This window comes from Xyrauchen texanus, chromosome 12 (assembly GCF_025860055.1).
Source record: "Xyrauchen texanus isolate HMW12.3.18 chromosome 12, RBS_HiC_50CHRs, whole genome shotgun sequence".
Classification (NCBI taxonomy): domain Eukaryota; kingdom Metazoa; phylum Chordata; class Actinopteri; order Cypriniformes; family Catostomidae; genus Xyrauchen; species Xyrauchen texanus.
This window is the reverse complement of record NC_068287.1, coordinates 14,355,049-14,643,406: the sequence shown is the minus strand read 5'-3', so window position 1 is coordinate 14,643,406 and position 288,358 is coordinate 14,355,049. Positions and strand designations below refer to the sequence as shown.

Here is a 288,358-nt window from a genome sequence, read left to right as displayed (position 1 = left end):
CTTTCAAAGCCTTCTGCTACGCCATCCGGCACGCATCACCTTATATCCTTTACTAAGCAATAACTTTTCAAGTGTTCGCCTCTGCGACGCGTTTTTGTCCTTAGTAAAGAGCAAATTCGAGGCGTTGTTTAAAATGCCTTCGACCTGCACCTCGTGCAGAGGCCCTCTTCCTGACGGGGACCGTCACATTATCTGCGCTCGCTGCCTGGGACCTGACCACGCAGAAGCTGCTCTCACTCGAGGCGGATGCCCCGAATGTGACTCCCTGGGCCTCACCGAAGCTGCGCCGCTTTGCCGCCTTCGCCGCGAACGAGCCTGCTACCACCGTGCTGCCATCCCCTCTGTTCGAGCCGCGCAAGAAAAAGCGCCGCTCACGGAGGCCGCCAGAGCACGCGGACTTCAGTGACGTCACACCGGGCCAGTCTCCGCGTGCTTCTCCACCACCCGAGGACTCCCTGCCGCCAGTTCTATTCACGCAGGCAGACCAGCACCCCTCCTGAACCTGAAGCTTTCAAGGACCTGTGCAGCACCACTGATGTAGCCCTGCGAGCCACAAAGGCCACCGCCCAATCCATCGGCCGGGCCATGGTTAACCTGACTGTCCTTGAGCGCCATCTGTGGCTGACGCTAACAGAAATGAAGGACGCGGATAAGGCGCCATTCCTCGACGCGCCTATCACCCCAAGCGGCCTGTTCGGACCGGCGGTAAAAGAGTTCGCTGAACGCTTCACTGAAACCCAGAAGAATTCGCAGGCTATGCGTCACTTCCTGCCTAAGCGCTCCAGCTCGTCACAGAGCCGCCAGAGACCGCCTCAGCTGCAGCAGCGAGCCAGGGCGGCGCCCCGCCTCCCAGCCCAGACCTGAAACGGATGCTCGACGCCGCCACGCTCCGCTAACCGAAAGCAGCCGCCTGAGCGACGGGACCTCGCCCAAGAGCATGCTGAACCCGAGCCTCGTAAGCCTTCCTAGCCATAGGAAGAAAGAGAGAGAGTGCGTGTCTCGCAAAAGCCGGACCACTCTCTCCAAAACGTGTAAAACATTACCCAGTCCCCTTACAAGCGGCTGGAAATGTCTGTACAGCAGTCAATGGGCCAGTCACAGAACTCGCCACCTGCAATCAAACGCCGCTTTAACGGCAACACGCAGAAATCACAAAAGAGTCATTTTCTGCCTGTGTCACTAAGGGGTCACGTGTCCACACTAAAGTGCGATTCCCACATATCAATACTGTCCAAACAGTGCAGAATACTTCCCCAGCTCAAGCTGGACGCCCCATAAATGTAGATCGTGTGCCTATTGTCATGTATGCACCACTACACACAAGCACTGTTCCCACAGTTATAAACACTTCCCCAGTAAAAGCGGAAATACTATAAAGGTAACGCGTGCCTGCTGTCATGCATGCACCCCTACACACAAACACTGTATGCATGCCCAAAACCCCCGCCATGAGCGGAGGATTTATGAAAATGGCGTGCGTGCCTACTACGGTATATGCACCCCACCCATAAGCTGCCCATACAGTTTCAAACAGTTCTCTGGCCCATGCCGCGAAGCATCACAGATGCGGCGCTGCGAGCCAAGAAACTCCCCGCTAAGAACGGGAAGCTTTATGAAAGTGGCGCGCGTCTATCACAATGTATGCACCCCCACCCGTAAACACTGTCTATACAGTTTCAAACATTTCTCCAGCTCATGCTGCGAAGCATTACAGAGATAGCGTGCGTGCCTGTAATCTCACACGCACCCCTGCACTCAGCACTCAACAAAGCTGCTCAGCGCCTCACGCCTCTGAGAGCTGTAAGCTCAGTGTTAGCACAAGGCAATTAGCCGGCAGGGTCCATACGCCACTGCGACACGCCTCCAGCCAGCATTCAGCCCATATCTGTGCGAGCAAAAGCCGGGAAAAAATCCCAGACATGCCGAAATGGGTTTTGAACATAATAAGACACGGTTACTCGCTTCAATTCGCCAGAGACCACCCCGCTTTTCAGCGGTGGTCGAGACTAAAGTGAGGAAAGATGTTTCACATGTTCTATGCACCGAGGTGCTCAAACTGATAGAGAAGAGCTTATAGAAACTGTTCCTCCCTCTATGAGCTAGGCAGGTTTTTACAGCCGCTACTTTCTCGTCCCGAAAGGACGGTGGCCTCCGCCCCATCCTAGATCTCAGACATCTGAACAAAGCTTTAATGATTCGCTCGTTCAGAATGTTAACGATCAAACATATCCTCGCGCAAGTTCGCCTCGGGATTGGTTTCTATCAGTGGATTTGAAAGACGCTTACTTTCACATTCGATAGCGCTCATCACAGGCCATTTCTGAGATTCGCTGAGGGACAGTCATACCAGTACACAGTACTACCATTCGCCTATCATTGGCCCCCGCACATTCACGTAAATGTATGGACGCAGCACTTTCCCCTGAGACAGCGGGAGTGCGAATACTGAATTACCTCGACGATTGGCTAATCCTAGCACAATCAGAGAGTCAGTTAACGACGCACAGATCTTGGATTATCAGTCATCTAGAATGTCTGGGTCTGAGAATCAATTTTGCAAAGAGCGTGCTATCCCCAGCCAGAATATCTCTTTTCTGGGAATAGTGCTAGTCTCAGTGCAGATGACGGCGCCTCTCATCAGAGCGCACGCTCGCTATTCGGCGCTTTGCAACATCATTCAGAGCGGCGCGACGCCCGTCAAACGATTTCAAAGGATGCTCGGTCTCATGGCCTCGGCATCAGCTGTACTCCAGCTAGGATTGTTGCACATGCGTCCTCTCCAACGCTGGCTCAAGAGCCGTGTCCCCACTCACGCGTGGTGCTCGGGCCACTTTTTAATCAGAGCGAATCACGGCTGTATAAAAGCCCTGGAAGGCCGTCAACTGGTATCAAACCGGCGTGAGTCTGGGCGTGAACGCGGAGAAAAATGATCACGACCGATGCCTCCAAAATAAGATGGGGGCCCTTTACGAGGGCAGGCCTGTCTCCGGTTTTTGGTCAAACCTGGAAAAGCGCCTACATATAAACTGTCTGGAATTGAAAGCGGTCGCCTTGGCTCTCAGAGCCCTGCTTCCGTACCTGAAAAACGAACATGTCCTGGTCCGAACGGACAACATGACGGTAGTGTCGTATATAAATCGCCAGGGTGGACTCAGGTCGAGCTCCCTGCACTCTATGGCCAGGGAGCTCATCTTATGGTCACAGCACAACCTGCGCTCGCTGAGAGCAGCGCATGTGCCAGGCATCCTGAACCAGGGAGCGGACATGCTGTCCAGAGACAAGGTTCTCCCAGGAGAATGGTCTCTCCACCCCTGACGGTCCAGTGGTTATGGCAAACCTTGGGCTAAGCAGAGGTCGACCTCTTCGCCTCCAGGGAAAATGCGCACTGCCCTCTTTTCTTCTCAAAGAGCACGGACGCTCGCCCAAGTCTGGCCGAGCCGCCCTTGTATGCTTTTCCCCCGATCACGATGCTACCTCAGGTCATCAGTCGGATCAGGGAGGTGAAATGTGCAGTGCTCCTGGTAGCCCCACTCTGGAAGAACCAGACGTGTTTTCCAGAACTGATGCAGATGATGCAATCTGCCCCATGGCCGATTCCGTTGAGGCTGGACCTCCTCAGGCAGGCCAACGGGATGATTCTTCATCCCCGCCCCGATCTGTGGGCCCTTCATGCATGGCCCCTCAACGGGTTCCAGAGAACCTCCCCAGCGGAGTGTTGAGAACCATCACTGAGGCCCGAGCGCCCTCTACGAGGCACTTATATGCCCAAAAGTGGAAAGTGTTCAGTGACTGGTGTGATACCAAGAGCTTGAACCCCAAATCTTACGAGATACCAAGTGTACTCGCCTTTGTGCAGGAGCTGCTGGAGGCGGGCCGCACACCCTCCACGCTCAAAGTCTATGTGGCTGCCATAGCGGCGTCACACAATCCTGATAAAGGACGCTCATTAGGGAAAAACGACCTAATCATTCGTTTCCTAAGAGGCGCTAGGAGGATGACCCCTCCTCGCCCCCCCACGGTACCGATCTGGGACCTGGCCACGGTCCTGGACGCACTCAAGAGTGCCCCGTTCGAACCTCTCCGAACCGTGCACCTTAAACAGCTCTCGCTCAAAACTGCGCTCTTGCTGGCACTCGCCTCAGTCAAGAGAGTGGGCGTACCTGCACGCGCTGTCATCAAGCGCTGCTTGCCTGGAATTTGGACCTAACGACTGCAGAGTTGTCCTTAGGCCAAAGCACGGGTATATTCCTAAAGTGCTCTCCACACCCTTCAGAGTACAGGTGATATCTCCGGCAGCGCTATCGTCTTCAGCAGACGAAAGCGACGCTAATTTACTCTGCCCGGTCAGGGCGCTCAAGAGTATACTTGGAACGTTCTGCCCCGTTCAGACAGACGGAACAGGTCTTGCAGTTTCAAAGCAAAGAATATCGCGCTGGATAGTAGATGCTATAGCGCTGGCTTATGAAGCCAAGGGCCTTCAATGCCCCTTAGGCGTCAGAGCTCACTCTACGAGGAGCATGGCCTCCTCGTGGGCGTGGTCGAGTGGGATACCCATTGAGGATATTTGTGTGGCGGCAGGCTGGGCCTCGCCTTCGACATTTATCAGGTTTTATAACCTACAGGTCCTCTCATTGCATTCCAACATTCTATCAGCCTGACTGTAGTATGGACTGGAGTACATATATGCTGAGCATTATCTCCTCCCTTATAAGGTCCATCTCTGACTGACTTAGGGAGTTTTTTATGCATATCAGTAAAAAGAAAAATCAGTACATAAGATATGTGCGTGTGTTTTTACAATGAGCTCCCACCATGGGCCACCTTGGGGCAAAGGCTCTGTATTATCCCATTATATAGCTCGCCGTTGGCCGCTCGTTGAATAATCACTTTGCTTTAAGGCTCAGGCATCTGCCTCTGGCTTTATAGAGCTAAGTCAGCACGCACGGCGCTTTTGCATGGTGTTCCCATAGCGTAAGCTACTTACGCAATAGGAGAGACCTCTCGAGAGGGAACGACTCAGTTACTAACGTAACCTCGGTTCCCTGATAGGAGGGAACGAGTATTGCGTAAGCTGCCGTGCTTGTGCTTGGTCAGTCGCTTCAGTCGATTGAACCTAAAGAACTCTCATGACGGGGCACCTAATATATAGCCTTAGCCACGCTAATCTTGGCGGGCTCTGAGCGCTGGCGTGAAGCGGCTCATTGGTCGCAGCATTCAGAGTCACCCGTCATTGGTTCGAGCAAGTTGTCGCAGCACAGCCAATGACCGAAGCTGCCTCGCCATTGCTGTCTGCCGTGCAGCTGCAATGCGTTTTACATAAAGACTTCAATATTTCTCGAGAAACGGAGTTTTCCCATAGCGTAAGCTACTTACGCAATACTCGTTCCCTCCTCTCAGGGAACCGAGGTTACGTTAGTAACCGAGTCGTTCTGCAGTCATGAGTTTGGTGATATGTGCAGTTATACATTCGTTTGTAACTGTTTGCAAACAAATGCTGAGAGAAGGGGACATAACTACTCAACTTTGGGCTTGTATATTCAGACATGCGCATGCAGTCTATAATAAGTGTGAAACATTGAGCCTATACTTCTATCCTTACCTGATATCCTATCAAAAGTGTATTTTCAATGAATGGAGGGAAGAGTTGGCATGACTTTAAAGGAACAGTATGACACACAGTAGCTTAAATGGGGCTTACAGATTCAGGCATTAACTGAGCTACCCTCCTCAGTGCATCTGTCATCGGTTACAGCAGACTGACTTCTAAACACCTGGCTGCATGCATGTGGCTGCTCCCAGAGGACACGACCACCAGCTGTGAAGTTCAGTGAGACTGAAGAACAGAGGACAGCATGGACAAAAGCCTGTCCCAGGCTTCCCATTTGACTGTTTTGAAGCCTCTCCGAAGTCTTTGAAGCGCTTGCAATATGTTAATGTGCTTGGGTGAGGTAAAGGAGAGTGCAGAGAGACTGTAGTATGACATTATTTTATATTGTTATACGAGTCTCTGAATTATTTGATTTTGAGTGGTCAATATCTGCATTATTCTGTCAAATATATAGTCATAACAAGCACTAAACCTGTTGTCCCAGGCAGGGGTGTAGATTCCAGTGGTATGGGGGAAGGTTTTTGCCTAGTACCCTGACTCTGTGTTGCATGTCAAAACCTTTATGGGTATTTTTACTAGCTTTTCCAATGTGTGCAAGTGTTGCATGACAGTTTATGTTTTCACATCAAAAGCAGAAAATATCTCACTGTCTTATTGTGTTTACACTGCTCTTAAGGCTAATGTATGTGTTTGTGTGCATTAGGGTTGTCTGATTGTATGGTGAGGTTACTCTCACTCTCATGACCGCACTGAACGGCATCACTCCCTTTCTCTTTTGCTGATCGATGTGACTCGTCACTTCCTGTTTCTGTTGGTGCCTAGCTTGAGCCTGTGTTTGTAGCCAGCTAGCATTTTTAGCGTTGCTATTCTTTCTGATTTCAGCATTTCATCTATAATCTCTGGCATTTTTCAGCACACATAATTGTTTTTGCATTATTCTTTTATCGCAATGCTTTTTTCCGCGTGCATCCGCTTTCTATTTTTACCGTGATTAAGCTGTGTGGATTTTACCGTGTGCACCAATTTTCTCGTCTGTATAACATGAATTATTGCATAGATCTCAAAGCACTAATTATTAAGAGCCACCATAACAATGCATTTCGGGTGCCAGAGCATCTGACATCAAATAAAATTTCAAGTGCTGGCTAATGCTAAACGTAGATTTTCTAAGATTGTTATTCATGTCGGCACTATCGATGTCTGGCTTCGCCAGTCGGAGATCACTAAAAATAATGTTAAAGAACTTTTTAAACTTGCAAAAACGATGTCAGACAATGTAATATACTCTGGTCCCCTCCCTGCTCATCGTGGTGATGAGGTTTATAGTAGATTAGAGTTGCTGAATGACTGGATGTCTGAGTGGTGTCAGCAGAATAGAACAGGATTTATAGACAATTGGAAGAGTTTTTGGGGTAGACCTGACCTGCTAAAGAGAGACAGAATCCATCCCTCTAGGGAAGGTGCCGCTCTCCTCTAGTAATTTTTCTCATAGTCTTAATAGTGATCGTATTTGACTAACTGCAGCCCAGGTCAGGAATCAGACAAACTGGCTAATCCAAACATTTGCTAGCTGCCTTGAGACATCACACAGCTCACATAAACTGAAACACATATAAACTGTATCAACTATATATATTTATATAGAGACTGTGTCTGTTCCCCAACCAGTAAACACAAAATTCTCACTTAGTCATTTAGAAAATTTTTGATTGATATCAAACTTAAAAATAACAAAAATTTGTATTAGATCTCTTTCATCTAAAGCACTAATTGTAAATTAAATGATTACAGATCATATTTTAGATTTTCACTGTTTGACTGAAACCTGGCATAAACCAGATAAATCTATTAGTTTAAATGAATCTACACCTCAAGGTTATTGTTATAAACATGAGCCTCGCCTGAAAATTTGAGGTGGTTGTGTTGCTACAATTTACAGTGATGTGTTTGGTGTTATTCAGAGGTCAGTATATAAGTTCAGTTCTTTTGTACTGATAATGCTTAATATGACATTGTCATATAGAAATAAAAAGTCTCTGTCATCTTTTGTTCTTGCTACAGTATATAGACCACCAGGGCCATATTCTGATTTCCTGAATTTGCTGATGTCAGATCTAGTAGTTACTGTGGATAGAGCGTTAATTTAAAGCATAATTTTCTGTAAGGCTGCTGTGTAATTATGTGTGTTGTGAAAAGCAACACTTGACTGCAGATCACAGGTCTAGAAGCCACTGAGAGATTCATGCTCACACATTGCTGCTCTAAAGTATAATAGCAGCATAAATAGTAAGGCGGGCACACTGTTGGCTGGCATTGTGTAGATTAATATGTGAAGTAACTCCATAAACAAAGGTGAAATATACTTGTGGGGGGGCGAATGCATGGCCGAGCGTTCATCTGAGGAGAGAGGAAGCGGTAAAGGTTTTCACCTGAGATTAATTGCTGCTAATTGTGATTTCTATGTTCACAGTGAGCGGTGGGTAGATAAAAGGCTGCCCAAAACCCTAGAGAGGTAGAGAAAGAACCCAGCTGACAAGCTGTGTGTTGTGTTGGCCGCTGCCGGCTGTTATGAAGCTTTACTGTCACGCCTGAGGCGGACAAGTTTGATTTATAAATAAAAGTGGTGTACCTGAATTTGAATTACTGCTTCCTCATTTCATTTAACCTATACACTGGTGCTGGAACATGGGAGAAAAGAGGAAGAAGGATATGCTGCCATGGTGTCATCGCTGGATAGTGTCTTCAGGTCCGTTGCCAGCCTCCACCAGGCCCAACACCAGACCATCATGGACATGCGCGTGGAGTAGCAACAGCATTTTGAGGCACTCCTTCAGGCCCAGAAAGAGGAAAGGCGGGTGCTCCAGAGACCCCTCCACACCCTTCTTCCTGCCTTGGCCGGTCTGCTGGGGTTGCGGGGAGCCGGGTCATATCCGAGAGCAGTGCCCTGTATTAGAGGTGGGGGCCTTGATTCAGATCCTCGACACGCCACGGACAGCCCCAGGTCCAAGTACCAAGTACCCATGAGTATTAAGGGGGGTACATACCATGGGTTGGTGAATTCAGGTTGCAATCAAACCTCCATTCAGCAATGCTTGGTTCAAAATAGGACATTGGAAACAAATAATCGGGTGATGGTGAGCTGTGGATATTCTGTGCATGAGGATATTCATGATTATCTTGATCTTATCTATGATAATTTTCCAGGGACAAAAGCATAATGTTGAGGCAGTGGTTACTCCGCACCTCACCCATCCACTAATTTTGGAACTAATTGGCCAGCTTTTCATTTAATGAAAAGGGGATGTGTGTGGATTGGGTCCTGTGAGGACATGAATCGATATGTGATCTGGCTTTGGCTGGGGAGGCGTGGCCTGGGCTGTCTACATCTGCTCCACATCGGGCTGACGCTGGGGAAGGGGAGGTGTCATCTTCCCCCGCCCTTAGGGAATTCCCGTTAGAGGATTTCCCTCTAGAGCAGTCGCGAGACGAAACCCTGAAACACGGATTTGACCAAGTGATAGTGATTGATGGTCAATGTCTTTAGCCAGACATCACACTCGCATATCTATATTTTTCATTTATAAAAGACTGGTTGTATAGAGTGACACAGGACACTCGCACAGATGAAAACCCAGTTGTTAGTACCAAAGAGCCGTCGGGAAATGTTATTCCAGGCAGCTTATAATATTGGCAGGTCTCTTGGGACAGGGGAAAACATTAAGCCATTATTCACGGGGATGTTCGCAGGTGGTGTGTGGCATGCCATGAATGTCAGCTGATATATCCGCAGGCTGCTCCAAAACCTCTGAACCTCTTCCATTGATTGAGGTTCCTTTTGGGCAAATTGGCATGGACCTCATTGGGCTAGTAGAACAGACAACATGCGGGCATCACTTTGTGTTCGTCCTGGTGGATTATGCAGCGCAATATCACGAAGCAGTGCCTCTGCACAACTCAGCACATAGTGTTGCGGAGGCACTCTTCAGAATAATCTCCCATGTGGGGATTCTGAAAGAAACGCTCACTGAACAAGGCACTACTTTCATATCACCTACACCATGCAAGCTGAATGAATTATTGGGTATTAAATCAATTCGGACAAGCGTATACCATCTACAAACAGACGGCTTGGTCAAACGATTTAAAAAGACCGTAAAAATCTTTTGTAAGTTTGTGCACGAAGATGTTCAGAACTGGGATAAGTGGCTTAAACCCCTGTTCTTTGCAGTACGAGAGATCCCGCAAGCCTCCACAGGGTTTTCCCCATTTTAATTGTTATATGGACGTAAGCCCCGTGGCGTGTTAGACGTCATGAAGGGAAATACATAGATTAAAAATGAAATGCAATACATTCTTGACCTGAGTGCAAACTTCCACACACTTGGGAGACTATCACAGGAGAATTTTCTACAGGCTCAAGAACGTCAATCCCTGCTGTATAACAGGGGAGCACGGCTATGAGAATTTGCACAGGGAGATAAAGTACTTGTATTACTGACCACATCAAGCTCAAAATTACTTGTGAAGTGGCAAGGACCCTTTGAGGTCACACGAAGTGTTGGGAAAGTCGATTATGAGGTAGTGCATACGGAAAGGGGCAACCTACTAAAACCATGGAGAGAGGTGCTCCCCGTATCCTTGGTGATTGTAGTTCGGAGATAGAGGAGCTTGGTCCGGATGTGAGTCTAAAAGCCAATCAGTTCACCCCGATCCCTTGTGGGAGTATACTAGAAGAATCTTACAGCGATTGGGCCACCTCGGTAGTTCTAGTACCTAAGAGTGATGGCTTGGTCGGTTCTGTGTGGATTATAGGAAGGTCAATTTGATGTGTATCCAATGCCTCATATTGACGAACTGCTCAATCGGTTGGGCGCGGCTCACTTTTATTCGACACTGGATTTAACAAAGGGATATTGGCAGATCCTCTTAACGCCGATGTCCTGTGAGAAAACGGCCTTCTCCACATCATTTGTGTTGTACCAATTTGTGACCCTTTCATTCTGCTTGATTGGGGCCCTGGCTACGTTTCAGCATTTCATGGACAGTTCTCAGACTGCATGCTCCTTATGCAGCTGCTTATTTGGATGTTATCGTTATATGCATCTTAGGGCCGTTCTGAGGTCTCTGCTAGGAGCGGGGTCATAGCAAACCCAAATAAGTGCACAATTGGGCGGGTGGTGGTACGGTATCTGGTCTCCCACTTGGGTCATGGGCAGTTGTGGCCCCAAATTGATAAAACCACTGCAATTTTGACATGCCCAAGACCGTAGACCAATAAGAAGATGAGACAGTTTCTGGGGCTGGCTGGCTATTATTGAAGGTTTGTGCCTAATTATTCGGATGTCACCAGCCCACAGACTGATCTCACAAAAAAGGGAGCTCCAGACCCGGTCCAGTGGATGGAGCTGTGCCAAGCTTTCATGCAAGTAAAAGCTGCAATTTGTGGTGGGCCACTTCTGCACTCCCCTAACTTCTGCCTCCCTTTTGTTTTGCAGATGGACGCATTGGACAGGAGGCTGGGTGCTGTACTGTCCCAGGTGGTGGAGGGGGAGGAGGGCCCGGTGCTGTACATTAGACGGATGCTCTCTATGAGAGAGACTAAGTGTAGCACCATAGAGAAGGAGTGCTTGGCCATCAAGTGGGCGGTCCTCACTCTCCACTACTATTTGCTGGGATGAACATTCACCCTCAGTTCGGACCATGCCCCGCTCCAGTGGCTCCACCATAACAGCGAATGATCCGGTATGTCAACGCCTGTATCACTCATTTGTACCTGGCACTCCAGCCGTTTAAGTTTGAGGTGGTCCACAGTCTGGGGGCCCAGATGGTTGTCGCGGACTTCCTCTCTAGAAAAAAAAGGGGAATGGTTAGACTGGGCTGTTTCCCTGAACTGAGGTGGTGGGGGTATGTAGGGGTGAGGGCATGGCTGTGCATTCGTCTGGGGAGAGGGGAAGCGGTAAAGGTTTTCACCTGAGTAGAATTGCTGCTAATTACGATTTATATGTTCACCATCAGAGGTGGGGAGATAAAAGGCTACTCAAAGCCCCAGAGAGGGAGAGAACCCAGCTGACAAGCTGTGTGTATGTGTTGGCCGCTGTCGGATGTTATAATCACGCTTTGATTTATAATTAAGTGACTTACCTGAGTTGGAATCGCTGTTCCTCACTTCCTCATTTCATTGAACATTTACAATGCTCATTCTTTTTAAGTTTTTAGCTTAGCCAATCAAAAACTATATACATTGTTGGCTAATTATCCTGCACTTTTACCTTAAGGCACCAAAACCTAAATGTTGCTGCAGGTTGTCCTTGAAATGGAATCACTATATTCATTTTAAAGGATTTCTGTGTTTAATTATTTTATTGCAGCTATATAGTTTTCCCCATCATTTTTGTTTTCATATAACTTGTGATATATATTTTTGATTTGATTATGCATGCATAGCGATTACAAATTTAATCAAATTAATACAATGATATGCTAAAATTAATTAATTAAAAGACATTATTTATAGATTCAAATACATAATTGAGGCAGACAGATACATTGGAAGACATGATTGTGGCAGATGAGTAAGCACTGAATAGACAGAATATTCGGCAGATAAAAAGTGGCTTCACTCTGTGTGAGGTGATTTCTTATTAAACCTGAAAAAAAATGCCCTTTGTACTCCAAAATCAAGAGACAAAGTAGAAATTATATTTTTCACATAGCAAATTAAGCTGCTTCTTCTTTTTTTGTAGGCCATTAAGGTATTTAACATTATGGCATTATTTCAAGACTGTAACACATTTTGGTACCCAATTCTCATAACTGCAATACAAAAAAAGGATGCTCATTGTGATATTCTCATTATCCCAACATTAAAAAATATATATATTATTTGAATTGTTATATATCATAGTAGCTGTCCCTTGGTACTGGCTTTAAGTTTTGCAGATTTTTATTTTAAAAATCATTGTACAACAGCACCTTTTTTATTTGTAATATAGTAAAAACATGACTTTGTTACGGTAATGAGAATTCCCATTGAAAAAAATGGGAATAATAAAAGTAAAACATCCAAACGTGTTACAGTAATGAGAATTGTGGGTGTATATAAAAAGTGAAAAAAGTTAATTTTAATGGTATACCATTAAGTAAAATCTACTTCATGACATAATATTGTTTAGAGAACATTTAACTTTTCAGTTAATACTGTAACTTGTATGTACAAATCAAATGTAAATGGTATTTAAATGAATGTAGTCAAATTTAAAGGAACATTTTATATAAATATCACATTTTAAACATTCCCAAAGGGAAGCTTAATGCATGTAGTCTTTCATACAACATCACACTGCATTACTGGCAATAGAAAAAAAATTACTTGGTGTACAAAACACGATGATGGTAGCAATCAACTGATAATATTTTTGATCATAAACGGTTAATTTTGAGTAGAAAATGAACTTCAGATTTCACAAAACAAACATAACATCAAAATCAACAATAAAAATTGTGTAAAAAATTGTGAAACCATTCAAGCTCATTAATTATTCAAGCCTGTTGCATGCTGGGAACACCAGCTTTGAAAAGTTACGTAAAATGTACTTAAATTTACCAGCGAATAAATATGACAATGGTCTGCACTTATATGTATTATATACTGTACATGTTGATGCATTGTAAAGATAAACAATCATAAAAAGCTAAAGCATTAATTTGTACATGCTTGAATTGAGTACAAATGTAGAATTAATATTTTCAAGTCCACGCTTTGACTAATTCAATGTAGAAAGTACTTAACATTTTCTGCTATAATTACTTTACCACAAAATTTATTTTTTTATGCATTGATTTGATATATAAGCACAGTGATCAGGTAATCCTTGAAAACAGCCTGATAATATCAAAACTTAAATAGATACAACATTAAAGCATAGCATCTGCACAGACAGATGGATGAAGCTTGTTCTATTCCATTTATTGTCACCCATAATCTGTGAACATAAAACATATGTTTATTTAGCTGATTTAACCTATGGAAAAGAGGCTGATGAATGTGTTATTATATGAAATAACTCATTCGTATTGCAAAAATTAGCATGAATAAATTAATCAGCACTTTCTCTTCTGGATGGGTATCTTCCATGCCAAAGTTTGTTATGTACTACATTGCACATCTATTTAGAGAACAGTAAGGTTATGTGTTACACAGTATCTCAGAATGTGCTGAAGTGTGCTGTGCATGCTGTCTATGGTGGATCATAGAGTATGCACACCGATGGCCAGTTGGCATCAGGATCATGTCTACCTGATGAGCCAAAGCAGAGCCTGACATGACTGGTAGTAAAGGCCAGAGATGTTTTGACAGCTGGGTCATATATCTGGTGGTTTGGCTGCCGCTGAACCCATTGTTGGTATGCTTTGGCTTGGTCATGTGCATGTCAGCAGATTGGAGGACATCTGGCTAAGACTTCCATCATAACCAAGTGATGAGATGATTGGCACAGACAGCAAAGCCCAAGCTCTTCAGCATTCTGTGACGCACAGATGGATCTCCTAACGCTTCAATGAAAGTGACTGTTCATGTGTCTATAACTGCAGTATTAGTCATCAGCCCCTGCCACACTGAATTGTCACTTTGAGAGGCAGGCAGAAAGGCTTCTTCTCTCCTCTTTAAATGCCTTTCAGACTGCCCTAAATAAAAAAGATTGGTATGTTTGACGTTCCCTCTGTGAACATTTGATGATGTTTCAGCGCAAACAGATACAAATATGCATTGATGGCAGACTCAAAAATGCTACCGCTGTCTGAATTATAGATAAGTGAATGAACAGCATTTCAAATTTGTCCATCCACATTTTTTCAGTAGTTATAGAACTGAAGCTGTTAGAAAATTAGTGTGCAGAATTGCCGCACTGATTCATTCGCAAGATAAGTATTGTATTTTAGAGCAGGACAAAGATTTCAAGTTTAAAAGCAGCACCACATGGGGAAAATAATGAGTGTTTCTAAATGTACAGAAGCCCTCTGATGAAATGCATTAATGTTTTTTCTGTTTGCTTTTCTTAAGATCATGACTTATTTTTTCATAATCTCATAAAATCAAGTAATCTTGAATCTTTCTTGAGTTATCATGAGAATTGAAGTAATGCAAAAGAGAATTAATACAAGCAACACAAATCCATGACTAATCCCATACAGAACTCTCATAAAAGGCCATACAGGTGAAACTTGAAAAATTAGAATATCGTGCAAAAGTTCATTAATTTCAGTAATTCAACTTAAAAGGTGAAACTAATATATTATATAGACTCATTACAAGCAAAGTAAGATATTTCAAGCCTTTATTTGATATAATTTTGATGATTATGGCTTACAGCTTATGAAAACCCCAAATTCAGAATCTCAGAAAATTAGAATATTACATGAAATCAATAAAAAAAAGGATTTTAAATACAGAAATGTCGGCCCTCTGAAAAGTATAATCATGCATATGTACTCAGTACTTGGTTTGGGCCCCTTTTGCATTAATTACTGCCTCAATGCGGCATGGCATGGATGCTATCAGCCTGTGGCACTGCTGAGGTGTTATGGAAGACCAAGATGCTTCAATAGCGGCCTTCAGCTCTTCTGCATTGTTTGGTCTCATGTCTCTCATCTTTCTCTTGGTAATGCCCCATAGATTCTCTATTGGGTTCAGGTCAGGCGAGTTTGCTGGCCAATCAAGCACAGTAATACCATGGTCATTGAACCAGGTTTTGGTACTTTTGGCAGTGTGGGCAGGTGCCAAGTCCTGCTGGAAAATGAAGTCAGCATCTCCATAAAGCTTGTCTGCTGAAGGAAGCATGAAGTGCTCTAAAATGTCCCGGTAGACGGCTGCGTTGACTCTGGACTTAATAAAGCACAGTGGACCAACACCAGCCGATGACATGGCTCCCCAAACCAACACAGACTGTGGAAACTTCACACTGGACTTCAAGCATCTTGGATTGTGTGCCTCTCCATTCTTCCTTCAGACTCTGGGACCTTGGTTTCCAAATGAGATGCAAAATTTGCTCTCATAAGAAAAGAGGACTTTGGACCACTGAGCAACAGACCAGTTCTTTTTTTCTTTAGCCCAGGTAAGATGCTTCTGACGTTGTTTGTTGTTCAGGAGCAGCTTGACAAGAGGAATACGACATTTGAAGCCTCAGTCCACTCCTTGTGAAGCTCCCCCACACATTTGAATGGCCTTCTCCTGACAATCCTCTCCAGGCTACGGTCATCCTTGCTGCTTGTGCACCTTTTTCTTCCACACTTTTCCCTTCCACTTAACTTTCTATTAATGTGCTTTGATACAGCACTTTGAGAACATCCAACTTCTTTTGCAATTACCTTTTGAGGCTTTCCCTCCTTGTGGAGGGTGTCAATGATGGTTTTCTGCACAACTGTCAGGTCAGCAGTCTTCCCCATGATTGTGAATTCAACTGAACCAGACTGAGAGACCATTTAAAGGCTCAGGAACCCTTTGCAGGTGTTTAGCTGATTAGAGTGTGACACTTTGAGCCTACAATACTGAACCTTTTCACAATATTCTAATTTTCTGAGATTCTGAATTTGGGGTTTTCATAAGCTGTAAGCCATAATCATCAAAATTATATCAAATAAAGGCTTGAAATATCTTACTTTGCTTGTAATGAGTCTATATAATATATTAGTTTCACCTTTTAAGTTGAATTACTGAAATTAATGAACTTCTGCACGATATTCTAATTTTTCGAGTTTCACCTGTATATGAATAGCGGTGGGTACTTAAGTAGCTTACATTTTTCAGGTATCTGTACTTTATCAGAGTATTTTTATTTTAGGAAAGTTTTACATTTACTTCACTACATTCAAAAGCAGAAAATTTTACTTTTTACTCCACTACAAAAATTTTTTTATAAACCTGCCAATCCTCGCTTCTTTGAAATTAATAAATAGCTTTAAATTAAAATAAATGAGTGGGTCTTGTTCTCATGAGACTGTAACCATAACCCAGCAACACATGCGGTCTCGTGAGAGTTTTCACAGAATAGGGGTTAATGTTCAGATGTAGCGTTAGTCAATGCATTTGAGTGCCAAGAGTCATTTTTAAATGTCTTCTGTGCCTGCCTAGTAAAATACACGATGATGGTATCAGCTTTCAAGAACTCGCCATCAAACTTGAAAAACACATGAAGGGAAGACATTTTTAATATTATATTTATTAATCTGCCATGAATGTACTTGCTTGCTAGCAGTAATCTTATTAATGCTCTCTGGCCAAGGCAAATTAGTTTGCAGGGTAATATAGGATATATAGAGAGAGCTAAAAAATTAGAACAGTTTATTTGGCCTATTTCTCTTTATATGTCAAAGAAAATATATGAAAATCTGAATAAATGATCTACAATCTCATCTGTTTAGCATCTTCGGTAATTACAACGATTCAGATGATTAAACACACGTTGACCTAGCGGGGTATGTTGTCCTACAATAATTTAAACAGTATGTTTAAATTATGAAGCACAAAATTGGCAATTTACAAAGATACATAGCATTGCTTGGCCAACAGATATCGTAATAAATAAATCAAAAACAATTTAAAACACAATCTGCACTGACCTGACATTTATGAAGAATACTTGTCCTGAGAACACAGATCAACATTTTGGTTAATTTCTTCATTATTGGTGACCCTTGCTTGCTTGTATGGCAGTACGGTTTTTTAATATGAATAATTATATAACTCAAATAACCATACTGTACCACTGTGCTGTCATTTAAAAAATGTAAATGTGGAAAATGCATTATATGTTTGCAAAAAATTTTGTAGCAATTAAAGATCATTCAATCTCAGGTCAGGACTACTTCAGAGACGATCTGCGAGAAGAGATCACGTCCCAGTCACCAGATGATACCTCCAACACTTATATACAACATTATAAATTCTCCTCCCTGCCCAGAAGGTGGCGATATACACAAAGAATGTCAAAAAACAAAGGAAAAATTGGTGCAAGTGGAGATTTATAGTAAAAATGGTCATAAATATTGATCTGTTTCTCACACACACCTATCATATCTTCTTCTGAAGAAATGGATTTAACCATTGGAGTCGTATGGATTACTTTTATGCTGCCTTAATGTACTCTTGGAGCCTTATAGTTCTGGTCACCATTCACTTGCATTGTATGGACCAACAGAGCTGAAATATTCTTCTAAAAATCTTAATTTGTGTTCAGAAGAAGAAAGAAAATCATACACATCTGGGATGGTATGAGGGTGAGTAAATTATGAGGTCATTTTTATTTTGGGGGTAACTATCCCTTTAAAGGACCAGTACGTTTTACTTTTGATACTTCCAGTAAGTATATTTGAAAGCAAATACTTTTGTACTTTTACTCGTGGAAATTTAAAAGGAGTAATTTCACTTTTACTGGAGTAATGTTTCATCAGAGCATCTGTACTTTTACTCAACATCAGGATTGGTGTACTTTGTCCACCATTGTATATGAACGTATGTACACTGATGAGCCCAAACATTATGACCACTCACAGGCAATGTGAATGTTGATCATCTCTTAAAAAGGCCACATGTCAAGATCTGGGTAGATTAGATGGTCAGTGAACAATCAGTTCTCGTAGTCAATGTGTTGAATGCAGGAGAAATGGGCAGGAGGAAAGACCTGAGCGACTTTGACAAGGGCCAAATTGTCATGGACAGATGACTGGGTCAGAAATCTCTGAAATGGCAAGGCATGTGGGGTTCTCCCTGTCAGTAGTGGTGAATACCTACCCACAGTGGTCCAAGGAGGAACAAACCACAATCTGGTAACAGGGTGTTGGGTGCCCAAGGCTCATTGATGCATGAAGGCAACAAAGGTTAATCCATCTGGTCCGAACCAACAGATGTCTACTGTGGCACAAGTCACAGTAAATTGTAATGATGGTTACGGGAGTAATGTGTCCCAACAAACCATGCATTGCACCCTGCTGCAAATGGAGCTGAGTAGCCGCAGACTAGTTAGAGTGCACATGACCCCTGTCCACCGCCGAAAGCATCTAAAATGGTCACGGAACTGGACCTTGGAGCAATGGAAGATGGTTGCCTGGTCCAATGAGTCTTGTTTTCTTTTATATCACGTGGATGGCCGTGTACGTGTGCACCGGATCTTGTGAAGTCCATGCCTTGTCAGGTCGCCGCTGTTTTGCTGGCACACGATAGACAAACAGCATATTAGGCAGGTGGCCATAATATTTTGGCTCATCAGTGTGTGTGTGTGTGTGTGTGTGTGTGTGTGTGTGTGTATACAGTATATATATATATATACAGTGAGGAAAATAAGTATTTGAACACCCTGCTATTTTGCAAGTTCTCCCACTTGGAAATCATGGAGGGTCTGAAATTGTCATCGTAGGTGCATGTCCACTGTGAGAGACATAATCTAAAAAAAAAATCCAGAAATCACAATATAGGATTTTTTAACTATTTATTTGTATGATACAGCTGCAAATAAGTATTTGAACACCTGTCTATCAGCTAGAATTCTGACCCTCAAAGACCTGTTAGTCTGCCTTTAAAATGTCCACCTCCACTCCATTTATTATCCTAAATTAGATGCACCTGTTTGAGGTCATTAGCTGCATAAAGACACCTGTCCACCCCATACAATCAGTAAGAATCCAACTACTAACATGGCCAAGACCAAAGAGCTGTCCAAAGACACTAGAGACAAAATTGTACACCTCCACAAGGCTGGAAAGGGCTACGGGGAAATTGCCAAGCAGCTTGGTGAAAAAAGGTCCACTGTTGGAGCAATCATTAGAAAATGGAAGAAGCTAAACATGACTGTCAATCTCCCTCGGACTGGGGCTCCATGCAAGATCTTACCTCGTGGGGTCTCAATGATCCTAAGAAAGGTGAGAAATCAGCCCAGAACTACACGGGAGGTGCTGGTCAATGACCTGAAAAGAGCTGGGACCACCGTTTCCAAGGTTACTGTTGGTAATACACTAAGACGTCATGGTTTGAAATCATGCATGGCACGGAAGGTTCCCCTGCTTAAACCAGCACATGTCAAGGCCCGTCTTAAGTTTGCCAATGACCATTTGGATGATCCAGAGGAGTCATGGGAGAAAGTCATGTGGTCAGATGAGACCAAAATATAACTTTTTGGTCATAATTCCACTAACCGTGTTTGGAGGAAGAAGAATGATGAGTACCATCCCAAGAACACCATCCCTGCTGTGAAGCATGGGGGTGGTAGCATCATGCTTTGGGGGTGTTTTTCTGCACATGGGATTTTGGGAACAACCTCCTTCCCTCAGTTAGAGCATTGAAGATGGGTCGAGGCTGGGTCTTCCAACATGACAATGACCCGAAGCACACAGCCAGGATAACCAAGGAGTGGCTCTGTAAGAAGCATATCAAGGATCTGGCGTGGCCTAGCCAGTCTCCAGACCTAAACCCAATAGAGAATCTTTGGAGGGAGCTCAAACTCCATGTTTCTCAGCGACAGCCCAGAAACCTGACTGATCTAGAGAAGATCTGTGTGGAGGAGTGGGCCAAAATCCCTCCTGCAGTGTGTGCAAACCTGGTGAAAAACTACAGGAAACGTTTGACCTCTGTAATTGCAAACAAAGGCTACTGTACCAAATATTTTTACATTGATTTTCTCAGGTGTTCAAATACTTATTTGCAGCTGTATCATACAAATAAATAGTTAAAAAATCATACATTGTGATTTCTGGACTATTTTTTTTAGATTATGTCTCTCACAGTGGACATGCACCTACGACGACAATTTCAGACCCCTCCATGATTTCTAAGTGGGAGAACTTGCAAAATAGCAGGGTGTTCAAATACTTATTTTCCTCACTGTATATACACACAAGATTATCAGTAGTCATAGTGCATATATTTTGCATATTTGTTCATATTCAATTTCGATTTATGATGGCAATTATTTTAATATTTAAAAACAAAAAAGTTGCATATACAGTAGGTACAAGTATGTGACTTTTTATATCAATGAAATCCATAAATTTACATATTTTATACGTGTGATTTTGCATATATTGTCATATAACAGATTTCTGTAAAGGCTACATAAATTGTGAATATTAAGTACTACTTAGTAGTATTTAACTTCAAATTAACTTAAATATTTGTACTATTTAAGTCTTCAAGTTTCATATCTAAAATGAAACACCCTTAAAGAAAGTCTACCAAAGTAAGATAAACACATAATATAAAAACGTTACTGTTCTGCATTATACATTTTCTTTGTAAAGAATGGCACAGTGAACACGGGTCTGGTACATGGGGTGTTTCTGCTCAGGTGTAGTAACAGGTTTGGCTCAGCAAGCACAATAATGAGGGGGAGCAATACTGAGATTAATGTTCAACAGGATCTGCTCTCACACTTAAAGATGTGAAGGTTGTCTGATCCTTTTATGACACATTTTAGGGAAGGAAAACTTGAACTTGTTGGTGCAGGTATCTGTTAATGTGACATTCATTTAATAATTAGTTATTAAATATTCAAACAGGCAGATCGTTCCTCTATCCAGTTTCAGAACAGCACCTGCTTAGAACAGTGGTTCACAGGGGGACAGCAGGTTAATATGTTCAGTGTTGGTCTTAAATCATGCATAGCTTGCATACTGCTATTCCACATGTCTGCCTCTTTGTTTTGTTCACCATCTTGCAGTTGGCCAAAAGGAGTGAAGAGTATAATTTCTGCAGCACTAGCCACACCAAATGGAATTGCAAAAACAAACATTGTTTTCAAATATGTTTACCGAACCTAACCCTAACCCAAACCAGCTCCAATCTGGCAGCAATGCTATAGGGAGCCCCTAACCTAACCCTTTCCCTAATCCTAGCTGTATGTGGAAGTGATGCCCCCTTTTGGTGTAAGTGCAAACACATTTTGGAGTAACCCCGCCCTCTTTTGGAAATTGCTTATTATGGAATGATTCATTGGGATAATTTTATATATTTTTAATAAATTAATTAACTTAATTGCACTAAATTAACTTGTTAAATCGACAGCCCAAGTTTGTGCATGACATGTGTAATTTTTCCAACAATTGTTTACAGACAGATTGTTTCACTTTTAATTGACAATCACAAGATCACAATTTCAGTGGGTCAGAAGTTTGCATACACTAAGTTAACTGCCTTTAAGCTGCTTGGAAAATTCCAGAAAATGATGTCAAGCCTTTAGACATTAAGGCCAATTAGCTTCTGATAGGAGGTGTACTGAATTGGAGGTGTACCTATGGATGTATTTTAAGGCCTAACTTCAAACTCAGTGTCTCTTTGCTTGGCATCATGGGAAAATCAACAGAACTCAGACAAGACCTCATTAAAACATTGTGGACCTCCTCAAGTCTGGTTCATCCTTGGGAGCAATTTACAAATGCCTGAAGGTACCACATTCATCTGTACAAACAATAGTACGCAAGTATAAACCCCATGGGACAATGCAGCCATCATACTGCTCAGGAAAGAGACGCAGTCTGTCTCCTAGAGATGAACATAGATTGTTAAAGAAAGAGCTAATCAATCACAACAGCAAAGGACCTTGTGTAGATGCAGGAATAAACCGGTAGACAAGTATCTATATCCACAGTAAAATGAGTCCTATATCGACATAACCTTAAAATCTGCTCAGCAAGTAAGAAGCCAATGCTCCAAAACCACCATAAAAAGCCATACTACAGTTTGCAAGTGCACATGGGTACATTCATTATGTTTGGAGGAAAAAGGGTGAGGCTTGCAAGCTGAAGAACACCATCCCAACATGAAGCATGGGGGTGGCAGCATTGTCTTATTGGGGTGCTTTGCTGCAGGAGGGACTGGTGCACTTCACAAATTCAATGGCATCATGAGAAAGGACAATTATGTGGATATATCGAAACAACATCTCAAGACATCAGCCAGGAAGTTAAAGTTCTGTCGCAAATGGGTCTTCCAAATGGACAATGACCCCCAGCATACCTCCAAAGCTGTGGCAAAATGGCTTAAGGACAAGGCATCAGAATGGCCATCAAAAAGCCCTGACCTCAATCTCAATCAAATTTGTGGGCAGAACTGAAAAAGCATGTGCGAGCAAGCAGGCTTACAAACCTGACTCCGTTAACACCAGTTCTGTCTGGAGGAATGGGCCAAAATTCCATCAACTTCTTGTGAGAAGCTTGTACAAACAATTTAAAGGCAATCCTACCAAATACTAACAAAGTGTATGTAAACCTCTGACCCACTGGAAATGTGATGAAAAAAATAAAAGCTTAAATAAATAATTCTCTCTACTTTTATTTTGACATTTCACTTTCTTAAAATAAAGTAGTGATCCTAACTGACCTAAGACAGGAAAAGTTTTCTATGATTAAATTAACTTTGGGGCCAGTTGCTATGTTAAATCCCGGGCTGATTTCACTTCCCAGTCCAGCACTGATTGGCAGCAAGATGCACCCCATTACCTCCCACAGTGTCCGCATGGTAAAGCATCATGTATTTAAGATATTGTGTCTATCATTTGAAGATGGGAAAACATTTCCAACCCTAGTTGTGTTAGTACCACAGTATTTAAATTGTGCTTGTCGCGAGTAGGCATAATTTGGTCTATACTAGGGTAGCAAAACTCTAGGAAGCAACATGCTGACTTCCTGTGTGATCATGCAACACAAAACACTTCATGTCCTGCCTCTAAAGTAACATAGGTGCATCCACCAGATGCTAGTTCTCTTAGGCAATCCCCTTTCTTTCATGTCAAATGTAAATGATCATCAATGTTAAGCAGTGTGAGAAAGCTTTTCTAGCCTCTAGCTAATAAGTTGAAATAAATTGTGTGCAATATATGAGTTCAGATAATAGAGATGGTGTGAGTGTTGTTTTCTCTGGCATACACTACTCTGTTTGCCTTACTGAACCTCTGCTAAATTTAACCTGATATCTTTGTCAGCTGACATGTGGATCCAGGCGTTACTAATCAGAGCCTCCATAGTTTATTTGGCTCTGTTTCTTCATACTTTTTCTCTCCCTGCTTTGTCTTACTCATCCTCCTCTCTCTCTCTCTCTCTCTCTCTCTCTGTCACACTGACAGTTATTTCTGACAGCTCATATTTATGGAAGCAATGGAGTGCTGATTAAAAACAGAATGAAGAAATAAATTATCAATCTATTAATTTGAAAATAAAAACTTAGATAAATAAGCCAATTTATAAATGGACAAATACATACACATTTATTTAAATAATGTTTAAAATGGTAATTATATTTAACAAAACAATAGCACATTAATAGGTTTATAACTTTTTAGATGCACCTTTTATATTGCATTTTAAAAAGGCATTTGGAAATTGTTTTTCTTCATTCATTTGCCAGTTGCTTCTATTTATTTTGTTTTACTTTTTCTTTTCTTTTCCATTTGACAATCAAGTTTAAATATGAAATTGAACGAGGGAGTAATGTGACGCCATGCGAGGTTTGGACGCATGAACGTCGAGCTCTGCGCATTTTGCTTGTTTTAAAACTATTAATGACATAAACCATTGAGATTCAATACACTCTGTTCCATAACTGTTCTAGAAGGACTATAAGTCAAAGAATTTAATATCCTCATGTTCTGGAGACATTAAAAGACACTTACGTGCTCAAGCTGACACCCCCGATAAGGCCCAGAGCCAGGGAGTCAATTTGGTTGTAGAAATTAGGGAAATTCGGCAAGAGTAGTTGAACATGTCGGCAGTGTTGACAAAGGTTGTTGCTGATTTGGAGGATCTTGCTGTAATACATCGATCAATCGCTGCCATGGAGACTAAATTGTCTGAGGTTGTTTAAAAGAGTGGATGTCGAGAGACGGATCGATTATCTGGAGTCATCAGAGGGGGAACTATCTGATAATCCGCTAGCGTCCAAGGTGGATTTGGAGCTTGTCTGGGAGAAGTTGGAGGACATGGAGAACTGTAGGCGGCAGAATAACGTCCAAATTGTCAGAATTCCTGAGGCCGAAGAGGGTAACACAGGGTTCTGGCTCGGTGATCCGCTGAGGGACCTGATCAATTCTTTCCAAAATTCTGAGATCATCTAATAAGTGAGGCAAGGAGTAACGGAAGACTTTTTTGGAAGAACCAAAGCATTTTCTTGTTCCCAGACTTTGAGAAGTCGACATGCAAGAAACTCTTACATCAACGGAAGGCTGCTTTTGCGCTGATATTCCCAGCCAAATTGAGAATAGATGCTAAGGCTGGCTGTAAAACATTCATATGCCCACAGCAAGTGAAGTCCTTCATAAAGTCAATGGAATGAGTGTGTTATTTTTTGGTTTTGACATCGCAGCCAAGTGGATCGTCTCACTGTACATTCACTTGACTATTCAAGAAACGGAGCGCCTTTTGTTTCTTTTTGTTTTGGTTCAACCTAGTGGCTGGATTTAGTTTTATAGAGTAACAATCCTTTGTTTTGTGTATGAATCTACATGCTCTTTGTGTTTATTCCACCAATAGGCTGGAGTTTGTTTTATAGATTACCTTTTGTGTAATTCTGTCTCACAGAATTTGTATAGAAACACTGGACTTGAGCAATCCGACAGCAAAGATGTTGCAGGGGCTCTCGTAGGGGTACATAGACTGTTTGAGTTCAGAGGGATGGATGCCAGTTGGGTCTGTCGTGTGTGGGGTTAATGCACACGTTTTTCTATTTTCTGTTTGTTTGGTTAGGGGGAAGTTCGGGGTTTTATTGTTGCACTAATGTTGGAAATGTTGTCTTTATAATTTTGTTTTGTTACACAATGTCCAATGTTAATATGAGTGCATTGTCTCTCTCTACATGGAATGTGAATGGGTGGGGCACCCCATAAAAAGAAGGAAGGTTATTTCTCTTCTAAAGCATAAGAAATATGATATAGTGTATCTTCAAGAAATGCATCTTTCCCCACAGGAAGCTGAAAAATTTGGGAAGATATGAGGTGGACATGTTTTCTTTAGTTCTAGCTCAAGTAAGAGCAGTGGAGTCATTACATTGATGTGTAAACATCTACAATTCAAATGTCTCAAACAGATTAAAGTCATTATTGTTTTAGCAAAAATTCAAGGGCAAAGTCTTATTTTGGCTAAAGTTTATGCACCTAATATTGATGATCAGGGCTTTTTTATAGATCTTGAAAGGATGTTGCAAGCTGCTGGCACCCCTCATGATATAATATTGGAAGGACTTTACTCTTTTGATGGACTCAGTCCTTGATCATAGTGAAGCAAAAGTGTGTAAGCCCCCTAGAGCAACATTGACACTTCACATGATGTGTAAAAATCTTGGTCTTACAGATATTTGGAGACTTTTGAACCCATCTGGTAGGGACTATACATTTTTTTCATCAGTCCATAAATTTACTCTAGAATAGATTTTTTTTTTATATATCTAAGTCCCATTTAATCTGTTGTTGATTGCTCCATTGGAAACATTTTAGTCTCAGAACACGCTCTGTGAGTTTGGATGTTTTGCCACTTATGGAGAAAAGGAAATCATATAGTTGGCTCTTTAATGTATCCCTTTTGCAAAATCCTGAATTCCCAAAAATGTTAAAGCCTGAAATCAATGTTTATATGGAGAACAAGTGGTCCACAATATCCTCTGTGATCCTCCCAGCTTTGAAGCTGAGTTTTTTTTTTTTTAGATCTTATGCTTCAGAATTGGCTCCACTTTTTGCTAGAAGTTTATACAGATTCTTAAAAATGGGCAAAGATCCAAGCGAGTTTAAGAGTTACCATCCAATTTCCCTGATCCAGCTAGACATTAAAATATTGTAAAAAAATTTGGCTAACCGATTAAGTAAAGTTATGACATCTCTTATACTTATAAATCAGGTGGTGGTTATTCGGGACTGTAGCTCTTCTGATAACATTAGGCGTTTCATAAATATCATGTGGTCACTGTCGAATAATCAGACTCCGGTCGCTGCCATCTCACTTGATGCCGGAAAGGCGTTTGATATGGTAGAATGGGATTATTTTTTTAAGATTTTAGAAATGTATGAGTTCGGAAATAATATTATTGTTTGGATTACTTTAATAAAAAGGTTTATGAGCGATGTGGACAGGTGGGCTTCATTACATTTATCTGATTGGGAAGGTTAATGTTATCAAAATGAATTATATTCCAAAATTGAACTACCTGAGGGGGAGTGGAGAGAAGTATAGTTTTGATGTGTGTGATGTTATATATATATATATATATATATATATATATATATATATATATATATATATATAGGGGGGGAGGGGGAATAGTGGGGGTTAAATTTGATTCTGTGAATATATGTTTTCCTATTCTATGTTATTTGTATGAATCAATACAAATGTTAAACAGAAAAAAATGCCATTGGACAGTTGACACATAGGAGCAACCAAAGAAATTTTGACTAAGTTTAAGAAATACTGTACCCCCTCTCCCATGTTCCACTCAAAGCAGATGTAAGACGGCCTGTCACTGGACGGCTATTGATAGAGGTATGAGCAGTTTAAGTGCTCTATGAAGACTGCACAAAAGAAACGAAAAGTGTATCAAATGTTAATGGTTACTTTATCACATGTAAACTCTAAATGCTGCTTCCGAATGTGTATGTACCCTGAAATAAACCCATTCTGATGAATTGCTGACAAGGGTCATCCCCCATCAGACATTTTTGCATCAATTTGGATGTTTTTGACCTTTCCCTGTGGCGCTACTAATTGTCTTGCATTGTGCGAGCAACCTCTGTAACGTGTTCAGGTCCGATGGAAAATGAAATGTTTCAGAGGTTACATGTTTGCTCTAAAACTTATTTAACCTAAATTTAAACTACAACTCCCTTTTGGTGCCACCCTTTGGACATTTCACATCAACAACACTTCCAGCTTCAGCCACTGGTGTCAGTGGTTCAATTTTTGGGAAGCACAGAGCGACTTTTCGACACTGCACCTTCCTGGTGTGGTTTGTAACTACTTTTCTTTTAATACTAACTGATCCTCTGTGCCGTTAAATGATCTGCACTCCACATTGATGGGTTGTGTGTGAAATTTCTGTGGCTTTTGAGATTAGAACACAAGGAATTTAGCCATTGTGAAAACTTCAGCTTCAATGTTACTTCAGTGAGCATTAGATTAAATTCTCTTTTGCTCACAACAGCTTGATTTAGAATATCTGTTAATAGTTGCACAACCCTTGACCATTCACTCCCATAATATTCCTGCTTTGTTGCAGGTCATCATGTGTTTATTCTTTCTCACACTCACCACCTGGCATTGTGGGATAACTGTACTTGGCAAACACTCTCAATTGAAAGCCAGTTAAGAAAGCAGGATAATTGATGTCCCCCTCAAGGGATATATCTCTCCCTGGTCAACTCAATTTATTTAATTAAAGCCATCCTAATTTAATGTTCATTAATGTTTAAAGGGACTCTTGCGTGTTGAGTGGGAAGCTGTCAGGTTTTGGGTGGATAGACGGGCAGCTTTACAGTAAGGAGAGGCGGGATTACACAGGGTGGGATCCGCAGCTCATGTGGTTCAACTCTGAAACCAAAACACACTTATGCTTATACATTTATCGCCTGTAGGTGTAGGGGGGTGGCTTTCATAAAAATAAAAATAAAAGAATAAAAAGAATAAAATAAAAAAGAATATAACATCACAAGAATATGTGTCATGTATTATATGCAGGAATGCGATATATACCCAGAAATCAACCATATTACTGTTAGCATGTTGCGTGAGCAATATCTGAGACAAGGGGTTCTTGTCCCATGGAAACCTGGAAATGATCAGGTTCACATAAACAATAGTAAATCAGAATTGTGCTCCCATTTAGATTAAAAAATGACACATTAGCATGGTTCTTGTGTGTATCGCAACTAAACACACCATGCATGCACATTCGAATATGTGGGATGGAGAATTTTATAGCTGCAGTAGGGGGGAATTTTTAAGTGAATAACGTCCGACTGCGGTTCCTCACACAAAGCTATCGTCTGGCTTCAAATGTTTTGAAATACAGTGCATGGGTGGTAGTGGACATCTTTAATGATGTTGTTTGGTGCTTGACAGCCATTACAACTGAACTTTTGTATGGAAAAGAGCCGCTATTGAGTGAAATATTCCTGTAGTTCTCCTGCAAGTTTCCTGAACTGCTGCTGGAGAAGATTATTTATAGACTGTATTGATTGAATTAGACAAGAGTATGCATATTGACACAAGGCCTTTCTATCTGACCATGCTGTGTTATGTTTTTGATAACAGCCTTCTTGACCACATTCTGAAGCTTTACCATTAGACAGCGGCAATTAAGCCGGAAGGCAGAGCAGTCTGGAGTTTACTGATCCTACTCTTATCTCAGTGAGGAACTAGAGTTTTGTTTGACTGACACATCAGTCACACCTTAATCTTTAACATGAGGTGGTTAAACACTCACTTATTTGTATCAAGACACATTAGTATCTGTTTTACAGTATATTAAGAATTCACTGAGATCTGACTTATGTCAAGTCAATTTTATTTGTATAGCGCCTTTCACAACACACGTCATTTCAAAGCAGCTTTACAGAAGATCAGGCATTAACAGAAAATAAAACTGTAATGTCTATTATGTCGATGAATCCTCATTGTGTAATTAGATAAAATACGATTGTTAATCGTTTTTAAAAATAAGTAATTAAATAATAATTGTATTAATAACCCCAGTGAGCAAGCTGAAGGCGACTGTGGCAAGGAACACAAAACTCTATAAGATGTTGATTAATGGAGAAAAATAACCTTGGGAGAAACCAGACTCACTGTGGGGGCCAGTTCCCCTCTGGATAACATCATGAATATAATGTAAAAGTTATTTATGTATAGTTAAAGTCATGGTTTAAAATTATTAAACTAAGTAAGTGTTAAGGGTCAGTGTTTAAACATCGATTTTGTTTTGAACTGTAAAATTAATGATAATGGCATATGAAGTATCCCATGTCTTATGGTTGGAGTTGGCATCAGTTCATCCTCTGAAGTCCATCATAATAGACTAAAGTGATGTTTGGCTAAATATGAAAAGGATCTACCACCTTTTGAGGATTTTGATATTCTAGGAAATATTAACAGGCCAGAATTTTGCAATCGTAATGAAACGTGATGGAATATAGCGTGGTAGAAGGTCACTTAAGTACTGTGGAGCTAGACCATTCAAAGCTTTGTACGTAGTTAACAGAATTTTAAAATTAATACGGAATTTAAGAGGTAGCCAAAGTAACGATGATAAAATGGGGCTAATATGATCATATTTCTTGGTTCTCGTTAGCACTCTGGGTGCTGTATTTTGAACCAATTGAAGTTTATTTATTGATCTTGCTGGACATCCTCCCAGTAATGCATTACAATAATCTAGTCTTTACGTCATGAACACATTAATTTGTTTTTCGGCATCAGGAACAGAGAGCATGTGCCTTAATTTAGCAATATTTCTTAGGTGGAATAATGCTGCTCTACAAACATTTGTAATTTGATTTTCAAAGGACAGATTGGTATCAAATATAACACCTAAGTTCTTAGCTGTTGAAGATGATGTAATAGTACATCCATCGGGAGTCAAATTATATTGTAGTGGCTTATTTTTAGAGTTTTTTGGTCCAATAATGAGTGCCTCTGTTTTGTCAGAATTGAGTAGAAGGACATTTCTGGCCATCCAATCTTTTATTTCATTGATACACTCAATTTCGAGAATTGTGAAATCTCATCAGGTTTTGAAGAAATATAAAGTTGTGTATCATCGGCATAGCAGTGGAAACAGAGGCCCTAAAACTGATCCCTGTGGCACTCCCTATTTTACTTTTGTTTGGTTTGACAATTCCTCATTGTAAAGGGATCAATGGAAAGGAGGAGGCGAGAACCGGCTTTTCAATATAAATAATAGGTTTAATGATAAACTTAAAAGACAACACAAGCACACACATGACGGACATGTCCGCTAACGATCTCTCTCTCCCGCACGGCCCTCTGCAGTCAGCCTTTAAACCTCACGGAGGCATAATTAGCCTAATACGGGACCGGGTGTGTAGTATCACGACCTGGGGAGCCCCCGGCCTGACGTACACCCCCCCCCTTTCCCTGGGGGAGGGCGTGCCTTCCGCGCTGTCTGCCGGCAGGTCATCCCCATCTACCTGGACGAGGGAGGGGACAAGGGGAGGGAAACAGAAATAATTAAAATGGGGGGTACTTCCTGTAACAGTGTAGTACCCCCCAAAAAACTGTAAAATTTAAAAGAGGATAAAGGCCAACGCAGAGCGACAGTGAGAGAGAGAGAGGAGAGAGAGATGAAAAAAAAAACTCTTACTCGCCAGTTCTCTGATACGCCTCAGCTTGTTCCTCGGCCACTCCTCCACCCTTTATCGGACGACAGCCGCGCATCTCCGGGCGGATCCGAGGCAGTCCTCCAGCCCCTGGCGGACGGAACACCCCGCCGCGTTCTCGGGGAACAGAAGGGGTCTCCCGCCCCTGGCAGTGGACCTCTCGCTCCAGGCGGTCGCCAGTGAGCCCCTCCCCGCTCGCGGTCGGTGGTCTTAAACCCCGCCGCGTTTCAGCGGCCGGTAGGCGACTCCTGCGCTCCCTGGCAGTGGCCCTGACCACTCCAGGCGGTCGGCTTGGAGCCCCTTCTCCCCTCGCAGTCGGCGGCCATCGTCCTCGTTCAGGCGGCTGGGCTCCTCGTCCCCAGGCAGATGGCCGCGGCTGCTCCACTGGGGTGGACGGTAGTGGCGAGAACTCTACTACGGCGTATCCCTCCTCTTTCCCGGGTTTCGGCACCAGTGTGGAACGCTCTCGCTCTGAGAGAGGGAAAACGTCTAGGTTACGTATGTAACCTCCGTTCCCTGATGGAGGGAACGAGACGTTGTGTCAGAGAAGCAACACTAGGGGTCTCTCTTGAGTGCCGATATTCACCTCTGGACTATGAAAAAAGGCCAATGAGAGTCGGCAACCAGTATTTGCATCTCCCGCCCCCGGACATACGGGTATTTAAGCAGCGCAAATACGGGAGTTCATTCAGGATTTTTTCTGAGGAGCCGGAAATGGTCCGGCCACAACAGTGGCTTGGCTCAGCGACGTGGCAGGGGAGACACAACGTCTCATTCCCTCCATCAGGGAATGGAGGTTACATACGTAACCTAGACGTTCCCCTTCTGTCGCTCTCTCCATGTTGTGTCAGAGAAGCGACACTAGGGGTCCACTTATAAAAGTGCCATGCGCTGAGCCGTGTACGTGAACTGCTGATACAGGAGTGAGCAGGTATTCTTACGTGCAGGACGACCAACTGTATCAGGCTGCACGTACCCTTCCCCAATGCCCCATTTAAGCCATCAGGATTCCTTATCGTTACCCTGGAGGGGAACAAGGTGCTGGCCGCCAACCTGGGAACGGGCCAAGCCTGGCCGGGCCTCTTTTCTTTCTCTATGTTTCTCGCATAGAGCAACTAAGGCCGGGGCTCTTACACGCATTGAGGGAAGGGGATCTTAGCCCTTATTCAGGGTGGAGAAGACCCTGCGGAGGCCATGCCTACCCGAGAGGGGAGGCAAGTTTAAGTGGCAAATCCATCAGAGGCCTGCTTAGGGCCTATGTGGAAAAGTCGGTGCGGTGGTGGATCCAGCCTCATAGAGGGGGGAACATACAGCACGGCAGCCGAGGCAGCCATGACTGCCTAAGGGAAACACGGGGAGTCAGCTCGCCAGAGGGGACAGAACCGTGGTGTTACACACAGGGGGAGTCCGAAGGAGGCCTTACCTGTGGAGCACCTATACCAGTACAGGGTAGCTTTCGGTACCCGCAGTGGCTTGGGTCAGCGAGTTCCTCCGCTGAACTGCGACCCACGAGGGCTAGGGAGGAATCGACCAGTGTCCCAAACCTGAGATCTCCTGGGAATGAAGGTGCACTGTTTCCCCTGGTTAGGGGGAAGGGCGCTAGGTGCAAGCGATTCACCCGGTCAGATCGTGGGCGTGCCACCGAGTTCTACGGGCTCGGTACCTGAGAAAACACGGGACGATACTGACTCAACTCGGAGATTGTAGAATCTCGCAAAAGTGTTAGGTGTTGCCCAGTCCGCTGCTCTTCAAATGTCTGCTAGGGCAGTGCCCCTAGCCAGTGCCCATGAGGACGCAACACTCCTGGTGGAGTGAGCTCGGACCCGCAAGGGGGGGGGGCATGGCCTGGGTGTGATAAGCCAGGGAAATGGCGTCGACAACCCAGTGGGCGAGTCTCTGCTTGGAGACAGCGTTCCCTTTCTGCTGTTCCCCAAAGCAGACGAAGAGCTGCTCAGAGCGTCTGGTGCTCTGTGTGCGGTCCAGATAAATATGTAAAGCACGTACTGGACACAGCAGTGAAAGGGCTGGGTCTGCCTCCTCCCGGGGCAGCGCTTGCAGGTTCACCACCTGATCCCTGAAGGGCGTGGTAGGAACCTTGGGCACATAGCCCGGTCGCGGTCTTAGGATCACGAAAGTATCTGCCGAACCGAACTCCAGGCAAGCGTCGCTAACAGAGAACGCATGCAGGTCCCCGACCCTCTTGATGGAAGCGAGCGCGATCAGCAGGGCAGTCTTGAGAGAGAGGGCCCTGAGTCCAGCTGAGTCAAGCGGCTCGAAGGGGGGTCTCTGGAGTCCCGTAAGGATGACCGAGAGATCCCAGGAGGGGAACAGGTTAGGCCGGGAGGGAGTTATCCTCCGGGCACCTTTTAGGAACCTGACGATTAAGTCGTGCTTACCAAGAGACTTGCCGTCTACCATGTCGTGGTGGGCCACGATAGCGGCAACATACATCTTGAGGGTGGAGGGGGACAGCCTCCTCTCCAGCCTCTCCTGAAGAAACGCGAGCACTGACCTAACTGCGCACTTCTGCGGGTCTTCGGCTCGGGAAGAACACCAGTCCACGAACAGACGCCACTTTAGAGCGTAGAGATGCCTGGTAGAGGGGGCTCTGGCTTGATTGATTGTATCTATGACGGTCGGTGGTAGGCCGGCTAGATCTTCCACATCCCGTCCAGGGGCCAGAAGTGGGGGTTCCAGAGGTCTGGGTGCGGGTGCCAGAGCGTGCCCCGTCCCTGAGAAAGAAGGTCCTTCCTCAGGGGAATTCACCAGGGAGGGGCTGTCGTGAGGAGCGTGAGGTCCGAAAACCAAGTCCAGGTGGGCCAGTAAGGGGCTACCAGAATGGCTTGCTCCTCGTTCTCCCTGACCTTGCATAGCACCTGTGCAAGAGGGCTCACTGGGGGAAATGCGTACTTGCGCAGCCCCACCGGCCAGCTGTGTGCCAACGCATCGGCCCCGAGGGGAGCCTCTGTCCGGGCATACCAGAGCGGGCAGTGGGAGGTTTCTTGGGAGGCAAACAGGTCTACTTGAGCCTTGCCGAACCGGTCCCAAATCAGCTGGACTGACTGGGGGTGGAGCCTCCACTCTCCGCCAGGCAAGCTTTGTCTTGACAGCACGTCCGCTATCACATTGAGGTTGCCGGGGATGAGAGTGGCGCTGTGACATGTGGAGGGAGCGTACTCCGCCTTGGCGGTTTATGTAGGCTACGACCATGGTGCTGTCTGTCCTGACTAGGACGTGCTTTTTCCGAATTAACGGGAGGAACTTCTGCAGGGCCAGAAAAACTGTCAGCAGCTCTAGGCAGTTGATGTGCCAGCGCAGCGGGCCTCGGTTCCACCGGCCTGCGGCTGCGCGCCCGTTGCATACGGTGCCCCAACCCAATTTGGAGGCGTCGGTTGTGACCAGAACGCGTCGGGACACCTGCTGCAAGGGTACTCCTGCCCTTAGGAAGCAGAGGTCTGTCCAGGGTTTGAAGGTTTGGCGGCAGGCAGAGGTAACTTTTATGTTGTGCGTGCCGCGGCGCCATGCTCGTCTCGGGACTCGAGTCCGGAGCCAGTGCTGAAGTGGTCTCATATGTATCAACCCCAGTGGCGCGGCCGCCGTGGAGGATGCCATATGCCCCAGGAGCTGTTGGAAACGTTTTAGCGGGACCATGGCGCCTGGCTTGAAGGAAGCGAGGCATTTCAGCACTGACTGAGCACGCTCGTTGGAGAGACGTGCTGTCATTGGGACTGAGTCTAACTCCAGACCGAGAAAAGAGATGCTCTGGACCGGGGAGAGCTTGCTCTTTTCCCAGTTGACCTGAAACCCCAAACGGCTGAGGTGGCTGAGCACCTGGTCACTGTGTGCGCATAGTAACTCTCGGGAGTGGGCCAGTATGAGCCAGTCGTCGAGGTAATTGAGTATGCGTATGCTGGCTTCTCAGAGCGGGGCAAGAGCTGCCTCTGCGACTTTGTACTGATATGCCTGGCCGTCGAACGCGAACCTTAGGAAGGGGCGATGTCGAGGTTGAATTGAGACGTGGAAGTACACGTCCTTCAGGTCTACCGCTGTGAACCAATCTGGATGCCGGACGCTAGATAGAATTTGTTTCTGGGTGAGCATTTTGAACGAGAGTTTGGACAAGGTCCGATTGAAAACTCGCAGGTCCAAGATCGGTCGTAAGCCGCCGCCTTTCTTGGGTACAACGAAGTAAGGGCTGTAGAAACCCTTCTTCGTTTCGGTTGGAGGGACAGGCTCTATCGCGTCCTTTAATAGAAGGGAGGCGATTTCTTCACGCAGGGAGTGGGCATGTTGGCCGTGTACTGCGGAAAAATGTACGCCCACAAAGGGGGCGGAGACCTGGCAAACTGAATTGCGTAACCGAAGTCGAATGGTCCGGTGCAGCCAGCGTGACGGGTTGGGCAGTGAAAGCCACGCCTCTAAACTCCGTGCTAGGGGCACCAAGGGGACGGGTTTTTTGGACGTACCCGGCGGGGCTTTGCAGCGGTGCGGAACAGGTAACACGGCGTCGGGAGGCAACGTGGCATCCCGAGGCTCTGGTGCTGAGAATAAACTCAAAGCACTTACCTTGCTCCGTGCACCCGGCGGGGGGCGGGTTCGTGACTGAGGACGAGGTCTGATGTTGGCGTCCTCTGGACTCGTCTGGACTGGCCGGCCGGGGAACAGTCGTGGGGCTGGAGGCGGGGACACCGCGTCCATGGAGCCGGGACTGTTGAGGCCTGAAAGCAGAGTGCCGTGAGAACGGCATTTGCGGGCCAGGTGACCCCAGAGACAACAAGGAAATAGCTCTATAGAGTGTAAAGAATTTAACAAAAAATTCTCCTTCCGGCCCTCCACCGGGGAACGGAGTGGTCTTACCAGCTCCGGGAGCTAACGTCTCGGTCTCTGGGTCTGTCATCTCAGGAGCGCCTGGGAGCCTTCTGGGTCCTCAAGGGGGTCCGTGAGACGATGGGCGTCCAACTTCTGCGGGGAGCTCAATGGTGGGGCTGAGAGCTGGGCCCACTCACTTGTTAGTTGAGGCGGAGCACCACTTTCTTTCTTTCTTGAAAGCCACAGGAGGACGCCCTCGGCGAGCAGACAGGGCATGGCCCCTGGCGGCAGGTTTGCGGCAGGGCAGGATGCTTTTTTGCTTGAAAATAGCCTTGGTCTGTTTCTTCACCACTGAGGACTGCTGGGTGAAGTCGTCAAGTGGTGTTGCCGAATGGACGGAACTGGGAGACGGGGGCATTTGAGAAAGCGTGCTTTGTCTGCCTCCCGTACTGCCTGTCCATCGTTGCGTTTCTGGACCATGGAGTGGCCATCGCCTGTTTGAGTGCAGTTCCTGTAGCACGTCAAGAACAGGACTACCCAAGTGCAGATTTGAAGTGCCCTGGCTCGGTAGACTTGCAGGAGGGGGCCATGGCGTGCAGGGGGGAGTGGTCTGGGACCGTTCTACCACCGAGGGTAGCGAGAGCGGAGGAGCGAGGAAGCTGGGCTTGCTCAGCTCGTCATGCACATCCGGGAAGGAATCCGGGGGGGGGGCGCGGCTGTGAGCGGCGCACATGCCCACGGAACCAATTAAGCCCGGGGAAGCATAGCGGACCTTCTTGCGTCAGGCTCAGACTGGGCGGAGACCTGAAGGTGGCGGCCCAGGCGAGTTATCCGCATTCGGCGCCGCTGTTACGCTCTCCGATGCAGCGGTGATGTCATCATCCAATACCGGGGAGCTCGAGGGACCGGACGGTAGGCTGTTAAGCGGACTGCACTAATCCCGAGCTCGGGGAAGCAGGCAAGCGTGCCGGGAGGCAGGAGGTTTTCGAGGGGATTTACCCGGTGAAAACGTCCCGTTATTCACCCCAGATCGTTCTCCATCGCCCGCGGCGCCTGCCTCAATCCCGTAGGAAGGAGGCGAGGTGCGGGGGGCGGCTGAAATGGCTCTCTCTCACTACAAGAGAAAGCAGAGATCGCAACGATGCCGTGGTTATGTTCTCACTCTGAAAACATAACCCATTGGAGAGAATGCCCATCCCGAGCTCGGACGGAAACAAGCAAGCGTGCCGGGCTGGCGGGGGGTTTCGAGGGGGTTTACCCGGCGAAACGGAGCCCGTCACTGTCCCCAGATCGTTTTCATCGCCCGCGGCGCCTGCCTCAATCCGTAGGAAGGAGGCGAGGCGCGGGGGCCGGCTGAAGCGGCTTTTTCTCACTACAAGAAAAAAGCCTACGACTGCAATGCTGTCATGGCTATGTTCTCATACTGAAAACATAGACCATTCATAAAAACGCTGCCTGCGTGTGATCGCAACCCAGGAATGCAAGGCAGTTTTTATGGCCGTAAGAGGTGGGGAGAATCAACGCATCCAGAAACTACACAGAGGCGGAAAATCGTCTTTAAAAAGACGCGTCCTGAGAAGGACATTCAACGCCGCTGTGTTTTGCTCTTTTAGAATAACTCTTTAGAGTTGTCTGCGCTGTCGAAGCGCCCAGGGGCAAGAATGCACAGCCGTGCACGAATGAGAAAGCCGCTGTTGTGCGCCATCAGATCCAACAGTATGCAGAGCGTCAGAGGATTAAACAGGAACTTGGTGTGTAACTGCATGCACGACCATCGGCTCCGAATAAATTTTCTGAATGAACTCCCGTATTTGCGCCGCTTAAATACCCGTATGTCCGGGGGCGGAACATGCAAATACTGGTTGCCAACTCTCATTGGCCTTTTTTCATAGTCCAGAGGTTAATATCGGCACTCAAGAGAGACCCCTAGTGTCGCTTCTCTGACACAACGTGGAGAGAGCGACAGAAGGGGAACACAGGAAACTTCCTCAGGTAACAGGTTTTTTAATATTCTTTTCACACACACTATACATTAACGTCTTTCTTGGGAACACTGGGTTCCCTTGTCACTCTCTCCCGCACGGCCCTCTGCAGTCAGCCTTTAAACCTCACAGAGGCATAATTAGCCTAATACGGGACCGGGTGTGTAGTATCACGACCCGGCCCCGCCCTCCGCCCTGCTACACTCATTTACATAGAAAAAGTGGTAGCGGTCTGCTAAATATGACCTAAACCATGCTAATGCAACCCCACAAATGCCAACATAATGTCGTGATCCATCGTGTTGAATGCAGCACTAAGATCTAAAAGCACTAGAAGACAAATGCAGCTGCGATCAGATGATAAGAGCAAGTCATTTGTAACTCTGATAAATGCAGTGTCTGTACTGTGATGAGGCCTAAATCCTGACTGAAATTTTTTGTATATAATATTTCTCTGTAGAAATGAACATATTTGGGAGGATACTACCTTTTGTAGTATTTTTGACATAAACAGGAGATTTGAAAATGGTCTATAATTAACCAGTTCTCCAGGATCAAGTTGTGGCTTCTTAATAAGTGGTTTGATAACTGCCATTTTAAAGTTTCTTGGGACATGTCCTAAGCATAGCGAGGAGTTAATAATATTAAGAAGAGGTTCTGAAATTACAGGAGATACCTCTTTTAAGAGCTTAGTTGGTATAGGATCTAACAAACATGTTGTGGCTTTTGATGTTTCGAAAGGTTTTGTTAGCTCTTCATGACCTATGACAGAGAAGGATTGAAGTTGCACGTGAGGAAAATTATTAGACACTGTTTTCTGAGGTGCTATGACAGATGATTGCATAATTCCAATTTTATTTCTGATTATTTCAATTTTATCTTTAAAGAAATTCATGAAGTCATTACTCTTGTGCTGTGACTTAATATCTGGTTCTGTTGAGACTTTATTTCTAACCAATTTAGCCACAGTTCTGAATAAACATCAGAGAGCATGAGTGTGAACATTGTACCATGGTGCAGGGCTTATTTCTTTAATTTTCTTTAATCGAAGTGAGGCGACAATATCAAGGGTGCTAGAGAAGACTGCATTTATATTTTGTGTTATTTCATCAAGTTCTTCTGGGCTTTGGGGTTTATTGAGTGTATGAGATTGATCTGGAAAATTATTAGTGAAGCTATCTTTAGTGGTCGAAAGAATAGTTCTACCTGAACGATAGTGTGGTGTAGATTGAGTAACATTAGTTGATTGCAGCATACAAGAGATGAGGTAATGAACCGAGATGTCATCGCTCTGCTGCAGAATTTCTATATTATCAACATCAACTCCATATTACAGAATTAAATGTAGCATATGATTATGGCGATGAGTTGGTCCTGTTACATTTTGTCTGACTCCAAGAGAGTTGAGAATATCGATAAATGCTAATCCCAATGTTTCATTTTCATTATCTATGTGAATGTTGAAGTCACCAACAATTAAAGCTCTATCTACAGTAACTACAAGATCTGGTAAAAAATGTGCAAATTCACCAAGGAAATCAGAATAAGGCCCGGGTGATCTGTACATTGTAGCAAGGACAAAAGACGACAGAGTTTTTAATTTATATATATATATATATATATATATATATATATATATATATATATATATATACAGTGAGGAAAATAAGTATTTGAACACCCTGCTATTTTGCAAGTTCTCCCACTTAGAAATCATGGAGGGGTCTGAAATTGTCATCGTAGGTGCATGTCCACTGTGAGAGACATAATCTAAAAAAAAATCCAGAAATCACAATGTATGATTTTTTATCTATTTATTTGTATGATACAGCTGCAAATAAGTATTTGAACACCTGTCTATCAGCTAGAATTCTGACCCTCAAAGACCTGTTAGTCTGCCTTTAAAATGTCCACCTCCACTCCATTTATTATCCTAAATTAGATGCACCTGTTTGAGGTCGTTAGCTGCATAAAGACACCTGTCCACCCCATACAATCAGTAAGAATCCAACTACTAACATGGCCAAGACCAAAGAGCTGTCCAAAGACACTAGAGACAAAATTGTACACCTCCACAAGGCTGGAAAGGGCTACGGGAAATTGCCAAGCAGCTTGGTGAAAAAAGGTCCACTGTTGGAGCAATCATTAGAAAATGGAAGAAGCTAAACATGACTGTCAATCTCCCTCGGACTGGGGCTCCATGCAAGATCTTACCTCGTGGGGTCTCAATGATCCTAAGAAAGGTGAGAAATCAGCCCAGAACTACATGGGAGGAGCTGGTCAATGACCTGAAAAGAGCTGGGACCACCGTTTCCAAGGTTACTGTTGGTAATACACTAAGACGTCATGGTTTGAAATCATGCATGGCACGGAAGGTTCCCCTGCTTAAACCAGCACATGTCAAGGCCCGTCTTAAGTTTGCCAATGACCATTTGGATGATCCAGAGGAGTCATGGGAGAAAATCATGTGGTCAGATGAGACCAAAATATAACTTTTTGGTCATAATTCCACTAACCGTGTTTGGAGGAAGAAGAATGATGAGTACCATCCCAAGAACACCATCCCTACTGTGAAGCATGGGGGTGGTAGCATCATGCTTTGGGGGTGTTTTTCTGCACATGGGACAGGGCTGACTGCACTGTATTAAGGAGAGGATGACCGGGGCCATGTATTGCGAGATTTTGGGGAACAACCTCCTTCCCTCAGTTAGAGCATTGAAGATGGGTCGAGGCTGGGTCTTCCAACATGACAATGACCCGAAGCACACAGCTAGGATAACCAAGGAGTGGCTCTGTAAGAAGCATATCAAGGTTCTGGCGTGGCCTAGCCAGTCTCCAGACCTAAACCCAATAGAGAATCTTTGGAGGGAGCTCAAACTCCGTGTTTCTCAGCTGACAGCCCAGAAACCTGACTGATCTAGAGAAGATCTGTGTGGAGGAGTGGGCCAAAATCCCTCCTGCAGTGTGTGCAAACCTGGTGAAAAACTACAGGAAACGTTTGACCTCTGTAATTGCAAACAAAGGCTACTGTATCAAATATTAACATTGATTTTCTCAGGTGTTCAAATACTTATTTGCAGCTGTATCATACAAATAAATAGTAAAAAAATCATACATTGTGATTTCTGGATTTTGTTTTTTAGATTATGTCTCTCACAGTGGACATGCACCTACGATGACAATTTCAGACCCCTCCATGATTTCTAAGTGGGAGAACTTGCAAAATAGCAGGGTGTTCAAATACTTATTTTCCTCACTGTATATCTGACGGTGTCATGCTAAGCATTATTAGTTCAAAAGACTTACATTTATATCCTGTCCTCTGAGTAACACCAAAAACTTCACTGTAAATTATAGCAACACAAGATGAGGCTCGTTTTATAACAATAACATGGGGGAGTAGATTCATTTAAACTAATATATTCATCCGGTTTAAGCCAGGTTTCAGTCAAACAGAGCGCATCCAATCTATGATGCTGCAATCCAGAGGTTCCTGAGGTTTCACTCACCTCCTTACATTGGTTGACAGAGTTACACATTGGCCAGAGGCCATCCCTCTGTCATCCACTACTACAGCTGACATGGCTTGTGCATTCATTAGCACTTGGATTGCCTGTTTTAGTGTTTCTTCTGACCTATCTTCTGACCGGGGCCCCAATTTACTTCGGAGCTGGGGACTTACATCTTCCAGAATTTGGGGGTCTCACATCATCAAACTGCGGCTCATCTCCCGCATGCTAATGGACTGTGCAAGCGTTTTCATCACTCCATGAAAGCTGCCCTCAGGGCCAGTCTCCAGGGTGGCTCTTGGGTGGACAAACTTCCTTGGGTGATGCTTGGACTTCGAACTTCGCCTAAAGAAGACCATGGTTCTTCCTCTGCTGAACTAGTTTTGTCCCAGGTGATTTCATCTCCACCTCTATAGTTCCTTGGTCTGCCTCTGAACAGTGCCGCTTCTTTCTTGGATAAGGCCAAGGATTTCCGACCGATTCCGACCCCACAGTATAGGCTGCCTCTGACTAATTTCCCACCTGATCTGCTGACAGCTTAGTGACATGCTCACCAAGGCCCCCTTAAGCCACCCTACAATGGGCCTTACATGTCTTGGAGGCTGGAACACAAACGTTTGTAGTTGATGTTGGAGGTAAGCTGGACAGGATCTCAGTTGACTGCTTCAAGCCAGCTCATCAGGATTTGGACCACTCTATTGAGGTGGATCAACCGCCATGGCGGGGTCGGCTACCTAGCAAGACACCTTTTGGTGCGCCACCCCTGGAGCTTGTGCAGCCACCGGTCTACACACCTCTGCCCAACCAGCAACAGCCCTCTGTGCCTCCTGTATACCCCCTACCTCATTTTGCCTTCCCTTGTCCCATACTTCAGAATCTATCTGGACATATCATCCAGGCCCCTAGACCAGGGGTGTTAAACTTGGTTCCTGGGGGGCCACAGTCCAGCAGAGCTTAGCTCCAACCCAAATTAAACACACATGAAGCAGTTAATCAAAGTTTTCAGGAGTCCTTGAAGATTACAAGGAGGCATTTTGGAGCAGGGCTGTAACTAAACTCTGCAGGGCTGTGGCCCTCCAGGAACTGAGTTTGACACCCCTGCCCTAGACGGTTACTTTGGCCAGTCCTAGTGAATTCTGGGGGGACGTGAGAGATGGTTAAACACTCACTTGTTGTAGTCAGACACATTGGTATCTCTTTTATATTAAGAATTCACAGAGATTTGACTTATGTTTGTGTGTTCATATGCTTGTTGATGACACAGTTTTGGCTGCTGCAAGCTCTTTGTTGTTGTTTTTTGTGAGCTGTGAATCATGCGATTCTTCAGAATAACCAGATATCTCTCTGCCTCTCAATCGCCACAAACCTGTTTGCCCAGTTTAGAATCCTATGCTCATTGTGCAACTTTTTAACTGCTATTGTTCAAACTTTGGTCTAGAGATCTTTTCTAAAAGTATTAAACTTCGGCACAACAAAAAAATGTTGCTCGTTGTGGAGAGATTCTATTACTTTTCTTAGCGATCAGACTTAAGATTTTATACTGACGGACTATAAAATGGGTGAACAAATCCCATAGACATACATTAAAGGAGGGACCTGAGCCAAAATATCATACAATCTTGAGTGTAAGCTCTTTTGACTTGGGGCAGTAACCAACTACATGGCAACACACTAGTAACCACCTAAAACACACAAACTTAGCATGATGCTATAAACAACTTAGGAGACCGTAGTAACCGCATAGCAAAAAAAAACAACCAACAAAGCACTATCATCGTGGTGGTGGTTTTTATTTAAAAAAAAAATTCCTCCCAATTTGGAATGCCCAATTCCCACTACTTAATGGGTCACCTCAATCCAGGTTGCGGAGGACAAGTCTCAGTTGCCCCCGCTTCTGAGACAGTCAATCCGCACATCTTATCACGTGGCTCACTGTACGCGATTGGAGGCTCATGCTATTCTCCACGATCCACGCAATTTACCACGCACCCCATTGAGAGCGAGAACCCCTAATCACCCCATGTGACTCTACCCTCCTTGGCAACCGGGCCAATTCTGTTGCTTAGCAGACATTTTACATTGTATTTACATATATGCATTTGGCTTTTATCCAAAGCGACTTACAGTGCACTTATTACAGGGACAATTCCCCCAGAGCAACCTGGATTTTTGTGCCTTGCTCAAGGACACAATGGTGGTGGCAGTGGGGATCAAACCATCAACCTTCTGATTAACAGTTATGTGCTTTAGCTCACAATGCCACCATCACTCCAGAGGTCTGGCTGGAGTCACTCAGCACACCCTGGATTCAAACTCATGACTCCAGGGGTGGTCGTTAGCATCAATAATCACTGAGCTACCCAGGCCCCATGGTGGTGTGTTTTGAAGCATTACTCTCATTTTCTTCAGAAAAAGTACAAATGTAGTTTATTCTATGTGTCTGGGTTGTCTCATGTCTACAAGCTGAAATAAATTCCCTTGTTCAACAGATACAAATGTACAGGACATATGATTTATAATTCAGTCTTTTATGGGGTTTGGGTAGACAAAATAGTGAGTGTGAAATGTATGTAAACGGCTGCTCTTTCCTTTGAATGCAGCAAGTGAGCAATTCCATAAAAAATATTGCCTTTACTCTTGATCTTAAGGCGGTTGCACACTGTATGATTTTGGCCACAATTCTGCCATCTGAGACCAATTTCGGGAAACCTAAATGATTTCTCTCTTCTCAGGGTAAAATTGGCAATTACAACGTTCAGTGTGACATGTTCACAGATGGCCGAATTATAGCCTTTGCGATGATCTTCAGCTTCCGACAAAATTTGGGCAGTGTTTGAAATTTAGCATCATAGCCGTATAGTGTGACTGCTATTATGACGGCCAGATGAGATATTCCGTTTATCTCTCACACCCTAATTTACTTGTAAAGAAACCATAGGGAATTTGCAAGCGTGATATATTTTCAGCCTTTACGAATTTTCTAACCTATGGCCTATAGGTTACTAATCTAAAAGAGGAGAAAGACGTACTATAACCCACCTTTTTTGTTTCTCCAATGTAAACGGAGAAGTTTGTAATTTTTGGAGCCACAAGTCTTTTTATTTCCTCAATGAATATTTGCATGTGGTAGCTCATTATTACTGTTGGCTACCTCCCGCACTCATGTTCATTCTCAACATCTGTACTTTTCTGTATTTGTGATCAAGGCTATTATAGGCCTATTTGACAAAATCCATCTTTCTTGTAAATGTTAACCTATGCTCGTGATGGAGTGGTATTGAAGCAATGTAAATGCTGATGTCCTGACTTTAAGAGAGAGAAAAAAAATGCTCCTTCGTGGTGGGCAAATTTCACAGTTTCGCTTTCTATTCCGCAACACTCCCGTAATGTGAGTCACGTTCACTAATCGGGACAATTGGGACCAGAGTCGGCTACGATGTGTATTGTGCAGTCTGACATAACGTTGCACAGCGTGTCATGGTGATATGAATGTGTTCATATCATACAGTCTGACAAGCAACAATCGTAAATAACTATTATAAATCGTACAGTGTGCACCCGCCTTTAGTTTTGCTGTCCGTTTCCCAAAGCCATCGTACCATAAGTAGTACTTCAAAATGGTCGTAGATTAACGAGTGCTCCGGAGTAGTCATTGATTGCTAAGTGCATCTTAAGCAAAGAGATGCCAAGCAAAGTGGAGACACCAGCAGGCCAACCCTAACAACTACATGGATGCATAAAGATAGGTATATATATATATATATATGTATATATATATATATATATATATATATATATATATAAAGGGTTACTTTTGAATTACAGAATACATGATGTAAAATGTAATTTGTAACATATTCCGTTAGATTACTCAAGGTAATGTATTCTAAATACTTTGGATTACTTCTTCAGCACTGGTAGATTTTTTCACTTGTTTTGACTATTAAAACAGTAAGACAAAATACACATGTTAAAAATACATTCTCTGAAAAACCTAAATATATTATGCAGTGTTGTTTCTAAAACAAGATCTTGTTTTATGGATTTTTAGATATTTTTACAGGAAAACAACACAAACATTATTATCAAGAATATGATTTTTTCCATAATATAAAAGATCTTACTACAAAAAATAAATTATGATCTAACATGATTTGTCTTGATGAAAAAATTTGATTGTGCCTGGTAACGTTCATGTAAAATGGCAAGAAATTGCATTTTAGCTTGGCGTAAAGCTGACAATTTACACAAGGTATATCTCTATTTCTTCTGCTCTAAACTCACGTCAAACGTACTTCTCTGCTCGTATGAATATAACGCATCATAAGAAAGTGTTTCACCGCTGTTCAAATGCACTTTGGATTGCATCATTTATATGGATAAATGTTTTCCATCTGAAAGGACTAAATATTAAATGAAACAAATGACAATTAAATGCAAATAATGTCTTCAGTTATCAAAATACTTTTTGAATGTAACTTTATTCTAAATACCAATGATTTGGTCTTTAATGGAATACAGTTACTTATATTTTGTATTTTAAATACGTATTCCCATTACTTTTATTCCGGTACTCCCCAACCCTGTATGTATAAATATAAATATATATACACACACATTATATTATATATTTTTTTTTACTGCAGTTAAGCTGATGATTAGTTTTAAATGAACTACACAAGTTTGGTGCAGACAAGATTTTATTAATTCATTTATTTAGTTGGTTTGTAAAAAATGTATTAAGTTCACATGGAGTGAAAACATATTACAAAAAAACACAAGTCATTTAAGACTAGACAGATATATAATTTCTTTTAATCTATGACATGTTGGCATGCTTCAAAACTAGCAAAATCTTGGAGTTGTCTCCTTTGCCCATCTTCAAATTCCTCCTCAGTTTCTTCCTCCAACTGCTCTTCATGAACACTCAAGGGAGCTCTAGCTCTCACTTCAATATTATGCAGCATTGGAATTACTACAATAAATGCACAACACTTTGGAGGGGCAAACAGCAGACCACCACCTGACTTGTGGATGCACCTGCAGTGTAATTTCCATCGGCCAATCGTTAGTACTCCTAGCCGTACGGTGAGCTTCAGTGTACCTTTCCTCCCTCTCGTTTTGGGGGTAGGCCACAGGAGTAAAAAGACAAGGACTCAAGGGAGTCTCCAAGGAGCCGCTATTCATCCCTGGAAACATGTGCCTCCTGCCCAAAAGAAGAGTTGGAGAAAACTAATGAGTCATGGCTGCTGCCAGGCCAACTTGCCACAAGATCGGTTATGAGCCCCTGATGATCACACACAACTTGACAGTTAATTGCATCATACCCTTTTCTACATATGTATGCATGGCCCTCATTGGAAGGGGTGTAAATAGGAATTAGTCTTCCATCAATGACCTCAATGACTTGGGGGATATAGTGTTTTGTAAGGCGGGTGCCAGTGAGTCTGGGCTACTCCTCGAGAAAACAAAAGGCTCTCATGAGAATTAACATCTGAACTCTCTCTCGCAGATGTAACAGCAACATCCGAGATGCAACATACTGTGCAGCTAACACCTCCCTTCTAAAGTATCTTCATCTTACTCCTCCTCCTCACTTAAAGCTCACTAAAAACCTATGCAATGTGAAGTGTGTACAAAAAGTAACTATAACATGTTTGGTATCATTTAAAGTCTCTCAGTGCTCTGGTAAACTGGTCTCATCCTCCCAGCCATAATGAAAAGCTAAAAGATAAAATATGTGAAATGTGGTGTGCCCCTTAAAGGTGTGCCCTCCCCAGATCCTCCATACCTCCTGTATGTTAATCTACAGGAACCCCCTCAACAGGGGACCAAAATCTAATTATAATGACAGACACCACCATTTGGTAAGCATGTTGAATTATCTGGGTATTTAAGGAGAGGCTGACACATTGCTCAGGGCTCTCTGTAATCAGACGATCCCAAACAGTTTACTGTTTGTAGTTTATTTCAGGTGATTGCAATTCGTATTTCTTATGTTTTGATAAAATGTCTAACTTTGACTTATCAATGTCTAATTGGAATTGATGAATTGATTATGTTACCTGGTCAATAAATTGTCAACATTTGATTTTATTCTGACTGACTCTGACATTGTGTTTCCCAAACAGATTGAATGATTCAGTATGTTACCGCAAGTCTGCGCCAGATTAGTGACTGACTAATATTTGGCATCGATTCAAGTGTACTTGGTTTGCAAAGACAAAAGGGAATTTCCGTTTAGAACAGCAAACGCTGCTTGACCAATCTAAATCTGGGTGTCTTACCTCTGTTTTAATTTGATGTTTCTCCAGATAAGTGTACGTGGGAAACCACGCATGGCCAATCCAAAGCTATTATAAGAGAAGTTATGTTGGTCAACTTACATCTGTAATAGTGGCCGTGACCTCTACTGAAGAAAACGTTAAGTTACATTCAAGTGTATGCAATTCCATGGGGCTATACTGAAGTATCTTTGATTGTGTGAACTTGAACGTAACCGATCTCAGGTATATGGCAATTACCTCTGTTTGATGATCCAATACTGGCCGCTTGTGATCGTGGAGACCACGGTGTAGAGAAAACACGCGAGGACCTCAAAGCGACATAGTTTCTTAATCTAAACGGGTAAAATATAATTAAAGAGTTAAAGGAATAATCAAACATTCGCTCACTTTTAATGATACTCAGATATCATTAAAAACCTTTTTCATTTATGGAGTCAGATGAAATAACGAGATAATACATAAGAGAAAATGTATTTCATTTAATATTGTTGTGTTGCGTACAAGAAAGACAGTAACGCGCAGAGACCTTCACCCGTATTATTGGAGACCGTCATTGGACCGATAAACGGGCTTACAGTTTAAAAAAAAATCCTGCACTGCAGCTTTGTCTTCTCTGGAGGTGGGAAATTGTATGTGATCTGGGATGTGCCGAAGCAATGCAGTGGCGACAGCCAGCACAGACCTTGACTCCATCTCCAAGAACCTCTAGGAAGCTTCCTGTTGCGTAAAATCATAGCACTGACAAGAGCTGGGTTGCAGGGGTCAGTGCAAAATTCCTCTTGGTTGCTCTCATCAAGTCTGCTTCAATCAAATTGAGAAGAATCAAAATCTCTGTCCTTCACAGTCTATATTTCTCAAGGACCACTGAGTCATTGAGGATCTACAGTGGATTGATGGAATACCTCAAGAAGGCATTGACTTGCACAAACCTACTCCTGGGACGCTGCCATCGTTGTAGCTCTCACTCCCTTTCCCTCAAACAAATTACATGGTGTATTGCAGCCATGTCTAGTTTAAAGAAGCAGTTAATGCCTCTGCTTTGCATACTGTAAGAATGTAATGGATGGGCCTGTATGTGATTCAAACTGATTAAGTCGGGGGTCACGTGACGCCATGCGAGGAGCAGATGTGTGAGCGACAGCTCTGCGCACTTTGCTAATTTGTTTATTATTTTCGGGTTCTGGAGACATTATTTGTTTGTGATGCTGATGAAGGTTGTTGCTGACTTAGAGGATCTTGCTGTAATACGTCGATCGATTACGGTGATGGAAACAAGAGTGGCAGATGTTGAGAAGCAGATTGATTATCTGGACTCATTGGAGAGGAAATTATCTGACAATCCACTGGCTACCAAAGTTGATTTGGAACATTGTGGCAGCGGGGGCATGGTCAAGCGCCCGTCCGGGAGAGGAAAGCGGTAAGGGCGCTTACACCTGAGCTAAATTATGCCTAACACTTGTCTCTAATTCCAGTGAGCACGAGGAGAGCGGCATAAAAGCAGACTGAGAGCCTCAGTAAGAGAGAGAACCCAACACGCAACCCAATGTGCTGTAAATTGTGGTGATTAATATTGTAAACAAAAGCGAAAACGGCAATAAAAGCCTACCTTTAGTTCACAACCCTGTCCCTGTGTCCTCCTTCACATAACTGTGTTACACTGGTGCCGAAACCCGGGAATTCTTTTCCAACTGCATCCAAGCATGGAGCAAGGTCGCCCCATAGAGTCCTCCCAGCTGGCAGAGGTCCTCCAGTCCCTCGCAACGTTACATCAAAGCCACCAGCAATCCCTGCTTGAGCTCAGGCAGGACCAAGATCGCCGGTTTTTCGAGATCATGAGGGCTCAGGCAGAGGACCGGCACGCCATCCGGAGCCTCCTCAGCCAGGAGACCGCGTCGGCCACAACCGCGACCCCGGACACCCACGCTACGCTACCCCCGCCCATGTTACAGAAGATGGGGGCAACAGATGATCCTGAGGCCTTCCTCGATTTATTCGAGCATACAGCAGAAATCTGGGGCTGGCCGCCCGAACAGTGGGCAGCCCGCCTAATTCCTCTTCTGTCCGGGGAAGCTCAACTTGCGGCACAACAACTGCCGGCGACGAACCTCCTGGCTTACTCTGACCTGAAGAGGGCCATTCTGCAACGGGTCGGTCGGAGCCCGGAAGAGAATCGCCAGCTCTTCCGGGGCATGAAGTTGGAGAAGTCCGATCGGCCGTTCGCGTTTGCTCAACGGCTCCGGGACGCCTGTCGGCGGTGGCTGCTCGCGGGGGACCGCAACGTCGAGGGAGTGACCGATCAGGTGGTGCTGGAGGAAGCTGTTCGGAAGCTGTACCCTTCCCCTGTTTCTGCACCCCCACCCTCCCCCTCCCCTGTGTTCTCTCATTCTGTTTTCTCCCCAGGGCCCGTTCCTGCCCCGCGCAGGCGTGGAGGGTATGTGCGACCTGCTTCCCGGCCTTGGGAGAATGCTCCTTCTGCTTTGGCAGGGGAGGCGGAGCAGGGGCCGTCCTCGGCTGCTCTGAATGACGAGGGAAGGGGCGAGGTGGCCGCCCCTCCTCTCAGGGAATTCCCTGAGGGGGACTTTCCTCTAGAGCAGTCGCGGGACGAAACCCTTAAACATGCTCTTGACCAAGTGAGAGTAATTGATGGTCAACAGCTCCGGCCGGGCATCGCCATTTCATACCCATATTTTGCCTTGATTAAAGATCGGCTATATAGAGTGACGCAGGACGCTCAAACAAAAGAGGACGTGACACAATTATTGATTCCACGGAGCCGCCGGGAAATGATTTTCCAGGCGGCTCACTATAATCCTATGGCCGGTCACCTAGGGGAAAGGAAGACACTTCTCCGCCTAATAGCCCGTTTCTATTGGCCGGGCATTGGTGGTGACGTTCGCAGATGGTGTGCGCCGTGCCGCGAAAGTCAGCTTGTAAACCCACCGGCCACCCCAAAAGCCATTAGAACGGACAGCACGCGGACATCGCTTTGTGTTAGTCCTTGTGGATTATGCAACGCGATATCCGGAAGCAGTGCCTCTGAGCAACATCTCAGCACGTAGTGTTGCAGGGGTACTCTTCAAGATAATCTCCTGGGTGGGGATTCCGAAAGAAATCCTCACCGATCAAGGCACAACTTTTATGTCACTTACACTTCGCGAACTTTACGAACTGTTGGGCATTAAGTCGATTCGCACTAGCGTTTACCATCCACAGACTGATGGCCTAGTGGAACGATTTAATAAAACGCTCAAAAATATGATTCGTAAATTTGTGCACGAACACGCTAGAAATTGGGATAAGTGGTTGGACCCCCTGTTGTTTGCAGTACGAGAGGTTCCGCAAGCCTCCACGGGGTTCTCCCCATTTGAGCTGCTGTATGGGCGACGCCCACGCGGGGTCCTTGACGTCATCCGTGAAACTTGGGAGGAGGAATCTTCTAATAGCAAAAACGAAATTCAGTACGTTCTTGATCTTAGAGCAAAACTCCACACACTGGGGCAATTAACACAGGAGAATTTGCTCCAGGCTCAAGAACGCCAACGCCGGCTGTATGACAGGGGTGCTCAGCTACGGGAATTTGCACCGGGAGATAAGGTACTTGTATTACTCCCGACATCGAGCTCTAAATTGCTCGCCAAGTGGCAAGGACCCTTTGAGGTCACACGACGAGTAGGGGATCTCGATTATGAGCTTAAACGTACCGATAGAGGGGGCGCACGCCAAATTTATCACCTTAACCTCCTCAAATTGTGGAGAGAAGAGGCGGCCTCTGTGACGTTGGCAACAGTAGTTCCAGAAAGGACGGAGCTCGGACCGGAGGTAAACAAAGCCTGCAATCTCAACACCCCGGTTACTTGTGGAGACCACCTCTCACCGCGCCAACTCACAGAGGTTTCCGAGTTACAAAAGGAATTTGCAGATGTGTTTTCTCCGCTACCGGGCCGTATGAACATCATACAACACCACATCAAGACCGAGCCAGGAGTGGTGGTACGTAGCCGCCCCTATCGCCTGCCCGAACACAAAAAGAAAATAGTTCGGGAAGAATTGGATGCGATGCTTGAGATGGGAGTAATAGAGGAATCCCACAGTGATTGGTCCAGCCCGGTTGTTCTTGTTCCTAAGAGCGATGGGGCTGTACGATTCTGTGTGGATTATAGAAAAGTCAACGCGGTGTCTAAATTTGACGTGTACCCAATGCCCTGTGTTGATGAACTGCTCGATCGATTAGGTACTGCTCGATTTTATTCGACCTTGGATTTAACAAAGGGCTATTGGCAGATCCCCTTGACACCAATGTCCCGTGAGAAAACAGCCTTCACTACGCCCTTTGGATTACACCAATTCGTGACGCTTCCTTTAGGTTTGTTTGGGGCTCCGGCCACGTTTCAGCGGCTCATGGATAGGATCCTCAGACCTCACACCGCTTACGCCGCTGCCTATTTAGATGATATTATAATTTATAGCAATGATTGGCAGCGGCACATGCAACATCTGAGGGCCGTCCTGAGATCGCTGCGGCGGGCGGGGCTCACGGCAAACCCTAAGAAGTGCGCGATTGGGCATGTGGAGGTATGGTATCTGGGGTTCCACTTGGGTCATGGCCAGGTGCGTCCCCAAATTGATAAGACCACTGGCGACATGCGACTTGCCCTAGACCTAAGACCAAAAAGGGGGTGAGGCAGTTCCTGGGGCTGGCTGGCTATTATAGAAGGTTTGTGCCTAATTATTCGGACGTCACCAGCCCGCTGACTGACCTCACTAAAAAGGGGGCTCCAGATCCGGTTCAATGGTTGGAGCAGTGTCAACAGGCGTTTATGCAGATTAAAGCCGCACTTTGTGGGGGGCCGCTTCTTCATGCACCTGACTTCTCTCTCCCTTTTATTTTGCAGACGGACGCTTCAGACATAGGGCTGGGGGCCGTGCTCTCGCAGGTGGTGGAGGGGGAGGAGCGCCCAGTGCTGTACATTAGCCGGAAGCTCTCTTTGAGGGAGACTAAGTACAGCACTGTAGAGAAGGAGTGTTTGGCCATCAAGTGGGCGGTCCTCACCCTCCGGTATTACCTGCTGGGGCGGGCCTTCACCCTCTGCTCAGATCACGCCCCACTCCAGTGGCTTCACCGCATGAAGGATACTAACGCCCGGATCACCCGTTGGTATCTGGCTCTCCAGCCCTTTAAATTCAAGGTGGTCCACAGACCGGGGGTGCAGATGGCTGTCGCCGACTTTCTCTCCAGAAATGGGGGGGAGTGGTAGACAGGCCGGATGGCGCCCCGGCCTGAGTCGGGCGGTAGGGGTATGTGGCAGCGGGGGCGTGGTCAAGCGCCCGTCCAGGAGAGGAAAGCGGTAAGGGCGCTTACACCTGAGCTAAATTATGCCTAACACCTGTCTCTAATTCCAGTGAGCACGAGGAGAGCGGCATAAAAGCAGACTGAGAGCCCCAGTAAGAGAGAGAACCCAACACGCAACCCAGTGTGCTGTAAATTGTGGTGATTAATATTGTAAACAAAAGAGAAAAGGCAATAAAAGCCTACCTTTAGTTCACAACCCTGTTCCCTGTGTCCTCCTTCACGTAACTGTGTTACAAACATGTTCTTGAAAAACTTGAAGATCCTGAGAATAGGAGCCGCAGGAATAACATTAAAATTGTTGGAATTCCTGAGCATGAGCAGGGCAGAGATATGGTGAAATTCTTAGACGAGCTCTTCCCAAGTCTGCTCAACATAACAGGCCATAAGCTGGCAATCGAGCGAGCTCACAGAGCTCCGCCTCGCAGATCGGCTGAGGGAAACAGGCCCTGATCAATTCTGAAAATTTTAGATCATCCAATAAAGATCTTGTGTTGCATAAGGCGAGGAACAAATGAAAGCTTTCTTGGAAGAATCAAAATATTTTCTTGTTCCCAGATTTGTGAATTCGACAAGAGAGAAATGCGATCGATTCAAGGAGTGTAAGAAACACTTACATCAACGGAAGATCATTTTGCACGGATGTTTCCTGCCAAACTGAGAATAAATGCGAATGGTGGCCACATTATTTACATGTCCCAAACAAGCACTGTCCTTCATAAATACATTGGAGTGAGTAAGCCATTTGGTGTTTCTTCTGTGAGTGGATTGATTCGCTGAACATACACTCGATTGTATGAGGAAACTAGGCACCATTTTTGTTTTGGTTTGTGTTGGTTCCACCTAGTGGCTGGAGTTTGTTTTGTGGAATAACACTCCTTTGGGACAGTTGTGGATGAATCTGTTCGTTCCTTGTTCTTATGCCTCCTGTTGGCTGGAGATTGTTTTGTGGAGTACTGAACGGCTCACTGAACACTTGTTTTTCTGTCCGAGGAAACTGAAAGGCTATATAACAGTTGGACTTTGTTTTGTCTAGGATCACACCTTCAAGACAGTTCTGTGAATGAATCTACACGTTCTATGTGTTTATTCTGCCTATTGACTGGGGTTTGTTTTTACAAAGTATTTTCTGTTATGTAATTTTGCCTTACAAAATTTGTGCAGAAGCAACCGGACTTGAGCATTCCAATGGCAAAGTTGTCGTGGGGGCTCTCGTCTGTGGTCTGTATAATCGTATTTTTGACACAATTTATTTTGTCTATTATATCAAAATGTCAAATGTTAATATGAGTGGGTTATCTTTCTCCACATGGAATGTGAATGGGTTGGGGCAGCCCATAAAAAGAAGGTAGGTTATTTCTTTTCTTAAGAGTAAGAAATGCGATATAGCGTTTCCTCAAGAAACGCATCTTTCCCCACAGGAAGCTGAAAAAATTGGGAAGATATGGGGTGGGCATTTTTTCTTTAGTGCTGGCTCAGATTAGGGGGGTCATTACAATGATAAGTAAGCATCTACAATTCAAATATCTCAAACAGATTAAAGCTAAATTAAGGGGAATCATTATTGTTTTATCAGTAATTCAGGGGCAAAGGTTGGTTTTGGCTAATACATACACACCTAACTGTGATGATCAGGGCTTTTTCATTGATCTTGAAGGGATGTTGCAAGCTGCTGGCACCCCTCATGATATAATATTGGGGGAAGACGTTAATCTTTTGATGGACATAGTCCTTGATTATAGTGAAGCAAAAGTGTATAAGCCCCCTAGAGCAACACTGGCTCTTCACTGGATGTGTAAAAATCTTGGTCTTGCAGATATTTGGCGACTTTTGAACCCAGCTGGTAGGGACTATACATTTTTTTCATCAGTCCATAAGATTTATTCTAGAATAGTTTTTTATATATATATATATATATTCAAGTCCCTCATTTCATCTGTTGTTGATTGCTCAATTGGAAACATCTTAGACTCAGATCACGCCCTGGTGAATTTAGAGATGTTGCCACATATACAGAAAAATAAATCATATAGTTGGCACTTTAATTCAAATTTTTACCTCGCCATTGATATTAATAATACCTTTAAAGAGTTCTATATTGATCTGTCTAGTTCCACGTCTTCATCTACTGATGAAGATATTCGAAAATTTGTGGAACCATTAGAACTCCCTCAGCTGATGATGGAGCAAATAATTCTCTTGATTCTGAGAAACCTTGGAGGAGCTTTATAAGGTAATTAAGGCCTTACCTACAGACAAGGTTCTGGGGCCAGATGGTTTTGCAGCTGAATTTTTTAGATCTTATGCTACAGAATCGGCTCCAGTTTTGTTAGAAGATTATACGGATATCATTAAAGAATTGAAAGCTTAGGTCAACCATGACACAAGCCCAGATCAGTCTGATTTTTTAAAAGGACAAAGATCCAAGCGAGTGTAAAAGTTATCGCCCAATTTCCCTGATCCAGCTAGATGTAAAAATATTGGCAAACATTTTGGCTAACCGGTTAAATAAAGTTATGACAACTCTTATACATATAGATCAGGTGGGGTTTATTGGGGGCTGTAGCTCTTCTGATAACATTTGGTGTTTCGTAAATATCATGTGGTCAGTAGAGAATGATCAGTCTCCGGTCGCTGCCATCTCGCTTGATGCCGAAAAGGCAATTGATATGGTAGAATGGGATTATCTTTTTAAGATTTTGGAAATGTATGGGTTCGGGAGTACATTTATTGGTTGGATTAATTTACTTTATAGACACCCTGTTGCAGCAATACAAACAAATGGATTAATTTCAGATTACTTTACTCTTAATAGGAGCACTCGGCAGGGTCTTGGAACCATTAGAAGCCGCAATAAGAAAGGAGGATGTTTTTCCAGAGAAGATGGCGCGAGGTATGGCGCATAAGCTTTTTCTTTATGCCGATTATATTTTATTATTTGTCTCCGACCCTACTAGAACTATGCCTTGCCTCCACAAAATTATTAATTCCTTAACTGGTCTAAATCCGAAGCTTTGGCTCTGACAGCGTACTGTCAAGTAAGGGCCTTCCAGCCGGGCACCTTCCAGTGGCCCAAACAGGGCATTAAGTATTTGGATATTTTATTCCATCAAATTTGCCAGATTTTTAAGAGTTAATATTGATCCTATAATAAAAAGGTTTTCAAGCAATGTGGACAGGTGGGCTTCATTACATTTATTGATGATTGGGAAGGTTAATGTTATTAAAATGAACTATATTCCAAAATTCAACTACCTGCTACAGTCACTCCCTATAGATGTCCCCCTCTCTTATTTCAAGCAATTTGACAGCATAGTGAAGTCCTTCATTTGGAATGGTAAACATCCCAGACTATATTTCAACTACATACATATTATGCATTCGGTCTCAAGCATTTGGCTCATTGGACACTTCCACCTGAAAGAGCCCCTCCCTGGTTTTCTATTCAACAGGTATTCCTTGCCCCTATTTCGCATTGCAAAGCCTTCAAAGTCACACCCCATTATTTCACATTTGCATGTGATTTGGACAAGAGTGGCCAGAGTATTTAATTCTGAAATATTTTTAAATGTTGCCTCGAGCATATGGCTGAACCCCAAATTAAGTATCAACAAGTCCCATTTTTGCTGGTCACAGTGGATCTACACTTGGTGTTGGAGGAGGGAGAGTGGGCTAGGAGTTTGCATCTAGAGATGCAAGGGTTCACCTCATGCAATTTAAGATATTACATAGTCTACTAGGCTTGATCTTAAAGACACACCCACCTGTCTCACACCATTCAACCCCATGGCGATGTCAATCAGAAGATGGAGACACAACCCATGTCTTTTAGATTCAGAGTTTTATGTGCAAGGTTTTGGCATCTAAAATGTTATTTTGCCCAAGACTCTATATTTTAGGTGATGGGGCAGTCATTAATTTGGAGAACAAGCATGTGAAAACTGGGTCCTGACTAGTATTATGATTGCCAGACAGATTATTTTAAGGAGTTGGAAGTTGGCTGGAGCGCCCCATTTCAGGAGTGGTGTTCTGAGATGGCCAGCTTTGGAGGAGGAGGTATCCAGAAGACTGGGGAGTCTAGACATGTTTGTGGACAAATGAGGCAAATATCTTTCTTTTTTGGAGGGCTCTCAGGGAGGGACAGTGGAGAGAGGTGTAGTGGATGTCTGTGATTAGTATATATATACACTAATCACATACATTATTAGTAATGGGGAGGGGGTGTGGGTTCAATATTGATTCTGTATGCATATGTTTTGCTGTTCTTTTATTTAATAGATTAATCAATAAAATGTTAATCGCAAAAAAATTATAATAATAAAAACTGTTTAAGTTATCTGACACATATGCTACACATAATGAGTTTAATTGATAAACCATTAATAGGGGAAGAGTTGATGAACCATTCGAAAATAAATGATCCATGTCGAAGACATGTTGTGTTCATTACTTATGATGTGTTGTAAATATCATGTAATTTGTGGCCAATTTGTGAGAATCGGGATGTTGTAAACATGCTCTTGGCTGAAAGCTGTTGGCCTGTTATTGCAACATTTAAGGGAAGAGTACAGTCAACAACACCAGAAAATAAGACAGTAAAGGTGTTTAAATTGAGATGCTTGTATTTGTACATTGAATTATCTAGAATGCTAGCTGGGACATGGCATTTTTGTGATAACATTTATATGCATGACTTGTAACCTAGTTGTAGTTCAATCAAGTTCTAAATATAGGACTCAAATGTGAAAGTGAAGTACCAAGAATAGTTATAGAAACACCAAGGCACAAGAAATTTTAGGAAATCTTTCTTTTATTTGTTTGTCCTCCCTGCTCCTCACATGGATCTATAAGACAGATAAAACATGTAAGGTTTGGACAGGCAACTTCATATGAAAAATTATTATAGTGAACACGCTGGATATATGAAATAATTCACCTTTACGTAACCAATTAAAAAAAAAACATTGTATGCTTAAGCTACAAGGTAACCTTGATATTACAGTACCTTATTGGTCAGGCAGAAGAATAGGCACAGAAATGGAGAGCCTAGCAAACAATAATTCCTCCAAAGCTAGTTTATTATCCTTGATCTAAAGGCGAGCCGTCTTGATTCTGAGCACCTCCTCCTGGAATATTGCCTCTCTCTCAGATGCCTCTTCATTGGCTTCTGGATATCTTTTAGAATGTCCACTTTCTCCCTCTCCAGCCCCACCAGATCCTGGCTGGGGAAGTATGCAGTACAGGTGGGGTACCTGGGGGACAGGAAACTCAGGCTGGGTGAGATATGAGGAACCTGATCTTCACTCCTAAGAAGTTATTGCCACTGTGGGCAAAAGACCCCATTGGACATCCACACCCCCAGTAATTCCATCTGTGGATGTGGCACCCATTATACTCAGTGCCCTCTCCTCCTCTGGGGTAATAGAACTGGCAGAGCCCTTTTGTCAAGACTTGAAACATCTTGATATGTACACCTTGTGTCTTGACCGCTTCTTTTCACACCTTTGGCTGCTGTAATTTATTAAGCAATTACTTCCCAAAACTGGCATACTCTTTGTTGGTGTGGGTATCTTTAAATCTAATGAACAAAACCATCTTGTGGTTCTCAATATCTTCCAGCATAATCTGAACTTCCTCAGATCTAAAAGCAACCTTCCTCTTTTTCTCACTCGCCATCAGTCTTTCATCAAACGGTGTGCATAATACTTAAGCATTTTATAGACACATCATGCTGATTGTAAAGTCATGACACCTGCTATATGCATACATCATATGTGAACTATTTTTAACCACATACATTTTAGTATACCGTGATTAATCAATTATTTTGGTTAAAGTTGATAAAAAAAAAAGTCTTGAAGTTGCGACAGAACAATCACATTTCAGCTCCCATGAAAACGGATAGCGTCTTGTTAAGTAGTACTTAAGCGACATTTACGAGCGTTCTTGTTACGAGCATGTTTGGGAAACGCATGTAAATAATAATGAACGTTCATTAAATCGCTCAGAGAAAATGCTCTTTACAACTAAAATCAACCATTATTGGGAAACGAGGCCCAGGACATGTTTTTGTGAGATTTACCCTCATGTTTTGTAACTGAATGCTTTTATTTTGTGTTAAGGCAATAAAGCAGTTAAAACACATTATTTGTATCTGTGTGCATGACTCAAACCCTTCTGAGGTTACCTCTTGCACAGCCCGTTTCATCAGTCTCTGGTGATATATAAGTGCCACATGGATGTCTGATCAATATTGAGATGCCACTTCATGCCTCCTTAATTTGTAAACCAGAACGAACAAAGTAACCACAATTGGACAACATCCTCTTTGAATACTTCAGAACTGAGATTTGCTCCAGCAGATTTCTGGACGGTTAACACCAGAGGAAATCCTTTATGGCTGTACTTACTCTGTTCCTTGTGTTCAAGCCTTTTATCTGAGACTGATTGATGGGGTTTCAGCAGAGTTTGAGTGCTCTCCCAGCTTTGCTACTGCAGTCTAATCAGATCCTGTGCCCTGGCCTTAGCCCTCCCTCTGCATCTTGTGCAACCCACAGGAGTATTTCAGGATCTATTCATGACTGCTGGCCATGGTAGAGCAATCGGACGTTCCCTGTGAGCCTCCCACATCGCAATGCATGTTTTTAAGGAGCACCTGTATTTGGGTTAATTACCTGTGTATTAAAGTTCTAGGGTCACTTTATAATAATTGTTTAAAAGTTACATCTGTGAGGTATCGTTAATATAAAGTGAATTTTTAAATAGGCCTACTGAAATTAAAATTAAAATGCTGCACTAACTCTCAAAGATCAGATGTTTTGCTTTTAACACTATATACTTTAAAACGTGATTTACAACAAACAAAACACTTTTTGTTCCTTTCTACTCTCAGTAGTTTATACAATGCACAATTGACAATTTGATATTGATACACTGGGTGTTTTTACGTTATTTTAAAAGTTAGCAGGCTTATGAGAAAAAATTGCTGCTGAAAAGCAATGTATATTTTAGCCTTGATTTGAAATATTTGTACTTTTGGCATTTTTACAAGATGATAAAATGTTCTGGGCTTTGCTGAAAACATTTGGGGCTTAAGCCCCATTAGCCCACCCCTAGCACTGCCCATGGAACAGGAGACGTTTAACAGAATGCCTAAGCTGCTCTTTTCCCAAATGGAAAAAAAAGCACCATAAAAGTAGTCCATACAACTTCTGTGCTACATTCCAAGTATTCTGAAGCCAAATGATAGCTTTGTGTTAATAACAGACTAAAATGTAATTCTTTATTAGACAAAAATCTCCCCTTCCACCGTGGCTCTTAAATTTAATTTGCACTTGCATTCAATTCAAAACATACAAGTGCATCACACTGCAATTGATCACAATATGCATGGTAACCTATGATGTTTGCAGTCTGCTCTCATTAAAATTGTGACTCTGGTGACATTTTTGCAAATTTACATTGTAGTTGCTTTTCATTTATATGCTGATGACACTCAGATCTGTCTTCCACTATAACATAATGATAAATCTATCTTCCACTATAACACAATGATTAATTACAACCATTGTTGGCTTGTCTACAAGAGTTTAAGTGATGGCTTGCAAATAACTTCTTGAACCAAAATGAAGATACATTTACATTTACATTTATGCATTTGGCAGACGCTTTTATCCAAAGCGACTTACAGTGCAATTATTACAGGGACAATCCCCCCGGAACAACCTGGATTTAAGTGCCTTGCTCAAGGGCACAATGGTGGTGGCCATGGGGATCGAACCAGCGACCTTCTGATTAACAGAAATTATTTTATTTAGGCCTAAGTAAAATTGTGCTGCTGACCCCGACCTAGGTTCTCTTGCCCCATATAAAACACAATGTGCCAGAAACCTGAGTGTTCAATTTGATAATTTATAATTTGATAATCCAATTAGTGTGGTTGTAAAGTCATGCTTTTTTTCATCTTCACCATCTCACCAAAGTAAAACCTTTTTTATCCATGCGCAACTTTCAAACTGTGATTCATGCTTTGATAACATCTCGTTTAGATTATTGTAATTGTCTTTACTACGGGGGAACGAGGACTCGTAAGTACGAGTCAGTTACACCTAGTCTAATTGCTTTGCACTGTCTTCCTGTCAAGTACAGAATTTACTTAAAAATTGTACTGTTTGTTTACAAAGCATTACATAATATGGCCCCTAAATATCTGTCAAACTTGCTTCAGCCATATGCTCCTTCTAGAACTCTGAGATCTTCAGATTTTGGTTTACTCTCTTTGCCTAGATCTAGATAAAAAAAAAGTGCTGATCGAGCACTTGTAGTCGCTGGACCGAAACTATGGAATAGCCTACCTCTACATATTAGAGTAGCTCCCTCAAATTCAACCTTCAAGTCTACTCTAAAGACATATTTTTTCTCTTTGGCTTTCAATACACTTTAATTATTGTGACCTGTTATATCTTTATTTTTATCTACTTTGTTTTCTTTTCTTTTAATAACCATTTTACCTTGTACAGCACTTTGGTCAACCATGCTTGTTTTTAAATGTGCTTTATAAATAAATATTGATCGATCGATTGATTGATTGATTGTGCATTACACGTATTGTGGCAGTTTTGAGGTGAAATGTCCACTGTGTGGCACCAAAGCGAGTTAAGTGTTCTCCCGAATCTAAAACCTGACACCTAACCTTAACCAATAGTGTTATAAAAAGGAAATGTGAGGTGAAAAAGACAATTGCTGAAGCAACCACATAACTTTGTGGTGCTTCAATAAAAACTTTTGGCTCACATGTCAACTTGCGAGCTCTTCTGAACTTCTACCCCCTCAAAAATCATTTGAACTACTGTGCAACTTGATCATGCTCGAATACGCTTGTGTGTACAGTTTGTTATGTAATGCAAATGTTAAAATATGTTGCCTTACAAGTCGTGCGCTATAGTAAAAGTGTTTAGATGTCATAATATAGCATTGTGTGAGGAACAGTGTGCAAAGTGATTATTTATCTGCTATTTTACTTGGATTTGTGTAAAGGTGAATATAAGTCATTGTGTTTAACGTGCCTCTAGTCAACGAGCCATACTAAACTCATTTTGCAAATATTTTGATATTGTAATGTGATTCTATGAGACTAGGTTAGATGTTTGACTATCATTGACATCAAACCTGACAGAACGCGTTTGTTAATCAGCCAATTGGCACAGTCATCGGCCAATGCATATTATCTCAAAATGGCCAATTAATCAGCCTGGTCTATATATTGGCCTATCAATAGAAGTCACCCTATTTTATTTTAAGTTTTAAAGCTGTACTCCTGTCACTGCTCTCACATCGAGTGGAGGGAGGCAGCATGTGCTTTTCCTGAGGCTTTGAGTAATGGCCAACATGCTGTTCAGCTCATAATCTCAGGACATACACTGCCAGCAGGGTACAGTGAAGTCCCTGACATGACTTGCCTCTCACTATGTAACTGCATTCTGTAATGTAGCAGTGTAGTAGTGCATGGCCTGTCACGCACTGGCACCACAACAAAAGTTAGACGTGGGATAGTTGCCCTTGTGGTACCAAAGCCACACTGCATTAACCTGCTTGTCACATTGAATGGCTGGCCCAAAGCCACCTCTTGACATTCAGTGCCACATGGAAAACTCCTGCTGTGTGTGTCCCTCTGAGATTTAGTGTTTGTTGATGGACTTGCTGATCCCTGGCAGAGTCCCTGTAGTCTCTGTTAGAGAGGGTATTCTTCAGCCAGGAGTGGAATAGAAACTCGAGCCAAATTGCAATATCCTGAGAAAACCTTCCTAGATCCTGCACTTGCCACCCCTTGAATCCAAAGCATTATAACAATTACTATAAACCTTTCAACCTCAAAGTTCCCTGTGTGGATATGAACTTGCACAGAAACTACTCTATATCCTAAAGAAGCTTCTTGTGTTGGAAAATATAAAATTTAGAGCTTTGCATAATGTGTAACTAATCTAAAATTACATTCATTAGTGTTTTTTTAGTTATGTTGATTGTAGAGGTGGAAATCAGCAGAAACATGGTCAGTGTTCTATCTATCGGTTGTGATAAGTATTGGGTGTATCCGATTTCAGAGTAAGTAGTTGCTGTAATCTAATTACTTTTTAGTAAAGTAGTGTAATACATTATATTTTATATTCTTGTAATCAGATTACAGTTACTGACTTTCAGTTAAAGTAATTAATTTTAAGTACATTACTTGCACTGAAGTAATATGTATAATACTTGTACAATATTAATTCATATGTACGTATTATATGTACATATGTAAGCGTTTCTGAAGCGTGAATGAGGAGGAAAGAGATATTTTGAATTTGAGCAGAAAACCAAAAACTTTAATAGGAAAAGTGAATTAGAAAGTAACATAAAAGGAATAGTTCACCCAAAAATGAAAATTCTCTCATTATTCCCTTACCGTGACGCCATCCCAGATGTGTATGACTGTCTTATTCAGCAGAACACAAATTAAGATTTTTAGAAGAAGATAGAGCTCTGTCAGGTCCTTATAATGTAATGGTTCCAGCACTTTGATGATCCAAAAGTCATATTTAGTCAGCATGACTCCAGACGATCAATGAATGTCTTTTAAGGCAAATCGATAGGTTTTTGTTAGAAACAAGTCAATAATTAAAACACTTTCCGTCCAGGGCTCTGATGCAGTTTCAAATGGCCGAACTCTCGCATGACGTTCATTCTTATGTTATAAATAAGTGGCACTTCCAAAGTTTCACTTGAATTCACCTGAATTCACCAATGCTTACATTAGGCGACAGCTACGTGATGCATCAGCTGCTGGTAGGAATTGCTTTTTAAAAGTTAATAAAATTTTAATTATCAATTTATTTTAACACAAAAGTATTGATTTGCTTCAGAAGACATTCACTGATTGACTGGAGTCGCATGGTTACTTCATTGCTGCCTAAATATGAATTTGGACCGTCAAAGTGCTGGCACTCATTTACTCCTGCTGGAGCTGGAGACATGACAGAGCTCCATTTTCTTCTAAAAATCTTAATTTGTGTTCTGCTGAAGAAAGACAGTCATACACATCTGGGATGACATCAGGATAAGTGAATACTGAGAGAATTTTTATTTTTGGGTGAACTATTCCTTAAAAAGTTAAATAGGTTTCAGCATGTTTATAATTATACGAAAACCCTTAAAATCTAGATTTATATGGCATCTTTATGCACATCCTTATGAAAACAAGTTGCAAACATACTTTTAGCTCATTCCAAGTTGCATTTTGGTCAAATATAAATTAGTTTGTTGACCTAGTAGACCTGAGTTTGTTGCAGCAGTACACAAAAACAAATAAGCTCTCTGGCTGAACTTGATTCAATCGTGGACAGTGGTTCCACCTTTGAAATGTATTTCCTTAATTTAAAATACTATTGTGGAGGCAGGGGTGTGATTGAGCGGCAATCTGTGGAGAGTGAGGTCTGGCAAAGCTGAGTGGTTAAGGATTTAGGAGGAGTCAGCGGCAGATGAGGAAGCCAAACTTCAAACTGTGTGTGTGAGAGTATGATTTTGGAGAGTTCTGCTGAAATGCGAGGATTTTGTATGAAAAAAAACGGTCTGATTTTAAAAGGAGTACGCTGTCTCCCACCTCCTCATTCCCTGGAACAAAAATTTGCTACTGTGGTGTCGAAACCCAGGAATTGAGGGAGATTAGCGTTATGGAGTCCTCATTGCTGGGCAAAATCTTAAAGACACTTGTCGGCATCAACCATATTCACCATCAGGCCCTCCTGGAGCTACGATCAGAATACGAGCAACGGTTCCAGGCCCTGATGCAAGCCCAGGCAGAGGACCGACAGTCGATCCGGACCTTGCTGCCACAGGGGGGTACTCCAGTAGTGACCCCGACATTCCCCAGATCACGCTGGGAGAAATGGGGCACCAGGACAACCTGAAGCTTTCATAGAACTCTTTGAGCATGCCGCAGAGGGGTGTTGTCCGTCTATTGCCGCTGTTGTCGGGAGAGGCTCAGCTTGCAGCCAAACCACTATCTGTCGCAAGTCTGCTGGAGCACTCAGACCTAAATCCACACCAGTGTTTACCATCCTCAGACGGATGGCCTGGTTGAGCGATTTAATCGGAACCTTAAAAATATGGTTTGGAAGTTCATACACGAAGACGTGCAAAATTGGGATAAGTGGCTAGAACCCCTGTTATTTGCAATACGAGATGGCTCACAAGCTTTTTCCTTTTTGAATTACTTTACATCCTAGATAGTCTTAGGGAAAATTGAGAGGAGGGACCTTTAGAGATTAAGAATGAAATTCAATACATTCTGGACCTGAGAGCAAAACTCCACATATTGGGGCAACTAACACAGGAGAATTTGCTCCAGGCTCAGGAACAGCAGTCCCGGATGTATAGCAGGGGCACTCAGCTATGGGAATTCTCACAGGGAGATAAGGTCCTCATGTTATTACCCACATCGAGCTCTAAATTGTTAGCCAAGTGGCAAGGGCCTTTTGAGGTCACACGGCGAGTTGGGGAAGTCAACAAGAAGGTAAATCGAATGGATAGAGGCGGAGCATGGCAAAAAACCATGGAGAGAGGTGTTACCTGTGCCGACAGTCGTCCCAGAGAGGGTGGAGTTAGGTTCGGAAGTGGAATCAAAAACCATCCATCAATCCCTTGTGGATACCACCTCTCACCATCCCAAGTCAATGAGGTTGCAAAAGGAGTTTTCTGATGTTTTTCATCTCTACCTGATCGTACACACCTCATAGAATACCACATTAAGATGACTCCAGGAGAGGTGGTAGGTTCCCACCCCTATTTGTTACCAGAACACAAAAAAGTGTTTACAGCCATGCTCAGTAGGAGTGTGATCAAGGAGTGCCACAGTGACTGGTCCAGCCCAGTGTTTTTTGTACCGATGTCCAACGGGATGGTCTGGTTTTGTGTGGACTACAGAAAAGTTAACATGGTGTCTAAATTCAACACGTACCCAATGTCTCGCATTGATGAACTTCTCAATTGGTTAGGTGTGGCTCATTTCTATTCTACACTAGATTTACCATAGGGATGTTGACAGATCCCCTTGACTCCCATGTCCTGAGAAACACTGCCTTTCCCACTGTTTGGATTACATAAATTCGCTACCCTTCCATTAATTTTGTTTGGGGCCCTGGCTACATTTCCAAATTCTCCACCCGCACGCTGCATAGCCGCTGCCTACCTGGATGATATTATTATTTATAGTAATGATTGGTAGTAGCATATCTAGCATCTGATGGCCATCCTGAGATTGCTTCGACAGGTGGGACTCACTGCAAATCCGAGGAAGTGTGCAATTGGATGGGTGGAATTATTTTGTCTGGGTTTCTATTTGGTTAATGGACAAGTGCGTCCCCAAATTGATAAAACAGAAGCTATTGCAGCTTGTCCAAGACCCAAGACTAAAAAGGAGGCAAGACAGTTCTTGGGGCTGGCTGGCTATTATTGTGGTTTGTACCTAAATATACAGATGTCACCAGCTGCTGACTGATCTTACTGGACTGAGCCGTGCCAAAAGGTGTTTACACAAGTGAAAGCTGCAATCTGTGCCAGACCACTCTTTCATTCCCCTGATTACTCTCTCCCTTTTTTGTTACAGATGGATGCGTCGGATGGGGTTGGGGACTGTATTATCCCAGGTAGTGGAGGGGGAGGAGCGCACCATGCTGTACATTAGTCAGAAGCTCTCGGTGCGAGAGACGAAGTACAGCACGATAAAGAAAGAGTGCCCGACCATCAAATGGGTAATCCTCACCTTCCGGTATTACCTGCTTGGGAGGGCCTTCACCCTCTGTTCGGATCACGCCCGCTCCAATGGCTCCATCGCATGAAAGATAACAATGCGTGGATCACTGATTAGTATCTGGCACTTCAGCCCTTTAAATTGAAGGTGGTTCACAAGTCGGGGGGGGCAGATGGATGTGGCTGTTTTTCTCTCTCTGAATGGGGGGGGGTCGTAGTAGTCCGGAAGTTTCCCTGGCCTGAGTCGGGCAGTGTGTGTATGTGGAGGCGGGGGTGTGATCGAGCACCGACCTATGAGAGTGAGGTCTGGGAAAGCTGAGTGGTTAAGGATTTACACCTGTGCTAACACCTGTTTGTATTCCCAGTGAGCTGTGACACGGAGATAAAAGGGGTGGAGACGAAGGAAGACAGGAGAGAGAGCAGAGCTTCAAACTGTGTGTCTCTGATTTGGAGTGTTATGCTGAAAAGCAAGGATTTTGTTGTCTTATTTTGAACGGAGTATGCCGTCTCCCACTTCCTCTTTCTTTGGAATAAAGGGATTTGCTACAACTATGTAATCTCAATACAAACACTTGTGTAGAAAGAACCTAGTTTAATTGGTTAAATCCAAATAAATTAGACATGTCAATGTAACTCAAATATATTTATTTAATATTTGTATCTACTAATTGCAACATCTACCTGTCCTTATCATTAGCTCAAGCTCCACTCTTCACATAACAGTAACCCCCAAAACTCTAACATAACAGAAACTCTTCTAAATCACATACATACAAAAACATTAAACACTAACAAGTATCCCCCTTTATGTTCATCTTGAACATAAACACATAAAATAACACTTAATTTTAACATTTACTCTCCCTATCGAGTCCAATGCAAAGCATGCTGGGAAATGGAAATCCACTGCCCAGTTTCATCAATGTTACATTAACACCACAATAAGTATTCATGTAGTCCCAACTCTTATTTAGTAAACTTTGATTTTACAAATTTAAATGGATAGAACGCAATGGAATCAAGTTGTGACAAAATGTTCTAGAATTGTGCAAATTGTAGAAAGCACCCAGTGAATTGCACCATAAGCTGTATAAGCAATACATGTTTGCTTGTCCTCAATTTTCAAGCAGGCACTGATCATGATAAGATATACATTTAAAATGTCATTTAAAATCAGATTCTTCTCTATTTATACTAGAAGAGGATGGACAATCAGGTCACAAGGTCATGTGGATAAATGAACACGTAAGTCTTACAACCATTCTGGAAAGTCCCCAGAAGCAAATTTGGGAAGAATGTCAACAATGTTCAATGAGAAAATGGAAAGCTATTTATGTTAATGCATTATCTTTGTCTTGAGTTTGAACTCTGCATTTAAAGAGGAACCTGCTGTCCAGAGGAAGTAATATCAGAGTAATATCAGAATGGATCTTTCCCAAGATGAAAATAAATGTTAACAACCACAAATGCTTATTTACTTTGGTTGTTTTGCACTCTCTTGTTTTTGTTGTTTAATCTGTACTCATAGCAGTCATGAGCAATTTAAGGTAACATGGGCAAATTTGCAGATTACATTAATGCTGCCCTTATTAATCATTCACTAAAACATTTTCCAACAGCAGTAAAAGCTTTGTGAAGATTAGTTAAATTTCAATGTATCCCTTTAAATACAAACCATACTTTTTAAATCAAGAAATCTCTCTGGTGACTTTGATCATTTAATGTCATATTTTAATTACAGTATGATTTTGACAAAACTGCAGTAATAATGGCTGCCAGCTAGTGCTTGTTATATTGTATTTTCATAATGCTGTAAGTACTTTGTGAAACAATCTTCAGTGAAATGAGGTTTGTAACAATGTAACATGCCATTACACTGCAGAAACAATGCATCAGACTTGTAAATGAGCCTGGATGGGTATTTGAAATAAAACTAATGCAGAAAATGACTGCACTGCCTAGCTATACCAGATCGTTTTATACTTAAGTTTAAATGTAGGTTTATTGGTGTAATCTAATGTATTCAGATTGATTCAGTGAAGTGAAATAATATTTGTGATGTAAATAAAATCAGTTTATTTAGATAAATTTTCACCAAAAAAAAAAAAATAATCATTTTGAAAGATTATATGTGGAATAACATATTGCATATATTGTTGTATACTGGCTACTGTTTAAAAATAGTATGTGAAGCAATATGCAACATTTAATGTTTTTAAACAGTAGTATGCTCCATTTTTGCCATATGACCTAATTTTGTTGCAGTGAGTATCATCCATTTGTCATCTCAGTAATTAACAACAAAAAAAAAACATAGATATCAACAAGAAGAACGGTATTTTGACAGACAAAAATTCTGATTACAATGTGTACAATTTCTTTTCTGTGTTTTCTGCCACTCACTGATTGACACAGCTGCCTCTGCCATTATTTGAATTAGCATTTTCCACCTGTTTCAGATGAACCCCATCTCTGAATGTCATGTAAAAAAAAACTGGTTGGTTTCTTTAGGCCATGAAGATACTTTAAGCAAGGCCGCAAGTACACGTATGCAAATGCAAGCGCTTGGCCAATGCATTTCCAATGCTCGGTCAGGTTAAACATGCTTAAAGGAATAGTTCACCCAACAATTTAAATACTCTTATCATTTACTCACCCTCATGCCCTCCCAGATGTGTATGACTCTTTCTTCTGCTGAACATAAACAAAGATTTGTATTTATTTATGTCATTTATCTTTCATTATAACACTGTATGCTTAAATATCTACAACAACATGGCACGACTGTATCATTTCTACAGCAATGTTGTTGATTAATACCAGCTGTGTTTTAATGCACAAGCTCATAATCATGTCACAGGTGATTGAGTCATAAGTTTCCCAATGCTCAGTGGATGAACACCCTTGCCAGTGCCCGAATTCAGATTCACAATATACTGATTAACAACAGAGAGCTAGGGAGCTGATTGAGACACACTCCTAGTCATTTCAGTCATGACAACTCTTTTAGATTTTAGAAAAGATTTAGCATTTTAATGTGGGTATGACATACAAATAGGATATTGGTTTTGGCAGACTAATTATTCTATGAACATGCGCTACACTGTCAAGTGCGCATGTCTCCGTTTTTATATCAGCGTCTCCCACTGAGTGGGTTTAAATGCCCTCTTCCAGCAAACATCGTCAGCGGAGAATATTGTGGTGGAGCAACGAATGGGGGTAAGCCCATGCATTAATGCGCCCCTGGATGTGATAACAACAGCCATGAAATTAATCTGCTCTGGTTTTGTTAAACAAGCACCATTTCAGAATCAGAATGAGCATTACACGTACAAGGAATGACAGAAGCTTCCAGTGTACAAACAATACGACAACAAGAAAGAGATAATTAAAAATACAAAGCGTATAGAAAATATAAGTATATATAGAAATACACAAAAATATATATATCTATATATCTATATCTATATATCTATATATATATATATATATATATATATATATATATATATATATATACATATGTAGAAATTCAAATCTGTTATATACAGATATTGCAAGGGAATGTAATGGTAGGACATGTTAGATAAATATAAATAGACTAAGCTGTGTATTGCACACAATTATTTCTCACTGGGGCAGTTTTAAATGGTAAATAGTCTGCATTTATATAGCACCTTTTTAACCTTAGCGGTATTCAAAGCACTTTACACTGTGTCTCATTCACTCATACATTCACACACCAATGACAGCAGAGCTGCCATACAAGGCAGCTAGCCTTAATTGGGATCAACTTGGGGTTCAGTGTCTTGCCCAAGGACACTTCGGCATGTGGATTCGTGTGGGCCGGGAATCGAACCACCAAACCTGCAATTATTGGCCAACCCGCTCTACCACTGAGGGGAAAAACTGTTCTTGTGCCTGACAGTTCTGGTGTTCAGTACTCTGTAGCACCAGCCAGAAGGCAACTGATCAAAAAGGTAGTGGGCTGAGTGAGTGGGGTCCAGAGTGATTTTTTTCAGCCCTTTCCCTCGATCTGGATGTGTACAGTTCTTGAAGAGAGGGAAGGGGCAACCAATAATCCGCTCAGCAGTCCGAACTATCCTTTGTTGTCTTCTGATTTCTGATTTTGTAGCTGAACCAAACCAGACAGTTATTGAAATGCAAAAGGACAGACTCAATGACTGCTGAGCAGACCTGTATCAGCATCGCCTGTGGCAGGTTGAACCCTCCCTCAACCGTGAAGGAAGTACAACCTTTGCTGGGCCTTTTTCACAATGGAGTCTATGTGGGTCTCCCACTTCAGATCCTGTGAGATGGTAGAGCCCAGGAACCTGAATGACTCCACTGCTGCCACAGTTCTGTTCAGAACGGTGAACGTGTTCCACCTGAAGTCCACAATCATCTCCACTGTTTTGAGCATGTTCAGCTCCAGGTTGTTTTGACAGCTCCAGACAGCCAGCTGTTCAACCTCTCTTCTGTATGCAGATTCATCGTCATCTTGGATGAGGTTGAAACTTCAGGAGCTTGACAGAGGGGTCCTTGATGATGCAGTCATTGGTGTAGTGGGAGAAGAGTAGTGGGGAGAGCACACATCCATGGGGGGCACCAGTGTTGATTGTACAGGTGCTGGAAGTGAATTTCCCCAGTCTCACAAGCTGCTGCCTGTCCGTCTGAAAGCTGGTGATCCACTGACAGATAGAGGCAGGAACAGAGAGCTGGGTTAATTTAGTTTGGAGAATAGCAGGGATGATGGTGTTGAAGTCCGAAGTCCACAAAAAGGATCCTTGCATATGGCCCTGGCCTGTCCAGATGTTGCAGGATATGACACAATCCCATGTTGACAGCATCATCCAGCGACTTGTTTGCTCGATAAGCAAATTGAAGGGGATCCAGAAAAGGTTCAGTTATGTACTTCAGGTGGGCCAACACCAGTCTCTCAAATGACTTCATTACAACAGACGTCAGAGTGATGGTCTTTAAGCATAAGAAACATCTTTCTTGGTATATATATAATTTACAGTTTAGAAGAGCCGTCCGACTCGTGGTGCACCACGGTTATTTTACATCCAGCGATTTGAACATGACGTCCTTCAACTCCAGAGGGATTATGGGATTGTAAAGTGTCCAGTCGATCCGCACTTCAGATTCTCACCGGGTATTGTATGTCACACAGGTATTTCTCGCTTATTGTTTTACTGAGGATTCATACAATTCAAGTCAAGTGGTTTTTATTGTCGTTTCAACCATATACAGTTAGTACAGTACACAGCGAAACGAGACAACGTTCCTCCAGGACCATGGTGCTACATAAAAACAACATAGGACAAACACAGGACCAGATGAGACTACACAACTAAATAAAATACCTATATATACCTATATAAAGTGCACGTGCAAACATGAGCAAAAAGTACGGGACAGTACAAGAAATTTCTAACAATGAACAGGACAATAGGGACAGTGAGAGACAGTGCAGCGCCGACCAGTATACAGTAGTGCAAAAAGTTTCTAAAAACGTAAACATAACATACTATGAGATAGTGTTCTATGAACAGCAGTTATTGAGGTAGCAGACAGTTATAAAGTGACAGTAATTAAAGTGCAACTCAGGACTGGTGTGTGTGTGTGTGTGTGTGTGTGTGAGCATGTATTTATCACTTTGTAGGGACCAAATGTCCCCATAAGGATAGTAAAACCCGAAATTTTTGACCTTGTGGGGACATTTTGTCAGTCCCCATGAGGAAAACAGCTTATAAATCATACTAAATTATGTTTTTTGAAAATCTAAAAATGCAGAAAGTTTTCTGTGAGGGTTAGGTTTAGGGGTTGGGTTAGGGTCATGGGATAGAATATATAGTTTGTACAGTATAAAAACCATTATGTCTATGGAAAGTCCCCATAAAACATGGAAACACAACGTGTGTGTGTGTGTGTGTGTGTGTGTGTGTGTGTGTGTGTGTGTGTGTGTGTGTGTGTGTGTGTGTCAAACCAGTCTCTGAGTTTTGAGGAGTCTGATGGCTTGGGGGAAGAATCGGTTACACAGTCTGGCTGTGAGGGCCCGAATGCTTCGGTACCTCTTGCCAGACGGCAGGAGGGTAAAGAGTTTGTGTGAGGGGTGTGTGGGGTTGTCCACAATGCTGGTTGCTTTGCGGATACAGTGTTTTTTGTAAATGTCTTTGATGGAGGGAAGAGAGACCCCGATGATATTCTCAGCTGTTCTCACTATCCTCTGCAGGGCTTTGCGGTCCGAAACAGTGCAAGTCCCAAACCAGGCAGTGATGCAGCTGCTCAGGATGCTCTTAATAGTCCCTCTATAGAATGTAGTGAGGATGTGGGGAAGGAGATGTGCTTTCCTCAGCCTTCGAAGAAAGTAGAGACGCTGCTGGGCTTTCTTGGTGATAGAGCTGGTGTTGAGGGACCAGGTGAGGTTCTCCGCCAAGTACATACTTGTCCATTGACATATTTAATAGTAGGACAGAGGCTATTTGCCCCAAGTGCATCTAGCAATAGATGCCATTTACTCTAAGTGTAAATAGTGCAAAGAAGATGCTTTTTGTTGCTATGTTAGATAACAATTTCACCCCTAATGAAATAGTAACATACAGCATAAGGGCATCACTGCGGCGTGTTTATTGTGTTTAGTTAGAGCCCAGAGCTGGACTGGTAATCTGGCATCCCGGGCATTTTCCCATTAATGTTCTGTACACTCTGGTATATTCCCGTACATTTCTGTATACTGTTGTAGCCTATATTATGTTCTGTTAATAATACTAATAAAAATTAAAAAAGAGGACGCAGTCTTCCAAACGAGACACAGCCGTGACGCTAGGAGCGCATCCTGCCTTCAATTTCAGTGTTTTCCCACCAGACATAGGCCAATCATTTGGCAACATTGCCGTTTACGTCACACACGGAAGTGGTGGCAAAACCAGTGACCAAACAGTAAACTTTTACCGGATATTATTTGTTGAAAAATAATTTTGAGGGTTCTTGTAGACGGCTGTGGCTTCAAGCCAAAAACAGAGCTGACTGAACTGAGGAGATAATTTCAAACATTTATAGCGAACATTATTAGGCTACATGTATGTTATTAGCTCATATCATTAAAGTAATTGTATAGCTAAGAATAGTAAAGAAAGAAAGAAAGAAAAAGAGTATGCCGCATTATTTCACAAGTGAATCATCTCTGATCATGAGATCATAAACATCCCCTCAACGGCTAACAACACTACACGCCTTATCTAAATGAGTTTCTTTGTCCCACTGTTTATTAGCAACACATTAAATATTAAACTCGTACCAACTAAAACTTGTCCGTATCAATATATCACGGCTTTAATGATACTCCGTAATGTGTCTTTAACAGACCATAGTCGAGACTTCTCTGCTGCCTAGTCACGCCTGTGCGTACACACACACACACACGCGCTTTGCCCCTCCCAGTAAGTGTGAGCGCACACCAATCGGCCACGCACTTGACGGACTGTCTGTCGACACGGGCGGGGCTCCCGGTATATGAAACAGAATTACCGGCAGACCAAAACTAAACTTACCCGAGCTGATCTCTCTCTGGGTGTCGTGCGTGCGTGGGAAATTCACATCGAGCAATTATACGAACTGCTCGAGAATGTCTTAACATTGGATGTTTATCACTGAAAGACTGAGACACTTTGACATCTGCTGCTGTATATTCTTTTGCGTACGTTGGCTGGCCAAAATGAAATTAATGTAAACATCTATTATTAACGGACATCTGGAGATTTCAGCTTTTCGCTTCAATCGAAGTGCTTGTGAATCGAATAAGGGTATGTAATCTTTTTCATATAGTTTACAGTTTTCGCACTATAGGTTATTAATTTATGCCAATGCAATGAACCTACCGGCGTAATTTACCGTAGAGCGTCGTGATAGCAACACATCTAGAGTATCAATATAATACATGGTTTTTATAGAAAATATACGGGTTTACTATTGAACACACGTGCTATGACGCGTTTATCCGTCCGTCCCAACTCCAAGTGATTTTACGACTGATTACTGCATACATACCTGAACTTGATGGTAGGGGTGTTGTTTCTTGATCACGAGACGTTGGCATCTCGTGGAGTCGCGCGCTGTTCCGTGTTTACATCTTCAGCCTACATATGCACACATACAGTTAACGTGAAAAAAAGCCTCTCCGCCGTAGGGTGTTTAATATCACATAATTTTGCAGATCTCTTGGTGTTTTTGCAGCTTTGATATGCGCTTCAAAAGGCTGCGGAGCCAATATTTCTAAAAGCATACATACCAAATGTGTTTGCCTATTTTCCACACATATTCTCGAGTTGCTTTGAGTAATGGAATACTCGAGTAATAGCAATGCTTATTTCACCAAAACAGCACTTATTTCCTGCACTGTCCACTGTGACATTATGACGTCATTCGACGTTTATCAATAGTATTTCTTTAATCAGCAGATTGGTAATTACCTATATTCCAGCGGCATTCAATCTATTAGCCTTTTAGGCGATCTCTGTGGCTTCGGGCCATGCCTATGTTTTTGAAGAGACATTTACTGGCCTGCATCTAAATCAGTACTACTGTGAAACATAATCTGTGATGTTTATGCATGCATATTTACACTTGTTTTATTTGGAGAGTGGGAGCTTCTATTCTGACTTGTCCTGAATGCAGTTGTGCGAGGTGCCCCTGGGTTATTTCCATGTCCCACTCCAGCTTGTGTCCGCAATGCTTTCAAATCATCTCATTCTGGGGATCATCATTCATGGTGATGTAACAAGCCTGATTAAGTAGGCCTCCATTGAAAGTCATCGTATGACTTGTGGTGTGTTCATCACGCTGGTGTGTTCCAACTGGCCTCTAGGTCAGCCCTGTAGAGCAGAAGGACAGGGGAGGTTGGTGCTGGAGCAGGTACTGCAGGTGCCTGGAAGAAATGGAGAAGAGTAATCATGTGTGGTTGAGTCAAAGGGTCGTGTGTGCCTGTCTAGCTAAGAGTGGACCACTTTCATTACATTTCTATCAAGCTTACCCTATTAAAAGGCATCTCTGGCAGAGAAAGAGTTTAAAGACCCTATGAAATCAAGATAGGAGTTTTGTGTGTTTTAGTTAGGGGTGGTAACTGAGAACTAGATCTTATTCAGAACTGGACCCATTTTTAAATAAAATACTGGAACTGATTGATGCTCATGACTTTGACTGCTAATAGTTTTCGATCATGAATTGTTCTGTCAATGTGGACACAACAACATGCTAACATACTCTGTAACAGTGTTTCCTTCACTATCTTTCAACAGCACTGCATCACCGCTACTAAATCAGCAGTGCGAAACATACTGTACAATGTACAGACTAATTACGTACAATGAGCTGTGTAGTCTGATTCCCGAAGACATGACTCTTACAATGAGTTGGTATTTCTGAATCTACAGTGAGACTAGTGTAGCATAGTTCCTGAACTAATGACTCTTGCCAGCAGACATATCTCCCTGCAGCTCTCTCCTGGTTACCCACAGAAGCTAAGCAGGGTTGAGCCTTGCCAGTACCTGGATGGGAGACCTCCTGGGTAAATCCAAGGTTGATGCTGGAAGAGATGTTTGTGGGGCCAGCAGGGGGTGCTCACACTGCGGTCTGTGTGGGTACTATTGCCCCAGTTTAATGATGGGAATACTATACTTTAAAAAAACACTGTCCATCAGATGAGATGTTAAATGAAGGTAGTGACTCTGGTTGTTAAAAAATCCCAGAGTCAGTACTATTGAGTCTACAGCGTGAAATATACAGCAAGACCAATATAGCCTGATTTCTGAATGAATGACTCTTATAATTAGGTTCTTTTACATAAATAGTCTGAAACATAGAGCGAAATCAGGGTAGCCTGATTCCCGTACGATTGACTTTTAAGTCTTCAGTGTAATTACTGGGTGATTGTTGATATGACAGTGTGTTGTGAAACATTGTAAACGTAGCGGAAATTTGTTTCTATGACCATGTGCTACACGGATGTTTTTTCTGTATCCATGTTTATATTTCGGTGGGAGTTGGGGGTCCCTCTGCAGCCCCGGTGCTAAAAGCCCAGGTAAGCCCGTGCATTAATGCAGTCCTGGGTGTGACTCTCTATTTCTCTTTGTGAGGTAATAATACATTCATTTGAGCTCTATAAGGAAAACTGCATTGTGAAGATCTTCTCTAGTCATACTGTATAGTTTCTTACATGGTAAGATTTTTTTAATCACCTTGTGGATTTGAAAGACCTTGAGATATGAATAGCTCCCGGTATATTCAACATGAATCATGAAATGACATCAGGGTCATGCTTTGTACACCAGAAACATTGCAGATCATGCAATTTGCAAAACAACAATTAGAAAGGTTTGAAAGGAGTATAATGTACTTCTATTCAAATATAGCTGCTCTGTGAAAAAACTACTCAATTCTTCCTTGTTATATGTAAAATGGACACCTTCAATGCAACAGTAACGTTTACAGTAAGACATGTAAACTAACTTGTTTGGCAGCTTTTCAAACTAAAGAATCTCTTCTCACTGAAAGTTGCTAAAAATGGCTCCATATTTTTCCCCTCAGTTCAAGTTTGCTTTCAAAGAATTGTACAAAAATATCTCTCAGCAGCATCCTTTTCCTCCTTTTATCTGAACGTGCTGTTTTAAAGAAACCGTGTATCAGACAGCACTCCATTTTTGTTTATCCTAAGCTGTGTTTTGCCTGGAATGTGTCATTTATAGACCATTAAGACACAAAGACATGCTTTGGTATGAGAGGACGTGCTATATTGTGAATATAGTACTTTCTTCCATGCATAGTTACTTTATAGTAAAACAAAAAATAGAACATTAATAATATGGAAAGTCATAGCTGTTACTGTACTGTGAATTTTAGCATCTTTTTATAATGTACTTTTCAAAGAAAGCTTGAAGCCGTAGTCCAGTGCTTATTCTTGGGTGTGAATATGTTGTTGTTTTTTCACATATCCATTGCTTGTATTTGTGCGTGGATCATAGTTTTCTAAAAAAGTAACTTTTGCATGTCTTGTCAGATTCAAAGATCCAACAGATTGTGGGTCACCGCACCCATTGCATTTTTTGACAAGGCATGTTGTTAAAGGCATGCTCTGTTAGTGCAAATATGATTTAATCCTGCGGGGCTATTTTAGCTTAACCACTAGCTTCTACAGAAGTCTCTGGAGACACCTTTACATCTGCCGACAGTCTTATCCTACACAAATCTACAACCATAATTAATTGACTATAGGTTCTCCAACATATCAACTGGACTTAAAGTGAGCTGAAGGGGTTTTAGAGTTTCACATCTGGAGCGCTGTTCTCTAAATGTGTTTTTCCACTGTGCCTTTGGGAGAGTGCTGCAAAAACAAACTGCAATCTTTGGTGTAAAGTTTTATTAAGTCCAGAAGCAATGTTGGTGGTGTGAAATTATGACTAAGTGTGTGTAATTTGGAGGGCTATGGGAATGTTGTGGGTGTTTCCACAGGAAGGGCTTTGATCACTACTGTCTTGCATTGGGTTTGGTTTGTTCTCTAATGAGAGTGCAAATCGCTCTATTAAAAGCTGCTATTGTTGGGGAGAGCAGTAAAAACTTTTTTACGTTTACACACCCGTTTCAGCATGCCTTTTAGAAATTTGGCTTTTCCATCTATCATACATTTTTGCCTTGATGGTAACTGTCTGAGATGTTTCTGGTTGGATTAGATTAGGCTTTTCACACAAACCACATTTCTTTCTCATCTTATTTGTCTTTAAAGTATCTCCCCATTGAAGCAACACAACATAGGTATAATTTTAAATCTCAGAAGCTTTACTGTACAATACATGTAGCCATTATGACCAAAACTGAACAAGTGCTTTGAAACTTGCAGACAAATCAGAAGGGTTGTGTTTTGATAATTTATAAAAAAAATAAAATAAATTGCACTGCACATATTAATGTAATCCTTAAAAACATAAATCTGATCAAATAACCGTGTGTTATGTCATTTGGAAAGCTGTTAAAGACAAGAATATAACCAGCCTATTTGTTTTACGCACCGACAACAATATAGCGAATAATAGCCAAGTACATATCTTGACATGTAAACAGGTGGTGCTTTTTCTGCACACAGCACATAATGTGCTATATGAATAAAAACATGTTAGCTTTCCTGGATCAGATGACTTTTTTTGTAAATGAGGTAGTACATTGTCCAGCGTCATGGAATGCTAAGCCAACTATACTAGGATTCAGATCGCTGCAACCAGAGGTGGAAGTCATCCAGATATGGGCAGAGATCGTTCACTCTAATTCCATATGGCCACCAGTAGATGGCGCCAAATACATGATAAAGACTCGATGGCTCAAATGACACAGAATTGTCTCTATGTATGGTCATTTCCACTTTTTGCTTCAGGGGGCACACTTCCGGCACATCGTGGGGAAACTATTTCTTCTTTACTCATTTGTAATCTCATGTTTTGACTAGGGGAACATATAATAATTTACCAAAAAATCAGTACTGTGTGTAGTGTTCTCAGTGATGTATTTTTCGTTGCCCTGCAGATGGCACTAAAACCTCAGCTGAGTAACGGAACAACTGTCCCACATCATCTTTAGGTGATTGTTTGTGCTAGTGGTGCACTGATCAGGAAATTTGAGGCAGATACCGATTTTTATTTTATATATATATATATATATATATATTTTATTTTATTTTTTTTTAAAGTGCCCTCTGCCACACTTTTGCTAGTTTATATGCTGTAGTTATTTTTTTATACCCCACATAGTAAAATTACAGTAACATTTTACAAAAAGATTCCACTACAACATTATTTAACATTACTGTAGTTAACATGAAATAACTTTGTTAGTTACAACATACACTAACACATTATTAAAATCATAAGTTGTATTAGTTTACATTTAAGCACTATGAACTAACAATTGTATTTTATTTAACTAACATTATGATTAATAAATGCTGTAAAAATATATTGTTCATTATTTGTTCATGATACCTTATGCATTAATGTTAAAGAAATTAAACCTTTTTATTAAGTGCTAACGTTTATTTGTATTGAAAACAGTGAATAGTTCTGTTGTCAATATTAAAACGTCATTGTGACATACTGGCAACCAAAAACCATGAGAGCATCACACACAGCAGAGATACTTTCAAAAATCAGAAAAATAGACCCTTTACAAGCTCTATAACTGCTTCAGTGAGAAATCATTAATATCTATTATTCGTTTACTGTCTTTGGTGTCTTGTTGTAACACAAATCACTAATTATTAAGCAAATCATGAAGACGTGTGCCTGTGCCATTATTGAAGAGTTACATCTGTGATTAGTGGTATTGTGACCAACATTAATCTGATTTAAATTGGGATCCTCATGCAATAGCACTGGGATGAGTGACTGATGAGAAGTGAAGCAAAAAGCGCTCATGATCGTTCAACCGTCTCTATCGCTTCACACAACGTCTGCTTGCCACAACTCACTTTACAGCACGTGTACTCAGGTTTGTATTTACATGTTTATTTGTTGTTAAATTAGCCAACAAGTCATGTTTCAAGTGCTCATTTATTAGAGTAGCAGTGTGTATGTGTGATTCCCTGTGGGCTGCAAAAAAGATCAGCCCTAAATCTAGGCACGATCACCGATCGTGGATTTAATACTAATATCGGCCAATTCCGATCGGTGGTCAATCGATCGGTGCACGCCTAGTTTGTGCTCTCGAATCGCTTGTTGCTGTATTTCTCAGTTGTAAATCACTTTACAATTGCTGGATATATATACTCTGCACACAGAGGAAGCCATACACAACGGTAAAGTAGTGCTCGGCCATTCTGCATACTTCAAAACTTGTGTATGTACACTTTAGGAGCTCATTATGGAGCAAAACATTTGTTATTTGTTGTGATAAATTGCTTTATTTTAGACAGAATTGTAGTTTGCTATAACTCTCGACACTTTCGCGTTAGCTGGATATGATACCGAATGATTGGTTGCTCCGTGAGATTTCACCGGAAATATGTATGCTACAATAGGCTTTGCAGAGAGAACATACCTTTTATTAGTTGTTGTTTTTGCTTGTGTAATCACTGCTTATGTATCAGTTCAGCTGTTGGCCGCAGAGCTGAGACACTGCTACAACTGGACCTACCAACAGTGTAGGGAAAAGTTAGAAAAATGAAAATTAAGTGACTACAGAACCATCAAGGAAAAGCGGAAGTGGTTTGACCAAATGGATGATATCTAGACCAGCAAGCAATGGGAGGGAGAGTGCCTTGGACTCGGCCACGGCTGGAGTCCACGATGGAGGATGGTACATTTAGTTACATTAACTCTCTATACTCTGCGTGAAAGCTTCACTTTATTTAGTTGACCAGCTACTGGAAAGCTTGCTTCTAACACGAAACAGCAATGGAAAAGGAATCTCAGAAAAATAAAGCGAGTAGAGTCGAACGTAACGTGCTGTGGAAAAGTGCCGTAAGTTAGGACGTAAAGTTCACACTAAGGGCTTAGTAACTACTAGTTAGTTTGTAACTTAAGGCAAGACTTCACTATTAGGCCGTAAGCTCTCCGTAAAATGATGCGTAGTCGCATAATATGATGTTTACCTGTATTGATCCAATAAGCAGCCTTCAAATTTGTACACAGAAGTATTGAAAAGCCACGAAAGTATTGAAAAGTATTGTTACAGTTGATGTTTAAACCTTGTTTGCTCCTAACTGTCAGCTGTAATAAATGATATCCCTAATAAAATATGATGCGTAATAAAAGTAGCTACCTTTGATAAATATATATATTTGCCCTGTGTTATCCTATTTAAATAACAATAAATAGGAACTGTATCTAAAATAAATAAGGGGTGATAAATACTAATACAACAGGCTGGAAAAATAGACATTTATTCATTTTAATATCTTCTATATTTTCTATATGTTGAAACTTGACACGGGGCGATGCATCCTGAAAACGGAACTGTTAGATCGGTTTCATGCCGAAGAGCTGCTTAAAAGTAAGGTTTTTTTCCTCTCTTGTAATTGTAAACGAGTGTAAATGCCAACATCATATATGTCAAAAGGTTTTAAGCCTATCATGCAAAACATGAACTCATTGATGTCATTAAGTGTGTCTTTTTTTTTTATTCCAACCGTTACTCATGGTCGGAGGCTTCCGTAAATATTTAGTTTATACGTAGGGTTGCATCCTATCAAAATTCAAAGGTGCAATGGTCAAATATTTAATCGTGTGTAAATTGTGACTTGGTGCCCCTTTACACCACAACTAGGCTGAGTTGTAACGTACGTATAGCTGGTGCAACCGGCTCCTGGACACTATAGGAGACCTTTTGTACAGTAGGATAAATTATTTTTGTAATGCTATAACTTTTGATTGCCTTATCGTATCAACAAAATTTTATTATTTGATGATTGCGAAAAAACCCAAAACAAAACTAAAACAGTTTTCTGAGCTACCTTATTTACACACTGAGATATATAATGTAAAATTAGACTAATAAGAAAAAAATGTATTCAGAATTTTTTGCAGTTTCTTAGGCTAAGACTTGTGTAATGTATCAATCTATATCATTAAAAAATGTAATTGAAAGAACCCTCCTTGTTTTCTTGTGTTCAGTTATAAGCATTTAAATGTGGGTATGCCACTGAAACAGAATCTTTAAAAACACCTTCAGAGCTTAAAGGGTTAATTAAAGAATTAATGTTAGTATTGTTAAAATGTTATATGCTTCACATTTCTGCCTGTAAACCCTCCAAAAATTGGCAAGTTAAAAGGATTTTTGTGGTAATCAGCATTATGACACAAAAGCTTTCGATTGTGCTTAACCAATATTGAACCCGACTTATTGCTTTAAAGGGAAACAATTTTCATACATTGTCAGGTCAACCTATTTATAGCACAAGTGTATAATTTCTGTGACACTGGCCTCACCATACAGAAATGTAAATATACTCACTGTTATCATTGGTTATACAGAATACTCAATCTCCATTGGTTGTACAGATAGCCATGCCCCAAACACGCCCTAGAATCAACATAATGCTATATGCTGTCGATTTAGTGTAGCTTTTATTGCACCTGAACATTCCTTAAACATTTATAAAGATTTATTGTTTATTGCAGTTTAATTTATTTCCTCTGCAATGTAAAAACTTATATTTCAGATATGAGCATACAGTTAAAACCTGTATATATGAACTAGTAGAGCAGGCCATGGCAGTAGGTTCCAGGTTGTTTTTAGTCCCAGTCAGATCCTCGTTAGACTAATATTATTACAGATCAGTTTTAAATAGGCCAACTAGCTTCTCCATCACTATCTTTAATAGCCTATACAAGGTGGCATCAGTCTAAGGAGGCTGCCAACCCTGTTTGTCTACCCTTCGACAGATACTTGATGTCATGTGCATCCTTGGGTTGAATCAAATTAGTCTAGACTTTTAACCAAAACAATTCCCAAAAACTGAGGGTGCGTTTTATGCCGCTGTGTGTGACTTGCCTTTCAGTGGCCTTTTGATAGTAGGTGGCTGCATGATGACTAATAAAACTGTCAATTATATTCTTGCAAGTTTACTGTGAATGCATTGCACAACCTATACAAAATTAAAATCAATGTTTTGTTTTTGGAAAATCTAATTTCCAGAGAAATTTCCTTCAGATGTGTATGGAACGTTCAGCATGCGCTCTAAAATGGGTTTGTGCTGCTTGTTTCCAGAACAAAATGGGCATAATTCTAGAACATTTTGTCACAACTTGATTTCATTGCATTCTATCATTGTAAATGTGTAAAATGGAAGTTTACTTAATTCATTTGAGTTGGGAAATAGTTTTTGTGGTGTTAATGTAGCATTGATGAAACTGGGTAGGGGATTTCCATTTCCCATCATGCTTTGCATGGGACTCGATAGGGAGAGAACATTTTTAAATTAAGGGTTAATTGATGTGTTTTTGTGCAAGAGGAATATTAATATAAAGCAGGATATTCTTTATGGTGTTTAATGATATGTTTTGTTGAGATTTAGAAGAGTTTCTGGTATGTTGGAGTTTTGGGGGTTACTATTATGTGAAGGGGAGTTTTAGCTAATGACGAGAACAGGTAGATGTCGCACATGATATTGATTATTCACTTCATTGATTAAATGCTGTGCTAACATAGCATAGTTACTAAACTACACTCTGTAGCATTTCCAACCAGCATATATTATAATGCTAACATTCACTTTCACTAGTTAGTATATACAAAAACAATTTATTTGAGTGACATTGAAATATCTATTTTGTTTGGTTTAACCAATTCAACTAGGTACTTTATACACGTGTATAAACTCATTTCAAGCATGTAGAACCGCTGTCCATGACTGAATCAAGTTCAGCCAAAGAGCTTTTCTTTTTGTTTTTTTTAGTGTGCCACAGCGCAGCAAGCAGCAACTCTCCCTTCCATTAGTCACAACTTGGCATTGTCTGCTCGCCAACTGATGCAGACTCTTTCAAATATGCAGGAGGCGTATCAAGTGATTAAGAAGCATGCACAGCAGTGTGTAAGTGAGGCCTCTCCTTTTGGGAGATAAACACCGGAAACATGGAACAATAGAACACTTGCCATGTTGATGGTGAGCTTCATGATGCACAATAAAAACAAATCAATAATAGAGGCTGTTAGATCGCTGCTCTGGGATGCTGCCATATTCGCACATGCTCTTGCACAAACGTGGCACTCACAACCGCAGACTCATCACAGCGCGTTCCTTTATCACTTCCATGTGGAGAGCTGACGAGTGCACTTTCATTCTGCATTTCTGTCCAAGACGTTGGTGTGTGCAGCATCCCACTTGTCAACTCGAAACATCTTGATTCTGGTTGGGGGATGTCACATCTACCTACTTTTTTCTGTCGGAGGTCTGTCACACTTATTTAGATTGGAAGAGGTGTGACAGACTAAGCGATTGCCTCCAACATTTCTCCGATAACATGTAACAGATTGCTGAAATTTGAACAGGTGAGTATTTATGTGTTTGGAAGTTGCTTTTATTCAAAGTGACTTGCATTCATGGTATCCATTTTATCAGAATGTGTGTTCTCAGGAAAATCAAATCTCGACGTTGCTAGTGCTATGCTCTACTAGTTGAGCTACAGGAACTCTGTGAGTTCCATGCAAACAGTTGCAATAGACTGAATTAGGATATAATTAACAGTGTAACCTTACTCTGCAACTTTATATGATTTTGTCTTTGGGGGTTTGCCATAGAAAGTGAGTGAAAGTGCAGCTTTAGTGAGATAAACATTTGTGCCATTGAAAATAAAGTTTCGATTACTTGTATCAAGTTTAATATTTTTTTCCATGTTGGTTACATACATTTTGAAAAACATTTATTTAATGATTTATAAAAACATACGGAAAACTTAATACACAACTTAATCATTAATTTAAAAGAAAGTTAATTTCAAACATATTTTTCTATTTTATATATATATATATATATATATATATATATATATCTATATCTATCTATCGGTGTTGTCAGTCGATTAATTGTAGAATTTGAAAGTGCTGAAATTTGACACTATATATGTTTATTTTCTTCTCAAAATTTATTTATTTCTATCTTAGAAAAGAAAACAAAATAATATTTAGCAATATGCTTTATTAACATTTTCCAAATGAAGCCTTCCACAATATAAACATAGAAAATAGCAAATAGCATTGAATCACATATTTTTATATATTGTTTTTTTTTAAAACACACTGCGGTTTCTAAATTCAAGTTTGAGGTATGAAAAGGTGTAATTTAGGTTGTAGAACAAAACCTCCATGTGTCTTAAAGTCATGTGTACCACCGACCTTCTTTAACTCATAAGTTCAAAAACCCCATAATAAAAACACATAGGAAAATCCAGAGGGAAACCATAGCAACTTCTGGGTTCGCCTACAAATTGATGTCACTGCTGAACCGCTCTTGTAGCACAGCATTAGAGCTTCTATCTCCATTTAATCACTAACAGGGAAGCGCTGTCAGTGATAAAAGAGATTCTTTACTTTACTAAGATAACAACCCCCATGGCATGGTCATAGCAGAGAGTGTAACTATCAACTGTAGTGTTACGACCAAGAAATTAAAAAATTCTGGTTACGACATTATATGTCGCCACGTTATGGTAAATGTTCTGCACTTTTATAGCACCTTTTTTAACCTTTGCGGTATTCAAAACGTTTTACACTGCATCTCATTCACCCATTTACACGCACACTCACACACCAATTAGAGCAAAGCTGCCATGCAAGGCACTAGCCTGCCATTGGGAGCAACTTGGGGTTCAGTGTCCTTTGGGGGCCAAGGACACTTGGGCATGTGGGCCAGGAATCGAACCACCAACCCTGCAATTAGGGGACAACTCGCTCTACCACCTGAGCCACAGCCACCCGTTATGCTATTTAATGCTAAGCTTGTAGGCTCATCTTGGTAGAAGGGCTCATCTTGGTAGAAGGGCTCTGGTGTACGCGTGTTTTGAAGTGTGCGTCAGAGCAATGACTCCGGGCGAACACATTACAAAGAACTGCCCTTCAAACCAGTGATAATACTATATTAACGGTAAACGTTTTAATCGCGATTAAGAAAAATGTTTACGTTAAACTTTTTAATTAATCACATGCGTTAATTATGACACCCATAAGATCTATGTTTTTTGTGTATGTATATACATTTTTAGGTCAAAAATATTAGGAGGGTTTTTTAGACTTACTCCATTTGACATAAACAAAATGTGCCTTGTCATAAAAAGATCAAAATATTAGTGCTTTCAATGGATTAAAATGTTGTTATTGCGATTTAATCACACAATTGTTTGTTGTTAATTGCGATTAATCACAGTTTGAAAGTGCTGACATTTTTATATTCATTTTCCTGTCAAATGCATTTATTGCCATCTTGAGAAAGAAAACAAATCAATATGTAACAATACAATGATTATTTAAAATTTTTCAAACAAAGCCTTCCACAGTACAAAGATTCAAGTAGCATTAAATGTTTCCCAAGTCTAAGTGGGAGATAGACTGAAAGAACTAGTCCCCACATAGGTTGCATATACATTGCAGTGGGCATTAAATCTGTTAAACTGTCATCCTCCACAATATTTGCAGACTGTGGCTATCTGCTTTATTACAGCAATTATGAAGCTGCGTTCATGATTCACGTCAGGGCAGCAACGCCAGCGGCGCTTTGAGCTCGGCGGGAAAGCACTTGGAAAGCACTTGCAAACAAAAATGTCTCATTGTGCATTTTAGTGATTGTAAAGATTTGATGTGCTACTGTGGTAATTAAAATGCGCCTTGCACAGGTGGAAAAATACTTTATTTCTATAACAAGTCCCATCTGGGATGGTTTTGTACATCAAATAGCGTTAGTTGAAGTCAGAAGTTTGTTTACACTTAGGTTGAAGTAATATAAACGAATTGTTTAACCACTCCACTGATTTAATATTAGCAAACTATAGTTTTGGCAAGGCGTTTAGGACATCTACTTTGTCATTTTTCCCAAAAAAAATTACAGACAGATTGTATCGCTTTTAATTGACTATATCACAATTCCAGTGGGTCAGAAGTTAACTGTGCCTTTAAGCAGCTTGGAAAATTCCAGAAAATGATGTCAATCAGTTCACCTACACCTTAGCCAAATACATTTAAACAGATTTTCACAATTCCTGACATTTAATCATAGAAAACATTCCTTGTCTTAGGTCAGTTAGGATCACTATTTTAAGAATGTGAAATACCAGAATAATAGTAGAGGATTATTTATTTCAGCTTTTATTTCTTTCATCACATTCCCAGTGGGTCAGAAGTTTACATACAGTTTGTTAGTATTTGGTAGCATTGCCTTTAAATTGGTCAAAAGTTTTGGGTAGCTTTCCACAAGCTTCTCACAATAAATTGCTGGAATTTTGGCCCATTCCTCCAGACAGAGTCAGGTTTGTAGGCGTCTGCAGACAAATTTTCTATCAGATTGAGGTCAGAGATTTGTGATGGCCTCTCCAATACCTTGACTTTGTTGTCCATAAGCCATTTTGCCTCAACTTTGTCTATTTGGAAGACCCATTTGTGACTGAACTTTAACTTCTTGGCTGATGTCTTTTAGATGTTGCTTCACAATATCCACATCATTTTCCTTCATTATGCCATTTATTTTGTGAAGTGCACCAGTCCCTCCTGCAGCAAAGCACCCCCACAGCATGATGCTCCCATCCCCATGTTTCACGGTTGGGATGGTGATCTTCGACTTGCAAGCCTCACCCTTTTTCCTCCAAAAATAATGATGTCATTATGGCCAAACAGTTCAATTTTTGTTTCATCAGACCAGAGGACATTTCTCCAAAAAGTAAGTTCTTTGTCCCCATGTGCACTTGCAAACTGTAGTCTGGCTTTTTATGGTGGTTTTGGAGCAGTGTAGGGCTGGGACAACGCGTCGACGTCATCGATGACGTAGACGCAAAAAATACGTCGACGCAAAATATGCGCGTCGATTCGTCGGACCCAAAACAAAGATGGCGGCGCCGAAGAGTAGTAGAAACACGACTGGCTCCTCAGACTATCAGAAGTGCAAGGCGGCATGCACTCGTTCCTCTAAAGTATGGGAATTCTTTAATTTAAAAGGAAACAATTCCGTGATATGTCGTCTGTGCAAAATGGAGATGGCCTTCCATTCTAGCACCACGGCAATGCACCAGCATCTGAAGAGGCGCCACCCGGTTGCAGCTGCAGATGACAGAGCACCGTAAGTTTTTTTTTTTCAACTCCCCACTTTGCACTCGATGTTGGAGTAGGCTATAATACGTTGTCGACACTTAAAGTTTTCGCTTATAGCTGTTAATAATGCGCTTATAGCTATGAATGTCGTGAAAAATACATAGAGGACACTGACAACGCGCTGACAGACAGGACCAAGCAGGTAACATTTAATAAAGTCTCAACTTTCAAATTTGGTCATTCAAAGAAAATCAAACCATAAATAGGCCTACTATTTTGTGGCTCTTTAATGTGTCGTGACAGATTGCCTCAGTTAAAGCTGCTCGTGAACCGATCATCTTTTCCTTGGTTAATTTATAGCATCAAATAGGCTATACATGAATGTAGCCTACATCAGAAGGACTGTTGTTTTAACCGCTGAAAGATGTCAGTACGGTAGCCTACAATCCATTATTCAAATTCAAATCCACCGACGTTAATCTTCTCTCTCCTAACTACTTTGTCGGACAAAAATGGCGTATTATGATTGATTGATCAGATCGCCAGTCAATCAAACTCCCGGCAAATGTTTTTTTTTTTTTTACATTTTATACACCCCCACCCCCGATGAAACCGGTATTACCGGTGTTGTCACAAGTCGATTAATCGAATCAAAATCGAATCGGACTAAAAAAAAAAAAAAAAGAATCGTTAGATTAATCGATGCATCGAAAAAATAAATCGCTAGATTAATAGTTTAAAAAATAATCGTTTATCCCAGCTCTGAGCAGCCTTTTAGGTTATTTAGATATAGGACTCGTTTTACTGTGGATATAGATACTAGTCTACTGGTTTCCTCCAGGATTTTCACAAGGTCCTTTTCAGTTGCTCTGGGAATGATTTGCACATTTGCATCAAACTACGTTCATCTCTATGAGCAGCGTGATTGCTGCATGGACCCATGGTGTTTATACTTGCATACTATTGTTTGTACAGATGATCGTGGTATCTTCAGGCATTTTGAAATTGCTCCCAAGAATGAATCAGATTTGTGGTCCACACTGTTTTTTTTCTGAGGTCTTGGCTGATTTCTTTTGATTTTCCCATGATGTCAAGCAAAGAGGCACTGAGTTTGAAGGTAGGCCGTAATGATGGCTTTTTCTTTACTGTCTTCAAACATTTTGACATTTTGTCTTAAAGCCCCAGAAAAAAAAATCTAAATGACCATGAACTTAATTCAAAGCCTGTTCATTATAGTAGAGGTGTATTCAATAAAAGCTTATTGGTCAAGAAACACAAGAGTCTGACCCACAGACTGCTAGCAATCATTTTAAATGTGTCAGAACTAGGAATTTGTATTTGAGGTGACAGGGCCATTAACCATGCAAGGAGTTGAGTCGTGTTGTTAACGTTCCCATTTTAAGAGAGTTTGTTGTATACCAGAGCTCCATGGAGAAACTTGTGCACAGGGGCCCACTGATCTCCTCTTGCTGTTTTCTTGAACGTTTTCTCCCTCCTAACCCAACCAGTGCCCCCCCACACCATAATTGTATGTTTTCATCACTGTTGAATCTCACTTTAAGCTCTTCACTGTGAGCACTCCCAAAAGCTGTAGAAATAGTTCTGATATTTAAGTGACTGTGTGACTGCTGTCAGACCACACTAATGTGAGTTGGTGACTGAACAACCTTGCCAAGCGACCATCTGAAACTGAATGACTGTAACAGAGATGACAAACTTAATGGGACCTGTGTGGCTCATGTAATATTCTGCAGGCAATTGTAATGAACTAATGTGACAGATAATGCTTACAGAAGGTAGAGATTAAAATTGTGTCATTTCCCACTACTGCTTGGCAACAAAAATACAAAATAGATCTGAAAATGTAGATCTGAGTTGAAATACTCAAAGGCCTTCTGTCACCCACTGATTGTCATTAAATTGCAGATGTGTTTGCTATTTCAAAGATCTCATTTGCAGAAAGTTTCAGAGGTGAACACCATTCTCTTCTTTTCATGTTAAAGGCTTTTAATAAAGGCCCTGTGGTTATATACCATGATGGTTAGAAACTTCTACAGATGGTATCAGTGGCTGGCAGTTTAGCCTTGCACGAAGCAATTATTTTCACCTCCATAAACCGGTTTGTGGTAGAATTTAAACAGTAAAATCATGTCATCGACCCACATGCTAATGGCTCAGGTTAGACCACCTGTCTTAACCAAATGAACCAGATCTGCTCCGTCAAGCCCTGCTGCCCTAGTTTCATTTGCATGATATCGAGCTTCACCTGTGCAAGCGTCATGTATTATCACTATGTGCATTTGCAAAGTGCACATGAAAAGGATGGGCCATGACTCTGAAGATAATTTCCATTCCCATGATCTCCGCCAACATCTGACAGCTGTCAGAAATTATGATAGAACAAAAAGAGAAGCTTCAGTAGCTCTGTGTCTCCAGCAGTATTGGGGAAGTTACAAACGGTTCAAATCTGATTTTTTGAGTTACTCTTCAAACTGCAAGTTATACAGTCGTTTTTGCTATAATGTCCACATTAGTTGTCACAGAAAATGTTAATGAAGAAAACTTGCGGATATTCACCATGCATGAGATTTTAGCCATGGATATTTTAACATTGATTATGCTTTTCATGAGGGCAGGATCCAAATACAAACATTCATCACAGTCAAGGACTTAAAAATGGGAAAGGTGGCATGTGCAATGTTTGTTGCTGCTACTTTATCCTGCTGTGGTTTTTCACAACTGAAAATTCAGAAATTTATTGAAAATTCAGTTTTTAACGATCCTACTGCATGGCCATCTTTATTGAGTCACAAAACCCGTTGTATAACAACTGTCTCGCACCGCAAATGACGAAAAAAACACATGAAATCCGATCTGACCATTCAGACTAAGACATATTAATAAAAATCCGATTTTAATTGTGTTTCCGATTGTTTCACTTTTAATTGACTATATCACAATTCCAGTGGGTCAGAAGTTTACGTACACTAAGTTAACTGTGCCTTTTAAGATGCTTGGAAAATTTCATAACATTATGTCATGTCTTTAAGCAATTAGACATTTAACTTCTGATAGGGAGCCATTTCCAAATGTCTGAAGGTACCACGTTCAAACCATAGTACACAAGTATAAAAACCATGGAACCACCCAGCCATCATATCGCTCAGGAAGTAGACGCATTCTGGTGTGAAAAGTGCAAATCAATCCCAGAGCAACAACAAAGGACCTTGTGTAGATGCTGGAAGAAACAGGTAGACAAGAATCTATCCACAGTAAAACAAGTCTTATGTCGAGATAACCTGAAAATCTGCTCAGCAAGGAAGAAGCCACTGCTCCAAAACCTCCATTAAAAAGCCAAACTACAGTTGTGCACATCGGACAATGATCTTACTTTTTGGAGAAATGTCCTCCGGTCTGATGAAACAAAAATTGAACTGTTTGGCCATAATGACCATCGTTATGTTTGTGGAAAAAGGATGAGGCTTGCAAGCCAAAGAACACCATCCCAACCGTGAAGCATTGGGGTGGTGGCATCATGTTGTGGGGGTGCTTTGCTGCAGGAGGGAGTGGTGCATTTCACAAAATATATGGCATCATGAGGAAGGAACATCTCAAGCCATCAGCCAGGAAGTTAAAGCTTGGTTGCAAATGGGTCTTCCAAATGGACAATGACTCCAAGCATACAAGCAAAGTTGTGGGAAAATGGCTTAAAGACAGCAAAGTCAAGGTATTGGAGTGGCCATCACAAAGCCACTGACCTCAATCCGATAGGAAATCTGTTGGCTGAACTGAGGCCTACTAACCTGACTCGGTTACACCAGTTCTGTCTGGAGGAATGGGCCAAAAGTTGTGAGAAACATGTGGAAAGCTACCCAAAACATTTGACCCAAGTTAAACCATTTAAAGGCAATGCTACCAAATACTAACAAACTGTATGTAAACTTCTGACCCACTGGAAATGTGAAATGTATACTACTACCTAATTTGATATATAATTACCATATACATATACTATTGTATTTACATGGTGCTTCAAATTAATACAAAAATACCATGGTACTTCACTTTATTACCACATACCTTGTGTTAACATGGTGCTCCTAGATAATGGTACATGTCCAAAAAACAGGATAATACCATAGTACATTTTATTTTTTTTAGGGATGCACCGATGCATCGGCTGAACATCGGTAACGGGCGATATTTGCCTCGTTAACTGCCATCGGCCATCGGGAAATAAAAATGACATTCGCCGATGATTATATGTGTCATGAACGCTGTGCTCAGGAGAAACTTTTTTTCCCTCTTTTTATTTGGGCAGGGGAGATATCGAGACGGGCCCTCTCCTCAGTAACTTAGATTAAACAAAGAAGATGGCGGTCGTGTGGCAATATTTTAGTTTCAGAGAAAGATCAGCGTTTTGCAGTTTGCAATACGTGTTCCATTGAAATTTCAAGAGGGGGGGCTGTTAGAAAGTCATTTAACACAACAAATCTCATTGGACATTTGAGAAGCAGGCACGAGGCGGTGTACGGCGATTACCTGCAAGCTGACCAAAAACGGAAAAATGAAGCGCCAAGAAAGCGCAAACCCCCGGTAAGACTCAGACTTAAATTGACACGGCGTTTGAGAAAGCCAAATAGCTGCCTCCAGACAGCGCCAAAGCAAAACAAATAACAAACAACGTGATGGAGTTCATCGCTTTAGATGACCAGCCTTTCTCTGTAGTGGAGGAGGACGTGGGTTTTCGGAGTCTGATGAAGTTTATGGAGCCACGCTACACGCTGCCGAGCAGGTGTATGGGACGCGCGATGGAGAGCGTGCACATCACACAGAGCGCAATAATCCAATGACCCTCCCTGCATGATGTGTTTGAGGAGATTCTGGAAGAAAATGGACCAGAGAGGACAAGTACCTCTGTATCCCAACAACTGGGTATTTTCCTGGCAGAGACCACTATTCCCAGAGGTGAGAGCGCACTCTGCTATTGGAGAAATAACCACCTGCGTTTTCCAGAACTCGCACAAATGGCACGCAAATACCTTAGTGCGCCATGCACCAGCACCGAGAGTGAGCGGTTATTCAGCTCTGTGTCTCATGTTTTGGATGAAAAGCGAAATAGGCTTTGCTGTGACAAGGCAGAGGTGCTTATCTTTGTAAAGAAACACATGCATCTTATTAAGAAGTAGGCCAGAGATACAGCAGATGACTTATGTCATTAATGATCAAGTGGAGGTACTGTTTTTGTTTTATAAGATGCCCCATGTTCCAGCCTGTGAGTTCTGAAACACTGTAATGTTTTATTCTGTATGAGAAATACACAAGGTGAAAGATAGCCCTATTTATGTTTGTATTTATGTTAATAACATTATTTATTTCACTTGTTTTTGCATTTACACTTTATGTATTTTTTTTTATTTATCAGAAAAATATTTGAGTAAGTTTTTGTTTATCAGGCTAAAACCACTCAAATAATTTTGTTGGGCAATGTATTGAAACAATCTTTTCATTGATTAGTTAGCAGTCAAAGGTTTTTGAATGTTATTTTTCAGAAAATCACTTGTTATAACTAATGTCAACCAGAAAGTGACATTAAAGGTTGTTTTTGTTTCATAAATTGGTCTGATTGAATTTGTGCTCATTCTAGGATAGTGTGATCAAGAGCCGAAAGACTTGTATGTTTCCGTGGCACAAAAGAAGGAATAAATAACAAAAAGAAAAACATCGGCATCGGCCAAGTTGTTATGTTAAACATCGGTATCGGTATCGGCCCAGAATTTCCCAATCGGTGCATCCCTAATTTTTTTGTGTAGGCTGCTACATGTTTTGATACTGTTTTGATTGGAAAATTTCTTAACCTGCAGAAGTCATTCACAAGCTGCATGTGTATTGAACTTAATAAAGACTTTCTTCTGTGAGCCTGTGTAGCTCAGCTGTAGACGCTGACTACCACCCCTGGAGTCGCAAGTTCGAATCCAGGGCATGCTGAGTGACTCCAGCCAGGTTTCCTAGGCAACCAAATTGGCCCTGTTGCTAGGGAGGGGTGAGTGGTTAGTTGTGTGTGGATGCTGAGGAGAATAGTGTGGGCCTCCACATGCTATGTCTTCGTGGTAACTTGCTCAACAAGCCACATGATAAGATGTAGATTGACGGTCTCAGACGTGGAGGCAACTGAGATTTATCCTCCACCACCTGGCCTGAGGCGAGTCACTACACCACCTTGAGGACTTTGAGTGCATTGGGAACTGGGCATTTCAAATTGGGAGAAAAAAATAAGGAGCTTCTTCATCACTGGCAAATGATAGGACAGATTTGCAGATTTCGTTTCCACTGATTGATTGTAGATCCACTGCAACCAGCGTTATGTTTATTTGCGATTGTTATAAAATATTCCATGAGCTTGTTGACAAGTGAGAGAATATGCCAAATGATTCAGCAGCGTGAGCGCAAGCTTTCTGAATCATTCAGATTGATTCACGAATCGATTCAGACTGCTTTCCTATCACATGTGACCAATTCATTGTAAAGAGCCGACTCAAATGACCGATTAATTTGTGACCGGACATCTTTAGTTCTGATTCAAAACTTGCATTAGTAAACACAGGGTACAACGTATGCTGTAGCGGTGTAGCTTTTGTCAACGCTACACAACTAACTTGTTAAAAATATAGCTTAGCTTCTGAAAAGCTACTTGATTTAAAAACTAGCGAAGCTACCGTCTGGCTACTCAGAAATGTAGTTAAGCTAATAGCTTCGCTAATTGTAGCAGAGCTACTGCCCATCACTGGCAAACAACATTAGAGCTCAAATAATAGACAAGTTTTAAGAATTAATGTGTGCTTTTATAAAAATTTTAAACTTCCCCAATCTGTCTTGAAACCCTCCAAATATTGTGTCCATTCACATCTATTGTAAGTGCTATTACATCCATTTTTGCTTTTTTTTTAAAGAAAGGATGGACAAGTTGAAAAATATTTTTTGTTGTAATCGACATTATGCCACAAATGCTGTCGATTGAGTTTAATGTTTATTAAATCTGGAATATTCCTTTAAAAATAGCCAGCTCACATGGTGACCGACACCTTAATTGAGGCACTCCTGGAGAGACAATTTCATGTAAAATTATAGTACAAATTAGTAATTTAGTTGTTTTTGACCCACATATGCATTTTAATGTTAATTTCTTGTAAAATAGATATCTATCAGATTATTTAATGTATAATGTAATCAGAGCTGAATTGCTCTTTTTAAAAAATAATTAGGTTCTGAATGAATAAATCTTAATTTGGGTGCCAGCATTTAACTTGAAGAGATAATCATAATAAATCGTAATAAACACTAAATATAGCTAAAACACTAGATTAGTCGAAAACATAGTGATGAACAGCAGCATTTGACTGCAAATTATGCTATAAAAATACATAAAATTCAATGCAGGTGCTTCCACGAAGATAATTGTTTCTGAACTGGTTCATGTACATGAACCATCCAAATGAACTGATTCACTAAAGCGAATCAGATTTTCAAACGGAATGAGAGGAAATTGTTGGAGAGTGTTTTAAGTAAAGCCTCTCCATGCACAATACAATGTGACCGACAGCGATGTAGCATTTTGTTCTCATTGGAAAACATAATTAAAAAGATTTGAAAATCGACACTTGAAAACAGGTGAGCTACTGTCATGATACTGAAACATGTGCCTAATTCTTATGTACTAGTTACTACCCAACACTGGTCTCCAGAAACAAGGGATTTCCTCTTCTAGTTTATATGCAGTAGAGACTTGCAAAAACTAAATTATTTGCTGTGTGAAGTAGTAAGCAGATGTGGTATTTGCTGCTACTCGGTGCATTGAGCTACACTAGAGTCATGTGAGGGCGTGAGGCCAAAGCCATACCCAGCCCTGACACTTCCTTTTCATGGCTTTTTCAAAAACTCTTTTTTTCGAAATGGCACTCTGCTAACACCCACTTTTAAAGATCACTCAAAACACAGTACTGTATGTGCAGGTTAAGCATGCATTATCGTTATGCAAATGCAATAGCAGAAACTGGCTGCATCCTGTTAAACCAGATATTGGGACACCACTTTTAAGATGAAGGCTTTCAGAACCTTAGTAATAACAACTGGGACTTTTTTTTTTTTTAGTGATGAACTAAAAACATTGTGGAGGGCAGGAAATGCTGTAATGATGGCAGGAAGTGATGTAAAGAAGTGGGATTTTACTTAAGTAAATAATGCTGACCAATTTATACAGTGTTTGTAATAAGGTTGGTAGGGTTACTGACCCCATGAAATAGTTTGACAAGGGCAGTTTTCTTTTCATTGTTGACATATTTCCTGTAATCAGAAAGTTGGAGCTGGACATATCTAAGGACTAGGCCTTTTTCTTTTAAATAGACAATAGCTTTTAGTTTATATAACAGCCATTGCCATGGTTTTCTACTTGCTGTTGCTAATCATGAGGGACATTCATTCTAGAAAGCGTTTTTTTTTTTGGAAAAACTATTGAGTGCAGGATGAGTCATCAATGTGTTTGGCCCTTTTTCCCCGAAGAAATAAAGTTTTATGTTTTAAAAGTGTATATCTGCTAAAAGTTAATTTTGTTAACCGTTTTGAGTACACTAGTATGTATAGGTGGCCTTGAAGCCAATAGATATGGACTTAAAGCCACAGTACTCCAATTTTGATGGTGCCATAAAACAAGACACAGTGCTTTGATTACAGATAAAAAAAAATAAAAAATGTGTTCTGTGTATAGACTGATGACGTTCTGCCAGGTTTATCATGGACAGCCGTGTCACAAACTTATCTGTGGCAAATTATAAATGGCTCATGTTGTTTCCGTGGATATGGCTGATGGCAGCAGAGAAGAGATCCAGACATGAGTGCATTTCCTTCTTCCATTTGGAAATCATCAGCACCTCTGCTCTGCACTTCCTCTCCTCACTCCTCAAATAAGCAGAACTCTGACCTCTGGCCTTTAGCTCACTTGAGGCGGATGTGATGTGACGGAGTCTTTGCTGTCCTTTGTGGACTATTGTTGCGTTTGTTGCTTTTCTGGATACAGATAAGATAAACTGAAGTTCAGAGGCTAGTCCAAAATCTTCTGTTTATTTTTAGCACCACAGCTCACAAAATTTGAATATGTTTGTATGTATTGTAGTTTAATATAATTAAATTAGGGATGCACCGATGTATCAGTTGCCAATATTTATTGGCCAGTTATTGACCAAATAAAATCCATCTGCAAATCTGTTTTTAGCTTGAAAACGTCAATATGAAGAATATTAGAATTAATTATCAACACACTTTGTAAAAATTCTTTGAAATCAAATGTCCAGTACAGAAATAACAAATAATGATAGCAACAGAAAGTAAAAGCGTTGGCACTCCTAAGAATATTTCATTTATAAGTATTATCGTTGTCACGTTGAGGAAGTAACGTCGTTAAAGACATGACTTTGTCTTCTGAGACATTGGAATGGAATCCATATGGTATCCAAGGTGCTATTTGAAAATATTTTTACTGTACTAAATCATAACATAAAATGTCATTAGAGAATTGGGAAACATGCTAAGTTGAAATACTGGCTTCTCCGATAACAATGATAGAGCCAGAATATTCTACTTGAGCCAGTATATTCTACTTTGAAGTTTAAATTCCGGGCTGGAATTTCTGTTTATGTTTTGGCCTGTGTGATCCCGCCACTGCCCACTCACCAATAGTATTTCGACACCCACGGGTTGCCAGATTTGAACAAGTTTGCAGGCAAACAACACTGCTTGCTGCCATGGAAGCCAGCAAACAAACTGGATCAGAGATAACAGATTCCACCTGACCTAAAAAGCCTCGCCTTCCATCTAAAAACCACCATGACCAGATGCGTAGTAAAACAAGGATAAATATTGGAGATGCCTTTGGAAGATGGAGACAGCTGAAAGTCCAGAAATCCTTTCAAACGGATCCTGTTGCATATCCTCATTCTGGCAACCCCATGAGCTTAGAGTCTGGGGCGGAGCAGACAACTCTCCAATATTTTGAATTTGGACTGCAGTACCCATTTCAAACGCTTGTTGTCAGTCTTACATATAGCAACTTTAATTAATAGGCTGCATGATTATGACGGAAATCGCAATATGGTCTTGCATAAATACAAAAGCTTGAAAGGCTGCATTTAAAAATGGACTACAATCAGCGTTTCATTCAGCATTGTGTAAGCAACGGCGCCGTCTAGTGGTCTGGATGGCATTTTCCATTAGCCATTACACCACAATAAACCTTAAAATTGTGTTTTAGTTCCTTTTTGGTAACTATTTTTCCATGATGTAGTTGACATTTCTTTGGAATTGCACAACATATGCATGATATGAATTTGTGATTGTCTGTAAGTTTTATTGTTTTGAAATGAAAAAACCTTCGTTGTGGCTCCATTTAAAATTTTGACCTGTTATTTGTTAAACAGATCCAGTCTATGTTCAATGGAAATTATTTATTGTTATTGATTTTGTAACACTTTATACATTTTAAAAACACAAGTCCTGGGCAAAACAGTGATCTAATTAAGGTAAGTGGCCAATTGTATTTTGTCAAAATCTGTAGCGGCTAAAAAGATTTAATATAGGAATATCCCTAAATAAAGCAGCCTGAACATTCTGCAAAATAACGCATTTTGTGTTCCACAGAAGTACAAAAATCATACAGGTTTTGTGCAACCTTGGGTTGAATAGATATGGCGAACTATCCCTTTAATTCACTGAACTTTCTTTTTTTTTCTCCTTGCAATGATGGACCCATCTGCTGACCTTCTGTTCTTCTTGATGCTCATCAGGTTCGTACAGAGCACAATAAGAGCTTGTGTGGCCTGATTCAGGCTGATATCATGCTGGAAACTATTTATATGGGTATCACATGTTTTTGAGCACACTGTGAGTGAGAGTCTCCTCTTTGCTCAATTAACAGTAAATTGTCTGACCTACAACCAACACATGATCAGGCACTTGTGTAGATGGTTGGATATGCAATTTGGAACCTGACTTTCAGGGATCTGGTTGAAATATGCCTTGCTTGCCTGTTTGTGAAGTTGCTCTCCTAAGAGGAATCAGCACAGCGGATGAGTCAGATGAAATGGGAAGAGGTCAAACCTCCTGTCAAATCCTGACACAAACTGAATGTTAGTGCTATTGAATTGATCCTTTTGACATCCATAGTTGGAGCTCTGGCTTTAAGATGTAAGATGTATTTGGAACTAACAAAAAATAACCATGGATCGGACTTGTTGGTCCAGCACATCCCATAGATGCTCAATCGGATTGAGAGCTGGGGTATTTGGAGGCCAAGTCAACACCTTGAACTCTTTGTCATGTTCCTCAAACCATTCCTAAACAATGTTTCCAGTGTGACAGGGTGCATTATTCTGCTGAAAGAGGCCACTGTCATAAGGGAATACCGTTGCCATGAAGGGGTGTACGTGGTCTGCAACGATCTTTAAGTAGGTGTTACGTGTCGAAGTAACATCCAAATGAATGCCAGGACCCAAGGTTTCCCAGTAGAACATTGCCCAGAGAATCACACTGCCTCTGCCGTCCTGCCTTCTTCCCATGGTGCATCCTGCTGCCATCACTTCCCCAGGTGAACAACGCGCATGCACCTCGCATATGGTCTAAAAGAAAACGTGATTCGTCAGACCAGGCCTCCTCCTTCCATTGCTCCATGGTCCAGTTCTGACATTCATGTGCCCATTCTAGGCACTTTCGATGGTGGACAGGGGTCAGCATGGGCACTCTGACTGGTCTGCGGTTATGCATCTTCATTTACTTCACCACTCTTTAAGAAGGCAGTTGTAAAGTGTGTCTAAATGATATTAACAAAAGACGACTCGAATGGCTTTATCTGCCATGCATGATTAGAATAAAATGTTTTGTTGTTTTTCACGGTAAAGAACAGAAAGGGTATTATAAGAGACATTTATTCGATGACAAATTGGTTGCGTGGATCTCGTCTTTGCACATTACACAACAACTTTTAAGGATGAAACATACTCTATGCAAGTACGTGACCGCAGATGCATCTTGCAATGCAAGCTCAATTTGCATTCTCTACATTGCCGCAAGGGGTGCTAGAGCAAGATTAGTGTGTGAACTGTCCGCTTGTATTGTTTACTCTACAACTCTACTGTCATGGCGGAGCAACCGTTTGAAGAGAATATTGTTGAGCAAGTAAGTTCAATTCAGTATATTTATAGCCACTACTTAAATAATATCATATACAGTTTAATGGAATAGACATTTGAAGGTAACTCTATTGCCCCCTTGAGTACAGAGGTTTGTTCCCGCCACGATAACACAAGAGTGCGCGTTAAGCATCTTCAACCGGACTGTGCATTGGCTATGCTGTGGTCAAGCGCTTGCATGTGCGTTCACGTACTTGCGCAGAGTATGTTTCTGCCTTGAAGGAAACATGCAGTGAAGGATCTTGCTGCTGAATACTTGTAGCACCACTATACTACACACTTACTGATGAGTGAAATGTCAACATTTACCAGCCAGTTGTCAAATATTTACATTTTTAGTTGCATAGCGTGAAATTTGTTTGCAAATGCGTGTGATTTCCTCTCGTAGTAGAGGGTTGCACAAAGGCTAAAAGATCCATCTTGGAATTTAAGTATCAATATTGAGAATGTTCAAATGAAGATCACGATGCATCAAAAACAATATTTTTACCCACCCCTACATGCTGGATATCATGTATCAGTGATCACTTAAAAATATGCTGTTAGAAAAATATATTTGATTGTTTTATTTGGGTAAAGCTTAAATTCCCAGATGACTTTTTTTTTCAGCCATGAAACTCAAAAGAAGACTTTTAGCAGAATGTCCTGGCTGCTTTTTTCCATACAGTGAAAGTATTTTGTTCTCACTAGAATGGAGGTCGTCTGCCTTGTTTTATTCAGTTATATACACCCACTGTCTATAAGAAAGGAAGACAGTCTAGACACAGAAATAGAAGCTAAGGCTTTCAAAATGTCAATCTTGAATTCCCTGATAACATTCGGAGTAGGTTATACAAAATAATGCTCTTATTTTTGCTACTGGATTTCGTAGCAAAAAAAAATAAATCTGTATTTAAGTCCTTTTTTACTATAAATTATCCTTCCTGCCTAGTAGGTGGAAATATGCAAATGAAATGCAAAAATGCAAACGACTAAAAACAAAAGTACCATGTGGAAGTGGAGATTTGTGGGTAAAAAAGACTTAAATATTGATCTGTTTCTCACCCATACCCATCATATCTCTTCTGAAGACATGTATTAAAACACTGGAGTCTTATGGATTACTTTTATGCTGCTTTTATGTGCTTTTTGGAAATTAAAAGTTCTGGCCACCATTCACTTACATTGTATGGACCTACAGAGCTGACATATTCTTCTAAAAATCTTGATTTGTGTTCTTCAGAAGAAAGAAAGTCATACACATCTGGGAGTAAATGATGAGAGAATTTTAATTTTGGGGTGAACTATCCCTTTAAGATCATGAAGCATAAATTCAGTCAAGTGTGTCCAAACTGTGACCGGTTGCTTGTCTATCAGCTGCCCTTGAATTTCCTTTTGTTAGTTCTGCGAATATTGGGAGTGATCCAGACAAGATTTGTTTTCCCATCAGAGTAAACCGTTGTCCATGTCTCTGCTGTATGTTTCTAGAGGACTGGCCTGATTGCTCTCTGCTTTGGTGACTAAGCTACAGCTCTTACAACATGAGTGAGAGACTTGTGTACAGACGCTCCAAAAGGGGGGGAAAGGGTGGTGAATTATTCAAGGATGTTAAGTCCCTAAATAATTAATCAATTTGAATATTTGCCCTGCAGTAGTTTAAAAGTAGAACTGAATTCCAAAACTCTCCATCTTGTATAACTATGATTAAACTTTTACACCTGCCATCCTTAAAGGGCTAGAAGAAAGAAACCCAAATGTGTTTGGAACAATATAAATGATAGGTAAATGCTGAGACTGTTTTCGTTTTGGGTGAGCTATCCTTTTTAATTAGGAAGTACTTTGTAAATGTGTAAGTTCAAATTGATCTCTGAAGCCTTTTACATGCATTACAGTAGTGCTGTGACATTTATGTGTGGTTTTGAGGTGAAGCCGAACCGTATGAAATGTTGAGTGGCCTGGAGTCATGCCTGTTACTGCAGTTAAAGGCCCCCCTGAGTGATTGTTAAATATATATGAGGCTATTTCTGGAAAGGAGTGTTGAGAACTGTTAGTCTGCACAATACTGCGAGCAGTGAAAGGTCACTGAACAATATGACACTGGAGGCCTTTAAAGCCAGAGGAGGTTGTTTCAGTCACTGGTATAGAATGTATCAGTACTGTTGCATATGAAAATTTGCAAATAATTGTAGAACAGTTTAACTGATTTTATTTCTCAGACGGTAACCTAACCTTCAAAAAGCATCCCTACATTGAATGTACTTTATCTGTGCATTACTTTGAACTGTTATTATGCATTGTCTAATGTGTTGTAAATTAATGAAATGAAATCTTCTTGAGTTGTTACATTTATATACAGTTTAAAATGTAAACTAATAGTGAAATTACTGTCTAGGGGTTGTTTGAGCAAACTTGCATTCACGTCAGGCTTCAATCTGATTTGGAACTCCACAACCTAGTCTCATAGAATCACGCTGCAATGCCTACATGTTAGCTAAATTGTTTTTAAATGGCTCGTTGTACGTATCACGGCAGTTTCTTGGTGAAATGAACCGTAGAGGTACTACAACAACAATTCATTTGATAAGTTTTCAAACAAATCAGGAGTAAAACTGCAAATTATCAGTTCGTAACACATACTTTTTGCTGTGCTGCTCATCTAAACAGGTGCTGACTTCGAAACACTGTTTGGATTATATATCTACATTTACAATCTTGTTTGGTTGTAATTAAACTGCGCGGTAGCTCGTAGAACTTTTAGCAGGGCTAAGAAACTAAATAGAAATTTTTCATTGAAATATTATCAAAATTGTAATTATATTCACATTTTAATTACATTATTTCAGATAGGGGGGAAAATCTACAAGACATCTGATTTTTAAATCAACGTTGTCTCCTATGTCTATAAGAGGCTGCGAAAAATATTAACCAATCTGTAATGTGTTATAGGATTTTTTTAATGCAAAGAACATATCTGACTGTAAATATTGAACCAGTTCATATTCTCGTATATTAAGTAAAAAACTAAAATGAGAGAAGATGGTTTTCTGTTTGTTAACTTGTGTTGCACAGTAGCTTATACGCTGCCATAGTCTGCTTTATGCGTTGCACTATGCCTGTTTTAGCCCAAGAATATAAGTCACCAGTGCTTGGCACTCATCCAAAACATGTTCTACTTAATTGAACTTGCAATGTAAAGGACCAGGCTATGAGTCTCGAAGAGTACGCAAGTTGACACGTGAGCCTAAAGTGTTTTTAGAAGTACTACAATGGCACCACAGCATGATGGCAATTTAGGATGCATTTAGCACCACAAGTGAACATTTCACCTTGAACTGCCGCATATGTGTAATGTACCACGTGATATCATTCATTTCACGTCATTTTCATTAGATCAGGCTGAAAATACGTTACATTACAGAAGTAAAATGGCTTGCTAGTGGGGTTTCACGTTGACTTTAAATGCAGATGAAAATACAGTTAATTGACCATTTTGTATTCATAAATGTTGTATTAAATTGAATTATTTGAAGTTGTGTCATGCTTTTTTTTTGCGTGGTTTAATTCCTAGTGTGCTGTCTTTTGCTGAGACCAAGAATGCCTTGCATATTGAACATTTACATGCATTTACTCTGATAGATCACAGTCGGTCAATTTGAAGTGTTTACTTTCCCCCATAAAGACCCTGGTGTGCTGGTGAGGCACTCTAAGCAAACTTGGTCAATGGTGAAAGCTCCTCCCACTCTAGAGACACAGACAGTCCTGCCCACCCCTGCCCTGTTACATGATCAGAGGGTCAGCTGCAAAGGGTATTCCGGTGTATGTTTGTTTTTTAATATCAGATGACATGTTTCAGGCTCACAGACTGTCACGTGTCATCTGCTGTGGTTGCACACAGAATCATAATGGGCTAGAGCAGCTTGGAAGTGTGCAGTGTGAAGGGTGACTATGCAGAGTATTTCTGTCTGTTGAGAAGGAGTGCTGTATGCTGAAGGCCTGCTGTGCAGAACATGGAGGGTTGAGAGATCAGCCTTCCCCCTTTCCTTTAAAGATAACATGAAACGAAATTTGCAATGGGAAGGAAAAGGTGGAAATAATGTGACATTTGATTGCTATTAAATTATTACTGTTGCTCATACTTTGGGTTAAGGATTAAACAAACCCTTTATGTGCTATTACTTTTCAAAGCAGTGGTGGAAGATTTAAAAAAGGGTGAAAGAATCTCTTAAAAAGGATAAAGACCAATATTGAAGGAGGGACCTCAGCCATAGGGACCAGAAGAGATGTTCTTGAGGGTGGGCTTTTGTGACTTAGGACTGTAAATAATAATAATAATAATAAATAGCATTTACTTAGAACCCTAGCAAGTTCCTAGCAACCAACAAATCTGCCCTTTCTGACTTGGGACAGTTTATAATCACCTAGCTACAATTGGAACTATAGCAACACCTCGTAACACCCTAGCAACCACCAAAAACACTTTTTTTGTAATATACTTGTGACAGTAAATAATCATCTAGCAACTTGTTAGAACACCCCAGCAATCACTTTGCAGAACCTTAGCAACCACCAAAAATACTCCTTTTGACATGGGACAGTAAATAATCGATTAGTGGGGTCGAATACTAACATTAATATATTTAGTGGTTTTAACAAGAGACGTAATTCTCAAATTAATTGAGAGGCACAAATTCTTGGAGAGCATTTTTGCGTGATGATAGCTTGCTGTGCTTAAAAGTGGATATACGTATCCCTATATAAAAGTGGATATATTCCTTTTTTAATGCATTTCATCAGGGTCAGGTGAACACAACAGAGCCAATATTCTACATTATTGTACTTGACGCCAAATCGCTATCTATTCTAAATAGGTAGTTTTGCACATCCCTAATCACAACCACTTAGCAACGCCCTACCAACCACCAAAAAACACAGTATGCACAGTATTTGCTAACAAACGCTCGGAACACTTTAGCTAGCAACCTTATAGCAATGCCCTGGAAACCATTCTCAATAACCTAGTCCTATCTTTTGCACATGCAAGCCCCAGTCAGGTATTCTCCAGAAAATAGAAATATCTTGCTGGTTAATTTTCATAACGAGGCCTTGGTTACATCTGTGGAAAAGACAAGTTGCCTCAGTTAGAACATTTTGATGAAAGTTTATGATTTTCTTTATCATGCACAATAAGACCAGGACCAAGACACACTTATGCTGTGTGTCTTGGTAGAATTTGAAATGAGTCTCACTGGTTCGTCCTTCATTAGAAGAGACAGCATGAGCAGAAGCTTGATTGAGCTCTGCATGGCACTGTACCCTTTATTACGTAATTCTGGCAGCAGCGTGCAGTAGAGGCACAGTCACCTGGCTCTGCTCCGCTTTCTCTCCTTGTCGAAGATGGTCTTTATTTTTAGACTCTGTTTCAAAAGTTGTCCAGAATCCTCCAGCAAGCTCTCCTGCTGTTATCAGCCTCGTAATTGGTGAGCTATAAAAAGATGAAAAAGCCTGAATCTGCACTTTATGCACAGAAATACTGCCTCCAAGATGGGCTGCAGTTACACAACAGGACAAATGTTTATTGCTCCGAGGTTGCACTTTCATAGCGCAGGAGACTTGGTAGAATATTCTCGGTTTAATACTAAGAGTTAAGCTCTATCAGAATTTGTGGCATAATGTTGATTTACCAAAAAATTATTTTGACTCCCTCTTTTCTTAAAAATAAAAAGGGCAAACATTGTGGTACATTGTATAGCACTTACAATGGGGGTGAATATAGAATCTAGGGATGTCCCAATATTGTGCTCATGTACTTGTACTCATGCTCATAAAAATGCTTCGATACCAAAAAAAATAATACTATCTGACAAGCAAATGTCATTACGTAAACATTCAGCACACTAATTAAAATCACTATGTCCTACTGAGATTATTTAACAGCAGAAGCTGCGATTTTATGGGATAAATATATCGTTTGCATGTGCTGGGTGCTTCAAACATCAAGGCTTGTAAAAGTGAATGACTGTACAACACCGGCTCCACACAAAGACACAAAGTGCTCGTACCTTTTAGAGATTTTTGACTCATACACGGAAAACACCATCATGAGCATTGCACACTCTCTTTATAGTAGATGACAGCAGGCAGAGAGCTAATTCACTTTGTAACGTGAGGCACATACAGACTACATATTTAATTAAATATCAGCCTTTAGTGGTTTAATAATGACTTTGAGTCACGTAGGAACTGACTTTTCTGAATTGAGCAGCTACCATCATAACTCAAGAGCTCCTTGGTCATAACAACACCGAAACATTTCAAAATAAAAGCTCCATCAAAATAAAAGCTCCATTTAATTAAGGGGAAAAAGAAATCGATGACAACAATAGATTGTTATAGTTATGAAATATTCAATGTAATTGTGAACCGGTTCGTTGAGCAATGGAGGAGTCAGGAGACAGCGAAGCAGGTTTGAAATCAGCGGTTTAATTTTTGGCATGAACGTACGACGGTCACCGCCTTAGAAATGTAAATATTATAGATAAATATATAGTTATAAACAATAACACAATCCGTCTGTGGAGCTCTCTGGATCCACTCTCTCTCCCCTCTCGACACTTGGCGTCCCTTTTAAATGTCTCTCTCCGTATCACTACAACAAGACACAGGTGTTAGAGATAATTACAAACCAGGTGACAAGCCTTACCGCTCTCTCTCCCGCAGAACGACACACGACCACGCCCCCTATGCCACATGCCCCCACCGCTGACTCAGGCCGGGGCAACATTAAAGTAATACAATACTATATTGAAAATTAATTGTTATACTTTCATTTGATTTAAAGTTTCAATGAATTCATTTATTTAAACACCATTTTGATGATACAATTGAAATAAACTGTTGATATGGAGATCAGAAAAAATAAACCTACCAGTATCGGTATCCGCGAGTACCATAAAGGAAGTATCGATACCCGTTCTCAAGAAATTGTTATTGGGACAGCCCTAATAGGACCTGTTTGAAGGTCTCACTCCAAAAATGTGCTTCTTTTATAGTTTAGCCTGTCAAAACTGTCTGTGTCTCATAGGACTCGTGATTACTTTAAATTGTACATGCAGAGATATTTGAACATTAGATTAAGAACAATGTCAAATTTACACAGAATTACGATCAATATTTTTAATCTTATTCAGATTTCTTGAAACCGGAATATTGCCTTAATCCAGTTAGGGCAATAATATACTTTTACAACTAAAAGTTGACAAATATACAGTGAAAAAAAATATATAGAGGTCGACCGATAGTGGATTTTGCCGATACAATAACTAAGGTTGTGGGAAATGCTAATAACCGATAAATTGGCCAATAGTTTTTAAAATGATTGTTCAACCAAAATCAATAATAACCAGAACCACTGTTATGTTCAACACTGTTATTGTTCAAACTGTAGATGAGATTCCTACTGTAAAATCTGAAATTCCTAAGAAGGAGAAAACGCTGAGCAACAAACTTGAACAAAATCTCCTTTTGTTCTCCATTTAATCTCATTGCTGTCTAGTAGAAACATTTGGCACATCAAAGAGATCTCATTTGTCACTGTATGTTCTTTCATTCATATGAACCGTGCTTTTCATGAATTATGATCTCTCTGGTTGTGCACATTTCCACATGCTCTTTCCTTCAGGACACTTTTTAAGGTGTCTGTGTAGAATATTTACAAAGCACTAAAGTTTAAATCCAAATATCAGTCTTGTTTGGGTGTAAAGGGTGAATTCCTTGATTTGTTGTTGGGCTGATTTGTTGAGACTAGGCAGATCCTCTTGACACACTGCTGGTACTGTGTGAGAGGAAAGGAGGAGTCAGACTGGCATGGGCAGAAATAACAGTGCTGGTTGCTCTGTGGTATGAGTGCAACTGTGGGAGTTTTAATTCTCTGTGACAGGAGGAAAAAAGAGGTTACATTATAAATGCTGCATACAGAACGGCCACATTTGTGTGTGGAGGCACTGTGGGTCTGAGAAATTCAGCCGGAATGGGGCGAGAGAGGAGCCTTGGGCCAGGATGTGCTGCCTTTAGGAAGGAAGTGTCCAGTGTTTCAAACACACAAATAAATGAGATCATCCATCACTGTGTTCTCTTGCCCTCGCTCATTAAACCTCTTCCTTCTGCCTCCCGGGGCTCTCACTCTGTTACCCCACGTAAACAAACACACTTGCAAGATGTGAGTATCTGCATATAGACCTGTGTCCATATTGCTTTAAATCATTGCTCACTTTTTCACAGGAGTCCCTGCTTAGAAAAAAAAAAGGCTAGACCACCATTCATTTACATGCTGGCTTATGCAGGATAGTGCTGGTCTCGCTGAATATAATATAGACTTTCTGGTGAAGCTGGCTGACCTAGAAAGTCTTGTTTGTTAAGGTAGTTGAAAATCCTGTTGGGGGACACCAGCACACCCGCATCAAAACATACAGTAACATATGCTGGTCTTTTCAGCAGCGGTGTCAGTTTGCTTTCTAGAGATGTTTTGAAATGTTCTACTGGGTCACATGACAGTTGCCATTATAAATTTAGATCAGGCTCCACAAGGAGTAATAAGGAATAGGAAAGGGTTAACTTATTATCATCTAGATAGGTAAAGTTGGTAAAAACAAACTTTTGATGTTGGCTTGACAAAGCCTTGTTTAAACTTGAGTTTTGACAGTTGGAGTTTGAAATCATGAACACGTGTCGTGTCTTGAGTCTTGGCCCATTTGAACATTCCGTCAATGTCCGTCATTCCGTATATTTAATTGTCTGCTATGGGAAAACTGTCATTCTGATTAGTTACAAAAGATATATATATATATATATATATATATATATATATATATATTATTAGCACAAGTCAACAGACAGTCAAAACAGTCTAAAGGTCTGTGCCAAGTTAGGCAGATGCAGCTTGAAAACTCTAGGAGGAGTTTTAATTGGAGGTCGAACGATAGTGGATTTTGCCAATACCGACAACTAAGGTGGTTGAATAGGCCGATAACGATTAATCGGCCGATAGTTTTTAAAAATGATTTATAGAATGTTACAAATAAATTCTTCATCTTTTCATACTCTTCAATTAAAAGTCCAAGTATCTTGCCAAAAACATACTGTTAGAATGAAAGTAAAAAGTATTCTCATTAAATTGTACTGTAGTAATAAAAAAGTAAAAACACACACTTTGTCCTAGCTAGAATGAAATCAAGACAGAAGATTTTGTGAGAGAGGAGGTCGCCTTTTTACTGTCTCTGATGACTGTGATATTTATCCCCCAGTGGAATTTGCAACTTGGTCAAAGAATCCTGTTACAATAACTACAAAATTATTTTTATGTGGCCTGTTGTACATAACACCACTGTTTCCTGGTGGAATGAACACTAGAGGTGCTAAAACAACAATTACTTTTAACACCTTTCACTCAAATCACGAGTAAAACAGCAGATTATCAGTTCATAAACACTTTTCACTCTGTTCCTCACACAATGCGATCTTATAACATTTTAAACCATTTTACTATAGTGCATGACTCATTTTAACGTGTGCATTATATAACCAACTACATTTACAAGCTTGTATAAGTGTGATCAAATTGTCATCTCAGATTTGCTTTTCATGACACATTAACCTTAACCTCATCCATTCAGGAGAACATTTCACTTGCTTTTAGCGCCACACAGTGTACATTTCACTTCGGAACTGCACTGAAAGAAACCACAATCTTATTTTCTATCTTTATTTAAATCTTGCAACAGTTATGCAATGTCCATGCATGTGAGAAGGCACTAACAAATTGTGATGTCAGATCACATGCTCCTTGAGACTTTGAGAAAGATACAAAAAATAAAGCTTTAAAGAAAGTTAGTAATGAATTCAGTCTTAATTAATATTTACTCAGATTCAATTATTTTTATTATCATTATTATTATCTTCAGCATTGCTGGTTTTATAATTGTTATTTTTATAATTAATAGTTGCCTTACAACAACAATAGTAATTCAGCAAATAGGGAGTAGAAATTCCTAAATAATATTTACATATGAAGGCAAGTGTAGAAATAAATGACATGTACACATTTAATTATGTGTACATGTCAAAACAAAAATCCTTTATATATTATACACTGTATTTGCAACGTGAATGATAATTTATTTACTTTATAACTGTCCAATCTGTAGAAGTAACAGGCTTTTAGAATAGGGCAAAAACCATCAGTGTTTAGCACTTCAGGCTCATAGTGTTGAATGAATACATCACATTTAGATGTAGAGGTCACAATCACAAATATTTCAACATATCCAAAGCTCAAATCAGATTTTAAATTTTCGCAGATAACCAATAGAACTATCGGCGGCGATTAATTGGTCAAACCGATATATCGGTCTACCTCTAGTTTTAATTAAAAATGTTGGTCTCTTTAGGGATTTGGGAAAAAAACTAAAAGTTTGTAGCAGTGAATAAAATGTCAAGCCAACATAATGAGCAAACTATGTGGTCAAGCTTTTTGAAACCTAAAACAATTCATGTTAAAGGGTTAGTTTACCCAAAAATGAAAATTCTGTAATCATTTACACTCATTTAGTAGAATCCTTGTGTTTTTCCAAGTTATTCTTTTCATAAATAGAAAATAAATGCAGACAGGGAGTGTCAAGTTCCAAAAAATTTCAAAAAATCCACCATATTCCGCTCTCACTTTTAAACCTCATATAGACAACCTTGTGAAGAAACTCAAACTTAAACTGTCTTTTTTCTTTCGAAATAAATTTTGTTTTTCTTTTAAAGCAAAAAAGCAGCTAGTCACTGCAACATTTTTATCTGTCTTAGATTATGGTATCCTGGTGTATAGGACCGCTTCAGCACAATGTCTGCATAAGATTGACACTGTTTATCATGCGTCTCTGAGATTTATTACGAATTGTAAAAATTTGACCCATCATTGTGAACTATATTCCAGAGTGGGATGGCCATCGTTGTCCAACAGGAGATCAGGTCATTGGCATATTTTTATCTATAAGGCCATGCTTGGTCTGTTGCCATCCTACATCAGTAGTTTAATCACATGGAGAAGTTTTGGTTCTTATTCATTGCGATCAAATGATCACTTGCTGCTCTTTGTGCCCAAACAGAACTGGGGAAAAGGGCTTTTGTCTACTCCGCTCCTTCTGCATGGACATTTTTGCAAAAAGACTTTAAATTATCTGAACTCATTTCCTTAAATGCTTTTAAGTCCAGATTGAGAGAACCTGAAATGACCTGTTTAAATTGTAAATGTTTTTAATTATTTGTGTTGTATAACCTTTATAAATGTAATTGATTGTGTTTTTGCTGCCTCTTGGCCAGGACTCCTTGAAAAAGAGGTTTTTAACCTCAATGGGACTTTCCTGGTTAAATAAAGGTTAAATAAAAATAAAAATAAAAGTACCATTGATGTTAGTCTATATGACGATATATTTGTTTGAAAAGCAGACTTAAATTTAAAGGGAAAGTTCACCCAAAAATGAAAATTCTCTAATAATTTACCCTTATGCCATCTCAAATATATCTGACTACTTTGCTGAACACAAATGTAGATTTTTAGCAGAATTTCTCAGCTTTTTTGGTCCTTACAATTAAAGTGAATGGTGACCAGACTTTTGAAGCTCCAAAAATCGCATTAAGGCAGCATACAATAATCCATACGACTCCAGTGGTTAAATCCATGTCTTCTGAAGCGATATTATAAGTGTGTGAGAAAAAGATTTTTTTTTATTTTTTATTTTTTACCATAAATCTCTACTTTCACTTCGTTTGTTTTTGGCTATTCACATTCTTTGTGCATATTGCCACCTACTGGGCGGAGAGGAGAATTTATGGTCAAAAATAACTTTTGATCCGTTTCTTACTCAAACTTATCACATTGCTTCTGGTGACATAGATTTAACCACTGGATTTGTATGGACTGTAGCTTCCAAGTTCTGGTCAGCATTCACTTGAATGCACCTACAGAGCTGAGATATTCTTCTAAAAACCTTTGAATGTTTTACGCAGAAGAAAGTCATACACATGTAAGATGGCATGAGGGTGAGTAAATGATGATGATAGAATTTTCATTTTAGGGTGAAGAGAGCTATGCCTTTAATAACTCTCTGCATAGCTCTCAAACCTCATTTACATATACATTCAAACCTGGTGCATCAAGACACCAAGTTGGACGTCAGCTATTCTTGGGTAAACTAACTTTTCGATTTTCTGTATATTTTTCCAAGAACAATTGTATCTGGTTTGCCAGGTTGTTCTATATTAGGCCCAAATGGTGGAAAATCTCCTAGAGGAAGTTTCCATTAGGGCTGCTGGTGTTGAGGCTCTGTCCTGATAAGTAAAAGCAGAAGGTCTGCTGAAATGTGCACAATGTGCAGTTATCCACCTTCCCTCCTCAAGGAACACACCACACAGTTTAAGCACTACTCTGCATGCTACTGTTACCAGCTTGAACCATGGCCCTATTTATTACTACACAACCTGTCACGCATGACAGCCACTCATTCATGAATTTATTGTATTCTATTACGGCATGGAAAGATCATAGACATCACAAAAGAGCACAATGCCAGGTATACAAAAGGCAGCTGTGTCGTAGTGACAGAAAACTCAATGGCTAGACAGTCTTTGCATGTTAAGCTATATCTTGAAATCCGTTTTTAATAAGGCACACAAGGAACCTGCAAAGGCGTTAGTCTGGCAGGGTTCGTATAGAGTTTTTAAAGTTGTGAAAATGCTTGATTTTCAAAGGTTTTCAAGGTTTGAAATATGCTTGAATTTTGGATATATTCCTTTTGAAAATGCTTTATTTTTCCGTAGGTTGTTGAAAGTTACAAAAGATCGGAAATTATTTCGAATTTGAAATAGATGTACAGTTTTTATGTTTGACAAACATAAAGACCATGTATTATCTATTTCAAACATTGTGGTGTCTCGTAAGCACAAGTACTGCACAAATATTTGTTTGACTGCTTATCCAAAATATTTGTTTGACTGCTTATCCAAGAAGCACAAGGATAAAGCAACATTGTAATTTTGTAATTGTTTATTTAAAAAGAAATTATGAGGCTGTGAAGTCAATATTAGCAGCCTACTAAAGTGTAAACCGTATGAATGAAAATGCACACGTTGTGATTTCAGATCAGATGGCCACCAAGTCGACTCAGTTTGCAGTCACCTTTAATTGTGCGCGTATGGAGCTTGTCTAGTGTAACATTAACTAAGACACTACATCATAAAGGCTATATTTTCCACTCCTTAAAATGTCTATATTAATGTATCACAATTCACATGTAATGATTTGCATGTATTCATTGATAAACCAACCTGAGCGCAATGATAAATTCCTGACCTGAAGTGATGATTTACATCTATTCACCTATAAAAGTTGAACACATTTAGTTTCACATCACCGATTAATGTAAGTATCTGGTTAAGACTTTAATTCACTAAAGTTTAAATGCTCCATAAAGGTTTAGATGCTCCATAAGTGTACATCTATTCAGAATATAACTGCTCATGTGATACAAAGAAACTGAAACATGCCCAATCGTTTTTCCCTCCCTTTAAACTACAAAATATAAAATTGTTAACTTATAATAATAATAATAATAATAATAATAATTAGACTATTATTATTATTTTCCTACTTCACTAATTCTTTACATGTAATTTAACTAAATAATGATGTCCTCCACATTGTTAAAATATGTGTGCACAAATCAGCCTTGAATGTAGAATTCCTGATATATTTATGAGACTTTCACCTATTTGTAGGCTATATTGATTTATTTTTATGTTTGTATTTAATGTTTGCTGCAAAATGCATACTTGGTATTTCACAATTGCTTGACACCTCCCACCATTCTACAGTTCTTAAACCTACATATGGTAAGAAAAAATATATAAAATAATAATATAAGGAAATGGCACAATAATAATAATACTCATAGTAATAATACTTAGTAATAGTTTATTAGGCTATGATTATGAATAGGTATATACAAGGCATATTTTATTTATAGAAACCATTTATTTGTGTTGTTGGCAGTAGTAGCCACTGCATGCAGCGCAAAATGGAATTGAACATCAGTTTACTGTTGGCGTGATGCGCCGCAATGGAGGCTTGGTAACAATGGGTACTATTGCTTTTCACGTAACTCTCGTATCTGGTGTAGACAGGGTGTGCGTGTTAACAGTTGTGCTTGAGATGAATAGTTTAATGTATTCAGATGCAATGTGTTGGATGTGCATTATGTGTAAACACTGCAATTTATTTGTATAATGTTTTAGTGCTTATTAATTTTCTTCCGATTTGTTTTTCGGGGCTGCATGATGTTGGCCAATGAGAACAGTGGACATTTACATTGAAGTATTAAGGAGACACTTAGGCCAAAACCAAGCATTTCAGACAGAGGACCAGGGACAGGGTGAAAAATTATCATTTATTACTAAATATTAAACGGTTTTAATCTAAAAGAAAAAATTTACCAACTTTATCAGTGGACATCAGGGAAAATAATACAACTATAAAAAAAAGAGCATTTCATGACCCCTTTCATGCAAGAATTTGGTTGTAATCATATTAATGATTCCATTGTGTGGGTTAAAAGGAATTCTTAAAACTTTCTTTTTTTTATGGATTGGGCAATGTTTGATTTCACAGTGGATGCTTTTTTATCACTGCATTTTTGTCAAGTAACATTTAGAATTTGATAATATTTAAAGCTTCAAGGTGCTTGAAAAAGTTGATTACGGTACCTTGAAAATGCTTAAAAAGCTGTATGAACCCTGCTCTGGCCAAGTGTTGTATAAAGGAATTTGGTCTTCTGTAAACATCAGTCAAAAAGGAATATACTTTTGTTTTTCAATGGATCATGTCTCACGACAGGAAGTTTTAGCTTGTGGCAGGATTTTGCCTGGGGTAAAGGGCAGGAAGTTAGTCTCAAACAATGTAATGCTCATAGTTGAAAGCTGATATTTTCTTTTGCTTGATCTGATCGGACAGTCAAAACAAATCACTCCATGGATATACATAAAAAGCTTGGGTTTTAAAGAAAAACTGGTTTGTGAAGCCACATGTGGTGATTCCAAAAGGAGACAATTGGAAAACTCTGATGATCCCTGCTTTGAAAAAAACAACTTGAACTAGACTAAGCTGGTTTGCTGACCTTATTAGGTTTAAGCTGCTCTCCCAGTCTGGCCTTGCTGGTCTTCAGTTGGGCTAAAAAGTGCCCAAAAAACCCTCAAAGACCTGACCATCCAGACCAGCAAAAACCAGCAAACCATCCTTGCTGGTTTAAATTTTGTTGGCAGGGATGTTATCACAAGCTTTCTCACCAGCGTAAGTGAAATCAGAGTTTTCTCCAGACGAGTGTTTCCTTCACCTTTGTTAAAGTATGTTTGGAATCTTAACAATGTAACATTCTCCACTTTCTTCGTAACTTTGATGCAAGTGACCTTTTTGAAGGTTTTGAGTTGGTCGTTTTCCTTTTCTTTCTTTTTTTGGCACAAAAAAGCACAAAAATCTGAATCTTCAAAGAAGTCTGATATCCTTTGGATGGCAGCCATGTGTAGTTCAATCCGCAGAATTCCTCCACCTTGATATCCGTCTGATTCAAGGAAATCCTTAATCATTATTGATTAAGAGTCATATATTTCAGATTTAAATTTTACTTAAGACATTTAAATGTGGAAGGGACAATTAAACTATCCCTTTAACTCTAGGTTGCTTTGCAGACACTGTCCCTGTTATAAGTATACTGTAAGTTGCTGTGGGTAAAAGCATCAGTTAAATTCATAAAGTAAACATGTCGTCACATTTGGCTGATGTTTACATTTGCCCAGCTGTTTACACAGCTAAAAAGTGTGTGACTGTAATTATGGGAGAGGAGGCGAACACTGGGGAGTGTTCCATATCCCACAGGTGGCCTTGCTGATTGTTCACACTGTTTTCCTTGGGATATCAGACATGTGCAGCCTTGTGACTGATGCTACAGTGTTAGTGAACACACTATAGAGAAACTGACATTAAGTCTTACCTAAAAGCATGCTTCTATGATATTGTTTAAGGTGTGACAGAGTAACCAAGGGAATTAATTGCTGGCAATGTAACATCAGCTCTCTTTCACACTTACCTAAGGCATCTGTGACATAAATACAGCCAGTGGAAGAGGCTCATGCTACATATTAGCTTCTAGCCTCAAGAAGCACTACTGCAAGGGCTTGAGACAACTGACAGGGGTATAGAAGATAATTATCACAATTCTACAATGTAATGTGCAGACCTGGGGCTGCTGGGCTTCATTCAGCCTGCAGGATCCCTGTCGTTTGATTTAGTGGGTATATTAATGAGGTGAAGGTGGATATTGATACAGACATTAAACGGTCATGGTGGCCTGTTTCAAGGACTGACGGGAATCTTTCGTGTTACATCCCCAAGGTCTTTCCTGTGGTCTCTCATAGCACATCTGCGTATTCTCATAAATGACTTCTGCGTCAAACATCATTATTACCTTTCAGAATTAAGTCCACACTTTACACTCAAGGAATAACCCAAGTTCACTCTGAAGAATTAACAGAATTCCACAAATTTCTATTTTTATTCTAATAAACTATTTTGCCAAGCCAGGACACACTGCAGGCACTCCAACTGGGGCTGTCAACAGGGCTAAGGACCTAAATGCACATTTATTTCAATATTAGCAAAATTCAGATTGTTTACATTTTAAAGACATTATTTCAGTTAGGGGGAAAAGTGATCACAAGATTATTAAATCAATGTTGTCTCTTAAGCCTACAAAAGAGCACAACAAATATACAGTTGAAGTCAGAGGTTTACATACACTTGGGTTGAAGTCATTAAAACTCAATATTTAACCACTCCACAGATTTCATATTCGCAAACTATCCTTTTGGCATGTATTTTAGGACATCTACTTTGTGCATGACATGAGTAATTTTTCCAAAAATTGTTTACGGACCGATTGCTTCACTTCTAATTGACTATCACAATTCCAGTGGGTCAGAAGTTTACATATGCTAAGTTAACTGTGCCTTTAAGCAGCTTGGAAAATTCCAGACAATGATGTCAAGCCCAATTTAGCTTATTGGAGTCATTTGGAAGTGTACCTGTGGATGTATTTTATGGTATACCTTCAAACTCAGTGCCCCTTTGCTTGACATAATGTGAAAATCAAACTAAATCAGCCAAGTCCACAAGTCTGGTTCATCTTTGGGAGTAATTTCCATATGTCTGAAGGTACCATGCTCATCTGTACAAACAATAGTACGCAAGTATAAACTAGTGTTGTCAAAAATACCGGTACTCCTGTACCAAGTCCTCAAACCAAAAAAAATGTATGATACCAGAATTTCAGAAGGTACCGGAGTACCGGGTCTACCTGGTTCCCAATCAGAGTCGGGAACTTTCGAACACTCACAGCAAGCAAAAGATGACGTCAAGCAAAGCTGCTGCAGAGTCTCAACTTAATCTTGTCGAAAAAAAAAAGTGGAAAAAGCCAGGTTTGGAAATTCTTTGGATTTGAGGCTGATGAAAAGGGAAACATCATAGATAAGAAAAAACCTATTTGTAAACACTGCTTTCGCAATTTTCGGATGAAAGGCGGAAACACATAAAACTTAATAAAGCACCTGAAAGACAGACACCCGGATTTATTCAAGCAAATAAAGCAGGTGAGTTTAAAAGCATATTATCATTTGCATTAGGGCTGAAACGTGTAGTCGACATTATCGACATCGTCGGAAATTAAAATATTTAAAAAAATATTTAGTTGTCTAATAGTCGTTTCATCTCATTTAACGTAACATGAGATCACATTAAAATGTAATGATGAAGTGTGAGAGCAGCACTGCAGTTCACGCCTGACGGAGGCGAAGAATTACAAAGATCCGATGCACTCTAAACTTTCACAGCTTCATCTTATGAAGTATTATGGAATTATAAATATATATATATATATATATAAATTCAGAAGCAGTCTCATTGTGGAATAAGCGGAGCTGGAGCTCTTTAAAGGAAACATGCGTTACATCTTAAATGTAGTTATTTTAATGTGTTATAGCTTTATTAAAGTTCAAATAATACAGAAGCAGGTCAGGTTAATAACTATAAACTCAGAAACTGGCATTTCTCTGTGTGGTCGGTGCCTCTTCTATGAGTTGCGTGAATGTCCCGATCTAAGGGGAGAGATTGAAACTGCACCGGCTGAGAGAGACTCTGCCTCGGGGACATCATCCCTCGAGCGCGGACGCTAAATGCAGCTAGATTAGAACACGATTGCTCGCAATTTATTTAATCGTAATATGTCACTGCATTTCTTATCGTGAAGAAAAATGGCAGTTTGCAGCTTTATTAATAAGAGAGCACTTTGCACATTAGTTTGGAAATTGTTTTTTATTCATTCTATTGTATGCTTGTTTATTTATTTTTTTTAGTACTTGGTAAAAACTTAAAGTAAAAGTTGAAGCAAATCTTATATAAGTGTTCAAAAATACTTTAAGCATACATTGTACAGTTTTGTTATAATTAAAAAATTATATATTTAAATTAAGTGTTGCTCAATGGCATATTTCTGTTCTTAGTTCTGCTGCTAATGTTTTGTAGACTTCGTTATTAAAAGAGTGTTGTTTAGTAACCTGTTTTTGTGTTTTGCTTTGGTACCGAAAATGGTATCGATTACTGTGAAATTTCACTGGTATTGGTACCGACTAATGAAATTTTGGTACCTTGACAACACTAGTATAAACACTATAGGACCACGCAGCCATCATACCACTCGGGAAGGAGACGCATTCGGTCTCCTAGAGATGAACGTAGTTTGGTGCGAAAAGTGAAAATCAATCCCAGAACAACAGCAAAGGACCTTGTGATGATGCTGGAGGGAACAAGTAGACACGTATCTATATCCACAGTAAAATTATTATTATATCAACATAACCTGAAAGGCTGCTCAGCAAGGAAGAAGCCACTGCTCCAAAACCACCATAAAAAAGCCAGACAACAGTTTGCAAGTGCACATGAGGACAAAGATCTTACTTTTTGGAGGAAAAAGGGTGAGGCTTGCAAGTCGAGGAACACCATCCCAACCATGAAGCATGGTGGTGGTAGCATCATGCTGTGGGGGTGCTTTGCTGCAGGAGGGACTGGTGCACTTCACAAAATAGATGGCATCATGAGGAAGGAAATTTATGTGGATATATTGAAGCAACATCTCAAGACATCAGCCAGGAAGTAAAAGCTCAGTCGCAATGACCCCAAGCATTCCTCCAAGGTTGTGGCAAAATGGCTTAAGGACAACAAAGTCAAGCTATTGGAGTGGCCATAACAAAGCCCTGACCTCAATCCGATAGAAAATGTGTGGTCAGAACTGAAAAAGCATGTGCGAGCAAGGAGGCCTACAAACCTGACTCAGTTACACCAGTTCTGTCTGGAGGAATGGGCCAAAATTCCAGCAACTTATTGTGAGACGCTTGTACAAACAATTTAAAGGCAATCCTACCAAATACTAACAAAGTGTATGTAAACCTCTGACCCACTGGAAATGTGATGAAAGAAATAGAAGCTGAAAAAAATTATTTTCTCTGCTAATATTCTGACATTTCACTTTCTTAAAATAAAGTAGTGATCCTAACTGACCTAAGGCAGGGAATGCTTTCTACGATTAAATGTCAGGAATTGTGAAAAACTGAGTTTAAATGTTTTAGGCTAAGGTGTATGGAAACTTCTGACTTCAACTGTACATAAACCAAACAGCTTTGTGCTGCATTGTTTATTACAAAGAACATGACTGGGTAGTGCATACAATTGTAAAATCAATATATTTAGCCAGTTCATATTCTCAAATCTTAAAGCTGAAATATGTAACTTTTTTTTTTGTGTTAATATAATTGATTCGATCCCAGCTTAATATGCAAATACATCTATAAGTAAGCCATTCATATGTTAAATTTTGCAAAACTGTAAACACTATGTCTCTGTGATGTTATAAAAGTTCCTGTTTTGTTTTTTGTTTTGTTTGTTTTTTAGCTTTAATGTGTATAAATGAGGATGTCAGAGCAAGACATGATTAATCAAAGACCGTTGATGTGGTGCAGTAGCTCTTTGGCTGAACTTGATTAAGTCGTGGACAGTGGTTCCACCTTTTTTAAATTAGTTTTCTTAACTTAAAATTACTTTTTAATCTCAATACAAACACTATGTGTAGAAAGTGTAATTGAATTCAACCTAATTGAATTGGGTAAATCCATCTAAATTACATTTATGTATTTGGCAGACGCTTTTATCCAAAGCGACTTACAGTGCACCCCACCGGAGAAACCTGGAGTTAAGTGCCTTGCTCAAGGACACAATGGTGGTGGCTTTGGGATCAAACCGGGAACTTTCTGCCCACTATTCCACCACCACGCCATGCAATTAGATGTTGTAGGGGGTTTACCCCACAACCCCCCCTGGAATCTACGCCCCTGCACTAACACTGCAAAAAGTATTAATGTAGTCGCAAATAAAAATGATTAAGTAAACTTCTATTTACAAATTGAAATGGATAGAAGGGAATGGAATCAAGTTGTGACAAAATGTTGTAGAATTGTGTTGCTTTAGTTCATTTTAATTAAGAAAATTGACCAAGCTGCAAAAATTATTATTTTTTTTTTTTTGTGTATCATACAACCTGACAAGCAACTATAATAAAAGACCGCTTTCAACAATCGTACACACAGCTTTAAGCAACTTGGGTTCTGACATACTTAAATGTCAGGATTATATCTCTTTATTGGTTCTGATGGGATATTCAACCTGGCTTGTGGTTCCTTTAAGTTCTCCTCACTGGTCTTTGGTGGAAAACCATCGGCATGGGGTTTCCTCAAAGCTTGGGCTTTGTTCCTGTCTGCTCTGTAATCCCACAGTCATCACAGTGCATGCAGAATAAAAGGCCAGTGATGATATCAGACCACATTCCTCTTCAGTTGGTAGGAACTTTCTCATGGACAAGGAGAGCGTTTCATGCCTGATGAAGATCATTCTGATCAAAGTGTTGCTGTGATTTTTAATTAATAAAAGGGAATAAATAAACAGTCTGCAGATCCACTTCAGTTTTATTTCAAGGAGAGCATTTAACCATGAGCTGCAGACTGTTATGGAACAGATGCAGGGGTTATTTCTTGCCTGGGGGCCCGTTGATGAGCAACTAATAAATTATACAGTAAATTAAGAGTTTCAACTTTCACACTGGTCCTTACTGATTTAGGATTTATGAACGTCTGTGTAACTGTCAGTTTCTGTGAATTATCATGAGGGCTAAAAAGAGTTGTTGTGTAAAATCTGTGTTTTGTGAAGTGTAACCAAGAACAGGTGTAGAGGGTGAATATATATACTGGTGATCAGAATGACTGCCTTTGCTTCCAGATGACGCCCTTGACAGAGCAAATAGATTTTTTTTAAATACAATGTGTTACAGAAGACTAAGTTGTGTTGTACTGTTAATTATACTGGTTATAATAGCAATCAATCAATCTCTTCATTTTTCTTTTTAATAATGGCAAATTGTATTTTGCAATCCAAAGTCATGCTGCACTGCAAATGATTCCCTCTAGAGAAAATGAGTTCTGAAAAATAATTGCTGTGTGTTCCAGATGATTACAAGTGGAGCCCAAAATTAACAGACCTCTCTATACCTTTACATATGGCCTAGCTGCCTATTTAGGTCAATGCTATAATTGATGTCTCAATGCAATTGCTATTTCAAATTGTGAGTAGCATAGTTATATGTATAAAAAAGAAATGTATATGTTTCAATAGCTTAGTAACATTCCAAATCAGCCATTTTTTAGATTGTATTTCATTTGCGATGCAGCCTTGTCCACACTTGTCCGTTTTCTTTTGAAAGCTCTGTTTTCAGTTTACCAAGTCATTGTGTGCAGGTATGCAGTTATGGAGAGTATTTTCAAAGTCTCCATTTTCGGTGGAGGAAAATGATTTTCCTGTGTGTATGAAGAGCGTAAACATAGCAAACTTATTGCGTTTTAAATTAAAACATATTATTTTTAAATGGCCTTAGAAGGCAGCTGCTGATGTAGGCCATAAATAGCAAGGCAGCTCACTAGCCATACAACTGCATTGAACTGAGCTCTTGACATGTAGTAATCAGTGAATGGAGAACAGCCGAAACAGTAGCTGTTTTCACAAGCTTTTTTTGACCGTGTCTCTTCTGATTGCACACTGCAGTGTTCTTGAACAGTCTGCACAACCTGTGTAGAGCTTGGGAATATGCAGTTGAAACACTAATGGTGGGTTCTCACAAAATTCCTGCTCGGCCTCAAAGCATTGCTTTTAATTAAAGTGTTGTAGCGTTTAAGCGTAATCTACTGACAATAAACTGTTCAACCCCCAAAGAAGAAATATTTACTAGTCAGTTAAATGGATCTGAGTTCATTGAGTTTTGGAGGCGTGTGTGTGTGTGTGTGTGTGTGTGTGTGTGTGTGTGTGTGTGTGTGTGTGTGTGTGTGTGTTTTGTCTCTCAAACTGTTGCCTTGTGGTGATTTCAGACTGCCATCTTGTGGCATAGCAAGTGCCTTTTGCTGTAATTACACATTAGACTATAGGATTAGATATACAAGGTTTGTTCAGGAATGGCATACTCCTATTTTACTTGTGCAGTGTGTGTATTTTGCATAGTATGCTAATTTTCTGAATGCATTCATGCTCTGGTTGTACTGTTGCACACTTTCTACATTGGCCAAGTGTACAACCAGGGCATGCATGCATTAAGACAATTTGCATACTATGTACTGTATCCCAATGCAATGTGCTCTACTTGACCTTCCATGTTCAGTGTGATGAATGAACTGGAGCTAATTAAAGTTAGAATATTCAAAGTGCTGGCTAACATCATCCAGTCATTGCCAACCAGAATTTATGTATTGATTACTATTGTGCCGTGTCTGCTAAACATTTTGAGTGGTCCCATCATCATCAGCTGCCTGAAATTGGACTTTTGGTCAGATTTTAGGTGTGAATGCACTCGTTGGATGCTCCCTTGCTCTCTATTAGTGAATGGCTTAACATCCAGTGTGCTGTCTGTCTGCACCTTATTTCCATCATAACTCCATGTAAAGCCTCTGAAAGCAACATGTTTCAGCTTTTGGATGAACCCATTGGTTCTCAATGTGATAATGCACAATGAATTACTAATGTTAATGAATGGAACCGCATTGTACCGTGATAACAAAATAAATTATTACAAAATGTATATTTAAAATGAAGGGATTTGTTAATGTGGAAAGTTATTCAAAATAACTAACAGGGTTTTTTTTTTAAACTTTTTTGGGAGTAATGTCCCACAGTCCATGTATGTGTAGTTCATGTTTATTATCACTCTGATGCTCAAAACATTTATGAATTTTTTAAAGTGTCAAATCAAACAAAACTGCAGACGCAACTCTTTACACCCATACAGGTTTCTATGAAAACTTGGAGGTTTTTTTACCACAGGCATGTTTGTTGGCTCTTCACCTGTAGAAGCAATTCAGGGAAACTGTTGGCATGCTGTTATGTCACGTGACTCAGTGCACCTGAAGTTTAACCCTTAAATGACAGTCTAGATTGTTGTGAACAGTATTCAGTTGGTTTAAATTCATTTAAATTATGCATTAAGTATAGCGGAGTCAAAATACATGCATGTGTATGCGGGGTTACACAAGGTTAAGTAAGTTCAGAATGGCCTACTACTATAGTACTTAATTTCTCTTACTCATACTATAGTAATCCTATGCATGGAATACCCAGATGGGCTAATACATTTGCCAAAATGTGTAGCACACAACTAGAGCACACTGTGTGGAAGACTTTATGTTGACTTGACATTCCGTTTCAAGAGCGACCAATGATCCAGAAGTGTTATCAACAATCTTTATTGATTTTGACATTTCTGTTCTAAATCTGATCAAAATATCCTGTTTTTTTTTTTTTTTTTTTTTTTTACACTAAATTGGATTAAAATAGCAAAATTACCTTTTAACTGGACACCACTCATTGTATTAAACATCCACAGTAATGAGATCATATGGCAAAAATGTACATTAGATTAAATGTTTATCATACATATCATAGTGCTGTATACATACTGCATACTGTCTGTTTTGCAGCACTTAAACTATCCACACTAATTGCACTTACTACTTATAATAATTAAATAATTTAAGTCTGTCTTTTTCTTCTGTGCTAGCTTCTTCACTTGTCCTACTACTCTGAAAACTTGAGATATTATATGACAAATTGCTTTCTAATTTGTAAATCTCTTTGGGTAAAAGCATCTGCTAAATTACTAAAGTTAAATGTAAATACTGTGTAACATACTATTTATTAAGTAGTAGGCAGTATAAAGCATGTACTATGCAGTATGCAGTATGTTCATCTTCCATTGTGTACATATGTAATCATCGTCTTGAAAGTCTTTGACAGATTAACTGCTTGAATTTTTGAGAATTCACGTCTCTTTATTTATCTCTTTCTCTGTGTCTGTCATGTAGCTGGCAGGTGTAGGAAGAGGCAGGAAGCATGGCTGAACCCAGGCGAGACAGCACTAGCAGCCTGCAACGCAAGAAGCCACCATGGCTTAAACTTGACATTCCCGCTGCTCAGGTGTCCCTGGATGAACCACCCACTTTTGTCCAGGTATTAGAGGTGTTGTCTCCTTTTCTTTTTAACTGTGACTGCATACTGTCCTTTTCCAGCCTGGTTTGCTGGTCTCCTAGTCTGGTCAGACTTCTGGTTTGCCGTTTTTGAATGGGTTTTGGACATTTGTGAGCTGGTCAGGCTTGGAGACCAGCTTAAAGACTGACAAACCACAGTTTTTTTATACTGAGTGTAGCTGTGGTTTCCAATCCTGTCCATGTCCCTCTGTTGCAGCCAGTGAAGAGGCATGGATTCCATCGCAGTGTTAGTATGCCTGTGGAGACGTCCCATCTCCCCTCACCTCCCCGTGACCTCTTTGACCCTCGGCGAGCTGCTTTCCAGCGGCAGTCTTCAATCACTCAAACCATCAAGAGGTAAGGGGGGCATTACATCTGGTTGTTAGTGACCTATATATACTCTTCCAAAAGTTTTAAAGGTCACATTTTTATGTCTGAGGTCAAATTCTGGCTCTGTTCGAAAATCTATAGAACTGCCTTCTGCTGGGGGCCTGGGTAGCTCAGTGAGGAAAGACGCTGACTACCACCCCTGTAGTCACAACTTAGAATCCAGGGCGAGCTGAGTGACTCCAGCCAGGTCTCCTAAGCAACCAAATTGGCCCGGTTGCTAGGCAGGGTAGAGTCACATTGGGTAACCTCCTCGTAGTCACTATAATGTGGCTCTCTCTTGGTGGGGCGCGTGGTGAGTTGTGCGTGGATGCCGCAGAGAATAGCGTGAAGCCTCCACAAGCGCTATTTCTCCGGGGTAATGCACTCAACAAGCCACGTGATAAGATGCGTGGATTGATGGTCTCCGACGCGGAAGCATCTGAGATTCATCCTCCACCACCCGGATTGAGGCGAGTCACTACGCCGCCACGAGGACTTAGAGCGCATTGGGAATTCGGCATTCCATATTGGGGAGAAAAAGGGGAGAAAATCATAAAAAAGAAAAAAGTACTGCCTACTGACCGGCAGTTTAAGGCATCATAGTGAATGCTGTTCCAAATGTGAATGCTTTTCCAAAAGCTGCATTGTAAGATACCTGTTTTTAGCCAAATTTAAATTGTGTTTGTGGAGGAGTGTTGTTTGTATGATGCACAGAATTGCAGCCTATGTAGAGCATTTCAATTCTATATTTTACAAGGTTCTATTTAGATAAGGCAACTGTATATGTAGGTAGGAATCAGAAAGGCAGCTTGCAAGGTTTTAACTCAGAGCCATATGTCTACAACAAGAGTTTATACTTTGGTGAAATACCTTACAAGAGTTTTACTTGGAGAAATGTGCATAAATTTAGCCAACGATCTTACATGCTTTGCTTCTATCAGTGATTTGTGTGATATACTTCTATTCTGTAGTATTAGAGAACACTGTTGCACTTTTTTGCTGCAAGCTGATATTGCTACCAGTCTCTTATGATTTGTTTGTTGAGATTGTTTTGGCCTGAGATGTAATAGGAATGTGTATGTGATTCCCTGTGCTAGAGGGTTTTAAACTCGTATTTTTTTATTTGCCTTACCTTATAACAAACATTATTGCAAAATACAATATAATATAATGCTTAAAAGATGCTTAAAAGAAACTGGAGCGGCGCGCAGCTCCCACCATTGAAATCTGCTACTCAGAAGAACCACACGGTTGCTTGCTTTTGTGACGTCATGGTAATTTAATATTTTAATCGACATTAATAATCGCGATTACAATATCAAGGGCAATAATCAACAATTATGATTTTTGCTATAATCGTGCAGCCCTACAGGTGAGTTTAGAGGTGTTGCCACATATGGAGAAAAAGAAATCATATAGTTGACACTTTAATGTATCCCATTTGCAAAATCCTGAATTCCAACAAATGTTAAAGGCTGAAATCAATGTTTATATGGAGACCAACTGGTCCACGGTATCTTCTGTGAGTGTAGCTTGGGAGGCACTTAAAATGTTCTTGGGTCCCGGATCATACAGTATGCCTCATTCATCAAAATATCCAAAGCACAAGAACTCGTGGAATTGGAAGGGAATATTAAAAGTGCTGAGGCAGAGCTTAAATGCTGAATGTCATCTGATGGCCCCGGAGAATTGACCCGATTGAAATACAGATTTAATACTATTTTGTTGCGGAAGGTGGACTTTTGGCTAGAGTCAGGGACAAGGTAGGAAAACTTCTGGCTAGATATATAAAACAGAAAGAGTCTTTTTCTACCATTCCCTCTGTGAAATCTGCTGGTGGTGAAATATTTACCTCGGCCATTGATATTAATAATGCTTTTAAAGAATTCTATCTCAAGTTCCACGTCTTCGTCTACTAATGAAGATATTAGAAACTTTGTGGAACCAAGTTTCCGGGGCCAGATGGCTTTGTCTTTTGGAGTTTTTTGATCTTATGCTACAGAATTGGCCCAACTTTTGCTAGAAGTTTATATAGAATCATTCAAGAATGGAAAACATCCATCAACCATGACACAAGCCCGGATCAGTCTGATTCTTAAAAAGGACAAAGATCCAAGTGTGTGTAAGAGTTACCGTCCAATTTCCCTGATCCAGCTAGATGTTAAAATATTGTCAAAATTCTGGCTAACGTTTAATGTTATTAAAATTAATTGTATTCCAAAATTCAACTACCTGCTACAGTCCCCCCTCTCTTATTTCAAGCAATTTGATAGGAAAAGACCTTCATTTGGAATGGTAAAGGTCCCAGATTTCCTTTCAGTAAAATGCATAGGCCGATTGACAAAGGTGGACCAGGCCTACCCAAGATTTTGTTTTATTATTATGCATTCCTCTCAGGCATTTGGCTCATTGGTCACTTCCACCTGAAAGAGCCCCTCCCTGGTTTTGTATTGAACAGAATGTTCTTGCCCTGTTCTAGCCAAACTAACCAGAGAAATTAAGTTACACATCGTTATCTCGCATTTGCACTTATTTCAATAATTGAAATAAAATTCAATTATTTGAATAAATATTTAACTTATTCAGAAAGAATAAGTCCTCTTTCTGCTGGTCAGAGTGGATTTTGAGGGAGATTAATACGCTCTGTGACATATATGAGAGTTGAGTGTTGAGATTTTTGGAAAATATGGTTCAACATTTTGGGATTCCCAGATCTCAGTTCCTTAGGTATTTACAACAGCGCCACCTGCTCTGTACTATTTTTGGGAGTAGCATACACCCCCCCTAAAGTGGCAGATAATCTGAAAGTGGTGATTACTGCTTTTTGAAAAGGTCATGAGGTGTCAGTGTAAGATTTAAACTTGGTTTTGGAGGAGGAAGTGTGGGCTAGGATTCTAAAAAATGTCAAGTCTACATCTACAGAAGCAAGGGTGTGCCTTATGCAATTCAAGATTGTACATCATTTCAATTGGACCCCCTCTAGATTGTATAGGCTTGGTCTTAAGACACACCCACCTGCTGGCGATGCCAGTCAGAAGATGGAAACACAACCCATGTTTTTTGGTGGTGTGTTAAGATCCAAGAATTTTGGTTGAAGGTTCAGAGTTTATGTGGGATGTATTGGGCACTCAAATTTAATGTAATTAATAGTGGTGGTCAAATGTTGATTCTGTGTATATATGTTTTTCTTTTCTTTGTTGTCTGTATGAATCAATAAAATGTTAATCAGAAAAAATTATTCCTCACAGAAACAATATATTTTGTTTATTGTGAAATAATTGGATATATAAAAAATAGACAAGTCGTTTAAGGGTGAAGGGAGACCAACTTGAGGACGTTATTCTCTGTGCATCATGGGAGAGGGACGGTTGCTCCTGGGGTCCTTTTGTGGGCTTTGTTGACCACAGTTCTCTGATTGATCAATCTTTTTCTGTTGTACCATCGTTAATATAGTTGCTCACTAGAATTTCTGCTATCAAACACGATTTTTAATCTCTGAAGTTGAAATAACATTGATGGCTTCAACGGAAGCATATACCGCCAATAAACTACCTCTGAGCTCATGGTAGTTCTGTCTTTAATTTAAGTTATTGTTGAAAATCAATTTGTCTATGAAATAAATGTATGGCATTTAAACTGTTGCACTCTTAAAGGTTCACCCAAAAATGAACCTTCTGTCATCATTTACTCACCCTCATGCCATTCTAAAACTGTATGCAGTGGCATAGATTCTGGAGGAGGATGAGGGAGGTAACTCCTCAATAATCAAGACTAGCAAGTACTTTCATGATGCTTGTTTTGTCATTTTGAACAGAAAAACAGCTTTACAGCTTTGTCCCCTTTAAGTTTCATTATATGGAAAAGAGTGGCCAGTATTTTTTTTAAATTTATACAGGTTTGGATTAACATGAAGGTGAGTAAATTATTTATTTAATTTTTTTTTATGGACAAACTATCACTTTCTGCCCTTAATTAATATGCCCCATTGTGGACTGATAACCCTCTGGCTGGAATACTCTGCTTGTTCTAATCTTGTTTTCTGGCTCTGTTGATCTGACTTTCAACTGTTCTCACCCTCCTTTAATGTTTTCCTTTTCTCTTTTTCTTTACTTTCTTCATCTTGTTCTTCCTCTTCTCCCACCCTCTGTCCTCTTGCCTGTCCACAGCAGCAGGAGGGTGCACTTTGAGAGGATTAACACTGTACCCATTAAGGGTCACCGCGCAGGGCGCTACGGGTTCAGAAGGCATCAGTCCCTGTCCAGAACCCTGCTCAGGTACAGACTACAGGAGGCCTGGCGAGGGAGCTCGTACACACAGGACACATAAGGCGAGGGAATATAATTCACACGTCATAGATTGATAGTCAGGTTAGCTGTTAAGAGTTGTAGTAGAAGTAATTGTCATTTAGGACCCAAAGGGGGCCTCAGCACACTTCAAAGAGGCCTTGAAATAATTTAAAATGAACCTTGGGTTTAAAAAGTTTGAGAACAACTTCACATCCAAACAAGCATTAAATATGGGACAATAGGCATTCTGTATCTTTATTTCGGCAAAAATATGGAGAAGGCTATAGCTGCAGGCAGAGCACCAAAAAGGGGCGGGAGCTCCAAATCGCCAGCTAAGACATAGGGAGCTGTGAGAGGAAGTGACGTCACAAGCTCCCCCCACCCCCCGTTTTGAGTTCTCCAGCCTGCAGCTATACCTAATTGAATATAGGGGATGTCTTGACAAATATGGGACAGTTGGCAACCCTAATTTCACCATTCCACAGTTAAAGACCTGTCTTTTGTAACATTCTACCTCAATGCATGATTGATAAGGACAAGGATATATAACCAAATATTCAAGATTGGGGTTACCAAAGTAAATGTTTAAGAACTGGCCATTGCAAAACTCATGTTGAACGACCGCTTATACTGAATATTAAAGGCAATGTGTAATGTCTATATGGTGATTACAGCCCTGGGATGGGATGGGATGATTTTGCAGCATTGTCAAAAACCATTGAATATTTTTCAAATGTTTACTTTCCAAGGGTTTGAATTCAGTTGTCATGCTTTACATAACTCCTATCTTCAGTCTTTTGAAAGAGACAATAAGGATTCTTATCAATACTGTTGCAAACTGACAGACTTTCACTGTCTCTAAAAATATTCAGCTCAGCTCATTGTAGCCATTCTTCTCAACTGAATTGAGCTTATTATCACAGAAACATTCCAAGCCTGTCAATAAAACCTTCATACATAAAATTGCTTTATGACCCCACGGCACATTCATATATATTTTTTTTTACAGAGTTTGACACTGTGCCCAGTATGGAAGGTTTTATTTGTTTCCCTTCAGTTGAAATAGATTAAGCCGCAATTTGAGTTGTGTTTGTTGACAGGACGTCACAGCCACAGTTAGCCAGAAAGTGAAAAGAGATTAGATTAGATTCCAGGTGTTCAAGGAGTTCTATTTATGGCCAACCATGTGTATCGTTAAAGCACACTGATGATGTGTCAGGATGATAGTAAGCATTAGGAATCTTATGGATTATGGCCACAATCAATACAATGGGAAATGCATACATTATTGCCTGTATAATTTGCATCGGACATCCTACCTACTCAACCCCACAGGAGCTTGTTGTGACTTTCAATTCACTTGTGGATCTAAAATATGATTTTTATTTATGCACTGTTACTGTCACTACCATTGTTTCGACGAAAATTCCATAGTTGCTTTGTTCTAAACCTCTAACTGTAAATATGTCGGTGCACAACTTGGCCTGCACCATTTGCAAGTAGGTATAGCTGCAGGCCGGAGACCTCCAAATGGGTGCGGAATCTCCTAAAGTGGGCATGGTTACTCCAAAAGGGGGTTGTGCCAACTCCAAAAGGGGGTGTCACTTCCACTCATTGTTAAGGGTAGTGTAAGGTTTGGGGCTCTCTATAACTTCAATGGCAAGTTGGAGCTCATGGCCCTTTTTGGAGCAATGCCTGCAGCTATACCCTTCTCACCATTTGTGCTACATGAATGATGCCTCAAATTATGATTGGACTTGGATCATGATCATGGTAACATTTTGACAGCCATTCAGTACTTATTGATTTGCTCTGGTATCACACTATTTTGTAATATGTCGTAATATATGTGATAATAACAAGTGGTTTTCTGTAGTTTACTGAACATCTAGCTGAATTTTCAGTGTATTTACATTATGATTGTATCAAATTAGCTTTTTGACTGGAACATGAATCATATTTCAACTTGCAAAATGTGTCTGCCGTCATATCGTGAGGCTACAAATCATATTTGATCCTAGTGTATTTAATGGCACAGCCAAATAGCTGTGCAGAAAGGTTGGAAATTAGGCTAATAATTTTTCTGTGTGTGTATGTATGACCTGCTTTTAGCCAATGCCAGTACATTTACTCTGAAGCATGTCTGGGCATGTCCCTACCCTGTTTCCTTAGAAATTTGTCACAATTACCTCACCGAGCTTTCCTAAATGTCATTTATACACAGTTGGGAGTTGGGAATGTTTTTCATGCACATCTCTGGAAACTACCATTGCAGTGCGTTCAGTTATTGTGCAAGGACATGTTAAATTGTCTTTCAGATGAAGCAAGCAGTAAGGATGAAAATGAGTCAGGAATCACATGTGCATGTGGTCTCTGGCTCCAAATCAGTGTACTGAAGCTAAACAGACTTTGTTAACCATTCTCAGGGGCACGGCGGACTGGTTCGGGGTCAGTAAGGACGGAGACGCCACACAGAAATGGCAGAGGAAGAGCCTGCGGCACTGCAGCCTGCGATACGGCAAGCTGAAACCTCAGGTGATCCGTGAGATGGAGCTGCCCAGCCAGGACAACATCTCTCTGACCAGCACAGAAACACCTCCACCTCTATACGTACACTCATCACAGCATGGCATGCAGAAGGTACAGATTACTACACACATCATCAGTGTGATTTGTGTGCAGTGCCAGTCAAAAATTTGGACACACCTATTCATTCTTATGTGGTTATACTGTTATTGCACATGTTTTAGAAGTCATTGATACTATGAAATAACACAAATGGAAGTATGGGATATTGTGTTATGATCACTTTCCTGATGTCCTGACAATGCCGACTATCCTGAGCTGTGATGTGAAAGGCAGCAGAAATTGGAACATGTGGGTACTGTATGTGGGGGGGGGGGTCAATTTCATGCTTTTAAGAGCTTTCCAAAAAGACAAGACATCTGCAATATATGGAAGACACATACAAAAATAGAGATACTGCATCATGCATCATTTTATGTTAAAAATCATAATTATGGGTCTAAAATGTCATAATTATGAGATACTAAATCAACATTTTTAGACAAAAAGTTGTGTTTATGATACTAAGTCAAAACTATGAAATATAAAGTCATAATTATGTTACTAATTCATAGTTTTGAGATAAAAAGGGAAAATTATGAGATAAAAAGTTAAAATAATGAGATGCTAAGCCATAATTTTGATATGAAAAAGTCAACATTGTAGATAAAATTCAAAATTATGAGATAAAATTCATAATTATGAGAAAATAATCTCATATTTATGATTTAGTATCTCAAAATCTTGACTTGAAATTTCATTATTATGATTTAGTATCTTATAATTAATAGTATCTCGTAAATATTAGGTTTTTAATCTCATAATTATGACTTTATCATAAAATTATAATTTTGATTTACCAAAGCACTTTTTTTTATTTTTTTTATATGTGGCAGAAATGGGCTTCCATATTAATCATATAATGAAATACTTACAATTTGTATATTGCATGCAAAAAAAACAATATTTTATCAGAATACACTTTTGAATGGCCGTCAATGAAGAAATATACTTTTTCCAGACAGATGTTGTAGTTGTAAGTTCCATTAAAAAATATTTTTTATTAGAAATTCATTTTTAGGCACAATTGATTTTTTGCTTATTTCATACATTTAAGCATGAGCCTTTAGATCAAACTGGAGTGTGTGTCCACACTCGACTGGTAGTGCGTTTGCGATTTGTGTTTGTGTGCACTTGTTTTCTTAATGCTTGCGTCTGATTGTGATAAATCACCATCAATTGATTATTTCAATCAAAATTCCTCTTTCTACAGTAACAATGCGTTAATATGGTTTTGTTCAGATTGTGGACCCGCTGGCACGAGGGCGTGCATTTCGCATGGTTGAAGAAGTGGATGGCTACAGTGTTCCTCAAACTCCCATCACGCCTGGCGCTGCGTCCCTCTGCTCCTTCACCAGCTCACGCTCAGGCCTGAACCGCATCCCTCGCAGACGCAAACGTGAGTCTGTGGCCAAGATGAGCTTCAGAGCAGCTGCAGCACTGGTTAAGGTGAGCACAGCCCTGGGTATGTAATGTACTTACCGAAGTTATATATTATAATAGTTATATGTTATATTGTGATCCACAGCAAGCACTTTACAAGATTTACTGTAAGATTTGAAGAGACATGCGCTACGTATTATCCAATTTTCATCAGAGCAGTAATTCTAAATGCAGTTTTGGTGCCAGCGCAAAGGGCAAGTGGGTGTGGGTGGGAGCGTTTGCACTATCTGTGGGTGGATGCGCACAACTGGGGGTGTTTTGTATGTTAATGAAGTGGTGCATAGCACAATTTGCTCCTTTCTTGAGAAATAGGTAATTGAGCTAAGACCGCACAAATCTAAACTGAATTCCTGCATTTGCAATTTGGAGATTCCACCAGCAGGTGGTAATAAAGTTCATGTCCAAACTCTAAGAATACAGTGGAATATCAAATGATGTCCCTGATGATCACTGTTGTAGCAAAACGAAAAAACTAATATTTATGAGATTTGTAATGAACCTCAGAATTAAATTAGGCTTGACCCAGCCCTCTTAAAATAGGGCCCAGGGTGTCCATAGACTTACTTTAGAAAAGAGCTAAGCTTGATCAGTTACGTTTTAATGCAGGGCTTAGCGAAGGGTCAACTGAAGCCATTTAAGTTCAAGAGAAACTAATAGAGGTCGGAGACAGAACTGGTATTCAGGTTAGCACAAAACAAAGTTCACACAACACTTTCTTTGCATTTATTATAATTTTAGGTATTTATACCAAGTATATAGTCATATTTTGTGTGTTGTTGTCAGTTTCATGCAGTGTTACTCAGGAGTCTGTGCTGATTGATAACGTGGTTGTTCATGTGTATTCTCTAGGGTCGCTCACAGCGAGACGGTACATTAAGACGAGCTCACAGACGTAGCTTCACACCTGCTAGCTTCATTGAGGAGGATGTTGTAGACTTCCCAGATGAACTGGATACATCTTTCTTTGCTAGGGTAAGCAAAACCTACTAAACTCATCAACAGTTCATTTCTTAACCATTGGCATCAATAGGATTGATGGTCCACTAAAAACAGCTTTCACTCTTCAGGGAAGGCTTTCCACTAGAAGGGGGTGTTCAAATATTTGGCCATGTAGCGCATGTTTATTTTTTGTAATTACTAATGTGTCTAAATTGTGTTTATTCTTTTGGGGCATCAGGATGTTCTGATGCAGGATGAGATGTCCACATTTCATGATGAGGTTTTTGAGTCTCCATCAGACTCAACCATGAGGGACATAGACAGCAAACAGCTGGATGAGTCTGAGCTCACAGGCAGCGCACTGGACAAAAGTGAATTAGAGAGGAGTCACTTAATGCTGTGAGTTTCAATCCACAAGGATATTTTTGGCATTGGATGACCAGTAGAGATTGTGCTTTATTGTTTATACCACAATATATCCATGGTGGGATTTAAAAAATCCAACATTGAGCAGAAAATTGTGGCCTGCTCTACAAATGATGTTGCTTATGGATGCTTTTGGTATAGACATCTTTCTTGATTGTAGATGTTGTATGTTGGTAGATTTTAGAGCTGACACAAAGGGAAGTGAACAGTTCTGTTAATCGGACTGGTGGTGTGGCAAATCTCAAATGGCAAATTGTAAAATGCCAAAAATATCAGCCAGATAATTGGCCAGTCCAAGATATTAGTCTAGGGTTATATATGATATATATACAGTATATGCTATACATATAGTTCTGTCCATATTTTTCAAACAGTCCTCTAGAGCGTGGCTGGCGAAAGGTTAAAGAGGGAACACAGGTGCCCCCTAAAGTCAGACTGAAGCAGGAGGTGGTGAGTGTGAATGGCCAGAAAAGAGGCAAACGCATTGGCGTTCCAGTCAAGAAGCTCTTTGCAAGAGAAAAAAGGCCATATGGATTGGGCATGGTGGGAAAGCTGACAAATCGTACATATCGCAAGCGTATCGACAGCTATGTAAAACAACAGATAGAGGACATGGATGACCACAGGTATGAAAATCACCTATACTGATTCCTTTAAAACCTTGCAAATATTTGCAGAGACACTGATAATGGTGATATGTTGTTTTCTGTGTTGTTTTTCAGGCCTTTCTTTACATATTGGATAACATTCGTTCACATACTTATCACTATTTTGGCGGTGTGTATTTATGGCATTGCACCAGTGGGCTTCTCTCAGCATGAAACGGTTGATTCTGTGAGTGCATTCTTAAGATTCTTCATGTTCCATGTTCTATACCTGTTTATAACCATCTGGTGTTTGACTAAATGTATTTATTTATTTTCCTTTAAGGTTTTAAGAAATAAAGGTGTTTATGAAAATGTCAAGTTTGTGCAACAAGAGAACTTTTGGATTGGACCAAGTTCGGTGAGTTGTTTCTTGCTAAAATCTGTGGGCATAGGTGGAGTTTGAGCGTGACACCAAAAACTTTGCTACAAAAAGTAATTTGGAAAGTAATGTAAAAGTAAAATAATTAGTAATGTGATTACTTTTTTAGATGAAGTAATCAGTAAAGTAATCTGGGCACATTTTTAGAGAAGTAACTTGTAATTTGTTGTGGATTCATTATTTTAAGTAACTTACCCAACACTGGATATGATTTAAGTATTATCTGATTACCATTTAAAAACGCTCTTGTTTGCTTTATATTTTTGTCTTTGTGCTGTGACTTTAGTCTTGAGCCACCATGATCTGCCCTTCTCGCTACATTTTTACATTCTGTATCAGAACCACTTTGTGGTTGTCATGACAGTGTGCATCTTGTTTTCTTGTGTAAGCACATTTTTGCCATTTCTGTACATAAAAAACATCTATTTAAATGCATTTTTTTAATATATATTAAAAATATAGATATTAAAAATTGCATTAATTGTGTAACACCAACCCCCAAGCACAAAAGTGAAACTCTGCCTATGCCGATTTTAATTTCAACAGCACAAATTTCCTGTTTTGATTAGTAAAGGAACAAGTGCATAATATGGCATCATCATTGTCCTCTTCTTATCAGGAGGCTCTGATTCACCTGGGAGCCAAATTCTCACCTTGTATGCGAAGGGACCATCAGGTACATGAACTTATAAAACAAAAACGGGATCTGGAGCGAAATTCAGCTTGCTGTGTGCGCAACGACCGCTCTGGCTGTCTGCAGACCTCAGAGGAAGAGTGCTCTGTACGTACAAATATCCATAAACTATCAAGGTTTTACATTTTTTCACCCAACCATGAAGATGTCAGGCCACTAACCATTCTATATCTTTCTCTCTTTTTTCAGAGCACTTTGGCTGTGTGGATAAAATGGCCTCAGCATCCCAGCGTCCTCCAGCTGGAGGGGAAGCCCCGGCAATATGGCTCTGTGTGTCATCAGGACCCCAGGTGAGGAAATACTACAAAATCACTCGATACTCACCTTCATCTTTTTATACAGCAATCGTGTCTAACAAAAGTGCTTTTTGGCAGGACATGTATAGAGCCAGCCTCGGTTTCACCTCATGAGTGGCCTGATGACATCACCAAATGGCCAGTAAGTAATATATTGCATCAAAGTCATTGATTTGCAAGTTATAGCTTCTCCAATACCAAAGGAGTACCATTTTATTACTATATTTTCTGAAAATGAACTGGGATAGCTTCATAGTATCTTCGAGTTACTTTGTACCCCTTCTCCACTGTCGTGGTGCAATGCAACATGCATTCAATTGACAGACAACCATTTACTTCAGACAATGAATTAATATGATTTAACTTACTAATATCATATGTGTGAATTACTGGTATTTATTTAAATGACTTATTGTTACTTCGAAGGTCATGATGGCATAAAGATGCTGAATTAGATGTTAAAATATGTTCTTAAGGCACGTAGACAAAGACCATGATGCAGCTATTTGTTTGTGGGCACTTTATTCAGTGACATGCAGTTTATATATCAGAGAACCATGGTATTACCATCGCTGTACCATGGTACTGTCCCAGTACATTTTTGGGTAGCACTTTATATTACAGTACTGTTCTACATTTATGTACTATATAATTACAACAACTATAGTAAATATTACAAGGTACTAACCCTAACCTTAACCCATATGAATACACGTAGTTACTTAATATTACTCAGGACTTTCTTAGATAAATACAGCTGTGGCCAAAAGTATTGGCAGTGACATCAATTTTGTGTTTTGCAAAGTTTGCTGCTTCAGTATTTGTAGATTATTTTTTCACATGTCTCTATGGTATACTGGAAAACAATGATAAGCATTTCATGAGTTTTAAAGTCTTTTATTGGCAAAAACATTCAATATATGCAAAGAGTCAATATTTACAGTCTTGACCCTTGTTCTTCATAACCTCTGCAATTCGCTCTGGCATGCTGGATATCAGCTTCTGGGCCAAATCCTGACTGATGGTGATCCAATTCTTGCCTTATTAGTTCTCAGAGTTGATCACAATTTGTGGCCTTCTGCTTGTCAACTCACCTTTTGAGGATTGACCACAGGTTCTCTATGGGATTAAGATCAGGAGAGTTGCCTGGCCACGGATCCAGAATTTCAATGTAATGATCTCCGAGCCACTTCATTATCACTCTTGCCTTGTGACATGGTGCTCCATCATGCTGGAAAATGCACGGATTATAACCAAATTGCTCCTGGATCGTTGGGAGAAGTTGCTCTTGCAGGATGTTTTGATACCATTCTTTATTCATGGCTGCGTCTCTGGATGCTTCACTGTTGGCACGATACAGGACTCATGGTAGCGTTCACCTTTTCTTCTCCGGACTATCAATTTTCCAGATGTCCCAAACAGTCAGAAGGGGGCTTCATCAGATAAAATAACTTTGCACCAGTCTTCTGCTGTCCTTGTACTTCCTGCAGAATTTCAGTCTGTCCTTGATGTTTTTCTTGGAGAGAAGTGGCTTCTTTGCTGCCCTTCTTGACACCAGGCCATTGCCCAAAAGACTTCGCCTCACTGTGCGTGCAGATGCACTCACACCAACCTGCTGCTAATATTGAGCAAGCTCTGCATTGGTGGTGACACGATTCCGTAGCTGACTCCTCAGGAGGAGACGGTCCTGGCACTTGCTGGACAATCTTGGACGTCCTGATGCCTTCTTCACTGCAGTTGAACCTCTCTCCTTGAAGTTCTTGATGATCCGGTAAATGGTTCTTTCAGGTGCAATATTCTTTGCAGCAATTTCCTTATATGTGAGACCATTTTAATGCAAAGCGATGATGGCTGCACGTCTTCCTTTAGAGGTAACTATTGCGAACAAGAACACAATGATTGGAAGCACTTCTTCCCTCCTTTTATAGCAAACAGTCTGCTCTTATAATCCAATCAGAATGATAGATTGATTTCACCTCATTTTTCCCAGGTGCTGCTGATATGATAAGTGTAATGATGTTAGCTGGTCATTTTGTGCCAGTGAAATTTGGGTTTTTGTGATAAAGTTATTTCTTTTGGCCAATGAAGCTTTTTGCAATTATTTAAAATTCATCTGATCACTCTGCACAATAATCTAGAAACAATGTGAATCAACACCACAACAATTGAAGCAGAACATTTTGCGAAACACTAAGTTTATGTCACTGCCAATACTTCTGGCCACGGCTGTACACGAAGTAGACTGAAATTACATGTACTGTAAAATAAAGTGAAACCCTTTTTTGTAAGAGTCTGTTTGCTATACGTTGCCATAACTTTGAACAAATATTACAGATCTGCACCAAATATAATTCGGGGAACCACACAAATCTGCCTCATATTGACTGTACTATCACCGGCCGGCCTTGTTGCATCAGCACTAAGGGGAGGTGAGGACCAACTGTCTTACTCCATCAAACAGCCAATTTACCTGCACTTGTTTAGTGGACATGAATACACAGTTGTGCATATTTTCAGAGGGTATGTGGGTTTTTTGGTTATCTTTGCAGGTGTGAAATCACCTCCAGAGAGTACTGTGACTTCATGAAAGGATACTTCCATGAAGAGGCAACACTTTGTTCCCAAGTAAGCAGTAGTTACCAGAGAAGTCTAGTAATTTATAGAAGAGATATTATTATGAGTTGGTCTGCATGGAATCTGTGCCTGCAGAATTCCTCAAAGTTTAATACGTACCCCCACCCCTTGTGTGGTCATTTATTTAAATTGTATTTATTTTATACAATTTGATTACAAAAAATTTATTATCCATTGACAAAGTTGTTTTTAGATTTTGAAACCGACACAAGGACAACTACCACATTTATACTAATTGGCCAAATAATCGACTTGATCATATCGAGTGGTGGTTGCGTAGTGGCTAAAGCACATAACTGTTAATCAGAAGGTCGCTGGTTCGATCCCCAAATCCACCACCATTGTGTCCTTGAGCAAGGCACTTAACTCCAGGTTGCTCTGGGGGGATTGTCCCTGTAATAACTGCACTTTAATCACTTTGGATAAAAGCATCTGCCAAAGGCATAAATGTAAATATCGGTCTCTAATCATTAAATAAATTGTTCAGCTTAATAAACTGATAAACATACAGACAGATAAATGTTTCTATCAAAATAAACAGTTAATTGTAATTTTTGACAGTTCTTTTATAGAGGTAACCTTCCAAGATCAGTTCAGGTCACAACCGAGTGTAAAGCTCTCTGGCCTGAACGTTTCACCTATTTTTATGACTCACTCCCCACTAGGCTAATGAAGCTGCATGAATAGAAGAAAGATAATTCTACCTTCCACTAAGTGCTCCATAATCACCATGAAGGTTGCCATGCTAATCTCTTCGGCACTGGCCAAATCCGTTTTCATCTGAGAGGGCACACTTTGATTGCCTGGCAGCGTCTGGGATTTTACCTTAAAACTTAGTGCTAAAGTGTGTTAAATACCAAAGTCTGAAGGTTGAAAACACAATTAATTATTTCAAGATGTATACTTAAGATGTTTGTTTTTTTGAGATTTTTGGAGGTTCTCTAATCTTAAGAAATGTCTGCCAGGTGCACTGTATGGATGATGTGTGTGGCCTCCTTCCATTCCTGAACCCAGAGGTCCCAGATCAGTTCTACCGCCTCTGGCTCTCTCTCTTCCTACATGCTGGGTGAGTGACTGAAGTGGATGGAGATCTTATGGCTCGTTCACACCAAGATCGAAACAAAACATAGTCAAAAGGTCTATTCACACCAAGAGCTAAATAAAAAAAAAAAGTACACTGATCATTCGCATGCTTTAAGTAAGGGAAAATGCACAGTCAAACAGTTATTGCAAAATAAACACTAACAGGGTAATCAGGATATTTTTCAATAACCAACTGACTATACATTATCCAGCTTATTACACGGCTACTAATCAAATAAAGAAATCAACATGAAATATTGATATGCGTTGAAATTTTGTTATTATGTGATAAGAAATCGCTGAACAGCTTAAATTCCACCTCTGGTTTGAAAATCTGTTGGTGTTTATTTTATAAATAATGACTGCCTGACTGCTCATTATCCAGGTTATTACAAGACTACTTGCCAAATAAATAAGTAAATGGATATGAAATATTGAAATTATTTTATTATCTTACTTGAGTTCAAAGGGCAATCCGAGAAGTTGGAAAGATGAATCGCAACGCCAAGATAACCGGGTCTGATGTGACTTAATCCACATAGGTGCGGTTGTTACTCAGATGGCTAGATTGTGCCATTGACCAATCAGAATCGAGTATTCCAGAGAGCCGTGTAAACAAAGTAATATGACACTCGCAACTGTGCTGTTATGGCCGTATATCAGCGCGGCTGGACAGACCAATCGCCAAAGGTAAACACAGCTGATATATGCTGATATACGGACAAAACAGCATGACTGCAAGTGTCATATTGCTTTTTAACAACAGTTCAACAGACAAGTAAATAAATAATTGGGGGAAAACCAAGAAGCATTCCATTCCATTTACACTATGGATCAGGATCTGCCATAGTTCGAAAAAATGCATCCAAGCCTTCGTTACTAATTAGAAAGTGTCACTTTAGAAATAGTAAAGACAGCTTGGCTGTTTCTAACAAGTTATTGTAGAAATAAAGATGTGTGTCAGAGAGAGAGAGAGAGAGAGAGAGCGATTGAGCATGTGCGATTACCTGCAAGCAGTGGTGAACAGTAATGCTGACTCTGTGAATTTAACTCTATTCCTCAGCTGTGATGTAGTAATCAATCAATCGATCGTGAAGTGATGCTGCCATTGGAATGATCCTAATTCCTGCTTTGAATTTGCAATAAGGAATATGTTCAAGTGTTTTGTTGTGGGGAGAAAAACGTAGGACACCAGTTTCTTTCTTGTATATTTCTTGGGGAACTCTTATTTAGACATCGACACGGAAAACGTAAACTCCTCTGCCATGTTGAATGTTTGTCTCTTCTCAACGTACAAATTGAGGTTTCAAAATTATCTCTGCATTTCTGACACAACTAACTGTTGTATAATTTAATATCTCATGAGCCGGGGGTCTGGGTAGCTCAGCGAGTATAGACGCTGTCTACCACCCCTGGAGTCGCGAGTTCGAATCCAGGGTGTGCTGAGTGACTCCAGCCAGATCTCCTAAGCAACCAAATTGGCCCGGTTGCTAGGGAGGGTAGAGTCACATGGGGTAACCTACTTGTGGTCGAGATTAGTGGTTGGTAAATGGTCTGCACTTATATCGCGCCTTTTTAACCTTATCGGTATTCAAAGCGCTTTACACTGTTGACTCATTCACCCATTCACACAAACATTCACACACCAGTGACGGCAGTTCTCGATCTCAATGTGGCGTGTGGTAATGTCAAGAAAATGTCTTGTTTATATTGAACCCCAAATTAATAATAGACAAATAAGACAAATGTCAAATTGATTTCCAATGAAAAAATTAAAGGCAGTTGCCAGGGAGTTCTACTATGATATATAAATACTTATTTAAATGATATATAATTGTTTTAAAATTGTAGTTATGAGAATATCCATGTCTTAATTGCCCTAAAAATAGGCTTCATTTTCTATATGCAAAATAGAATAGTTATTCAGCATGTCATGCAATTAATTACATCATAATTGTAACCAATCAAATTAATAACAATTAATCGCATATGTAATTGTTTGCTGAGAAAGGCCCCCAAATAAACATATTGAATTATTATATATTTTTATGAATTACAATAGATTCAGTATGTCAATATAATAATTCAAAGTAAAATAATATGTAGGTCCAATAGTAAATATACTTATTTAGATATTCAGATATTAAATATAATGCAGTATTGTGGAAGATGAGTAAAGCAATCATTGGACAATACAAAAAGGAGCTTTAGAAGACAATATACTGTTAGTTTTATTCCCATATCATTGAACAAGCCTACAGTCGCCAGCAATCCATTGTGCAATTTGTCATGTTGTCATGTTCTCACAGGATGCATTCTTGCGTTCCAGCAGAATTTTTGTTTAATTATAGTTCTATGTACATGTGCGTCAGACAGATGTATCTCATTGGTTTTTAGCATCTTAAACACTGCATGTTTAAGACACTTAGGACAGGTTTGTTGAGGCGTGCTGACTGCCCCCTGCTTACGTGGCTTGGAAAAATACATGTATGTATATCAAGCTGGAGTTGCTTATCTAGTAATAAAATATGTACTTTTATTACGAAATGTACCAATGGGTCAGGGGACATTATTAATTGCGTTAATCATTTAACTCATAATTGTGTATATTATTTATTGCACACATGTTAATTTGCTTATCGACATTTTCTTGTCTGTGATCAATACAATTTACTATTACGTACTATTTACTATTCCGTGCTGCACTTCAGTATGTTTCAGGTGCTGTAAAATCTGACACATATTATCAGATAATCTGGTTTAAGAAAAAGCTGACTATTTTGCCCAGTGTGATCTGTAGTATCAATTAAAGAGAGTGCTGCTCCCCTGAGCTGCTCAGAGAGAGATGCACTTTCTTAAGAAGGCTCAGTAGACTGTCACACACTTTGACAAGCTATTGAACATTCTGAGATTGGTTTGTACATGGTGCCTGCTGACGCAAGCATCATTATTACTATAGCTCATACCATTTGAAACATCATTGCATAACCCATCCTTTTGTGCTACAGACATGAATGATACCTCAAAATGGTAAATGAACTGCACTTATATAGCGCCTTTTTAAGCCTTTTTAAATTGTATGGCTTTTTGAGGAGAGGTGTGCTAAGACTTTATGATGGAATCAGATTTGTGATTTTCACCTGGTGAAAGATATTATATTAAAGAAGTGACAAAGGGCATATCTAGGTTACTAGAATATCGTATCATAGGGATATGTTGGTGAGCTCTTTTGACCTGGGACAGCAAGCAACCATCCAGAACACCCAAGAATCCACCCAGAGTTTCCTTGAAACTCGCTGGCAACCACCCACAACACCCTAGCATAGTGGATCCAGCACCACTCACGTTTTCTTAAGAAAATGTACAAATGTTACATTGTTTAGTGCTGCTGATACAGTTCTACTCAGCAGTCATTGAGTCTGTCCTCTGCACTTCAATAACTGTCTGGTTTGGTGCAGCTACGAAATCAGACATCAGAAGACTACAAAGGACAGTTCGGTCTGCTGAGAGGATTATTGGTTGCCCCCTTCAAGAACTATACACTTCCAGAGTGAGGAAAAAGGCTGGTAAAATCACTCTGGACCCCACTCACCCTGCCCACTACCTTTTTGAACTGTTGCCTTCTGGCCGGCGCTTCAGAGCTCTGAACACCAGAACCGTCAGACACAGGAACAGTTTTTCCCCCAGGCCATCCATCTAATGAACAATTAAAACTGCCCCATTGAGCAATAATTATGTGCAATACACAGTTTAATTTTAATTTTAATTTATATTATCCAACATATCCACTTCTGCCATTACTTACATTGCTCTGTACATAATATACAGGTTTTTGTTCTTTATATAACAGATTGTATTAGATTTACACTACCTGTGTGTATGTGGGTATGTATGAAGGTGAGTGTATGTACGTATATGTATAATTATTTATTTTTTGTTCTTTTTGGTTTTTAATTACCTATGTCTTGCTGCTGTTTTTGGTATTGTTTGTATTGTTGTTGACTGGAAGCTTCTGTCACCAAGACAAATTACTTGTATGTGTAAGCATACTTGTCCATAAAGCTGATTCTGATTCTGATTTATTCAGGTTTGGTGGCCATTAAACTGAAATATATTTCATTATAACAATATTTGTTGAGACTCTAACCACATTTTATGAAGCAACTGACAGTATTGTAAATATGTCATAGACTGTGGAAATGTAACATTGTATCTTCTGTAAGGGGGATGTTTATGGCATCTGTGACAATGTCAGAAAGTGTGTTTGGAATTAAAAAATATGCATTCAAATCTATAAATGTTTCAGCGCAGTTTAGAAGCATGCTTGAAATGTTCTTTCTGTCCCCATCTCTGTTCAAAACAGGATTCTGCATTGCCTGGTGTCGGTATGTTTTCAGATGACCATTCTTCGAGACCTGGAGAAGTTGGCTGGGTGGCTACGGATATCAATCATCTATATCCTGAGTGGTATCACAGGAAATCTGGCTAGTGCCATCTTCCTCCCCTACAGAGCTGAGGTGCTCACTGCTTCCACACTTTTAGATACTGTATTCAGGGTTGTACACCATTCAGAATTACATTGAGCATGTATTTAAAATTCCAGTTGAATTTGAAATCAATCTGAGAAAGAAAATATGCAGAATTTGCCATTTTAAGAAAATATCCTGTAACTTTAAATTTTAGTTTTAATGCATTTCATTCTTTAGTAGCCTATCTACTTATATATGGTTCTTCAACTTTGGACACTTTTAGCAATGTGGGTTTCTAGAAAGTAAAATCATGTTCAAATATTTTCACAGTTCACTCTCTCCAACAGTATACAGTCCTGTTACTTGCATCACAGGAGATTTGTTGTTTTATTTTTTATTTTTTTATAAAAGTTATGAAAATAACCACCACAGTGTAGTTTCAAGCACATCTTAAAAAAAAATTTGTTTTTAATGGAATCGCACAGAGGATATGACAGAGATTGAAAGGACATTTTGGTAACACTTTACAATAAGGTTATATTTGTTAACATGAACTGACAACTAACATTGCTTTTACAGCATTTATTAATCTTGGTTAATGTTCATTTCAACATAGTTATACATTTTTTTTAAAAATTGTACGTGCTAACATTAGTAAATGCATTATGAACTAACAATAAACAATTGTATTTTTATTAACTAACATGAACTAAGATTAATCAATGCTGTAAATAAAATAGATTGTGCATTGTTACTTCATGAGACCTACTTTGTCGCTACATGTCGCCAGTGGCTGGCGGTTAGGTCGATAGTGGTATGTATGGAGAGTCTAAACAGCACTGTTTCTTTAAAATTAATATTATTATTAAAATATTAGGATCACGTGAGCTCTACCATCTTCTCTCATATTGGCTGTCGCTCGCGAAAGTCGCTCTTTATTTGCATCAAATTAAACATTATTCAAATTTGTTGCATCGCTGGACACGCCCACATCCGGTCGCCAACGGTCGTCGCCGCTCATGTTGCCAGAAGTCGCCAGCTCTCATTGAAAATGAATGAGATGCGGTCGTTTTGTCACTGCTTGTCGCTGGCAGTGTGAACGCTGCTAAATACATGAACTAATACACGTAACCTTATTTTAAAGTGTTACAGACATTTTTAATGTATTTGAAATAAAAGGCCACATCATTTGTCTTCCTAATGCTAATACACAGCTAACATTTTATGTATACTAAATGCACACTATTAAATAATATTTTAACAGTTTTTTTCATAATTTGGTAAAATAAATACAAATATTCCAACATTATATAATACAAATTCCAATAATATAAAATTAATAAAAGATTCCTTAAAAAAAATCTTAATTTGTGCTCAGCAGAAGAAAAAAAGTCATACACATCTGGGAGAGAATTTTCATTTTTGGTTGAACTATCTCATTAATTTCCCAGAATTCTGTCATTTACTCATATATATATATATAATCAATAGATTTAAATTTCAATGTCAACCTTTATTTAATGCATCTTTATGTATTTTAATGAATTTTCATTCTATCTAAAAACAGGTGGTGGGCATTTTGTGTTGGAATGAAAATTATTATTTTTATAGTATTGAATTTAGTTTAGAAAAATATATCTAATCAGTTAAAAAAAAAATTCTATATACATTATAAGGAATAAATATGTATAATTAGTCCAAATTTAAACTTGTGTTGGACCATTGAAATTCCTCTGTTGTGTGACTGTGTTGAACTGCAATTTGTAGCCAATTCAAATTCCAACTCATGAATTGAAAGCACAGCAATTCTTAAATTCAGAATTTTGCTCAACCTTGTTGCATACATTACTGTAACTACCTACTGTATGGCACTGATGTGATATACATTCCATGTTCGCTCTAACTTTGCTTTATACCCCCTTTTACTGTCTCTCTAGGTGGGTCCAGCTGGCTCTCAGTTTGGCATCCTGGCCTGTCTGTTTGTAGAGCTAATTCAGAGTTGGCAAATTCTGGCTCAGCCTTGGCGGGCCTTCACTAAGCTACTGTGTGTGGTGCTCTTTCTGTTTGCCTTCGGCTTGTTGCCCTGGATCGATAATTTTGCCCACATCAGCGGCTTCATCTCGGGCTTCTTCCTCTCCTTCACCTTCCTACCCTACATCAGTTTCGGCCGCATGGACATGTACCGCAAACGCTGCCAGATCATTATCTTCATAGTTGTGTTCGTGGGTCTGTTCGCCGGACTCGTGGTGCTCTTCTACGTGTATCCAATCAAGTGTGAGTGGTGCGAGCTGCTCACCTGCATTCCTTTCACCGACAAGTTCTGTGAGAAGTACGACCTTAATGCGCACCTCCATTGAAAGGGGAGGCGGGGCTTCAGGAATAGAGTGATTTGATTGGTTGTTGATCTGCAACTACCAATGCCCTGTGTATCCAGTTGCACTTTGTCTCCCAAATGAAGCCCTTTCTGTGAACTTGGACAGTATGCTTGTGCTATTTTTTACTCAAGTTGGAACAATGATTTTTAATGCGCAGAAAAAGTTTAATGTAGTCTGTTGATAGGGTGTCTGATAATCATGCAAAAACAGGGTCACCCTCGCACCAAAAATTTATTTACACTACAGTCTCAGAAGACAGTGTCATAATGAAAGCACTTGTACAGCAAATGGAAAACACGTGTTCTCCAGTTTGATTGTTGTACTTTTTATGTTTTAGCATGTCAGGGGTAGGTTTGACTTTTTTTTTGTCAAACTCAGAATCCAGGGACAAACAAAAATCTGTACCTTTGGTGCCTTGATAAATGTTCCTACTACTGCCATATTTCCATTACACATTGAGCATTCAAATGATATTCTTTCATTGTGTTACTTCAAATGAAGTAATGGTTGATTATGAAAGGGTAGTGTTTTAGCTACCCAAAATATTCACTTGTTACAAAATACAACTAAAAACAACTTGCACCTCTGACTTTTGTCTTATTTTTTTTTTTTTGTCATGTCTACCATGTCCTTTCCACTCTAATGTTTTGTGAGGTAACCTATAAATTGCTTCATGTGGTAACGTTTTATTCGATTTAAAAATGTTTTACCTGTCTAAATGGGTTACACCAACGAAAGTAATGTTTATGGTTTAACTGAAGTAGAAATTGATCCTTGAAGTAACAATCACAGGTTACCAGTTTTTATAGTGCAGTTTGGGAAACGTACAGGGCTCCCACAGTCATGGAAAACCTGGAATATAAAAAATTATAATATTTTATAAAATTTTAAACCCGTGTTACCCTGCGTAAACGTGTGGATGTTGTATTTTGGCTTCACTATACACAACGCATAATTTTAATTCTCAGTAGAGAAGACTCTGTGCTGTCAATAAAGGGTTAAACATTCAACGGATGGAGTCATGTGACAAAACAACATGGCGCTGACCACAGCAGAGTTTGTTTTTGGGATAAACAACAACAAAACTTAATCTGGTAAAAAATCGAAATATTTTTTTACACTGAAACCTGTTTGAGTTGAAAGATTGGAGTGTCTAGTTTCATCCAATATGGTTTTAATTTTTTAAATGAAAGCAATTTATTGTGAAATGCAATGCTGCTAAACACAATGTCCACTAATGTGTACTTTAGCATTTTTCCTTAGAAATCCATTATTCGCTTTTCACATTGATAATCAATGAGTTTGCTTTCAAATGTTTGCTTTCAAGGGCTTCATGTGTAATTTATGTGGAGTTGGGATGAAAATAAAGTACATTTAGAACTGTTCTGAGACCAGTGCAGACATCAGCATACTGGAGGTTAAGTCATTCACTAAAAAGGGAGCAATGGAGCATTCTACAGCTCTCTATGCAGCTAAGTGCATTTACTCCTAAAATCTGGTCAAAAGTTCAGTTTCAGGCTGCAGATTTACTTTACATCAGGAATTAGCATAATTAATTCTGATTCAATGTCTGTAATGTCTCAAAAACACGAATAACCAACACTCCTGGAAACATAATAACAAATTTAATTTAAAAATCTGACTTTCTATAGCTTGGTATTATTTAAAATTTCTCTACTTACTCCTTCTGTCCACATATGTTGCCATACATTTTTAGGAAAATAATTTGCTCTAGAAGATTGTTGTTGTTGTTGTTGTTTTTAGGTGCTACTAGATACAAATAAAAAATGTAAATGGTGTGGGAGCCCTGAATGTAACAGAATTATTAGGATAGTACCTAATGGAGAAAATATGCTTAAAAAGCTGTGCTTATATCCAAAAACTCATAGAAATGAAGCCTTCTCACTGCTGTGCATATAAAATTCACATTGAAAGAATAAAGCTTTGCCATTAAATTGGCTTTTATTGATTAGATATATATGATATGATTAATGCCATATAGAAACTTAATGGATATTCTAATTTATGTTTACATATAGTTTGCATTTCAAAACACATTGTCACATGATTTTATTCTAACATTATTCAACATTTCACTACTATCCAGGGGTATCAAAGGGTTAAAGTAATACAAAATCAAATAATTTGACAATATCTCAACTTTTATAGGAATTATATAAGATCCTGATCACATTTTCAATGGTTGAATATTTGCATGGATAACTTTTGCCAGAAGAATTCATTTTTTGATGTTTCACTTTTTGGTATGGTTACATCCACAAGTAAAAAGGAAATAATACATTTCTTCCTATTATAAACAACTACTGTTTTTCAACCAGTAAAGCATGAAATACATCTTGGGCAGTACACAAGTCATTATGCAGTTCTAAATTCTGTAAATAACCAACACTGGTATATTTCCAGCCTTTGTATAGCCAGAGTGTTAGTGCTTCGATCTTTTAAAATGAGTGCATAGGTAAGTCTCTGGTTCCTTGCTTAGATGGTGGTAGGGCTTTGAGTCCTTGACTGTGAGTCCAGAATCTAAGCATGACATCCTTTATCAGGATCTGATGTGCCTTAACCTAAAGCATCTAACATTCGCTGTTCCGTCGTGCATAGGCTTGACCTCCCAGTTGATGCTCCATCTCTGTGAAGGTTAACGCCCCCACAGTGATGGCGGAGGAACCTTTTTCTTGAAGCCAGCTTTCTGGTAGAAGGACACCAGGAACTCCTCACAGACCAGCAGGGCCCTGCGCAGGCCCGGCACACAGCGCAGGTACTGCAGATAGCGCCAAAGCAGGATGGAGCCCTTGCCCTGCTGCCGACAGTGGCGATGTACAGACAACACATGGATGTGTACTGCTGGAGAGTCAGGGATGTGTGTAGTCAAGGCCTCCTGGATGAGATGGTCAAAAGAAGGTTAGAATATTAGTACAACTTTAAAAAAAAAAAACTAATAAACTCCCAAGACATTTGTCTGTGATCTGCTTTGGATGGAGGGTTTAATGCATGCCCCTGTACCTCATCCATTTTTTGAAGTTATGCCCACACCTCTTTGTATTCCTCAAACAATCTCTTCTGAATAGTGTAACAAAACAAAAAATTAAATAACTGCTTGATTACTAAAAGTGAAACGGGTCATTAAAGACACTAGGTATGTAAAAGTGTCTTTTTTTTCATATTTCATATCGATTTAAGTTTACTATCACAAGATATACATTTCTTTGTTTATTACAAGACAAATTTGTACTATATTCATACAAATAGCTACTATATCACATTGATTTTCTGTGAGAAATTTTGAATTATAAATATTTCATATGTGTGTTCACATTCATAAAGTATGATGACTTGATTTACATTTGACATTGTAATTTGACAAAGAAGCAACATGGAATTAAACTATAGCAAGTGTAACACATGAAACGTATGATACAACTCTTGTCATTTGAGTGTACTACTGAAATTATATACGTTGCACATCTCATGTTGCACATGAGACTCAAAATGTGCCTGAGAAAATACTTATGAGTAGATTATGTGTTATGTGTAGCTCAATATGTTCTTGACTGCTAGTTGCATCTTAAGAAATGTCAGTCTGGAACTAATGAATCCTGTTGTATATTTGTTGCATCATCTCTTTCATATATGAAAAATACATATATCAGAATATATTCTATTCTATTATTTTCTAACTGTTTTGAAAAAGTGACAATATCTGGGCACTTTGTACATCCATTTGTGATAAACGTGCAGGTATGAGTATGAAATAATGTTTGGCAAAACACCCATGCAATTAAGGGTTAATAATATATACAAGACATATATAAAGATTTAAAATAATATAATCAACATTAAAACTATGCAATAACACAAATGGAAATATTGGCATTATATTGTGAATAAAAATGTTTAAAAATACAACGTAATCTTTTATTTTAGCTTCTTCAAATGATTGCCCTGTACATACTCTCAACCAACTATATGAGTTGGTTGAGACTCAAATATCTTGGCTATCTATTGTGTGCATTTACCACAACTTAGTGGGTAGCAAATTTAAATAAGGTGTATGTTAACATGCTGTATTTTAAATGTTGCAATATCATTTTTCACCTTTTCAAGTTTCTCTTTGTCCCAGCCAGATCCAATAATAAAGGCCACCAGCTGACCCTCTTCAAACCAACCCAGAGAGAGTTCAGGACACTGGCCCAGGAAAATGAGGACCTCATCAAGGGTGAGTGGACATACTCCTGAAACCGAGACAAAAGCTGCAGAGAGAGAGATGGGAGAAATACAGGGGTGAGTCAACCCTCCTTTAAACAACATAAACAAAGGATTATCTTGTTTATCAGCGAGATCAGCGAGGGTTTATCTGTTTCACCACAATCAAATGAGCACTTTGACTTAACTCTATTAGTGTTCGATATGAAGAATTTAGGAAGTGATTAGAAAGCTTAAAGAGTGTTTTTTAAACTGGTTTCAATTACTTCCAGTAATCAAAATTATTTGAATATGATAAACGTAATCAAAAACTGTTGCTTGATATTGATACTATTATTATAGTATCATACTAATACAGATTTAATTCCGAGTCAATCAATAATGTGAAACGTGGTTGCAAATGACTTAAATACGTTTAATTTAAAATAAAACAAAATGTAACCCACTTCCATTTATCCACAAAAAAGGGATTATAAGCAGAGATATCCAAAATGTTCTTAGGTAACACTTTAAAACAAGGTTGTCATTGTTATTGTTAGTTCAAACTGTATTAACAAATTATAACAACTTTAAATGTAAAAAATCTATTGGTATATGTTGAAATTAACATTAAACAAGATTCAAAAGTGCTGTAATATTATTGTTCATTGTGCTAATATTAATGAATACAACCTTATTGGTGTTACCTGTTCTTCTTTATTGGTTCATAAGTGCAAATGTGCAAAATCAAAGTGATCCGTGCAAAATATACAAAAAAGACACAAACGTTTAACTTTCTTTATACACTCATTAAATGTCAATCTACATTTGAAATAAAAATTTTTAAAAAATTAAGAATTTGAAATCTAGGTAATAACAGCTAAATTAAAAATTATGAAAACATGTGACACATCTGGACAGCATCGATATGTTGCGCAAAGTTAAACCAATGAGCTTAATACATTTTTAAACCCTCCGTGTCCATGAAATCACTTACCTTCTCTTTCTATCTCAAATACACTGATGGCGTCCTCCGGCGTGAGATTACGGAACTCGCTGGCAGGTAACGTGTGTCGTCGCTGGCGTCGAATGCTGGCAACGCTTAGTGGTGTCTTCAGAAAGAAAGGCTTTAGGAAGGGTGAGCTGATGTCTTGCGGAGCCATCACACTTTACAACTGGCTCTGGATGACAATACTTCTCACAATACTTTTTGCATCTAACACAGCCTCTTTACTGCTGTTTGCAAAATCGTATCCTTCTACCTTGACACAGTCACCTCTCCTCTTCTTTAACCCTCCCCTCTCTTCCCCTCTCTTTGCCAGACCCTCCCCCTGATCTCCTAAAGTGTCCTGTCTTTAGGGAGGGTGGACGAACATGCTGGATGAAGCTGTTACAATTCCCTTAAACTCTGTGTGCTAATAGCCTACTCAGACCGCAGCTGAACAGCCCACTCAAAATGCTTACCTAGAAACTCTTTGTACAGCCAAAGCAAGCTTTGTGATGTTGACGCCAGCCCCAGTAGCTCTATTACATATTTGGTGTTTTCAAATTCAGCCAGCCAGAGCATAACAAGAGAATAAGGATTTGAGAACTAGTGATAGACTGATATATCAGGCAGGCATGATAACTATACCTGATAACTATACCTACAACATAAGCAATATTTATCTCACGTAGCAGTTTAAAAATCATTTGGCCATTTAATTTATTAATTTACAATCCACATTTTATGTTATATTGTGTGTATATATATACACACACACACACACACACACACACACACACACACAACAGTTAGTTCTGGTCCTCGAATCTGATTGGACAAGAGGTGTTCTAAGAGTGCTGATAGCTCGGACCATCAGCACTGGGATGCTTCACTGATTGTATCACTCCGCTTGTGTTAGTTGCGTTCCAAACGTGTAAGAGAAGTGCAGATGTGTAAGAGACGCTAAAATACTGAATTTTCATTCATCCCCATGACATTAAAGATTTGAGCCAGCAGTTGGTGAGAAAAGACAGTCTTGTGTGTACTATGAGCAAGTACTGCTGACGTTGGCAAACTGTGAAGTCATCAGGAAATGTTTCTCACTCCATGATTGTTCGGATTACTACTACACTATAGCTGAGAAATAGCAGCTCCAGGATTACTGCCGATCACAGCTGAGAGTCACAAAAGATGGAGTAATCAAACACAATCAGGGTGCCTACTTTATACCTGACAAGTTAGGAGAAGACGTAAACTTTAAACATGTTGAAAGAATGAATGCTTTCTGTGTCGGTGTCACAATAAAAGTTCCCCAGTAAACATAAATAATAAAATTGGTGTCAATAATAAAATATTGAACTTTAGTGAAACTTAAACTCTGATTGCATGTATGGCAGCATCACTCAACAATCAGAGTGAATTACCATCACACTACTGCTGAGGAATAGAGTTAAACTAAATGACACAGGTTATCACATGCTCACTCACTCTCTCTCTCTCTCTCTCTCTCTCTCTCTCATACACTAACAAATCCTCGTTTCTCCAGTAACTTGTCAGAAACTGTTGTTACCACTAAAGTTTGGTTTTCTAATCAGTAACGGAGGCTTAGGCACATCTTAAAAAACCAAAGTTGGTTGAGAAAATATCAAGAGTTCATGTCTGCAAATTCTAGGCAAAGGGTGACTACTTTGAAGATGCTAAAATATAACAGAGTTTTTGTTTATTTTGGATTTTGTTTAGTCACAACATAATTCCCATAGTTCCATTTATGTTATTCCATAGTTTTGATGACTTTACTATTATTCTAAAACATAAGAGATTTATAATAAAGAATGGATGTGTTTCAAAACTTTTTAGTGTGTATATTTATATATATATATATATATTTATACTACAGGGTTGTTGAATGCTTGATTCTGATTGGTTGAGAACGTTCTAAGGTGTGCAATTATTTTCAGGGAAACGCACGGCTAAAGTAGTTCCAGGCAGGTCTTGACCGCATTACAGTTCCATATCACTTGGCGTAGTCAACTGTAATAACGGAAAATAGGATACAATTCATAACAAGAAGTGACAGCGACAAATCCACTTCAACTTCAAGAGGAAAAAAATGACAGACTATTTTGATTTTCCGAAGTACATTTTAATATTTATGGTGAACATAAACATTTTAACAACTGGGCGACCGCAGTATTGGATAGCAGATGAAAAAACAAATAAACGGAAGAGGACATCAAAAGCAGCCGGCAACAACAAAAGACACAAAACAATCAGCTGAAGAACAGCTAGACCGACTCGAGGGCTGAAAAACATGAAGAAAACACCAAAAAAACCAACAGCTTGGGCTGTCAATGTGTTTAACGTGCAGTTTAATTTTAATAAATAAATTCGTTCGAATTAACGAATGAATTATAACGTATGAATTAATAAATAAATTAAATAATATGACGCACATGATTTTCTGTCTCATTATTGCAACCTCTGTCTCTCTAATAACTACACTAATAACTGCATTAGTCTGCTGTCAGTGGCTCAAACCTCCGTTACTAACTCCAAAATGACGTTTTGGAATTAGCAACGGAGGCATGGGATTAGATGCGTAAGAAATTAGTCCTACATACAAGAGCGTTTTAATGACAAAAACTTGACAAACGTCTAGAATCACATCATCTGAACAATGTTTCGAGGTGTGGTAACTGTAGTATAAGCGGAATAATTGACTCCGGGCCGTTGAATTATTAGAAAAATAATGCACACCCGGGGTGGTAATGCAGTCACGACGCGAAGCGGAGTCAATTATTCCTTACATATAGACTGGCATGTCAAATTGGTAAAAAATGGCAACAACAAAAAAGAAACAGCTTTCTCTAAAAACATGTCAGTCAAACATTGATTTGAGGAACGAAGGCTATACAATGCTTGAAATTGGCAAAAAACTGAAGATTCATACAATAAACAAGAGGATAAGTACATCAGTCTCTAGTTTGAGAAATAGATGCATCACATGTCCTCAGCTGACAGCTTCATTGAATTCTACCTGCTCAACACCAGTTTCATGTACAACAGTGAAGAGAAGACTCAGGTGTGCAGGACTTATGGGAAGAATTGCAAAGAAAAAGACACTTTTGAAACAGAAAAACAAATAGAAAAGATTAGAGTGGGCAAAGAAACACAGACATTGGACAACAGATAATTGGAAAAGAGTGTTATGGATCTTAACCCCATTGACATTTTGTGGGACAGCTAGACTGTAATGTGCGTGAGAAGTGCCCAACAAGACAGACAGTCACATCTATGGCAAGTTCTACAAGAAGTGTGGGGTGAAATGTCACCTGAGTATCTGACAGCTAGAATGTCAAGGATCTGTAAAGCTGTCATTGCTGCACGTGGAGGATTTTTTTGAGAACTCTTGAAGTCCTGAAAAAAAAAATGTTTTCATTGAAATAATAATTTTTCATGTTATTAATGTCCCGACTATACATTGTGAACAGTTGAATGCCACTTTGGTGAACCAATTTCTTTCCATATGAGCAAAATCTGTTCCAAACTTTTAAAAATAGTTTTAAATTATTTGAAAAAAAAAACAATTATACACATCTCATATATATATATATATATATATATATATATATATATATATATATATATATATATATATATATATATATATATAGTGATATATTCTTAGTTGACTTTTGTTTGTGTACTTTTATTTTGAAATTTCTTGTTAAAGTTCTTGTTCCCCAGTTGTGTTCATATGTCCTGTTTTCCCTCCATGTTTATGTTTCTGGTTTTCATTGGTTCATTGTTTGATTACTTTGATTCAGTTCTAGTTTGTCATTGGTTTTAGTTAATTGTCTTGTTATCTTGTTTTAGAGTTCTGCTTGTTCATTGGCCTTTGTTACCCATGTCTTGTGTATTTAAACCCTCATGTTTGCCTTTGTTGTTTGTCAGGTATTGTACATCTTCCATCATTGTCTGAACCCTAATGAGTCCAGCACTTCAATCCTTGATGTGTCAGTCAGGCTCTACGAGAGAAAGCCCTGTCGTAATGTTGGGTCTCAGCTGACAACATAGGAGGAGTTTATTTCATTTAAGATGTCTTAATCTTCAACAGTCCCTCCAAGTAGTTTGAATAATCTCCTCAGCTACTGTGTGACAGTTAGTTACCTCAGGTGCACTGAGTCAAGTTACATCTGAACTATTTTAAGGGGAGATCAGGGCTTGTTGTCACATGGGGAAGTTGTCTCAAGGGCTATATCTCAATAGATTTTAGTCAAAAGTACAACTACACAAGTGTTCATTTCTCTAGCAGTAGTTGTGTATGATGGTTTCAAATACCCTCTTAAATTAGAATACTTTTGTGGATTTTATATTCCAAAATAATATTCCAATATCATCATATCTGTGTAAGTGCTGTGGATAAACAATGGAACACAATAAAACCATGCTGGGTCAACTATATAATAAAGGAAGATTTTCACTCAAAGGTAGAACTGTCTTATTGGGATACTGGTATTTTTTCATAAATTTCACAAATTCATCAAGTTGTCACATGTTTTAAATGTTATATATTTACACAATTTATCAATTACAATATTTGTTGGCCAAAACAGTGGTTTGGCATCATTTTCGCTGCTTTTTGAATTGTTTTGTTTCATAACCTTTTACTTTTGGCCAAAAAGCCTATAGGCTAAATGGCAGGTTCCACTGTTACAACCTACCCCATATAGTGTGACAATATGCCCGCTATTAAATCAGCATGTGTTGATACAGAAATTGAGTTTCAAAATGAACCTACCCTGAGAAACCTTAATTGAAGTAAAATGTGACAACTAGCCCTTAAAGTAAATAGTCAAATCTATTTATAATGTAGATTATTATTACTATTATTACAACTACTATTACTAACACTGCTCAGGCAATGACCATAAGGCTGTGTGCTCAGAAGATGACTTACCTGTTTCCAGATAGAAATGGGACCCTACTCACTAAAATCAGTTGGGTTAAAAATGACCCAACACATAGCCCAATGGTGGGTTGATATAGCACCGACCCATTGTTGGGTTATTTTAAAAATAGTTTAAAATAGGCTAGCTTTACAGCAAGTGTTATGTCGGTAGCCAAGTGAGCAGCAACCCTGCTGAAAAATCCAGCTAAAACCAGCCTAAGCTGGTTGGCTGGTCTTAGCTGGTTTAAGCTGGAAGTAGCTGGTTTTAGTTGGTTTCCCAGCCTGGCTTAGCTGGTTTTAGCTGGTCTCCAGCCTGGCTTAGCTGGTCAAGCTGGTCTCCCAGCCTGGACAAGTTGTTGGTCAGCTGGTCTCCCAGCCAGGTTTAGCTGGTTTTAGCTGGTCTCCCAGCCTGGCTTAGCTGGTCAAGCTGGTCTCCCAACCTGGCTTAGCTGGTTTTAGCTGGTCTCCCAGCCTGGCTTAGCTGGTTTTAGCTGGTCTCCCAGCTAACTAAGACCAGCTAAAACCAACACTGACCAGCTAAGACCAGCCTGACCAGCTAAAACCAGCCTGACCAACTAAGACCAGCCTGACCAGCTAAGACCAGCCTGACCAACTAAGACCAGCTAAAGCCAACACTGACCAGCTAAAACCAGCCTGACCAGCTAAGACCAGCCTGACCAACTAAGACCAGCTTAAACCAACACTGACCAGCTAAGACCAGCCTGACCAACTAAGACCAGCTAAAACCAACACTGACCAGCTAAAACCAGCCTGACCAGCTAAGACCAGCCTGACCAACTAAGACCAGCTAAAACCAACACTGACCAGCTAAGACCAGCCTGACCAGCTAAGACCAGCCTGACAAACTAAGACCAGCTAAAACACACACTGACCAGCTAAGACCAGCCTGACCAGCTAAAAAAAAGTGTTCAAAACCCCTCTAAAACCAGCCTGATAAACCAGCTATGACCAGGCTGGGAGACCAGCCAAAACCATCTTGCTGGTTTAAGCAGGATTTTTCAGCAGGGAATACAGCAGACCCAAAATTAAGGGGAAATTATTTAATTAATCAGCTACTAATCAGTGTGTTGATAAAGAAAACGAAAAGCGTTCATATAACGTGATATTATTAACTCACCTCTGTATCTTCTGTTGGTCGACCGTTGAAATTTAATATGTCCTCGCGAGACCAGTTTTAACCCAAATATAGAAACAATCCAATAAACTTTAGGAATAACCCAACAGCACGACCCAATATGTTTAACCCAGCTATTGGGTAAAATAAATAACCCAACGTTTTTTGGAGGTTACCAATCAGCAGGTGTTTGTTGTTAGATGTCATGTTTTAACCATCCTGCTGCACATATAGTCAGAGAATAGACATGAAGAACAATGACGAATTTTGAAAATAGTTGGAAATAAGTGTGATATTTGTTCATCTTTTTCGCTCTGTTCATAGTCTAACTCTAGTTAGTAAGTATAATACAAAGCTCGTTTCTCATATCCAGACTGGGTCAAATATTATGATATGAGTAGTCTGTGGTTTCTGTATTTAGCTTTTGAGTGTTGCTAATTTAATTCAACGCTCGCCATATTGGGAAAGTAATTCTCTAGTTTCACCACTAGAGTGCACACCACTTTCACAATTGTATTCGTTGTTTTATTAGAAAACAACTTCATACACTAGGCCTACATACTTAATAAAACCTAAAACTACTGAGATTTTTTTTAATGAATCTGAATTTTTGTGCTTTTGTATAAACTGTCTATTGTGCTTAGGACCCTGTGTATAACAACATATATGGGCAGAAAACCGTTTAAAAACGTATCTCAATTTACCTTAAAATCTCCTGATTTTACATCCTGTAATAGTGAAACCAGTGGTGCTGTTTCATTATTAGCCTACATTATGTAAAACTCAGGAGACACGCAACCCAGTTTTGAAATGAACAAAAAGAAACCATTTGACTTACCACACACTGTTTGAATAAAAAGAGAAGAAAATTTAAATGTGTATAAATAATTTTATTTTAGATTTAGTGCCGTCTATTATAAACCTCCCTTTACACATAGAGAACCAACTAAATATATAACTGAAAAAAAATAAAGAAAGCAACATATTTGGAGGAACAATGAAAAAAAAAAAAAATTAAAATGGAGAAGTTTGAAACACGTGAATGCTGTGGGAGAAAACAAATGACCAAAGTAATGTGCCTTTTCATTTGTATGGGGTAAAATGAGGAGAAATGTCCAATGGATATGGCTATAAACATCCCAAGTGCAAAACATAATGATAATTATAATGAAACACAACAGATTCAGTGTTTTCTTTCAGAAAATAGATGAATCTGTTGGATATTTCACTAAATTTTTGCCATACAAATGAATAGATGAATTAATGGTAAGCACAATTTGTTTTCCCTCACAGAGGGTGTTTTGATTTTAAATCGTTTTGACATTAATTGAATGAATATCTCCAAAAGAACTTTGTTTGCAGGCAGACTCTTTTTTTTTTTTAGGATTCCAAACACTGCTTTCAATTGTTAATCTTTACACAGAAATGTTGAACAAGCACAGAGCGGGATTAAAGGGATAGTTCACCCAAAAATGAAAATTCTCTCATCATTTACTCTCTCTCTCATGCTGCTCCAGACGTGTAGGACTTTCTTTCTTCTGCTGAACACAAACAAAGATTTGCATGTTGAATGGTGACCAAAATTTTGAAGCTCCAAAAAGGACATAAAGGCAGCATAACAGTAATCCATACAACTCCAGTGTTTAAATACTATCAAATAAACTATCAATCTCCACTTTCACTTTCACATTCCTTCTTTTGTTTTTTGATTCGCATTCTTTGTGCATATCGTCATCTACTGGGCAGGGAGGATTCACTTGCATTGTATTGACCAACAGAGCTGAAATATTCTTCCAAAAATCTTTGTTTGTGTTCAGCAGAAGAAAGTAAGTCATGCACATCTGGGATAGCATTTGCAATACAAATTCATGGTTCAAAGTTTAACAAGCTTGAAAGGTAGGCAGCGTAGTACGAAACTTAATGCTGCTACTGTTCAATGCCTATGTATTCTGTAACATGAACTACTAATTATTATCTTGTAACAGTTTATCTATGGAATACACACATAAAGTAGACTGCAAGTGAATTAAGCTATTGTTAGTGTCATGAAACCCCCCCTAATTCAAACCTCAGATTAAAAAAAAAGGGTCAAGAAATGGGCGTGTCAATATGTACGTAAAAAGGTGGGAGGGCAGTGGGTTGGCAGGAACGGGTATGTTTTGCCAACAAGGCACAACCCTTGTTATTGTGGATTCCAGGGAATAACTGATTCCTCCAGCTGGCAGATTTATTTTATTTGTTCATTCAGTTGAGGCCACACATTTCTGTAATTGGTATACATGCAGCTTTTATGACCTCATATTTATTATTTCAGAATTACATACTTAGTTGCACTGAAGTGCATTTTAGTGACAGTAAAAATTATTTAAAGTTGCACCAAAGTATATGTACCCATCTATGGAAGCCTGTTTTGACCCTGGATTATCAATTTTTATTTGTGTTGTTTTCTCATGATTATGACTAATTTTCTTGCAATCTATACATAACAATCTATATATACATAACAATCTATACATAACAAAGGTTGTTTTCTCATGATCACAGCTGCTGCATCACCCAACTTCTACTGAGCTACAGCTGCACACAGCCACCCTGACATTATCCTGTAGGATATCTTAATACATTTGGAAATACATTTTTCCCTCGACGATGGCAAGCAGTCTCCACCGTACTTACATTTAGTCATTTAGCAAATGGTTTTATCCAAGGCAACTTACAAATGAGGATCAACTGTCAATTTGTCATGCAAAAGTCAACAATATCTTCAGTATTAATATCTCCCTCCACTGTTGGGATGATGTTTTCATGTTGGCATGCAATGACCTTTTATGCCTTAAGTAATGTTGTGCGTTCTTTCAAAACAATTCAACCTTAGTTTCATCAGTCCAGAAAACATTTTCCAAGCAGCATTGTGGAGCTTCATAGTGGTCTTTGGCAACCTTCAGGCTTGCAGCAATGTTTTTATTGTTAAGCAGTGGCTTCATGCCTGTTTAATGTTTTTCATATACTGCAGGGTTTCTGCAGGTACGAAGGAATGAAATTTAAGACTTTTTAAGGCCTAATGAAAGAAAAATTTAAGACCACTTTCGCAATAATAATAATAAATACATTAAATAATTCATTAGCTGGTAAATACAAAACCACTGAGACTACTTGGATGTCTCTGGACATGGTTTCTATAGCTTATTGTGCATTTATGTGTTATCTTTTTTAAGTAAGTTAATACAAAATTAAAACTCTAGATGAAGTCATTATGAATGCATGTAGCCTAAAGTATGTAGCCTATATAATGACCCTTCTCTTTAGTCACTTGCTTCCCAGCAAGATGTGACGCATTAGACCAGTGCTTTGACAACGTCACCGCTTATGTCAAACACGGAAGTGGTGGCAAAAACCATGTGTAAACAGTCCATTTTTATCAGATTACGTGGTTGAAACATAATTCCGAGAGCTCTAGTTGACTGCTGTGGCTTCCAGATCATCAACAGAGCTGACTGGACTGAGGAGATCATTTTGACTCACAACTTTGCAGCAACAATTTATAGCGAACATGTTTACATGTTTGATATTAACTCATTTCATTATAGTAATTGTATCGCTAAGAACATGTATATGTTTATGATAGTTTTCTGTCATACTTTCGTTGAATCATCTAATCTGTAAAATCTAACAACTACCAGCGGGGCTTTCTGGCACCACTTACTGCGCATGCGCTGACCTTTATTTTATTTATTTATTTATTTATTTTGTAAGTAAGAGGATTGGTCTATAGACCTTATTCACAGCAGTGCCATGTTTGATTATTAATGTGAATGTAAACAAGACTGTGAGGGATAGACATACCATTTCTTCAATGGCATGCACGGTATAAATCTGTAAAAAGCTCCAATATCCCATCTGATTTTGTACAACTCTTGTTGCCTGGAGTTTTTTTGTCTACTGAGTGTCCTTGAAAATATCGTTTTCCAATGTTTTGTACACAGAATGATCCAAAAACATTTTAAACTGCAGTACATCTCATTGAACAGACTGTATGTCTATCCCGCGCAGCCTTGTTTTCATTCTCGTCAAAAATGTAATATGTTGCTGTGGTCTAGCATGTGCTGAATAACATTTATATATTTTTCTTGGCAGATACCTTTAACAAATACTTCAACAGTTAAAGGGCAGTTCATTTAAAAAGGAAAGTTCTGTCATCACTGCTCACCCTTAAGTCTGAATGATTTTTTCAAAGAAATGTAAAGCAAAACGTTTAGTCTCAGTCACCATTCACTGTCACTGCATCTTGTTTTTTCATTCAATGTAAGTGAATGGTGACTGAAACTCCCTAATATCTCCTTTTGATATCCACTGAAATAACAAAGTCATATAGGTTTGCAACACAACAAATAAAATGACAATTTAACATTTTAAGTGAAATATCTCAAACAAAAAGTCAGCAGTTTGCCTTAAAAATGGCCATTTAAAGTTGACAAGATGTATTGAAAATGTTAACAGATTAAATTATGAAAGAGAACTGTGCTGCGTAATTAGTTATGATGTATAATGAAAACAGATTATATACTAAATATTAAATATAGATTATATATTTTCATATTATGTATATTATTAATATTATAATTTTATATAATTATATTATTATTGTTTTGTATATTATTTAAAAAAAACAATTGACTGATTCAGATGGCAGAGAAAATACCTGTATCAGATGGAGCTCAAGAGAGGTGGAGATGACAGATATAACAGGTGTAACTCTGCAGCTGAGTAGTTCTGTTGGCTTTACAATTACTGTCAAATAAGGAAGCACCAAGATTTGAAAGGCGTCAAAAGACGCTCCAACCTCGTGCGCTTACAAATTGTAATGTTAACAGCTTTGTCGATTATAAGCAGGGGCGAAATTGTTAGTACATCGCTCGCTTACAGAGACGCAGAATAACGCCATTTGCGTGTCTGATTAACGGGTTTATAAATGTGTAACAGGGGAATATGCGCGACCCGGCCCACAGATTATCCAAACGGCCGTGAGACATACGTGGACGGAGCGGGAGGGCGCCGTTACAGATGGTCACAAATAAAATAAAAAATGACAATATATTTTGTTTGTTTCTTCTTAAATTAACGTAGAATGGAAAAAAAGCCTCCTGGGAATGGGGAATGCGCTTATCCAATGAACCGATTGCAGGTCAAGTCTATTTACAGAAATATAGGGAGATAAATGAGCGCCCCCTTGTCTAATGGCAATATGGCATGACCCAAAGATAATGGAACGCGCCAATCAGAGAGAAAGCGAGCAAGTTAGAGGTGAAGTAAATTTTTTGACAGTCAGGATTAGCGTGGTTGATTGCTGTTTTAAAGTTACCCATGGAAGGCAAGAAGACAAAGGAGAAAGGAGGGGCCGAAAAGGCCAGAAAGAAGAAGAAGCGGATGCTGGAGGAGGATGCATCAAAGTGCTCAAAAATTACGGATTTATTCCGCCGAAATCAGGCGTCAACAAGTGCTGCAGGTGAATTTACAGAAAAACAGTTAGCGGGCCTCTAAATCATTGACGTTAGTGTTAGGCAAATGCCAATTGTTATAAAGGCTCCTTTGATATGGACTTTTATTCTGAAACCGTAGCCATGGTAACAGTCCCGCAGTGAGCATTATAGTTAGTTGAGCTGCTGCTATCGGCTGTGTTTGTGTGATCTGTTATCAGAAAATATGTTTATTCCTGTTTGTTCGTGATGACTGATGCAGATGTAACATCCAGATGTTAGTAATTGACCTCAAAGTAAGTCTTTATAACATATTTGTGGTAACAGTAATCTGAACAGTGTTATATGATTCCGTGTCATATGTACATGCCCTGAAGCGATCGTTCTGTGTTCAATAGATAGCTAATAATGTTTAAAGTGTGATGATTCATTCTTTATTAATATGCAAATCATTGTTACTGGTTATTCATGATGTCTTGATGATACAATGTTAATTTGTTAAACTGTTATCACCCCGAACAAGTGACTAGAGTCATGTTTGTTGGAATGCTTTTCATGTTAGTTATGATGTTATTCATACATGGCAATTGTATGTTATTAACACCCACTAATCGCTTATGTTATCCAGTAAAATCCCTTGTTTCTGTTTATTAGACTGTATATTTGGTACAGAAATGTCACTCAAGTGAATTAAGAATATTTTGGTTTCCTTATGTAATGATGAATTCCTGTTATTGTGTATATATTCAGTTTATTCATTGCCTTTATTGTATTTCTTGTTTTCAGACTACAAAACCATATCCTTATGTACATCACTGAATTTACATCTGTGGTCCATTCATCTACCATCAATACACAGTGATTAAGTTGAACATCTGTCTCCTCATCATTTGTGCTCAGACAGGCACCCAGGGGGGTTTACTCATCCATTAGTCAATCAGAACCTAACAGTACAAAATCCTCTACAACACCAATGCACTATAGAATGAGGTCAACATCGAATTTACAATCTAATGAGTTGTATTTTATTCTAGCTTGACTCGATTTTGGCAATGCATGTTTAATCACATCTAAAGGACATGCGAGTGGGTTTAGTGGAAATTTTGGCAATTTCAATTTAAGGGAAAGCTAATTACACATAGGTGGTGTAATTAGCTTTCCCTTAAATTGAAATTGCCAAAATTGTTCACCAGATTTGCCTTTGTAAAATAGAGGACTCTATTGTGCATGATGTGGGGGAAGATAAATAGGTCTTGATCATTTTTATATCACATCTAGATGTGTCAACATCAATTGACATGCATGTATCCCTGGACATGTCCTATCTGATCTTTCTCTGTCCTGGATGGAAAATATTATAATGCATTAACAGTGTATTGGAAGATTGAAACACATTCATTTTCTTCACACAGATAGTGCATTCAAAAATGTTCAATGTTAACATTGAAATTCATGTGCAGTGAGTGCAGCATAGCCAGACCTTTAAAACAGAAAGTTGGTTTGGTTGGGAGGTGGGGGTGCATTGTATACCCCCTAACACGAAGCCTATATACTATCAGGGGAAAATGCAATTATCGTTATGCTGTAAAAAGTTTAATTTGTATGTGTGCCTGTTCTGTTTTTTCCACACAGTCTCAGAATTCAGTCAGACTCAGCCCAGCAATGATGCTGATGATCAGACAATGCTAGGAGAAGTCACGACTACAAGTACAGGTGTGCACATATTGCACAATGTTATAGGTACAACAGAGGATAGAATGCAGTGTAAAGACTAAACAAAATGCAGAAGTTCAGTAGTGAAATATTATAGGGAAATGTAATGATTGCAACATATGGAGAATGAGACATTATATTGGAAAGACATGCTGTCTTAGTGTAACATAAGTGTGGATTATTCATATGCAACTCATTGGTAACACTTTACTTGAAGGGGTGTGCATAAGACTGACATGACACCTGTCGTGCATATGAAGGAGGTTTTATGCATGTTTATGACAACTGTCATTAAGTGTCATTCGCTCAATTATGACATTTTTAATGCAAATGTGACAAAGTTTGAGATGTCTTTGTTATGACAACTTGACATTACCAAGACAACATAAATTGTCATAAATGTCATAAACATGACATAGCAGATTAATTATCAAACTTAAAAAACACTTAGCTTTATGAGTTAACATTACATTAAACTGTCATGTGATTGGTTTTGACATTGGCTGTCATGAGGCCATTATAACTGTCATGAATATTTTTCTTGACCTCAACTACAGTGGTACAAATTGAATTTGTCATTAAAAATTCATTAAGTGTTAATACTTTTAATGACAAATTCAATTTGTACCACTGTAGTTGAGGTCAAGAAAAGTATACGAGACAATTTATGTTGTCTTGGTATTGTCAAGTTGTCATTACCAAGACAATGACAGGTTTTTGATGTTTTGGTTTGTCAAGTTGTCATAAAGACACCTCAAACAATGTCATAATTGAGCGAATGACACTTAATGACAGTTGTCATAAACATACATCAAACCTTCTTCATATTCATGCCATGTGTCATGTCAGGATTATGAAGGTGTCATGTTAGTCTTATGCACACCCCTGTAAGTAAAGTGTTACCTTTTTGTTTTACGTCATCTTAACCAGACATAGAGGAAGATGCTTTGTCGGTCAATGCAAGGGATAGTGAAGCCTCAGGGTCCAGAATAGAAACAGAAACAGATGAGGATGTGGAGAGTAGAGAGGATGGACCAGCTGAGAAGGACACTTCCTCTGTGCCCCTGAGGTAAAGACACTGCTCTCTGTGCCCCTAAGAGAATGACAATTATCTCTGTATATAATCAGAGGTCTATAGTTCACTATAAACCCAGGCTACTCAAAATCCCTGATAAATGGTTTGTGGAACTCTTTGGAACTATGTATATACTGTAATAGTTCTCTACAAACCTTATTCAAAGTGCCTGATTTTCCATTTATTTAATTACCTGTGTTATTAGGTTGGCATTGTCTACACTTCCTTTTCTATATACTGCACTTAAATATCTATAGTTCCTTACAAATGTATTGAAAGTGCCTGGTTTTCCAGTGGTTGATTGGCTTGTTGTATTGCATTAGCGCTATCCTTAGTTCCTTTCGATGTGTATACAATGCTATTACTTTGATTTATACAAAAAAATATGTTAATATTTAAGGCTGGAAATTATGAATGTATAGATTGATATGTATAGCAGTTGAATGGCCTGTTTAGGCCTGTATTGACAATGTCTATATGATGTTACATTTCAGCATCTGTTTATTAATAGAAAACCCATAAAAGCTTTAAACCTACACTTTTGTCAATAATGTGCATTTGTCTAGTGCCGTCTAGTGATCAGGTTTCATATTTCCGTTAAATCCTTCCCAAATTCTTAGACTTGGCTGGCGTTAGAACAGATGGAGGAATTCAAGAAACATAGCATAATCTGGGTCTTCATCCAGATAAAAAAAATAGATTTAGTATTTTAAATTGACATACATTTTGTTTGTGTTATTGATATATGGGGGGTTGGTGTTGCGTTGGGCCGGTGTTTTAAGAATTTTCCCGGTGGATTTTAGTGCCCCACTTCGCCCCTGATGTGTAACATCGTAAATTCAGTTAAAATGCGCTTCCCTGCACGTGCTCACACTAAACTCAAGCGTCAGCTGCTAAATGACGGATGCATGAGAGAGAGAGAGATGATTTTGACTCAGATTCTGCTATTCACGCCCCAAAATTTTAAACCTCAGCATACGAAATTTCAGACTTCTTGTAATTTATTTAAGATTGTTAATGGCCTTAAATTTTACATTTACATTTTATTTATTTTTTTAAAGGACCCATGGAAACCCTGTACTAGACTCATGAACAGAGATGTTAACTAGTTTCAGTGATTATTTAAAGTCTTTATCTGTCACTCTATGGTTCTTTTTTTATTTTTAACTCATTGAGCATTCTGCGGTGTGCCCTTTAAGTCATCTTAGCTGGAGGGCCCCTTCTAGTGAGAGTAGCCACAGTACTAAATCATCTCTATTTATAGACAATTGGTCTATTTGTGGATAGATGAATATCTAAGCTCTTTGTAACCATTTCCAGCTTTACGCAAAGCAACATGTTGATCATAGGTCTTCTGAGACCTCTTTTTGCAAGGAACGGCCCACATCAACAGGCGCTTCTTGGGAATAGCAAACTTTAAAATGTCTGAGTGTTTTTTTTATATATATATATAAATAGGTATAACCCACACCTCCGGTCTCGTTTCAATAATTGGATTCCAGATTTGCCAACTCCTCACTCTAATTAGCTTTGGTTGACATCATTAGTCTAGGGTTCACATACTTTTTCCAACCTACAGTTTGAATGATGAATACAGTCATATATATGTTATTAGTTAAAACAGATTGTTTGTTCATTTTTTTTAACTTAGATGAAGATCAAATCAGATTTTAATACTTTTTCTTGCCACAGTATATTATTTTCATTACTCATTTTCTAACGTATGCTTATTTTCACACAGGAGGAACAAGGCCGCATAGTGGAATATTTAATAGAAATGGCACATTCTGTGGGAATTATATGCATGTTCCAGAGCTGTGATAAACCTTCTTAAATAAATTTTGATCATGCAGAGCTTTGCAAAGCAAGTCAACAACATTAATATCAGTACAGTACAGAATATCTTTTACATTTGTTTAGAATACATTTACAGAGCAGCCAATCAGTATTAAGAGAAAAAAACTGATATAACAAACTACTTTAAAAAGATCATGTTAAAGTATTACAAAAATGTTCATTAATATTAATGTTCCTTATAAGCAATATAAGATCCTTAATTTCTTAAATCATTTGCTTTTCAAATTAAACTTTACAAATAAGAACATTAATCTGACTTATAATGCTTAAACATGGTCAGGTTACATATTTGAATATGTATGTCTGATGAACACACACACAAAGCACAGCTATGGGCACAAGCTGTAGCAGCACTTGCTTTGTTCTTTAAAGGCACATATACCTCTATGCATAATGCTACAAGACACTGTATGTCTGCATGTTTGAAGAGAACAATGAGATTTTGTGCTTATTATGACTTATCAAAACAGCAGTGGGTACCATTGAGCTGTTCTTTAGTCTTGCTGTGAAGAAATACAACCGACCTGTCACACTATTATTGAATAACATCCAAACTGACACACAAGGGAATGCCTTCATATGCCGAAGCTTTGAAAATTCACATTACAATAAAAGCAATTATAATAATAATAATAATTTAAAAAAAAAGGTCAATTGAGTCCACCATGGCTTTTGCAATCCTCAAAATATTAAAGAGCATAAATAGCTGGACAAGCAAGCATGTATGTTAGACCATACAATATTTGGTCATAAAACTGACAAGTCAACCATTTCCTGGTACAACAGTATTTGATCACTATTAATATTACATTACAAATAATTCATTTATATAGAGAGATGCTTCTCTGACTCTCTTCATCTTCAGTCAGCACACAAATAATCTGTTTAAGACATTTAAGCACTTAACTACAAAACATTTCAAATGCAACTTTACAATTATATTTTTCTATAATTTGCTTTAGTTTAACACGATCAATTGTTGAGAGTCCCCACTTATGTTTAATCTTACAGATATCCTGCAATGATGTATAACCATGAGACTTCTGTTAAATGTATTTTTGTAAAATGTGCCTATTAACCGTGACAGGTTAGTTTAGCTATATAACTTTATGTTTTCAAACATTTAGTATAATGAAATCAGAAATTTAGGTGATTTTTTTTTTTTTAACTCAACCACCAACCTCCTGTTAAATATCAGCTCACAATTATACAATACTCAACAGGAATTAGATCTGCCCTAACCCATTTGTGCTGTCTCACTTTAACATTTCACCCAAAAATTAACATTTTGTCATTATTTACTCACACTCGTGACATAAACCGGTATGCTGGCATTCTTTCTATGGAACACATTTTCTTTTAAGGAATGTTCACATATTTTCCATATAAGTGACCACGGGCTGCTAAGATCCAAAAAGAACAACATACACCTAATATATCTAATCAGTCAATCATGTGGCTGCAGTGCATAAAATCTGCAGATACAGGTCAGGAGCTTCTGATAATGTTCACATCGACCATCAGAATGGAGAAAAAATTTAATCTCAGTGATTTGGATCGTGGCACTATTGTTGGTGTCAGATGGACTGGTTTGAGTATTTCTGTAACTGCTAATCTCCTGGGATTTTCACACACTACAGTCTCTAGAATTTACTCTGAATGGTGCCAAAAACAAAAATCATCCAGTGAGCGGCAGTTCTGCGGACGGAAACACCTTGATGATGAGAGAGGTCAACAGAATGGCTAGACTGGTTCGAACATATATCTACAATAACTGGTTCAAACTTACGAAGTCTACGGTAACTCAGATAACCGTTCTGTACAATTGTAGTGACTAGAAGAGCTTCTCTGAATGCGCAACACATCAAACATTGAGGCAGATGAGCTACAACACCAAAAGACAATATCATGCACTTTATTAAGACCATAATGTTTGTAATAAAGTGCTCAGCGAGGTTATGTTGCCATATGCAACATATTTCATTTGAGAGCTGCAAAGGAGGTGAACATTATCAGGAAATACCGACTTTTTTTGGTCTGCTTAACATAATACACGGGTCACAATGACTATTATGGAATATTTAATGGTGCTTGTATAGTGCTTTTTCTTTAATTTACGGAGCTTGCCATTCCAACGGTCATTGTATAAAAAAGATCCATGTGAACATTCTTTAACAAATTCTTCTTTAGTGTTCCCAAAAAACATAACTGAATACAGGTTTGGAATGCCACAAGAAGAATAAATGATGACAGTATTTACATTTTTGTGAGAACTATCCCTTTAAGTAGGCAACTTGATTAAATTGAGCCCTAAAGTAGTCACAAAGAAGGCAAAGTAATACAACAGCGCACAAGAACAAAACTCATAAGCCAGTTACAAGTCTCAAGTTGAGGTAAAGACAAAAGGACTGGAATTGGAATCAATTGTCCAAAGTTGGATATTAGAATGAGAATGTATCATACAAAAGGAAGAAGTGAAGTTAAAGGGAGGTTAATGTTGTGGTGTTCAAAAAGGCTTCAGAGGAGTAGGGCCTGCATGGTTAATCATCAAATTCTTCATCCTCCATGTGCAAATGGCTTGAGGAACCCAAGAGTGGCTGACTGGAGCAGCACGTACTCTGAGTGTTTAGACTTTCTGTTGAGCCAGATAATTCTGCGAACATGACACACACTGCAGTTAAAACACTATAAATATCTTTGTCAAACAAACACATTTAGATGTGATAATTGATAGACATGCCATACAAACACGAATAGGCATTTCAACATTTGATAAAATTGTAATATTTGATGTAAATTTAAACAGAATTTAGAGTCTGAACTTTACATTTATATTATTTGTTGTATACAGTTTTGGAGTCAAATTACAAATAAATAAATAAATTCATAAATAATAATAAGAGAGGAAGCACATTACATTTGTAAAGTATTTAATTTACTGGTTTATAAACATATAGTAAAGTTTTTTACATGGTAATGCAATATTTTCTAAAAAAAAAAAAAAAAAAAACCTGAATTGAATTTCCAGTCTAAAGAACTAACTATATCATTATTAAAGATTTTGGTCAAACCGCCCAATCCTATAATCTGTTAAATAAGGTATTCTGCATATGTTTATGGCACTGAGAATAAGAACATGAAAGAAAAGCAGAGAGAGGGGCACACAAGCCCACATACCAGTTACTCCTCCATACCAATAGAGCAGGAATCTGGACCTAGAGCTGCTCAGAGCAAGACCATGAGAGAGGACAGAAAGGCAGGGGAAGGAAGATGAGGAATAAATGGCACACAGGTTAGATAAGCTGAATGACCGAGAGCCAGAAACAGAGCATTTGTCAGAAACACACAGTCAACTGCACTAGTATAGTGCAAAAGAGAAAAAGGTAAGAATGAACAGTGTTCTTCAATAAGAGCAAGCACAATCAAGACAATAACACCTTTGTACATCACACCCTCATACACATGAACAGAGGCCTCTTGTGTCTGGATATATTACCAGGCAAGGACATGTCTCCCAGTGGGTCACTTTCAGTTTTGGTGAAGCTGCTGTGCTCACTGCTACAGTCATTCGTGACCTCTTCCTCCAAATTCAGTTGATCCTCTGTACAAATTAACAAAAAAACAAAACAGAAGCTGACATCTTAAAAAGAATGTATGAGAATGTAAAGGGAATATTGGGAGTTCAATATGTTTAGCTTAAGCTTAATTGAATCCATTTGTGGAATCGTCCCTTGTTTAGTAAAAAAAAAAAGCAGCAGCAAAAATGTGGTTACATTAAGGTAAGGTATTTAAAATGGACGTGAATGGGGCCAGTCCATAAACATTAAAATACAAACATTTCAAAAGTGTAGATGTAAACATTTTATGTGTTATGATTTTAGTTTGATAAAATTAAAGATTTACTGGCGTTACAGTGTTTACCAGATTACAGGGTTTACCTGTGTTATGTCATCTTGACAACAAAGTTGTAATATTGAACAAATTTTACAAGTACAAACACATGTGTAATGTTTACATCATGTGGCTGTACTTATGAAACAGTGAGTATTTTAATGTTTATAGATTGGCCCCATTCACTTCCATTGTAAGTGCCTCACGGTTACCCAGATTTTCTTTTTTAAATAAACGAGTCAAAACAATTTTTTGTGGCAATCAATATAATGCCACAAATGCTGTCGATTGAGCTTAACTTGTATTGAACCTGGAGCATTCCATTAAACTATACAACTACCGATATTAGCTAATATTAACAACAATCCCCCAAAAACTCCTATTCTTATCTTTTTCATGTTTTAAACTTGTGTTCAGATGTTTATTGATAATAAGTGCATTTTGTCTTATTCCATTGGTGGATTTTACTTGTTTTAAGCATCAACCCCAGAAAAATCAAATGTAACCCTATTCACTTCCTTAATGCAAATTCCTGCTCTGTATTAAATTGTAATCAACATGTAATAATTGCTCCGCCTCTGAAACTACATTCGGTTGACACCACAAATTCCTTTTTACTTATTAACCCATCCCCTCTAAACACTTGGCTCCATTTGGATAAAATCAAGTTATGTACTACATTATTTCTTGTTGAATATCCTTGTTTCACTTGAATAGGGAATAAAGGGAAGCAAGTGATGGAAGTGACATTGGTTACAAACAGCATCTCACGTTGACTTGAAAAAATAGTCAACAAAATCTGCCAATGGAAGAAGATACATTAAAATAAACTTATATTGCATTACAAAATTCCAGGCTTTTCTGGAAGGCATAGGAACCCTTCAATGGAAAATCCAATCACACAGGGATCATTCTGGAGTTGAACTCACCATCTTCAGGAGAAAGTGAGTCTGGGGCATCCTCCCCAGCAGTGCCCTGACAGAGAGAATGAAGAACATGAGAAAGATACAATTCAGTCCATCAGGTGGGCAGAGTGTAAGGTGTTATTTGGGTTGAGAATCTTACCTCAGTGGGAGCAGGGCTGCTGGACAACAGCATGTGAGCTTGTGCGTCAGACATTTCTGACAGCTTTTCTTCATCCTCCTCCTGAATGGGATATGATGGAGACCGCAAAGTGCTGCAAACACACAGAGACTGTCAATACAGGAAGCTGGAATATGACTCATTGCAGGCATGCTTCCTGAGATACTATGCGTTTCCGCTAAGAAACATTAGTGCTGGTCAACATGACAGAAAAAGACACAGTTTGCTGGACAAAATCTTGTCATCTAATGGACATGATGGACTGTGTGATACAATAATAATGCAATCTATGCAAGGCTGTTTTAATGCGATTCTGCAGTAAGAAGCATCTATCTGCAGACACACTAGAGACAGGAACGACGCAGGCAATTTTGCCAGTGTGGCCCATTAGGGATACAACATTCTGTAGTCGTGTATTGGACTTTGCAAGATGCTTGGAGTTGAACCTCTGTGGCAGCACACAGCTGTCATGGGACAGAGTCAAGCTGTACACTTGTGGCATCAACAAAAGTTGCTGGCGCTCAAACAAAAAGTAGTCTTGTCTGCTTTGTTATTTGTGTACAGCAAGGTTTGAATTTGTCAGATATTGGGATGTTTTAATGGTCAAAAAAATTGTATCTACCTTTCAACGCAAACTATATGAAGTTTATTCCCTTATTGCAGCATGTTAGGTTGCAGCAATGTCAACAGGATGAATTGTGCAAGCAGAGTCATTATTCAAAGTGGTGGAAGAGAGAAGCGTATAACCTCTGACTGTGACCCACAGACTGTCATATGCAGGAAGTTCTGCTCTTCACTGGCAATAGGCCAGTTATTATTACACAATCACAAGAACGCAAAGATCATCTCCGGGTATTTTGAGCAGCATAAACCGGATTCAACCAAAGGATGTTCAGATGGCCCCAGGCCAATGTAAAAGAGTTTCAAACCAGTTGACAGATCTGTCATTTGCCTTATTGGGCCAGAGCTTAGTTAATCTTTCCTTGATCATATACAGGGTTTTCAGCTGTATACGCTTACAACTGTAAACCCTGCTTAATAAAGCTTTTAACCCTGTCTTGTGATATTCCACAGCAGCTCTGGTTTACCAGTCTGGTGACTTGATGACTTTGCTCTTCTGTCCAGCACTGTCTCCAGAGTGCTCAGGTGAACTAAGCTGCCTGCTCTCTCCACTGAGGCTACCAGAAAAGTTGATCTCATCATAAAGAGGTGCAGATGGAATGCCAGGGGACACGGCCCCAAGCCCATTCAAAGCCTCTAGGAGGGAGATGGGCTCAAAGCCAGGAGGAACTGAGTCAGAGCTCTGGAGGAGAGGGAGAAAAGGAGGCAAAAAAAAAAGAGAGAGTAAATCCATTTAGTACAATAGCAGGGATGCAAATGCATGAGACAAATTTGTGGGTTGTATTTAAAGCTTTTCTGTTGCATTTAAAGCTTTTTAAGTGTTTAAGCCTAAAGTATTCCTTTCAAGTGTTTTTAATAAGGATAATGTTGAACATTTGAGCAAAACAATTTGGGCAAATTAGCTTAGAAAATGGTGGCTTTAGCTGAAAGGTGAGTAGTTTGCATCCCCGCAAATAAAAATGTCTTGTAGAGCGAAAGGTCAAGCAGGTGCATTAGTGACATACTGAATGCTCATCATGGTCCATGCTCTGAGCTAGCACTGGACTGAAGGAAACGGGGGAAAGTGCTCCAGGCTTCCTTCTCACTGCTCGGATCTGAAGAAGGGCTCGAAACGCTGCAGACAAACAAAAATGCAATTTTTTTTTGTTATTCACAAAACGAGTCTCAACGTGTATGACTATGCATATCTATTTACACATACAGTTTCCCAAAAAAGTATTTGGACAACCAAGTCACACTTTTGCAAATACTTTTAACAACCTGGTCCCAATGTCATTTTAGTGGATGCATGAAGACAGTTACCCTCAAGTTCACAAAGGTGTCCTAGGAGAGTAATTCCAGATGTAACTCATCACATGTTTGACAACCAAAACGTGTACTTTCTGTGAACACTTTGACCGGTATATCTATTGTTTTATTGTTTGAAACCTTACAAACGTCTTCTGTGAAATGTTTTGCTTGAAAAGTGTGTTTGCTTTTTTTGTGTCATATAAATGGCACTTGGTTAAATAATGCAACATTCATTGTTACATACTTAAATGTCCAACTAATTTTTGGGGCCACTCTACTTCCAAGCTGTCATTCAAATGACACATAACCATGGGACTGGTAGCAGTAGTTACATACGCAGTCGGCAGATTGGGCAATTGTTGGCCTGGTAGCGTAGAGTATCAGCACATGAGTTACACAGACACAAGTGCCTACAGGGCAAAATCAGAGTGTCCCGGAGATCCGACAGACACACTACACATTCATTGCTGTTGTCACTGTTTTCGTCATCAGATGGCTGAGGAGAAAATAACAATGAAGTGATTATAATAAATGACATCTCTTGAAAAGGTATCTGAGAATTGCAATCTTTTCACCTTAGTCTCTTGATTGTTCTTGTTCTCAATTCCATATATCTCCTGTAACAAGTAGCTAACACGATCCACCTGTAGTGTTAAAGCAAATGTTTTGAAAAAGAATTTTTTTTATAAAAGCATATTATTTTTTTCTAGCTCTATTTTGTACTGTGGCAGGGTGTATATCTGTAAAACTCACTATTTGTTTCTGCTTTAAAGGCTTCACTGAAAAACTGCCATCAACATGCTGTAAATAAAAACATGATTTCAGTCATTTACAACATACAAACATTTCAAGGGATAGTTCACCCGAAAATGAAAGTTCTCATAATTTAGTCAACCTCATGCCAGCTCAGATGTGTATGAATTTCTTCTGAAGAACACAAACAAAAAAAATTTACATTACAAGTATGAATGGTGGCTGGAAATTTGAAGTTCAAAAAAAGCATATAAAGGCAGCATAAAAGTGATCCATGACTCCAGTGGTAAAATCTAGGGCTGTCAATCGATTCAAATATTTAACTGAATTAATTACATGGTATGCAGATTAATTAATCACAATTAAAATCAAGCTGTGTTTGTTTGTACATGCTCAGTGTGGTTGGTTCTCTGTCTGTTTGACCTACAAGTTGCCTATACAGCTGAAGTTTCGCTTACTGCTCCCTGCAAAAAACAGGTGGTACTCCATGCTTGAATTGCTTATATGAAAGGAAGATTCCTTATTATGGTCAGGGACATGATTAATTGCGCTTATTTTTTGAATGCATTATTTTTTATATAATTAATTGCACTGACTAAACAGGTTAAATCAACAGCCCTAGTAAAATCTACATCTTCATAGGTGATGTGATAGGTATGGGTGAGAAACAGATCAATATCTGAGTCCTTTTTTACCAGAAATTGTCCCCCCTGCCCAATAGGTGGCAATATGCACAAAGAATGTGAATTGCCAAAAACAAAGATTTTTTATTTATTTTTTTAACCACTGGCGTAATATGGATTACTTTTATTCAGCCTTTGTATGCTTTTTGGAGCTTCAAAGTTCTGGCCACCATTCATTCATTTTAGAATATTTCTCTAAAAATCTTTATGTTCTGCAGAAGAAAGTCATACACATCTGGGATGGCATGAGGTTGTCTAATGATTTTTGGTGAACTATCTCTTTCAGAACATTTTAGTGTAATATATGTGGTCTCAGATGTATCCTTCCATTTCAATATACAATCAACAAAAAACATATTGTTTATTTCACTCACTCTTTCAAATGCTGCCAGCAGTACATGTGCATGTCCCAAACAATCTGAAAAAACAATCCCAATTAAAAATGTAGTATGACAACAACACTACCCACCAGGGTCAGAAATTAACTGGGCTCTGGGCAAAAAATGCCACATTGAGAATTCATGTTTTTAAATCTGTTATGTAATATTTGATACATGTCTAACAGTAGAATTTGCCATAAATGGGCAACACTGTGTGATAACATGTTAGAAAATCTATGCCCTCATTAAATAAAAATTAAAAAGACCCTTTTCTTTTTAAGTAAAAAGTTTTCATTTCTAACACTGCTAGCCACTTTATGTTGGGGATACTTCATGCCCACATGGTGTTATGTGATAAAATGCAAAGCAATAAATCACATTTCTTTATCATTCATATCTTTTTTTTTGGTCTCAACCAGCCATGACTGTCAACACTGTTGCATGTCAAGATATTTTAGTTGATAGTTGGTCTATTCTTATCCTAGGTAGTTCCACCTACAGTGAAATCTCTGCATGTATCAGTATTTTCCTGCCAAATATATCAATATTTTAAACGTAAAACTTGAAAACAAAAACAAAAAAAGAGTTACTGTCATCTGTGTAGCATTTTGATTTTCCCTTGTGACAGAAACGTTTTTTGATGCGTAGCATCTATATATTACGAGTAAACATTTTATTTTTATAAATAAGATTCACTAAAACATACCATCCCCTTCATCAACTACAGCCTGAATCACCATGGGAAAAACACCCCTGTCCAAATCAAAGCTGAGCTAATAAGATAAAGAAAAAAGAAACATATGTCATGTTAAATAATCTACATACACCAAAGTAAGGATACTGTAATTTTTGGGCTATTACATGATCAATAATGTAGAGAGGTCGATTTAATTCCTTAGAAGCCAATCAGAGAAGAGTGACAGCACTAAACTAGACTGATGGTACTTACGTCCTCTTCCTTCCATTCAGAGAAATCAATCTTGAAGGATGGCAGGGTAAACTGCTGGCTAACCCCTCGTTTGTAATATACGATCTCAGAGACCAATGCAGGGCTTTTTGGGCTGTATCTTTAGAATAAAAAATATATTGTTAAGAGCATGAATATCATAACAACATAATCAGTTGAAATAGGTAAATACAAAATATATGTAAATACTGTAAAATACATTTGTTCTTTTATTTTACAATGCTAAAAATGTTTACTATGGCAAACATGGACAGTAATCTGCGATTCCTCTCTCTGGAACTACTAACTAGTTGCGTATGTAGATGTAGGGTGTGCAGCTAAAAAGGACCCCTGAGTATCTTCGTTTGAGCTCCCCACTGATGTTCAATATGATATGAACTCTTAATTTTACTGAATTAATTGACTACTGATAATAAACTGTAATGTCACTCAGTGTGAATCTACATCAGTGATTGATGATCCTGTTTGCTGCAGACTAGACCACAGGTTTAAGCTTATTTGTGTAGAGAATGTGCATATTGGGTCACATTTGATCAACCTCGACCATTTCGGGAAAACAGTTTTGTTACTGCTTACATTGCCATCCCATTAGAGAACTCCTCAAAAGCCTGACAGTAGATCGCGATGGCCACTCGAGCATCTGAATCAAAGGTGAACTCTACTCCATATAAGGTCCTAGGATTTACTCCATCAGTAGGTGTATCAGCATCATCTTTATATCTACAAGACATAATCAAAACAACAAAATCATTTCATTGACAAATAATTATACAAATAAATCAATAATGAAATAGAAATGACAAGAAACAGCCGATGTAGAATTTATGTGGTTTAATCCGACATTTCAGTACCTGACCAATCGTAAGGAGTCTTTTCTAATGTTGACAAGACTTCTTAATGTCTTGACTGGCTCATGGGGTGCTGGGGTGACATAGGGGAACTGCAAGAGGCATCAATAAAAACATGTACATCAATTTTATACACTGACATTGAGTAAACGCTTTTATCCGAAGTAGGGCTGCACAATTACAATTAAAACGCGATATGACCTTGTGCGATTATTAAATTGCAAAGGCTGCGATTTAATTAAATAAATAAATAGTCTGCTCCCTTCAAAGTTTATTTGCGCTGCTCTGTCCAGTCTATATAAAGTCAGAGAATTGTTAGTGTTTTCAGAGCGGTTCTGTGCTCCACAACTCCCTCTCATTTTTAGAGTATCAGAAGTGCTCCGAGTTCAGTTCCGTTTGCTTACTGGCGCTAAACACTTTATTTACACTAAACTGGCGCGTCCTGCGAGAAGCGTTTTTTATTATTATCTCCGGTAGCAGCATCTCCGTCTCCGCAAGGCACAGGTATCATAATAATATCGCGGAATACAAGATGAGGTGTAATTCAATCTTTATTAAATGATTGCTGTGCAAACAGCATTAACAGTAACACCTGTAGAGACCAGAAACATCTCTTCTGTCTTCTGTCATTTGTTTACCTCACGAGAGTGTGTCGCCCTTATTACACTCCCAGCGGAAACAAGTGAAAGCGGAACTAATATTACCAACATCCAACAAAATGAAAAGGATGGAACATGCATGTAATAAATCTATATCAAATATTGAGTTACTATAATAGAATGCATTGCTAAATTAAATCTAATAAAATAATGAATCAAAACAATTACATTAAATGGTGACAAACTAATAAAAATGTTCACTTTAAATGTAATTACACCAATGGGTTATCAGTTCAACTTCAGTTTGACATTAAGCCTCATTCTTTAGGACTATCTTATATACAGTAAAGAATAGTTTGTATAAGCCTACTATATTTTAAGACCTAGAATAACAAGTAACACTTATATTTTACAATTATATTTTGTGTATACTGAATTATTGACTGACAGCAAACACTAGGCAACGACTATGGTTTTACCAACAGGGAAATGTAGTTAACAGTGACATTAAGCAGAAAGTTGACATATAACCAGTTTTGACAGAGCTGCTGATAAAAAGTTAAATGATTAGCATCGATTGATGAGATGAAAATTGGAGATCGGTGTCAGATGTTAAAATCCTGATTGGAGCATCCCTAATATTCAAGTTCACTGTGTTTTAAAAACTAATGATGATGATTAGTGGGCTGAGATCCTATCACAAAATGGACAAAAACAGGTACATGGTGGACGGTAACATTTAGATATGACGAAGACTTTGTTTCACTGTTTATATATTTATTTGTTTGTGGTTGAACTGAAAAAAGATCTCAGTTTGGTTAAGAGGGCTCAAGTGTGAAAACCCCAGCAGCCTTTTTGAAGTTGAACATGTGGAAAACATTACCATCATAATATCACAGTTCAAATCGCAATCGCAATATTTTTCAAAATAATCGCAATATGACTTTTTGTTCAAATCTTGCAGCCCTAATCCGAAGTGACTTACAAGCAATTAATCATTAGGGGACAATAACGTTAGAAACACTGCAAAGCAATGTTCCAAAGTGGACAACAGAACCACATAGAAGAAATGTAATATTCAGGTAATTGTAACTCAAGGAGTTGATACATTGCTTTTTCTGTGAGTACCTGCACTGGGCGGTTGCCAAGAAAGTTGAGATCCATGTTCTCCCCAAAGAGGTAACCTTCTGGATGAGGAGTGTCAAACTTTTCTCCTCCCATGAAAAAGTGGCTGGCAAAATAGTTTCCTTGAGAAAAGTCAATAGCTCAATAAGCCAATCTGACACCTCCAACTAACTTCTTAAATTGTTTGTTGACAGTAAAATAAATAGTCAAATATCATGGCGATGGCTGCACATTTAAGCCAAAGAGACCTCTACACTTAAGATGATGAGTAAATACTTACAATATAGTGCAAAAAGTGGCCACAGTGAGTATGTTTTAACATAAACCTCATCACAACAGACAAAACACTCAAATAAAAACACTACCTTGTTTTAGCCTATATCAGTCAGCCTCACCTGATTTGGGAGGATATCTGTAGGCAGAATTGGCCTGGATGTCGATATCCTCAACACCGGCGATTCTTCGACTAAGAATTGTACCCATTTTCTCCAAAACAACCTAATCAAAATAAACCAACCGTCGTTATTAAACGTCAATACGTTCAGCGGATGTCAAAGTCTATAACCAGATAACGAATCCGAACCGACACAGTTCAGTTTAACATGACGAGTGTTTAATAAAATTTTTATTTCCTTCGGAGTCGGTTCAGAGAAGATTCGTGAAGTTCAGCCTCAATATATGATCAATATATATAGTCCGATCACTTGGATCTGTCTTCGCACTGGCTCGCCGTCTAGCAAGCCAGCATCTCTAGTTACTTCGTCTGTCACAAACGGATAGACAATAAAGATGGGAACCGGTCTATCAGCACATAAAAGTGAATTCTGACTGGCAGGAAACACCGTTTTGCTGACAATATAATCGTTCGGCGTCTATCGAGACAATAATAACAGCTCCTTCGTGACAATAAACAAGGAAATCGCTGTTGCGAGGCGACCCCGCCAGGGTTGTACTATAGCGCGATATGATTGGCTGAGCTCGCCAATAAAAGTCTGTATTCATCCAATGAATAAAGAGAACACTAGCTGAGACAGACATTTGTTCCAGTCAAACGAGAACCGCATCCAAACAAATACTTTTCAAAATATCAAATAAACGGTTTAGTCACTTTGAAGGCAGATTAGAACGATAAGTTTATAGAGTGTATGAAGTCGGTTACTCCACCTTATGTTACGGCTGTGCACCTGGACAGAGTGTTAAAATCACAGATATTTGATCTAGTATTATTCACACGTTTGGACGTTTTTTTTTAAAAAAAAAAAAATGATAGTTTGTTTTAGCTCTTCATGGAACATAGACCAAAGATTAATAAAGTAATGTAGGCAAATTAGAAACAGTAAAGTTTTCCCACCCTTACTAAATGTACTGGTGTGGTACTATGGTAAAGTGATGGTATGAGATTGAAATATCATGGTACTCTGATTGTACAGTACCATACTTATTGATGCCATGTTCATGTATTGAGGTGTTTACTGGTACTCCAAGGTACTTCAAAGAATACCATGGTGCATTTCCAAATATCCATGGTAGTAGGCCTACCACAGTTTTTATTTTTTATATCTTATTTATTTCTCTTTAAAATATTGCAATTAATTACAAATAATACAAGATTCAAAAATGACATTTAACACATAAAATCTGAATTAACTTCATCCAGAAATCCATGCATGGCTTGTTATTAATGCTGCCATCATGTGCTTAAGGAATCACCCTACTTTCCACTTCTGATGTGGTAATTACATGCACGTCACTTTCAAGTGCTTAGTTGTCGGAAAGAACTGGAAAATTGGATGACGCCATGCTCATTCATGTATATTCTTGAGGAACTTTTACTTTGACGCCATAATACATTACTCAGTCAGCTTCCTGACGATAATGGAATTTTGGTCAAATACAAGCTATTTTCACAGTGGAAACATGTACAACGGTGTCAAATGGTTGCTGATATACATATACATGAACGAAACAGCTAGTGCTAACAATTAGCTGTATTATGAAAAATAAATAAAACCTGTCATTCACTACAGACATTGACTCTCCTCCACCACATTGAAAATGTCTCCACCCAACTGGGAAACTAGGGTATATAAGTTTCCCAGTCATAATCACAAATTAAGGAGTCGTTCATGTGTAACTTTCAAGTGGGAAACTCATATTTACAAATTATTCTGATAGCACTTGAAGGTAAAGGGGCACACAGTAATTTTTAATATGTCATCTTGGACTTCTTCGGAAAGTTGGAATTTCCATTTTGCTACTAGGAAATGTGCAATGGAATGCCACTTGATGTTGGACTTCCAACTTGGAAACTCGTGTGGAAATCTTCAACTGCGTAACATCACACAAACCCGGGCAGGTGTACAAACTTAGTGATTAACATTCACTTTTATTAAATAATATAAATCAACAAGTAAAAGTTCCTATATTACATTATATTTCAGCTTGTTTAAGATATGTTTGCAGAGACTGGTGTACAAAGAATGGTAAATTATCCTGCCTTTTGAAATTCGTTCACCTCTATCACAAATGTTAGCGTTGCAGCATTGTTTATCAGTTGGGTTGCTAGGACACTTCTCTTGTGACAGTCAAAACTAGCATCGCAGTTCTGATTGCTTATAAGTCATCTTCTGAGCATCGGGCAGTGGAATGACTTTACTGTCGGAGACTGGAGATATATTAAGTTGGAATTTCCCACATCCGACTTTGAATGGAAAACAGCCATTGACACCTAGGTGCGTGGATGCAACATCAGATGCAGCTGTCCAGTAACTGGTCATTTACTGAGATCAAGCAATAATGCTCGGCTGGTGATGTGATTTTAACATGGCGGCCCCCATGAGGGGACCCTCTACATGTAGAATAAAACAGCTTTTATAAGGTTACTGAAATGACTGAAATCTTCATCTCATTTGAGTCAAAATTACAATTAATTTATTTAAAAAGGAAATGTTTTGAATGAACGTTACTTTAATCAACGTTACAATTTCATCTGGACTCTAATTTTTGCACACTTGCCTACAAATGCCCAAGTTCTTATACGAAACTCATTGCAAGTGCCCAACTGGGGGCGCTACGGACAACTGTTTGACTCGGAACATTTTTGGTTTCATATCGGCAAGTTGATGTTTGAGGACGTGTTTATTGAAAACTGCAAGCTGAAACTTTGAACTCAAGAGATCACATAGTGTTCTTGACTGAATATGGAAGAACTAAGGCATCAAGTTATGATAAACCAGTTTGTTCTTACAGCCGGATGTGCGGCAGACCAAGCAAAGCAGCTTCTACAAGCTTCACGCTGGCAGTTTGAGGTATGTTTGTTTGTACTACATCTGAATTTTAAATGCTGGACAAGAAATGTAAACTGATCTCACTACAGCTACCTCTTAGTGTATGATGTCACCATGTGAAGTGAAATGAAAGCTCATTGGAACAGACTGCTTAACAGTCATTCTACACATGGGACTTCAAAATACGTTGTAAAATAATTTGAGTAGAGTAGAAAATGTTGGTTTCTGGCTGTTCAATGAAATAAAGGTCTATGAAGTTTTATCCAACTTATGATAGATAATTTGATAGACATAAAGGTATATCGAAGCCCTTTTACAGGCATTTGTTATTTCCTTAAATATCTAATAACGCAATAAGCAACTGATAGCTCTTTTTATGTTTTTGCAGACTGCTCTTAGTACTTTTTTCCAAGAAGCTAATATTCCTTACAGCCATCAGATGGTAAGTATAAATGATGTTTTTTGTCATTGTGGTTTGATAGTTTCTAATGTCTGTTATGATGACTTCCGCCTTGTTGAAAACACGAGTCCGACAAAAATAAACACAGACTGGCATGTGTCTCGCGAAGGCTTCATTTATGTCAGTAAAATAATCAAGTTGAACGTTTGAAGTGCGTATGGTCTCCAGTTGACAGTTTGTTAAATTTAGCGATTTTAAAGATGTCTGGGCTCATGGAGTTTGCGTTTTTGCAAACGTGTCCAAATTTGTGGGGGAGGGTAATTCCAGGAAAAAGAGAGAACACGCGTTTGGCGCTGCGCTGTTCACACCCTGCTGTTACAATAGAACCGTGACATTTAGAACACAATGTAGCTAATTCGAATCCTCACTTATTAACACTCGTTTCTGGCTTGGATATTTTTGTATTAAAAGTATTTGCTTGGAATTACTGAGAAATAGTAAAACTACAGGTCACATGCAAGGTTAATCAAATTCAGTCAACCCTTGGAAAGCACCTCAGCATTTGTACTCAAAATCTTATCAGTTTATTTTTTTATTTGCTCTAGATCTCCCTAACGTATGAATGCTTAATGTTTGTGAAGCTAGTTTAGGCCAGGCAGATTAATTTTGCTGTATGATCTGTGTGATTTGGGATTAGAAAGCAGAGGAACTAACTTTTGAATGCCAGAGTATTGATTGATTGACTGAGTAGGATTAGCCTTATAAGGTTTCAGTTTCAAGGTCCCACTAGTTCATGGTTGTCTCTTACTGTTCTATTGTTAGAACTTTAAACAGGATTACTGTTTAAATAATTTTAATATGTTGTGATAGTTCTCTCGTGGAGGAAGCGGGAGATGGATGAACAATCCGACAAATTTTATCATCTCACTTTTCAGTGTTACACACACAAGATCTGCTTTTCAGCATAATATTAAACGCACACGATCACTGCTGAGTGCGTCTCTCTCTCCTGTGGTCTGGACTGATCTTTTAACCCCCTCCAGCTCTCAGTGCAACACAGATTTTCCACAGGTGTCAATCCTTACCACTCTTCCTCTCCTGGCTTTGCTCTATACAATTGTCGCTCAGCCATGCCCATATCACCACATATGTATTTGCCAAATTCTAAGAAGTGTAAATTAAGTATTCATGTTGGATTTATATATATATATATATATATATATATATATATATATATATATATATATAATATAAAGAATAATTGAAATAGATTAAAATGAATAAACTTCTATACCATTTTCAATTTAAAAGAATTACACTACAAATGTCAAGGTATTAATAAAAAGCAATTAATATTTTATATTATATGTTAAAAATAATTTTAAACATATTTTTTGAGTATGTAGGTTATACCACCCTCACTTTGATTTTTTGACAATATTAATATTTCAGATATAAAAAATATATTCGAAAATATAATGATATTAAAACTATTTAGGGGGAAACGTTTATGGGAATCTACTTTATATTTCAGCTTTGTAGGTCCTCACAATGTAAGTGAATGGTGATCAGAGATTTGCAGCTTCAATAATTACATTAAGGAAACATTAAAGTAATTCATATGACTTCAGTGATTAAATATATATCTTCAAGTGATATGACAGGTGTGGGTGAGAAACAGATACAAATTTAAGTAATTTTTTTATTCTAAATCTACACTTTCAGATGTGAAATTGAAACTAAACAGGCACCACGTGTGGCTTTCAGATGTAAAAGTGAAAGTGGAGATTTAGATTAAAAAAAGGATGTAAATTTAGATCTGTTTTTCACACACCTATCATATTATTTCTTATTATTTAGGTGTAACCGCAGAAAAGGTGTTTCCTTTTATGCATTCTTTTTTTAGCTACAAAGGTCTCATCACCATTCACTTACATTGTATGGACCTACAGAGTTGAGATATTATTTTAAAAATCTTCATTTTTGTTCTGTAGAAGAAAGTCAGTCATACACATCTGAGATGGCATGAGCGTGAGTAAATGATAGAATTTTCATTTTTGGGTGAACTATCCCTTTATGGGTCTTTTCCAAGAAGATCAGCCTTTTAATTACTTTTTACAATTACAATCTTAAGAAGGTTGTACCAATCAACATCATTTTTTTTACACCTGTACATTTATTTTTACTTTGATCTGAAAAGTTAGGAACATCATATCACCCTGAAAGGGTTTATTTTGTGATGATGGCCAGCTTACTATACATCTATTGTTTTCAAACTGAGCATGTTAGGGGAGTTGTAGAGAAAGATGATAAAGTCACTAAGTAAAATAAAAAGATAAATAAATAAAAAAAAAATAAAGCATGGTGAAGATAAATGAAAACCATAGCTTAATAGACCATAGCTCTATGGCATTATAATACTGTTAAATTTCGATAGCATAGGCATGTCATGCGAGAGCGTAACAATGTATCGGTTGCACTCGCACACAGATTTTCTCTGGTTTCGCACAAAACTGGGTGTGTATGGCAAGCATATTTAGCTTTTAATACACACAGCAGTAAGCTTTTTTTTTTTTACTAGTAATATTCAATTAAGATAGACCTACAAAACATTTTCTACTTGTAAGAAATCCAATTGTAATGTGTACATCTAGAGAAGCAAGGGGGTGTGCCTTATGCAATTTAAGATTTTACATTGATTCTATTGGACCGCCTCTAGATTGTATAGGCTTTGTCTTAAAGACACACCCACCTGCTGGCAATGCCAATCAGAATGGGGACACAGCCCATGTTTTTTTTGTGGTGTGTTATGTAATATCCAATAATTTTGGATGAGGGTTCAGAGTTTTTTATGTGATGTTTTGGGCACTCAAATGTTATTTTGCCACAGACTCTGTATTTTAGGCGATGGGGCGGTCATTAATATAGGGGATAAGTATGTAAAGATTTGGGTCCTGGCCAGTGTTATGGATAGGCAGATGGGTTATTCTTGGGGGATGGAATTTGGCTGGAGCACCCTCATTTCAAGAGTGGTACACAAATTAATTATGGAGCTCTCATTTCATTTTTAATAGTAACAATTACATTACAAAGCTCTACAATTGCATTCTTACCAGTAAAAACTCTTAGATGCAAAACAAAAAGCAATTACACCCATTTCCCTTTCCACATTCTGCTTGAGCTAGGCTACATTTAATAATAAAGGCCATGTGAGGCATGGTAAGGTATTTGCATGAAATATTTTTACAAGCTTATTTAGCAAATTTATTCATTGCCATCAGAATTTATTTCATTTACATGAAATATTTAAGTCTAAATTGTTTATAAAGAAAGTTTCTGTGGAGTGAAATAAGAAAGTAACTCTAGTATCTATATTGGCTGCCTGAAATAATGTTCAATTACACATAAATATTTGGTGACTGAATGCCTTGTTTGACCAATCAGAATAAAGTAGTTCAGAGAGACTCCTGTGTCTTGTCAAACTAAACTCATGCATGAGTAGTTAATTTCAACTGCATATCTGGTGCATTTTTATCTTATTTGTATAAAATGGACAAATGTGTCTTGGGTTACAAGATAAAAGGCTTCGCAGCATTCTTTACCTTCAAATTAGTTTTTAACAGGAGCCCAAACACACAGTTGATTGTCAAAAGACGTCACTGGTGTTTGTCACAAATGTTGTTTTTACCTTGATTATCTTTTAACTCTGGGCTCTAAAAGAATAAACATTGCTATAGCAACATTTGTGTGCATGCATCAGGTCTGGGGTTTATTCAGTAGAAGTAGCCAATCATTATTGTATCAACTTCTATTTGTCCAAATGTCCACAACCTTAAGCCCGAAGTACTTTATCCTTCAGCTTTGATGCAAACGCTTACCATCTGCACATGGACGAAAGCTCAGCCTTTCAAAGTTCAGTATACTTCATTTGATTGTGCGCACACACAGGCGGTTTGTGCACGCGTGCTATGACTGCCCTGGACTATTTCTCTTTAGGAGTTTAGATAGATAAAGATGACTTTCAACTTGATACTCCTCCAGACTAGAGTTATAAAAAAGCAGGAATCTCCTGACCTTTTCGCACACGTGCTCTTGACGTGCACATCCGCTGTTGTTATTCCTACCTTCGTATCCTGCTGTATAGCTGTGCTTACATATTCTTTCACTACTTTGTGAAAGCAACAGCTCAACTGTGAGTGTTGCCACCTCATGAACCCACTTATTAGAACAAATAATTCCAAGTGCATCCATTTCCAAGAAAAATCTGGCCTACCATAGGATGAGACTTCTAACTGACGTGTACTCTAGGCTTTAATCACCACCACCTTTTAGCAAATTTTTCAGGAATGAATATCTTTTGCTGGAATTCTGTCTGTCCATCCTTCCTCTCAGAATAACTTTGAACTGCATAACAAGGCCTACATCTCTTAAAACTACAAATCTCTCTTCATACTTCCTGAGTTTATAAACTTATAAGGATTATATGACCTTCATACTGTTGTAAACATACAAAGTTTTGTCAAGCCAACATTTAAAGTTTGTCTTGAGAAACTCTTCTTTTCTAGTTTACTTTACTATGCTACTGAAGGAACACTTCTGAATTAAAGCATGTGGTAATGCATATGCACTTCCCACAAATGTTCAAGTTAGCTCTCACTTTGTTTCAATCTCCAGATGCGCACTCCATCCAACACCCCCGCAACACCCCCCAACTTCCCAGATGCACTATCTATGTTCTCCTGCCTGAAAGCCTCTGAAAGCTTCGGGAACAGTAGTCCAATTGCTTCAATGGCTACATCTCCAACTCCTCACGTCAACTGGGTCATGAGCCCTCCAGCAACCACTGGTCACCAGGGACGATGGACTCCATGTCAGATCGCAACACAGACGGCATCACCGGGCTGGCCAGCAGCTGTAACACAGCAAGCCTCCACTGAGCATGCTAGTATTGCCATTGGGGCAGAGAGATAGAGACTACTTTAACTATCCATCACACCTTACGGGAAGAGGAGGATGGTTGATTTTGGCAGTTGTGCACAGTGGATATCGAACAGTGCAGCGAGAGCGCTGATTGGATGTAATTAACAGTATGGGAGATCCATGGTAGCACTGATGGTACAGCTCATGGCCACTCTTCTGAGGACACAGGAGATTTGTTTTAAATGAGACTGTTTTAAAATGATTTATTTGTTGGCGATTACCAAAAAGATGGACAAAATGAGTAAATATGTCGCATATTCTAAGAGAACCTCAAATGAATGAATGTGTTAATCAGTCATTTTATTCTCTTCTATTTCAGCAGTTCTCAATTAATGGTTAATACACAACACTATTTTGCACTGTATACTCAAACCCTGCAGTGACTTGAGATTAAATGGCTAGTTCGACCAAAAATGATCAGTGACGCTTTATCAGCTGCCATTGTATTGAAAAGATGGACTGTGATATGAAAATGAAACAAAGTCATACAGTAATGTAAATGAGGCTAGAATCATATGAACCATCCCTTTAATGGACAGGATTTACTGCAGTAATCATATGATCTTTCCAGACTGGTTTGTAATTATTGACTTCCTTATAACGCTCTATGATGCACTGAATTAATTTACATTTTGTATGATTAGAATAAATGGAAGGAATTTCATGGCCAAAAAGATTTCTACATCTGACATTCACATCTGAACATTGAATTCAATGGTTAATGGCGTTCAGCACTTAAAACACAGGCCTGTTTTATCACAAATCCCTATTTTATTATATACAGCAAAAATGTTTTCCTAATATTTTTTACCCCAATGATCATCTCCCTGTATCTGTGTTCACGATGTCTCCACAATATTTGTGGACTACGTGATGGTTACCATTTCCTACTATTTGTGTTTTAAATAAATGTTGGATATATTGAAATACTTTGCAGTACACCTTTTTCAGTAGCAAAGTAATTTGTTTGTATCTGGAATTTAGAGTTTTGTTTTCATTATTGTAGGGTCAACAATGCATTTGCACCTGATCTTTATAACCTTTTATACAGTGGTAAATAATTACAAATGAACAAACTAATGACTTATTGACCATTCCAGATGCTATGTCACTGAATTGAGCACACATTTTCAAATATATCAAAGGTAAAATAGGTACAGGAAAAACAAATTATTTTGATTTTGACAAAGTTGTATTTTAAAGGTGGGGTATGTGATTTTCTTTTTTGACCATTTTTTTCAAAATAACTTGAAATCCTATTCCTAACCCACTTACTGGCTGTAAATTAGAAGCACTGAAATGAAAATTAAGCAATTTAATCATCTGTGGAACGGGCAGGACTCGAAAAACTCCAGCCAATCATTTTCAAGACCATCTAGAATCACTGGACAGAAAATGTGTCAATCAAACGGTCGTACCATGCCCCCTCCCCCACCACCCTGGCGCGTTTCCCGTTCGTGCGCATACTCAAAGCTCGTGACCCAGTAACAGGAAGCGATTGTATTTATGTATGGAGAATAGAGCTTTTATAGTGCTAGTGGGGTTGTTCCACATTTCTATGAATCCTGTTTTGAATAGAAGACCGCTGTACAGACGCCAGGGCTGGCGATGTTCTTTTTTTTTTTACAGTTATGAGAAAATCAGCTCTACACCTTTCAAGAGTGGTATGCGACCCCCTCCTCCTGCTGTGTCAACAATTTGCTCTGAAAAATTGTCTGACAGGTGAATGCACTGTTTGACTAGTGAGTCTAGAACACTGCTAGAACACTGCGCATCTGAGTTTTCGCTCGTGCATGATTGCGCGTCCATGTTTTTCGAATGGGTGGAGTCAGGGCCAGCGTTGGAGGAGAGAAGGTAGGACCTTAGAGTTGTGTATTTTCAAAATCTGCCGGCCGTTTTGCAAATCACATACCCCACCTTTAAGTAGTTTAAAAGAAAAATGTCTTGTAGTGACCTGTAAATAAATTGGTAAACTATCTAACAGAAATAATTGAAATGGAAAAATAATCTGCAAGGTTCTTTGATTAACTTTTCTTTTGATTAAATTTAAAAAAATATTTTATAGTGAATTTAATTTTTTCTAGTTATGCTCAAATATCTCACAAGACTGTAAACGCAAACAAAACCTACTCCAGCTGCAGTTCATATAAACACAATTCTGATGAGGAGTATAACATGTTAAATGAGACCACTGTTTCACTTCAGTCTACACAATAGCAGCAGATTAAAGTTCCCCTTTTGTCACTCACTCGACGTTGTATTTATTTTCTCTCACAAAAGAGCAATACACAGCAGGCGTTGAACGTCCTTTTTAGGACGCCTCTTTTTAAAGATGTCTTTCCGTCTCCTGGATGTGGTCATAAGAGCTGCCTCGCGTGCCTGGGCTGCGATCACACGCAGGCAGCCTTTTATGAATGGTTCATGTTCACACTGTGAGAACATAGCCATGGCAACGCTGCGGTCCTGACTTGCTTTCCTCACGAGTGAAAGCCACTTCAGCCACCCCCCGCGTCGCTCCTTCTTCCCACGGGATTGAGGATGACCTGGCTGGCGGTGAGGGCTTGGTTTCGCCGGGTAAATCCCCACGAACCACCCGCCCCCTGGCACGCTCTTTTGCTTCCGTCCGAGCTTGGGATTAGTGCGGCTCGCCTTGCGGCCAGCCGGCATTCTCCCTTGAGCCCTCAGAATTTGATGACGACATCGCCGCTGCATCGGAGAGGGTCACAGCGGCGTCTGATGCTGATGACTCATCTGGGCTGCCACCTTCGGGTCTGCTCGCCCAGTGTGAGGCTGACGCGCGGATGTCCGCTATGCTTTCCCGGGCCACCGTGAGTGCGAGGCTGGACTGGAAATTTCCATCCCCCTCTCACGGCTAGTGAGGGACCCCCCCCAGTCCTTTCTTCCTGGAAGTGCATTACGAGCTGATGAGGTTGTGGAGGGCACATTTTTGAGCTAGGCTACATTTAATAATAAAGGCCATGTGAGGCATGGTAAGGTATTTGCATGAAATATTTTTACAAGCTTATTTAGCAAATGTATTCATTGCTGTCAGAATCTATTTCATTTACAGTCTGGGGCGGCCCACGGGTACACGAAGGTCTCACAGGTGGATAGGCAGTTGCATTCTACCTGCGCCCCTAGAACGTAGTCCTGATCCCGACATGCCACAGGAACTGCGCTCTGCCACTGACTTCGCTCTCAGGGCCACGAAGGTCACAACGCAGGCTCTCGGGCAGACGATGGCCTCCCTCGTGGTCCAGGAATGTCACCTATGGCTGAACGTGGTCGAGATGTGCAACGTTGACAAGGCTCACTTTCTCAACTCCCCCCGTCTCCCAGCTTGGCCTCTTCGGCGACACTGCCGACAACTCCGCCCAGCAGTCTTCAGCAGTAAGGAGTTCACGGAAGTGATCTCGCACATCATGCCATGGCGCCACCCCAGCACGGTTCAAGCCGTCTGCCCACTGAGGGCATACCCCTGTGTCCAAGCAACAGGCAGCCTTTCCAGGACCTCTTCCTTAGTCTCTAACCCACCCCCTGCTGGGAGCGGAGAAAGGTAATTGCTTTGAGTCCTTTTTCAGCACCCAAACCTTGGGACGCATGTTTGCCTCCTGACACACTTTTACCTGCTCCCCCCGCCGCAAAGCCCCACCCATTATGTCAAAAGTGATCGTCCCTCTAGTGCCCCTTGTGCGGAGTCTGGACGCATGGCTTTCGCTGTCCAACCCCTCGTATTTGTTGACCAGGACCATCTGACTCGGCTACACGATTCAATATGCCCAGCTCCCACCTACTTTCAGCGGTATTTGCTCCCATTCAAAATGCTCACGCAGAGACAGATTCTAACCTGCATTCGATAGCTAGATTGGTTCACGGCGGTAGACCTGAAGAACGCATACTTCCACGTCTCCATTTTGCCTCAACACCGACCCTTACTACGGTTAGTGTCCGGTGCCCAGGCGTACCAGTACAAGATCCTCCCCTTCGGCAGGTACCTGTCCCCTTGCATCTTCACCAAGGTTGCAGAGGCAGCCCTTGCCTCGCTATGGGAAGTGGGCATTCGCATACTCAATTACCTCGACGACTGGCTCAATCTAGCTCACTCTCGATAGTTACTATGCATGCACAGAGACAAGGTGCTCAGGCACCTCAACTGTCTAGGGTTTCAGGTCAACTGGGAAAAGAGCAAGCTCACCCCGGTCCGGAGAATTTTTTTCTCGGCATGGAGTTAGACTCAGTCTCAATGACAACTCGGCTCACAAACGATCGCGCGCAGTCAGTGCTCAGGTGCCTCACTCTCTACGAGCCCGGCACAGCGGTTCCTCTAAAACAATTCCAGAGGCTCCTGGGGCATATGACATCCTCAGCCGTGGTCATGCCGCTCGGGTTGATGCATTTGAGACTGCTTCAGCACTGGCTTTAGACTCGAGTCCCGAGATGGGCATGCGCCGTGGCACATACCATGTGGTAATCACCCCCACTTGCCGTCAGACTTTCAACCTTTGGACAGACCTCTGTTTTCTGCAGACCAGAGTCCCCCTACAGCAGGTGTCCAGACGCGTTGTGGTCACCACAGACACCTCTCAACAGGGTTGGAGCGCCGTGTGCAATGGGCACGCTACCGCTGGCTCCTGGACATGGCCCCAGTTGCATTGGCACATCAACAGCCTAGAGTTGCTGGCTATTCTCCCGCTGATTTGGGGCAAGCACGTCTTGATCCATTAAGACAGGACCGCAACGGTAGCGTACATAAAACGGCATGCGCTCTTGTCATATGTCACAACTCATCTGCCATCTCCTCCTTTGGAGTCAGCAGCGACTCAGGTTGCTGCATGCCTCTCATATCCCTGGCAACTGCAACACGATGGCGGACGTGCTTTTGCGACAGGTTTCGCTCAGTGGAGAGTCGAAGCTCCACCCCCAGGTGGTCCAGCTGATTTGGGGCAGATTCGGCATGGCACAGGTAGATCTCTTGGCCTCCCAGGACAACACTCACTGCCTGCTCTGGTACTCCCTGACAGAAGCCCCTCTCGGGACAGATGCGTAGGCACACAGCTGGCCCCGGGAGCTGAGCAAGTACATTTCCCCCAGTGAGCCTTCTTGCACTGGTGCTGTGCAAGATCAGGGAGGACTCCTTATTGGCCCACCCAGTCTTGGTACTCTGATCTCATGCTCCTTGCGACAGCAATTCCCTGGCAAATTCCCCTGAGGAAGGACCTTCTTTCTCAGGGACGGGGTACCCTCTGGCATCCACACACAGACCTCTGGAACCTCCACGTCTGGCCAATGGACGGGACGCGGAACATCTGAGTGACCTACCTCCTGCAGTCATAGACACAATCAGCCAAGCCAGAGCTCCCTCCACCAGGCAACTTTATGCCCTGAAGTGAATGTTAGTATTTTCAAATCTTTCCCCTCCTAATTCATTTACAAACAAATAGCAAAAAACTAAAAGTTTACCCAATCAAAATGTATTCCTTGATGCTTACAAGCAAAGTGTGACAGTTGTTTCACAAATTGCATACCCGAAGCCGAGCTCGTTAGCCGAAGCTGTGTGCGAGTCTGATCTCCACCCCGTCAGGCCTTCAGAATTTTTTCTGAATCCCTCAACAGTGCAAATGAATCAGCAACTAAAGTCAGATTGACAGATTCAACAGACAATCAGATTGATTTATTTGTTCTTGGTGGGTGTGGTCTTTAGAATATGTCCCAGTCTAGGCCTTCTAGCTGGCCTTGAGTGACACAATCATGCTTTAATTGATGTACGTAATTTGAAAGCAAAGAGTGCGAGATCTTGCTGACGAGTCGTATGTAATCATTGCTGGAATTGTCGTTGAGAAAGAGATCCTTATGTATTTAAACACCTGCTATTTTCTGCTTGATTGTGTGATTGATAAATTAAACAGGAAAGGAGGGCTGATTTTCACTTCAAGTAAATTGGTAAGTGCTTGTTGCATTGTTATAGCAACATCAGGAGTTTTCTAAGTGTAAATTATGCTGCTTGAGCATTCAGTGTCGGATCAAGTTTTGAAATGTAGACCAAATTACTCCTGGATCGTTGGGAGAAGTTGCTCTTCCAGGACGTTTTTATACCATTCTTCATTCATGCTTTGCGTACATACTTGAACCACACGCAGAACTTTAGACATTCTGAGCAGCTCTTTGTCTGCTTTGGTGGACAGCGGAAAGGGAATATCTGTCTCCAAACAGAGGCTATCCCACTGGATGGTGGATGCCATTTCATTGGCCTATCGCACCCAGGCCATGCCCCCCTTTGCAGGTCCGAGCACACTCAACAAGGTGTTTTGCGTCCTCATATGCACTGGCCAGAGGCACCTCCCTGGCAGACATATGCAGAGCAGCGGGTTGGGCAACACCTAATGCCTTTGTGAGATTCTACAATCTCAGGGTAGAGTCAGTTTTGTCCCGTGTTTTCTCAGGTCCGAGCCAGCAGAACTCTGTAACACACTGACAGACTGGCCGGGTGGATCGCTTGCAACCTAGTGCCTTTTCCCTCGGTTAAGGTAATACCGTGCACTTTTTCTCCCAGGAGATCCCACTCACTTGGCTCCCTGGATGACTCCTCCCTAGCCCTCTGGGTCCACAATTCGGTGGAGGAATTCGCCGACCCAATCCACTGCGGGTACTCAAATATACCCTGTACTGGAATAGGTGCTCCACAGGTCAGGGCTCCTACATGGACTTCCCCCCGTGTGTATTTTCCGTGGTATGGTCCCCTTACAAGCGGACCCACAAGTTCCCACTGTCCCCCGGTCGCCGTGTCTGTAGCAACTCCTCTCGCCACTTCCCACATGTGACCTAAAAGCCCATGTGGTGTATTCACCGCTCTTACCTCCCCCTCTCTGGGCAGAGGTGGTGTCCGCAGGGTCTTTTCCCCCTGAAAGAATAGGAAACTGGGTAAGACCCCCTTCCCCGGTGCGTGTGAGGGCCCCAGCCGTTGACTCTATGTGAGAAACATAGAGAGAAAAGAGGCCAGGCTAGGCTCGGCTTGTTCCCAGGTTGGCAAGCGTCGCCTTGTTCCCCTGTCTAGGGTAACTGTAAGGATTCCGACGACTTTGGTGGGGCATTGGGGAGGAGTATGTGCAGTCTGATACAGCTGGTCATTTTGGCACGTCAAGTACCTGCCCGCTCCTGTGTCAGCAGTAAACGTACATGGCTCAGCACATGGCGTGATTTAAATTGGACCCCTAGTGTCGCTTCTTCGACACAATGTCAAAGTGAGTGACAGACAGGGAACGTCTAGGTTACGGATGTAACCTCCATTCCCTGATGGAGGGAACAAGACGTTCTGTTCTCCCGGCCACGTCGCGGAGCCAAGCCACTGTTGTGGCCGGACCATTTCCGGCTCCTCAGAAAAATCCTGAATGAAACAGACGCATTTCCCTGCCTTTATACCTATATGTCCGGGGGCAGAACATGCAAATTCTGTCTGCCAACTTCTCATTGGCCTTTTTTCATAGATCAGAGGTATATTCGGCGCTCAAGAGAGACCCTTAGTGTCGCTTCTTCGACACAACATCTCATTCTCTCCATCAGAGAACGGAGGTTACATCCGTAACCTACATGTTTTTTGTTTGTTTTTTAATAAAATGTAATAAAGGAAAATCAATTAGAATCAAGATATGAGTGGAAAAAAATCAACAAATTTACAAATGAAGCAAGGTTTTTCATAACTATTGATTTTTATTTATTTGAACTTCATTAGAAATGTAACTCATTCAGGTCAGTTTACACAACACAAACTGAACACATACAATAACCATGTCAGTCTAGAGGACACATCAGCCCAATTGAACACATTGCCTTTTCATACCAGCCTATACAACACATGAGGGGCAGAGTTTTACTGTGTGTGTGTTGCATATGTACTTCTTGCAATTGATGAATGTATATTGTGTTTTTCTGTCCATCTTGGGTCCACACACTTCGCAGCGCTTCTTTTTGTTGCTGCTGGCTGCAACCTAGAATAATGAAAAGATCAGGAATTTTACTAACACCTCTCTCTCTCTCTCGCAAGGCATGAGTGTCAGACATACAAGTATATACAGTGCATCCAGAAAGTATTCACAGCGCTTCATTTTTTCCACATTTTGTTATGTTACAGCTTTATTCCAAAATGGATTAAAATGTATTATTTTCCTCAAAATTCTACAAACAATACCCCATAATGACAACGTGAAAGAAGTTTGTTTGAAATCTTTGCAAATGTATTAAAAATAAAAAACGATCCATAAGTATTCACAGCCTTTGCCATGCCACACAAAATTGAGCTCCGGTGCATCCTGTTTCCACTGATCATCCTTGAGATGTTTCTACAACTTGATTGTAAATTCAGTTGATTGGACATGATTTGGAAAGGCACACACCTGTCTATATAAGGTCCCACAGTTAACAGTCCATGTCAGAGCACAAACCAAGCAATAAAGTCCAAGGAATTGTCTGTAGACCTCTGAGACAGGATTGTATCGAGGCACAGATCTGGGGAAGGGTACAGAAAGATTCCTGCAGCATTGAAGATCCCAATGAGCATAGTGCCCTCCGTCATCCGTAAATGGAAGAAGTTTGGAACCATCAGGACTCTTCCTAGAGCTGGCTGCCCGGCCAAACTGAGGGATCAGGGGAGAAGGGCCTTAGTCAGGGAGGTGACCAAGAACCCGATGGTCACTCTGACTGAGCTCCAGCATTTCTCTGCGGAGAGAGGAGAACCTTCCAGAAGAACAACCATCTATGCAGCACTCCACCAAACAGGCCTGTATGGTAGAGTGGCCAGACGGAAGCCACTCCTCAGTAAAAGGCACATGACAGCCTGCCTGGAGTTTGCCAAAAGGCACCTAAAGGACTCTCAGACCTTGAGAAACAAAATACTCTGGTCTGATGAAACAGATATTGAACTCTTTGCCTGAATGACAAGCATATTGTCTGGAGGAAACCAGGCACTGCTCATCACCTGTCCAATACCATCCCTACATTGAAGCATGGTGGTGGCAGCATCATGCTGTGGGGATGTTTTTCAGCGACAGGAACTGGGAGACTAGTCAGGATCGAGGGAAAGATGAATGCAGCAATGTACAGAGACATCCTAGGGCTGGGCGATAAAACAATATCGATATTTCACGATAAAGAAAATCCATGATAAGCTTTTGAGGAGTTTCGATATTTTCTGCGTGTCGCTAAAACACAAGCAGTTCGGCTTTCTCAGGCTGCGTTTTCACCGGGGCGGACAAAATCCACTCAAAGGCTCTCGGAGAGAGCTTCCTCCGCACCGCTGCCAATCCTATGAGCCACCTTGCGAGCATGACACTTGGCTTTCATAGGAATAAATTGAAAACGCTCTCCGCTTCGCTCACAACGCGCCGGTGGTAACGTAGGGTCAGACTGGATGAACTTGCTAATGCTAGCTGCCTTGCTAATAATTAGGTTATGTCGGACACCAGATTGATTCCATCCCCACCGCAAGACTTCATGACAACGGTTGCGCCCTCTCATCATCTCTAGTAAAGAGTGCAACAGAACAACAGTGATGTGGACAACAGTTCTGATCTTTCTGCGCTGTAATCTTGAATATTGTTCTCTAGTAACAAACATGCATCATTTCTGCCCTGTCCCGCTCCACACGTGTTGCCTCTTTTCCCTGCATGTGTGTAGACATGAAGCACCGCATGAGTTAACGTGGTTTCAAAGCACCTATTAGACCAAAATGTTTTTCCCTTTTAATATATATTTATTAATCAGAATGTTACGAGCCTTTAATAATAAACAAATCGATTTCTGTTGTAATTTTGTGAAAATTAAATAGGTGTCTGGAATGGATAAGGAAAAATTAAAATGACTAGTTGGTAGACTAGTCTCTCACTTTAATGAAAATATACAAATGTTTTTTTATTTTTTTTTTAAACGTTTTCAAAATTTTCTCTCGGGACATCCCTGAACCCACATTCAGCATCACTCCACAGTCACAAGGATTTCTATGCCCCATACTTGGGTATCTGAATCTAAAGAATTATAACAAAAATATTTCATTTTAATGTAAAAATACTCCAACAAATACTGGACTGCTGTCACTATGCTTCAGAACAAACAGATGATCTTTTAACATTCATTTTCAATTGATAAACGGTAAAAGATCCTGCAGACCCCACTGCTTTCGGCCGTCTCTGGACCCCCTGTGCAGTTTTGTAGAGACTATTTTGACTGTTTAGAATTTATTTTTGCTTCTTTTCATTATGGGGTATTGTTTGTAGAATTTTTGAGGAAAATAATGAATTTAATAATTTTGGAATAAGGCTGGAACATAAAAAAATATGGAAAAAGTGAAGCGTTGTGAATATTTCTGGATGCACTGTATACTGCAACAGCATCACACATTTACTTCAGGCTCTGCAGATGGTGGTTCTGTAGGTTGGGTGGATGGGGCACCAGCATTCTCCTCCTGAATCCTCCTCATTATGGCTGCAGAGGCTGGGGTTCTTGGAACATGTTAACTTCTCTGGATTTGAGGTCTCACCAGTGACTTTCCCAGTTCCTCGATAAAGAGTTAGCTCCTCTGGAGCTTCCCTCTCTTCCACTCTGGGTTCAGTACCATCCAGATGACAAAGGCTGGTCCTGGAGCTGGCTGCTGAAAGGCTGGTCCTGTGGCTCGTCTTTGTTTTGGAACTAGGTGATGGTCAATCTCATCCTATTCTTCAAAGTCACTGTCAGATTCTGAATGTTCAGAAATGTGATCCTCACATTCTGAAACCTCTTCCTCTACATCATCAAAAGATTTTCTCTCTTCCAAAATCAATTGCAAGGCCTGCTGAGTAATTAATCATATAATTTTTCTTTTATAAAAAAATGTAAACGGGTCCCACAGACCATAAAATGGTTAAGAAGATAAATATAATTAATATAAAGCTAACCTTTAAAATTAATACAATCATGTCGAAGATAATGATTTGAAATGTGTAAAATTAGTGGTGTCTTTTTGCAAAGTGTTATTACCCCATAGCTTTTCTTTCCACATTTGTTTCACCCCTGGATCAGATATTTAAAGCCATGAATATCTATCCAGTAATTAAAGAATAATCTATAAATATAGCTGCATGCAGCGATGATGGGCCCAAGCACCATGGGTCCATTTCCGCTCGGTGGCTTTCGGAAGCAAAGCATGATGGACACAAAACATCAACATTAATGTAAACTTGGACCGTAATCATACAATGATTAATAGATATATGCAATCATTCCAGTTTGACTACAACTTCACAACATTTTCCATCAGCTGTTTTTAAACAATTTAAGCAATTTGGGTTACTTATCAATTGTAATATCCGTTATCCATAACAACATGTGATACAGAACAACCTGTGGGCAGAATAATTTCGGCAATGTCATCTGAGCACCTGCTAAAATTATATTGCTCTCCCTCAACTCAGCATTTTGAGGTCACATCACATTTATGCTGGTGGCATATCTTCCTATGGAGGTTGTGTCCTCAAAACAATTTTACTGTAGCTTTAATAAAATGGGTTTATCAAGGGGATTATAATTTTGCCAATGTTATTATTACACCTACCAAAATCGCAGTGCCCTCCCAATCTCAGGATTAAAAGATCACAGAGACATCACATTTATGATAGGGACATATCAGCCTATGCAGGCTGTGTCCTTAAAAGCATTTGACTCTTTTGAATAGTATGGGTTAAGAAGGGCTGTTGATGAATTCTTAGTCATCAGAAACATGTATTAAGGGACCATTGTTTTTTAATATTTATTATTTTGATTTGTCAAATAATGGCATATTTTTCTCTTAATCATAGATTTCACTAAATATGTTCTTAACACATTTAATAAAAGGCATGTGTGTGTGCGCTTGTCATAATCTTTACATTAATTTAATATAATTATTTGTTTGATTTATTTAATCTGAACAGTTTTGAGATATTTTTTTTTTTAGATATTGTGTCACTGGAAGACAGCGATCTCTGATATTATTTTAGATATTAAAATGTTGCAATTTGTAAATGCAGGATTTATGTACTGATTTGTACTGCGAAAAACATGGTTAAATTTCTAAATTACATTTGGGTCAGAGGGTTTTACAAAGCAGAAACAAGGAGTTGATGCCAGATGCAGTTTATTGCACAACTCCGAAGAGAAAAACAAGGAAAAACCACCGAATAAATCAGGGTACAAGGTAACACAAATAACTGATGATCAACTAGTAAATAACTCATGAAACTAGGATTCTAGGAAGACATGAACACACTAGAGGTGGGTCCAAATTTTACACATGTACTTATATGTATTTCATTTTGTATATGGGAGGTGATGATACAAATAAAGTATGCAAGATAACAATAGTTTGAAATATTAAATGCAGTAACCGTAAATTAGTAGAATTTCAACACTCGCTCTTCTGCAAAAATACACTTTGCAACTTCTACAAAAGATATCCAGTATATTTGGTTTAAACATGCTTGTCAAGCTGTGTTCTCATTGGTTGGATCACCTGCATGGGTCTTCGCAGAGTTTGCAATCTTGTTATCTCTGCATGATCAGCGCATGTATACTGCATGATATTTCTATGAAACGTAGGCTACAATTAATAAATTAAAGTAATTTATCATCCATTTTTAGCCCGTATTTATTGGCCTGGCATTGGCGGCGATGTCCGCAGGTGGTGTGCGGCTTGCCGTGAATGTCAGCTGGTAAATCCACCAGCCACCCCAAAAGTGCCATTGCACCCCCTCCCACTGATCAGGGTCCCCTTCGAGAGAATTGGCATGAACCTTGTCAGGCCATAGAGCGGGCAGCATGCGGACATCGCTTTGTATTAGTCCTAGTGGACTATGTAACGCGATATCCCGAAGCAGTGCCTCTGAGCAACATATCAGCACGTAGTCTTGCGGAGGCACTCTTCAAAATAATCACCCGGGTGGGGATTCCGAAAGACATTCTCATGATCAGGGCACAACTTTTATGTCACGGACACTACACAAGCTCTATGAACTATTGGGTATTAAAACGATTCACACCAGCGTTTACCATCCGCAGACAGATAACCTGGTGGTATGATTTAATAAAACCCTAAAAAATATGATTTGTAAGTTCGTCGAAGCTTGGAATGAGGGACCTTCACATAGCAAGAATGAAATTCAGTACGTTCTTGATCTTAGAGAAAAACTCCACACCTTGGGGCAACTAACACAGGAGAATTTGCTCCAAGCTCAAGAACAGCAGAGCCGACTGTATAACAGGGGAACTCGACTACGGGAATTTGCACCAGGAGATAAGGTACTCGTATTATTCCCCACATCGAGTTCTAAATTACTCGCCAAGTGGCAAGGACCCTTTAAGGTCACACAACGAGTGGGGGAACTCAATTATGAGGTAAAGCAAACCAATAGAGGGGGTTCACGTCAAATATATCACCTCAACCTCCTGAAATTATGGAGGGAGGCAGTCCTGTGACGTTGGCTACAGTAGTTCCGGAGAGGGCGGAGCTCGGCCTGGAGGTAAACACAAAGCCTACTCATATCACCCTGCTCACTTGTGGAGACCACCTTTCACCATATCAGCTCACAGGAGTGACCAAGTTGCAACAAGAGTTTGCAGAAGTGTTCTCCCCTCTACTGGGTCGTACGAACCTCATCCAGCACAACATCGAGACCGAGCCAGGAGTGGTGGTACGTAGCCATCCCTATCGCTTGCCCGAACACAAAAAGAAAATGGTTCGGGAAGAATTGGATGCGATGCTTGATTTGGGGGTAATAGAGGAATCCCACAGTGATTGGTCCAGTCCTGTTGTTCTAGTTCCTAAGAGCGACAGTCTGTATGGTTCTTTATAGAAAAATATTATAGAAAAGTTAACGTGGTGTCAAAATATGATGCATACCCGATGCCCCGTGTTGATGAGTTGCTCAATTGGTTAGGTTCTGCTCAATTTCTCCACGCCGTTTGGATTGCACCAATTTGTGACATTTTCCGTTCGGTTTGTTTGGCTACATTTCAGCATCTCATGGACCGAATCCTCAGTCTGCATACAGTTTACACCACTGCCTATTTAGATGACAAATAGGCCATCAAGTGGGTGGTCCTCACCCTCCGGTACTACCTGCTGGAGTGGGTCTTCACCCTCTACTGAGATCACGCCCCACTGCAATGGCTTGAAGGATACCAATGCGCGGAACAACCTTTGGCATCTGGCTTTAAATTCAAGGTGGTCCACAGTCCGTGGGTGCAGATGGCTGCCGCCGACTTCCTCTCCAGAAATGGGGGGAATGGAAGGCAGGCCGGATGGCTCCCCAGCCTGAGTCGGGCGGTGGGGGTATATGGCAGTGGGTGCATGGTCAAGTGTGCATCCGGAGAGAGAGAAAGTGGTAAGGGCACTTACACCTGAGCTAAATTATGTCTAACACCTGTCTCAAATTCCAGTGAGCACGGGCAGAGCGGATAAAACCACCCACGCCACCATCAGTCGAGAGAGAATCTGGGGCCTGATCAATTATTAATGTGAAGCTGTAGAGTTCATATTGTGAAGCTGGAAAATTATTATTGTGAATCTGAAGAGTTCGTATTGTGAAGCTGGAAAATTATTATTTTGAAGCTGTGAGCACTGCAGTGTGTCCATTAAAAATCCTTACCTGAGAGGAGCAACTCACCTTTAGTGTCCTCCTTATCATCGTCAACCTTTACAAGGACACAACCTCCATAGAAAGATATGTCCCCTGCGTAAATGTGATGTCTCCGTGATCTTTTAATCCTGAGATTGGAAGGGCACTACAATTTTGGCAGTTGTAATGATAACATTGACACAATTATAATCCCCTTGATAAACCCATTTTTTTTTAAAACTACAGTCAAATGCTGTTGAGCACACAGCCTCCATAGGAAGATATGTTACCAGTTAAAATGTGATGTCTCTGTGATCTTTTAATCCTGAGATTGAGAGGGCACTACAATTTCAGCAGGTGTAATAATAACATTGCCAAAATTATAATCCCCCCTTGTAAACCCATTTTATTAAAGTTACAGTCAAATGCTTTTGAGGAGATAGCCTCTATAGGAAGATATGTCTCCAGCATAAATGTGATGCCTCTTTGATATTTTAATCCTGAGATTGGGAGGGCACTGCGATTTTGGCAGGTTTAATGATAACATTGTCAAAATTATAATCCCCCCTGGTAAACACATTTTGTTTAAAATACAGTCAAATGTTATTGAGGACACAACCTCCATAGGAAGATATGTCCCCAGCATAAATGTGATGTCTCTGTGATCTTTTAATTTTGAGATTGGGAGGGCACTACAATTTTGGCAGGTACAATGATAACATTGCCAAAATTATAATCCCATTGTAACCAGCGTGTGATGTGACCTCATAATGCTGATTTGAGGGAGAGAAATATAATTTTAGGTGTTCAGATGACATTGCCAATATTTTCTGTCCACAACCCATGTTGCTATGGATAACAGATATTTCAATTGATATGCTAGAGCAAAAGGAAATTATTATTACAATTTATATTAATCTTTATACAAAATAAGCAGAAATGTGCTTGTTGCACTAAGAATATGAGCAAATAATACTTGCACTGTGGGAGTAAATGCTTAAGTAGGCTATATTACAAAATATAATCTTTAAATTTTTTTAGACCTACCTTTCCCCTTTGGTGAAAATGTGAGTATGCCATCCACAAACTTACTAGCACTTATTTAACTTACCCTCATATATTCACTTCCATTGTCAGATTTGTCTGTGGGCCTTACTAACGATATGTTACTTATTATGTTACTCTTATGTAAGTTCTCGTTGTATATACACACATTTTATCAATGTACTTTGGTATGTTTATTGAAAATGTATGTGTAAACCATAATGATACAGGTTCATTCATATAAATTTGTATGATGTTCATATTTAGATCCAATATAAGAGTTCATATAGTCAATATTACATATAAAATTACTAGAATAACACCATAACCTACATGAATACCATGTCAATGCAGTTCAATTCTACTTAATTTATCTGTGAAAGGAGTGAAATTCCTTGAATGCTTGTTCCACCAATGTGCTCCTACACAGAAAAAAAAAAAAAGTAAGAAATTAAAACATCTCCCGCCTCTTCTATATTAACTGTGTTTCCCCCGTTGTAAATCAGTGCAAATAATTGATTTATTATGCTGATTAAACCGCTTTGTTTTTAATGAGAGCATTCGTGAGAGTGCAGAACATTGTGCGGAGCGTCACTGAGCTCGTGTCGAATCTAAATCATGTCAGTGATGGATGAGTAAGGCTATCAGCTAAACTATAGAAAGATATACTAGTGATGCACCGAAATGAAAATTCTGGGCCGAAACCGAAAATTCAGGATGCACTTGGCCGAAAACCGAAAATGACTTTGTTTATAATACCCACTTTAAAATATTTTTTTAATATATATATATAATTGTATTAATATTATACTTTTTAATTAATTTCATGAATTTAATTAATCTGAATTGAAAAATTACAAATCAATAAAATGATCACACTTTTATTGAAAGTAACATACCAAAATTGGACAGAAAATATATTATAACAATGTTAAATATATTATTGTTTATTCAGTTATTTAACAATCAAATTTAACATTTTTTTTAATTTTTTTTTTTATACCAATTATCCAATAAATGTAATGTTCTAGAAAACTCTAATTATATGCAAAACAACAGCACAAAACAGCAGTAATTGAACTAAAACCAAACTCGACTGTAAACGACAAATGTAGCCTCAAGTGAAGAACAAAGTTTTGCAGGGCTACATTTTAATGTAATTGCTGTACACATAGCAAATTGGACCGCTTTCTATTTAAGTAAAAGTGTCAGGTTTCTCTTCAAGAACAAAAGTTGCTCAGCTTTCTGGCAAACTCAAGATCATGAGATGCTCCACTGAATAGTCTCTCTCTCTTTGTGCTGGTGCTTGGGCAGATAAATGCCTGGGATTGTCGCGTTTGCGAGAGCGTGAAGCGATCGTCTGTGTTCCGCAACTGCTTTCGGGTCCTTGAATAACGTATAACCTGCGAGAAAGGGCACCCGGTGGACTTTATGGTGCTCTCCTAGGGAAAGATGTTTTTTTTTTTTTATTGGAAAATTATGCATAATATGTTACAAGAATAATTAAACACATAATACAAGAATAATTAAATGAGACTTGAACAATTATGTAAATTAACATTGGATGACATAATAGTACAAAAATGGAGACAAAAGAAAACTTACATAAGTATCCAAATACATAAATTAAATATACAGAGGCAATGGATTGACAAATTATGTTACAATCAAAAGTTCGTCATACAATTTAACAGGTTTGACACTTTTTTTATTGTTCATTGTCTCTAGTGCCATAATTAGGCACTTAAAGTCATGGAGAAAATGAATAAGTTTGGGTATTGTTGAGGAAAATTTACATTTATGAATAAAGTGTTTTGCCAATAAAATTATCACATTTCCTATTCTATATTATAATCACAATGAGAAAAATAACAAATTATATCACACAATGTTAAGGCAATATCTGATTTAGTTTTTGAGGTAAAGAATTTGGATAGGTCATACCAAAACTTTTGGATAAGGGGACATTTAAAGAAAAGATGTTCAATTGACTCAAGATTGTTTTTACAAAAATTACAATTCAAATCCTTATTACCAAATTTACCTGTAATATCGTTAGTAGGATATATTTTATGTAAATTTTTTAAATGTATTTCTCTAACTTTGTTGGGGATACAAAATGTATATGGTAAGAGCCATGCTTTTTTCCAATTAATATTCACTATTAGTGAATTCCAAAAAAACTTTCCCTAGGGAAAGATGTTGCCCTCCTAGGGAGTTGGTGCCCTACGCAGACTGCGTAGTATGTGTATATGCTGCGGTGGTAGGCCTACTGCTTATTAGTATTATATAGTATTTCCACCATAGATATTATATAGAGGCTAGATGCCCTATTGGCGGCTTTGCACTAAGAAATACAGCCGCCATCTTAAACCGGTCATAGCCTACTCCTAGTTTCATTGCGCTGCAGCAGTTAAGATGCCAGAGCAATGTGGAGCATTTTCCTGTTCTAATCGGCGGACCATCGCAAATAGGGCCCGGGGGATTACTTTTCAAAAGTAAGTTTTAACATTACCGTACTATTGGTTGTATTTTGTGAATAGAATATTACCAGATAATTGAGAAGGAGCAAGGATCTTTGATATTACTGTACTGAAATCGTAGCCAGCTAACGTTAGCTAGGCTATGTTTACTGCACCAGCCGGTGTTCACCCGGCATGGAGAGGTGGGGTAAAGTAATAATTACAAGAGCTTCTCGGTTCCCTTTCGAGAGGTCTCTCCTATTGCGTAAGTAGCTTACGCTATGGGGAAAACTCAGTTTCTCGAGAAATATTGAAGTCTTTATGTAAAACGCATTGCAGCTGCATAGCAGACAGCAATGAGCGAAGCAGCTCGGTCATTGGCTGTGCTGCGGCAACTTGCTCGAACCAATGACGGGGCGACTCTAAACGCGCGACCAATGAGCGCGCTTTGCGCCCGCGTGCTCAGAGCCCGCCAAGATGGGCGTGGCTAAGGCTATATATTAGGCGCCCCGTCATGAGAGTTCTTTAGATTTAATCTCCTTCAGCAAAGACCTCTTCGCTGGATCCTCCGGATTATTGGAGTCTTTTCGCCCGCCGTCGACAAGCCTACAGCAGGACTGCTACGAGGACGCCGGCGCCTTCAGCCGCCTTCAAAGCCTTCTGCTATGCCATCCGGCGCGCATCACCTTGATATCCTTTTACTATAAGCTAACTTTGCAAGTGTTCGCCTCTGCAACGCTTTTTGTACTTTAGTGAAAGAGCAAATTCGATGCGTTGTCTCAAATGCCTTCGACCTGCGCCTCGTGCAGAGGCCCTCTTCCTGACGGGGACCGTCACATTATCTGCGCTCGCTGCCTGGGACCTGACCACGCAGAAGCTGCTCTCACTCGAGGCGGATGCCCGAATGTAACTCCCTGGGCCTCACCGAGCTGCGCTTCGCTTTGCCGCCTTCGCGCGAACGAGCCTGCTACCACCGTGCTGCCATCCCCTCTGTTCGAGCCGCGCAAGAAAAGGCGCCGCTCACGGAGGCCGCCAGAGCACGCGGACTTCAGTGACGTCACGCCGGGCCAGTCCCCGCGTGCTTCACCACCACCCGAGGACTCCCTGCCGCCAGTTCAATTCACGCAGGCAGACCAGCACCCCTCCAGAGCGGTGGGTCTCGTCTCGTTCGGCGCATCAGGGGACGACGGTGAAAAGGATGACAGCCTTTCCATTGACGCTGCATCCGACGACTGGCCGGGCTCGGCCTTTGACCCCGCGCCGTCGACATTAGCGGACACGAGCAGGGGCACCAGCATGGACTCAGAGATCATCCGCATCCTGTCTAACGGACGCTCGACGCCGCTCGCGTTCCGCTAACTGAAAGCAGCTGCCTGAGAGACGGGGACCTCGGCCCAAGATCGTGCTGAACCCGGAGCCTCGTAAGTCTTCCTAGCCATAGGAAGAAAGAGAGTACGTGTCTTGCAAAAGCCGGACCACTCTCTCCAAAACGTGTAAAACATTACCCAGTCCCCTTACAAGCGGCTGGAAATGTCTGTACAGCAGTCAATGGGCCAGTCACAGAACTCGCTCACCTGCAATCAAACGGCGTTTTAACGGCAACACACAGAAATCACAAAAAGAGTCATTTTCTGCCTGTGTCACTAAGGGGTCACGTGTCCACACTAAAGTGCGCATTCCCACATATCAATACTGTCCAAACAGTGCCGAATACTTCCCCAGCTCAAGCTGGACGCCCCATAAAGGTGGATCGTCTGCCTATTGTCATGTATGCACCACTACACACAAGCACTGTTCCCACAGTTATAAACACTTCCCCAGTAAAAGCGGGAAACACTATAAAGGTAGCGCGCGTACCTGCTGTCATGCATGCACCCCTACACACAAACACTGTATGCATGCCCAAAAACCCCCCGCCGCGAGCGGGAGGCTTTATGAAAATGGCGCGCGTGCCTACTACGGTATATGCACCCCCACCCATAAGCGCTGCCCATACAGTTTCAAACAGTTCTCTGGCTCATGCCGCGAGCCAAGAAACTCCCCGCTAAGAACGGGAAGCTTTATGAAAGTGGCGCGCGTGCCTATTACAATGTATGCACCCCCACCCGTAAACACTGTCTATACAGTTTCAAACATTTCTCCAGCTCATACTGCGAGCATTACGGAGATAGCCCGCGAGCCTGTAATCTCACACGCACCCCTGCACTCGGCACTCAACAAAGCTGCTCAGCGCGCTCCCGCGCCTCTGAGAGCTGTAAGCTCAGTGTTAGCACAAGGCAATTCGCCGGCAGGGCCCATACGTCACTGCGACACGCCCCCAGCCAGCATTCAGCCCATATCTGTGCGAGCAGACGCCTGGGAAAAAATCCCCGACATGCCGAAATGGGTTTTGAACATAATAAGACACGGTTACTCGCTTCAATTCGCTCGCAGACCACCCCGCTTTCAGCGGAGGTCGAGACGAAAGTGAGGACAGATTTTTCACATGTTCTACGCACCGAGGTGCTCAAACTGATAGAGAAGGGCACTATAGAAACTGTTCCTCCCTCTATGAGCGAGGCAGGTTTTTACAGCCGCTACTTTCTCGTCCTGAAAAAGGACGGTGGCCTCCGCCCCATCCTAGATCTCAGACATCTGAACAAAGCTTTAATGATTCGCTCGTTCAGAATGTTAACGACCAAACATATCCTCGTGCAAGTTCGCCCCGGGGATTGGTTTCTATCAGTGGATTTGAAAGACGCTTACTTTCACATTCCGATAGCGCCTCATCACAGGCCATTTCTGAGATTCAGCTTGAGGGACAGTCATGCCAGTACACAGTACTACCATTCGGCTTATCATTGGCCCCCCGTACATTCACGAAATGTATGGATGCAGCACTTTCCCCCCTGAGACAGCGGGGAGTGCGAATACTGAATTACCTCGACGATTGGCTAATCCTAGTACAATCAGAGAGTCAGTTAACGACGCACAGATCTTGGATTATCAGCCATCTAGAATGTCTGGGTCTGAGAATCAATTTTGCAAAGAGCGTGCTATCCCCCAGCCAGAATATCTCTTTTCTGGGAATAGTGCTAGACACTATTCGGCGCCTTGCAACATCATTCAGAGCGGGCGCGCGCGCCCCGTCAAACGATTTCAAAGGATGCTCGGTCTCATGGCCTCGGCATCAGCTGTACTCCAGCTAGGATTGTTGCACATGCGTCCTCTCCAATGCTGGCTCAAGAGCCGTGTCCCCACTCACGTGTTTTTCCCCCGATCGCGATGCTACCTCAGGTCATCAGTCGGATCAGGGAGGTGAAATGTGCAGTGCTCCTGGTAGCCCCACTCTGGAAGAACCAGACGTGGTTTCCAGAACTGATGCAGATGATGCAATCTGCCCCATGGCCGATTCCGTTGAGGCTGGACCTCCTCAGACAGGCCAACGGGATGATTCTTCATCCCCGCCCCGATCTGTGGGCCCTTCATGCATGGCCCCTGAACGGGTTCCAGAGAACCTCCCCAGCGGAGTGTTGAGAACCATCACTGAGGCGCGAGCGCCCTCTACGAGGCGCTTATATGCCCAAAAGTGGAAAGTGTTCAGTGACTGGTGTGATACCAAGAGCTTGAACCCCAAATCGTGCGAGATACCAAGTGTACTCGCCTTTTTGCAAGAGCTGCTGGAGGTGGGCCGCACACCCTCCACGCTCAAAGTCTATGTGGCTGCCATAGCTGCCATAACACAATCCTGATAAAGGATGCTCATTAGGGAAAAACGAACTAATCATTCGTTTCCTAAGAGGCGCTAGGAGGATGAACCCTCCTCGCCCCCCCTCGGTACAGATCTGGGACCTGGCCACGGTCCTGGACGCACTCAAGAGTGCCCCGTTCGAACCTCTCCGAACCGTGCACCTTAAACAGCTCTCGCTCAAAACTGCGCTCTTGCTGGCACTCACCTCAGTCAAGAGCGTGGGCGACCTGCACGCGCTGTCATCAAGCGCTGCTTGCTTTGAATTTGGACCTAACGACTGCAGAGTTGTCCTTAGGCCAAAGCATGGGTATATTCCTAAAGTGCTCTCCACACCCTTCAGAGTAGAGGTGATATCTCTGGCAGCGCTATCGTCTCCAGCAGACGAAAGTGACGCTAATTTACTCTGCCCGGTCAGGGCGCTCAGAGTATACTTGGAACGTTCTGCCCCGTTCAGACAGATGGAACAATTATTCGTATGCTTTGGCGGCCGCACTAAAGGTCTCGCAGTTTCAAAGCAAAGAATATCGCGCTGGATAGTAGATGCTATAGCGCTGGCTTATGAAGCCAAGGGCCTTCAATGCCCCTTAGGCGTCAGAGCTCACTCTACGAGGAGCATGCCCTCCTCGTGGGCGTGGTCGAGTGGAATACCCATTGAGGATATTTGTGCGGCAGCAGGCTGGGCCTCGCCTTCGACATTTATCAGGTTTTATAACCTACAGGTCCCCTCATTGCATTCCAACATTCTATCAGCCTGACTGTAGTATGGACTGGAGTACGTATATGCTGAGCATTATCTCCTCCCTTATAAGGTCCGTCTCTGACTGACTTAGAGGGTTTTTTATGCATATCAGTAAATAGAAAAATCAGTACATAACATATGTGCTTGTGTTTTTACAATGAGCGCCCCACCATGGGCCAGCTTGGGGCAAAGGCGCTCTGTATTATCCCATTATATAGCTCGTCGTTGGCCGGCTCGTTGAATAATCACTTTGCTTTAAGGCTCAGGCATCTGCCTCTGGCTTTATAGAGCGAAGTCAGCACGCACGGCGTTTTGCATGGTGTTCCCATAGCGTAAGCTACTTACGCAATAGGAGAGACCTCTCGAAGGAGCGACTCGGTTACTAACGTAACCTCGGTTCCCTGAGAGGAGGAACGAGTATTGCATAAGCTGCCGTGCTTGTGCTTGGTCAGTCGCTTCAGTCGATTGAACCTAAAGAACTCTCATGACGGGCGCCTAATATATAGCCTTAGCCACGCCCATCTTGGTGGGCTCTGAGCGTGCGAGCAAAGCAGCTCATTGGTCGCGCGTTCAGAGTCGCCCAGTCATTGGTTCGAGCAAGTTGCCGCAGCACAGCCAATGACCGAGCTGCTTCGCTCATTGCTGTCTGCTGTGCTGCTGCAATGCGTTTTACATAAAGACTTCAACATTTCTCAAGAAACGGAGTTTTCCCCATAGCGTAAGCTACTTATGCAATACTCTTTCCCTCCTCTCAGGGAACCGAGGTTACGTTAGTAACCGAGTCGTTATCAGATAAAAGCATTCAACGGCCCTGTTGTATAAACATAGGTTATTTGTGTTTGCGCACGTGATATCAGGAAACAATGTAACTTAATACACGCATGACGGCGATGCGCAAATCGAGTTACCCCTCCCACTTCTGCTAGTTTTATTGAGAACCTATATTTATTATCCTGTGCGAATTGGCCATTAATAATACAGACGTCCTGTGGTAAAATTACATTATTACTCCAAACGTTACCCTAAAGTTAATCCCGAATCCGAATAGGGCTTTAGATTACAATTGACACAATAATTCTATGTAGGAATAAAACAATTATTATTGGTATAATAACAGTGGCCAGCGAATTTTACACAAGTGTCATAGACTGTATTATCAGTGTTGGGCAGTCACTACTTGTAGCTTATAGTAATGTAGTATTTTGTTGTTAGCTATAAATAGTTTCTTCAACTTATTAAAATATCTTACTTTACTGCAACTATCAAACATCTTCTTTATCATATTTGTAGTGTGTGATATATTAAATACCTTATATCCTACATCACATATTTTGATTTTGGACGTCTGGTCACTTTATATATCAGAATATCATATTACTGTTAAGCCTACTATGAATATTAAAATATGCCGAACCATGTGTCCTGTATCATAGCTACATGAATGACCTTTGCAGCAAAAAAACTCCGCGTGAAAATCAGTTCGGTATTCAGTGAGGTATGATTAATTAAATGCGCTGACAGTTCATTGCACCTGCCATACTATACAGATTACACTGAGTGGAGCGGGTGACCGGTCTAAGATGGCGGCGCCGCGGCTCGTCTGCGCCAGTAGGCAGTAGCGGTCGATAGGGCGTCTATCTATTATGATGTCTATGATTTCCACACCGCTGACATCGGCCTTTGCTTGGCAGCACCGTGATTATGATCAGAGGCGTTTCCAGATTTGAAGGACATCCGGGGCTTAGCCCAGACAGTTTTATTTTCACACTATGTAACGGTCACTTACAGGGATTACGGTAATTATGGGGTGTGATACAGTTGCGCAGAGAGAGCGTAAGAGAAGGTGTGTAAAGTGGAGGATGTGAGGAGATAGTTGCTCTCAACTTGTATTTCTTTTTGTTTCCCTTTTATTTTGTGTGATTAAGTTGGATGTTAGCTTCCCCACTCGCCTTCATGTAGCCTATGTGGAGGAGGTAGCACTCTTTTTTTGGACATTTTATTAAAGGCGGATTGAAATGTATGGAATCCCATGCCACATATATTTGCAAAAATATAAAGTTTTGCAAAATAAAAAAAGTATTGAGCAAACAATTTTTTTTTTTTTTTTAAACAAAAATTAATTATCACAAACGTAAAATAAAGTATCGCGAGAAAAAAAGAAAGTTTTGCAAACAAAAATAAAGAATTGCAAAATATAAATAAAATATAGCAAAAACCAAGATATAATTAATTGCAAATATCAACGACTGTTGTAAAAGAAACTAAAGAACTTTTATCCCTTTTTATCTCTGCAACAGATTTTTAGGCAGCAATGATTTTGCCACACATCTTTTTCTTTGCAATGCCTACTAATTATTTTGCAATGCTCCTTTTAATCTGCATTTCCATCACGTGTTAGCTCGTGATACCGTTTTGCCTTTGCGCTTCACTTTTCTGTGCGTTTCACTTTATGCCACTGTTTTGACCTGGGGGTGGAGTCAGTGGATTGGGGCGTGTACAACGGGCTCAGTGATGCCAGAGCCATATAGAGAGAGAGTTGCGACAACTCCATTGACTCCAATGGAACGTTTTTTTTTTGTTGGACATCATGTGTATCCTTCTTGCGTGAGGTATATTTACTTTCCCTCCTTGAGACACCTCTAACACCCAACCTCCGTTACAACTAGCAATCACTTCTCTAGTCCAAAGCTGGTGAGAGGGTATTCTTTGAGTTTTGCTCTGGCTGGGCCTGTTTCTACAGATCCTAAATCTTCCACTCTAGTACTATCCTCGACTAACTCATCCTCTCTCCTCCCTGAATCATCTGTGATGCAAAAGAACAGATACAGCACATAACATATTGCAAATCAGATTCAAACAACTAATTCATCAAGTGCTACATATTTCAAATTGTGGACCAATACCATTGAAGAAAATGTATTGGGAAGAGCAAATCAGTAAGATTACCCTAAGATCTATCATGATTCTTGAATTTTCATGTACATTACCATAAAGTCATCACAAAAGAGTTATATTATAGTGAGTAAAGTGAGGTAAAAATTTTAATGAATACATGAATGACATTATTCTATGTTCATTGACACACCATGGCATCGAACTGTATATAATTCTCTATGTTCATCTGTCAAAATCCTTTCATTAGGATCATTGGGATAAACAATGTTTCACTTTTAACTTTCTCTAAAGTAAAGTGACTGATTAATTGTTACCAGTTTCCATGCCTGATTCTGGCACAGCTGCTGCTGCTGCTCCTCAGTCTGTAGCTCATCTTTGCTTCTACAAAACCATTTAATCAAATCAAAGTGTATATTTACTACAAACTAATATCACAAAACAAGTCACACATACATTTTATGTTAATGCTCATTGGTTATCCTTAGAGAAAACAACACCTGATAAACAAGAAAAGTACACTCCGAACGGGACTAGCACCGACGTCTCCGGCGTGAGAGCCGTATGCGCTAACAAAGAGGCTGCAGCCTTTAGCGTCAGTCGCTAGTGCACCTCTTGAGGTCAGGAGAGTGAGGTTTACACACTGCACAGCTACCTACCTGCTGGCTCTCGTTACAAGTGCAGTGTGATAAAACTAGTGTTCCTGGCTTCCCACTGACTACTTTCGGGAAAATCCCCAAAGCCTCATTTGCTTCATTTTTGCTGTCTTTCCTGCTAACTGCTGTTAACTCGCCAATAAGTAACGTTAGTTGATGTCAACTCCTCCCCTACCTGCTGCATATTCAACAGAGAGGAAGAAACAGAGTAGCCCATAGGCTACTGACAGCAAAGAAACCTATTCTATAGGCTAGATTATTTTTAAGACCTATGTCTATTTTTACAGGCTGTATGCAGTATGTGCAAAGCCAAAGAACAATGAAATAAGGCAACTTATGATTACGGGGGTTTACATAGGCTATTGTTCGGTTTCATATTTGTCAGTCAACATTTCAAAATACATTCAGGGCTACACTCAAAACATTTGGGGCTGAAGCCCCGGCAAAATTGGCTGACGCCGTGTCTGATTATGATTAGATCAATCGAGAGAGAAACCTGAGCACTGAGGGGCGGGGAGGCATAGATATCGGCTCATATTTTCGGCCTTTTTTCTGTTTCGGCCAAAACAAAAAATGCCATTTTCGGTGGCCGAAATTTTGGTGCATCTCTAATATCTAAAACATTTTTATTACATGGGAAAATCAACAAGCTCGATAACTTATCTAACTAGCAGGCCAGTTTCCAGGGAGGTCCGAACATCTTAAAAAAAAATTCCGAACAGCGTAAAAAGAAAAGGAAAAAAAGGTCTGAAAGTCTGCTCTCTGCCTCACATTAATTCAGGTGGATTTTTCACAAGCGACAACACTGGCAAAAAAGTTATTGATATTTAGTTAAAATGTACATAGTATTGCTTGTTAATGTTTATTTAGCAAGTTTCACAGACATTTGCTTAATGATAGAGGCTAGCTGCCTGTCCGATGAACGAAGACGGTCATGCCATATTTCCAGAATTAACTAGCGTTACTCTTACAAATAAATGCTTCATAACTAAAACGTTTTGACTTTCAATAGACAATATTGACAACACATGTTAAATAATGTATCTTACCATGAAAGTTTGCCCCAGTTTTCAATTTGAAGCAATAAATCCAACACTGGAGTAAATCTCCCAGGATATCCCCTCTGTCTCCTCCCAGGCAAATGAAGGATGACGATTATGATGATATATTTATTATTCACGTCCAGTAACCCATTAACCAATCATATGTGAATTTAGCTTATATTGTCATGAGTATCTGGCAGTTTTCAGAAATAAAATCGGTGATTGGATGGCGAAGACAATGAGACAGGAACCATGGGAATAATTGTTCCCAAAGTTGAATGTTCCAAATTGTTCTAATCCGTCCATATAAACTATTTGTTTTATTTAACAAAGATTGCATTTGCACATCAGTTGATGTATATATTGATTGAACTGCAAAAGACCTCAACCAACTCATGAACTCAGTCCCCGCCCATTCTGGCAAAAATATGTTTATTAACATTAAACTTTCAAATTAAATTATGGCAAAGACCTCAAAACATGTGAATATGCACAAAAAGTAATCATGAAATTTAATGCATTGCCATGCCAACAGTATTTAATAATCAGAATCAGAAAAAGCTTTATTGCCAAGTACGTTTTTTACGCATACAAGGAATTTGTTTTGGTGTTGTAGGCGCGTGTCACACAATCTCTAAATATAAGAAAAAAGTATTAAAATATAAGCAATATAAATATAAATATGTCCACACAGTATATATTAAAAGTAATAATAAAATAAAAGAGAGCATATCAAGAAAGATATCAAGAAACCCTTCAGAATTTAAAATGTGAAATGCCTTGACATTAATCTGTATTTTTTAAGCAATTCATGCGAATATAATAGGGATTTTTCAACATCTGTTTAAAGTGACACACTTCCTTCCACCAGTTGGTGGCGCTATGACCGTGACCCACATTAGTCACATCAATGTGATCCCACGCAATGACAAATTTTGATGTTTTTAATTTTCTGCATGCGGAAGATATGAGTCATTTCGCCATGGCAACACCATTCGATATATCAAAAATCCATTCGCGATTTAGCATCGTCAATGGCTTTGCATGATGTCACCCACATTTGGTGCCTGTAACATTAAATCCTTGGGAGAAGTGTTTCGAAATCCTCAAAATGCATTTTTTAAACAAGCAAAAATGGCCAACATCCTTTTGGGCAGAGCCTATGACTGTCAGCGTGAAAGTTGTCTGGCTTGATGAGATATATGTGCAAAGTTTGGAGACTGTACCTTAAAAGGGATGTGCTAGATAGCCCCCCAAACATGCCCATGTTCTAGGTGGTGCCAAAGAGCCCCTTCTGCACCCCCCCACCTGTAACTCTGCCACGCCCTAATGCCCAGAGAGTCTGATGTGTGTGCATACTTTCAAGAGTTTTCACACATGTTATGTACCCCAAAAATACTGAAAACCTAGAAAGAAGAATTAATCCTTAGAAGAACAATAGGGCTCCGCACTTTCAGTTCTCGGGCTCTAATAATCAAGTTAGTCATGGACTCCCTGAATAGAAAGTCCCTTTTGAGCTGCACCTCTTGCAAGTCAATCAAATTACATCATTCTGGGAAGACCTCTTATATACTGCATAAGTCACCAATAATGTTAATACTGCAGCTAACACCAGGATGACTGAAAGAATAACCCAGAACGTGGTGTGACCTGTGGGGAAAAAAGTGGCATTAATTATTTTACAAAAGGAAGAGTTCACCTTCTGCTGCTTTTACACCACAAAAATAAAACACAGAACTGTTATTAGAATGCCAGCAGCAGTCCTGGAGCTGCCTGGTAGGAATTCAATACAAGACTATTGTTGCTGCCTCATGATTAAATGCAAATTTGACTGATGCAAACTTGTTTGCAAAACTCCAGAAGGGAGATGGGCCAACTCAAAAAGGGGGCGACGCTTCCACACAGGGTTAGGGAAAGAATTAGGTTGGGGCTCTGTATATCTTTGCGGGCAGTTTGGAGCACCTGCCCCTTTTTTCAGCCACATCCTTCTCTGACATTCAACAGAGACAAAGTAAACGTGCAAAAGAACGTAGGACAAATGGTCCATATTTCTATTCTTCTTCTATGTCTTGCATGCAGCCCATTTACACCACCAAATTCTTTTGACAGGGAAGGGAATACATATTAGGATGCAGACGATGCAATAACCAGAGGAGAACCTCACGGTAATATTAATATTTGCTCACGGTAAAAAGAGAATACTTTAAAAGGCTGAGCGCTCGACCATGCACGAGAGAACTTGGAATGCAGAAAGCATTCCTGAACCTTAACATCTAAGTATCCACTGGCGCATGGTGAACGGAGCTGAGAGTTTCAATTAATTCCTTTGAGTATCAAAGGAGTTGAGAAATGCTTAATTTTATGCAAATGTCGAGCATAAAATGCTGGGAGCCAACCAATCACTGTGAGCTGAAAGCAGTGATGTCTGTCAAAAGGGCTTAAAAGCCTCCTTTAATGCTGCAGTTTCTGCTGGATTCAGTGATTTAATCGCATCATTATGTTTATTTTAGATTTCAAACAGACTCCAAATAGTGATTGCACACATTAATTGTGGGAATACTGTGGCTGGGTAAGCAAAAGTGTAATAAATCAATGCTGTTTGCATTCTTTGTACATTCCAAAATGAAGCTGACATTCCCACTGTAATCGCGCATATTTAAGATGATATGTCCCTACTCTTTGTGTATCAGAATTTAGTAGTAAATAATATACAACTAAACTAATAACCTGAACTGTAACTCTCACCAGTTAAGGTTGTGACAATGTTCACTCTACACCGATCAGCCACAACATTAAAACCACCTGCATAATATTGTGTAGATCCTCCTCGAGCTGCCAAAACAGCACAAACCTGCATATCAGAATAGCATTCTGATATAATATACTTCTCACTACAATTGTACAGAACAGTTATCTGAGTTACCGCAGACTTTGTCAGTTCAAATCACTCTGGCCATTCTCTGTTGACATTTCCATCTGCAGAACTGCCGCTCACTTGATGTTTTTTGTTTTTGGCACCATTCAGATTAAATTCATGGATCCCAGGAGATCAGCAGTTACAGAAACACTCAAACCAGCCCATCTGGCAACAACAATCATGCCACCCTCCAAATCACTGAGATCACATTTTTTCCTCTCCATTCTGATGGTTGATGTGTATGATATGTGAAGGTTGATAATCTCATGGATGATTGTTGGTGCCAGATGGGCTGGTTTGAGTATTTCTGTAACTGCTGATCTCCTGGAATTGTCACACACAACAGTCTCTAGAATTTACTCAGAATGGTGCCAAAAACAAAAAACATGCCTTGTTGATGAGAGAGGTCAACAGAGAATGGCCAGACTGTTTCGAACTGACAAAGTCTACAGTAATTCAGATAACCGCTCTGTAAAATTGTGGTGAAAAGAATAGTATCTCAGACTGCTGTTCTGGGATGCTGGTTGGCGCTGTTTTGGAGGCACGAGGGGACCTACACAATATTAGGCAGGTGGTTTTAATGTTATGGCTAATAGTCAGAATTAGAGAAGTCAGAAGTTTACATACATTAGCTTGAAGTCATTAAAACTCATATTTTAACCACTACACAGATTTCATTTTAGCAAAATATCGTTTAGGATATCTACTTTTTTTTCCAGCTATTGTTTACAAACAGATTGTTTCACTTTTAATTGACTATAACACATCAATGGGGTCAGAAGTTTACATAAGTTAACTGTGCCATTAAGCACCTTGGAAAATTCCAGAAAATGATGTCAAGCCTTTAGACAATTAAACACAGATTAGTCTGTTATTCTTTCGTAATTTACCTGTAGATTCGATAATGAACACTTTGCTGGATTCTCCTAGATAGTTTGTGGCAGTGCACGTGTAGTTTCCTGGAGTAAGTGTAGAGGATGGGAGCACTGAGGAGGTTTTCTTTTCTTGCAAATGTTTGGAGTGCCAAGTGTACGTAGGAGCCGGATTTGCCACCACTGTACAATCGAGTGAGACCTCATTGCTGTTTGTACTGATGATCTCCACAGAACTGGAGTGTTTTGGTTTATCTGAAGAAGGCAGATGAGACACACTTCTCAAATCAAAAATATGGCCATGTTATTTAATAATGTTATTAATGTTATTCAACTTTTTTACCCATCTTAGCCAATTCTTGATGTATTTTCCCATTCATAATTTCCATAGGGATTTCATAAATTCTTCATAAAAATGTTAAAAGCCAAGAACCAAACCAACCAGCTCTGAGGTGGATAACAAGATTACAAACTTTGATTTGAAGCTAAATTATTCAACATCAGACAAAAAGACAAAGGTAAAAACGTGTACTTACTATCTTTCATGGGGGATTGAACTACAATCCCATGATGCATTGTAAATGACACAAATTAAAAAAGATTGAAATTGTTTATTTTTTTTCAAAACATCTTAAGCTTATTGTATAGAATTCAGATCATACCTGGCAACATCGGATTGTGAAAAATAGATTTCATTTTTATTTTGGCAAGGAAAGGTCGTCAGTGAAGTTTCTGGAGCCCCCCCATTATGTGATGTGTAATGGTGATTGCTGTTATTAGAGCTCTGCTCTTTGTCTGTTGCAGAGTAACCACTCTCAAACCCACTCCAAACCTACGCAAGCTGATATACAACCCAGCCCGCTTATGCGTCTAACTCCTACTGGATAAGTCAAGGCTCATCTAATGAAGGACTTTATTACATGTTCCTCCTCTAATTGTGCTTAACCTCCTCCACATCTCTTCATTCCCACCAGTCCAATCTGCAACCATTCCAAAGGCTTATACTAATCTAAGGAAACCCATTCCCCTGGATACCGTAAAGGGCCCTTGTTGACTCTAATCCTCAAACCGTCTAGAGTTCACTACAGTCCTCAAGCTCATCTCACTTGTTAAGCAGACACTGACTAATGTGGATGTAAAGGATGACTTTTCCCTCTGACGTTGATACTTGCATACTTGTGACAATAAATAATAATAAGTTGAAACTCCCTCTGTAGTGTTCTGACCGACACACCTGGTTCACTGCTATCCGAAACTAGCTCCACAGCGTCTTAGGTTGCCCTTCGCTACAAATTCTATGTTTTTATACTTCCAACTGTAAAGCACTTTGAGCTGCATTATATGTATGAATGATGCTATAAAAATAAAATGTATTATTGTTATTACTACAGCGGGATTTAGATGTACTTTAAGTAGTTTGAGAGTGTAGGAAGAACAATTCTATTGTTTCTTTCACAGTGAGGCTTGGGATTGGCCGGTCACAGCGTGTTTTCATGGGCTTTGTTTGCTGTGATTCTTTTATTGGTTGATCTTTTCTTTTCAGGATTCACATGTAGCAGGGGTGCCAGAATTGGCACGCCAGCAAGTGCGAGAGAGGAGTAGACTATTTCATTTATATAAATTCCACACCTGCATTCCAGTCCACATCTTTATGTAATCCTTCCTCATGATCATGCGGTGTGTTTTCATGAGACAAATGGGATGGTAAACAAAAGTTTCAAATGTGACGAGACTGCAGTACCCCCAACAGATCCGTGCAGCGCGTGCAAGCCATTCATGCATCACGAGCCGGCAGCACTTCACTTTCTGTTAATCGCACGAGTAAACGTGCCCGCTTGGCTTTGGTTAGGCTGTCACGGATGAGAGCCTACATTACGTCTTTTATTTCATTTTTTTTTTTTTGGCTTTCAGAACAAAACGTGATGTAATAAGGAAAACACCACTTTTAATCCTTGAGATTTCGCATGCAGGTACACCCTCCTAAAACCATTGTCACACTCAAAATGACATGAAACAATTAAAAGAGAAAACATAAACCCACATCGTGGTCTATTCAAAATATAAATTAAACATGGAAATAAAGTTTTAGGATTTTGGGCTTGCACACACAGCGTGAGTCTCATCACACATTAATAGTGTTTAGACTTCCACTAATGAGGAAGGATTACATCAAATGTAGATTGAAATGCAGGTCGAAAACTGTCATATAACTAAAATAGTAAGCTCCTTTCTCGCTGATGCTTGTGTGCTAGTGAGCAGCTCTGCATGATTTTGACAAATGTATGAAATAATATAAGAAATGTTTAAGATTCCACATTCGTGATCAGTCATCAAATAAGAAAATTTGTGCACATTACCTGTTACGGCTGTACGATTATAGCAAAAGTCAAAATTGTCGATTATTGCTCTTGATATTGTAATTGTGATTATTAATGTAGATTAAAAATTGTAATTACCGTATTAAGCGACCGTGTGGTTCTTCAGAGTAGCAGATTTCAATGGTGGATATAAGCTGCGCTCCAGTTTCTCATTATATTGTATTGTATTGTATTGTATTGTATTTTATATTGTAATAATGTTTGTTAAGGTAAGGCAAATATGAATATCTATGGTATAGCTAGAATAAATTAAATTATTGCTAAATTACTACTTTAATTATTACTTCACGTACAGTAAATAATATGGCATATTCAAACTTATTAACAGCTGATGTAAGTCGACCAAGTTACTCTGTTCAGTTAAGACCTTTCATGAGACAGGGGACCATTCATCCCGTTAGATCTTCAATGGTGATCTCGTTCATGTAAGATCATCGTTAGGTCATTTTTGGCCTCAGCGGTTGCACTTTGGAAAGGAAATTAAAAAGTAATTTGCGATCGGAGTTTGTGCGATTCGTGAAAATGTTAAATCTACCAATACCAGCTTCGTGGCAAATGGGTCTTATTAGAGCAGACGTGATCACAATGACAGTGATTCCTGAAACATGCTATTCATGCCATATTCTTTGTTTGCTTCACCTCCAAAGCACACTTAGAATAGTTCAGCCGAATTACTTTATTGCTATTTTGTACAAATCAAATTCACATTGGCCTACTAAAACAAAACTATAAAACTAACTAATAAATTGTTCACAGAAATCGAGCAACGCGACAAACTCTCCCATTACAATGACTGCTGTCACTCACTGCAGGTTTACACGGTTTGAGATCTGCATTTCGATGCGAGCTCAGTGAGGCTCCACACACTGTTCTGCACTCTCACGAATGCTCTTATTAAAAACAAAGCTGTCTAATTTAGCATAATAAATCAATTATTTACACCACGTCTGTGCCTTGATTAGAACGGGTGCGTTTTAGTTTTGTGGTGTTGCTCTGTATTTAAGATCTACGTTGAAAGCGAGCAGTGCCATATGCAATGAATCCAAAATAATTCCAAAGTACTTTTCGCTCTTGTTGTACAGCTTGTTTTCGAGTGTCAGGTGATGTTTCTGCAGTATTCATTTTCGTGTGGTGTGCGAACAGAGCAAGAACATAAAGCAAGCATCTGGGCATTCTTAAACTTGTGCATTAGGATCAGTTGTCATTACTGATAGGACGGAGGAATAATCTAAACGGTTCTGATTGGCCATTGCTGGTTCATTGCTCAACGGACATGTTAGTGATTGGTTAAAATACTCAACCGCTGCAAAAACATGTTGTATAATAGAAACCACAGAATTTCGCAACAGGAGCAAATTTAAATTGAAAGCTGTAAACATCGGTTTTCACGATTACATAATTGTGGCAGCCGTAATCGCTATTAATTTTTCGATTAATTGTGCAGCCCTATTGTGTTATTATATCATAATTATTGGGTTTTGCACAAATATTTCTGCTGATAATATCATTTGTAATTAAAAATAAACAGTTCAAATTAGAAAAATGCTAAATAGTATTAGGGGCTCGGCACTGACGTTGACCAGGAAAAATGGCACTCCATGTCAAAAAGGTTGTCGACCCCTGACATGTAGTGTAGTTCTTAATCATAAATTTGGCTATTAAACATGTTTTTTTTTACATATCTATTAAAAACAGCTGCTATTAGAGCGTATCAGTTTTGAGTGAACTATCCGTTTAAGAGGTGTGGTTACATAGAACTCTTAAAGAGATAGTTTACCCAGAAAAGAAAATTCAGTTTTATTGCAATCTTTTTCCATACAATGAAAGTGAATGGTGACTGATGCTATCATTCTGCCCAGCATCTACTTTGTGTTCCATTGAAGAAAAAAGTCACACATGTTTGAGACAACATGAGGCTGACTTAATGATGACAGAATTTTCTTTTTGAAGTCAATACCTGAACCACTGCATGTGGTATGACAGTATGACAGCTGCCCATTTTAAAATCACTTTAGCCCAAAATTGGTGGTAATGATAAAGACGATTTATATTTTCACATCAGGCTTCGGCGTAGCTACAACCCGTCAGGCTTCGGCATTGGTTATGCCGTAGCCTGAAGTGCACCTCTTCAAAAATGTAACTGGGTGTCACGCCGACTCAGACCACAAAAGCTGTGATTGGTCCGTTTGTATCCAGAGACTGCCTCCAGGATAATAACAAAGTTATCTGAGGTAATATCGCAATTTTCCTAAATTAATATCATCATATTAAATTGTATTTGGACTCAGAACCATTAAAGCAATCGTCTCAATGGGGAGCATCAGCTGTTTTTATGTTCTGTTTGTGTTTCATGAAGTTTCAAGCAAAACGCAACAACAGATATCTGTTAACAGCTTATAAACTCTAAAAGTATTTTTTCTCAGGGCTTTTACTTGATATTAATTTGATATGTGAGTGAAATAATACGTGTTGTATTCTATTAGCCAACTTTGAACGTGAATGATTTGAATGTATGTTTGACAGTATTGTGTTCAGTAAATAACCATATTTCATAAGTTCTAATTGTCAGATAATTAAACAGCACCTGGTAAGAGTTGGTTATATTGACTATATACATTGTAAAGTCTTTAGTGTTCGCCAAGCAAACAGTTATTTATTAATTTGATGATTTCGCTTTCAACAAGGAACGTTAAAAATATGGCAAAACAATATTTATTATTATTTAAGCAACTCAAGAGCAAGCATAGAGTATTTTTCTTATTTATTTGCTTCCTGCAATGCACGCAACATGTAGAATAAATAATATGTATGTGCCTACATTTCAACATGTTCACATCCTTTAAACTTGTTTTTAATGCTACAATACTTTTAATAAATACTTTATGAATGTATAATTAGCCTTTTGGCTGTGTAATCACAGAACGATGCAAAACTATAAATACAAACCAACGCGCTGGCCACTACGCAGAGCCTATGCTGTAGGTTCAACACAGAAATATAAATCATCCTTTAGTGTTAGTTTAAACTCTCCAGACTCTCACTAGACAACTCTCTGTTGAGCAATAATTAGACTTACAATGAACTGTAATGTCAAGAGGTTTTGATGTCACTGTAGGAGGACTTTGAGGTCCGTCTGGTCCCAGTTCCAGTTCTGCTTCACACCTGTACTGAACTCCATCATCCGCTTTGTTTGCAGTGATCAAGAGTGTTGCAGATTCACTCACTGGAGTCTCGGTGGTGTCATTGAAGGTGGTGAGATTCAACAGAGTCTCTCCTTTGAACCATTTCACCCTTAGACTTTTAACAGGAGCCACATCCTGAATGTCACACTGGAGCTTATAATGTTCACCCTCAATCATTGGTCCTGTGTGATCCACTGTGCTGATGGACACACTGTCTGGAGTCTCTGTGAAGGAACATTTACACAACCTGATTCTCTACATCAAGGAAAGTATATTCTTTTTAAAATGTCAGAGAAAAGGAAGAAAAAAACAGAAACTCACTGTAAATAGTGATTGGGAGAATTGATGTACATTGTTCTCCATTATCATAGTTGATGTAGCAGAATACACCTTTTTCCCATTGTCTCAGGTTTTGTACATTCCAGGTGACCAGACTGTCGTTGATAGTGGATTCTTCTCCCTCAAACTTTTCCCATCCCATCCCATCATGAGTGACAGTAGCACTACAGTTAACTGAGACAGGACTGTTGTACTTCACGACAAGTCTCGGTGGGTTGAGCTGAACAGGGCATTCTGCATCTGTAAACAGATTGAAGAGTGGGCCATGACTTAAAATCAAGTATATTGAATATCGGCATTCTAGCACCATTTATTTGACAGAAAAAAAAAAACAGATAAAACCAGCTATCGCAAACACACAAGTCTGGTCAGAATTAAGTTACTTATAAAGTTTGACAAACTGAACGCAAAACACAGGTTGTTTTTTGCTTGTTGTAAAGGAACATCAGTCAATGAAAGATTATAAACATATCTATACTTATTATCTTGGCAACAAATTAAAAGCTTTCCTGCTACAGTATGATGGTGACATTTGGCAAAGTGAATACATGTTAAGTGGACCAACCCAAAACAAAATATGGTGTACTTATATAACAGACCACATTCTTAATGCTCATATAACACATAACCATAAGGGTAACACTTGAGTGTACATTAAAGCTTGATACAGTAATTCATTGACATTCAAATTCTGCTCACAGAAAACAACAGCAACACTCATTCATTTGACAAAGTTAAAATGTAAAACTTATTTCTTCTCGTACTAGAATGATTGCGCTTCGTTTATCTGACGAATGGAAACGGGAATAAGGTAAATTTACAAACCTGAGTTCATCTGTACAACTGCTGATAGATAAACAAGTCCAAGCAAACACAGAAGCATCTTGTTATGTTCAAAGTAAAGAGTCGACCGGACAAGAAACCGTGTGCGGTTCCGCGAACAAATGAATCTTATAACACGCCACCGAAATTAAAACAGCACCCGATATCTTCAAATGGGAGGCTCCAAAAACACAAGATACATATATACATTGCCTCGAATAACGCGTCTTGCCTCTTTTGCATGGTCTGTTTTCCAACGAGACACAATATAATGTACTCAAAAATTATTTATCATCTTTTCCCAACTGATTCGGCTACTCAGACTGCAGTCTCTTTTGAGTTTATGTGCTCAAAGGCAGCGCTGGTGTGATTTCTTCTTCAGTTTCATTAACATATATGAGAGTCATCGCCCGCCATATCACGAGAAATTCATTTTATATTACAATTCAACTCCCAGAAATGTTAAATGCTGTATGCTATACATGTATAAATAACCAAAATAATGACCCTGTCTAATTTGTTGACCTATGTTCATACATTTTATATATTATACACAATGTACATTAACCTCACCATCCCAGTAACAGAGCAGCAGAGAGCAACAATGAACAATGCATTTTATACTGATTATAACAACATTAATGTGTGCAAAGTAAGCAAGTACAACATCGGATATTACAACACGATTTAGGCTACATAGTAAGAACATTAGCTACATGTCTTTTAAAAATGTTTAGAAACTATTATAAACTTCACTTCTACTGGTGGACATTGATTTGGAAAATGTTAATTCATTTATGGATATAAAAAACGATTTTTGAAAACGAAAAAATTCAACCACAAAATATTTCTAAATTAAAATTACACTTTTACGATATACAGGGTGACCATACGTCCTCTTTTTCCCGGACATGTCCTCTTTTTCGGACCTTAAAAATGCGTCCGGCCAGGATTTCTAAATTTGCGAAAATGTCCGGGATTCGGCTGTAGTTGCAGTATGATGTGTCTAATAATTTATTGTGAGTGTGCGCATGTTTGCATTGCTTTAACCCCTCTTTGCAAGTCCCGCGTCTCGCACACCAATTGGCCAATTATAAGAGGCTATATATATATATAAAGAGGGTCCATGTAGAATAATTTGACACTTTCACTCATTGATTAATTCAATCATGACTAAGTGTGAAAACTAAATTTCTACAAAGGCATCTGAAACTGAAATCTATTGATTTTAAATTATGCTGCATCCGAGCCGCTATAGTGTCAGTGTAAGTCCAAGATGACACAAACACAAAGATACTGAGTGCACCTTTGAATTGTAATCAGATAACTTTACTAATTACTTAATTGAAGAAGTAATCACATCACTAATTACATACTTTTAAATTACTTTCTAAAACACTTTTCCGCTTAATTCAAAATAATGTCTATATTTCTTTCTTGTTAATTGTTACACACAAGTCATATGTACACTCAGCACCTCACATTTCTCCTTCACAATGACTCATTATTGGGCCATAATTCATGTATTCTACATAAATAATATTTTAGAAATAAGCACAACCCTATAATGTACTTAAAATTAAATTCATGGCAAGTCAGTAAATGTAATCTAGTTACAAGTAAAATGTAATGCATTACACTATTTTTTATTTAATTATTTTATTTACAAAAGAAGGAATTGGAATACAGTAATTATGCATTCAAATAAAAAGGAAAGTCTAAGCTTTTAACAACATAATTATTATGTTTCTACTCAAAATAATTGTCGATATTTAGCCTAATCATTTAAATGTTGGCTGATAATCATTTTTGAATTAATTTAACTTTTGTTACTTACAGTGGGGCCCAAAAGTCTGAGACCACTAGAGAATGAATATACTTAATTTGATGCCCAAAATGAAGACAGTTGAGGTGAGTTAAAGTAGCATTATTGTTTAGTTGTTATCCACAATGCATCTCTCTAGTAGTTTGCAGATGAAATGCCTTGACAAAATGCAGACAATCGTATAATTCAATAGAAAATTTTATTCAAGAATGTTCTCAAACAAATGTTTGTTTTTTTATGTTTGCAAATGCATTTACAAATATAAAACCCACATGTCATGTGTTTATAAGTACAGATGGTGAATAGATTTTAAACCCCACAAGGTTAGTGAAAAAGATTACGTTCTGCATAAACAAAAATAGAGATTCAATGACATAATGAACAGCATTATACAGCTTGAGCCATAAAACTGGCACAGAAACTTTACATCTAGCTCCTCCTCAGACACTGAGGCCTGAGACAACTTGCTGAAACTCATCACAATATGATCCAACAGGTTCGGCAGAGACCTGATTTCCACGTTTTGTCTGTGCTATATTTCCATCCTCTGAAGTGCCAATTTCTCCAGAGGATTCAGACTTATAATTCAAACTTTAAAATACTGATTTGTTTAAAGATGTAACAAGCTCAACCATAGTGTCTTTCTCAATAAATATATATATAGCATTTGACAAAAAAAAAATATAAAAAATGATTAAAAATAATGAGCCTGAGACATACACAAAAGAATAGTTTTGTTGCACAATATACAAGAATCTAACAAATGCTTAAAAGCGTGCTATTAAGAGCTCAACAGTCTGGTTCCAGAAGTAAAAATCCCATAAATGTTTTCCTTAGGGAAACTATTAAAGATAACTTTAAGGACAGAACTACCGTGATCTCTGAGGTTTAATCAATGGTATATGCTTCTGTTGAAGCCATCAGTACACGTTATTTCAATGTAATTTTTTAGAAATCGTGTTTAATAGCAGAATTCATGTGAAGATCCACACTACCCATGATCCTGATGAGAAATGTTCCACCAATCAGAAAATTGCAACCAACAGAGCGCATCAAACAAGAGATGCAATCGAGTCAGTCTTCATATGTGCATTCAAACTACCAACATTTATATTTATTCTATACTTATAATCAACAACTCTAGGTCAATTGTTTTATATTTTTCCTTTGTTTTTTATTTGATTACATAATGGGATTACAGTCCACACCCTCATGAATGATGGTAAGTACACAGTCTTGCACCTTTGTCTTTTGTCCCATAATTTTTTGCTTTAAAACAAAGTTTGTAATTTTGTGATTCACCTCTGTTGGTTTAGTTCATGGCTTAGAACTCTTTGATGAAGGATTTCATGAAACTCCTATGGAAAAAATGTATGGGAAAAATACTGCCGTAACCAAGATGGATTAAAAAGTAGGTGAGCACTGTTGCGCTCCATTCACTTAAATCTGTGTGCAAAGCAAATATTATTCAACCAAGTAATATCATGTTGTGGTTAATAAAAATTCTCTTACATCAAGATCAAGATTCCTGATAAAAGCTGTATCAAGAAAAATGTCCATTCCAGGAAACAGGGCCATAGTTATAATGTTACGAGTGCAGATGAAGGTAGACTTGGAGTGAGGATCTAGTTGCAGTGATTCTTTATTGGACACGGTGAAAACTTAAACAGACAAAACCAGAACAATGGAAATACCCACAATGGGGAAATAAACCAAAAACACGGAGGACATACGAGGAGTTTAACAAGCAGGATAAACATACAAAGACCACGGAAACAGGCGTCCACAAACATCAACGATCGACAAGGGAATGGAGAACAAACAGGGTTTATATACACTGGAGACATGATGATGACAAACTACAATCAGGTGAGCACAATGACACAGGGCTGGCAGTGATGAGGGCCGGGGATCATGGGAAGTGTAGTTTTGGACAAAGAAAAGTGAAACCCAGGGCAGACAACAAGGGAATCGTGACATATAAACTGTGGCTACACATTTATTCAGCACTCCTTTGTCACCACCGCAACATTTGTTCCCTGTCAAAAAGCTAGACTTATGATGCTGCTCTGAGTTAGATTTGTTAACAACTTTAGGTGTGACCAGCTGTGAATATGTGTGCAACACGTCAATGAAAATTGACCAGAATTTATAGCCTCTGCCGGTGACATCATTGGATGCACCTGTAGCATTGCTATAAATAGCTGCGTCACAGGTGCATCGTCAGATCTTTTGTTTTCATATCACTCTGTGTATGTGTGCTTCATGAGCCTGTCAGAAACTTTCTACTTTCCTCTGTTAGGAGTTAGAATTGTTAGGCAGTGTGCAGAAACCGTTCTCCTTCTCTTTTCTTTAAAAAAAAAAAGAAGAAAAAGAATGACTGATAAACAAAGCAAGTGAACATGTGTTCCCATGTTTATGCTCCAAGGCTGAAATGGACACACACCAGTTTTTGTTTTGTGTGTTTGGGGGAAGAGCATACTGCTCTTGCGTTGCGGCAGGGCGGGTGCAAGCATTGTGATCTGTTTACAGTCAAAATGCTTCACACTCGTCTCGCTTACTTCCAAGAGCCAACGCCCACTCTTTCATCGTGGGGCTCTCACATAGATCTGGCTGAGGAGCGAGAGACGGGTCCGTCCCTATCGCTCACTCTCTCCCTGATCCAGCTGATCCTTCTCGTAAGCCTGAAGCGTGCCTCGGCGCCTCTTCGGTTCACAAGGGGGACGCTGAACCTCTGTACATTCCACGCACAATAATAAAGAAGCTGAGGAATTACTTGAGTTGGTTACTCGGGCTGTGGCCAGACTACAGCTAGACTAGCCACACGAACAAGAGACCCCCCCAAACTCTCCAAACTAGAAGACAGATTTCTGTCTGGTGGCCAAAATAAAAAAAATAAATAAAGAGGAAGCGAACGCTATATCAGTCCCTTCCTTTCTTTGATGATCTCCATGACGAGCTTTCTCATTCATGGAGGAATCTTTTTTTCTTCCTGTGTCTTCGTGCCCTCGACGTCGACATATTCGACTATCGTAGGTGCTGAGACACGGCTATTCGTTGATTTGCTATTTCCGCCGGTAGAAGAGACACTTGCGGGTTATCTCTCGCCTGGCTCAACATCATCACTAAAGAGACCCACTCTCCCCACAAAGCCGTGCAGGACCACCTCCACCCTTGTGGGGAAGGCTTATCAGGCAGCAGGTCAGGCTGGTGCTGCCCTGCACACTATGGCAGTGTTACAGGTGTACCAGGCTGATCTGTTGAAGGACCTGAGTGCAGGCAACACGGTCGACGAAGAGGCTTTCTCTGAGCTTCGTCGAGCCACGGATCTGTCTCTCCGCGTGACCAAGCGGACTGCTCGTGCCATTGGCCGATCTATGGCTGCTTTAGTCAGCACGAAGAGACACTTATGGCTCAACCTGTCAGGCATCAGAGATAAGGACAAAGTTTTTCTTCTCAATGCCCCGGTTTCGCCTTCTGGCTTATTTGGTGACGCTATGAATGTAGTTATCACTAGGTTCCAGGAGGCAAAAAGCCACGAGGAAGCCTTCGGGCAATTCCTTCCTCGCCACATTTAGGGGGAGGGGCCGTCAGCCACCCAGCCCCGTCCCGGTCCTTCTAGACGGGAGGCTTAAAAACAAAGTGTGGCGAATCGTGCTCCCACTCATAAAGACTGGGGGCCGGTTCGTTGCCCTCAGCAGCCCCCAAAGCAAGACCTCAGGGCAGTTATTTCTAAAAAGGAAAAAACCATGACGGTTTTGCGCCCAGCCTTGTGGGAGTAGCCCCCCCTTGGGACGGGTCACGTGAAACATCCACCTGTACCCTCCCGATACCTCCACGAAACCGCTTCATTCCCGCCGCCTCAGGTGTTTTGAGAGTTAGCGGTTTCCAGCTAAATTTTGGGTGTTCCGTTGCTTCCTGCCATAGTCCAGGACAAGGGACACTCGACATCCCCTCAACAGGAAGTGTCAGAATTGATACCCATCTCAGAAAACCTGGCAGCGTGGAAACTACTGCCAGGTGTTTCTATGTGGGTCCTAAGAACAGTAGAAAAAGGCTACAGAATTTAATTAATTCGCCATCCTCCGCATTTCAACGGCGTGGTTCCCACTACTGTGAAACCGGAGCAAGCATGTTTACTGTGGAAAGAACTGCAAATCTCTTGGTCAAAGGGGCAATATAACATGTTCACCCTTCCAGAGAGAGAGTCAGGTTACTACAGCAGATACATCCTTGTTCCTAAGAAGGATGGGGGGTTGCGTCCGATTTTAGACGCTCCGAGGGCGTTCAAGTTCAAGATGCTAACCGTCAAGACGGTCGTGTCTCAAATCCAACATCGCGATTGGTTGGTCACGATCGATCTCATGGATGCGTACTTTCATGTAGAAAGTCTGCCACAACACAGGGAGTTCCTGAGGTTCGCTTTCGGGGGCGAAGCTTTCCAATATCGGGTTCATCTGTTCGGTCTAGCCTTATCACCCCGCAAATTCACGGAATGCATGGATGCAACACTGGCTCCTTTGCGACTCCGGGGCATCCGCATTCTGAATTATATTGACGACTGGCTGATACTGGCACAGTCACATGAACTGGCATTACAGCACAGGGATATCTTCTTAGCTCATCTGATTTCTCTGGGGTTGAGGCTCAATGCCAAGAAAAGCGTCCTGGAATTCGATCACTATGCGGGCACAATAGTCTCCCGCTCGAATCGAGTACATTCAGAACACCCTGAGCAAAGTCAGGCTAGGCCAAGGTTGCACTGTTCGTCAGTATCAACGACTACTAGGTCTCATGGCAACTGCGTCCTCGGTGATCCCTTTGGGCCTTTTTGCACATGAGACCGTTTCAGTTGTAGCTTAAAGCCAGGGGATTTCATCCAATCCCCTAGGCTGATAAAGGTTACGCGCCGTGTGCTACGTACCCTTTCTATGTGGTTCAGACCCCGGTTCCTCACTTTGGGTCACACTCAAGGTGCGTCTTGCCGTCGCAGTTTGCTAATGACAGATGCCTCCCTGACGGGCTGTGTAGCGGTCTTAAGTGGTCGTCCAGCTCAAGGGGAATGGGAGGGTCATCAGCTCGATTGTCACATTAACTGTCTCGAGTTGATGGCTGTATTTCTGGCCCTGGAATATTTCCTCCAGAGGCTGCCATGTCTTGGTGTGGGTGGACAACACAGCAGAAGTCTCTTACATAAACCATCAAGGAGGTCTACATTCACACCAGCTGAACAGACTGGCACGGAAGATTCCCCTTTGGGCCCAGGGCAAGTTCCTGTAGATCAGAGCAGCTTATATTCCTGGATGCCTGAATGGGAGCAGATTTACTGTCCAGACAGAAAATACAGACGGGGAAGTGGAAACTGGTTGAGATTCTAAAACAAATCTGGTTGAGATTTTACAAGAGCAGAAGTGGACCCCTTCGCCTCCCAACAGACAGCGCAATGTCCCTATGAATTCTCTATGAGTCACCCTTATGGCAATCACCTCTCTAAAACAAATGGGGGATCTACAGTCTCTGTCTGTCTTGCCAGCCTGCTTAGATTTTGCCCCAGGAATGGCTAAAGCAAATTTGCACCCTCACCCTGACAACCTACCTATGGTTCCTTTATCAACTTTACATCCGGTCACTCTCGAAGTCTTCTGCTCCCTGCCGTTTACAACGCCGGAGCAGGAAAGACTTCACAGACTGATAGAACTATTATTGTCTGCTGATTTTACATTCATTATGTTTCATAATTTTTATTGAGTGGCTGACTATTATTATTAAAGTTTTTTCATCTTTGAAAATATTGCAAAAAGAAAGTCTCTTTATTTAAAACTAACTAAATAAAAAGCTTTGTTTATTCTCAGCTGATCACTTTTTAGTTGATGCTAAAGCACTTTTAGCATAATGCTGCTGTTTAATGTGTCAGTCTAGTCTAAATAGAATTGCAGTAATTTTCACTGTTAATTTGTCATATATTTAATTTAATTCCTTTTGTGGCCAGTGGGGGTCATAAAATCATTGGGTGTATTTTCTGGTCACTTTAGTAAGTTTGCTTTTTGTGGTCATGTAATCCTGTCTGAGGAGTCCCAGAGACCATACTTTAAGACACCATGAAATCAGAGTCAGAGTTTTGTTGCTTTTAGTCCATGTGTGGTAGCTTTGAGGTTATATGATTGTTTCTTCAACTTTTTTATTATTATTGCACTTTTATGTCCCATGGGTTTATTATATATATATATATATATATATATATATATATATATATATATATATATATATATATATACTTTTTGTTATATGAATGTCACATTAAAACTATCTAGTAAAGAATAAGGCACTGTACACGTGTACAGTACAAATGTTTTGTGTTCCTGCCTACTACTTAATTTTTTTAAATAATGTGTAAAACAGTATGCATCATTACACATTCTAATTCAAACATTTCAAAAAGTAGGATGCTACTTTGTTTTCACATGACCTAATTACTGTGCATGTTTAATTCTGTGAGTGTTAATCCAGTTATAATCTTGGAGAAAATATTTTTATTTGGGTTATTTTTGATCCAATGTTGTAAAATGTTTGAGTCAAGTAAGACATAAATGATCATAAAACTTCCGATACATTTTTCACAATTGAAATGGAAGGTGAAGTCATTGGTTTGATTGATATACTGTAGTAAACCAAAGAGTTTGCCTGGTTGTATACTGCACCACTGCACCACAAATCCAGTTAATTATCTGGTATTCCATGCATACCGAAAATTTGCAAAGCACAAAGTATACATACTGCACAATACAGAAATACAAGTACTAGTAGTGGTATGCTATTTTGAACATAGCCGCACAAGTAAACAGTGTTTGTATCAGTAGAAGTTATTTTCAGCTCTTCTATGAGTTTGCAGAAGTTATTTCTAAAACTATTCTTGAAACGAAACCTAGGCTCCTCATCTTGTGGTATTCCTTTTTGTAGAAAAACATATCCCTAGCTCATATGGTCTTGAACGTCCAATAGTAGATCTTAATTCTTTGTATGATTTGTATTTTGTTTATGGAAGTTCAGCTCTCATTTTCTTAAACTGCCTCACTTTTACAACTTCACTCTACCTGCCTTGTTCATTTAGTTGTATACTTCTGTGTGCTTTGTTAAAGTAGACTGTGTATGGAATTTCCTTTCACTTGTCTTAGGCTGAGAACTCTGTTGAGTTCTGTTGCACAGACACAGTTGATATGTCAACACTGTGCTTGGAGACCTTTCTGGCAGAGAGAAGTCCCAAAGGTCACTGTTAAAAATAAGCACCGTCTCTCTGAAGTTCAGCTGTACATGTACTATATAGAGTTAAGTAATCTCAAGTTCGAGAGGATCATGTTCATTTAAACCTGCTAATGACAATGCAGATGTAAGCATACTGTAACGGCTGCTCACTTCACTCCTCTGACAATTTGTTTGGCACCCCTCGGCCACCCTAACACCACCTTACATTTAAAGTAGTCCGGGAGGAGCTTGAGTTGAGTACTGTACTCGAGGCCTTCAAGGACAGCAAGACAAATGTGTTTACCCTCATTCTACTGAAGGATTATATTAATTTGTAAACTTGTAAATTATAACAACGTGGGAGTCAGTTAATAAAATGAATTGTAATGTCAATAGGACTTGGGTACGAGTCACTGTGTCAAGTTTTGTGTATTTTCTTTTTTGGAAAGGAAGCTTACTGCAGTGCACAGGAAATGGAATATCAAGTCCAGTGCATTGCATTGTGTCAAAGTCTTTCAAGCAAATCAGTCCACTTTTTACCATCTCTGGAATGCTCTCCAGAAGCTATTTCCAGTCATCACAGTGCAGCTCCTATTTATTTGAATAAGGTTAAGACCGAAATCTCAAAAATGGTTAGTCAAGATTAAAAAACATTTTCAGACCAGCAGTAAAATCGGACAAAATTGTTATCATAAATTGTGCTTCTTCATCTCAGATTACGCTAAAAACCAACGGTTGATCTCCTGTGCACGTTCATGAGTCTGCACGCAAACTTGGAGCTCTTTGAACGAGAGCAACAGTCAGGGCTGGACTCGCAGTCTGGCACGGGCATTTTCCCGGTGGGCCGACACACTTTGGGGACGATCAGGGGCGGACTGGCCAGCAGGAGAAGAGAAACGTGCCGAATGTGCTGCGATAAGCAAAAATGAGCCACCGAGTTATGCAGAACGGGCCACAAAATGGCGCCGCGATATGCAGAAAACGATAGTCCAGTTCAAAGTGGATGAAGTTACCCACGTGATGCTGAAAATAGAAAACAAGTGATTGATAGAATTTATCATCGCTCGTCACAGCTGGATTGGACAAAAACTCTGATTAACATAGAAAAGATACCTTTTATTGCATGTTGTTTGTCATCAGTTTAGGATACAGTTTGACTGGTTGATTTCTTAAAACAAATAAGGCTGAGCATAGAATTTTATCAATTCTTCTGCATGTTTAGTAAGTTTTGTTCTCTGTTTTGTGTGCAGCTGTGTTGTGTTCTGTTGTCATTATCACTGTGGCAGACCTGCTTTAAGATAAACAAATGAGTTTTTGTTGAACGCCCCAATGTCGCCATGGGGCTGCGTGAACTGTTGCTCTTGTGCCTTATAATGGACACACACAGGAGATCATCAGTCAGCAGGTGCGGATTTAGTGATTTGGGGGCCCTAGGCAAAGTACAGGAATGGGCCCTCTTTAATGATACACATTTACGTCTATAGACTCTTAAATGTGCTATAAGCCTTTTTATTATTATTATTTTTATATATATATTTTATGGAATGGTATGGAGAAAATATACCAACTTCCTGAAAAAGATATCACTGAAATACAGTAAGTGTCCTGAGATACCTCATCGGTCTCTGTGACAGCACTAGACTGTGCAAACAGATTCATCAGCCAATCAGATTGATTTATTTGTTCTTGGTGGGTGTGGTCTTTATAATATGTCCCAGTCCAGGCCTTCTAGCTGGCCTTGAGTGACGCAATCATGCTTTAAGTGATGTACGTAATTTGAAAGCGACGAGCACGAGATCTTGCTGATGAGTCGACTGTCATCATTGCTGGAATTGCCGTTGAGAAAGAGATCCTTATGTATTTAAACACCTGCGATGTTCTGCATGATTGTGCGATTGATTCATTAAACAGGAAAGGAGGGCTGATTTTCACTTCAAGTAAATTGGTAAGTGCTTTTTGCATTGTTATAGCAACATCAGGAGTTTTCTAAGTGTAAATTAGGCTGCTTGAGCATTCAGTGTCAGATCAAGTTTTGAAAAGTAACCGTGTACCCTGATGAAGCAAAATTTATTGCAAGCAAAATTCCTTGATTCTGGCTTTCGTGCATAGACGTGTTTTTAAAACAACTTTCAGTGTGACATGTTCACAGATGGCCGATTAATAGCATTTGTGATGATCTTCAGCCTCTGACGAAGTTTAGCATCGTAGCCGTATAGTGTGACTGCTATTAAGACAAGATGAGATATTCCACTCATCTCTCGCACCCTTCACTTGGAAAGAAACCTGCTCTGTGTTTGCCTCACTGTAGCAACATTTGTGCCCAGTTATCACTCCACTCAAGGACTTTCAAAGTTTTTTCTTCTTTTCATTTTATATCAAATGTTTTAATAAATAAATAAGCAGGAAATACTTGGAAAAAATTGTAACACGTCAGCAATATGAAAGCATTATTCTCTGAATTAAATAAATAGCTTACAAAACGAAAATAAATAAATGAGGTAAACAAGGTTTACTTGCTTGTTTTTATTTTTTTGTTGGGCGAGATAACCCGTATATTTCGGGGGCCCCCCCCATCCCCTGAAATATATGCCCTTGTGGCAATGCAACATTGAAGCTTCCATTGAATGAATGTGTGTTTTTACAACTGATAGACCTATTTACTATACACCATAAATTATACAGCTCAATGTACAATATAAATTCAGAATAGAAGTGGTTTAATGAAGTGATATGACATGTGTGGGTGAGAAACAGTTCAATATTAATTTAAATTTGTATTTTTTTTACTCAAGTGAGTCAATGTTTAGATTTACGGTCGAAAAAAATACTTAAATATTTATCTGTTTCTAGGAATATGGTAAGAAATAATTGAAGATTTTATATTTTTTTGGCTTACAGAAAAGTGAGAAATACTGTGAATTAAAAAAAAAATTTCCAACCTTGCTGTCTTAAAATTATAATAATGCATCTGACTCCATATATTATTCAATCAATTCAAGTTCTGCTTTAAATTAAATTACTGTACAATATTTTCAGTTCTAACAGTGTCTATGTGCTTATCTGATCAATTTCTTTTCCACATCATTCTCAGAAAAGTTTGTTCATTACAAAAAATACATATTAAAATACATAAGTGATGGCTATCATGATATTTTTTATATTCTTATTGGCATAAAGTGAAACCATAAATGTGGGAGCCAGGCCAAAATGGGTTGTCATAAAAAATTAAAATCATATTCATATCACTCATTATTGTTCAGGATAAAGTGGTCACATATAACTAATTACTTTCCATTCTTTTCAGCCATTTACTATTAATAAAAAGGAAAACACAAACAGTTTTTCTACTACCAGAAGGGCAAAGTGTCAGAAGGTGGATAAGATAACCATCCAATCAGAAGGCGTCGTCAAACTGGTGACGTATAGACAAATTTCGTCCAATCATTTGACGTCTAAATATATCGGGAGTTGCCGGAATACGGGTGGGGGGGGGGGGGGATAACCGTTTTTTTTTTAATTCAACTTTCAAAACAGCTTACAATGACATTTAACATCAAACATGAGACAAACAGATATTGGGGGAAACATAAAACAGATCTTACATTGTACAGAGTAAAACATAAAATTCTACAGACAATTTTTTTCAAAATATGAGATGTTTTTATGCACTTCTTATTTCTAGTGATTGACTTCAATGAGTCATAAAATATTTTAAGATCTTTACAAAAGAAATTAAATGAGGGTGTTATAGACATTACTTTAGCTTTATGTATATGAAACTTCCCGAGAAGAATTATTAACTTGAATGTGTTATCAATTATATCTGAGCCAGTATTACAATCCAAGAAGAAGATCATAGCCTCATCTATTCTGATTATTTTGTAGAATGCATCAAAAACCATCATAGATACCTGCTTCCAAAAGTCTTCAGAGTATTTACAATTAAAAAATAAATGAATGAGAGTTTCAGATTCAAGATTACAAAAACAACATTGTGATGAGAAGTCTTTTTTAAACTTATTAAGAAATAACCGTCTCCATTATAGGAGAGAGACTAGCGTGTTACGACAGTAAGTCGCCGTTTCCGAACACCATACAAATTAAATGGGAGAGTCGTAAACTGACTCTCAACTGTCGCAAAACAGTCCGCGTCTTCTCTTATATAACAGCAATTTTATCGTAGTAAACTCCAAACATAGTTCACTCCAAAAGGATTTAGAGTAAAACATGTCGATGATTAGCGGACAGGCGAACAATTCATTAAATGATGAACTATTTCCTCAAAATAGCATCATTGTGAGTAAATGATGAGCGAACTTAATAATTTGGGTGAACTATCCCTTTATACTTGTAGTAGCCTATAATAATAATAATAATAAAAAAAAAATGAATTTTATAGTTTAATATTGAAAGTCTGGTTCAGGAACAAGGCTAAAATCTAAAATCTATACATCAAAGGCATGTGAAAACTAGCAAAAATAAATAACAAAGGCATGGTTAAAAAGACAGTTTTAATGTGACCATGTAATAAAAAGAAAAAATCTTCATAAATATTAACCCCTGGGACATGAAATTGCCTGAAGTTTACAAAAGACTCATCTAGGGAGCGACTTGGTGCTGTTTCTGTTTTCTTGTTGCTGTCCATTATTGGTAATTAGTCAATAATTCTGTATTTATATGGACACTACAGCTGGGACAGTTCTAAAACACAAGACAAACTTAAATGCGATAACAGAACATTTAAAACTTCCATTTTATGAAATACAAGTGAGACTGACCACATTCACAAAGAGGTACACAAAGGAAATGACATCACAGCTTGATTGGCTGTAGAGTGATAAAAGCTAGATGTGATTAACACATTTTTTTCTGCATATACTAACACTTTGAAAACACCACCACAGTTGTCATAGTTACAAGTACCAGCCAAGGGCAAGCATTTACATGAACAAACTTCAAAAGCCTGATAAAAAATTTGAAGTTACTTGATATGAAGCTTATTTCTATGACAAGCATTCCAAGTCCTTTTTCGCAAAATGGCACAAATGTACCAAAAAAAAACCAAAAACTATTTACTTGAAATATGCCATGCAAATTTCCATACTATTCTATTAAATATTACATTACTAATAATATTAAATGATATTTAATTCTTTCTTTATTTTTTCTTGGTTTTCTTTATGTCTCATATCTTATATCAAGCCTGCTCCTCTCTCATATGGTTCTCTTCTAGTTAAGCAAGTGCACAGTTTTGATAAAGCTTTATTAGTGGCAAAATTGTCAGTGATGAAGGCATGGTTTAAAAAAAAAAAAGGAAAAAAAAACACAGGACAGTTTTAATATGGCCTTCAAAATACATGAACATTACATTTTATTGTACTTGAATAAACATACATACAGTATATGTCTAGAAAACATGATGTAGGGTATAGAACACCGTTTTCACTCTCTATTCCTATGTTCAGTTAACATCCCTTTTTCAGATTTTTGACATTCAGTGCAATCTCTGTGATCAAGTTATAGCCTATCGACATCAATGTTACATTTTTCAGTTCTGTTTGCTTTGTTTTATCTTCTCCATTCTCTGTAGCCATTTATCCAGTTAACTTTTCTATTGTTAACAAGCAACAGAACCCACAAGCTATTTTTCTGCTGATAAAGGTTGTTATAAATGCACCTTACACCACAAATGGACAATTTTGTATCAGTGTTTGATGTTTTATACAAAAACATACAGATGAGAAATAAACATGTTGGACAAGCTTACAGATGAAAGAACTGCTCCACCTCAGCTAAATGAATGTGAAACTTAAGTTTACGACTGTGTTGTTTGTGAGTGGGAACTGAAGTCTTCTTAATCACACTTTTCAAAAACAAAAATATATATTACAGTAACTGATTTTAGCTATAACACATATTATACATAAATTAAAAAAAAAATAAAAATTATATATATATATATAAAAAACAGTAATAATGTTTCATTTTCCATGGTACCACAAATTACTCACTAAATACCTACATGCTGTTTACAATCATTAATTAGTACATAATTGTGTAAATACTAGTTACCTAATTGTAATAGACACCACTGCAAATTATGAGCACAGAGAAATAGATGAATGCTTTTTCAAAATTAAAATACTACAATATACTGTACATACAGGCAAAAAACATTTAATTTGGTCTCTGAGTCAAAATCTGGGAGCGCTCCACAAATTGCTTCATTAAGCACATTTCTGAATTTTTTTTTTTTTTTTTGACAAGTTAATTTTATGTTTACGTTAACAGATTGAGAAAATATGAGATGTCCCACAATGGGAAATTGCGTATGTTGCCATATGACAACTCGGTGCTATAATGGGATTTCACTTATACATTTTCACTTTGGGAATTTTTAAATATGGTGGCATCTATTATATATATATATATATATATATATATATATATATATATATATATATATATATATATATATGCACAGTACTGTGCAAAAGTTTTAGGCACTGGTGAAAAATTTGCATAGTAAGGAAGTCTTAAAAATAAATGCCATAAATACTTATCATTTATCAATTAATGTCATGCAAAGTCCAGTAACATAAAAAAGCTAATTCAATATTTGTTGTGTCCACCTTTGCCTTCAAAACAGCCCCATTTCTCCTAGGTACACCTGGACACAGTTTTACTTGGTTGTTGGCAGATCAGATGTTCCAAGCTTCTTGGAGAATTTGCCACAGTTATTTTATTTATTTAGGCCATCTCAGTTGCTTCTGTCTCTTCATTTAAACCCAGACTGACTATGTTCAGTGGGGGGCTTTTTTATTAAAAATAACGCGTTAAAAAACTTAATGCAATGCCTCCGGATTGTAATAAGGAAGATTCCTGAGAAATGCAAGCTTGTAGTACCACCTGTGAAACTTCAGCTGTGTGGCAACGTGCAGTTTATACAGTGAAGAAAACAACCAGACAGCACAAAACAGACATTCATTACATTCTTGAGTTCAAAACACTTGATGGAGCACAAATCTGATCTTAGGGATCTCAAGATGTGTTCTAAGTATTAAACTATATTTAACTTGACACTGACCAAAACATTTTATATTTATGACTAGTGATGCACCGAAACCGAAAATTCAGGTTGTTATAATGTTATAATGTAATTGTTATACACATAGCAAATTGGACCGCTTTCTATTTAAGTAAAAGTGTCAGGTTTCTCTTCAAGAACAAAAGTTGCTCAGCTTTCTGGCAGGAGAGACGGTTCCTATTCTCATCAAGAACATGAGATGCTGCACTGAATAGTCTCTCTCTCTTTGCGCTGGTGCTTGGGCAGATAAATACCTGCGTGCAATCCGTGCAAGCAATGGAAAGCGATCTTTGTTCATGCACCAGAAGTCAAGAGGATTGTTGCGTTTGCGTGATATGAGCGTGAAGCGATCGTCTGTATTCCGCAACTGCTTTTGGGTCCATGAATAACGTATAACATGCGAGGAAGGGCACCCGGTGGACTTTCTGGTGCCCTCCTAGGGAGTTGGGAGCGGCAGTATATCCGTATAGGGAGTGGTGGTACAGCTTTGAAGTATTTCCACACCGCTGACGTCGGCCTTTGCTGGGTAGCACCGTGATTATATTAGATCGATCGAGAGTGAAACCTGAGCACTGAGGGGCAGGGAGGCATATATTTTCTGCCTTTTTTCTCTTTCGGCCAAAACAAAAAATGTCATTTTCGGCCAGAAATTTTCGGTGGCCAAAATTTCGGTGCATCCCTATTTATGACGCAACGCACCCGAGACGCTACACAAGCATGTCTGACGCTTGTTGAAATTGACGGGTCCTTAAACTAGCCCTCATTTATATAATAGCCTATTTAAAGATAACTATGTATAATTATTTCATCATTATATATTGATTTATTGTTATATGAGGGGCTTTCTCAGAAAATATTTGTATATGCGATTTAATTAATCGGGACATCATGTAATTAATTCGATTAAAAGTTTTAATTGATTGACAGCCCTAATATATATATATATATATATAATATATATATATATAAAAAATATTCAGATAATTAAAATGCATTACATTCTTGTGGCAGAAGAGTTAATCATTAATAAGACAATACAAAAAGTGTCTTTAGAATACAATGTATTGTTTACTACCATATTATTGATCATAAGACAATCATTGGCATACAGTTAACAGCTGTAACGTAAGTAGGAGGAGGCAGACGAGGTGTGCGGATCTAAACGCGGGTTTTATTGATTAAAAGTGAAAACAAGACAGACAGGAACAAAGGAAACATCCACAATGGGAGAAATGAAACCAAAACATGAAAACGTCCAGGGAACACGAACAGGGTGAACAGGGCAAAACATCAACTTCCAGACATCTACAAACAAGCATCCACATTCAACAACCGACAATGACTGGAGAACAAACAGGGTTTAAATACACAAGCACAATGATGACTAAACGACATGCAGGTGAGACCAATGAAGTGCATGGGCAGTGATGAGGGCAGGTAATTATGGGAAGTGTAGTTTATGAGAGGTGACACGAGAAACACGGGGCAGACAACCAGGGATCATAACAACAGCAATCCATTTCACAAGTGAATTTGTCAATCAGTTGGAGATTTATTATGAGGGCTTGTTTAAGGGCCCGTCAATTTACACCTGCGTCAGATATGCTTGTGTAGTGTCACATGTGCGTTGCATCATAAACATAAAATTTTTAGGACACTGTGTCATGTTAAATATAGTTTAATACTTGGAACACATCTTGAGATCCCCTAGTTTGCAAGAAAGTAATGTGTTTTCTTCACTGTATAAACTGCGCATTGCCACACAGCTGAAGTTTCACTTACTGCCCTCTGGAGTAAACAGGTGGTACTACAAGCTTGCATTTCTAAGGAATCTTCCTTATTACGGTCCGGGGGCATTGCGATTAACTGCGTGTACATTTTTTTTCACGTTATTTTTAATAAAATGAATCGCACTGAATTAACGCGTTAAATCAACAGCCCTAATATATATATATATATATATATATATATATATATATATATATATATATATATATATAATTATGCCTGATTGTACCACGTTTTTATGCGGATGTACCATTAGAGTTCAAAAAGGCATCATTTTGTGTTATAAGTAATCAGGAAAACACAAACGCACACACACACAAATATCAAATATTTAAGAAGCTAAATATCATCAATAAAAAGCTAACCTTTAAAATGAATACATTCATGTCGAAGATAATGATTTAAAATGTGTAAAATTGGTGGTGTCTTGTAACAAAGTGTTAGTACCCGAAAGCTCTTCTTTCCACATCTGTATCACCCCTGTATCAGATATTTAAAGCCATGAATATCTAGCCAGTAATTTAAAGATTAATATATAATAATCAAGTTTGTCATGGACTCCCTGAGTAGAAAGTCCCTCTTTGAGGCACACCTCTTGCAAGTCAATCAAATGACATAATTCTGGGAAGACATACTCTTATATACTGCACAAGATGCCAATAATGTTAATACCGCAGCTAACCCCAGGCCGACCGAAAGAATAACCCAGAACGTGGTGCGACCTGTAGGGAAAAAAAGTGGCATTAATTATTTTACAAATGGAAGAGTTCCCCTTCTGTCACTCACTCGACATTGTGTCGAATGTAGTGACACAAGGGGTCTTTCTTGAGAGCCTCGCGTACCTATGAACTTGAGAAAAGGCCAACGAGAAATTGGTAGACAGAATTTGCAAGTCCCGCCCCCGCACATACGGGTATAAAGGGAAGCGGGCGTGCATCTGTCAGTCAGATTTTTTCTTCAGAGCCGAGCGGTTGTGCAGCAGCAAGCTGAGTCTCACTACTGTTCCACTCACCTCTGTTGGCGAAGCACTGCTGCAGCGGCTTTCTCCTTCTCTGCACACTGTGCAGTCCACACCCCTGGGCGCTTCAACAGCGCTTCTCTCTAAAAGAGTGTTTCCTCCTAAAAGAGTTTGTTTCCCCTTGTGTCACTACATTCGACACAATGTCTCGTTCCCTCCATCAGGGAACGGAGGTTGCAATTTCTGTCTCTAAAGCCTCAGCTACAGAAGCGTGGCTCTTCTGCGGCTTTTACAAAACAAAAATAAAACACCGAACTGTTATTAGAATGCCAGCAACAGTCCTGGGGCTGCCTGGTAGGAACTTCAATCCAAGACTATTGTTGCTGCCTTATGATTAAATGCAAATTTGACTGATGCAAACTTGTTTGCAAAATAGCAAACTTACATTCTTTGTAAATTTAATGCATAAAAATATGTCTGACATTCCAAGTAGTTACAACTGCAGCACAGGGATCTTCAAACTGGGGCGGGGTAACTCCAGAAGGGAGATGGGCCAACTCAAAAAGGGGGCGAAACTTCCACACAGGGTTAGGGAAAGAATTAGGTTAGGGGCTCTGTATATGTTTGCTGGCAGTTTGGAGCACCTGCCCCTTTTTTCAGCCACATCCTTCTCTGACATTCAACAGAGACAAAATAAACGTGCAAAAGAACGTAGGACAAACGGACCATATTTCTATTCTTCTTCTATGTCTTGCATGCAGCCCATTTACACCACCAAATTCTTTTGAACATACTGTCTTCATTTATATTGACGTTGCTTGACAGGAAAGTCAATACTTATTAGGAAGCAGACGACGCAATAACCAGAGAAGATCCTCCGAATTAAATTGCACTTGACCAAACCCATTTATGCTTTGCGCGCACTATTTTACCAACCCACTAATGGCCAATGTATACTTTCTTTGTCCACGTTACTGTTTGAAACATGCACAGATTGCGTGATGCCCTATTTTGCCAACCCACTAAAGGCCAAACTATACTTTGGAGTGGTGGTGGAGTAGTGGCTAAAGCATAGGGCTGTGTCAGAAGGTCCTTGGTTCGAACCCCACGGCCACCACCATTGTGCCCTTGAGCAAGGCACTTAACTCCAAGTTGTTCCAGGGGGATTGTCCCTGTAATAATTGCACTGTAAGTCGCTTTGGATAAAAGCGTCTGCCAAATGCATAAATGTAAATGTAAATGTAAATGTACTTTGTTTGTCCACGTTACTGTTTGAAACATGCACAGATTGCGTGATGCCAATTTCATTATGAAAAAAGCAGTCATAGTTTGCATGCATCAAACGCATTCATATTTGCTCACGGTAAAAAGTGAATACTTTTAAAGGCCGAACGCTCGACAATGCACGAGAGAACTTGGAACGCAGAAAGAGCATTCCTGAACCATAACACCTAATATGTATCCACTGTAATAAATCAATGCTGTTTGTATACTTTGGACATTCCAAAATGAAGCTGACATCTTTCCAACTGTAATCGCGCATATTTAAGATGACATGTCCCTTCTCTTTCTGTAAAAAATAAACAACTAATCTAAGTAACCTGACCTGTAACACTCACCAGTTGAGGTTCACTCTACATCAATCAGCCACAACATTAGAACCACCAGCCTAATATTGTGTAGATCCTCCTCGTGCTGCCAAAACAGCACAAACCCGCATCTCAGAATAGCATTCTGATATAATATACTTCACACCACAATTGTACAGAACAGTTATCTGAGTTACCACAGACTTTGTCAGTTCGAAACAGTCTGGCTATTCTCTGTTGACCTCTCTCATCAACAAGGCATTCCCGTCCATAGAACCGCCGCTCACTGGATGTTTTTTGTATTTGGCACCATTCTGAGTAAATTCTAGAGACTGTTGTGTGTGACAATTCCAGGAGATCAGCAGTTACAGAAATACTCAAACCAGCCCATCTGACACCAACAATCATGCCACGCTCCAAATCACTGAGATCACATTTTTTTCCCTCCATTCTGATGGTTGATGTGTATGATATGTGAAGGTTGATAATCTCATGGATGATTGTTGGTGCCAGATGGGCTGGTTTGTGTATTTCTGTAACTGCTGATCTCCTGGAATTGTCACATACAAAAGTCTCTAGAATACTCAGAATGGTGCCAAAAACAAAAAACATCCAATGAGCGGCAGTTCTGTGGACGGGAATGCCTTGTTGGCAGGTGGTTTAATGTTATGGCTGATTGGTGTACAGAAGTCAGAAGTTTACATACATTAGGTTGAAGTCATTAAAACTCATATTTTAACCACCAGACAAATTTCATTTTAGCAAACTATAGTTTTGTCAAGTCGTTTAAAAATTGTTTACAGACAGATTGTTTCACTTTTAATTGACTATAACACATCAATGGGGTCAGAAGTTTACATAAGTTAACTGTGCCATTAAGCATCTTGGAAAATTCCAGAAAATGATGTCAAGCCTTTAGACAATTAAACACAGATTAGTCTGTTATTCTTTCGTAATTTACCTGTAGATTCGATAATGAACACTTTGCTGGATTCTCCTAGATAGTTTGTGGCAGTGCACGTGTAGTTTCCTGGAGTAAGTGTAGAGGATGGGAGCACTGAGGAGGTTTTCTTTTCTTGCAAATGTTCGGAGTGCCAAGTGTACGTAGGAGCTGGATTTGCCACCACTGTACAATCGAGTGAGACCTCATTGCTGTTTGTACTGATGATCTCCACAGAACTGGAGTGTTTTGGTTTATCTGAAGAAGGCAGATGAGACACACTTCTCAAATCAAAAATATGGCCATGTTATTTAATAATGTTATTAATGTTATTTAAATTTTTTACCCATCTTAGCCAATTCTTGATGTATTTTCCCATTCATAATTTCCATAGGGATTTCATAAAATACTGCCCCTGTAGGGAGTAGGTGCACTACGCAGACTGTGTAATATACACTCACCTAAAGGATTATTAGGAACACCTGTTCAATTTCTCATTAATGCAATTATCTAATCAACCAATCACATGGCAGTTGCTTCAATGCATTTAGGGGTGTGGTCCTGGTCAAGACAATCTCCTGAACTCCAAACTGAATGTCAGAATGGGTCAAGAAAGGTGATTTAAGCAATTTTGAGCGTGGCATGGTTGTTGGTGCCAGACGGGCCGGTCTGAGTATTTCACAATCTGCTCAGTTACTGGGATTTTCACGCACAACCATTTCTAGGGTTTACAAAGAATGGTGTGAAAAGGGAAAAACATCCAGTATGCGGCAGTCCTGTGGGCGAAAATGCCTTGTTGATGCTAGAGGTCAGAGGAGAATGGGCTGACTGATTCAAGCTGATAGAAGAGCAACTTTGCCTGAAATAACCACTCGTTACAACCGAGGTATGCAGCAAAGCATTTGTGAAGCCACAACACGCACAACCTTGAGGCGGGTGGGCTACAACAGCAGAAGACCCCACCGGGTACCACTCATCTCCACTACAAATAGGAAAAAGAGGCTACAATTTGCAAGAGCTCACCAAAATTGGACAGTTGAAGACTGGAAAAATGTTGCCTGGTCTGATGAGTCTCGATTTCTTTTGAGACATTCAGATGGTAGAGTCAGAATTTGGCGTAAACAGAATGAGAACATGGATCCATCATGCCTTGTTACCACTGTGCAGGCTGGTGGTGGTGGTGGTGGTGTAATGATGTTTTCTTGGCACACTTTAGGCCCCTTAGTGCCAATTGGGCATCGTTTAAATGCCACGGCCTACCTGAGCATTGTTTCTGACCATGTCCATCCCTTTATGGCCACCATGTACCCATCCTCTGATGGCTACTTCCAGCAGGATAATGCACCATGTCACAAAGCTCGAATCATTTCAAATTGGTTTCTTGAACATGACAATGAGTTCACTGTACTAAAATGGCCCCCACAGTCACCAGATCTCAACCCAATAGAGCATCTTTGGGATGTGGTAGAACGGGAGCTTCGTACCCTGGATGTGCATCCCACAAATCTTCATCAACTGCAAGATGCTATCCTATCAATATGGGCCAACATTTCTAAAGAATGCTTTCAGCACTTTGTTGAATCAATGCCACGTAGAATTAAGGCAGTTCTGAAGGTGAAAGGGGGTCAAACACAGTATTAGTATGGTGTTCCTAATAATCCTTTAGGTGAGTGTACATATAGGGAGCGGCAGTATCGGTCAGTAATACTACACTGAAGATGAATAATACCAAGAACTGTATTCAGATAGTCCCTTAACACATCCTTCACAGTTTTATCAAAAAAATGCTTTTTGAGTTATTAATAATAAAAAGTGTAAATGCTTTCTTATATGCTGAGATCTTTCCTAACACATGACTTATACAAATATATAATTGTTTTTATTTATTCGATTATTTATCTTATTTATCTATACATCTGTGTTGGTTTATATGTTGTTGTTTTTTTATTTAATAGATTTTTCTTCAGTACTTTATGACTCAGTGAAATATTCATACATTGTTGGATCTGTGTAATCTTATTGAACATTTATATTGAATCATCTGTTTTTTAATTAAACAAAATCCATAGTTTAATCAAACTACACAATGATGATTCTAAGACTTTATAGATAGTACAGAATAATTTTCTGTTAATGCTGATCTTCTGAAGCTGCTTTGAAACGATGAGTGTTGTGAAAGACACTATACAAATAAAAATGACTCGACTTGATCGTGAGTTTATCGGGAGAAATTGTAAATCGGGAATACATTTGTATCTTTTTACTTTTGTTTATCCTACATTTCTTTTAATTCATTTTAATATTTTATCTTTGTACTGTTTGTTTTTTATAGCCATGATTAATTTAACTTAAACTGAAATGTTGAATTCTATGTTTTTTATACGTCCAACTGTAAAGCACTTTGAGCTGCATTTTATGTATGAATGATGCTATAAAAATAAAATGTATTATTGTTATTACTAGTGGTCGACCGATATGGGATTTTTAATGGCCGATGCCGATATTGAGAAATCAATCTGGCCGATTGGCCGATATGAGGCCGATACAATACATGTGAATACAGTAAATGAGAGACAAAGAATACCAATCTAAACAATATTCATAAATTAATGACAAAATAGTATGTGCAATTCCAATTCCATCTCATAAATATACATTTATTTACACTATTAAGTTTAAACAGGTTGTTTACTTTAAGTATATTTAAATGCTGCTGTTCCGAGAATCTTTAGTTTCAGTTTCTGTGTTAGCACCCCCCCACCTACACAATGGTTGTCTATGTGCACTGGAACAATCATTCATAAAATGCATTAAACTTTAGTTTACAAAGACGTGAAACTCACCAAGTGGTCTGGGGTGTTCACTGATATGCTCACACAAAAATCGCTGCAAAAGATGCTTTCCAACAGGTTTTATCGTAGTTTTTGTCCGACTTCATTGACTTGACTTGGTACAAAAACTACGTTAAAACCTGTTGGAAAGCATCTTTTGCAGCGATTTTTGTGTGAGCATATCAGTGAACACCCCAGACCACTCGGTGAGTTTCACGTCTTTGTAAACTAAAGTACTAACACAGAAACCGAAAATTCTCGGAACAGCAGCATTTGTCCAAATTTCAATCTTAACCGTTCTATTTCATCAGAAACGATCTTAAAACAGGGCTTTAAGTGTAAAATACCAAACTAACCCTTTAAATAATAATGATTTATGTCTGTTTAGTTTTGCTTGTTTGTTTCTTTGAAACTTTGTAAGCCGTCACATGTATTTGCATGCTCGATTAGCATCAAATCCGACCGGAACATATGAAAAGGTATACTACACACAATATTACGCCAATCATGGATAATTAAATACAGCAGACAGAGATAGTGAATAACTTAATTCAGATTAAGGAATATTTTTTTTCTCAAACGTATTATTACTTACCAGACAGTGTTCTCTTCTCATCCACCTCACGCGATCACTGATCCGTAGTGCACGCGACCCAGCTTTTCAGTCCGTGGGAAAACAGCGTCTAGTTTAAACGTAATCGAGAACAGCGCGCGCGTATCTGAGGAACAGCCAGTCACGGGATTTTTGACTGTTTGTGAGGTTAAATGTTTTCTGTTTTGTTTAAATTTATTTGTCACATCTGTGACCCCCACTGGAGCTACCGCTGGGCTGCGGATCTGACATATCACAGTACTGTTTGAATAGACTTCGCTGCACACCGGAGTGTTTTTGTGTGTAACACAATGTAGCGTCAAGTTAGAAAGCGTATGCTGATTGGTCATTTACTGTGTCTGTCAGATGTCTGCTTCACTTCTGAGTGGCTTGTCTTACGGTGCTGGGCGGAGCAGAGCGAGCATATTCAGTTCATTCATGCTCGCTCTGCTCGCGCCAGTGGAAAAAAGCGCTAATGCACTGTCACAGACTGTTTTGAAATATATCGGCCAAACGGAAATATTTATCGGCCGATGCCGATATCTAAAAAATTCCCAATATCGGCCGATATATCGGTCGACCACTACATTTCACCAAATAGGGCTTGCACACACAGCGTGAGTCTCATCACACATTAATAGTGTTTAGCCTCCCATTAATGAAGAAGGATTACATCAAATGTAGATTGAAATGCAGGTTGCAAAACTGTCATATAACTCAAATAGTCTGCTCCTTTCTCGCTGATGCTTGTGTGCTAGTGAGCAGCTCTGCGTGATTTTGACAAATATATGATATAATATAAGAAATGTTTAAGATTCCACATGTTCGTGTTCAGTCATCAAATAAGCTAATTTGTGCACATTTCCTGTGTTAAGTCATTTTGTACAAAAGGACAGGTTTTCTTTCATTTAAGCACTTTCACAAGATGCTCTGTAAAAATTCACTCACAGGATTATTATTATATCATAATTATTGGGTTTTGCACAAATATTTCTGCTGATAATATAATTTGTAATTAAAAATAAACAATTCAATTAGAAAAATGCTAAATAGTATTAGGGGCTCGGCACTGACGTTGACCAGGAAAACAAAAAATGGCACTCCATGTCAAAAAGGTTGTCGACCCTGACATGTAGTGTAGTTCTTTATCATAAATTTGGCTATTAAACATGTTTTTTTTGTTAGTTTTTTAATGAAGAAGAAATAATGTGGACTGATGACTTATACCATTTGTAATACATAATGCATATACCACTGATTAACAACCTCTGAGCTCTGTCTTTAAAGGTTTATATGTTATCATTAAAAATCAATCAAAATGTATGGTATTTTTACTTCTGGCACCAGAATGATGCCATCTATTAGCAGCTGTTTTTAATACATACAGTGGATATAAAAAGTCTACACACCCCTGTTCAAATGCAAGGTTTTTGTGATGTAAAAGAATGAGATGAAGATAAATCATGTCAGAACTTTTTCCACTTTTAATGTGACCTATAATGTGAACAATTGAAAAACAAACTGAAATCTTTGTGGGGGGAAAAATTAAAATGAAAATCCATAATAACCTGGTTGTATAAGTGTGCACACCCTCTTATAACTAGGGATGTGGCTGTGTTCAGAATTAACCAATTACATTCAAACTCATGTTAAATAGAAGTCATTACACACCTGCCATCATTTAAAGTGACTCTGATTAATCACAAATAAAGTTCAGCTGTTCTAGTAGGACTTTCCTGTCATTTTCTTAGTTGCATCTCAGAGCAAAAGCCATGGTCTGCAGAGAGCTTCCAAAGCATCAGAGGGATCTCATTGTTGAAAGATATCAGTCAGAAGAAGGGTACAAAAGAATTTCCGAAGCATTAGATCAGGGGTGGCCAACCAGTCAGAGACCAAGAGCCAAATGTTTTAATCTGTTACCGCAAAGAGCCACATCACACACATGGGCACACATGAACATCAACCCATCCCTTCCTCACACACACACACACACACACACACACACACACACACACACACACACCTGCTCAGCCATATTTATTGTAAATGACACACACACACACACACACACACACAGACACAGACACAGACCTCTGCTCAGACAGATTTATTGTAAATGAAACACACACCAACATGATAATAGCAGAAACTGACTCCTACTCTACTACAACCACAGGCCAGTCATTTTCAACAATGAGCATTGTGAGCACTGTCTCACACACACAAACTCTCAGTTCAACCAAAACTAAAATAAATTGAAAAAAAATAATAAAATAAAATTATTTACTACGGCTTTTTTCTTTTACTATGCATGTTGCTTAGTGGGACTTCTGACATTCCTTGCCTTGAACAATCCTCCTCAAATCTGGATTATATTCTGTGGTTGCCACTCGAAGCAATTCTTTCACATGGGTGTCAGTCAGAACAGATCGATGCTTTGATTTCACGTGTTTCAGGGTAGAAAATACAGACTCGCAGACATATGTTGACCCAAACATTGACGGTATCTTAAGCGCAGCCCGTTTGACATTGGGGTATTTTTCCATTGGCACTCTTTTCCAGAACTCAACGGTCCCTTCCATTAAAGCAGGTTTCAGTTGATCCTCCTCACAAAGATCGATCATCTCTAACTCAGCCGCAGCCTCATCTGTGACTAGCGGGGCTTTCAAACAGTCCGTCTCGGCATTAAATGGGTCGACGAGGAACGTAATCTGTGACCTTTTCAGTTGTAGATCACGGAACCGGTCCAAAAGCTTTCTTGCAAGTTTTCAACTAGAGTAGCATATTTGTTTCTTTGTTTATTCAGGGCGGCGCTGGTGGCTTTTAGCAGAGTGGGAAAATGCGTTAAATCTCCCTTTTGAATATGCTCTTGAACAGCTTCAGTTTGTTGACAAACGCAAACACACTTTGAACCAGGTCAGGCAGCATTTTTAACTTACCCTGCAAGGTCAGGTTCAGTCTGTCCAAGTGACACAGCATGTCGACCAAAAAGGCCAGATCCATAATCCACTCGAGGTCCGAGAGCTCGGGATAGTTCTTGTCCTTCTCTTCCATGAACAGTTTCACAGCATCCAAAAGCTGAAAGAAGCGAGAGAGTACCTTGCCTTTTGACAGCCACCTCACAGTGCAGTGCAGTGGCAAGTCACCTGGAAGCCCTTGGTCCAGCTCAGCGATGAGATTCTTGAATTGCCGGTGGTTCAGCGCATGTGTGCGGATGTAGTTTACAATTTCCATCACAGGCTTCATGACGTTGTCTAAATTCAATGATTTAGACACGAGTTGCTCCCTGTGGATGATGCAGTGGAAATTCCAAAAGTCGGGAAATGTTTGGTCAGCTTTGCACAGCCCCACAAGTCCGTTCACAGATCCGATCATTGCTGGCGCTCCATCCGTGGCTATTGCTGTTAGTTTTGGAATGGGCAGATTTGCTTTCACAAATGCAGCCATCATTGTTTCTTTCACATCTATGCCACGGGGTCTGTCTTTTAATGGCACAATATCAAGGAGTTCTTCTTTGATCAAACAATAGTTTGACACAGACCTTGCAAATATTGCCAACTGAGGCTTGTCTTGTATGTCACAACTCTCATCCAATGCGACACTAAAATACTCGCAAGCTTGAAGGTCAGAGTGTAACTGTGATTCAATAGCTGTGTTAATGTCCGATATTCTGTGTTCAACAGTGTGGCGGGACAGTTGGACGTCTGATACCATTCGTTTTAGTTTGTCGTTTTCAGGAGACAAGATTTCAACAACATCACCGAGGCATTTTTTGATGAACTCCCCTTCATTGTACGGCTTTTTAGCTCATGCAATGTTCCAAGCCAGTTGATATGATGCAAGCGTTACAGTCTCTGAGTGCTTCGTAATTTTTTGGAAAAACTGTATCTGCTTTTCTGCCTGACTTTTCAAAGTGACCAACTTGTGCTTACGAAGTTCACTCCCTTTTGGGAATTCCTGGTCGATGTTAGCATGGAGTGAGCTGAAGTGGCGCTGAAGATTTGAAGCTTTGAAATGCGCTAATGACACCTGACATATAAGGCAGAATGGCTTGCCATTACGTTCAACAAAAAAATATAAACTCTCCCACTCTGTTAAAAACATCCTGTGTTCATCTTCATATTTTCGTTTTGCTGTGCATTTTTTCCCTGCCATTTTCAGAGCGAACTTGACACAAATTGTTTACTCAAATGATCTTGCTCCTACTGGGAAACTGAGGTATTTTCATCCCACGCACAAGCAATTTTGATGAAAATAGTACCGTATCTCAAGCGAAGTGATGAAAAAAAAAAAATAAAAAAATTGATATGAACGTAGGCTAAGAGCCGCATGAAACCGGGCAAAGAGCCGCATTCGGCTCGGGAGCCGCGGGTTGGCCAGGCCTGCATTAGATATACCATGGAACACAGTGGAGAAAATATGGCACAACAGAGACATTACCAAGAACTGGATATCCCTCCAAAATTTATGAAAAGACGAGAAGAAAACTGGTCAGGGAGGCTTCCAAGAGGCCTACAGCAACATTAAAGGAACTGCAGGAATTTCTGGCAAGTACTGGCTGTGTGCTACATGTGACAACAATCTCCCGTATTCTTCATATTAGTGTTGTCAAGGTACCAAAATTTCAGTAGTCGGTACCAATACCAGTGAAATTTCACGGTACTCGATACCATTTTCGGTACCAAAGCAAAACAAAAAAACAGGTTTCTAAACAACACTCTTTTAATAACTAAGTCTACAAAACATTACCAGCAGAACTAAGAACAAAAATGTGCCATTGAGCAACACTTTAATTTAAATATATTGTTTTTTAATTATAATAAAACTGAACAATGTATGCTTAAATTATTTTTGAACACTTATATAAGATTTGCTTCAACGTTTGCAACTTTTAATTAAATTTTTTACCAAGTACTAAAAAACAAAACCTAAATAATCAAGCATACAATAGAATGAATAAAAAAACAATTTCCAAACTAATGTGCAAAGTGCTCTCTTATTAATAAAGCTGCATATTGCTATTTTTCTTCATGATAAGAAATGCGTAGTGACATATAAATAAATATTATGATTAAATAAGTCGCGAGCAGTCGTGTTCTAGTCGTGTGGAGGCATTTAGCGTCCACGCTCGAGGGATGATGTCCCCGAGGCAGAGTCTCTCTCAGCCGGTGCAGTTTCAATCTCTCCCCTTAGATCGGGACATTCACGCAACTCATAGAAGAGGCACCGACCACACAGAGAAATGCCAGTTTCTGAGTTTATAGTTATTAACATGATCTGCTTCTGTATTATTTGAACTTTAATAAAGCTATAACGCATTACATTTGACTGCATTTAAGATGTAACACCGGGATGTTTCCTTTAAAGAGCTCCGCCTCCGCTTATTTCACAATGGTACATGCTTCTGAATGTACTTTTTTTTAATCATTCACTAATAATTTGGGATCTACATAATATAAACTATGAAAATTTAAACTCACCTGCTTTATTTGCTTGAATAAATCCGGGTGTCTGTCTTTCATGTGCTTTATTAAGTTTGATGTGTTTCCTCTAGTCAGAAAATTGCGAAAGCAGCGTTTACAAATAGGTTTTTGCTGATCTATGATGTTTCCCTTTTCATCAGCCTCAAATTACCTGGCTTTTTGTTTTTTTTTTCATTTCGACAAGATTCAGTTGAGGCTCCGCAGCAGCAGCTTTTAAATTCTGGTATCGTAAATACTTTTTTGTTTGAGTACCAACTTGGTACCTGGGTACCGGTATTTTTGACAACACTACTTCATATGAATGGGCTATGGGGTAGGGTGGCAAGACGGAAGCCTTTTCTTACAAAGAAAAACATCCAAGCCTGGCTGAAGTTTGCAAAACAAACATCAAGTCTCCCAAAAGCACGTGGGAAAATGTGTTATGGTTTGATGAAACCAAGGTTGAACTTTTGGGCCATAATTCCAAAAGGTATGTTTGGCGCAAAAACAACACTGCACATCACCCAAAGAACACATACCCACAGTGAAGCATGGTGGTGGCAGCATCATGCTTTGGGGCTGTTTTTTTTCAGCTGGAACCGGGGCCTTAGTTAGGGTGGAGGGAATTATGAACAGTTCTAAATACCAGGCAATTTTGGCACAAAACCTTCAGGCGTCCGTTAGAAAGCTGAAGATGAAGTGCACACATTCAAATCCACAAAAGCATGGCTTCACCAGAAGAAGATTAACGTTTTGGAATAGCCCAGCCAGAGCCCAGACCTGAATCCAATTGAACATCTGTGGGGTGATCTGAACAGGGCTGTGCACAGGAGATGTCCTCGCAATCTGACAGATTTGGAGCACTTTTGCAAAGAAGAGTGGGCAAATATTGCCACGTCAAGATGTGCCATGCTAATAGACTCCTACCCAAAAAGACTGAGTGCTGTAATAAAATCAAACGGTGCTTCAACAAAGTATTAGTTTAAGGGTGTGCACACTTATGCAACCAGGTTATTGTGAGTTTTTTATTTTTTATTTTTCTCCCTTAAAGATTTCAGTTTGTTTTTCAATTGAATTGTTCACATTATAGGTCACATTAAAGATGGAAAAAGTTCTGACATGATTTATCTTTGTCTCATTCTTTTACATCACAAAAACCTGGCATTTTAACAGGGGTATGTAGACTTTTTATATCCACTGTATGTATTAAAAACAGCTGCTATTCGAGTGAATCAGTTTTGAGTGAACTATCCGTTTAAGAGGTGTGGTTACATAGAACTCTTAAAGAGATAGTTTACCCAAAAAAGAAAATTCAGTTTTACTGCAATCTTTTTCCATAAAATGAAAGTGAATGGTGACTGATGCTATCATTCTGCCCAGCATCTACTTTGTGTTCCATTGAAGAAAAAGGTCACATGTGTTTGAGACAACATGAGGCTGACTTAATGATGACAGAATTTTCTTTTTGAAGTCAATACCTGAACCACTGCATGTGGTATGAAGTATGACAGCTGCCCATTTTAAAATCACTTTAGCCCAAAATTTGTGGTAATGATACAGATTACCACAGACCTAAGGCATAGCTACAACCCGTCAGGCTTCGGCGTTGGTTATGCCGTATCCTGAAGCGCACCTCTTCAAAAATGTAACTGGGTGTCACGCCGACTCGGACCACAAAAGCTGTGATTGGTCCGCTTTGTATCCAGAGACTGCCTCCAGGATAATAACAAAGTTATCTGAGGTAATATCGCAATTTTCCTAAATTAATATCATCATATTAAATTGTATTTGGACTCAGAACCATTAAAGCAATCGTCTCAATGGGGAGCATCAGCTGTTTTTATGTTCTGTTTGTGTTTCATGAAGTTTCAAGCAAAACACAACAACAGATATCTGTTAACAGCTTATAAACTCTAAAAGTATTTTTTCTCAGGGCTTTTACTTGATATTAATTTGATATGTGAGTGAAATAATACGTGTTGTATTCTATTAGCCAACTTTGAACGTGAATGATTTGAATGTATGTTTGACAGTATTGTGTTCAGTAAATAACCATATTTCATAAGTTCTAATTGTCAGATAATTAAACAGCACCTGGTAAGAGTTGGTTATATTGACTATATACATTGTAAAGTCTTTAGTGCTCGCCAAGCGAACGGTTATTTATTAATTTGATGATTTCGCTTTCAACAAGGAACGTTACAAATATGGCAAAACAATATTTATTATTATTTAAGCAACTCAAGAGCAAGCATAGAGTATTTTTCTTATTTATTTGCTTCCTGCAATGCACGCAACATGTATAATAAATAATATGTGTGTGCCTACATTTCAACATGTTCACATCCTTTAAACTTGTTTTTAATGCTACAATACTTTTAATAAATACTTTATGAATGTATAATTAGCATTTTGGCTGTGTAATCACAGAACGATGCAAAACTATAAATACAAACCAACGCACTGGCCACTACGCAGAGCCTATGCCGTAGGTTCAACACAGAAATATAAATCATCCTTTAGTGTTAGTTTAAACTCTCCAGACTCTCACTAGACAACTCTCTGTTGAGCAATAATTAGACTTACAATGAACTGTAATGTCAAGAGGTTTTGATGTCACTGTAGGAGGAGTTTGAGGTCCGTCTGGTCCCAGTTCCAGTTCTGCTTCACACCTGTACTGAACTCCATCATCCGCTTTGTTTGCAGTGATCAAGAGTGTTGCAGATTCACTCACTGGAGTCTTGGTGGTGTCACTGAAGGTGGTGCGATTCAACTGAGTCTCTCCTTTGAACCATTTCACCCTTAGACTTTTAACAGGAGCCACATCCTGAATGTCACACTGGAGCTTGTAATGTTCGCCCTCAATCATTGGTCCTGTGTGATCCACTGTGCTGATGGACACACTGTCTGGAGTCTCTGTGAAGGAACATTTACACAACCTGATTCTCTACATCAATGAAAGTATATTCTTTTTAAAATATCAGAGAAAAGAAAGAAAAAACTATAATACATAGAAACTCACTGTACATAGTGATTGGGAGACGTGATGTACATTGTTTTCCATTATCATAGTTGATGTAGCAGAATACACCTTTTTCCCATAGTCTCAGGTTTTGTACATTCCAGGTGACCAGACTGTCGTTGATAGTGGATACTACTCCCTCAGCCCTTTCCCATCCCATCCCTTCATGAGTGACAGTAGCACTACAGTTAACTGAGACAGGACTGTTGTACTTCACGACAAGTCTCGGTGGGTTGAACTGAACAGGGCATTCTGCATCTGTAAACAGATTGAAGAGTGGGCCATGACTTAAAATCAAGTATATTGAATATCGGCATTCTAGCACCATTTATTTGACAGAAAAAAAAACAGATAAAACCAGCTATCGCAAACACACACAAGTCTGGTCAGAATGAAGTTACTTATAAAGTTTGACAAACAACGCGAAACACAGGTTGTTTTTTGCTTGTTGTAAAAGACCATCAGTCAATGAAAGATTATAAACATATCTATACTTATTATCTTGGCAACAAATTAAAAGCTTTCCTGCTACAGTATGATGGTGACATTTGGCAAAGTGAATACATGTTAAGTGGACCAACCCTAAAAAATATGGTGTACTTATATAACAGACCACATTCTTAATGCTCATATAACACATAACCATAAGGGTAACACTTGAGTGTACATTAAAGCTTGATACAGTAATTCATTGACATTCAAATTCTGCTCACAGAAAACAACAGCAACACTCATTCATTTGACAAAGTTAAAATGTAAAACTTATTTCTTCTCGTACTAGAATGATTGCGCTTCGTTTATCTGACGAATGGAAACGGGAATAAGGTAAATTTACAAACCTGAGTTCATCTGTACAACTGCTGATAGATAAACAAGTCCAAGCAAACACAGAAGCATCTTGTCGACCGGACAAGAAACCGTGTGCGGTTCCGCGAACAACACCCCACTCAAATTAAAACAGCACCCGATATATTCAAATGGGAGGCTCCCAAACACAAGACGTGTTGAATGCGAGAAGCCAGACAACGCCAGTGGCAGGCAAAGAATGAGTCGCCTTTATGAGTTTTACTTTCGCTTACTTAAAAAATCTGAGCCTATAAAAATGGGAGCTAACTTGTTTTTACTAACATAATTACATGAGCGAGATGTTTATTAACGAGATGATGAATGAGTCGTCAATTTCGATGTTAAGTCAAAATTCACTATTAGGTCGTTATTTTACTGAAAATAAAACTAGCGACTAGCCTTTTTCATATAAAAAATTACGTCACCGCAAGCATGGCTAATCTACTTCCGCTACGCTTTACGGCTATTGTATACATTGCCTCGAATAACGCGTCTTGCCTCTTCTGCATGGTCTGTTTTCCAACGAGACACAATATAATGTACTCAAAAATTATTTATCATCTTTTCCCAACTGATTCGGCTACTCAGACTGCAGTCTCTTTTGAGTTTATGTGCTTAAAGGCAGCGCTGGTGTGATTTCTTCTTCAGCTCCAGTTTCATCATATATGAGAGTCATCGCCCGCCATATCACGAGAAATTAATTCTATATTAGCCTACAATTCACTATGTCTCATTGAACCTCGATCGTATTAAACTCCCAGAAATGTTAAATACTGTACACTCACCTAAAGGATTATTAGGAACACCATACTAATACTGTGTTTGACCCCCTTTCGCCTTCAGAACTGCCTTAATTCTACGTGGCATTGATTCAACAAGGTGCTGAAAGCATTCTTTAGAAATGTTGGCCCATATTGATAGGATAGCATCTTGCAGTTGATGGAGATTTGTGGGATGCACATCCAGGGCACGAAGCTCCCTTTCCACCACATCCCAAAGATGCTCTATTGGGTTAAGATCTGGTGACTGTGGGGGCCATTTTAGTACAGTGAACTCATTGTCATGTTCAAGAAACCAATTGGAAATGATTCGAGCTTTGTGACATGGTGCATTATCCTGCTGGAAGTAGCCATCAGAGAATGGGTACATGGTGGCCATAAAGGGATGGACATGGTCAGAAACAATGCTCAGGTAGGGCGTGGCATTTAAACGATGCCCAATTGGCACTAAGGGGCCTAAAGTGTGCCAAGAAAACATCCCCCACACCATTACACCTCATGAAGGGATGGGTGGTAACAAGGCATGATGGATCCATGTTCTCATTCTGTTTACGCCAAATTCTGACTCTACCATCTGAATGTCTCAACAGAAATCGAGACTCATCAGACCAGGCAACATTTTTCCAGTCTTCAACTGTCCAATTTTTGTGAGCTTTTGCAAATTGTAGCCTCTTTTTCCTATTTGTAGTGGAGATGAGTGGTACCCTGTGAGGTCTTTTGCTGTTGTAGCCCATCCGCCTCAAGGTTGTGCGTGTTGTGGCTTCACAAATGCTTTGCTGCATACCTCGGTTGTAACGAGTGGTTATTTCAGGCAAAGTTGCTCTTCTATCAGCTTGAATCAGTCGGCCCATTCTCCTCTGACCTCTAGCATCAACAAGGCATTTTCGCCCACAGGACTGCCGCATACTGGATGTTTTTCCCTTTTCACACCATTCTTTGTAAACCCTAGAAATGGTTGTGGGTGAAAATCCCAGTAACTGAACAGATTGTGAAATACTCAGACCGGCCCATCTGGCACCAACAACCATGCCACGCTCAAAATTGCTTAAATCACCTTTCTTTCCCATTCTGACATTCAGTTTGGAGTTCAGGAGATTGTCTTGACCAGGACCACACCCCTAAATGCATTGAAGCAACTGCCATGTGATTGGTTGATTAGATAATTGCATTAATGAGAAATTGAACAGGTGTTCCTAATAATCCTTTAGGTGAGTGTATGTATAACCAAAATAATGAACCAAGTCACCCTGTCTAATTTGTTGACCTATGTTCATACATTTTATATATTATACACAATGTACATTAACCTCACCATCCCAGTAACAGAGCAGCAGAGAGCAACAATGAACAATGCATTTTATACTGATTATAACAACATTAATGTGTGCAAAGTAAGCACTACAACATCGGATATTACAACACGGATTTACATAGTAAGAACATTAGCTACATGCCTTTTAAATTTTTTTAGAAACTATAAATTTCACTTCTTGATTTGGAAAATTATAATTTCATTTATTGATATTTAAAAAAGATTTTTGAAAATGAAAAAATTCAACCAAAAAATATTTCTAAATTCAAATTACACTTTTACGATATATATATATATATATATATATACATATATATATAATCAAAATAACGGGGAAAAAACATTCCAAATCCAAACATTTTACTCTCTCCTTCTTCCACTGGCCCTTTTCCAGTGACTTAAACATAACAATAAAAATTATAATAATAATAGAAAAAGAAATATATATCATAAGTTTTTGATTCAACAAACAGCGATTGTCAGGGACATAATCTGATGTTCTGTACTATTAGAATTTGGACACAAACTTTGTTACCTCCTGCTGGTGAAATGTAGCTACACATTGCAAATGCTGGAACTGAGTTTAGACTTTGTGCTGAATTTGGTATTAAAACGTCTTAGCGCGACGACCAAATTCTTTGGAAAATAGTGAATTGCGCTTTGCGACATTTAATGTACATTTACTACACCCACAGTAGAGCAAACACTCCCACCCACCCCCATTTGCGCTCTCACAAAATCTGGATAAGATGTTGCACATGGTCATAGTGTGTTGTGCTGCACTTTGCGCACTCGCGAAAATAGAGCCCATATTGTTCATATTAATGATATTGTTAGTTCATGATACCTAATGCATTAACTAATGTTAACCTTATAAAAGCTGTTTTATTCTACATGGAGAGGGTCCACGGTATTTGACACTTTCACTCATTGATTAAATTAATCATGACCAAGTGTGAAAACGTCTAGGTTACGGATGTAACCTCCGTTCCCTGATGGAGGGAACGAGACGTTGTGTCGAAGAAGCAACACTAGGGGTCTCTCTTTAGCACCGAATATACCTCTGACCTATGAAAAAAGGCCAATGAGAAGTTGGCAGACAAAATTGCATGTCCTGCCCCCGGACATATGGGTATAAAGGCGGGGAAATGCGTCTGTTTCATTCAGGATTTTTCTGAGGAGCCTGAAATAGGCTCAGCGACGTGGCCGGGAGGACACAATGTCTCGTTCCCTCCATCAGGGAACGGAGGTTACATCCGTAATCTAGATGTTCCCCGTCTGTCGCTCACTTCGACGTTGTGTCGAAGAAGTGACACTAGGGGTCCAATTTAATGAGTCGTGTACGTGTATTGCTGACACAGGAGCGGGCAGGTACTTGACGTGCCAAAACGACCAGCTGTTTCAGACTGCACGTACCCTTCCCCAATGCCCCATAAAGTCGTCGGAAACCCTTATAGTTACCCTAGACAGGGGAACAAAGTGACGATTGCCAACATGGGTACGGGTGGAGCCTAGCCGGGCCTCTTTTCTCTCTATGTTTCTCGCATAGACCTGAACGGCTGGGGCCCTTACACGCATCGTGGGTAGGGGGTCTTACCCAGTTTCCTATTCTTTCAGGGGAGGAAAGACCCTGCGGAGACCACACTCGCCCAGAGAGGGGGAGGTCAAAGTGGCGAAATACACCACATGGGCTTTTAGGTCACATATGGGAAGTGGCGCGGTGGTAGATCCCGCCTCTTCAGAGGGAGGAGTTGCTACAGACACGGTGACCGGGGGCAGTGGGAACTGCCCAAGTGAGACGCGGGTCCACTCATAAGGAGACCGGGTGGGCCAATAGGGAGCCACTAGAGTGACTTGTTCCTCGTCCTCCCTGACCTTGCATAGCACCTGTGCAAGAAGACTCACTGGGGGAAATACGTACTTGCGCAGCCCCGCGGGCCAGCTGTGTGCCTGTGCGTCTGCCCCGAGGGGAGCCTCTGTTCGGGCATACCAGAGCGGGCAGTGGGAGGTCTCTCGGGAGGTGAACAGGTTGACCTGAGCCTTGCCGATCCGTTCCCAAACCAGCTGGACCGACTGGGGGTGAAGCCTCCACTCTCCACTGGGCAAGCTTTGTTGTGACAGTGCGTCTGCTACCACATTGAGGTTGAGTCGCTGCTGGCTCCAAAGGAGGAGACGACGGGCGAGTTGTGACATGTGGCGGTAGCGTACGCCACCTTGGAGATTTATGTACGATACCGTGGTGGTGCTGTCTGATTTGATCAAGACGTGTTTACCCTGAACTAGCAGGAGAAACTTCCACAGGGCAAAGAAAACAGTCAGCGACTCCAGGCAGTTGATGTGCCCCCGCAGCTGCGTGCCCGTTGCACATGGCGCTCCAACCCAATCTGGAGGCGTCGGTCATGAACAGGACGCATCGGGACACCCGCTGCAAGGGGACTCCTGCCCCCAGAAAGCAGAGGTCTGTCCAGGGACTTGGCATGTTCGCCCTGGACTGCGGAAAAGCGGACGCCCGTGAAGGGGGCGGGGCCTGGCAAACTGAATTGCGTAACCGAGTCGGATGGTCCTGGCCAGCCAGCGAGATGGGTTGGGAAGTGAAAGCCACGCATCCAAGCTCCGTGCTAGGGGCACTAAATGGATGATTATTTTTGTCCTACCCGGCGGGGCAGAGCAGGTAGTACAGCGTCGGAAGTCGAAAGTGCGTCCGAGGCTCTGGTGCTGAGAAAAGACTCTAAGCACTTACCTTGCTCCGCACACACGGCAGGGGGCAGGTTAGTGACTGAGGAGGAGGTCCAGCGTCGGCATCCTCTAGACTCGTCAGAACCGGTCGGCCTGGGGAGAGTCGTGGCTTGGCTGGAGGTGGGGGGTCCGCGTCCAGGGGACTGTTGAGGTCTGGTGGCAGAGTGCCATGAGAATGGCATTTGTCGGCCAGGTGACCCAGAGACAAAGGAAATTGCTCTTTTATTGAGAATGTGGGCAAAAGAAATAACTTCAAATAAAGATTCTCCTCCTGGCCCTCCACCAGGAGACGGAATGGTCTGCTTTCCAGCTCCGGAGCGAGTGTATCGGCCTCTGGGTCGATCGTTTTAGGACAGCCTGGGAGCCTTCCGGGTCCTCGAGGGGGTCCGTGAGACAGGGGGCGTGTGCTCCCTGCGGGGTGCTCGACGCTGGGGCTGAGAGCTGGGCACGGGTTGAGGCGGAGCACGTTTTCTAGCTGCAGGAGGACACCCTCAGCGAGCAGACGGGGCTTGGCCCATGGTGGCAGGATATGTGAGATGGCCTCCGTCTGCTTTTTCACCGCGGAGAACTGCTGGGCGAAGTCCTCGACGGTGTCGCCGAAGAGGCAGAATTGGGAGACAGGGTCATCGAGGAAGCGTGTCTTCTCCGTCTCGTGCATCTCGACCAAGTTCAGCCACCGGTGACGTTCCTGAACCACGAGTGTGGCCATTGCCGGCCCGAGTGTCTGCGCTGTGGCCTTCGTGGCCCTGAGGGCGAGGTCGGTCACTGAGCGCAGTTTCTGCAGCACGTCGGGATCAGGACTACCCTCGTGCAGATTTTTAAGTGCTTTGGCCTGGTGGACTTGTAGGAGGGCCATGGCATGCAGGGCGGAAGCGGCCTGTCCAGTGGCGCTGTAGGCTTTAGCGGTCAATGATGACGTCATCCTACAGGCCTTGGAGGGGAGTACAGGGTGACCCCACCAGGTGGCGGCGTTCTCGGGGCACAGGTGGATCGCAACCGCCCTATCCACCTGGGGAATCGGTGTGTACCCATGGGCCGCTCCACCATCGAGGGTAGTGAGAGCGGATGAGCGAGGGGCTTTGTGACGAGCAGAGAGGGGTGCTCTCCATGCAGTCGTCAGCTCATCATGCACCTCCGGGAAGAAAGGGACCGGGGGGCATGGCTGTGAGCGGTGCGCAGACCCCAGGAACCAATCATCCAGCCGCGACGGCTATGGGGAGGATGGAGGGTTCCAGTCCAACCCCACGCTGGCGGCGGCCCGGGCAAGCATGTCGGACATCTGGGATTCAGCCTCAGCCTGGGCATGCTGGCCCGAAGGTGGCAGCCCAGACGAGACCTCCGCTCTCCGATGCAGCGGCGAGCTCATCCAGCTCGGGGGGCTCAAGAGGATAGGCAGGCTGGCTGTGAGGCGAGCCGCTGTTGCCGGATCGCCTCCATCACCAGCCGCGTCATCCTCAATCCCGTGGGAAGAAGGAACGATGCGGGGGGCAGCTGGAGTGCCGTTCCTTCGGTTGAAGGTCAACGTTGCCATGGTCATGTTCTCGCAATGAGACAAACGCTGCCTCGGTGTCATCACAGCCCAGACATGAGACAGCACCTGTGGCCATCTGAAGCGGAGAGCACTCTACCGCATCCAGGAACTACACAGGGGCGGAAAGGCATCTTTACAAAGACACGTCCTGAAAAGGACATTCAACGCCGCTGTGTATTGCTCTTTTAGAGAGAATAACTATTTTATACAACACTCTTTTTAGTATTGCGCTGTCGAAGCGCCCAGGGACAAACTGCACTACCATGCAGAGAAGGAGAAAGCCGATGAAGTGCGCCGTAGATCCAACAGCAGTAATCGCTCAGAGGTAGAGAAACTGGTGTGTGACTCGCAGCTCACTGCATACATGACCATCGGCTCCGAAGAAAATTTCTGAATGAAACAGACGCATTTCCTAGTCTTTATACCCATATGTCCGGGGGCGGGACATGCAAATTCTGTCCGGCAACTTCTCATTGGCCTTTTTTCATAGATCAGAGGTATATTCGGTGCTCAAGAGAGACCCCTAGTGTCGCTTCTTCGACACAACGTCGAAGTGAGCGACAGAAGGGGAACTACATTTCTACAAAGGCATCTGAAACTGAAATCTATTGATTTTAAATGATGCTGCATCCAAGCTGCTAGGTGTCAGTGTAAGTCCAAGATGACACCTTTGAGTTGTAATCAGATAACTTTACTGATTGAAGAAGTAATCACATCACTAATTACATACTTTTAAATTACTTTCTAAAACACTTTTCCGCTTAATTCAAAATAATGTATATACCTGTACTTCTTTCTTGTTAATTGTTACACACAAGTCATATGTACACTCAGCAACTCACATTTCTCCTTCACAATGACTCATTATTGGGCCATAATTCATTGTGGCAGGGCTCTCCTCCGCCCCTGGCAGCAGCTCCATCACTCCAGGCGGTCAGGGAGTCCAGTCCCCACTCGCCTCACAGACGGTTCACTGCGTTCACTGCGTCCGGGCGGTCGGTCTACTCCCTCCCCCGGTGGATGGCAGCGGCGCTCCCCTGGGTGGACGGCAGTGTCGAGGACTCCGCGACGGGCATCCCTCCTCCTTCCCGGGCTTCGGCACCAGTGTAATCCAGACCAATGGGAAGGAGGAGGCGAGAACTGGCTTGGCAATATAAATAATAGTTTTAATGATAAACTTAAAAAGACACAAACACACACGACGGACATGTCCGTAAACTATCTCTCTCTCCTTGCACCACCGTCTGCCATCGGCCTTTATCCCTCTCGGAGGCTTAATTAGCCTGATAAGGGACCGGGTGAGTATAATCACAACCCGGCCCCGCCCTCTGCCCTGCCACATTCATGTATTCTACATAAATAATATTTTAGAAATAAGCACAACCCTATAATGTACTTAAAATTAAATTAATGGCAAGTCAGTAAATGTAATCTAATTACAAGTATGTAAAATGTAATGCATTACACAATTTTATTTTATTTTATTTACAAAAGAAGGAATTGGAATACAGTAATTATGCATTCAAATAAAAAGGAAAGTCTAAGCTTTTAACAACATAATTATTATGTTTCTACTCAAAATCATTGTCGATATTTAGCCTAATCATTTAAATGTTGGCTGATAATCATTCAAATGCTTAATTTGTACTTTAGTCCATAAAACTCAAAATATGCTTCTGAGACAAAGTGACAAAATGATGGAACAGGTCACAAATTTCCACTCTTGAAAGTACAAAGTAAATAATAGTAGGCCTATTTGTGTTCAATACATCTGTGGCTGTATTGAATTGCTTTTACAGTACAGAATTAATAACTTAAGAAATGCACTAGCAGCAATATCATGTCTAAGACCATTTTTGAATTAATTTAACTTTTGGTACTTACAGTGGGGCCCAAAAGTCTGAGACCACTAGAGAATGAATATACTTAATTTGATGCCCAAAATGAAGACAGTTGAGGTGAGTTAAAGTAGCATTATTGTTTAGTTGTTATCCACAATGCATCTCTCTAGTAGTTTGCAGATGAAATGCCTTGACAAAATGCAGACAATCGTATAATTCAATAGAAACTTTTATTCAAGAATGTTCTCAAACAAATGTTTGTTTTTTTATGTTTGCAAATGCATTTACAAATATAAAACCCACATGTCATGTGTTTATAAGGACAGATGGTGAATAGATTTTAAACCCCACAAGGTTAGTGAAAAAGATTACGTTCTGCATAAACAAAAATAGAGATTCAATGACAGAATGAACAGCATTATACAGCTTGAGCCATAAAACTGGCACAGAAACTTTACATCTAGCTCCTCCTCAGACACTGAGGCCTGAGACAACTTGCTGAAACTCATCACAATATGATCCAACAGGTTCGGCAGAGACCTGATTTCCACGTTTTGTCTGTGCTATATTTCCATCCTCTGAAGTGCCAATTTCTCCAGAGGATTCAGACTTATAATTCAAACTTTAAAATACTGATTTGTTTAAAGATGTAACAAGCTCAACCATAGTGTCTTTCTCAATATATATATAGCATTTGACAAAACATAAATATAAAAAATGATTAAAAATAATGTGCCTGAGACATACACAAAAGAATAGTTTTGTTGCACAATATACAAGAATCTAACAAATGCTTAAAAGCGTGCTATTAAGAGCTCAACAGTCTGGTTCCAGAAGTAAAAATCCCATAAATGTTTTCCTTAGGGAAACTATTAAAGATAACTTTAAGGACAGAACTACTGTGATCTCTGAGGTTTAATCAATGGTATATGCTTCTGTTGAAGCCATCAGTACACGTTATTTCAATGTAATTTTTTAGAAATCGTGTTTAATAGCAGAATTCATGTGAAGATCCACACTACTTCCCCCAAGCCATCAGACTTCTCAATACTCAGAGACTGGTTTGACACACACACGTGTCCTGAGTTGCACTTTAATAACTGTCACTTTATAACTGTCTGCTACCTCAATAACTGCTATGTGCATAGAACATTATCTCATAGTATGTTATGTTTACATTTTTAGAAACTGTCATCTTTTTGCACTACTGAGTACTGGTCGGCGCTGCACTGTCTACTGTCCTGTTCATTGTCAGTAATTTGTTGTACTGTGCTGTACTTTTTGCACATGTTTGCACGTGCACTTTATATAGGTATATATAGGTAGTTTATATAGGTATTTTATTTCGTTGTGTAGTCTCATGTGGTCCTATGTTGGTCCTTTGTTGTTTTTATGTAGCACCATGGTCCTGGAGGAACGTTGTCTCGTTTTGCTGTGTACTGTACTAACTGTATATGGTTGAAACGACAATAAAAACCACTTGACTTGACTTGACTACCCATGATCCTGATGAGAAATGTTCCACCAATCAGAAAATTGCAACCAACAGAGCGCATCAAACAAGAGATGCAATCGAGTCAGTCTTCATATGTGCATTCAAACTACCAACATTTATATTTATTCTATACTTATAATCAACAACTCTAGGTCAATTGTTTTATATTTTTCCTTTGTTTTTTATTTGATTACATAATGGGATTACAGTCCACGCCCTCATGAATGATGGTAAGTACACAGTCTTGCACCTTTGTCTTTTGTCCCATAATTTTTTGCTTTAAAACAAAGTTTGTAATTTTGTGATTCACTTCTGTTGGTTTAGTTCATGGCTTAGAACTCTTTGATGAAGGATTTCATGAAACTCCTATGGAACAAATGTATGGGAAAAATACTGCCGTAACCAAGATGGCTTAAAAAGTAGGTGAGCACTGTTGCGCTCCATTCACTTAAATCTGTGTGCAAAGCAAATATTACTCAACCAAGTAATATCATGTTGTGGTTAATAAAAATTCTCTTACATCAAGATCAAGATTCCTGATAAAAGCTGCATCAAGAAAAATGTCCATTCCAGGAAACAGGGCCATAGTTATAAACTGTGGCTACACATTTATTCAGCACTTCTTAGTCACCACCGCAACATTTGTTCTGACAAATATCCGGTCCATTGACTTGACTTGACTTGAACAGCAGATCTTGTGAAAGATACTAAAAGAAATTGCATTGCAATTTAATTAGCAGTTGATATAAAATGAAGTGAATGGAACGATGTTCCTTAAATAAAAATTATGAACAGATAACAGAGGTCCAGAGATTTCCAATGTGATCTCATATCCTCACACAAGCTGCTATCCAGAGGATCTGACTGAGGAGATGGTGGACAATGCGGCTCAGCAGTGAGAAAACACAGTGATTCATCACCTAAACAGGTATATTGCTCTGAGAGAGTTTCTTCATGGGGATAGTGTTGTCTTTGCCATTCTGTGCTATATTTCCATTTTGTGCACTAGGTTTGGCATCCTTCAGAATATATTGACCCATCTTGGCTTTTTTGTAGTATATTGAGTAGATGAAGATGAAGATGACTGAGATGAATGCCACTGTGATTGCAACAAGACCTGCTATTAAAGGCAGGTGATCCTCTGTGTCAAAAGGAATAAAAAAATACCATAAAATCAGACGCAATCAAAGAGAACGAATAAACATTCTAAAAAAGTTATTAAAGGAATGTTCCGGATTCAATACAATTAATTATTGCATTGTAATTACACAGAAATGGAAGTATTATTGTCAATATTAGTAAAGCAAACTGAAACAGTTACCTTTGAATACCAATGTTACATATCTGGTTGTGCTGCCGGCAGAATTGTTTGCAATGCAGTAAATATTCTCAGGTGTTTTTTCTGTTATAGTTAGATTTCCACCATCAGCTTTAACATTAGGGTTGGGGCCCCAGCTGATTGTTGGTTTTGGGTATCCCTCTGCTTCACATACAAGCACCGTTATATATCCTCGAAACACAGGAACTTTGGGAGCCAGTTTTGTCTCATTGATGATCGGTTTAACTTCAAGAAGAAGTAGAAAAACACAGGTAGGGGAAAATATCATAAGAGGTGCATCAGCATAAACTACAGCTTCTTAGTCACACCATGTTAATTGAAACTGAAAACTATGAAAAAGTCAGTGGCCACATTAATAAGTGTGTGTTTTTGGTTTGAATTAAAGGAATAGTTCACCTACACATGCAAATTCTCTCATAATTTACTCACCTTCATGCCATCCCAGATGTGTGTGACTTTCATTTTTCTGCTGAACACAAATGAAGGTTTTTAGAAGAATATTTCAGCTCTGTAGGCCAATCCATGCAAGTGAATGATGGCCAGAACTTTGAATGTCCACAAAGCACATAAAGGCAGCATAAAAGTTATCCAAACAACTCCATTGGTTAAATCAGTGTCTTCAGAAGCGATATGATAGGTGTGGGTGAGAAAAAGATCCATATTAAAATCAGTTTTTACTATATATTTTTCTCCCTGCCCAGTAAGTGGCGATATGCACAAAGAATTTGAATCACCAAAAACAAAAGAAGAAGAAAGTGAATGTAAAAGTGGAGATTTATAGTAAAACTAAAAGGACTTAAATATTGATCTGTTTATCACCCACACTTATCATATTCTGAAGACATAGATTTAACAACTGGAATCTTATTGATTACTTTTATGCTGCCTTTATGTGCATTTTGGACATTCAAAGTTCTGGTCACCATTCACTTGCATTGTATGGACCTACAGAACTGAAATATTCTTCTTAAAATCTTCATTTGTGATCAGCGGAAGAAAGTCGTCCAAATCTGTGATGGCATGAGGGTAGATTAAATGATGAGAGAATTGTTTGTGTGAACTAAATGGAGCTGAAAGAAATGATGGTGCATAGCTGTTTCTTAACGGCAGATTATGATTTATAAAGATATTTGTATTGTGCTATGTGTGTGTGTTGCAAAATCTAAGATTGTCCACTGCCGCCACATTTTCTTAAACAGTAAAATGTAGTTTCTTTTCCAAATACATGTTAAATATTAGTCTTAAATCAAAAGCCATGATAATGATATAAATAGTTGTACCCCAGTTAGTTTTCTACAGTGATTGACAACAAAAGTTTATAGCTGACCAATCCATATACTTACCATGAACTGTAATGTTAAGAGGTTTTGATTTCCCTATAGGAGGTTGAGGTCCTTCTGCTACCAGTTCCAGTTCTGCTTCACACCTGTACTGAACTCCATCATCCGCTGTGTTTGCAGTGATCAAGAGTGTTGCAGATTCATTCACTGGAGTCTTGGTGGTGTCACTGAAGGTGATGAGATTCACCTGAGTCTCTCCTTTGAACCATTTCACCCTTAGACTTTTAACAGGACCCACATCCTGAATGTCACACTGGAGCTTATACTGTTCACCCCAAATCATTGGTCCTGTGTGATTTACAATTTTGATGGAAATATCTGGAAGACATAAGCATAAATGGAATATTTAAAAATGCTGGAACACATCTCAAAAGTGCACCCTAAATTAATTGCATATACCACTTGCAACTCATTATAAACTATCTGACACATTCATCATATTCAGCAGAATTTGAAATTCAATGTATGAATTGATTAATTTGTTTTTTGTATGTCGTGTGCACAAGCCAAATGCTAATTTAATTCTGTGGATATTTTAGTGATGATTGCCCGTGCAGATTTAGTTTAAAAAGTGATTTAGCCATAGACAGACTACATAAAACACTTGTCCTACAGCGTGATGATGTGCTATACTTCATCTAAAACTATTTATCGAGAGACTACATGGAATATTTGAACAGAAATTCCCTTGTCACACCACAGAACTGTTTAAAATGAATTGGCAAAGACAAAGAGGTGATTAATAAATGTGCAAAACTTGAGAGAAATTATGACCATACAGTCAGAGCACCTAAAATATAAAATATTCCAATTATACAAATCATATAAATGTAGGGTACAACAGGGCTAAAGGCACCTCTTTAAGTAAAGATGTGTTGTGGTTTTTTTATCGCGAAAAAAAAAAAGATGAATATTGAATATTGATGGAGCAACACAATTTGTGTGAAAAGAAATAATTATAGAAGTTTTTTTTTAATTAGCCTAAAATATATATTTTTCTTTTTGTTAAAGGTGGGGAGAGGGCATTGGGGTAAAAGGCATTCACTCTTGGGGTAAATGCCCCCGAGGTGTAATAGTGATGTAGTGTAGGGCAATAGATAAAGTGCAAAATATGTCAATATATGCGGTTACGATTGATAAGCTTTTTCGAGTATCAAATTACGATGCTTAATGCTTATTCAAAATAACCACGTCTGGAAAGGGTGCACCATTTTTAATCACATTAGGCAACTCGTAACATCTCAAGTATTCTATAAACAAATGAATCTCCATTGTGATTGGATCAGCCAATGTGAGCCTATTTTGAACTTTATAACAAATGTATTCACCCCACTTAAAAAACCTGAAACCTGGGGGCCTGAAACAAGGGGGATTTTGACCCCAAATAGCCTACTATCATTACAGTTATTACATTTTTCTTTATTTTAGAACATTTAACGAAACTGAATATGTAAAATAATTATTTTGTCTCTTAATAAATCTGGTCATTTAAGGGATTCTCATTAGCTAAATAATTTTACCAGTGGTTAAGGCTCAGGGTTACTGACCAGAAGGTTGGTGGTTCAAGTCCCAGCACCACCAAGATGCCACTGTTGGGCCCTTGAGCAAGGCACTTAACTCCAGGTTGCTCCGGGGGGATTGTCCCTGTAATAACTGCACTGTAAGTCGCTTTGGATAAAAGCATCTGCCAAATGCATAAATGTAAATGGACATTTTATCTATTTATTTATATGCGGTGCATAGAGACAAACACGTGGTAAGGAAAGTGCTGTGGTAGTTTTTGTAGCTATTAAATGTTTTGGGGAAAATATCAATTAAAAGTGTTTTTTACCCCGCGTGTACCCCATGCCTAAAATCTTGATTTATTTATTGGATATTATGAGTCAACCCAATAATGTCAAATCCAACTTATCTGCCACAGCACACTGGCCTTTCCTCCCATTCAGTAAAACTGTAACTTCTTATTTTGTGTTGTTGAGGAATGTCCAGTTAATGTGTTGTGTAGCGCAGAAGTGCACGTCACGGGGTCATTTCCTCTATATTACAATTAAAAAACACTGTGCTTGTTGTCTCAACCACAAATCACAGAAAACAATGTCAGCTCGAGGCAGACGGCGAATGTTAACAAAGACAATGTATTTATCTTATTTGACAACGTTATTCTATCGCTAGATAATGTTCCTGGAAAAAATGGAATGCTGGTGCAATTTGGTCATTTTATGACGTCCTTAAAATCTAATTTCAAGTTCAAACCGAAATCGTTTCCTTCTTTGCTGGGGAAATACAACATATAAATGTCTTACCATCCAACGCATACCGCAGCGACAGCAGATCCAAAATTAGACATGTGACGAGTATCCGATGGTGGCGCACCATCATTTTAATGTTAGCTTCGCTGTATCAACACGGTTTTTTTACGTGTTTAATTATTATGTCGAGCAGCTCTAGAGGTATCACACGCCGTTTAGCACCATTTATCACAGGAAAGCACTGCCCAGTCTGCCCTCGCATAGCTGGCAGTTGTAGTTTAACAACCCTCCCCCACTGATCTCTTTGAGTGCACGTTGCAACTTTATTCATTTGCACCCTCAGAACTGCTTGCGCGTGTGTGTGCGTATATATCTCTATTTTATCAGGCCGCTTCACTCTTTCCCATTTGCCCCTCATTGTTAATACATCCTGTAGATAAGACACATACATGGGAGGGTCTGTTGGAAAGCTACTGTTCGGATTCTCTTCCCACACGGAACATGACTCATACCGGTCCATCTCAAACATTGGACCTGAATGTTGCCTCACACTTATAGACACAATATCAGGTCTCTTTAAGTAGTTTGAGGGTCAACATGAAATTGACCATATTTACTTTCTTATAGGAATAGTTTACCAAAATGTTTACATTTGTACGTTTATATTTTACAAGACTGGTCAGTATAAGTCATTTACAAAATGCCACATGTTAAAAAAATGCAGCAGTGTGATGATGCACATCATGTGAATTCTACAGATAGAATGGGCGAGTCTGGGGAAGATTACAGTCAACACAAAAACTGAGATTCAGTTACTGGATATACAGCACAGTGCTTGAGTCATTCAACTGTCAGATTAAAGTTATAGTTCACCCATTAATGTACATTTTCTCATCATTTCCTCACCCTCATGCCATCCCAGATGTGTATGACTTTCTTCTACTGAACACAAGGATTTTTAGGAGAATATTTCAAGTCTGTTGGTCTATAAAATGCAAGTGAATGGTGACCAAAAATGTGAAGCTCCAAAAAGCACATGAAGGCAGCATAAAATAATCCATATGATTCCAGTGGTTTCCAGTGTCTTCTGAATGGATGCAATCACTTTGGGTGATATTTCAATCTCTTTTTTTATATTAATTTACACATTCAGAATGTGAAAAAGTGAAAGTGGAGATTTAAAGGTAAAAAAGGACTTAAATATTGATCAGTTTCTCACCCACACCTATCATATCGCTTCTGAAGACGTGGATTTATCCACTGGAGTCTTATGGATTACTTTTATGCTGCCTTTATGTAATTTTTGGAGCTTGAAAGGCTTGGTCAACATAAACTTGGATTGTATAGATTTACAGAGCTGAAATATTAATCTAAATGTCTAAGCTTGTGTTCTGCAGAAGTCATACACATCTGGGATGGCATGATGGGGAGTAATTTTGGGGTGAACTATCCCTTTAAATTCATGTTCACCCTGTTCTCTTTATAGACAGGGAGGCCTAAAACTATTTACATTAAATTATCACAAAAAGTGATCCCTCAGGTTAGAGAATTTATCCCTAAACCTTCACAGCCTGTTTAAAAAAATACATTATATATATAATACGCTATCAAAGTATAGCCTCTGTAGTGCCAATTCTCCAGAGTATTAAATATACCAATATCAATGGAAAATATACATTTACTAAGAATGTGTTTAATGACATATCAGACATGTCTCTCAACATGACGTATTTGACAAAACGAATAAATATCCAGAATGATCAATGTGCCTGATACCTATTAAAATATATTTGCTTCATAAAATATCCAAGAAAGCAAACCTAAAAAGTGTGCAACTCAAGCACTTACAGTAGTTGATCAAGCTGCTCCTGCCTAAATTCTTCTTGAAAAGAATATGTTCACTCCAGGATACAAGCCCAATTAACAGTAGATCTTAAAAAAGATTAAAAAAAATTAAATAATGCAGCTACAGAGGGGCCTGGGTAGCTCAGCGAGTAAAGACGCTGACTACCTCCCCTGGAGTCACAAGTTTGAATCCAGGACGTGCTGAGTGACTCCAGCCAGGTCTCCAAAGCAACCAAATTGGCCCGGTTGCTATGGAGGGTAGAGTCACGTTGGGTTAACCTGGTCACTATAATGTGGTTCGCTCTTGGTGGGGCATGTGGCGAGTTGTGTGTGGATGCCGCAGAGAATACCGTGAAGTCTCCACACGTGCTATGTCTCCGCAGTAATGATCTCAACAAGCCACGTGATAAGATGCGTGGATTGACGGTCTCAGATGCGGAGGCTACTGAGATTCGTCCTCCACCACCCGGATTGAGGCAAGTCACTATGCCACCACAAGTACTGCACATTGGGAATTGGGCATTCCAAATTGGGGTGAAAAAAGTGAGAAAATACCAAAATTAAATACAAAATAAAATAAAATAATGCAGATACATTCAAGTTGGCAGCTGAAATAATAATAATACTGCTTCCATAACCTCTCTCTAGATGCTCTGACAGAAATTGTGAGGCTCAGTAGATAAAGCAAGCTCAAGAAATCAAAACCAAAGATGAGATACTGATCTATCTGTGAAAGTTCCTTCACAGGATTTGTGCTGGCTGTGCTGTGTGTCCATTTTGTGCATTGGGCTGAGCATTCCTTGGGCTAAAATACCCCTTCTTAGTCATTTTATTGTAGATGAAGTAGATGCAGAGGAGGATTAAGATGAACAACACTGTGGCAACTATAGCTGCTACAATTCTGGGCCCATTATTCTCTGTGCCAAAAGAAACAAAACATACAAGTAAATCAGTCAAAATGGTTCAGCAACTCTAAGGAACACTTGGAATCTTATTGCAACAGTTGCTACATCCAAGTGAGCAAGCAAAACACTTTCCATTTGTTTGCCATCTCTACCATAAGAACTTATATTGCATAGAAAGGCATCCTACTTTATCCTGCTTTACACTTTACTGCATCACAAGCAATAAGACCAAATGGTTAAAATCTAACTGTAAAATGATCAAATCCATGCAAACATGTTGCAAAAATTTGGATACAAACCAAAATCCCTCTGCACATGCGTCAAGCACTAGGAAGTGTAATCAAGCTTGAAATAATGATTGTGCCCAGAGACAGCAATGGCAAGATGTACAGCATAAAAAGGGTTATATTTTGGCCTGTTCTCACCCAAAATCGATTGGATCGTGAAGACATGGATTTAATCACTGTATCACTTTAATCACTGAGTCTTATGGATTACTTTTATGCTGCCTTTATGTGCATTTTGGAGCTTCAAAGTGTTGAACCCCATTCGCTTGCATTGCATGGACCTACAGAACTGAGATATTCTCCTGAAAATCTTTGTGTTCATCACAAGAAAGTCATACACATCTGGGATGTCATAAGGGTTTTGGGTGAACAATCACTTTAAATATTCTTCTTGTTACACATCATCTGACATCAAGTCTTCAAATGGAGCATTACTAGACAAATAAGCTAAACAACACAATCCAAAATTGCAACTAATATTTGAAAGGCGAGAGTACTGTGATCGCAAAGAAGCTGAAAGATGTTAGCAACTTGATTGAAGGACAAGTGAACATTTTCGAAGGCACATTGCACTGAAGCAAAGAGAACAATCAAATGCATCTTAGACTTAATTGTGTTTTCTGACATGTTCATTAAATTTGATAATGTAATCTACAGCAGTTTAATCTGTTAAATATAATGTGTTGTTACTTTAATGTAAACAACATTTGTCCTGTTCAAATGTGTGCTGTTATGAAACAACCACAGTTTCATTCTGAATGTTTGCAATTTCACAGAAATTGAAGCACTTCTGTCTTTCAGTAGTCCTAAAGCCAACTGAAACAACTATTGCAAAAAATATGTTGGAAATCATACAGTCATGTGGCAGAAGGAAGAACGGTAAAAAAATGTATAGTTACCTTGTACAACCACTGTTACATTTCTGATGATGCTGTCAACAGTATTTGAAGCATTGCAGTAGTAAATACCATTAGTCTCATATGTTGCTTCTGGTATAGTAAGATTTCCACCAGAATTGTTGGTGTGGTTCCAGCTGATTGTTGGATTTGGGTGTCCATCTGCTTCACAAACCAGCACAAGTGGATAGCCTCGAGACACATACACTTTGTAGGGCAACTTGATTTCATTGATGATCGGTTTATCTTCAGGAAGAAAGAAAAGAGACAGTATTAAGGGGTGTTGTATCTGGATAAACAACTGAATCCAATTCTTTTCATGTTTATATCAATACATTATAAAAAAAAAAAAACATTTGTCACATTAAAGCTTTTTTAAAGATTTTTTGGTTAAAAATTGTCATTATTGATTTGAGTACATAAACAATCAGAGTTCAAAACAATGTCCTTTCCTTACCCCGTTTCACTACGGTAAGCCGATAAAAATAATTTTAAGCTGTCGGTTCGGATTTGGCGCCAAATTGCTGGATTATGACGTTCATCTTTGCGCCGTTACGTCATGTCCGTAAACACAAGAAAAAATTGCGTCTGTCTCGTGTTCCAGCTGCAGAAACTATTTTCAGTCAGTCACACTCGCACAGTTCAGGACAGCATTGCTGCAGTTTGGATGGATGTTTATCTGTTATCTGTTTGGCGAAGTTGTTTACCTGCTATAATTCTTGGATATGTTGTCTGATTGGTTGTTGAAAATAATATTGCTTGTCATGCTTGTATGAATCGAACATTACTCGTGTTTAGACCGATCGCGATGTATCTAGGTTGGTGGGGGAAGTTACTGTGACATGTTTGAGAATATTTATGACTTCTTGCAATTGTTATATTGCATATTTAAGCAGATTATTTTCATGTTTAATAAAGTATATTTTTTCCTATCATTATTGAATCCTCGTTTTATGTTTTTAGTTTATGGTGTTTTTGTGTGTATTGCATAGGTATACTATTTTATTATTACGATTCACTTCCATTATCAACTGAAGTTGTACAATGTGAAATATAAATATGTTTCACTTCTTAAATTGATAAGTGTAGTACAATACAAACATTAGTAGTAGATACACTTGAAAAATCCTATTAAAATACACTGGTAACTGGTCACGATCACACACAGGCGATCTAGGAGTCTAAGAAAGCTGAAATCATAAGATTCATCTGCCAGAAGAGCAGTGCCAAAACCCGACTCACATGTGTTCTTCCTCAGATTGCTTGCAATTTTAATTATTAACCACAGATGTTGCTAGAGAGCACAAAGTTATGTAGTGTATCTTTGAAGGAGCTGATAGAAATAATAAACAACTAATACTGAATGACAGAGAAGCTATAAATATAATTTAGAGTCCTGCAGTGTGAGGGCCACAAAATGCAACAAAGCACTGGCCATTACAAGCAAGCATAACACAAAAATAATATAAAATGTTATGTTTATCTGATATTATTGTTGAAAGAATAAACATTTGTTAAATGTGAATCCTAAATCAAAATTTGTGTTAATCATTTAGTTGTTCCCTAGTAAGATAAATGTATTTTTTACTATATAAATATTTCCGGTTTCATGGTCACTGCAATGCATTAAATGTCTGCATTAACAATTTAGTCCTCTGCATGACAAACGATGTTTCAAGAAAAATCTTTAAAGCTGAATCTTTAAATAGACTTACAGTGCACAGTAATGTTGAGAGGTTCTGATGTCACTGTAGGAGGAGTTTGAGGTCCGTCTGGTCCCAGTTCCAGTTCTGCTTCACACCTGTACTGAACTCCATCATCCGCTTTGTTTGCAGTGATCAAGAGTGTTGCAGATTCACTCACTGGAGTCTTGGTGGTGTCACTGAAGGTGGTGAGATTCAACTGAGTCTCTCCTTTGAACCATTTCACCCTTAGACTTTTAACAGGAGCCACATCCTGAATATCACACTGGAGCTTATAATGTTCGCCCTCAATCATTGGTCCTGTGTGATCCACTGTGCTGATGGACACACTGTCTGGAGTCTCTGTGAAGGAACATTTACACAACCTGATTCTCTACATCAAGGAAAGTATATTCTTTTTAAAATATCAGAGAAAAGAACGAAAAAACTATAATACATAGAAACTCACTGTAAATAGTGATTGGGAGAGGTGATGAACATTGTTTTCCATTATCATAGTTGATGAAGCAGAATACATCTTTTTCCCATAGTCTCAGGTTTTGTACATTCCAGGTGACCAGACTGTCGTTGATAGTGGATACTACTCCCTCAGCCCTTTCCCATCCCATCCCTTCATGAGTGACAGTAGCACTACAGTTAACTGAGACAGGACTGTTGTACTTCACGACAAGTCTCGGTGGGTTGAACTGAACAGGGCATTCTGCATGTGTAAACAGATTGAAGAGTGGGCCATGACTTAAAATCAAGTATATTGAATATCGGCATTCTAGCACCATTTATTTGACCGAAAGAAACAGATAAAACCAGCTATCGCAAACACACACAAGTCTGGTCAGAATGAAGTTACTTATAAACTGCATGCAAAACACACAAGAAAAGTTTCTGGTTGTTGTGAAAGACCATCAGTCAATGACAGTTTAGAATCATATCTAAAGAGGGGTATGGATTCAAGCCTGTACCTGTTAAATACATTGAAGAGGCTGTGTTTTAAAATGATAAAGCGCCCCCTTCCTGCATATACAAGAGACAAAGAACAAAAATGGGCTTTTCCCAATCAGTGGGCGTTTTCAAACCGTTGAGATTCCCTACTTTCATTGGATAGTTTAGAAACGCCCATCTTGATTTGAAAACGCCTATAGATGTGAAAACACCCATTACTGTTCTGCAGAGACCTCAAACTGAACGGTGCCAAATGAAAAAGACAAGACAGAGTAACGGCATTATGCTCCTGGACAGGCTGAAATCACCTACTATCAGTTGTTAAGGATTAAAAATGGTTTGGTATCTTTTCACTAACAAAAAAAGTACTATAATTTTTTTTTAGGGCTCGTTGTATTATTTAAAGAACCTCGGAGTAGCGTGTAAACAATATAGCCTAGTACTAATATGGCAATATTTCCGTAAACTACCATCTGATCCATCATTCTACCATGATACTGTCACGATACTTTTAATATGAACTCAAAACTAGCCATGTTTTGTTTTCAGATTGTCTGGGAAAGCTTGAAGTAGGTTGCCAAATGAAAAAGTTAAATAAAAAAAGAAAGAAGATGAAAAAGAACCGAATGGAAATTATTTACTAACGTTAGGGTAACGTTTAGTGTTTGCTGGGCACATGTTTTACCCATATGTTACTATTATTTGTTATTACTAGATGAAAACAAAGAAGCTATATTTCCATAATCTGGTTCATTAACTAATCTCAAATAGAGAGACATCAAGAGAGAAAATAAAAACAATCATGGAAAAACAATTGAATACTTACCAGCTGCGACTAGCGATAGCAGATAGAAGTACAGAAAACTCCTAAAACATCGAAACAGCGTTGCTTCAAACGTTTTCTTTCTTCTCTCGAATATCCGAAATGTTGTGGTGAGAAACAAAGCTCGTTTCTGCATTTTACAACAATGTTAAAGCGTTTTCTGCGGTCCCTAGAAACGTTGTCTCCTCTCTGTGTCCTGCTCTGCGTTATGTTTGTTTCGCCGTGTGGGAGAGGGAGATGGTGCCGTTAGAGTGAGTGTTTGTTCAGCGGAACTCCCTCCCAATCCTGATGTCCTGAAGCTCTCTGGAATGCCCCGCTTAATATAGGAGCCGGACGCTTGTATATATCTCCTTCACATTTGCCATTAATTCACTTTCAGTTATGTTGCACATGCACTCAGTGACTGTGTCATACTGGAATTTACCTTGAGTTTTTTATTTATCATGGTTAACTACACAAACGAATAATAGCGGGTGGGCATGATTTTTTTTTATCAGACTGAAAGCTTAGAAAAAGTACTTTTAGATAAGTAAGCAAGACAAATATATATTATTGCAAAATAGCAAATGCGATTGTCTACAATTTGCACAATAATATATATTATATTTTTTTTTTTTTTTATTTATTTTTTTTTGCACGTGTTTTGGCACATGTGCGCCAAAGAGTAAATACAATTGTCTACAATTTGCACAATAACTAAATGCACATGGCTTGCTGATCAAAACTGATGAGTTGATTCTCAGTGAAATTGTCGAACTCTTCACAACTTCTAAACTTTCTTTCATCATGTGATACATCACATGCAAAATTATCCATTCAATTATCAAAATATGTCAGACATACATGTAGGCTATATTCAATAAACATCTATGACATGGAATGTTTTTTCATGTGTTTATTTTTTTTTATTTTTTTGCAAGAATTACATTTTCTAGCAATTTTCTGTTCACTATATTCCACTTCACATGTAAGAAATGTGTAAAAATGCAAATGTGAATTTTCTGTTTATATGTAACACATTGCTACAAAAATAAACTTACTGTATACTTACAAAAGTGCATTTCCTTTTTCTGTGTACTACAGTATTGTACATTATTATATTTTCCCACTAAACTTTACATACTGTTGAAATCGGTCTCTAAAAAGCTCAGTGCGATACACAATAGCATTCAGCTAGACAAAACTGGCATTATTGTACTGTATAATACAGTAAGTAGTCAGTGTCAACAAAAAAAGTAGAACAAAAATGAAATTTGTATATAAAAAAAAAATTCCTGGGTTGACTGCCATGGTGAAAAAAACATCCTTTTCATTTTGGTGGCATTGGCCAATTTACTGACACAATAACTTTTGAAGCAAGAATTAAATGTTTTTAGTGAGTTACTACATTTTGCATACATGCAATAGATTGAGAAAAACTGTAATTAATTCATTAGTAGAAAGCCAGCCAGACAGATACTGTACATAGGTTTAGACGGATGGATGTGATGGATGGATGTGATGGATGGATGGATGGATGGATGGATGGATGGATGGGTGGATGGATGGATGGATAGATGGGTGGGTGGATGGATGGGTGGGTGGATGGATGGGTGGATGGATGTGATGGATGGATGTGATGGATGGATGGGTGGATGGATGGGTGGGTGGATGGATGGGTGGATGGATGGATGGATGGATAGATGGGTGGGTGGGTGGATGGATGGACGGACAGACAGACAGACAGACAGACGTGTAACAATTCCACTCCTTGTTTTCACGCACTTATAGGGGGGAAATAGGAACTATATGTGCTGGTTTATGACTTTTTTTTTTGTTTGTTTTTTTTTGGTATAAAGATTAAGGCACCTCATGTGAAAAAATTGCATGTTTATTCTAGTCCGAAAAAATAAAAAGTGTTACAACTACATGGTTTACCCGATCTGCATATTTCCCCAAGTCAGATGTTCGTTCTTTGTTAATGGCTAATCAATGCTGGCCGGACGTGCAATTGTAGAATTGTTAGCTGATCCATTGTGTACCTATAATAAAGAAAACTTATTAAGAGTACTTTATGAAGGGATGAAAAATATTCCAGCAAATTATAATGACTTTCTATGTATTAATAATGAAAATAAAGTTGTCTCACTCAAGAATCCAAAAGGAAGGAAGTTTGGCTGGATCCTGATAAGAGGAATTCAGGAAACACTATATCATTTGAGATTGTAGGAGAGGAGAACAGAGCTTTTTTGTCTAAATCCAGTGGAGTGGGGCACCTTTGCAACCTTACAAGCTTTGCTATCCAAGCAGTCGATTGAAATGTAGGCTTTTACTGTATTATATCTTCTCTGTCTTTTCATAACCATCTTTAAAGAATTTTGTTGATCTCAAAATCCTCCAATACAGCCATTTTTGAAACTCAATCTGAAGAAATAAACAAACCCCACAAGACCACAACATATATAAAACTACATTTAAGGATTAACATATAACGCACATCCAACACAGTGCAGTAGAATGAAACAGAATGGGGGTCTCCATTTTAGAGTTATAACTTGACATTGTGTCTTTTAGAAGTGGCGCGATATGCATGATAATGATAAATCCAAAATAGGTGCATGAAGGTGTCTTGTGTCAGTTCACTTTGGTGTAGAATCTCCCATGACAGGCCCAACTCTCTCCTCTTCAACTGTGGGACTGACTGAGCACCAGTGGGCGGGGCCAAGTGTGCAACGATGGAAAAATAGGCGTTTTATGCAGATGTATTTGATCCATGTGACATCACAAGTTCCACGATTTCAAAACGAGCCTTTTGCAGTTTGGTTTAAATAAATGCTCTTTTTCTATTAAAGAGGAAGTTTTCAGTTCAGAAAATTACAGAGTGTTTTTATAGTACAAAGACCTCTTATATATCAAAAGATCAAGAACATTTGGATTCCTCATGTCATGACCCCTTTAAAGACGCCATGAAATCAAAACGTTTTTTTGTCTTTAAGTCAAAAAACTTAAAAACTTAAGGGAGAATTTTTATTTTAAAAAGTTTACACCTGGTCGTTTAATGCACTTGTGTTTGGATTTGAAGGGGAGGGTCTCTGTTTCATGACGACATACATCAATCACTTTGTCAGTGTGTAACTGCATGATAATAAAGCGCAACAAAGTCAGAAAAGACAAAGAAAATGAGGGAAAAATGGAGCGCTGTTTGTCCCAGATGCGGTTGTAATTTAATCTAAGCACAAATGCAACATGTCAAGCAGAATGATCCTTTATTTTAGTGTATTACCTGTATTAAAGGAGCTTCAGGTGTTCGTGCTTGTCATCTGTGTTGATATCAGACACACTAAAGAAGATCTCTCGTAACCATGTATGTATTCGCTTTTTTAAGTTACTCCTTTTCTTTTCAAAGCCGCTCGTAACCAGCAAAGTTTTTGTTTTCTCTTGTTATAGTGCAGCAGATGATTGACAGGTAAGGGGCAACGGTTTAGTGTTTACACCTCAAATGTGATGTTGTGACATGCATTTTTGACAACATTTGTAAGTGGTTATTGTGATCACAAAACGTTTTAGACCCCCGTTTAGACCTGTATTTAGGGCTGACCACATGTGATTGGATCACCCGAAATGCATCTTACTGTAATAGGTGGAAACAGGGTCAGAGATAAAATATATGTTATTTTGGATTCGAAGGCATCAAAGAACAAAAACATTCTGGAAATCCCAAAACTATTTTCGTTTTTGTTCCAAAATATATATATTTTTTTATGTTATGTTTAATTGCTAAACATAATGGATCAAACAGTTTAAAAAGTTGAAATGTATAAATGTAGGAACAGAAATGAACAAAGGCATACAAAGCTGTGGGAAACAAAATGCTGAAACTGATGGTGGCTGTTTGAGACTGATCGGACATTGTATCAGATCCACATTCTCATAGAATGTCCTTCAAACAGCTTAAAGGGGCAAAATAATTTATCTACTTTAGTGTTTCATTAGGCAGGCACATAATGTTTTAGTGTTGGGATGAGAAACTGAGAACGAATACACTCTTGGTCTGTGCTTTTTATCTCAACACATTCCATTCTCCTCTCCCCTGTGAGCCCTCTAAATGAACACAAATAAAT

At 39.7% G+C, this 288,358-nt stretch overlaps 4 protein-coding genes and 1 pseudogene across 11 annotated transcripts; 2 read left to right on the top strand and 3 right to left on the bottom strand.

Annotated features, from left to right (window-relative positions):
• Window positions 1-74,135: 74,135 nt before the first annotated feature.
• LOC127652852 (inactive rhomboid protein 1) lies at window positions 74,136-148,648 on the top strand. 5 transcript variants are annotated; one of them, XM_052139262.1, is made up of 19 exons: window positions 74,136-74,484; window positions 125,245-125,389; window positions 125,624-125,763; window positions 129,942-130,049; window positions 132,488-132,701; window positions 133,929-134,135; window positions 134,979-135,101; window positions 135,307-135,467; window positions 135,869-136,120; window positions 136,217-136,328; window positions 136,425-136,499; window positions 137,140-137,301; window positions 137,404-137,504; window positions 137,589-137,652; window positions 139,845-139,939; window positions 140,060-140,135; window positions 141,110-141,210; window positions 145,591-145,744; window positions 147,634-148,648. In XM_052139262.1, the coding sequence occupies exons 2-19, from the start codon at window positions 125,273-125,275 to the stop codon at window positions 148,051-148,053; spliced, it is 2,682 nt and encodes an 893-aa protein (XP_051995222.1). In that variant the 5' UTR covers window positions 74,136-74,484; window positions 125,245-125,272; the 3' UTR covers window positions 148,054-148,648. The 5 variants fall into 5 exon arrangements, with proteins under 5 accessions (XP_051995222.1, XP_051995224.1, XP_051995221.1 ...); XM_052139264.1 differs by lacking the exon at window positions 129,942-130,049; XM_052139261.1 differs by having other exon boundaries at window positions 137,140-137,504.
• A 1,427-nt stretch (window positions 148,649-150,075) lies between these two features.
• On the bottom strand, window positions 150,076-154,768 carry LOC127653115 (serotonin N-acetyltransferase-like; annotated as a pseudogene).
• A 14,524-nt stretch (window positions 154,769-169,292) lies between these two features.
• Window positions 169,293-182,639, bottom strand: LOC127653023 (E3 ubiquitin-protein ligase MGRN1-like). Of its 3 annotated transcripts, XM_052139507.1 has the most exons (17): window positions 182,097-182,639; window positions 181,705-181,823; window positions 179,981-180,069; window positions 179,706-179,849; window positions 179,112-179,229; window positions 178,869-178,935; window positions 178,157-178,200; window positions 177,100-177,147; window positions 176,922-176,990; window positions 176,683-176,842; window positions 176,061-176,170; window positions 175,524-175,738; window positions 174,418-174,529; window positions 174,282-174,327; window positions 172,958-173,062; window positions 172,639-172,682; window positions 169,293-172,114 (listed from the first exon to the last, which is right to left on the bottom strand). In XM_052139507.1, exons 1-16 carry the CDS (start codon window positions 182,182-182,184, stop codon window positions 172,642-172,644), a joined length of 1,575 nt encoding a protein of 524 aa, XP_051995467.1. In that variant the 5' UTR covers window positions 182,185-182,639; the 3' UTR covers window positions 169,293-172,114; window positions 172,639-172,641. The 3 variants fall into 3 exon arrangements, 2 of the variants coding, with proteins under 2 accessions (XP_051995467.1, XP_051995466.1); XM_052139506.1 differs by lacking the exon at window positions 172,639-172,682; XR_007971766.1 differs by having other exon boundaries at window positions 172,033-172,114; window positions 172,639-173,062.
• A 2,145-nt stretch (window positions 182,640-184,784) lies between these two features.
• Window positions 184,785-191,261, top strand: LOC127653099 (UBA-like domain-containing protein 1). 2 transcript variants are annotated; one of them, XM_052139620.1, is made up of 3 exons: window positions 184,785-185,009; window positions 185,377-185,430; window positions 190,063-191,261. In XM_052139620.1, the coding sequence occupies exons 1-3, from the start codon at window positions 184,902-184,904 to the stop codon at window positions 190,357-190,359; spliced, it is 459 nt and encodes a 152-aa protein (XP_051995580.1). In that variant the 5' UTR covers window positions 184,785-184,901; the 3' UTR covers window positions 190,360-191,261. The 2 variants fall into 2 exon arrangements, with proteins under 2 accessions (XP_051995580.1, XP_051995581.1); XM_052139621.1 differs by lacking the exon at window positions 184,785-185,009 and adding an exon at window positions 185,137-185,285.
• Window positions 191,262-207,082: 15,821 nt separating this feature from the next.
• Window positions 207,083-284,716, bottom strand: LOC127652294 (hemicentin-2-like). Its single transcript, XM_052138434.1, has 16 exons — window positions 284,262-284,716; window positions 282,945-283,196; window positions 282,509-282,838; window positions 280,797-281,039; window positions 274,615-274,929; window positions 273,254-273,496; window positions 272,859-273,073; window positions 262,659-262,750; window positions 262,232-262,446; window positions 261,393-261,650; window positions 260,957-261,286; window positions 249,507-249,743; window positions 227,220-227,477; window positions 226,793-227,122; window positions 221,357-221,593; window positions 207,083-207,469 (listed from the first exon to the last, which is right to left on the bottom strand). The coding sequence occupies exons 1-16, from the start codon at window positions 284,392-284,394 to the stop codon at window positions 207,288-207,290; spliced, it is 3,870 nt and encodes a 1,289-aa protein (XP_051994394.1). The 5' UTR covers window positions 284,395-284,716; the 3' UTR covers window positions 207,083-207,287.
• Window positions 284,717-288,358: the final 3,642 nt, after the last annotated feature.

Excerpts from the sequence above, each read along its gene's own strand:
- LOC127652852 (XM_052139261.1), top strand. The coding sequence starts at position 125,273 with ATGGCTGAACCCAGGCGAGACAGCACTAGCAGCCTGCAACGCAAGAAG. Across the intron at positions 132,702-133,928 it reads CACAGCATGGCATGCAGAAG|ATTGTGGACCCGCTGGCACG; the intron begins GTACAGATTACT and ends GGTTTTGTTCAG. Across the intron at positions 135,102-135,306 it reads ATACATCTTTCTTTGCTAGG|GATGTTCTGATGCAGGATGA; the intron begins GTAAGCAAAACC and ends TTGGGGCATCAG.
- LOC127652294 (XM_052138434.1), bottom strand. The coding sequence starts at position 284,394 with ATGCAGAAACGAGCTTTGTTTCTCACCACAACATTTCGGATATTCGAG. Across the intron at positions 273,497-274,614 it reads TCTTAACATTACAGTTCATG|TTAAACCGATCATCAATGAG; the intron begins GTAAGTATATGG and ends TTCTTCTTGAAG. Across the intron at positions 262,751-272,858 it reads TCTCTCAGAGCAATATACCT|ACCATGCAGAAGAGGCAAGA; the intron begins GTTTAGGTGATG and ends GTTGGAAAACAG.
- LOC127653023 (XM_052139506.1), bottom strand. The coding sequence starts at position 182,184 with ATGGGTACAATTCTTAGTCGAAGAATCGCCGGTGTTGAGGATATCGAC. Across the intron at positions 176,991-177,099 it reads CTTTAAAGCAGAAACAAATA|GTGGATCGTGTTAGCTACTT; the intron begins GTGAGTTTTACA and ends TTAACACTACAG. Across the intron at positions 176,171-176,682 it reads TTGCCCAATCTGCCGACTGC|CGTTTCGAGCCCTTCTTCAG; the intron begins GTATGTAACTAC and ends GTTTGTCTGCAG.
- LOC127653099 (XM_052139620.1), top strand. The coding sequence starts at position 184,902 with ATGGAAGAACTAAGGCATCAAGTTATGATAAACCAGTTTGTTCTTACA. Across the intron at positions 185,010-185,376 it reads CTTCACGCTGGCAGTTTGAG|ACTGCTCTTAGTACTTTTTT; the intron begins GTATGTTTGTTT and ends ATGTTTTTGCAG. Across the intron at positions 185,431-190,062 it reads TTCCTTACAGCCATCAGATG|ATGCGCACTCCATCCAACAC; the intron begins GTAAGTATAAAT and ends TTCAATCTCCAG.